Here is a 243,793-nt window from a genome sequence, read left to right on the forward strand (position 1 = left end):
AGCCCCTGGGCCTCAATTTTATTAAGAGGCTTACTGAAGGTCTCATAATTGATAAATGATGGCAATAGCACCCTGGGCTTTTTGGTTCTCAGAGTAGTGCTCCCTTTCTGTCCCTCAGTGCCTCTCGATGAATAATCTTGAAATACTTTGTTCACGCAGCTTCCAGGATGCCAAACTGTCTTGGCTTTCCTCCTACTTCACTGAGGGCTTTTTCTTGGTTACCCCTGCTGATTCCTTTTCAACTGCCCAAACGGTAAATGTTGGAAGGCTCCAGGTCTCTCTTCTTGCAGCACTTCTGTTTACCCTCCCTCCCTTCCCTGGTGATCTCATCCAATTTGTAGCTTTAAATATTACCTGTGTGCGGATGCATTTCCCCCTTCATTCTAGATTTACATATCCATCTGTTCCTACCTGGCATCTCTATTTGGATGTCCATGAGGCATCCTCAAACTTAATATACCCCCAAATTAACCCTTGCTCTTCCCTCCAAACCTGATCTTCACAGAATCTTCCCCAATTCAATAAATGGCAACTCCGTTCTTCTCTATTCTCATTATGCTTTTATTTTTCTCCTTTGCATTTATCCCGTATGACATTATCATGTTTTACATATTTATTTGTTTATTATATTAGTTAGACTATTGTCAAATGACTATAAGCAAGAAGAAACCTCAGAGTACCATGGCTTGAAGAATATAGAAGTGAACAGTCTACACCAGTGGAGTATCTGCTCCAGTCATTCAGAGATCTGGGATCCTCCCACTGTGTTGCTCTGCCACCTCCTACAGTACTTTTCTCACATGCATGATTGAAGCTGGGTTACTACCAGGTTCAGGTCGCTGCTGGCTGAAAAGGGGAAGAGAACGTGAAGGAGGCACAGCCAAAGTCTCAAAGCCCAATTTAGGAAGTAGCGCAAGTCACTGCCACTCACACTTCATCAGCGAGAACTTAGTCACATGACCACACCTAACTCTAAGGGAAACTGGGAAATATAACTTAGCATCCCATTTTCCAAGGGAGGGGTGGAAAATGGATTTTTGGTGGACAACCATCAACATTTCTTATCTGTATCCTTTCTCATTAGAATAGGAGCTCAATGAAGGTAGAGATTTTTGTTGGTTTTATTCATTTCTGTATTCTGAAAACCCAGAATAGCTCCTGGCACATGAAAAGAGCTCAATAAGTATTTGTTGAATAAGTGAAGGAATTGCGGCTGTGAAGGCTTTCTTCCTGGACTTTATAGGAGAAAACATATCTCCCCTAGGACAACCTGGCATTGAATTTTTTTACTTTATCACATGAGAGCTCAGTAGAATACTTCACTCAGGGAAATGGGATCTAAGATTTCTCTTACTGCGTCTCACTAGTGAAGCAGTTGCAAATTCTTCATCCGCTAGTATCATACAGAAGCAGCCCCACAAACGGTCCCCCTGTATATTGAAAGATGACCAGGGCTAAAGGAAGAGGAGTGTTCTCCTTGGTTCAGTAGGGAGTCCTAGAACTAAGTCCTACAGTGATTCGGGATGGCAGGAGTCAGAAGAAATTTTTGCATCAATTAAGGACTGTTGGTTGAAATCTTTATCTGTTTCATGTTTCCGAACTCAATAATTTTGTATTAACAATACAGCTCCCTGCTCCTAACCATGGGGGATGTTTGTGCTGCTAATTAACTAAAATTGAAAGGATCCCAAGAGCCTGAAGAGTGGCCAGAGAAAGTCTCTGATGGTCTGTGAACTCAAGCTCCTGTCCCTCATACCGCCTCCCTTCCCCGGGCTGACAGAACACTTCCTCACCTCACTCCCATTCACAGATAGAGCATATTCCCACAACACTTGCCCTTCAAATGTTCAAAATATAGCCTTTTAAAACTTACTGAGTAACCCAAAGCTCCTTGCAGTAACCTTATAGGGCCAGTCGTATTTTACCAAAAGTTTCCTAGTGCAAACAGATGCCTCTGATGTAAGGGTTGGCTCTTTCGGGCTCCAACAGTGGAAGAGAGGAAATAACCATGAAGCCCAGGAACAGAAAAAAGTTTCCTTCCTTCAGGAGAAAAAAAATCCCAACACCATTTTCAATTTAAACTGAGTAATGGAACAAAACATGGGACTGCAACATTTGTCTCTTTAACAGCCTTTATTTATCTATGTTTGTACTAACATTCTCAATGGGTGTTTTAGCTATCAGCTCAAACCCAAAAAATTAAGCTCTAGTGTTAAGCTGGCTAAAGTCATTTAAAACAAATAATAGTGAGGTGTTCGGGAGTGTGACTTTTGTTTTGCTCTTCACATCTCAAAATGCAAAGATTGAAACTCCAAACCCTCCATGTGATTTTTATAAATAGAGCCAAGTTTGAGGCATCATCCCCGCCTCCTTTTCAGAGAATATGTTGCTAAGTCACAATATGTTGATGAGCTCTGATGTGGAATCCATCTTACTAAGAAGACCAATGGCAAATTTGTTTTTGGAAATTACTGAGTTAACTTTATCTATGGTCCCGAAGCCTTCTTTTCGGGTCTTTTGGAAAATGGTAAATGCTCCAAAACTCTTTAAAGATACTGACAATTTAATTTGTATGCCTCCCTTGTTGAATATTCTGGGGCACTGCACAAAAATATTAGAGAGGAAAGCAGCAGTGAATGAATAGAAAGAGATTCAAGACAGGGTTTTCTAAAGAAAGGAGAAATTAAAAACGCACACAAGAGGGAGACGCAAGAGGGAAGAGATATGGGGATATATGTATATGTATAACTGATTCACTTTGTTATAAAGCAGAAACTAACACACCATTGTAAAGCAATTATACTCCAATAAAGATGTTAAAAAAAAAAACAAAACAACCCACACAAGTCAGCAGACCCATTATCTGTGGTTAATGTTTGCTTCTATCCACTTCCAAATGATTTGATTATCTTTTGGCCTGTTTTTATGTTATGCTTTAATAATTTGATTATTCTTTTTAATCCATTCTTTCAAATGTTAAAAAAGATACGCTTGCATGAGAATATTGTTTCATTTGTCTTTGTGTTTGAATTTCATGAAAGTCCTGAAAAACACTGCTCAATTTGGGGGAGCTGAAGGAAGAACCTGCCATGCAGACCCAGATCTACAAGAAAGAATACACTGGTTCCTTGTTTAGTTAGAAATTTGTTAGGACAATTTTGAAGGAAAAAAAACCTAACAGCTTCTATTGAACATATTGTATTTCTGGAAATACAATTAGCATTACCCTTTCTGAGTTTCCTTTTCATGCTTCAGTTTAGATTTTGGGTAGTAAAGGCTGTATGTTAGCCATGAAAGGAAAGTCTGTGTTCCCAGTTTCCAAAGAGCACCTAAAAGTTGAACGTTAAAAAATAAAGTATCAATCATGAAATGTCCAGAATGGGCAAATCTATAGAGACAGAAAGATTAGTGGTTGCCTAGACCACGGGATGGGGGGTGAAGGGAGATGGGGAGTGACCACTAATGGGTGTGTAGTTTCTTTTGGAGGGGAAGAAAATGTTCTAAAATGAGATTGTGGTGATGGTTGCACAATTCTGTGAATATACTAAAAAACATTGAACTGTACACTTTAAATGGGTGAATTGTATGGTATGGGAATTATATCTCAATGAAGCTGTTTTTTTTGTTTGGTTTTTTAAAAAAGCATGAGCCATGACAGGCTTAAAGCAATGCTTTGGGCAATGCTAAACACACAGACACACACAGACACACACATACATTTTTCCTGCCTCCCCCCCTTATCAACTCCATCCCTGGCTCATGAAAGCAGGACAGATCTAGGCATCCACTAGGCTGGCCTGAATGGAAAGAACAGACTTTCTTCAGCAAGAGAGATTGAAAATAAAAAAAGGAAATTTGGATTATTATTGTTTCCATTTGTGAGAAAATCCATTGTTTACCTCAGTCACCACACACATTTCTTAAATGCTGAATGCAAAAGTCTGTGAGTCCCCTCAGAAACATGGGTGATAGACAAAGTCTCACCCCATACACCTTTGTTCACACCGCTGCTTGGGCAAGTGACAGTGTGTCATTTATCTCCAGGGATGGACAATAAAGGATTTCAAAATGTTGGAAGTATGTTTTGAGTTTTATGAGAGAAGCTAGCATGTGAGTAGGGAGGACTTCTACAGACGGGTATGTGGAATTCCCTGGTGGTCCAGTGGTTGGGACTCTGTGCTTTCACTGCCGAGGGCACGGGTTCAATCCCTGGTCGGGGAACTAAGATCCCATAAGGCTCACAGGGTGGCCAAAAAAAAAAAAAAAAACAAAAAAAAAACTACCTGGGTATGAAATGAAGAAAGTTAAGAAGGAAGCAAAAGGAATCCTCAATATTTGATCTGCCTACAGCTGGTCAGAGTTGAAGGAAGGTACAATGGCCCTGTTCCCCCCTCATCCTCTTTGCCCCTTTTGGGATCCTAATTCCAGAAATGAGGAAGGTTAGCTGCTTTGGGGTACAGGAGGGTTTGTTTGTGTGTGGGGGGGTGGTGTTTATGATGGTGTGTGTGAATGCATGTTAATTCTGCACTTACCACTCTGTCACAGCCTGCCTCAGGGAGGGAATGAAAATCACAGACTGCTCAAAATGTTCAAGGTAGGATAATTTTTAAAAAAGAATTACTTGAATATTGACTGGACATTTGATAAGGAATTAGTGTTAAACATTTTTAAGAAGTGATAATGGTATCATGATTATATTTTTGAAAGAGTCCTTACCTTTCTGAGATATACACTGGAATATTTATGAGTAAATATTCATAAATAAAACAAATATTATATTATAAAATATAACAATATTATATTTTGGATTTGCTTCAAAAATTTAGGCAAAGAGGAAGTAGGTGGGTGTAAAGGATGAAATAAGACTGGCCAGGAACCATTAATTGTTGAAGTGAGTGCAACAAGTGAAGGGGTTCATTATAATGTTCTGTCTACTTTTATAAATGGTTGATGTTTTCTATGAAAAAAAAGATTAAAAATTTAGAAAAAATAGATTTTCACAGACATTCAGAACAAAAGTTCTAAAGATGCTAAAGATGCTAAAAAGGGGGCATTTAGTAGAAATGAAACACTTGCCAAAATAATATTCTAACATTACAATAAAAGAACAGTTGCCAAACATGAATGGTAATGCTACTTTATAATCAAGTTCAAGTGGATGACAGTATTCTAGCAGTGTCTACCTCTGTCACCCATTTAGAAGGGAGTTGACCCAAATAGGAAGTGGCCCCTCTCAGGCTGATTGGGAGTAGCAGGCTGACGCCAGGCAGTGCAGAGCGCACTGGCCTGGCGGCCTCTTGGACTGCACATGCTGCCAATCCAAGAGGAGTTTCCCAGCTGAGAGCAGGAAGAAGGGATTTAAGAAAAGAATGGAAAAACAACCTTTTTTTAGGCTGGAAATTATTCTGTTTTTATTTTTTTCTTTGACAGGAAGGACAAGAATTAAAGTTAAATTCTTGCCTACCTCAACAACATAAATGTCCTCCCTCATAAAATTTTTTATTCCTTCACTTCGCATTCATGCAATTTGACCTTTCTATAGTGTGACACACATTGGGATTTCAGCTCACTAGCATGAAACTGATGAGGGCCTTCTATTAACCGGAATTTTGCTACATTTTCTGTTCAAGAGAAGTTTTAGACTACTAACCAAAAAAAGGTATAGGAGGATTTGTTACTTTTCTCAAAGAAATTTTGTACATTTTTTACACCTAATTTGCATCCACAGTTATAGTGTTTTATTTATAACTATACTGTAGATCAGGGGTCTCTTTCTATAAATAGTTTGGGCTCTGAAGGCCCAATGGTCTCAGCTGCAGCCACTCAACTCTGCCATTATAGCAGCCTTGCACAATATGTGAACTAATGGGTATGGCTGGGTTCCAATAAAACTTGATTTACAAAAACAGGTGGCAGGCCAGATTTGACCTGCAGGCCATTATTCACTGACCCCTGATAAACTTTATCAATAATGGGCCTGTATTAGTTTCCTATCACCACTGTAACAAATTACCACAAACATAATGACTTAAAACAATGCAGATTTATTGTATTACAGTTCTGGAGGTCAGAAGTCTGAAATGGGTCTCTCTGGGCTAACATCGAGGTAGTAGGAGGGCTGTGTTGCTTCTGGAGGCTCTACAGGAGTGTCCTTTTCCTTGCCTTTTCCAGTTTCTTCAGGCTGCTGGCATTCCTTGGCTCATGGCCCCTTCCTCCTCTCTCTCTTCCACATTTAAGGATCCTTGTGATTACATTGAGCCCACCTGGATAATCTAAAATAATGTCATTTTAAGGTCTGCTGATTAAGCTACCTTAATTCCGTCTCAATCTTAAGTCTCTTTTGCCATGTAACATAATGTATTTACAGATTCTGGGAATTAAAACATGGACATCTTTGGGGGAGTCACTATTTTCTCTATCACAGGGCCAAATAGGAAATAACCCATCCACTAATCACACTCTGGTTAGGTTTTTGCTCATTCTTGGCAGTTGGCTTATGTCATTGGCAAGGATGAGGGTACATCAGCAGAGGAAGAGTTAAGACTTGCAGTTTTAATAACAGGACAGCTAGTTCACTGTGATACAGAGGACTGTGTGTGCATCAGTGTGTATCAGAGCACACTGGGGAAGCAGCATGGGACACAACTGAGAGCATGGGTTCTGGAGTACAGTGATTCACATCCCTGCTCCAGCACTTACGAGACCTTGAATCAATTACTTTCCTTTTTTGTGGCATCAATTTCCACATGGATCAAATGGGAATAATAACACTTACCTTGCAGGGTATTGTGCATATTAAATGAGATTAAATAGGAATCAACCAGCACAATGCTTAGCCTATAATTTAATGCTATTTCTGCAGAACAATGGGATTCTACTTTGAGTCGAACCCTGTCCCTTTGAACACAATAACCACTTGGGGAAAGCATGCTATGGCCTAATTTCCCTGCAAGGCCAATTTTGGTTCTACCCTGACTATAGCATTATAATTGGGTCCTAATTATGAAGTCCAAAGCAACATTCAGGACTTCCCTGGTGGTGCAGTGGTTAAGAATCCGCCTGCCAATATAGGGGACATGGGTTCAATCCCTGGTCTGGCAAGATCCCACATGCCGCAGAGCAACTAAGCCCGTGCACCACAACTACTGAGCCTGCGCTCTAGAGCCTGTGCTCCACGACAAAGAGAAGTCACCTCAATGAGAAGCCCACGCACCGCAATGAAGAATAGCCCCTGCTGTCTGCAACTAGAGAAAGCCCTCGCACAGAAACGAAGACCCAACACAGCCAAAAATAAATAAATAAATAAAAATAAATAAAATAAAGCAACATTCAGAGGGCCTTAAAATAGCACTATACATAAGCACCTAGTTAATTAAAACCTTCCCAGGGTGATAGTACCTCAAAATATTTACTCTCAAATTACTCTGGCAGATCATTCACTGGGGACACTGCTGAGGGCTTGCCAAGTACAGCGTTCATCATATGTTAAAAATAGATGTCAGAAGGCCATTCAATAAATGCAGCAGCTTTTATAGTCTTAAGAAATGACGTTAAATTGGTTTAGCCAGGGTATAGGGTAAAGCTTGTTCAAATATAACAGCAGAATTATTGTTCTCATTTTGAGAGTCAATCATGAGATGTTTTCAATAAACAAAGTTTCAGCTAATTTGGTACATAATACATGTCCTCTGCCAGTAAGGTATTTGTAAATATCTCATTGGCATGTCAGTTATTTGTGTTTTAGCATTTTGCAGAACCTGAAAAAAAAAAGGCAAAATTAGTTGCCCAAGGCTACCAAAAAAACCAAAAAACCAAAAAACAAACTAATGGCAAACCAGAGAAATGTTGGCTTGCAAACTGGCCCCAGACACAGAGGGCAAGGAGAGACCTAAGAGAGGCAGCCCGCTCCAGATTGGTAGGTGGCAAGTTTAATAATAAGGGAACTTAGCTACGAGGCTTGTGTTGGGCAGCCGCAAGACAAGTAGATCTCCACAGCTGCCCACCACAATCTTAAGTTTATAGAGGACTTAACTGGATTTAGTCACATACACAATCCAGATGTTCTCATCACCACATGGCTATCTCAAGGCTGTATCCTTGGGGCAACTTCTGGGAGTGGGGGAAGGCAAGTGGAACACACGTTCCAAGGGCAGGGGAGGAAGTGAGGAGCTTCCAGTTACCCAGATCCAGCTGGAGGGTCAACCACCGGTCACATGTTCTTGATTAGCTCCCCCAGTAAGAAAGGAATCCTAAATCCCATTTTGATGCCCTGACCACTAACATACTCACTTGTAGCATTAAGTGAAAATAAATCACTCCCTCATGGAGAACTTCCATAATCTCAGGAGAAATATTGACATTGCATCTGAGTCATTTTTCTGTGATCTGTCTGAATATCAAAATCTGAAGCCCTCCGAGCTGCTCCAGATGCACACCTATTTTGTTTTTATCCCGAACAGCAGCTGGAATGAAGAGATCATTCTCAAATGCAAACAATTTCAACATTCAGATGGTTTTCATGGCAGTTCATATAGAAAGGAATTTTTTTCTTTGAAGAAAATTATTCCAACTACTAATAGCTTTCTCCTTCCTCATCCCTAGGGCTTCCCATGTTTTTTGAATTCTCCACTTCAGAGTAAATCCTTAAAGTGGAGCTGACTCATGTACCCCATGATTAACTGTAACTTCTTTTCCTTTCTTCCTTCAGATCCTTTCCACAATGTGAATATTTCCTGTGGCAGCTAGCCAAAATTCCTCAGCCAGCCAAACTAAGCGAAAGGTGATGACCAATTTTTAGTAAGTGAATGGTCTTTGAAAGCAATTTCAGGGTCTCCAGTGAACTTGGATATAGGCTACTGTCTAATTATATTTTTAAAAATCTGCTTATAATAGCAATAAAATGAGGACAGGGCACAAATGGATAAAGTGGTTGTTGACTGCTTCACCTAGCTGTTTAAATCAGCATCAATGGTTTTGATGATTTGTTTATCAAAGTAGATTTATAAAATATAATCAAAAGTTATCTGATGTCCAAGGAATGTATGTAATTCAACCAGATTCCAAAATTTAAGCCCTTGGAAGAACTGGCCACAGGCATAAAAGGATGTCATTTCCATGCTGTGAACATTGAATTTGTTCCTTCTTCATATTTACCACTATCATTTCATAACCATATCTTAGTCTTGTTTCTCTTAGCTGACACATGAATTTAGAAGTATGCAACTCTCAAAAGAAAAACACATTTTTTAATGATAATACCCATTGGTAGTGAGAATACGAAATGAGCCCCAGACACTTCTGATGGAAACTAGAATAGCCTCTCTGCTTTTTGGCAATAGTGTATTAAAAGCCTTAAAACTATGCATCATCTTTGATCCAGGTATTCCATTTCTTGAAATTTATTCTAATGAAACCATCAGCAAGGCATGGGAAAATGTATACTTTTGTACAAAGAGGTTCATCACAGGTTGTTTATAATATCAAAAAACTAAAAACAGTCCATCCCAAAACAGTTAAATACATTATAACATGTTCATATCATGTGATACATCTACCCACTAAAAATTATATTTTAAAAGAATTTGGTAAAATGATTTAAGATATAGTATTGAGTTAAAAAATAAATTACACACAACATGTACAGGTCCCATAACTGCAGGGAATGGGGGAGTGGATCTTAGGCATTGGCAGAAGCCCAGTTACCAGAAACAGGACATAAAGTTGAGGCTAAACTAGCAGCCATGGTGACAGGCTGAGTCCAAGAGAGATAGGCTACATTTCCTTAAATCTCTCCTGAAGATGTCAGAATTGTTCTCATTATACTCCCGAATTCTTGTTCCATTCTTTTTTCCCCCCCCTCTAAATTTATTTATTTATTTATTTATTTAGGCTGCATTGGGTCTTTGTTGCTGTGCGCGGGCTTTCTCTGGTTGCAGTGAGCAGGGTCTATTCTTCGTTGCGGTGCGCAGGCTTCTCTTGTTGCGGAGCATGGGCTCTAGGTGCGTGGGCTTCAGTAGTTGCGACGCACGGGCTCAGTAGTTGTGGCTCACAGGCTCTAGAGCGCAGGCTCAGTAGTTGTGGTGCACGGGCTTAGTTGGTCCGTGGCATGTGGGATCTTCCCGGACCAGGGCTCGAACGCGTGTCTCCTGCATCGGCAGGCGGATTCTTAACCACTGCACCACCAGGGAAGCCCTTATTCCATTCTTATGTAGGCCAGTTTATCATCTCTTTAGTGCTTCCTTCCAACCTGTGGCTTCACTGCTTCCCTGCCACCTCCATAAGCTTATCAAAGGCCTTTCTCAAACAAAGACATTTCCTTCTTTTAGAGAACTTGGGTACCAGCTGGAAAACATATTTTTGCTTGCCCCACTGCACATAGATACCTTTTGTGTCAAAACCTAATAGAAAGCCCTTAGAATGGCTAAAATGAAAATGACTGACAATTCTAAGTTTTGATAAGGCTGTACAGCAATTAGAACTCTCATAAGCTGCTGGTGGGAGTATAGAATGATAAAACAGTTTGCAAAACTGACAGTTTCAATAAATTTTAACACACATCTATCTTTTGACTCAGCAATTCCACTGCTAGATATTTATTCAAGAGAAATAAAAAAAACATATGTTCCTGGAAAGATTTGTACAAGAATGATCATAGCAGCCTTAATCATAATGGCCAAAACTTGAAACAGCCATGTGTTTTTCAACAGGAGAATGGATAAACAAATTGAGGTACATCTATACGATAAAATACTACTCAGTATTCGTAACATGGGTGAATATTACATTATGCTGAGTGGAAAACAAATGGACACAAGAGTACATATTGAACAATTCTATTTCTATGAAATCCTAGACCTGGCAAAACTAATCTATGGTTATAGGCATAAGAAAGTGAGGTAAGATAAATTTTCTATATCTTTTGCTGGGTGGTGGCTACATGGGTGAATATAATAGAAAAAAACTCATCTAACTATGCACTTACAAACTATGTATTTTATTGTATGTAAATTATATCAATTTTTATAATCAGAAGAAGAACCACCCCAAAATATAACCTGCTAGGACACATTTGGACCTTAAAACGAGTCTTTAACCCCCATAGGGGAAAAGGTGGGAATTAATTTTTGGGTTTTGCTGTGTACCAGGCTCTGTGTGAGTCCCTTAACATAAAATAAACAGACTTCCCCCTGAAATACTAGGTAATTCCAGGAATCGAATGCAGTTCTGTGACATTTCCTATCAGGCCCTTTCAAGAGTAAGCATTTCAGGCATTTTAATGGCAGATGGAACTTTTAAGGAATTTTCATTTCTAGGTGGACTAATAGTTTTCCCAGTAGTTTATCTTGAAAATGATGGTAATACCCATCCAATTTACTACTACAGTAAAGAAAGTATTTCTACATAAATGCCTGATGAATTTTATTTGTCCCAACAAGATTATATTTGTCAGTTGAAGGGTGTAAATTGGGATTGAAATGCTAAATTTACATATGACAATGGTAAGTGTTCCACCAACTCGAAAGCACACCAAACAGAACAATAAATTTTCCTTTGAACCACAACAAATCTTTTAATAAAATTTTATTTCAAGAATATAACAATCCAGGAAAATTCCAGATGTTCATTTTAGAAAGCCAAAACGAAGAATAGAACAAGAATAATCCAGAAAACAGAAGCTGCTCTTTGGGAGACAAAAAAATGAAGTGTTCAGGCAAAGAAAAATGGATTTAGGTTTTCTTAAGAGATAAACAGAAGATGAAAGGCTGTTGGTGAATAGAATCTATTATCACTGTACTTGTTGACTACGCAGATATGACCCTTGGCTCTTTAATTTAGTGTGAAAAGACATTTGTGATTTCAAGGAATTTACTTTTTACTGTCATTACATATTTATATGATATCTTGTGGAAAGAAATTAAAAATTCTTTACTCTCAGCTGCCAGTACTTCTCTTTTGTCCATAAAAGGAAGTCTAAACTTTAAGCCTGCTATTTGAAGTTTTTTATAATCTGACCCAAAGCTATCTAACCTTTATCTCCTGCTGCTTTTCTACACTTGCACTTTGGTCTAGCCAACCCTGTTTACTTGATGACTCCAGAGTGACTTACTGATTCTCACCTCCAAATTTTGCTCATGCCATTATTCTTGGTAGGTAGGGTGGAAGCAGAAAGAGCATGAATTAAGTTATCATTCCATACTCAGTTACTAATTAGCCATGTGATCCACTCATTAGCCATGTCTGTAATCTTGAGCAGGTCTCTCAATCTTCCCTAACATCAATTTTCTTATCTCTAAAATAAGAGTACTATTATCTACCTCTATTTTGATATTTTAGTACTCTATTTTGAATATTAAATGAGATGGCTGATGTGACTGACACATCATACATAATAAATACTACTTCCCTATCAGGTTTCATCCTCACTTCTGCCTAGAATTCATCGTCATCTTGATGCTTTCCTAAATTCTATCCTTCCTTCAGAGTCCAACTCAAGTCCCACATCTGGAAAGCTTGTCAAACCACCCTTTACCACTCAATTGGCCCTTAATACCTTCCTGTCCCATATTGCTGAAAACTTCCCAAATTTGATGAAATACACGAATATAAATATCCAAGAAGTTCAAGAAATTCCAAGTAAAATGAACTTAAAGAGACCCACACCAAGGCTCATTAGAACCAAACTTTTGAAAGACAAAGGAAGAATTTTGAAAGACAAAGGAAGAGTTTTGAAAGCAGCAAGAGAGAAGTGACTTGTCGCAAGGGATCCTCAATAAGATTATAAGCAGGTATTGCATCAGAAACTTTGGAGGCTAGAAGGCAGTAGGCCAATATATTCAAAACGCTGAAAGAAAAAACTGTCAACCAAGAATCCTATATCTGGCAAAGCTTTCCTTCAAAAGTAGGGGAGAAATTAAGACATTTCCATGTAAACAAAAGCTGAGGGAGTTTGTTACTACTAGACTTGCCCTGCAAGGAATACTCAAGGGAGTCCAGCAGGGTGAAATGAAAGGACACTGTATAGTAACTCAAAGCTGTATGAAGAAATAAAGATCTCAATAAAGAAAAATACATGGGCAATTATAAAATCTAGTATTATTGTAACAGTGGTTTCTAACTCCACTTTTTTTTTAACATGATTTAAGAGACTAATAAGTTTAAGAAAAAACAACTATTGGTCTAAAAATTAGTATTATTGTACTTTGGTTTGTAACTCGAAATTTTGTTTTCTACATAATTTAAGAAAGTAATTCATTTAAAAGAATTATTAATTTATGTTTTGGGGCACACAATGTATAAAGATGTGATTTTGTGAAATCAACAACAAAAAGGGGTGGAAACAGCTGTAAAGGAGCAGAGTTTTTTAATGTTATTGAAGTTAAGCTGGTATAAATTCAAATTAGAGTGTTATAACTTTAGGATGTTACATGCTATTCCCGTAGTAAGTATGAAAAGTACCTATAGAATATACACAAAAGAAAATGAGAAAGGAATTTAAGCATTTCACTACCAAAAAAATCGACTAAACACAAAAGAAGACAGTAATGCAGGAAATGAGGGATGAAAAATCTATAAGGCATATAGAAAACAAATAGCAAAATGATAGAAGTAAGTCCCTCTTTATTAGTAATTACTTAAATGTAAATAGATTAAACTCTCCAATCAAAAGATAGAGATTGGCAGAATGGATAAAAACACATGATCCAACTATACACTGTTTACAAGAGACTCACTTTAAATCCAAAACCACAACTTGAAAGGATGGAAAAAAATATTTCATGGAGATAGTAACCAAAGGAGAGCAAGGGTGGCTATACCAATATCAGATAAAACAGACTTTAAATCAAAGTTTACAAGAGACAAAGGAAGGACATTATATATAATAAAAGTTTCAATACAGGAAGAAGATATAATAATTATAAACACTTACACACCTGATGACAGATCAACAAAATATATGAAGCAAAAACTGACAGAATTGAAGGGAGAAATAGTTCTACAGTAATAGTTGGGGACTTCAATACCCCACTCTCAATAATGGACAGAACAACCAGACAGATGGTGAATAAGGGAACAGAGGATGTAAAGAACACAATAAACCAACTAGATCTAAAAGACACATAGGGGGGCTTCCCTGTTGGCGCAGTGGTTAAGAATCTGCCTGCCAATGCAGGGGGCACAGGTTCGAGCCCTGGTCCGGGAAGATCCCACATGCCACGGAGCAACCAAGCCCGTGCACCACAACTACTGAGCCTGTGCTCTAGAGCCCATGCGCCACAACTACTGAAGCCCGTGCACCTAGAGCCCGTGCTCTGCAACAAGAGAAGCCACTGCAATGAGAAGCCCGTGCACCACAACAAAGAGTAGCCCCTGCTCGCCATGACTAGAGAAAGCCCCCGTGCAGCAACGAAGACCCAATGCAGCCAAAAATAAATTAAAAAAAAAAAAACATACGGAACGTTGTACCCAACAACAGCAGCATACACATTCTTTCCCAATGAACATGGCATATTTTCAAGGATAGACCATATGTTAGGTCACAAATTACGTTTCGGACTTCCCTGGTGGCGCAGTGGTTAAGAATCTGCCTGCCAACGCAGGGGACACGGGTTTGAGCCCTGGTCGGGGAAGATCCCACATGCCGCAGAGCAACTAAGCCCGTGCACCACAACCACTGAGCCTGTGCTCTAGAGCCTGCAAGCCACAACTACTGAGCCCACGTGCCCTAGAGCTCGTGCGCCGCAACAAGAGAAGCCACCAGAATGAGAGTTTGCCACGACTAGAGAACGCCTGCGCGCAGCAACGAAGACCCAATGCAGACAAAAAAAACAAAACAAAACAAAAAACAAAAAAAATTCCTAAAAAAAACAAAAAAACAAATTAGGTTTCAGTAGATTTTTAAAAATAGATATCGTATGAAGTATCTTCCCCAACTACAATGGGATGAAGTTAGAAATCAGTAACAGAAGTAAAACTTGAAAATTCACAAGTTTGTGGAAATTAAACAACACACTCTTAAACAACCAGTGGAAGACAGAAGAAATCACAAGGGAAATTAGAAAATACTTAAACACAAATGAAAACAAACACACAACATACCAAAATTAATAGAATGCAGCAAAAGCACTGCTAAGGGGAAATTTAATTATAAATGCTTACATTAAAAAATAAGATTTTGTGCTCACTTCAGCAGCACATATACTAAAAAAATAAGAAGATATCAAATCAACAATTAGCTTTACAATTTAAAGAACTAGAAAAAGGAAAAGAACAAACTAAATCCAAAGCCAGCAGAAGGAAAGACATAATGAAGATTAGAGGAGAGAAAAATGAAATAGAGAATAGAAAAACAATAGAGAAAATCAATGAAACCAAAAGTTGGTTCTTTGTAAAGACCAACAAAATTGACATAGATAGACGGACTAAGAAAAAAGATTCAAATTACTAAAATTGGAAAAGAAAGTGGGGACATTTACTACTGATTCTACAGAAATAAAAACGATTATAATTATTGTGAACAATCAAATGCCAATAAATTTGATAATGTAGAAGAACTGGATAAATTCCTAGAAACAAAAAACCTACCAAGACTGAATCACCAGGAAATAGAAAATCTGAATAGACATATAACTAGTAAGGAGATTGAATAAATAATAAAAAAATCTCCTGACAAAGAAAAGCCCTGGACCTGATTGCATCACTGGTGAATTCTACCAAACATTTAAAGAAGAACTAATAGCAATCCTTCTCAAACTTTTCCAAAAAATTGAAGAGGAGCACACACTTCCTAGCTCATTCTATGAGGCTGGCATTACCCTGATACTAAAGCCAGACAAAGATACTACAGGAAAAGAAAACTATAGGCCAGTATCCCTTATGAACACTGATGCAAAAATCCTCAACCAGATACTAGCAAACTGAATAGAGCAGCATATTAAATGGATTATACATCAAGACCAGGTGGGATTTATTCCTGGAATGCAAGAAATGGTTCAACATACAGAAACTGATTAATGTAATACACCACATTAATAGAATGAAGGAAGAAAACCACATGATTATTTCAATTGATGCAGAAAAAGCAATTGACAAATTTCAGCATTTTTCATGATAAAAATATTCAACAAACTAGGAATAGAAGGAAACTACATAACAAAAGCCATGTATGAAGAACCCACATCAAACACCATACTCAATGATGAAAGACTCAAAGCTTTTCCTCTAAGATTAGAAACAATACAAGGATGCCCGCTTTCACCACTTCTATTCAACATAGTACTGGAATTTCTAGCCAGAGCAGTTAGGCAAGAAAAAGAAATAAAAAGGCATCCAAATTGGAATGGAAGAAGTAAAATTATCTCTGTTATCAGATAATATGTAATATGTAGAAAACACTAAAGATTCCACACACACACACACACAAAAACCTGTTAGAGCTAATAAATGAATTAAGCAAGGTAGCAGGATACAAAGTCAACACACAAAAATCAGTTGCATTGCTATACGACAGTTAAGGACCTGTCAACTTACTGTCAGTCGAATCCACCAAGGTTTGCCGGGGGGGCGGTGGGGGAGGTGGTGAGAAGAAAAAAGAAGAGGAATAGGGCAAATTCATACCATATATTTCATGCAAAATCACATCTATTTTTAAATAGAAAATTAGCTCCTGTGTGGTTATTATTGAAGATTAAGGTTATGTAATCCAGAATCCTGGTATAACCCTGGACCACATGTGATATTTCCGGATCCCCATGAACTAGACCTAGCTCCACATGGGGATTTTTGTTTCCAGTCCCATTTCCCTCTCATATCCATGACAGACATGGATGGCATGACAGATATGGCCATTCACTGCCCTGCCAGATAATTTCTATAAAGGTTTCTAGTAGGGCTAACTAACAATTGTTTTTGGAAGTCTTAGTTGGAGATTGCTGTCACTGTGTCTACCTTGTTAGAAGAGTCAAGTACCCAGAAATGGGTCCTTTGATCCTGCAAGTAAAGGCCACAGACTCTAGCATGGTGTGTATCAGGTCAGCTCAGTTCCAGTTTCTGGACCTGACAAGATCATTATTCAAGAAAATGATTTTATATCTGACTTACAGTGATCCAGTGATTGGACCAAGATGGTAGGCTGAACCCACATGCCAGTCTCCCCCCTTCCATCCTCAAAGCTGTTGAAATGACAGAAAAGATACACGCACACAGTTTTAAAAATGATTAATGCATGTCAATGCTAGAGAATAGGACTCTCTAATCTGAAAGACTTCAAGCAAGTGAGACCAAATAGAAAGCAGAACGCAAGAATAAATTAGATATTTTAGAAATGAAAATTTTGGTTGTTAAAATTTTCTGCCCTGCATTTCCTGGTTACTCATAAGAAGTCTTGATAGGGGAAATAAAGGGTTCCAAGCCCTATGTTCCAAGCAACAGGTACCTCGCAGTTAAAAGCACAGAGAACAGCTTTTTATAGATGAAGATAAAGATCAAGTAGAATCATTACCAAAGTTTGGATTTGGAAACTGGCAGTTCTGAAAGAATGAGGCAGGTCTGACCCATTTGCTAGCCTAGCAGGAAACAAGATGTTACTTGTATAATGCTTGAGTGATTAGCAAATCACACCTTCCTAGCAATGAAAAAAACATCATGAGATTCCATACAGTCCAAACCAGACTTAAATTATGACAAATGCCAAAACTATATTGGAAGCCTTGAGAGAACCACCTGAATTTTTCATACAGTTAGCAGTCCCTAGGCTTTTCAAGTCTTAGCTGGAAATACTAGAAACAGAATTTTTTCTGGTGTTTTGAAGTTTGCCTACCAAAATCACAGAGTGATTCTGGTGCTTAAAAAAAAAAAAAAGTTTAAATGTGATCCTGTAAAACAAAGTAGCGTGTAATGAAATGATTTTAAATAATCTAGTAAATTCATTATCTGCCTGCAGTATTTGGCATGATTACAACAAAGCTGCCTTAAAATGCAGGATCTATAAGAGAAATATGGAATGGTCAGGATTCAGAATTATCTAATTTCTTAATGAAGAACAAAAGGGCATTTGGTTGAGAAACAACAGTGCCTTTGAATTACAAATTAACTCAATATTAGCTTATTGTGGTTTTAGTGTATTTAATATTTCATCACAGTAGGAAGTCTACCAGGCTTGAGACAGGAAATCCGAATTCTAATTTCAGATCTGTTGCTACATACCTCATGACTTTGGACAAATCAGTTAATCTCTTGGAGCCTCAGTTTCCTCATCTGTAATATGGACTGGGCTAAAATATTCTCAAAGGTTTCTTCTAGCCCTAAAATACTGTCGTTCTGTTTCTCCCCTCACCCCCAGCCCTTTTTGATCCCCATACCTCCCTCCTCTATTTCAGGCTCCCTAAGCTACTCCTGCTGCCTGTACTTTCCCCACTGCCCAGGGTTATTCTCTGTGACATCTGCCCATCCTAGACAACAGCACCTGCCCCTGGCTTCTTCCTCAGGGACACTAATCAAAAATTACTCTCATGTGTCCCAGAGCCATGCTACCTATGGATGTAAAGGACTGAAATAATTCTGAGGATTTGAGCTACCGTGGCCAGGTCAGGGTGGGTGAAAGATGGAGCTCTGCTGCCTATTCCACACTGCCGTAAGCCTCCTCTTTGAGAATTGAAGCTTGTGTGCTTGCTTCCAACGAGGGTCTATCTGTAAGGAGGGTCCTGGTGGTTTGAGAGACTAGGGAAGGCGGATGCTTGCCTTGCTTTGAATAAAATCAAAGGGAAAGACTTTCCCAACATGCATAAAAATCATTCTATCCAGCCACTTCAAATTTTAATTTACATTTATGGGAATGAGACAAAGTATATGCAAATGCGTGTATGTACATAATTATCCATTATATAGAGTATTATAATACATAATTTATACATCTATACTTACAAAAGCAACTAAACACACAAGTGGCTTCTTTTTTATTTTTGCCTATGGGGGGCGGGTCTCAGCCAAAACCCTTCTGTGTTTGTCTAATTCCCTCTCTTAGCTTTCTTCTCCCCACTGTGGGCTGGGAAGGGAATTTGCTGGGCAGTGAAGACACCGAGGCATTAAGAATAAAAATTACTTCATAATCCCATATACTGCCCCTCCTCCCAATTCTTATGAGTCAGTGGGCAGATTTATCCTATAACCCTGCTGCCACGACACCCACCCTGATGTGACCCTGACGCAAGGTTACAAAAGTGCCATGTGTGACTTTCACAAGCTCTCCTGAAACAAAAATCTTCTCCCTCCAAATACCGAATTACCCTGAGTATCTCTCTCCTGGCTGGATTGACATGGTGGTAGCTCTTGAAAACCTAAATGTCAGTGTGTATTTGTGCACATGTGTGTGTTTATCATACAGCCTGAGTGATTGCATCTTAAATGTATTTTTTTAAAGATTTTTTTTGATGTGGACCATTTTTAAAGTCTTTATTGAATTTGTTACAATATTGCTTCTGTTTTATGTTTTGGTTTTTTGGCCACGAGGCATGTGGGATCTTAGCTCCCTGACCAGGGATCGAACCTGCACCCCCTGCATTGAAAGGCAAAGTCTTAACCCCTGGACTGCCAGGGAAGTCCCTGCATCTTTTCTTTTAACACACTTAAGTGAGAGATGTCTCTGGCATATAGGCTAAAACTTGATTTTCCATTTTAACCAAAACCCTATCTCTCTCCTGTCAATATCTTGGCCCACGTGTTGTTCTTGCCAAGACAGAAATACTGAGTCGGAGAAAAACCAAAGTCAAGGAAATTCTGCGTCGTCTCCTTTGGAACTCCACCTCCCAACCCCCACCCCCGTGTCTAGACATTGCCGCAGGCTTCCCAGTTACCACCCTTTTTTCCCGCCACATTTCATTAATAATTGTACAAGTCAAACAATAGCCAATCTGGCAATTATGCACAAGTTCAAATGCTGGAACACGTTACCCTGCGTCGCCTGCCAAATCACACTAAAATTTGGATCAATGAAGGTGCTGAAAGATTTTTCAAAAGTTTGTCCTGCCTTTCTTCCTGCTTTTTGGGCAGATTTCTAAAAGGAACTGGAGTTAGTGGTTCTAAAAGCACATCAACAACAGCAGCATGAAACCTGTCTCCTTGTGTCTGTTTTTCATAGTGAAACCAGAGTCTGAAACCCAGAATCTGGGGGCAGGGAAGAAAAAAGGGGAGTGAGGCACAGAGTACACACACCCCGAGATAATTGCATCAGAGTGAAAGAATGAGCACCACACCCCAGGCAGTCAGCTTTCTGGGACCATTTAATCATGCTGTGTACACCTGTGCTATGAGGGCAGTGCAGCTGCAAAGACAAACGCTGTTGGGCTGAGAGGCCAATGTTCCTGTTCCCCCCTAGATTTATCTACTTCCAAATGTCCAAGATTAGCTGCAGAATTTTTGAGGAATGAAGTAAAGCAGAAGCAGGACTGAGTCTGCTGTGTGCTCTTCCAGAGTCAGTCTCGGGACCAAAGCTTGTCTTCCACGCTCCTCCATCCTGTGCTCGGGCTTCCAACTGCCCAGAGGACCTCAGCAACCCGTGGCCATGGTGTCCTTCAGATCCTTTGTGCATGGGGTGAGCTGCATAGACAAGGGTCTCCAGTGGCCTCCAGAACTCAGATTCAGCCCCTAAAAATAGCATCAGCTCTGCCCATACCTCCTCCTCCTGGGTTTCCTTGCTTCCAGTGCTCCCAGTAGATATTACTAAGAGGTGAGAACATGAACACTTGCAGGAAGCAGAACATCATTCATTTCTTCATGACTGATTTCCATGGAAATCCTGGAGAAGAAAGAGAAAGCAAGTCGACTGAAGGACTGCTTTAGGCTGAAGTCGGATTCTCATGAAAGTTCAGTCAGGGAGACCTTACCAGACAATCTCAAAGGCCAATTCAGACCTGAAATGCTTCAATTCCTTGTCTTCACACCTGATTGGGGTTTGGATCTGGATGGGGAGCAGGATGTAATATACCGAGATCATGCTGGGCTCCGTATGCAGGTGATGGAGCCTGGCTGCTGAACTTCTTGGGTTCAAAGGACATGGTTGGTTGCTCGTCTCTCCAGAGATTGGGTCTACCTCACAGCTAGAGGCAAAGACTCAGCATTTGAACAGGAATCCTGGGCTGGTTCTAAGATTGGCCTCGATGATCTCAAACCTACCAGAAGGACCCAGCTGTCTCTTCTCTCTAGGGCAGTTAAACAGAAGAGGGCCTGGGGCTGGCCTGGAGCCTCTGAAAGCAACTACCGGCAGTATCCCCTTCCCTCATGGGAGTCCACTTTGATCTTCACACTCACCTATTATATCTAATACACTCTGTCTCTTCTTTCTGTGTCTTTTTCTCTCTACAATAGGAAAAGCATGACATTAGTGGTTAAGGACACAAAGATGAAGAGAACATGAACTTTGTACCCAAAGACCTCAAAGTCCAGACAGTAACAACCACTCTAAAGTGTGACAAGTCTATAATGGGGATATGAACAAAGTGCTGTGGGAGCAGAGGAGGAAAGTTACTGACTTGATTTGGAAAAGACATCATAGCAAGTCCCTCTCTTCCTACAAGCTCCTACTTATCCTTTGAGATTAATTCACCTGTTACCTCCTCCGTCTCTTCTCCCCTCTATCACTTTCTGAGGCTCCCTCAGCCCTATGCAGAATGAATCCAACCATGGTCCCACAGCACACCTTTTTTTTTTGAAATAATGTCTATCAAGTTCTTAGAGTAGGAGGAAATTTCTGCAAGCTAGTTGAAGTGGGAGTCGGGCCCACCAGACGCCTGATACATGCTGGCTAAGGAGCCTCCTGAGAGAGAACCTAATCTTGGACACAAAGAACTTCAGCCAGTGGGAAACCTTGGTCCAAGAGCCAAAGGATGGGAAGCAATCCTCAGTACAAAATGATGTCTGTCATTCAGATTTCCTTACCTCCAGACTCCCAGTGGAAACTCACAGCTTCAGGAGCTGGAAGGCCATAAATGGAAGCCAGAAGAGTTGCTTCAGTAAGAAGCTTTAAAGGATTCAGATATCAGCTGCATGCCTTGGAAGCCTTCTAACAGACTGAAACACAAAGGGGAGACAGGCATTCTCCCCTTCATTGGACTACAGCTCTGGAACCACAGGAGCTCTGATAAGCCTGGCTGAGCAGCAGTGGCACCTGGCAAAGACTTCAATGCCTAGAGTAGAGAGACAAGCACCCCACGAGACAAGATAGCTCTGTGGGGTAGCATTTGCCAAATTGTGGGGCCTGATGCATTCGTGGGTCATGAAATTAATTTGGTGGGTCATGACCAGCAGTTTTTTGATAGGCTAGAATAGGATGAAAAGCAGCATAGTTCCTCACAAGTAGTAAGTTTTACCTAAGTAGGTATATACGTATATGCCAGTGTGTGTGCATGTGTGTGAGTATCTGCAGCTATGTCCTGGGTCATTATGTAAAATATATCTCTTCCTGTGGGCCATGGTTTAAATCACAAAGGGTTTGTCTGTGGAGCAGAGGTGGTATCTAGTAGAGTAGTTATCTTGTATTTAAGTTCATGAAGATTCCCAGATGTAATCAAGTAGGGCTTGCAAGGGTTCATTATGGTAGCCAGTAGCACATGTGGCTATTTAAATTAATTAAAAGTAAAAATTCTGTTCTTGAGTCATACCAGCCACATTTCAGGCACTCAATAGATACCTGTGGCTAGTGGCTACTGTATTGGACAGTGCATATGTAGAACATTTCCAACATCTCAGAAAGTTCTAGTGGACAGCACTGGCCTTGCTCTAAACCTAGTGGATCAGAATTCTCCGGGATGGGCATGGAAACCTATATATTTTTAAAGTTCTACAGTGATTGTGAACTGCAGTCAAGGTTGATACCATTCTTGACCCCAGGCAGCAGAAAATACAAATATGGAGCTTGAGAAAGAGGTTAAGCTGGAAATTTTAGATCTGGAAGCCATCAGCATGTCGATGGTAGTTGAAGCAAAAGGAGTAGATGAGCTCACTCCTGGAGATTGGAAAGTAAGGAAAGAGGACCAAGCACTAAACCCTGAGATGGAAAGAAGAAAAACTAATGAAGGAGCCTAAGAAGTGGAGGTCAGAGAACTAAGAACATCGGGAAGCATGTTTTTAAACGCAACCAACAGAATATCCTTGCTCACATCAGCTTAAACAATAAGGAACCTAATTATGTCATGTAACAGTAAGTTCAGAACTAGCATGGACTCCAAGCATAGTACATTAGGGCTCCAACTTCACTTCTCTGTAACTTGTCCAGAACAGTGTTGGCTTCCTCCTCAGGCAGGAGGGAAAATGGCTGCAGAAGTTCTCAACGAAAACATTCGTTGTTAAAGAGAAGAAAACCACCATGATTGGCTTAGACTAATCATATTTCAGTTTGAATGAATACTGAGGTGTCCCTGTGACCATGACAAAAGAAAAACAATAGAAAAGAGTATCAGAAAAGCCAGGGAAGAAAGTAGGGTGCCGAGTAGAGTCACAATGCTGCCTCGAGGTCAGAGTGCGTACCTCACGCATAGTGGAACTGAATGATTTTTAATAAAGCATATTGTTTGGTGGTTGATCATGATGAATTCACCTTATCCAAGTGGAACCAGCTCAAAATTCTAGCAGGTCACTCAAAAGAAAGAGATCAAGAAACAAAAGAGGATCATAGTAAAAGAGGACAAGGAAAAAAGAAGGTCAAGAGCAAGGAGAATCAAAAAATGCCTTGAGTTGCTGTTAACAACATAGAAGGCCTCCCCCACCATAGCCAAGAAAAAAAGTTAAAATAAATCAGCCAGGGAACACATATTCCAAAGATACAGAACTAAGAGCAACTATAACTTGGGACTTAACGGTAAATTTAAAGAACTTCAGTGTTTTGTTGTACTCAGTGTTGTCAAGGCAACCCCATAGCCTTGAGAACTTTGGCAAAGTGCACCTTGGCCAATGGAGAAACCATCTCTCAGAGGCCTCAGTTGGCCATTGCCTACTATGCAGATCCGTTCCTTGATGCTATTCTCAGAACAAATTTTCCAGCAGATGCTAAGTCAATGAAAACACACTGAGAATTGTAAGATAATTTATTTTCTATCTCTTTTCACCTGTACTCAGTTGAGAATACCAGCTCATAGCCGAGGCAATATATTACAGAGGCCAGGGGCTACTCCACCCGTATTTCATAAAGTACCTATGGTGCCAATTTTAGCATTGCTGCTGTAAATAACAAGACCCTAGAGTCATAGGAAGTGATCTCATCCTCTGACACACATCCAAAGCTTACAGAAGGCTAGTGTGTCCTTATGGATCATTGTGTTACTGATGTTGCTGAGCTCACCAAAGCTCATGTGGTCCAGCTTGATTTCCTCAGGGCTCCTCTGTACATGCTCCCCACCCTTCTCCATCTGGGAATTGCCTACACTGTTTCCCAGGGACCAAAACCTGAGAACCATGCACTAGGAAATTTGGTAAGATGAGGGGGAGCCACGTCATCTCCACTGACATAATCAGGTAGTTTCATTGTTGGGGAAATTTAACAGCAAAGCACACTGGAGGCATGAATTGAGAAAATTCTCCTTCTTAAAATCTGTCAACAGCTTTTCATGGTCTTTGAAATAAGTATCAAATTTCTGACATGGCTTCCGAAGCCCTCAGGGTCTGCCAGCCCCTCCAGCACATTCCATACTGCTCCCACTTCTCACTGTCCTCTGTCCTCTGGTTCCTTTTGCCAGAAGAGGCCCAGTTCCCTCTGTTTGAAATCTTCTCTACCTCACACCCAGTCTTGGTTTTTTGTTTTGTTTTTGTCCATGCCCCACGGCAGGCGGGATCCTAGTTCCTGGACCAGGGATCCAACCCCAGCCCCCTGCAGTGGAAGCGTGGAGTCTTAGCCACTGGACCGCCATGGAGGTCCCACACCCAGTCTTCATCTAGTTTATTCTTTTTTCTTAAAATTTTTATTTATTTATTTATTTTTGGCTGTGTTGGGTCTTCGTTTCTGTGCGAGGGCTTTCTCTAGTTGTGGCAAGTGGGGGCCACTCTTCATCGCGGTGCGCGGGCCTCTCACTATCGCGGCCTCTCTTGTTGCGGAGCACAGGCTCCAGACGCGCAGGCTCAGCAATTGTGGCTCACGGGCCTAGTTGCTCCGCGGCATGTGGGGTCTTCCCAGGCCAGGGCTCGAACCCGTGTCCCCTGCATTGGCAGGCAGATTCTCAACCACTGCACCACCAGGGAAGCCCCCTAGTTTATTCTTAATAATCCTCAAAAGCTTAACTCAAACATCACTTACTCAGAGTAGCCTCCCTCCCATCCCAGATTAGATTGGGGTTCTCCACTATACCCTTTCCTACTATCTGTATTTTTCTCCTAGGGCATTTACTCAATCGTGTGATTAGTTATCTTGTGTGTTAGCGCACTCAAAGTACTATGAGTGTGGTGACCATGCCTGTCTTGTTCACTATCCTCAGCTCTCAGCCCAGACCTGGTACATAGTACCTCAATAAATATCTTGCTAAGCGAATAACTGTGGGAGTGAATTGCCATTCCTTATATCGTTAGCACTAAGGCAGGATGATCTGTGATGTATATTGAAATAGAGCAAAAGTTTTTTCTTACGCTATTTTCTTTTTTTTTTTTTTTTAAAGAGCAGGTGATATACAAGCTGGCTTTTTATTTTTATTTATTTATTTTTTTAAACACTATTTTATTTATTTATGGCTGTGTTGGGTCTTCGTTTCTGTGCGAGGGCTTTCTCTAGTTGTGGCAAGTGGGGGCCACTCTTCATCGCGGTGCGCGGGGCCTCTCATTATCACGGCCTCTCTTGTTGCGGAGCACAGGCTCCAGACGCGCAGGCTCAGTAATTGTGGCTCACGGGCCTAGTTGCTCCGCGGCATGTGGGATCCTCCCAGACCAGGGCTCGAACCCGTGTCCCCTGCATTGGCAGGCAGATTCTCAACCACTGCGCCACCAGGGAAGCCCCTCTTACGCTATTTTCTATCCTATTTCTCCCCTTTGTTCAAACACTTTTTAATAACAGTTTTATTGAGATACAATTCTCATAGCATACAATTCATCCATTTAAAGCGTACAATTCAGTGGCTTTTGGTATATTCACAGTTGTGCAACCAACACCACAAACAATTTTAGAACATTTTCCTCATCCCAAAAGGAAACCCTGTAGCATTAGCAGTCACTCCCCATTTTCTCTCAGCCCTATGCAACCATTAATCTACTTTCTGTCTCTATAGAGTTGCCTGTTTTGGACATTTTATATAAATGGAATCCTACTACATGTGGCCTTTTGATGACTGGCTTCTTCAATTAGCATAATGTTTCAAGGTTGTAGCGCATATTGATACTTCATTTCATTTTTATCGTCAGATAATATTCCCTTCTATGAATTTACCACACTTTATTCATCACTTGATGGACATTTGGGTGGTTTCCACTCCTTTTTTTTTTTTTTTTCAATAAAGTTATTTACGTATTTATTTATTTTTGCCTGCGTTGGATCTCCGTTGCTGTTCATGGGCTTCTCATTGCGGTGGCTTCTCTTGTTGCAGAGCATGGGCTCTAGGCGCATGGGTTTCAGTAGTTGTGGCACATGGGCTCAGTAGTTGTGGCTCGCGGGCTCTAGAGGGCAGGCTCAGTAGTTGTGGCACATGCGCTTAGTTGCTCTGTGGCATGTGGGGTCTTCCATGACCAGGGCTCGAACCCATGTCCCCTGCATTGGCAGGCAGATTCTTAACCACTGCGCCACCAGGGAAGTCACGGTTGTTTCCACTCTTTAGTTATTATGAGTAATGCTCCTGTAAACATTGATATACAATTTTCTGTGTGGACATATGTTTTTATTTCTCTTGGTACATACGCAGGAGTAGAAATTCTGGGTCATATGGGAACACTATGTGTAACCTTTTGAGGAATTGTCAAACTGATTTCCAAAGCAGCAACACCATTTTACATTCCCACCAGAAGTATATGAAAGTTCCAATTGCACCATATCCTCAAAGAACTTGTTAAGATCTGACTTTTTGGTTATAGCCATCCTCATAGGTGTGAAGTGGTATCTTATTGAGGTTTTGATTTGCATTTACTTGAAAGCTAACGATAATGAGCATCTTTTCATGTGCTTATTGGCCATTTGTGTATATTCTTTGGAGAGATGTCTATTCAGATCCTTTACCCATTTTTAATTGGGTTATTTTTTATCATTGAGTTGTAAGAGTTCTTTATATATTCTAGATGCAAATCCCTTATCAGATATATGACTTGCAAAATTTTTTTCCCATTTTGTGGGTTGTCTTTTCACTGTCTTGATGCTGTTTTTTGAAAAACAAAAGTCCAATTTTGATGGGACCAAAATGATCTACCTTTTTGTTTGTTGCGTGTGTCCTCACATGGTGAAAGGGACAAACTGGCTGTCTGTAGCCTCTTTTATAAGCGCACTAATCCTATGCATGAGGGCTTTGCCTTCATGACCTAATTGTCTCCCAAAAGCCCCACTTCCTAATACCATCACCTTGGGCATTAGGTTTTCAACATATGAATTTGAAGGGACACACATATTCAGACCATAGCAGCTGTCATTCTATTTAGTCCCCTCTAATACGGATCAGTTCCTCAGCATTTGTCTCTTAAGATGTTGACATTTTAAAAGAATAGAGACCTTTTTATTTTCTTTAATAGAATGTTCCTTAGATTACAGTTATACCTTCCCATCCAGGTACTGTAAGTGTTGTGTCCTTCTCAGGGTATCACATCCATCTGATGTCCATCTGACCCTCATTTGTGATGTTACTTCTGATCTCATAGTTGAGGTTTTACCCAATTCTATTTAGTTACTAATATTCTAAAATTTTAACATGTATCTTTCCTCTATTCTAACTGTATATCTTCAAGATTTTTCCCTGTCAGTAATTTGATATTTCACCTTGTGTCAATTCTTGTTGTTTCTAATTAATTTATTCAACTTCTAATAATATTGTTCTGGTCCTCAATTTGTTTCCTTAACTTTGACATCTCCCTTTTTAGCCACGTCTGCTGTTTTAGCGTTTCATCTTGGTTTTTTGTCTTATTTTCATTTTCTCATTCTCAGTGTTGCCAGCTCTCTGGACCTTCTGTTTTCTTTGACATGTATGAGTGAATTTTTACCCTCTTCTAACTTACCTAAAATTCATTTATCTTCCTCATATAGCTCGAGTTTGAGGTCTAAATATGGTATTCTATATACTTTTCTCTATACTGATGATAAGGTCATGGGGTAGAGGTAGACGGTTCAGCTGGAGTTAGGTGCTCCCTTTGTTGGGGGACATGAATTCTCTTTAAATAATTTCTTCTGTGTTCTACACTAGGAGTTCAGACCTTATGCTTGGAGACATAACCAATTTTTAACATGTTGTATCCTTAGGCTTGGAATTATGCCCTCAATTTTTTTTTTTAACATCTTTATTGGAGTATAACTGCTTTACAATGTTGTGTTAGTTTCTGCTGTATAACAAAGTGAATCAGCTATATGTATACATGCATCCCCATATCCCCTCCCTCTTGTGTCTCCCTCCCAGCCTCCCTATCCCACCCCTCTAGGTGGTCACAAAGCACCAAGCTGATCTCCCTGTGCAATTATGCCCCCAATTTTGTATGAATCCATAGTAAAGGGCACACTCAAGATTTTCTTTTTTTTGTCTCTGATGAAACACAGGTCTTTTTGTTGATTTTTCCTAGGGTTTCTTACTTTCTTCATCAGTTCACTTCTGTCTAAACTGAGAGTTACTGATGAGAATTTGGGTTTTTGTCGATCACTGTATTCTCCCCCTGTACCACTTCAGGTGATTGTCAGTGGAGGTGGGAGTGAGGTTAAGAGCAGTGGTGTGGTGGTAAATGTTTGGCAACTGGCTCTCAGAAATAAAAATCCCTAATGTATAGTGTATGCCAATTTCCATAGTATAAATACTCCCACCATAGCCAATTTCAAGCTACCAATATGACATTACTGAATGTGGAATTGGAACACATAGCACTGTATAGCATAGCACATTATACAGTATTTCCACCATATATAAAAGATATGATAGATGCAAATACCCTCAAGAGCATAAGTAATAATAAAATGAAGTAAAATAATTAGGAAGTGATGTTTTTTGAGTATTTATGAGCTTTGTTTTAAATGTAATTTACTTAATTGTAAGTTTATATCATTATAGCATTTAAATTTTTTTTAATTGAAAAAAATTTTTAAAGCATTTATTTATTTATTTATTTATGACTGCGTTGGGTCTTCGTTGCTGCGCGCGGGCTTTCTCTAGTTGCGGCGAGTGGGGGCTACTCTTCGTTGTGGTGTGTGGGCTTCTTATTGAGGTGGCTTCTCTTGTTGTGGAGCACAGGCTCTAGGCACATGGGCTCAGTAGTTGTGGCTCGCGGGCTCTAGAGCACAGGCTCAGTAGTAATGGCACATGGGCTTAGTTGCTCCGCAGCATGTGGGATCATCCTGGACCAGGGCTCGAACCCATATTCCCTGCATTAACAGGCAGATTCTTAACCACTGTGCCACCAGGGAAGTCCCGTATTATTTAATTTCTAATATTTGCTCTGTTTAGTACCTGGCTTGAAAACAATCCCTGAAAATTGGACTATCAGTTCCCGTAAGCCACTGTGAACTTGCTCCCGTACATCACTGAGCCAGAATAAGAGCCCCAATTATCCATTTCTTCCTCTGACCACCATTTCTTTCTTTTTTTCTTTTCCTTTTTTTGGACAGCAGGTAATACCTCTTTTCTTCTATGATTGATTGCTGTTGGTAAATTTTTGCTATTTTGAAAAAATCCCTTTTTGTTCATATTAAGGGAAAGAGATTCTGTGATTGGTTTCATCCTGCCACCTTACTCTAGCTCTCTCTCACTAAAAGTTTCTTTGGGTCTTTTCAGGTTTCATGTATTATTTAGAAGCAAGAAGATAATAGCATCTTAGACAGTAGCCATAAGTCTTCCTCTAAGTACAGACACTACTAACTACAGTTGGAAAAACAGTAAGTAAGCACTCTTTTGAGGAAAGTTAACAAAGAAACAATTGTAGAACTACACAATTTCAAATAGACAATATTTGAGGATAATAATAGAAATAATTCACTTTGAAGAAAGACTGATGTTCCAACACATGGCAAATAGCCGGCCTCTTATACATTCCTTTGAAAGGAGACTTCAAAGGATCAGATTTCTTGAGAGGTGTTTCAGTGTGCCGAAGAACATAAGGGAGTTGCTCAGATATATAATGTATTTCATGTATGTGTGAGTGTGTGCGCATGTGGGTGTGTATACGCATATATAATTTTTTCAAAATTTCATTTTCAGGCATTAGGGGCATTTTAAAATGATTCCTTATTAAATGATTTCTTACTGAAACAAATCATAGAATTCTAGTCAATATTTCCAATAATGCAGTTCTTCTTAGCTCTGGCTGGACATTAAAATCACCTGGGGAGATTTTTAAAACCACAGATGCCAGGATCCTACTCCAAAAAGTTCTGATTCAGTTGGTCTAGGGTTGGGCCATGGCATTTAGTATTTTTGAAAAGCTCCCCAGGTGATTCTAATCGGCAGCCAGGGTTGAGAATCCCTGTCATGATGTAACATTTAGTGTCATATTAATACTCTAGAGAATCTACTAAAGTAAATATATTAACCCCCTAAGATGGATGGTAATGAATAGGAAAATTTGTAGAGTTCCTGAAGATGTTTAAAGAAAAACAAGATAATAATCACAATGTTGTCCAGGTCTTTTTTGCTTGGGCCTCCAAATGTTTTATAATTTAAAACAACTGTGCAATGATTTATGGAGCAAAAGTTTATTAAATGCAATAATACCTTGAAGCTGAAGACTAAAAAATATTATGTTTTCAGTTTTTCTTTTGGAAGGTCAGGATTGTCCATGATTGGGATATCAGCATGTCCAGTTATTCGTCAGGCTGAGAAAGATATAATGAGCCTTCTATAATAAAATCCCATTGATGTGTTTTAGTTAAGATGGGAGTCAAAATGTATCCTTTCTGAGGAAACTATTTCTCAGGAGCACAAATTAAAATCATAAATAAGATCTCTAAAAGATTTAAGCAAATAAACTTCCCCCAAGGGATTGACTACAAGGGAATTAATTAGGCTTATCAGATGCCATAATTATCTAATCACTGAAACAGGGTCCCTGAGGATGTCTTCTACTTTCTAGCTTACATTTAATTATCGCATGTATTTAAAATAATATAGATTTTGGACTATCCTGGTGGTGCAGTGGTTAAGAATCCACCTGCCAATGCAGGGGACATGGGTTTGAGCCCTGGTCCGGAAAGATCCCACATGCCGCGGAGCAACTAAGCCCGTGCACCACAACTACTGAGCCTGTGCTCTAGAGCCAATGAGCCACAGCTACTGAAGCCCATGTGCCACAACTACTGAAGCCTGCGTGCCTAGGGCTGGTGCTCTGCAGCAAGAGAAGGCACTGCAATGAGAAGCCTGCGCACCACAATGAAGAGTAGCCTCCGCTCAGCACAACTAGAGAAAGCCCGCGCGCGTAGCAACAGAGACCCAACGCAGCCAAAAATAAATAAATAAATAAATAAATTTATAAGAAAATAATAATATAGATCTTTTTCTCTATTAATCAGGACCTTTTCAGTTGCAAATAACAAATCCAATTTAAACTAAAGTTAAGGAGAAAAGGAATTTATTGGTCAAATAACTGAAAAGTCCAGAGGCTGACTTCAGGCAAGGCTTGATTTAGGGGCTCAAACGATGTCATCAGAAGCTGGTCTTGCTCTTTCCACCTCTCTCTGTTTTCCCTCTAAGTAGACTCCATTCTCAGGTGACTGTCTCCTCATGGTAGCAAGATAGCTGCCAGTAGCTCTAGGCTTTCATACAACTGTTCAGCAACCCCAGCAGAACACTCCTCCATCCCAAGAAATCCAACAAAGACCATGGAACTGAGTTATATTGGCTCAGATTGGCCAGACTTTGGTCATGTGCCTTTCCTTAAACCAATCCCCATATTCAGTTGGGTGCATTACTCTCACTGGCCAGGCTTGTGTCACATGTCCATCCCTGGTTGGTACTGGAGTGGGTCAGCTGTACCTGAATTACAGGGCTGCGGGTGGGGTACAGGGTGGTTACCCAAGGAGAGTCAGATTGTTATCAGAGGATTTGGGGATGGATGCTGAGCAAAGAAAAACAGGTTTGCCACAATTTAGAAAAACCATTTCAAATTAAATTTCCCTGCCTCTCTTTCCTCCAATTTCTCATTTACCTGTAGCCAGTGAGGTTTTATGGTATCTTAGAAATTATCTCATTTTTCAAAAGTCAAACATTATCCTATAGCATTTTTGTATAGTGAATAAACCATCTTCTGATAAGAGTTAGGCACTTAAGTAATAAATGCTGTAAGGGTTGTGCTATTAGTAAACTTCAATATATTATTAGTTTTTTGGGTTTTTTTTTTGCTTCAACCAGCACTATAAGTTATTTGGTATGAGAAATGCAAGTTTTTAAAGAATAAAGTAACATGGCTGAAGACACTGCTCTCTAAACACTCTTTAGCCACAGAGACAAAAAGCCCTATGTCCAAGTTTCCCTTGAACCCAAAGCAGATGTCTTGAGATTATTTTCAAACTAAGAGAACCCCTTCTGAATGAAGATATGAAAATATACTCCTTCAGAAACACCATCAGCTTCCACAGTTCTGAAGTGGACTGTTAGAAGTGAGTTAGTGACCAGTATTGAAAAAGTTCATGGTTTGTGTTTTGTTAATCCAGGTCGTCATGGCAACCAACTGGTTCTGCATAAAGCCTGAAGCCAGCGGACTTGTAATGGAATACATTCCTCCGAGTGAGTCAAAGCCTTGTTGAAAAGGAAGCAATCACACAGTTATGGAAATAAATTATAAACTCCTATGAACTGCTCAGGGTTGAAATAAGCAACTTTTTTTGGAATCACATTTCCGCCTCTTCCTACATATTTGTGATGATAAGTAACTTGGCAATGCTTCATTTCTGATGGGACTGCCCATCACATCTTTGAGAAGAGGCATAGTAATATGTGACCTGCCTACCTCACAAGGTTTCAGTGAGGATCAGTTGAGAAAGTGTGTGTGAAGGGCTGTGAAAACTTCAGTGGACTACACTAAATGACTAGTGCAGTGGATTAAGAGTCCTTAACATTCAAAAATGGAAGTTGCAGATATTATTTTAACCCACCCCTGAGCCATTAGAGATTACTTCCTATGACACACATACTAATATTTTGTTCAGTCTAAAAACCCAAATGATGAAACTTCCGCTGTTCCCCAGGCATCCTACTCCACCAGAGGGCCAGAAGTTTATGCCAATAGAATATAGTGTTTAACAGCTTGGACTTTGGAGTCAGACAGACGTGGATTCATATCCCAGCTCTGCTGCTTTGTAGTTATGTGAACCTGGGCATTTACTTCGTCTTTGCATCTCAGATTCTCATCTACGAAATGGGGGTAATGGTATCTACTTTATAGAGCCGTGAGGAAGATTCAGTACAATAATGTTAATAAAATCCTCTAGCAATCTCTGGCACAGAATAAGAGGTGAATAAATGTCAGATATTGTTATTAGCTTTACTCCCATTGGGGCATGACCATCTTTACTTTCTTGCTAATCCTTTGATTAGTTGCTACCATATTAAATTCATTTTCCTACTTGATCTAGTCTGTTGCTTTCAAATGCTACTTCAATACTTCCTGCTATTTTAATCCCCGCCTTTTGTTATCTCTTTGATTAGGACAAACCACTGACTGGTTTATTTTCAAAAAGTAAATTCCATAATAAAGATTGTTAGCATTTGTAGATACTTATTATCCACTATTATTATTAGCTCTGTTGGGCCCAATTCACCACCATCTTCTTATAGGACCTCATGGGCTCAAAAATGAGAACGTTCTTAAAGTATCCGTAGGATAGCCCGCTTCTGACGGGCTGTATAGTAGGGGTCAGCTATGACAGCCACACCCTTTCCCGTACCCTCACCTGGCAGGGAGCTGGGCTCGGGTGGTCCACAAAGCCATGTTGCACAACTTTGGCCATGAGTTTCATCCGCCATTTATCCATCACTTGAACAACCTTGTTACATTCCTGCAGCCTGAGCCTATCTGAGCTCTTCATCATTTTAGTGTTGTCAGCCTGAGCAGACCGATTTCTGCTTCTAGGAATGTTCCTTTGAAGAGCAGAAATTTCAGCATACTCTCAAGTGCTCTTCAAACTCCAGAATTGCTGAGGTCCTTGAGCTGATTCTTATAATAGACTCAGAAGAATGGTATTTGGAGCTGCAAATTTGCATTGGTCAGTTTTTCCAAGAAACGTGGTCCTTCTTTTGGATAATTAATTTGGAGAGGTTGGCATTTCCTTCCACCTGGCCACATTTGTTTTCTCATCTTCTTGGAGACTGACCTTAAAATAGTTTCTCCATCTCCATCCTTTCAGCATTTTTGTCTATGCTCTTCCAGCTTCTTCATTAATTTTAATACCAGGCTGATTTTTCTTTGCCATAAAAGGCTTTTAGCTTCTTTAATAGCTCTTTGACTCTTTCTGAACCTGCTTTCCCAGCACAGAGTAAGGTTTAACAAAAGGTTTTTTTTGTTTGTTTGTTTTTTTAAAACAAGCCCACCATGTCCCTTAGTGACAAACAGTGTAAGACACTCTTGGCCTCTTCTTTTACCAGCAAACCTCAGTAGTTGGGGGTGGTTAACAGTAGTCCATTTCCAGAACAGATTTTTTCCTCCTTACTCGAGGACACCTTGAGGACCTCATGTTCAAGCCAGAACTATTTTGGGTGGAAAGGAGATAGGACATCTGATACCTTTGTGTCTGGTAAAATCCTTCCCAACTAGCACTAGATTCTCATCTCTTCTTTGCAGTTGCTAATGGTTAAGATGCTAGGTCTACTACCCTCTCCTTGGTCTGCACTCTGAACCTCAGACCACTTTCTTTGGAGCCGGGCGTCTCTTTAGTTAGAACCACAATCTGAAGAGAAAATGCTTTTGATTAGAGAAGCAATTTTAAAAAAAGACTCCATGTGCTCCAAAATGATTTTATTCCATCCGACCAACTAGCCTGGTTTCTATTTTGAAAAATGTTGGTTGTAACATAAAAATGCAATAAACTTGCCATTCTCAAAACACCACAAACTCTAAGGCAATAATATATATATTTTAAAAATGTGATTATTTTACTATAAGCCAGGTTGCTTTTTTGTTTTGTTTTTTTAAATTAATTAATTACTTAATTTTTGGCTGTGTTGGGTCTTCCTTGCTGCGCTCAGGCTTTCTCTAGTTGCGGTGAGCGGGGGCTACTCTTCATTGCTGTGCGCGGGCTTCTCATTGCGGTGGCTTCTCTTGTTGCGTAGCACGGGCTCGAGGCACGCAGGCTTCAGTAGTTGTGGCACATGGGCTCAGTAGTTGTGGCTCGTGGGCTCTAGAGCGCAGGTTCAGTAGTTGTGATGCACAGGCTTAGTTGCTCTGCGGCATGTGGGATCTTCCCGGACCAGGGATTGAACCTGTGTCCCCTGCGTTGGCAGGCAGATTCTTAACCATTGCGCCACTAGGGAAGTCCCAAGGCAATAATATTTAATGAGTGATTTATATGATATTGGTAAACTAGGGGTACCTAACTTCATTGGAGTGTGGTTTTCATTTTATTTTATTATTATTTTTAAAAATATTTACTTATTTATTTACTTCGCTGCGCCATGTCTTAGTTGCGGCACGCGGGATCTTCAATCTTCGTTGTGGCATGCGGGATCTTCTAGTTGCGGCATGCGGGATCTTTAGTTGCAGCATGCAGGATCTAGTTCCCTGACCAGGGATTGAACCTGAGCCTCCCGTATTGGGAGCACAGAGTCTTAGCCGCTGGACCACCAGGGAAGTCCCTGGAGTGTGGTTTTTATTTATTTATTTAATAAATTTATTTATTTGTCTATTTATTATATTTTTGGCTGCGTTGGGTCTTCGTTGCTGCGCGTGGGCTTTTCTCTAGTTGTGGGGAGCGGGGGCTACTCTTTGTTGTGGTGCGCGGGCTTCTCATTGCAGTGGCTTCTCTTGTTGTGGAGCACGAGCTCTAGGTGCTCGGGCTTCAGTAGTTGTGGCACGTGGGCTTCAGTAGTTGTGGCTTGTGGGCTCTAGAGCACAGGTTCAGTAGTTGTGGCGCACAGGCTTAGTTGCTCCGTGGCACGTGGGATCTTCCCAGACCAGGGATCAAACCCATGTCCCCTGCATTGGCAGGCGGATTCTTAACCACTGCGCCACCAGGGAAGTCCCTGGAGTGTGGTTTTTAAATTGCAAAGTTATGAAGATCATTTAGCACTAATTTCCTTGCTAACAGAGCTGAAATTTTAATGCAGAGAAGGGTTTCTCAACCTTGGCACTATTGACATTTGGGGCTGGATCATTCCTTGTTGGGGAGGTTGTCCTGTGCACTATGGGGCGTTTAGCAGTATCCCTGGTCTCTCTCCACTAGCTGCCAGTAGATTCCTCACTCCAGTGGTAATAATCAATAATGTCTTTAGACATTGCCAAGTGTCCCCTGGGGGAGCACAGTCACCCCTGGTTGAGACCACTGATGTAGAGGACCTGGTAAAATAGTTTTTCCCTTGCTTGCTTTTCTGGACTATGAAAATCTTAGAGGCCAATGAAAGATGAGAACACATTAGGTCTTGGAATGTGCTATTTTGATTCTGTTATTATAAAATCCTTAAGTTTTCTCAATTGAGATTTTGAGAAAAACAATTAAATTTCCAAATATAGCTACAATATATAAACATAGGCCCCTGGCATGTCTCACCCCTCTGCTAATGGGTCAACAAGAACAAAATTTTTCATGAGGTTTTTCAAGAGTTTGCAGGACCCCTCTCTGGCCTAGTTCACTGAGGGCCAGGGTAAGACTACTCATAAGCAAAGTGACTAATGCACAGGCTTATTAGTTGAAATAGTCAGCGAGGGGAAAAGGAGAGTAATGTTTCCTGTGTACTGTTTTCTTTTTTAAGGCAGAATATGCAGTAGTCTAATGAGTGGCCGTATCCAAGTTGGTTTTACAAATTAGCAAGTTGGGTCTTTGCCGTCCAGTACTTGCTTCCAGACTCATCAGGATTTCCACAGACCCTAAAGTGAAAGGAAAATGGTGGCCTTCCAGGCATTCTCTCTGCTCTAATAACTGCTCCTCTCTTTGCTCCATTCCCTCTTTTTCTTCTACCCACTGCTTTTTCATGACTTGGGCTTCATTGCTATTCTGAAGGGGTGGTGGGTGGAGAAGGGCAGGCAGGGAAGCAAATGTGAATTAGAATCACCTGGAGAGCTCTTTACCCCACATAGACCCACAAAACATCTCACACACTCCCCACACCAACAGGGTCCCAGCTGGAAACAGGAGGCACACTCAGTTAGGAGTTGAGGAGAGTTTAAAGAAGGGACCATTTGCAGAGATATGGTCAGGGTTTAGGGAAATCCCAAAGGAGAGCCCAATACAGCAGGGCAAGTAACAGCAGGAAGCCGGTACCACTCCTCATGCAGGAAGGGCAATGAAGAGAGCAGTAAGCAGAGCCCAGAGATCGGCAGTGGGAGCAGCCATCTTGTGGGAGCTGTTTCTTCCACCACACAAATCAGCAAGCCAGGCTGACCTGGAGAGTAAACCCCCCAACCTCACTCTCCCCCACCCTCCAACTTCCCACCGCTACCTCCCTTTGGCTGAAGCCAACCAGAAAAGGGAGGGCGAGGGAGCCTGGTGATGTAGTCCACACGGGCATAGAGCAGGGTCGGGGTGGATGGAGGATGGATCTGGGGAGCAAACAGAAGATATCCAGCCTGCACTGCCATCACAAGGAACATCAGAAGCCCTTGGAGTGGGCAAAGTTGTCATTTGAAAGTTCTCCCCAGTAATTCCTCTATATCCCCTGGGGTTGAGATCAGCTGCCTTAAAGCGTGATGGACCTTTTCAAAGCTCTCTAATCTCCTCCAAAGGGTTCCATTGCTGGACCACGCAGAAGTAGACCCAACTTCTACCATTCCATTCCCTGCCTTTTCCATTGTTCTGATTTCTACACAAATCTGCAGGAAAATCATCTGCCAATCTGTTTTCTCCTCACTTTAGTGTTCGCAACCACTTAAACTCCATGTTGTAATCTTGTATAAAGCAAACATTTCATTTTGCACTGGAGGTCAAGAATAGTCCTAGGGTGCTTCCAGGACAGGATTTGGGGAGTGAGCCTTTCCGAGTGGGAAGCGAGCTGGGCAATGCTAAGAGTTGGGGCTGGGTAGACGACAAAGCCAGGACTAATGCTTTCACTGTCCATCTGCTTCTTAGAAAAGCGCAGGCATCATTAGCATGTGAGCAAACTTTGTGTAAGCTTCTGGGGGTTCTTTTGTTTTTGTTTTGTTTTGGCTTTTGTTTTTTTTTTTTTTGACAAGCACGCAAAGTCACACTGTCTTCTGGAAAAGCTGCCATTTCAAATTAGTAGCACTACAAAACTGTGAAACCCTAGAGAACAGGAGAATTCCATTTCATTTACCCATCTAAATTTGAAAAGTGTCTCCCAAAGCATCTTCATTATTTAGAAATATCAGTGACAATGTGGTTTCTTGCCAGCTACTAAGACATTTTTACAGGGCATGATTTATAAGCTAATTTAAATACATCAGTCTTTCCACATAGCAAAATAAGTAAATCTCACAGAGAAAATGGATATGGGGAACTAGTGTTTGTATCATCCAAACACAGTAGAGAAGAACACTGGGGAGGGGTGTATGAATCACCCTTTAGTTTACACTTACATTTACAAAGGTACTTATTTTCTGATAGTTATACCTACATAACTCATTAGTGTCCATTCATAAGTAAAGCATTTATTTGATATGCATATTTGAACTTTACAACTATTGTATTATGTGTAAAGCAAGAAGCCAAGTTTACCCAACTTCAACACCTTCAATTTTAAAAGAACTGGAACTAACAAATATAGACAGACCATGGAGATATTGCAGGTTAAGTTCCAGACCACCACAGTAAAGCAAAGATCACAATAAAGCGAGTCACATGAAATTTTTAGTTTCCCAGTGCATATAAAAGTTATGTATACACTACTGTAGTCTATTAAGTGTACAATAGCATTATGTCTAAAAAAATAATGTACATACCTTAATTAAAAACACTTAGACTAGATTCCTCCTGTTGTCCCTTCAAATGTCAGCAGATGATGACTCTTGGCCTCTGGGATCAAGTGCTATGACATTTGCAGTCATTTTAAGTTTGGGATTTTCGACATCAGCCCTAGAGACATTTTATTTCTTCTGCACCACTGCCACTGTAAGGAAACGGAAAACAGCAATGCCTGAGTTCAGAAGGTGGATTCCCTCAGGTGCAGACAGTAGAAGTTGGTGGGGGGATGGGGGCGGTGAGGGGGATCACACACTTCAGTCAATGGAGGATTTTCTCTAAACATGAGTAAATATCCAGTAATCACTATTATAAAGCTGATTATAATTTTCTTTCAGTGGAAAACAACCTAAACAGCAATCAACAAGTGATTGGTGAAATTATACATTTCTAGGCAACCATTAAATATTATTATGTTTGGACAATTTTATTGACATGGAAAGTTGACATAATGTATCGTGGAGTGAAAAAAAATGGGAGGTTACACCACAGCATGTTTGTATAGCAAAGAGTATATACATGAGTGTTGGTATTCACAAAGAAATGCCTAATTTTCTTTAAATGGAAACAATCTAAACAACAACTAAATGCAATGCCTGACCGTAGACTGCATCCTGTACTAGAGGTGAAAAATGCTATAAAAGACATTATTGGGTCAACTGGCAAAACTGAAACGCAAATGGTAAATTAAATAAAAATATTGTATCAACATTAAATTTCCTGATGTCGATAACTGTACTATGGTTATTTAAGAGAATATTCTTTTTCTTAGGAAACGTACACTGAACGTTTCTCCAAGTTTAAAATGATTTCCAAATAAAGAAAAAAATTTAAGGCATATTTAAGAAGTTCATAGAACCTCTGGGGGGTGGGGGAACTAGGAAAATTGCCCAAACCACCAGTGGTCTGCTGCAGCCCAGAGCAGGCTACTTCTCAGACAGACCCTGCAGCTCCCACAGATGGCAGTGGGGACTGGATGCCCAAAATTCAGCCACTGCTGCCTCCAAAGAAGGTGCCAGAAATTGGGTTCCTCATATCACCTGCTCCCACACATTACTGGCTTTCAGATCCAAGTCTTAGCCAGGTGCATCTGGTCGGGGGAAAGTCGCTGAACTTTGGGAAAGCAAATGTATGATTTCAATCTTTAAAGAGTCAGCATCCATGGAGGAAGTTTTCCAAACATAAGGTGGGTGTTCAAAAGATGCCAGGTGGCCACAGATTGCACAAATGTCACCAGGAGAAAAAAGTTATCCTCTAACGAGAATGACTTTCGTGGAGTCACCTAGCCCGTGTCTGAGAAGCCTTCCTTGTGCTCATCCAGTCACTTCCTTACAGAAGCAGCTGCCTAAGGCTGGCCCTGACACAGCAGCCATGACCTAGTCACTGTGCCCTCAAATCTATGCCAGAAATGCAAAGAGAGCTCAATGAGACATCACTACATATCCACCAAAATGGCTAAAGCATAAAAGGAAGGCTGACATACTAAGTGATGCTAAAGATATGGAAGGACTCTCTCACCTGTCTCACGTTGTTGGTGAGAATGTAAACAGGTAAAACCACCATGGAAAAGCAGAATCTATGTACACTCTATGACTGAGCAATTCCCCTCCTAGTATCTAACCAACAGAATTCTTACGTCCACCAGAAGACAAGCACAAAGTATTCATGGCATCGTTATTCATAATAGCCCCAAACTGGAAACAACACAAGTGTCCATCAATAGTAAAATGGGTAAGTATTGCAACATGTGCAAAATGGAATACTACACAGCCATCAGGAAAAGAATGGACTACTCTTACACACAATAATGTGGATGAATCTAGCCATGAATGTTGAGAAATAAATGGCAGACACAAAAAAGCACGATTCCATTTGCACGACGTTCAAGGACAGATAGACAAATATATGACAAAGTGTTAGCAGTTAATCTTAATGTGAGGGTGAGAGATACTGAGAAGGGGCATGAGGGAGCCTTTTAGGGTAACAGAAGTGTTCTTTATGTTGATCTGGGTGGAGATGTTATGGGTGTACACCCATAAAATTCAAGCTATGGACTAAGATCTGTGCACTTTTCTGTGTGGAAGTTACATCTCAAGTTTTTAAGAAAAAAAGACTACAAAAATAGAATCACAGATTTTTAGAGCTTTAAGAGACCTTTTCTATTAAAAAGAAAGAAAGAATCATCATCTGAGGAGTATGAAGTCTGCTAAAGCTCTGAAGTGACTTTGGTGTCATGCTATGATCTGTGCCAGGTTCAGCTGTCGACACCATTTTCCCGACTCTGCCTCACCCCTTTCCATCCCTTCAGGAAAGTAACTTTTTGCAATTAAGCCCTAGGAAACTAGCTGAAAATGGGTGTATGGAACAGTCCTGCATATTTGCACAGTGCTTTGCCATTCACAAAGAATAGGGAACCTCATTTGATCATTGCAACAACCTTGGCAGGCAGGCAGGGGTGAGCGTTCATCTTCATTACCACATGAAAGATCTGGAGCTTAGATAGGTTAAAAGGTTATTTAGACTCAATGCTTCTGACTCCTAATCTAATGCTTTTTAGTGGTGTTCATACGTGCTGATTACTATACAATAACTAAATATAGCAAGTCATCCTGGATTGGATCCTGCGAAGAAAAAAATGCTATAAGGGACATTATTGGAACAATTTTAGTGAAAATTTTTCCCTGTAATTTTTATTGGTGTATAGTTGATTTACAGTGTTGTGTTAGTTTCAGGTGTACAGCAAAGTGAATCAGTTATACATATACATATACATATATCCCCTCCTTTTAAGATTCTTTTCCCATATAGGTCATTACAGAGTATTGAATAGAGTTCCCTGTGCTATACAGTAGGTCCTTATTAGTTATCTATTTTATACATACTAGTGTGTATATGTCAATCCCAATCTCCCAATTTATCCCTCCCCCCCATCCCCTGGCAACCATAAGTTTGTTTTAATTTTAGTGAAATTTGAATACAGACTATATGTAGAGGATAATATTGTATCCACTACTTTTTTGATTTTGATAATTGTAGTTTTATAAGAAAGTTTATAAGAAATGCATGTGGAAGTACTCAGGGTGAAAAGTCATCAACTGGTCAACAGCGTGTCTACAACTTACCCTCAAATGGTTCTTTAAAACTCATATCTAGGGGGCTTCCCTGGTGGCGCTGTGGTTGAGAATCTGCCTGCCAATGCAGGGGACACGGGTTCAAGCCCTGGTCCGGGAAGATCCCACATGCCGCGGAGCAACTAGGCCTGTGAGCCACAACTACTGAGCCTGCGCGTCTGGAGCTTGTGCTCTGCAACAAGAGAGGCCGCGACAGTGAGAGGCCCGCGCACCGCGATGAAGAGTGGCCCCCACTCGCCGCAACTAGAGAAAGCCCTCGCACAGAACCAAAGACCCAACACAGCCAAAAATAAATAAATAAATAAAACTCATATCTATATATCTATATATCTATATCTATAGCTATAGCTATATCTATATCTATATCCAGAGAGAGCACAAGTGTGTCAAAATGTTAACAAAACGTGCATATGTTATAGGGAAGAACAAAATCTGACTACATGTTGGATCTGTTTCTTTTACTTTAACCTGTTTCCCATTGCTTTTGTTCACTAAAAGGATACTGTCTATACATAATGGCCTGCCTCGGGGAACCCTGCCCCTCTGCCTGAATGTTAAACCAAAGTGCCTTTGTTCAGGGAAGCATCCTGACCCTGTCCACCTGTGAATGGCTGCAAAAAGAAGAAATTAACACATCTCCACCCCGAGGTTGGCCATTCCAGGAGATATTGCAAGACTTATGGCCTTTTTACTTTACTTCCTCACCTCCTCCCACTCTCTGTTCTATAAAAGAAACTGGCATCCAGTCCCCGATAAGATGGTTCTTTTGAGACACTAGTCCGCCATCTTCTCGGTCTGCCGGCTTTCTGAATAAAGTCATATTCCTTGCCTCAGCACCTCGTCTCCCGATTTATTGGCCTGTCGTGCGGCGAGCAGAGCGAGCTTGGACTCGGTAACAAATGTAGGTGAATGGTGTATTAGGATCTGTTGTACTGTTCTTACAACTTTTCTGGAGAAATGAAAATTTTTTTCTAAATTAAAAAAATCTTTAAAAATACAAGAAAAAATATGTCTTTCAGGTAAAATCAAGTTGTGCCTTCTGTTGTGCACACCCCATTAAACCACAGTCATCTTGGGCAGTGCAGAAGAAAATGACAAAATTGCACCCCTAACAGATTTATTCATTGCTTCATTTCATCACCACACAAGCAAAATAATCTTTCTCTGATTAAGTTAGCATAGTCTATGGGACTTCCCTGGCAGTCCAGTGGTTAAGACTCCATGCTTCCAATGCAGGGGACACAGGTTCCATCCCTGGTCCAGGAACTAAGATCCCACATGCCATGCGGTGTGGCCAAAAAAAAAAAAAAAAAAAAATGCATAGTCTAGTGAACTTAATAGAAGCACTTGCTTTGCTGGGCACAGATGTAGTTTTCATAGAATACCTTAGAATATTCTATTGTAAATCCTTGAGGGAGGGGAAGAGTCTGCAGCCTCCTGATCCTTGCTGCATTTGTTGATGACTCAGAAAAATTGCAAGCCCGTGGTACACTCGGGGACACTGAATCCCAGGAACAGGGGCTCCATGACCCAAGTGTGTCTTGGCAGCTCCAGAACTGCTGAACTTGAAAGGGAGCTAGGACCCTGTCCAGTACAGGAAAATGGCTGATGACCATGAAGCAACTGTACAGCCTAGAGAAGACTCAATAATTGAGGTCAAATTTCCCTCCACCCCGGGTGTCCAAAACTGAATTTATGTAAATAATAAAATGATGTTTTTATATTTGAATGTTTGAACTGAGAGTCATTCTGATTACATTAAGTAACATGTATTAAAACGGAAGCTATGCTAAGCACGTTATAATGACTATCTCATTTTGTCCTCACAACACCTCTGTGATTTAGGTAAAATCATTCCTATTTTACAAATAGGGAAACTGAAGTTTAGAGGGGTTAATGACTACTTGCCTGCAGTTACACAGCGAGTAACCGGTGGAGCCGGCTGAACCCCAGCAGCCTGGCTCCAGGGCCTAGGCTCTTAGCCCCTCTATCACGCTTGGAGGTGGCTATTCATTACCCATAAAGCCAGTCCATTGCCGGTAGCAATTCCCACTTTTAACTCCCAGCTTACAGAACAGGGCCTGTGCTTTATTAAAGGAAGATGATACTCTGTGGTGTAACAGAAATGTAAGAAGACTATCCCAGCCCAAGAGAGCACAAGAAAATCATTAATTCCATCCCTTTCAATAGGCAGCCAAACTCTCCACACTGCAGATGACTAAAAGAAGAGCTAATGTGCCCAGGAGGGTGAGACTCTACTGCTAAATGTCCTGGCTGGTTATGCCCTCCTCTCCTACAAAGAGTGGGGCACTTCCAGACGACACTGGTGTTCTCCACTCCCCCCATGGATGTGTAACTTAGGTAAGCCTGTCAAAGTCACACACTGCGCCTCATCCAGGGCCTGAAAAGAGCTGGTCCCCCACTAAAGGCAATTTGCGAAACATAATTAATTGCAGATTCCTTCTGGAGCTGCTTAAGCTCCTTGATGTCTCAGATGTGTGGTCAGGATGGAGCTCTCCTTGGCAGCTGAGGATCCTTCCGCCTCCAGCTGGAGAGGAGGTCCAAAGACAGAAACCAAGGACATCACTCAGATTGAGTTTGGCCTTCCCAAGACTTGGTGGGGTGGACTCGGATGCATGAATGTGGCTTTGGGGAGCCTACCCTTCCAGGAGATCCAAACCACACAGATCACAGCAATCCACTGAAAGTAATGTCTTCCTGATGAACTGACGGAGCGTTAGTGACAGTGTCCATCTGACTCAATGGCACGCTGGGTGGGGAACTGAAGCGAAGGGCCTTTTCTCTCAGTAAAAGGGGCAACATGATAAGCAAAGGACATGTCCAGTAACCGAATGGGAAGGTTTCCCCAAGATAACATTTGCTTTCTGTTCAGAGAATCACATAAGCTTTGATTCTGCTACTGTACTGTTTCTAATTATATTTATTATCTCTTATTATCAAATCACAAAACTAGTATGGATAACCGCTATCTATAAATTTAATTCTCCCCCAAACCCTAAGACATGGCTGTCATATATCCCATTTTGCAGATAAGTAACCAAGTTACTGTAAGCCTGAAAAGATTTTAATTTTAATCAAGGTCAAATCAAACTTAGAAGCAGAGAACATCCAACAACATGGGTGAATGTCATAGATATTGAACTGAATGAAAGAAGCCAGATAAGAAAGAACACATACTATATGATTCCACTTATATGATGTTCAAGAACAGGCAATACTAATCTATGGTGACAGAAATCAGAGCAGTGGTTACTTCTGGGAGGGCGGTATTGACTGGAAAGGAGTATAACGGAGCCTTCAGGGATGCTGGAAACATTCTAGATCTTGATTTCAGTGGCAGGTGTATACAAATGTACAAATTCATCTAGCTGTGCTTTTATGATTTGCGCACTTTACTATATTTAAATTATCTCCCCAAAAGCGTTCACAATTAATTTATGACAAAGGAGTCAAGAGTATACAATGGAGAAAGTATAATCTCTTCAATAAACGGTGTTGGGAAACCTGGACAGCCACATGCAAAAGAATGAAACTGGACTCCTTTCTTACACCGTGCACAAAAATCAACTCAAAATGGATTACAAACTTGGATGTAATACCTGAAACCATAAAACTCCTAGAAGAAAACGTGGGGGGTAAGCTCCTTGACATTGGTCTTGGAAATGATTTTTTGCATCTGACACTAAAAGCAAAGGCAACAGGCTTCCCTGGTGGCGCAGTGATTAAGAATCTGCCTGCCAATGCAGGGGACACGGGTTCGAGCCCTGCTCTGGGAAGATCCCACATGCTGCGGAGCAACTAAGCCTGTGCACCACAACTACTGAGCCTGTGCTCTAGAGCCCGCGAGCCACAACTACCGAGCCCGAGTGCCACAACTACTGAAGCCTGCGTGCCTAGAGCCCGTGCTCTGCAACAAGAGAAGCCACCCAATGAGAAGCCCACGCAGCACAACGAAGAGTAGCCCCCGCTCTCCACAACTAGAGAAAGCCCGCCGGCAGCAACAAAGACCCAGCGCAGCCAAAAAAAAGTTTCTGCATAGGAAAGGAAGCCATCAACAAAATGTAAAGGCAACCTACGGAATGGGAGAAAATATTTGCAAATCATGTATCTGATAAAGGGTTAATAAGCAAAGCCCTGAACTGACAATCAGCCTTTATTTAGATAGCTGCAAGCAGATCGTTTTTATACCAGTTACCATAAAAATTCAGTTAATCCATACTTGTCCTGTTTGTTGACTTCATAACATTGCCCTTAAAAAGAAAAGAACAACAAAATCCAAAAAGTTTCCTGAAGCCTTGAAAAGTTTGCTTTAGTGGTTCCCAAGACTATTGACTTGTAGACTTGGAACTGTCAATGTTTATTATAGGAAGTTACATTTGTTAGAATATTTGTTCACTTAAAATTACAGCCTCTGATTGCTATGAATGATTTTATTCAACCTCCGTTTTTTGTTTTTTTTTTTTAAAGACTGAATATCTTTTTTTTTTAAAATTAATTAATTAATTTATTTTTGGCTGTGTTGGGTCTTCATTTCTGTGCGAGGGCTTCCTCTAGCTGCGGCAAGCGGGGGCCACTCTTCATCGCGGTGCGCGGGCCTCTCACTATCGCGGCCTCTCGTTGCGGAGCACAGGCTCCAGATGCGCAGGCTCAGTAGTTGTGGCTCACGGGCCCAGTTGCTCCGCGGCATGTGGGATCTTCCCAGACCAGGGCTCGAACCCGTGTCCCCTGCATTGGCAGGCAGATTCTCAACCACTGCGCCACCAGGGAAGCCCCAACCTCCTTTGATTACCTAGATTGCCATGACTGTGATCTAATGCTAAATAATCTAATCGCTCCAAAAAAGACTGTGTATTCCATGGAATTAAGAACATAGTTAAAGGCATTTCTCCTTGAAAGGACGTTTAGAAGGCAAATGAAGTGACCAAATATATTCTCCTAAAACACACAAAAAAATCTTGAAGCTGAGGGGTGAGATAATTACTCCTGCATTGCATGGCTACCAAATATGAGAAACAGGCTGGAGAGCTCAGGCCTTCTGGCTCCTGACCTCATCATCTTTCCATTGTCTTGTGGCTCCTTGGATTTTTAAAAAAAATTTTATTGAAATATAATTGATTTACAATGTTGTGTTAGTTTCAGATGTATAGCAAAGTGATTCATATATATATATACGTATATTCTTTTTTTTTTACATTCTCTTCCATTATAGGTTATTACAAGATATTGAGTTTAGTTCCCTGTGCTATACAGTAGGTCTTTGTTGGTTATCTATTTTATATATAGTAGCATGTATATTTTAATCCCAAACTCCTAATTTATCCCTCCCCCACTTCCCCTTCGATAACCATAAATTTGTTTTCGATGTCTGTGAGTGTATTTCTGTTTTGTAAATCAGTTCATTTGTATCATTTTTTTTAGATTCCACATATAAGTGATATCATATATTTGTCTTTCTCTGTATGGCTTACTTCACTTAGTATGATTATCTCTAGGTCCATCCATGTTGCTGCAAATGGCATTATTTCATTCTTTTTAATGGCTGAGTAATATTCCATTGTGTATATATATCACATCTTCTTTATCCATTCATCTGTCAATGGACATTTAGGTTGCTTTCATGTCCTGGCTATTGTAAATAGTGCTGCAGTGAACGTTGGGGTGTGTGTATCTTTTCAAATTATGGTTTTCTCCCGATATATGCCCAGGAGTGGGATTGCAGGATCATAGGTTTGCTCTATTTTTAGTTTTTAAAGGAACCTCCATACTGCTCTCCATAGTGGCTGTACCAATTTACATTCCCACCAACAGTGCAAGTGGGTTCCCTTTTCTCCACACCCTCTCCAGCATTTATTATTTGTAGACTTTTTGATGATGGCCATTCTGACCGGTGTGAGGTGATACCTCATTGTAGTTTTGAGTTGCATTTCTCTAATAATTAGCAAGGTTGAGCATCTTTTCATGTGCCTTTTGGCCATCTGTATGTCTTCTTTGGAGAAATGTCTATTTAGATATTTTGTCCATTTTTTTGCTTGGATTATTTGCTTTTTTGATATTGAGCTGTATGAGCTGTTTGTATATTTTGGAGATTAAGCCCTTGTCAGTCCCATCATTTGCAAATATTTCCTCCCATTCTGTAGGTTGTCATTTCGTTTTCTTTATGGTTTCCTTTGCTGTGCAAAAGCTTTTAAGTTTAATTAGGTCCCGTTTGTTTATTTTTGTTTTTATTTCCATTACTCTAGAAGATGGATGCCACAAAACATTGCAGTGATTTCTGTCAAAGAGTGTTCTATGTTTTCCTCTAAGAGTTTTATAGTATCTGATCTTACATTTAGGTCTTTAATCCATTTTGAGTTTGTTTTTGTGTGTGATGTTAGAGAGTGTTCTAATTTCATTCTTTTACACATAGATGTCCAGCTTTCCCAACACTTGCTGAAGAGACTATTTCTCTCCATTGTATATTCTTGCCTCCTTTGTCATAGATTAATTGACCATAGGTGTGTGGGTTTATTTCTGGGCTTTCTATCCTGTTCCTTTGGTCTATATGTCTGTTTTTGTGCCAGTACCATACTGTATTGATTACTGTAGCTAAATCTATTTTATATTTAAAATGCAAATGTGCATGGAAAAAAGGTCTGCTTCAGTGTAATAAAATTAGATATTAACAGAAAAGCATGTCCTTCCCCAAAAAAGTTTCTCATGTGGAAGTTTAAAAACACATTTTTCATTATTTCTTGGGTTATCCTTCTCCACCCCTGCTCTTACCCAAGACCCCTCCTCTGCAGCTACAGAGGACGGGTCTTTGAACACTCCATGCTTTGTCAGTCTTCAGTGTGCCTTTGCAAATGCTGGTCCCTCTTACTGGAATAGTCTTTTCTCTCCTCTCTATCTGATGAATTTCTATGGCTCCTTTCATATCTAGTACAATTATCATTTCCTCAGCAAGCCTTCTCCCAAGCACCTCAGGCAGAATTCAGTCCCTCAGCTGGGTTTCCTTGTACCTCTCTGGGTAATTATTTATTTATGCTTGTCTCTCCACTGAACCGTGAGCAGCTTGTCAAAGGCAAGGTCTGTGTCATGTTCACTATTCTGTCTCTAGTGTCCAGCATATTGTAAGTGATCAATAATGTTTGTTGTATGAATAAAATAATTTCTTGAGCTGCAATGTTAATTAAGAACACATAATCCTAAAAACAAAAACAAAAACAAAAAACACATAATCCTAAGTATGCCCACTGTGGAGGGGCAATTATGAACTCTACACATCTGGGGATGCCAGAGCCATCTGGAGAAGCACCATCAGATCCTCAGGGTCCAAAAACTCCTGGCCACTCTGTCCTGCTCTGTGATGGCAGGTCATGAAAGGAAGGCTTTCAATTTCTTAGAGTAGAGCTTCAATGGGCCACAACAATCTTTTATTTTTCTGCTATTGACCATCTCCCAAAGCCTATTTTGTATGAATTGAAATACCATGTTCCATCAAAAACTACTCTTCTTAGCGGGTAGACGATAGAAATAAGAGAGAAGGGCTAGGAGGAGAAAATCCCAACCTTTCTTACAGAACACTTTCCCTACACCTAACATCCTTGGAGATTAACAGGCTCTCATCTGAAGGTCCTTGCTAGGTTTGTTTGTTTTTTTAAAAAATAATTTTTATTGGAGTATAGTTGCTTTACAATGTTGTGTTAGTTTCTACTGTACAGCAAAGTGAATCAGTTATACATATACATATATCTCCTCTTTTTTGGATTTCCTTCCCATTTATGTCACCATAGTGCATTAAGTCAAGTTCCTTGTGCTATACAGTAGGTTCTCATTAGTTATATATTTTATACATAGTATCAGTAGTGTATATATGTCAATCCCAATCTCCCAATTCCTTCCCACCCCCGTTGCTAGGTTTTTAAAAGTAGGAGCTACTGACATTTCACAACTGCAATTTGTCTGAAGATGTACAGTCTCCCATGCCCACCTTCCTGGCCTTCAGAAAGCTCAAATGATTCCCATTCTCTGTAGCCCATAAAGCAGAGGGCAGGAAGGTGTTCTGATAGGAAACTCAATGCCAGACCCCTCTGGAGTCAGGAGCCACAATGAGGAAATCAACCCAGGTGGAGTTTTTTAAAGTTCACAGAGATGAGAAAGGGTTGAGAAAACATGACCTTTAAGAAAGGAAAAAAGAGAACCAGACAGGTGTCTTTGCATAACATCATTTCAAATGACTGTGGAAAAGCCTCTGAAATAAAGAAGTGTTGAGTTAAATGTCTGAGTCTTAAATATACTAAATTATTTTATCAGTCAAGATCCCGGCAGAAAACAACATGCAAACTGGGTAAGTCAAGACATGTTTAATAAAGGGTTTATTCATAAAGGACTGGGGGCCCTGGTGGTCCAGTTAAGACTCCATGCTTCCACTGCAGGGGGCATGGATTTGATCCCTGTTCGGGGAACTAAGATCCCACATGCCACGTGGTGCAGCCAGAAGAAAAAAAAAAGAAAAAAAAAAAGGATTGGGAAAGCATTACAGAATTCCACAGGAAGGAATTCCGCAGGGACTACTTACACTGACCCCACTCAGCCCCCATCTCTTGCTAGTGTCTCCCACTGGTTGGACCCAAGAGGAAGCCAGAGAGCAAGGAGGTCTATGGATGTAATGCATGCAGGTCAACCTCCTGGGCCGCAGGATGGGGAAGGATGGAGAAAGCAGAGAGTGGAAACTAGATAATCAGCACTGCAATGAACACACATCTACTGGGACTCTCCCTTCTTCATCTCCTTCTGCCCAAACTACCTGCTCATTTCCTATACATCTTACAACCCTTTATTTGTGTTTGCTGTCCAGTCTCTGGGTGTCAGTGCCTTTCATGTGCTTTGACCATTTGATGGTATCTCCCTAAGCTTGTCAATTGTGATAACCATAGGCCAGCGTGGCTTGGATGAGGAAATGACGTTGGAGTCGAGAGAAGAAGGTATCTGTGCAAAGATCTAAGGGAGACCGTTCTATGCAGAAGGAAACAGCAAGTGCAAAGTTCAAAAGTTCTGTCCCTCTGAGACAGGTGGGAGTTTGGAATGCCTGGGGGACAGAAAATGCATCCCAAGGTCCAGAGCTGAATGCTTAGTTACTTGTCAATTATTGGAATGATCAGACCCTTTATCCCGCACATAGGCACATGGAGTCTATCATTGGATGGACCTGTTTCATTTGTGAAGTGCCAAGCTTGACTGGGATCTTTCCTGAGCTCACCTCCTGCTCTAAAATGGTATGACTCTTCTTCACTCAGGCTAAAATTGTAACTATCACAAACTCCTTGGGGAATTTTCTTGCATTGTTGCCTCTATGTGCATACATGGAATCAGTTAATCACTAAACATTAGTGACATTCGTTTTTTTGAAAAATACTCGGTGGGCCTCTGCTGTGTGTTCACTACGGGCCCAGTGTGGCTGACACTGTCAGTGCACCAACAGTAATATCTTTGGCACTCACCATCCCCTTGCACACTGATGACTTCCTCCTGCAAGCACCTGTCACTCTCCTGCAGGGGCTTTCTCCTGCCATGGGAGCACACCCAGCCTGTGTGCAAGGAAGGCCAGAGTGGCACTGAGTTGTCCCAGGAGCAGCCCTGGGCCATGATGAATGAATGAGAGTGGGAGGGTCAATTCCCCAGCTTCTTCCCCCTCAGGTGGGACAACTCTGAGGTGTGCCCCATACATTCTTCTAGAGCTTCTCAGGGGTGTGAAGGCCCAGTTGTCCACAGAGGTAGCCTACTCTTGCATTGGCTTCTCTCCATTCCCTGTCTCACTTCCTCATGGCCTGACTGGTGCTTCTCCCAAATAAATGACTTGCACTTGAATCTTATCCTCAGATCAACTTCTGAGGGAGCCCCACCCAAGACAGCCAGTTACAGTGGACGATACCAAGGAGTGTAAATATTTCCCCAAGCATAAAGAGCTCACCATGTAGTTACTAGTTTTTTTTTTTAAACTAAGGAATTACTGTTTTTTAAAAAATAAATTTATTTATTTATTTACTTATGGCTGCATGAGGTCTTAGTTGCTGTGCGTGGGCTTTCTTTAGTTGCGTCGAGCGGGGGCTACTCTTGGTTGTGGTGCACGGGCTTCTCATTGAGGTGGCTTCTCTTGTTGCAGAGCACGGGCTCTAGGCACACGGGCTTCAATAGTTGTGGCACACGGGCTCAGTAGTTGTGGTGCATGGGCTTAGTTGGTCCACAGCATGCGGGATCTTCCTAGACCAGGGCTCAAACCCGTGTCCCCTGCATTGGCAGGCGGATTCTTAACCACTGCGCCACCAGAGAAGCCCTGTAGTTACTAGTTTTTAAATCAGACATTGGAATTCCCTGGCGGTCCAATGGTTAGGACTCCGCCTTTCACTGCTGGGACCCGGGTTCCATCCCTGGTCGGGGAACTAAGATCCCGCAAGTCACGTGGCATGGCCAAAAATAAAATAAAATAAAAGTAAACGTTAAAGCCTTGAACTACAACTTTTGATCTAGCAGTCCAACTTCTAAGAATACATCTGATGAAAATTATAGTTGGATAGAAACTTAGACACCAAAATGTTCATCTCTCATCAAAGCATTGAAAATAATAGATAAAATTAGAAGATGTAAAGGTCCTATGGTGGGGAAGTGAATAAATAAATAATGGTACATCCATACAACAAAATACTATGCAGTCATTAAAAACCACGTTGTAGAATAATACTTAATAACAAGGACATGGTTCATGAGGCACAATTTAAAAAGAGTTACAAAACAATATATCCAGTACATACAACTTTTATTAATAATAATATATGTGCACAGGAAACAAATCCTAGAAAGCTAAAACACCAAAGGATTAACAGTTGCTAGCAGTTTCTTGTCTCTGAGTTTATCTATATTTTCCAAAGTTTCTATAAATAACATGTGCTTTCTTACAAAGTCTAAGACAGCATTTTGCAGTCTCAGCACTGTTGACATTTTGCGCTGAATCATTGTTGTGGGTACTGTCCTGTGACAACCAAAAGTTATCTCCAGAAATTGCCAAGTGTCTCCTGGGAGCAAAAGCATTCCTGGTTGAGAACCACTGGTCTAAGAGAACCTCAGATCATAAAACAATGATAGTAGTTAATGACCACGAAGTGAAATAAGATTATTCAAAAGTTGTTTCAGATTTGCATGAGTTTTTTTTTTTTTTCTTTTTCATTTTGAAGAAACCAATGTCATGTCAACATTTAACCTAAAGTAATATTTCTTCCAGAAGATGGGGCCACTTCCTCAATTGTGTAAAACAGCAGCAAATAAGAGGTTCCAAGGCATCATCTGTTCAGTTTCTAAGAAGTTTAAACTTTAAAAAGTTGAAGTCTTGCCAGCCTCATGGGATGTTCGTTTCCCATCTGTCCTGACACTGGACGAAGAACGTGAGATAAACAGAGCCCCCTGAAATGTTCTATATCAAAGACTTCCTAAGTACCATTATGTTCCGTGATTAACTGTGATTCTACGTATGGCCACAGATGCAACAATACAAGAAAATTCCCCAAGGGGTTTATAATAGTTATGAGTTAGCCTGAGTAGAGAAGATTCCATCAAGACATGCTCATTGAGCACCTACTGTGTGCCAAGCACTGTTCTAAGGCTCTGAGGATACAGAGGGGAACATGATGCTCAAGATGCCGACCCTGGAGGGATCCCCCATTCTAGGGAGGGGGGCAGATGATAAACACGGGCACATCTATGCCAACAAGCTAATTCTGGGAAGAGAACTAGATCCTGTGGAAGAGAGTCGCTGGGTGGCAGGGAGGGAGGGCGTGACTTTATCTGAGCGGAGTGCAGAGGTGGTGGCATGTGTGCAGAGATCTGGGCCTAGACTGGTGAAAGCCCACCTCCAAAGCCCTGAGCTGGGAATGAGTTGGAGTATTTGAGGAACAGAAAGGGAAGCAGCTGGACCAGAGCGAACAGAAGGCGAGGGAAACGGGGGGAGTGGGAGGCCAGGTCAGGTGGCTCCTTTGGAGGTCTTCACGGGAAGTTTGGGTTGCACTTTAATTGAGAAGGTGCTGGAGGGTGGGAAGCGGGGGAGGGACAAGATCTGGTTTCTGCGTGGGGAAGATCCCCTTGGGCCCCAGCTGGGAATGAACCGGAGCAGGCCGAGAGGAGCCCTGGGAGCTCTGCTGCTGGGCCTCCGCAGGAGTCCAGGCGAGCCCAACCACGTTGGAGGGGTGGAGGTGAAGCGCTTGGATTTGGAAGGAGATTCGGGAGAAGAGTTGGCATCCTGTGTGGGCCTGGCAGCCCCGGTGCACCGAGCCAGCTATGGGCGAGCAGAGGCCCGAGTGTGGAGCTGGGGGCTTGGCAAAGCGCTTGGGCTGCTTGAAGCCGAAGCTCCAGGGAATGAAGCAGTGACTAATGACAGACAACAAGCATGCCAGGGCCTTGTAAACCCATTTTTATTTTTAAATAGGCTAACAGCCAGGAGGTAGGGCATTTTGTAACTTCCTTGGGACTCAGAGCCAAGTGGCGCCAGGAGCTGCTGACTTTGGAAGCAGCACAGAGCAGAGGCCAAAACACGGCCGGCTTCAGGGGAGATCCTCATATTCTTTCTTGAAGAATCCCTATTCGATGGCTGATGCCTGAAAGTCCACCATTTGCGATGTCTTTTGGGTTTAGGTTTTTAGTTCAGGACAAAATGCAAATTCCCTTCCAAAAGGCAAAGCAGAAGGCAGTGATGGAGACTGGGCCCTAAGGAGCAGTGTGACCATGAACTTCAGTGCTGTCAGAAGTCAGATGGGACAGAAGATTTGTTCTGGGTTAGAAACAGCCTTAGGGCTGTGGCATTGAAAGTCCTGGCGGTGACGGCTGGGTGAGCCGGTTTGGATGGGGTGAGGGGAACTCAGAGAGGAGGAAGCCGTCATTAAGGCCTGAAAGAGTGGGCAGGAGGGCAGTAAGGCAAATATGGCCACATTTCCTGAGGCCACTCTGGACTCCTGTGTCTGATCTGCAAATTGGAAGGCCCTTACCTCTTCCTCCCATGGCTGCTGATCCAGCCCAGACTTGGGGCAGAGCAGGAATTTCTCTCGGAAGGATGAATCCTGAGGGGACCCTAACAGGAAGCTTTCCCAAGCTCCTCTGGGTGAATAACGTCAACACTTAATTAAAAAACCAACTTCCAGAGCATTTACATGACTGAAATAGTTTCAACAGCTATTGAAAACTCAATCAAAACCATTTTGATAGGCTGTTAGCCTATTTAAAAATAAAAATAGTTTTCTCACTGAATTTTATCCTTCTAAGTAATCTTTGGTTTTTCTTCTTTTCATTCACTAACTTAAAAAAAACTCTCACCCTTGGAAGGCATTAAAATGAACATCATTGTCATTTCTGTCTCAATTACATTTTCTTCTACATTTCACCCTACCTGTCCAACTGCAGGGTACAGAAGCCCTGGGAATAGAGCTCAAAGAATCTAGATTTTTATTCTATTTATGTTTTCTTCCCTCCTTGTTCCCTGGCCTCTCACAGTTTTACTCAGTCTTTCATTTATTTAATAAATATTTATTGAATTTCTATTATGCATCAGCTACTGTAGGAGAGGCTGGAAAGGTAGAAAAGTTAGATATTTGGTCTCTGCCCTTGAGGACCTACTAACGGTGGGAAGAAGGTACAAACAAGTAATTAAAAAGCAGAGGGCTTCCCTGGTGGCGCAGTGGTTGGGAATCTGCCTGCCAATGCAGGGGACATGGGTTCGAGCCCTGGTCTGGGAAGATCCCACATGCCGCGGAGCAGCTGGGCCCGTGAGCCAAAACTACTGAGCCTGCGCGTCTGGAGCCTGTGCTCTGCAACAAGAGAGGCCGCGATAGTGAGGGGCCTGCGCACCGCGATGAAGAGTGGCCCCCACTTGCCGCAACTAGAGAAAGCCCTCACGCAGAGACGAAGACCCAACACAGCCATAAATAATTAAATAAATAAATAAATAAAAATTAAAAAAAAAAAAAAAAGCAGAAAACAAGCACTATAATTAAGATATGCCCAAAGCACTTGAAAAGATATGTACTAAATTTTTATTTACACTTTAATTTACTAAGTAAATAAATCCTATGTTTATTGTCACCTATGTCATAATCTTTTTTGCTTAAAAGACAAAAGAATTCCATTCACCCAAAAGCCAATGTTATCTATTTCTTGTGTTAGAGTGCCATCTAGTGGAAAATGTCTGGAATCACAACGCCCACTTTTTTTTCTATTTCTTATGTTAGGGTGCCATCTTGTGGAATTTTTATGTAATTGCAGAATGAATTTTTATTTTTATGTTACAGCGCCGCCCAGTAGTTTTATCATGTATTTGCAGAGGCCATACTTTTCTTATTACTCAGTTAAGAGTGTCACCAGGTAGAGTTTTCATGTAATTGCACACAGATATGTTCTTCTTATTATTCTGGTTAGAATGTCACTGGATGGAATTTTCCTGCAATTGCAGATACATTTTTCATATTTCTCAGGTTAGAGTGCCACTGAGTAGAATTATCGTGCAATTGCAGAACATGTTTTTCTTACTGCAGGTATCTTCCGCTTTCTGAAAGTTATTCTTACACCACTTTGCTTTTATGAGAGACCTACATTAGTACCTAATTTTCAGTAAGCAAAAGAAACCTGAAGAGGATTTTTGCTTTTACAAAAAAAAAAAAAAAAAGGCATTACTGACTGTACTAATGTTGGTCTTTTGTTAAAGTGGCATAACTCTAACTTTTAGAAAGCGGGGATTGTCTTTGCTTTTCCCCATTTCTGCTTACAAAATGTTTCATAGGAAATTTACCTTCAGATAGCGGGGGAAACCTGTAATAGGGAAAAAAGAAACACGTGTTCTGCACTTATATGATCATTCCACCAGGTGGCACCCCAGAACGCCATCTGGTGGAAATACCATGTAATTGCAAAACAGTTTTATTGCTGAAGTTAGGGTGCCACCCAGTAGAATTTTCCTGCAATTGCAGAACAGATATGTTTTCAATTTCTCATGTTAAAGTGTTACCTGGCAGGATTATCCAGCAGCTGCAGGAAAAAAAAAAAAAAGTTTTTATATTCTTGTGAAAGAGTGCCACCTAGTGGAATTTGTTCTTTGTTATAAAGTACAGCAGTGGTCCTCCAACTTGGCATCCGAATCACCTGGAGAACTTTTTAAAACAAAACTTTCATGTCCCCATGCTCAGAGTTTCTTATTCAGGAGGTTTGGGGTAGGGTATGGGGATTTGCATTTCTAACGAGTTTCCCAGTTTATGTTGATGCTATTTATCTGGGACTGCACTTTGAGAACCACTGAAATACCCACTCCTTAAATGTTAGTTTCACACATACCTGGGATTTATTTTTCCTGTATAATTTCTAGAATTGTTTCAGTTCTGAAGATCTGTAGGGATTGGAAACCTTTGCTCTCCTGAGTCTTTCCAAAGAACTCAGGATACCTGTTGACTAAATCTACCAGTTGCTTTTGATACCAGTTTTTGCAAACTTATCTAAGCCACTTTACAATGTGGGATGAATTCTGTTTGTTTTCTGTGTCCCCCAATCCTAATAGAATAGGCTCTCCCTACGTATCTGTTGGATGAATGAACGAATTTATAACAAGCTCCTTCCTGACGTGTTGATCCAAGGCAGAGCCAATGAGACAACAGAGTCTCCGTAAGAGGCGAACACAGGACCGCTAGTCCAAAGGTGTTAGCCCTCTGGCTTGTCAGACGCTTATCCTCCGTTCATGCAAGGGGTGGGTCCCTCATCATCATTTTAGCTAATCACATGTTTTGAACACCACTCATTTCACCAATTAAAAAGTATTCCTTACACTTCTTAGGTGAATTATTAAGCTCTGGTGCAGATGGAGATAGGATATTTGCAGGTCCTCTAAAACATGGAATCCTTATCAGGCTCCTTCGAATGTTAATGACCTAACCTGCAGCGTGGCTCCCTGATTAGGGTGCTTCACAGGTTAACTGACTGCCCCTCTGGTAGAGAAGACTAAAGTTAATTTACAGGCACATTTATAGCACTTCATTTATGCAGAATTCTGTGAAAGTAAATTGCAGACAGTATAAATCCAGGAAACCTGAGGTTTTCTTCATGCATTTATTCACTAGCTCTTTATTAAAAGTCTAACACATGGGATTTTAGGCTAAAAGTCAGGAATTCTGAGTTCTGGTCTCAGCTCTGCCACCAACTAGCTGTGTGATCTCAGACAAATTACTTAACCTCTCTGGGCTTTAGTTTGTTCATTTGCGAACAAGAAACCTGAACTAGCCATTACTAAAGCTACCTCCAGCTCTAAAATGTCATGATTCCATTCTTTCAGAAAATGCTAGGACGCATTTGCAATTGCAGTTACCCTCTAGCCTTTCTTGGCCTCAGTGAGGATTAAACCCTGATATCCCAAAGCATCCACTGTATGTAATGAATTAACTTCTCTCATACTCCTAGAATAGGAGTCATGTACTCTCTCTGGCAGAATGGAGAAGATAGTCACTCCCATCATTTTCTGTGTTCTGTGGTCCAGATGAGGAACCAGGGGTGAGAAAGACTTGCAAAGTCCTTTAAAGATCATCCAGCACAGAACACCCAATGGGGTGCCACAGATGAGCTATGCCAAGATACCAATCTGCTTGCCTTCAGTGGAGGCTGGAAGTCCCGCGGAGGCCCAGGTTGGTGTAAGAGCCACCTGGCCCATTGATTCCACCGAGCTGCATAAGTAGCACTTTTCTCCCTGTGGTGCAACATGAAAAGTGTGGTAATCACGTCTCTGTCGTAGAGTGCTCGGAAATGTGCAGTTTAGGCCACGGGAATCATGGTCCTGACCCTAAATGATGCCCGGCGGAGATATAAAACAGAGGTTGCCAAGCTGCTGAGGGGGAGCGCGGGCAAGTCAAGGGGAACTCTCCTCGCTCACTGGGGTGCCGTGTTCCCAATCTTTTCTCACTGTAGCAGACATTTGTTCTATTTCTGTACAAAACTTGGTGGCTCAACACAACAAACCTTTATTACTTCCCAGTTTCTGTGGCTTAGGAATCCAGAAGCAGCTGAGCCGGGGGTTTGGGGCTCAGGGTCTCTGGTGAGACTGTGGGCTGGGCTGCAGTCATCTGAGACGGGAGGAGCCGTTCCCAGCTCCCTGGCTTGGCTGCGGGCTCCACGTGGGCCTCCCCACAGGGCTGCTTGCCTGCGGCAGCTGGCTTCTCCCAGAGCCACTGTGACCCAACAGACGGGAAGAAGCCTAGTGCCTTTATGACCCAGTCTCAGCAGTGAGAGATCACGGCTTCTGCTGTGCGCTGACGGTCATACAGACCAACCCTGGTGCAGTGTGCGGGAGCAAGACTCGAGAGTGTGACTGCCAGGAGGCGGCGCCACTGGGCCAGCCTGGGGGCCGCGGCACCTGCCTCTGCAGACTCGGATGCTGCAGCCGCCAGGGGAGCCACGTGCACATCGCGGTTGAGAAGCACGCCCTGCCCACCAGGCGGATAGCATCCTCTTGAGGGAAGGGAAATCTTGTTGCCCGCTGCTTTCTCCAATTCCTCTCACTTGCCCCTCTTTCAATATTCTTCTCTCCAGAGTAGTCACCACTTTCTCCCCTTTCCAGCCAGACCTCCCAACCCAGGCGCCCCTGCCCCCCACTTCTCTCTCTCTTCCTATTTTTCTTATCTTCCCTCCACTTTCTTTTTCTTTCTCTTTCTCTTTTGTTTATTCATTTTCCAGAAAGCCCAGGAGGATTTAATTTTCAAAATGATTACCAGGAATGAGCCCAAGAGAAATGATGAAAACAAAAGTACTATGGCCCTTTGAGACTCGAGTTCTTCTCTCTGAAAAGACACTCTTCTTTTAGAGCCTCAAAGCTGCCAAGAGGAGCAAATAGCTTTTCCCAGTGAAATATTTTATTTAAGGCATGGAGGCTCATTTGGGGGAAATGCTGAGATGCGGGAAAACTTGCGTCCCCGCGGCGAGTAAGCACAGCTGATTCCATTCCCCGCCCGCCTCCAGGAAAGGATTCACAGGGACCCTTCTATGAGGTAGTCCCTCCTCCACTGCGCTCTGTTGCCTTTAGAAAAGTGCAAAATTCCTTTAAATCCAGGCACTTTGGAAACTTCGCACAGCTGAGACTGATAAATACTGCTCAGGCACAGGATTTAAAGCAGAGTTTGAGCTGCTCCCCTATCGAGCCGCATCAGTATCACCTGGGAGCTCTTGGGAGCGGCAAAGTCGGCCCGGCCCAGGAGTCCCGGATGTGAAACCTGGGGGGCGGGACCACCAAGTCCATTGCAAGGAGCCCGCGAGGGAGGTTGGCGCGCGCTAAATTGGAGAAGCACTGGTTTGAGAAAAGCATGGGTCGAAAGTACACATTGGGACCCTGCCATTAACGGAGGGAAAAAGCGGGGAGACACCAGCAGGTAAGACAGAAAAAATAATGGGATGTGTGACATGCTTAAATTTTCTAGGTATGAAAAGATACATGGGGCTGGCGTTCTTTCCCTTGCCTCTGACCGCCCCCCCTCCGCCCCCGCTTTCCGCTCCATCCCCCCTGCTCAGGCACCAGCACACTAACGGGAACCAGCCCTGGTTGAGTGTGGGGGGTTGGGGGGGGAAGGGGTTATTTTGTTACCACATTTTGGAGCCAACAAGCTTTTAAACCAGAGAGCCGCCGGCTGTGAAGCAATGCTCGAGTGCGCCACTAGGGGTCGCCAGCAAGTTGCCTATCACAGCCCAATGCCAGCTTTTTTTTTTTTTTTTTAGTAGATCTTTATTGGAGTATAATTGCTTCACAATACTGTGTTTCTGTTGTACACCAAAATGAATCAGCCATATGCATACATATGTCCCCATATCGCCTCCCTCTTGAGCCTCCCTCCCATCCTCCCTATCCCACCCCTCTAGGTCTTCGCAAAGCATCGAGCTGATCTCCCTGTGTTATGCTGCTGCTTCCCGCTGGCTATTTTACATTCCGTAGTGTATATATGTTGATGCTACGCTCACTTCGCCCCAGCTTCCCCCTACCACCCCGTGTCCTCAAGTCCATTCTCTGTGTTTACATCTTTATTCCTGCCCTGCAACTAGGTTCATCAGTACCCTTTTTTTTTTTTTTTTTAGATTCCATATATATGCGTTAGCATATGGTATTTGTTTTTCTCTTTCTGACTTACTTCACTCTATATGACAGACCCTAGGTCCATCCACCTCACTACAAATAACTCAATTTCGTTTCTTTTTATGGCTAATATTCCCTTGTATATATGTGCCACATCTTCTTTATCCATTCATCTGTTGATGGACACGTAGGTTGCTTCCATGTCCTGGCTATTGTAAATAGTGCTGCAGTGAACATTGTGGTACGTGACTCTTTTTGAATTATGGTTTTCTCAGGGTATATGCCCCGTAGTGGGATTGCTGGGTCGTCTGGTAGTTCTATTTTTAGTTTTTTAAGGAACCTCCATACTGTTCCCCATAGTGGCTGTATCAATTTACATTCCCACCAACAGTGCAAGAGTGTTCCCTTTTCTCCACACCCTCTCCAGCATTTATTGTTTGTAGATTTTTTGATGATGGCCATTCTGACCGGTGTGAGGTGATGCCTCCTTGTAGTTTTGATTTGCATTTCTCTAATAATTAGTGATGTTGAGCATCTTTTCATGTGCCTCTTGGCCATCTGTATATCTTCCTTGGTGAAATGTCTATTTAGGTCTTCCACGCATTTTTTAACTGGATTGTTTGTTTTTTTGATATTGCGCTAGCTCCATGAGCTGTTTGTATATTTTGGAGATTAATCCTTTGTCTGTTGTTTCATTTGCAAATATTTTCTCCCATTCTGAGGGTTGTCTTTTTGTCTTGTTTATGGTTTCCTTTGCTGTGCAAAAGCTTTTAAGTTTAATTAAGTCCCATTTATTTATTTTTGTCTTTATTTCCATTACTCTAGGAGGTGGGTCAAAAAAGATCTTGCTGTGGTTTATGTCAAAGAGTGTTTTTCCTATGTTTTCCTCTATGAGTTTTTTATAGTGTCTGGTCTTACATTTAAGTCTTTAATCCATTTGGAGTTTACCTTTGTGTATGGTGTTAGGTAATGTTCTAATTTCATTCTTTTACAAGGCCAGCTTTTTATAACAAATAGTTTTAAACACACTCTTTAAAATCCTGAAATGCAGTTCATAGATAATAGTACCTAACTACACACATAATTTTTAGATTTTTTAAAGACTATAATATAACGAAGAAATGAAAGCAAAGTAATGTGTTACAAACTAAGATGTATACTTGGACGACTACATTAGAGCCACAATGAAGTGGTTGGATGCTTGCACCTGAACGTAGAATCACTGACTGTGGCAGCTGCGGGTGTAGACTGAAGTGGGGTGTTAAATCACTCACTTGAATACCACTAGCAGCATTGCCACTGGCGATATGAGTTTTCTGCAGTTGTAAACAAGTCTTGAAAAACCTGGAAGAAAACAAATTATTGACACAGTCTTTCCTCAGTTTACTTACTAAATACCTATGTATTCCTGGAAGATTCATTCAAAAGCTATTTTTTATTTCTCTGTAGAATGGAGGTAGGATCTAGGTCCAGATATTATATACAGGTTTTAGATGCAGGATTTCACCTACATAAATGTCCAGAGGAACATTTGAAATTCATGTGAGAAATAGAAAATGTTTCCATCACACAGGACGTCGGGAATCTAAGTTCAAGGGTATTCCCCCCCATCATTGTGACAACAAACCCCCAGCCGCAGAAATGCCCATGGTAAGCCATAGGGAGCAGCTCGGCTCCCATTGAGAATCACTGGGAAGGGAGGAGCAAAGGCAAGACAGGAGAGACTAAGGAAGGCACATGTAGGCTCAGGACGGGCCATGGACCATAGCCGTGTGGCAGATGCAGCGACCTGGGGGCCTACTCGGGCGAGGGTGCACACGCGCACTGTTGGCAGTCAGTGTGCCAGGGAAACGGCATTCACTTTTTGTCCAAGTCTCACTTTTTAGCCCTCTACCACCACCCTTGGAGTCAACAAAATATTTAAACATCTGGAAATCCTTTTTAAAAATAGATATGATATAATGTTCTCTTTGGGCCCCAGGGGGATTCCTGAAAATGGATTTAACGCTTCCTAAGGGGCAAAGAGTATTATGAATCAGATCCCTGAAATGTTTGCATATTGTTGGACCCAGCAATTTCACCTCGAGAAATTTGTCCTAAAAATAATAATAATAATAATTTGGATGAGGTGATAGCTACAGATATACTCAAGCATAGTTTATGATTATAAAAATGGAAAACCATCTAATTGTGCAACAATGACGGATTGGTGGAATAAATTATAGCTACAGTGGAATATTAGGAGTTAAAAATCAGGTTGTTAAAAATATTTACTCACCCGTGGGAAGGGGTTACAAACTATTAGGTACCTTCTGACCTCATTCCTATAAATTTTTAAAATGTGTAAATGTGTAGCAAAAGTATATTGCTGGGGGGGGTGATATACTGACATTAACAGCACTTTGTGTGGCCTTGTATGGTTGTAGAATATTTTTATTTTTTTACTTTTGATTTATCTGTAGTTTCCAGAATTTCTACATGGAACACGTTTCTTTTGTAATAAGAAAAATGCTAGTTATAAAATGATGAGAAACTACTTTAAGAAAGAATCCTATTATAGCTATTTGGTAAAGTCCCTAATTGCCCCTCCCTTGTGTTTGGTAAATCCCGATTTTCGTTTCTTAAAGGTTGGCAAGTTTCTTAAGATTGGCAAGCTTTATCGACGGTTAAGCCAGTTGTGCAGACAGTTGGCAAGGCCTGGTGGATTTTTTTAAAATTAATTTTTATTATTGGAGTATAGTTGATTTACAATGTTGGGTTAGTTTCTGCTGTACAGCATAGTGAATCAGTTATACATATATCCACTCTTTTTTGGATTATTTTCCCATATAGGCCATTACAGAGTATTGAGTAGTTCTGTGCTATACAGTAGGTTCTTATTAGTTACCTATTTTATATATGGTAGTGTGTATATGTCGATCTCAGTCTCCCAATTTATCCCCCCCTTCCCCCCTTGGTAACCATAAGTTTGCTTTCTACATCTGTGACTCTATTTCTGTTTTGTAAATAGGTTCATTTGTACCATGGTTTTAGATTGGTTATAGGCGATATCATATGCTATTTGCCTTTCTCTGTCTGACTTACTTCACTCAGTATGACAATCTCTAGGTCCATCCATGTGGCTGCAAATGGCATTATTTCGTTCTTTTTTATGGCTGAGAAATATTCCATTGTATATATGTACCACATCTTCTTTATCCATTCTTCTGTCAATGGACATTTAGGTTGCTTCCATGTCCTGGCTATTGTAAATTGTACTGCAGTGAACATTGGGGTGCATGTATCTTTTCGAATTATGGTTTTCTCAGGGTATATGCCCTAGAGTGGGATTGCTGGATCATATGGTAGCTCTACTTTTCGTTTTTTAAGGAACCTCCATACTGTTCCCCATAGTGGCTGCACCAATTTACATTCCCACCAACAGTGTAGCAGGGTTCCCTTTTCTCCACACACTCTCCACCATTTATTGTTTGTAGATTTTTTAATGATGGCCATTCTGACTGGTGTGAGGTGATACCTCATTGTAGTTTTGATTTGCATTTCTCTAATAATAAGTGGTGTTGAGCATCTTTTCATGTGCCTCTTGGCCATCTGTATGTCTTCTTTGGAGAAATGTCTATTTAGATCTTCTACCCATTTTTTTTTTAAAGATTTTTTTGATGAGGACCATTTTTAAAGTCTTAATTCAATTTGTTAACAATATTGCTTCTGTTTTATGTTTTTGTTTTTTGGCTGCAAGGCATGTGGGATCTTAGCTCCCTGACCAGGGATCAGACCCCTCACCCCCTGCACTGGAAGGCAAAGTCTTAACCACTGACCTGCCAGGGAAGTCCCCCGCCCATTTTTTGATTGGGTTGTTTGGTTTTTTAAAAAATTTGAGCTGCATGAGCTGTTTGTATTTTGGAGATTAATCCCTTGTCAGTTGCTTCATTTGCAAATATTTTCTCCCATTCTGTGGGTTGTTTTTTCATTTTGTTTATGGTTTCCTTTGCTGCACAAAAGCTTTTAAGTTTAATTAGATCTCATTTGAGGCCTGGTGGATTTTCATGAGTGGAGAACCTGATCCAGAAAGAAGCTTTGAGCTGCAGGATGAGTTCAAAGGCCTCTGAACACCCCGATCCCACCTGCCATTGGACATCTGCCTTTGTTTAGCCGCGTTGTTCAATTAATGACCTTTGGCTAAGTACTACACTGACAGAGGTTCTTTCTGTTTATGTAGTAGCTCTTGTTGGTGGCCCTAAACAGTAGTTAACTATTGACTATAAAGATAGCAGTCGCCTCTTCAACCTGCTGAGTACCCAACTGATTCTTTCTCAAAGTGGACCTGGAAAATAGAAGTTTCTAGAAGTTGCTTTACTAATGAGGATAGTGAGGCACCAAGACGTTCAAAGATTTGCACACCAACCAAATTCTAGTAATAGTGCTTGTTATGGGTCAGGCACTGTTCTGAGGGCTTGACAAATATGAATCTGTATAAGCTTCATAACAGCCCAATGAGATGAATATTGTCATTCCATTCCTTTTAAAGGTGAGCATGTCCAGGCACTGAGAGATTAGGCAACTTGCCCCAGGTCACACAGCTAGTAAGTGGTTGAGTCAGGATTTGAGACCAGACAGATTCCAGAGTCCAGATGCTATGCTGCCTCTCCACAAGCCTATTATTAGGTTTCCAAAGGCTGCTTCTGTTTGGAAATCAGCCAAAGAAAATGACTGACAATAACTTAAGGCCACACTAATCAGCCACAGTCTGCGTGATGGGAGAACAAGGCCAGACTTAGAAGAATGTGCCATGTGATGCAGTCTGTGGTTTAGTGAAAGCCAACCCAGGGCGACGCAACCACAGATGGAAGAAAAGGTTTGCCCTACTCTTGTCAGGCCATGCAGAATAGGTCAAAGGCAGCACCATAGTTGAACTGCAGATCTGGTGGTCCCAGCATTTCATGCTTAAATTCTCTTCAACTTGAGCACACCCACATTTCAATAGGGAAGAGTTTAGAATCCTTTTTTTTTTTTTTTTTTTTTTTTACATTTCTACATTGGCTATTAGAAAGAGATGATCATACCCACCATTATTCACACATCTTACCATGTTTCAGGAAACCCATGCTTCCAAGAAAACATTATGGCGCCTCTTTCAATGAATTTCCCTTGGGGTCCTGTCATGGGTGGGTACATCTTATCTTCCATATGTACAAAATGCAAAGCTAAAGTTAAAATACTTCTTTGACTTCTCACTGTTCTTAGGACAAATGTCTAAATCCTCAGTGAGCCTAAAAGGACCAGGATGATCTACTGCCAATCTTGTTCCCATTTCTCAAAAGCACCTTTGACCTGGGACTGTGCCGGGCATGCCCTCTTCCTGCCTCAGCTCAGCTGGTTATTCAGTGCAGCTTGGTTAGCAGATCACATCTGAAAGGCTTTTCCTCAACCTTTCCTGATCACCCCCAGCCCTCCATAACACTCTTTATAATGGAAATGTGCACTGTGTATGTAATTTATGCATTCAATATCCGTCCCCTTCTCCCCCAGACCCTAACTCTATGACAGCCATCATGTCCCTGTCACCTACAACTCCAGTGTCTGGTTTACAGGTGTTCAATATGTATTGTGAAATGAATGAGTATTCATAAATGTTTGCAATTGCCTGACATAAGCAAGCCCTTCTGTAGCTTCTATGCCCTGTAGCAAATACCAAAAGGTGAAACGTGAATTTTCTTAAAACAACTAGAGATAATTGTTCAACATGTAATCCCTGATGTCTGGCATCTATACTGCTCTTTTTGTAATGAGAAATTTTCAAACAACTGCAAGAGTAGAGAGAAGAGTACAAGGAACCCCTGTTCAGGCACCACCAGGTTAAACAGTTATCAGCTCATGGTCCATCTTGTTTCCGCCAGTGTGGCCACCACTGTCACTGGATTATTTTAAAGCTACTCCCAAGCATCATATCATCTCAACTGTAAAAACTTGAGTATGTATCTGTGACTCTTTATAAAATTACTTTAATAACATTTGCATGCCTAAGCAATTCTTTAATATCATTACATCCAGTCAGTGTTGAAATTGTCCAAGTTGTCTGATAATGTTTTTTTCTAGTTGCTTTTTTTGGAATGCAGCCGGGATCCACAGGTTGCTTTTGGCTGATAAGTCTCTAAGTCTCATAACATGTGACGATTCCTGCATCCACTTATTTTTTCTTTTATCTTGCCATTTGCTTTTTAAAGACACTTAGGCCATCTCTTCCGTAATACTTCTTGCACTTTTTGATTTTACAGATTCCATCCTGTAAGCTGGCAGGAAGCCGGAAGGCTTGATGGGATTCCAGTGTGATAGGAGGCAAGAACATGCCTCAGGTGAGGAGGCACCTGAGCTTCTCTTGGGGCAGGAGCATGGGCTGCTGGTTGACCAGATGTTCTCAATTTGATCCTACTTTATAAAGTTCCCCAATGGCTAGATCCATCATCTCCTTGAGGGTTGCAAGATGGGGATATTAAAACTCTAGGATTCCTTCTTTATTAGTGAAAACTTTTCTATAAAGAACTTTCCGGGGGGGGGGTGGTGGTGGAAGGATAGGGGGAAGGGATAGTCAGGGAGTTTGGGATTGACATGCACACACTGCTGTATTTAAAATGGATAACCAATGGACCTACTATATAGCACAGGGGACTCTGCTCAATGTTAGGTGGCAGCCTGGATGGGAGGGGAGTTTGGGGGAGAATGGATACATGCATATGTATGGCCGAGTCCCTTTGCTGTGCATCTGGAACTATCACAACATTGTTAATCGGCTGTACTCCGATATAAAATAAAAAGTTAAAAAAAAAAAAACTTTCCCCTATCAGCTATTGGTTTACCTTGAAATTCAGTCTGTATAGGAGAGGGAGGATAAATCCTCAATTCTTTCCCTTTACCAGTTTTCAGAGTAATTACTATTGGGCGGCTCTTTGCTTCTAGGTCTTCCAGTGGAGAGAGTTAGGATGTATATTTTTTAAGGGGAAAATAGTCATGAGTTTATACTGTTATTTCCAATTCAAAATCAGTACCACTAAGCTTCTTTTACTTTCATTTTATATTTGTGTCTCTTTTGTTTCACGTTGAAAATCTTGGTTCCTAATGACATCAACATAATTATATATTCACTTTATCGGTGTGTGTGTGTGTGTGTGTGTGGTCTCCAATAACAATGACACCGATAACTGAAAACAATTTAAGCCTTTTTAGGGAAGTTCTTTTTTTCTGGCTTTATTACTGTGTTGTTCAGGTCATTCCCTGTGGGGTTAGGTCAACAACTTCGTATTTGGTTAAATTCATTTGTTGCATTTTGTCTCCATTTGTGTTGCATTTTGTCTCCATTTGTATCCATTTTGTGTTATGGTTATGGAAAACATTTCTGTGGCTCCGAAGTCAAAAGAGCCCCTAGCCATAATCCTTCCGACAGGGAATTCCCTGGTGGTCCAGTGGTTAGGACTCTGCGCTTTCACTGCTGAGGGCCTGGGTTCGATCCCTGTTCGGGGAACTAAGATTCCACAAGCCACGCAGCACGGCCCCCCCCCCCCCAAAAATAAATAAAAATAGTCCTTCCAACAGCATGGAGTCTAGCATATCAAAAACACTCAAATATTCATTGACTTTTATGACCTGTATATATGATTTTTCTAAGTCATCCACTGGGGGGATGGCTCCCACCAAGAAAGCCCAAGGCATGGTAAGGACCACGGTTTGCTCTAAAGTTCAGCTTGATTGAGAAGTTTTAGGGTGCTTTGTAAAGGAAAGGTCAAAAGGCATATTTCAAGATCCCTAATCTAAATCCTCCGGCTTCACCCAGAGAAGCTGGTCATAAACTGGCCAGGCCGGAGTACTGGAGAGAGGAGTCCCTCATCTCCAGTTCTACCCAAGCTCTGAAACCCTCCTCTCTTCTTTTCTTTCTTTCTTTTTTTTTTTTTTTTTTACATTATTATAGAGACTGTCAAAGTTTATTTTCCTTTAAGAAATGAAATGGATCTTTTTCTATTGAGGTATAATTGACATACTATATTAGTTTCAGGTGTACAACATAATGATTCAATATTTATATTGTGAAATTATCACAATAAGTCTAGTTAACATCCATGACTATACATAATTACACATTTTTTCTCGTGATAACAACTTTTTTAATTAATTTATTTATGGCTGTGTTGGGTCTTGGTTTCTGTGCAAGGGCTTTCTCTAGTTGCGGCAAGTGGGGGCCACTCTTCATCGGGGTGCGCGGGCCTCTCATTATCGCGGCCTCTCTTGTTGTGGAGCACAGGCTCCAGACACGCAGGCTCAGTAATTGTGGCTCACGGGCCTAGTTGCTCCGCGGCATGTGGGATCTTCCCAGACCAGGGCTCGAACCCGTGTCCCCTGCATTGGCAGGCAGATTCTCAACCACTGCGCTGCCAGGGAAGCCCAACAACTTTTTAAGACATCTGTTCTCTTAGCAACTTTCACATATGCTGTATATTACATCCCCATGACATTTATTTTATAATGAGGAAAAAATTAATCAATAGTCAACCTAAGAAAGAAACGGAAAATTTCATTTGAGCCAACCTGAGGATTATAACCTGGGAGACAGCCTCTCAGAGAGCTCAGAACTGTTCTGAAGAGGTAAGGGGGCAGGGAGGCCAGTATGTCTGTGATTTTAGAGAAGGGGTACATGCAATCAAACACACATCTTGGCAGAAGGTTACTGCTGTTCATGAGGGAAGAGATATCTTAGTTAATGGTTTTAGTGCTTTTCCAAGTATGGGAAGATGCAAGAAACTGGGTTCATAAAATTTTCTCCTGAAAATATCTAACTACCTGAGGGCCAGTTCTGCCAGTTTTCCCAGAGCACAAAATGCCTCATCCTGTTCTTCACCCTGAATTCCTTTTAGGGTATATTTTAGGTCAGTGACTGCAGCAGCTTACAACTTGATTCTTGTAGAACTGGATGGTGGGCAACATTCTTTATTTTACAAACCCCTCCCTTTCGGTCTTAATTTAGATCAAGGTTTGGGAGGCATTTCATGACCAATTTGGCCCATGACACTAGGAACGCTCATTCCCAGGTAAGGCCAGGATTTCATTGATAGGACTCTCCATGTGCTATTAGTGGATTAGGCCCTGTTGACAGTAGCCCAAAGCCTCTGGACCGCCTGTCTTACTGGTCTGCTATGGTCCAGGAAATGGTTCCCTCTCGTTGCTTCTTCCCATAGCTAGAGTTACGCTATCACCATCATTGATCTTAAGAGAACTATATATCAATATTTGGTGAATCATTTCAAGTCACCTAGTCATTGTTATTTTTATCACAGGCTCAGTCACACATCTGGTGATGCAAGAAACAATCATTTTGTAAAATAGGCAGGATATAAACAATATAGCTAGTGACATTAATAAGGTCATATGTAAGTATTTAAGCTAAGAACTTCCATTAGGTATGGCCCTGTATCTCCCCAGGTCATGTGACCTGGTCTGTTCTGTACCCGTCGCTATCTTTAAGGGAAATGATATATTGGCATTGTACATAAAATTCACCAAAGATGTATGCACATCCAAGGTGAGTGGTGGGTCATCATGATCCCTTACAGAATTGAGAAAGGAATGTTATCTCCAAAGGGGTTACATGGCTGACGCTAGAAAAAGAAAAATTGATCTTTATGGTTGAGCAGGTATTTCTGCCATTAGGGAGTTCAGGTTAATGCATAAATGCAGATGCACAATGCACACAAGAGGGGAGGCAGGAGGCCCAAACGGGCAGAGAAAAAACAATTTGTTTAAATTTTTCTTGTCTTGCCTTAAAATATGAATTTTATTTCATCAAATCCTAGCTCACAGTAGATAGGGAAGACTTACAACTGTCACATGATCTCTAAAAGACAAGTTAGCAGCAGAACCATTTATAGAAACCAGGTGTTCTGTCTTTTGGCCTCCACCAGGCATATTAATCTTCACCATCTTGTGTATTGAGCAAAGGCTCAAAGTTGCAGCACCGGCAGGGCTGGACGCTCAGTAGGATTGGCCTTGCACGATCGTGATCAGCTGATCGTGCTCAGCTGGGGTGCAAAATCCAAGAAGGTCCTTTTCCCGCGGGGCCTGGAAGTGTGGCCTCACTTTCCCACGCAGGCACCCTCAGGTCTCCGGCTCCTCACCTGCCGGCTGCTTGGTGACGGAAGGATCCCGCAGCCTCGCCCTCTGGCTCTGACACCCAATGGGCGGCCGCGGGCCTCTCAGGTGGGCGGGGCACGCCCTGGGAGCCGTTCTGGTTGGCCCGCGGCCCGGCCAGGCACATGACGTCTTCGTCGCGTTGTGCTGGCGTGAAGTGGTAGCGTCCGCTCCGGGAGTCTGAAGGAGACTTGGAGGCATCTGGGCCGCGCTGCTTGGGTCGTTGGGAGTCGCCGCTGCCGCCACTGCCCGCACTCCATGAGGAAAATGCTCGCCGCCGTCTCCCGCGTGTTGTCGGGCGTCGCCCAGAAGCCGGTGAGGTGGCGTGAGCGACCCGGGGTGGGGCGCGAGTGGGCCCGAGGCCGGAGGACGCCAGAGGGCAGGGCGCCAGAGGGCAGGGCGAGCGGGCTGAGTGGAGCCGCGGGCCTTTGTCCTGCCTCCACGTCGTGCGCTCCGCTCCTGGCCGCGAGGGGAGCGGTGGCTCGGCCCTCGGGCGCCGACTGAGGGAGGGGGAGCTTTACAAGGTCCGCGTGGAGGTCAGGCGCGGCTCTCGGTGCCGGCCTGATCGGTGCGCTCTGGAAGGGCCCGTTCGTTTACCTCCGACAGAAGAGGGGGCCTTGGGCTTCCTCGAGTCTCCAGTTGACCGCCTCTTCCCAGCCCACTCATTTTAAATCTTCCTCTTGACCGGGAATCCGGAGACAGAGTGGCTCGATTCAGACTTCAGTTTCACTAGTTACTAGCCCTGTGACCTTGAGTAAGAGGTTTTTGTTTTTTCTTAAAGATCCCCGTGCTCAGTTTCCTCATCTCTAAAATGGAGATGAGAGTACTTACCCCGTGGGGTTGTGTTTTTTTCTTAAATGAGGATGAGAGACAGTGAGGCTTAAACGAGTGACAAGTATGTAAACCTTTCCCAGTAGCGCCTGGTACATAGTAGGTGCTACCTGTGTTAAACATTGTTATTATCATTTAGGATCTCTGTTGCCTTATTGATTCTCTGGAAGATCTGTCCATTGATGTGAGTGTGGTGTTAAAGTCTGCTACTAGTACTGTATTCCGGTCAATTTCTCCCTTTATGTCTGTTAGTATTTGTTTTATGTATTTGGGTGCTCCTATATTAGGTGCATATATGTGGACAGGTGTAAAATCCTCTTCTTGTATTGATCCTTTTATCATTATATGGTGTCCTTTATCTTTCTTTATGCTATTTGTTTTAAAGTCTATTTTGTCTGATATGAGTGTTGCAACCCGCGCTTTCTTGTCATTTCCGTTTGCATTCCCTCACTTTCAATCTTTGTGTGTCCTTTGCCCTAAAGTGGGTCTCTTGTAGGCAGCATATTTTAGGCTCTTGGTTTTTTTTTAATCGAGTCTGCCACTCTGTGTCTTTTGATTGGAGCATTCAGTCCACTGACATTGAAGGTAATTATTGATAGTATGTATTTATTGCCATTTTAAACCTTGTTTTCCAGTTAATACTATGTTTCTTCTTTGTTTCTTTTTGTTTTTCTTTTTGTGGTTTGATGATTTTATTTTATGCTTGTGTTCTTTTTGGTTTTTGTGAATCTGCTGTATGTTCTTGATTTGTGGTTGTCCTGTTTTTCAAGTATGTTAATCCCTTCCTGTATCTGTTTGCTTTAGACTGGTAGTCATATAGGCTCAAATGCATTCTAAAAAAAGGAATCTACATTTTGTCACTCTCCTTCGCCACATCTTATGACTTTGATGTCCTTTTGACATCTTCACGTTCATCCTTCTGCTGTTCCTTGTGTTTATCATCACTGTCACAAATAGGTTTTTTTTGTTTTGATCTGTATAGTGGCTAATTTAAGTAATTTACTTTCCAATTGTGATTTCCTCCTTCCTATATCTTCTTTTCTATATAGAGAAGACCTTTGAGTATTTCTTTTAGGGTAGGTTTAGTATTGCTGAATTCTTTTAGTTTTTGCGTGTCTGAGAAATTCTTTATTTCTTCTCCTATTCTAAATGATCATCTTGCTGGGTAGCGTATTCTAGGTTGCAGATTTTTCCCTTTCAAGACTTGAGTATATTTTGCCACTCCCTTCTGGCCTGCAGCATTTCTGTAGAGAAATCAGCCGATAGCCTTATGGGGATTCCCTTGTAACTAACTTTGTTTTTCATTTGCTGCCTTTAAAATCCTCTCTTTAACTTTTGCCATTTTATTATAACATGTCTTGGTGTAGGTCTGTTTGGTTCATCTTGTTCGGACCCTCTGTGCTTCCTGTATCTGGATATGTTTCCTTCTTTAGGCTTGGGAAGTTTTCAGTCATACTTTCTTCAAATACATTTTCAGTCCCCTTTTCTCTTTCTTCTCTTTCTGGAATCCCTATTATGCGTAGATTGGCACACTTTATATTATCCCATAGGTCTCTTATATTGCTTTCATTTTTTTTTCACTTGCCTTTCTGTCTGCTGTTTTGATTGGGTAATTTCCACTATTCTATTTTCTAGGTCACTTATTCTTTCTTCTGCATTATTCATTCTGCTATTCATTGCCTTTAGCTCAGCTTTCGTCTCAGCAAATGAAGTTTCTAATTTTTCTTGGCTCCTCTTCATAGTTTCTAGTTTCTTTTTACAGTAATCTGCATTTCTGTCGATAGCCTTTCTTAAGTCCTTCAGTATTTTCATTATCTCCTTTTTGAACTCGGTATCTACTAGACTGAAAAGGTCTGTTTCATTGTTTGTTCCTTCAGGGGAATTCTCTTGGTCTTTTAACTGAGAGTGGTTCCTCTGCTTCTTCATTTTGCTTATATTTTTCTTACTCTCTGAATTTAGGAGAAACAATTACCTACTGTAGTCTTGGAGGGCTACTTATATGTAGGCGCCTCCCTGCGTAGTTTGTGTGGGTTTAATATTTTTTTGGCATGAGGGCTGTTTTTGGTTTGGATTCTTGCCGTCTCTTTCCTCTGCGTGTGCTGGTCGTTATCCCCTTGATAGGGGATGTGCAGGTGCGTGGCCCGCCTGTGCTCCCGGGGAGGGTGGGGGCAGTGGTTGGTGCCCAGTCACGGGACCGTTGGCAGCTGCAGTGGTCTGCGTCCGCCTCTGGAGTCCGAGATGGCAGTGGCGGCCCGAGTCCGCCCCCCGGACCTCGTGTAGGTGGTGCCCTGCTGCCTGAGAGTGCACGCACGGAGAAAGAAGCTCCCATGGCGGTCCCACCCCTCTCTTCGTGCACCCCCCAACAATGGCCCCTTGCCTTTCTGGCGGGCCCAAGCTTCTTCCCGTATTCCCTCAGGTATGGTGCACCACACTCCAGTCCCCTCAGGCTGTCTCCACGTAGCCAACTCCAGTCCTCTCCCTGGGTCTGACCTCCGCAGCCCAAACCTCAGCACCCAGCCCTTGCCCAGCCCAGTGGAGGAGCGTCTCAAGCTGGGGAGTGCAAGGTCGTGGTACCAACCGTCTGTGTAGGTCTCTCTCCGCTTTGCTTTCCACAAACCAGTTGCTGCACTCTCCTCCGAGGTTCCGAAGCTACACCTCTGTCCTGGGTGATATCTCCACCAGTGAGGGGACTTCTCAGGGTGTGGAAACCTTTTCTTTTTCACAGCTTCCTCCCAGGGGCGCAGGTCCCGTCCCTATTGCCTTCTCTCTTTTTTTTCTTTTTTCTTTTGTCCTACCCAGTTATGTGGAGATTTTCTTGCCCTCTTGCCCTCTTGTCTGAGGTCTTCTGCCAGAGCTCAGTAGATGTTCTGTGAGAACCGTTCCACATGTAGATGTATTTTTGAGGTAGTGATATTTGTGGGAGAAGGTGAGCTCCATGTCCTACTCCTCTGCCATCTTGATCCGAATCTCCCTCACACTTCTTTTTTTAAAATTTTTTAAAAACATTTTATTTATTTATTTATTTGGCTGTGTCAGGTCTTTAGTTGCAGCACACAGGATCTTTCGTTGCGGCTCATGGGCTCTTCATTGCGTGTGGGCTTCTCTCTAGTTGTGGCACATGGGCTCCAGAGCGTGCGGGCTCAGTAGTTGCGACATGCAGGCTCTCTGGTTGTGGCATGCAGGCTTGGTTGCCCCGCGGCACATGGGATCTTAGTTCCCCGACCAGGGCTCGAAGCCACGTCCCCTGCATTGGAAGGTAGATTCTTAACCACTGGACCATCAGGAAGTCCTCCCTCACACTTCTTTTTTTTTTTTAAGTTTTATTTTTATTTATTTATTTATTTATTTTATTTGTTTATTATTTTTGGCTGCGTTGGGTCTTCGTTGCTGCGCACAGGCTTTCTCTAGTTGCAGCGAGCGGGGGCTACTCTTCGTTGTGGTGCACGGGCTTCTCACTGCGGTGGCTTCTCTTGTTGCGGAGCATGGGCTCTAGGCGTGCGGGCTTCAGTAGCTGTGGCACACGGGCTCAGTAGTTGTGGCTTGTGGGCTCTAGAGCGCAGGCTCAGTAGTTGTGGTGCATGGGCTTTGTTGCTTGTGGCATGTGGGATCTTCTCGGACCAGGGCTCGAACCCGTGTCCCCTGCACTGGCAGGCAGATTCCTAACCACTGCGCCACCAGGGAAGCCCCGAAGCTCAGGTTCTTGATGTCTCATCGCAGAAAGAATTCAGTGAGAGACAAAGTGATAGGTAAGAAGTGGATTTATTTAGAGAGAAACACACTCCACAGAGTGTGGGCCATCTCAGAAGGTGAGAAAGGCCCCCCTCACACTTCTGATATGACTTTTGGCTTAACTTTCACTTAACGTGGCTCCTTTCACCCATTATATCAGTGAATCTTACTATTTTTGAGATTCATAGTAATGAAATGGGAGAAAGTATGTAAGTAGCTTTCTGACAGTCAAAATCTTTGACCTTATCCTCTTGCTTTTTATTATGTAGAAGTGTCATTCTTTGTTGTCGGCAATTTAGGATGGAGAAAGAGAATTTTTCGTTTTCTTGGTTACTGTTGCTTGACTGGTTTGGTCGTTAGTTTTCAGTCTCCAAAATGCAGTTTCTGTAGTTGTATCTGGAAATTTATTTTGCAAGACAAGATATATATTTCTGGCCCCACAAAACAACTTAACTGTCAAAAATAACATATCCATTTCATGATTGCCAGACATAACCTTTTGTTTGTCACCTCATACTTCTCAACTTCTTCCCAAATTTCTCAATTTTCTTCACTTATTCTTAGATGTATTGGACTCTCTCAATCTCTAACTTAACTGAAGCATTTGTCTCTAGCATTTCAACTTTTTTCTCCAGCAATGTCATGGTTTTTGTTGGCTTTATCTGATAATGGTGTATTGATGGGTGAAGAGATCACTAGATAATAGCTTTCTGCCTATTGGCTTGTACACTTAGTAGATCAACCTTACCCCTTCTCATCAAGATCAAGTCCATTGCTACAAGTTGGATGGTAAGGTAACACAGTGTATGAACATATCACATACTTTTTGTGGGATCTGAAGAATGTTCTTCAAGTCTGCATGAGAAGAAGTCATATTGGTTTACATATGTGTGATGTGGCAGAATGTGGCTAAAGTAGTACAGTACTCCTAACTGATTAAATGTTTGTGGTCTAACCTGGACCTTAGCCATCACATAGAGTACTGTTGCTGTGAGCAGAGTGAAAAGGAAACATTTCTGGCAGCTTTTTACCCCCCCGCCCCAAGCAGTGACAGCCAACTGAACATCAAGAAGGGAGCACTGGGGACTTCCCTGGCGGTTCAGTGGTTAAGACTCTGCACTTCCAATGCACGGGGCGTAGGTTTGATCCCTGGTCGGGGAACTAAGACCCCACATGCTGTGCAGCGTGGCCAAAAAAAAGAAAGAAGGGAGCACTAGGACTCTTCGGTGGCCGTGCGGGTTTGAGGAGGCAGCTCGTGGGGGTGAGGTGCTTAAGGTGAGGTAACACAGACCTTGGAGCCAGATTTGCTGGGTTTGTACCCCAGCCCCAACAGTTAAGTGCTCTATGGCTTTGGGCAACTCAGGTAGCATGAATCTCATCAGCACAGAGAGAAAGCTTCACTGAAAACTCATTGCAGGTTCCACCCCCTCAACTCAGATGGCAACAGTGCAGTCAGAGGCCTGCCCTTCTAAGCCTCAGCCCCATGTAGCAATAGGAATTGAGGTTAAAACACAGATGCCACTAATCTGCACACCAAATGGCATGAGTCAGTGACACCAGCTCCGAGATCTGTTTTGAGCCCAAGCAATGGTCCAAGTTGCACATAGGTCACCTTGGTTGATCTAACAACAGATCAACTTCAGAAAGAGGCATTTTTGTCAGAATTTCACCCACTGAAAACACAGCTGGCTAATCTGTTTTTTTCCCAGTAATAAATGAGAAGCATTTATTTTATTTTTTTTAATTTTTGAATTTTATTTTATTTTATTTTTTTATACAGCAGGTTCCTATTAGTCAGCAATTTTATACACATCAGTGTATACATGTCAATCCCAATCACCCAATTCATCACACCACCATCCCCACCCCCCCACGGCTTTCACCCCTTGGTGTCCATACGTTTGTTCTATACATCTGTGTCTCAACTTCTGCCCTGCAAACCAGTTCATCTGTACCATTTTTCTAGGTTCCACATATATGTGTTAATATGCGATATTTGTTTTCCTCTTTCTGACTTACTTCACTCTGTATGACAGTCTCTAGATCCATCCACGTCTCAACAAATGACCCAATTTCGTTCCTTTTTATGGCTGAGTAATATTCCATTGTATATATGTACCACATCTTCTTTATCCATTCGTCTGTCGATGGGCATTTAGGTTGCTTCCATGACCTGGCTATTGTAAATAGTGCTGCAATGAACATTGGGGTGCATGTGTCTTTTTGAATTATGGTTTTCTCTGGGTATATGCCCAGTAGTGGGATTGCTGGATCATGTGGTAATTCTATCTTTAGTTTTTTAAGGAACCTCCATACTGTTCTCCATAGTGGCTGTATCCATTTACATTCCCACCAACAGTGCAAGAGGGTTCCCTTTTCTCTACACCCTCTCCAGCATTTGTTGTTTGTAGATTTTCTGTTGATGCCCATTCTAACTGGTGTGAGGTGATACCTCATTGTAGTTTTGATTTGCATTTCTCTAATAATTAGTGATGTTGAGCAGCTTTTCATGTGCTTCTTGGCCATCTGTATGTCTTTGGAGAAATGTCTATTTAGGTCTTCTGCCCATTTTTGGATTGGGTTGTTTGTTTCTTTAATATTGAGCTGCATGAGCTATTTATATATTTTGGAGATTAATCCTTTGTCAGTTGATTCATTTGCAAATATTTTCTCCCATTCTGAGGGTTGTCTTTTCATCTTCTTTATGGTTTCCTTTGCTGTGCAAAAGCTTTTAAGTTTAATTAAGTCCCATTTATCTATCTTTGTCTTTATTTCCATTACTCTAGGAGGTGGATCAAAAAACATCTTGCTGTGATTTATGTCAAAGAGTGTTCTTCCTATGTTTTCCTCTAAGAGTTTTATAGTGTCCAGTCTTACATTTAGGTCTCTAATCCATTTTGAGTTTATTTTTGTGTATGGTGTTAGGGAGTGTTCTAATTTCATTCTTTTACATGTAGCTGTCCAGTTTTCCCAGCACCACTTATTGAAGAGACTGTCTTTTCTCCATTGTATATCCTTGCCTCCTTTGTTGTAGATTAGTTGACCATAGGTGCGTGGGTTTATCTCTGGGCTTTCTATCTTGTTCCCTTGATCTATGTTTCTGTTTTTGTGCCAGTACCATATTGTCTTGATTACTGTAGCTTTGTAGTATAGTCTGAAGTCAGGGAGTCTGATTCCTCCAGCTCCGTTTTTTTCCCTCAAAACTGCTTTGGCTATTCGGGGTCTTTTGTGTCTCCATACAAATTTTAAGATTTTTTGTTCCAGTTCTGTAAAAAATGCCATTGGTAATTTGATAGGGATTGCATTGAATCTGTAGGTTGCTTTGGGTAGTATAGTCATTTTCACAATATTGATTCTTCCAATCCAAGAACATGGTATATCTCTCCATCTGTTGGTATCATCTTTAATTTCTTTCATCAGTGTCTTATAGTTTTCTGCATACAGGTCTTTTGTCTCCCTAGGTAGGTTTATTCCTAGGTATTTTATTCTTTTTATTGCAGTGGTAAATGGGAGTGTTTCCTTAATTTCTCTTTCAGATTTTTCATCATTAGTGTATAGGAATGCAAGAGATTTCTGTGCATTAATTTTGTATTCTGCAACTTTACCAGATTCATTGATTAGCTCTAGTAGGTTTCTGGTGGCATCTTTAGGATTCTCTATGTATAGTATCATGTCATCTGCAAACAGTGACAGTTTTACTTCTTCTTTTCCAATTTGTATTCCTTTTATTTCTTTTTCTTCTCTGATTGCCGTGGCTGGGACTTCCAAAACTATGTTGAATAATGGTGGTGAGAGTGGACATCCTTGTCTTGTTCCTGATCTTAGAGGAAATGCTTTCAGTTTTTCACCATTGAGAATGATGTTTGCTGTGGGTTTGTCGTATATTGCCTTCATTATGTTGAGGTAGGTTCCCTCTATGCTCACTTTCTGGAGAGTTTTTTTTTTTTTATCATAAATGGGTGTTGAATTTTGTCAAAAGCTTTTTCTGCATCTATTGAGATGATCATATGGTTTTTATTCTTCAGTTTGTTAATATGGTGTATCACATTGATTGATTTGCGTACATTGAAGAATCCTTGCATCCCTGGGATAAATCCCACTTGATCATGGTGTATGATCCTTTTAATGTGTTGTTGGATTCTGTTTGCTAGTATTTTGTTAAGGATTTTTGCATCTATTTTCATCAGTGATATTAGTCTGTAATTTTCTTTTTTTTGTAGTATCTTTGTCTGGTTTTGGTATCAGGGTGATGGTGGCCTCATAGAATGAGTTTGGGAGTGTTCCTTCCTCTGCAGTTTTTTGGAAGAGTTTGAGAAGGATGGGTGTTAGCTCTTCTCTAAATGTTTGATAGAATTCACCTGTGAAGCCATCTGGTCCTGGACTTTTGTTTGTTGGAAGATTTTTAATCACAGTTTCAATTTCATTACTTGTGATTGGTCTGTTCATATTTTCTGTTTCTTCCTGGTTCAGTCTTGGAAGGTTATACCCTTCTAAGAATTTGTCCATTTCTTCCAGGTTGTCCATTTTATTGGCATAGAGTTGCTTGTAGTAGTCTCTTAGGATGCTTTGTATTTCTGTGGTGTCTGTTGTAACTTCTCCTTTTTCATTTCTAATTTTATTGATTTGAGTCCTCTCCTTCTTTTTCTTGATGAGTCTGGCTAATGGTTTATCAATGTTGTTTATCTTCTCAAAAGAACCAGCTTTTAGTTTTATTGATCTTTGCTATTGTTTTCCTTGTTTCTATTTCATTTATTTCTGCTCTGATCTTTATGATTTCTTTCTTTCTGCTAACTTTGGGTTTTGTTTGTTCTTCTTTCTCTAGTTCCTTTAGGTGTAAGGTTAGATTGTTTATTTGAAATTTTTCTTGTTTCTTGAGGTAGGCTCGTATAGCTATAAAGTTCCCTCTTAGCACTGCTTTTGCTGCATCCCATAGGTTTTGGATCGTCGTGTTTTCATTGTCATTCGTCTCTAGGTATTTTTGGATTTCCTGTTTGATTTCTTCAGTGATATCTTGGTTATTTAGTAACGTCTTGTTTAGCCTCCATGTGTTTTTTTTTTACGGTTTTTTTTCCCTGTAATTGATTTCTAATCTCATAGCGTGTGGTCAGAAAAGATGCTTGATATGATTTCAATTTTCTTAAATTTACTGAGGCTTGATTTGTGACCCAAGATGTGATATACCCTGGAGAATGTTCCGTGCGCACTTGAGAAGAAACTGTACTCTGCTGTTTTTGGATGGAATGTCCTATAAATATCAATTAAATCTATCTGGTCTATTGTGTCATTTAAAGCTTCTGTTTCCTTATTTATTTTCACTTTGGATGATCTGTCCATTGGTGTAAGTGAGGTGTTAAAGTCCCCCACTATTATTGTGTTACTGTCGATTTCCTCTTTTATAGCTATTAGCAGTTGCCTTATGTATTGAGGTGCTCCTATGTTGGGTGCATATATATTTATAATTGTTATATCTTCTTCTTGGATTGATCCCTTGATTATTATGTAGTGTCCTTCCTTGTCTCTTGTGACATTCTTTATTTTAAAGTCTATTTTATCTGATATGAGTATAGCTACTCCAGCTTTCTTTTGATTTCCATTTGCATGGAATATCTTTTTCCATCCCCTCACTTTCAGTCTGTATGTGTCCCTAGGTCTGAAGTGGGTCTCTTGTAGACAGCATATATATGGGTCTTGTTTTTGTATCCATTCAGCAAGCCTGTGTCTTTTGGTTGGAGCATTTAATACATTCATGTTTAAGGTAATTATCGATATGTATGTTCCTATGATCATTTTCTGTAATTGTTTTGGGTTTGTTTTTGTAGGTCCTTTTCTTCTCTTGTGTTTCCCACTTAGAGAAGTTCCTTTAGCATTTGTTGTAGAGCTGGTTTGGTGGTGCTGAATTCTCGTAGCTTTTGCTTGTCTGTAAAGCTTTTGATTTCTCCATCGAATCTGAATGAGATCCTTGCTGGCTAGAGTAATATTGGTTGTAGGTTCTTCCCTTTCATCACTTTAAGTATATCATGCCACTCCCTTCTGGCTTGTAGAGTTTCTGCTGAGAAATCAGCTGTTAACCTCATGGGAGTTCCCTTGTATGTTATTTGTCGTTTTTCCCTCGCTGCTTTCAATAATTTTTCTTTGTCTTTAATTTTTGCCACTTTGATTACTGTGTGTCTCGGCGTGTTTCTCCTTGTGTTTATCCTGTATGGGACTCTCTGCGCTTCCTGGACTTGGGTGGCTATTTCCTTTCCCATGTTAGGGAAGTTTTCGACTATGATCTCTTCAAGTATTTTCTCTGGTCCTTTCTCTCTCTCTTCTCCTTCTGGGACCCCTATAATGCGAATGTTGTTGCGTTTAATGTTGTCCCAGAGGTCTCTTAGGCTGTCTTCATTTCTTTTCATTCTTTTTTCTTTATTCTGTTCCGCAGCAGTGAATTCCACCATTCTGTCTTCCAGGTCACTTATCCGGTCTTCTGCCTCAGTTATTCTGCTATTGATTCCTTCTAGTGTAGTTTTCATTTCAGTTATTGTATGGTTCATCTCTGTTTGTTCTTTAATTCTTCTAGGTCTTTGTTAAACATTTATTGCATCTTCTTGATCTTTGCCTCCATTCTTTTTCCAAGGTCCCGCATCATCTTCACTATCATTATTTTGAATTCTTTTCCTGGAAGGTTGCCTATCTCCACTTCATTTAGTTGTTTTTCTGGGGTTTTATGTTGTTCCTTCATCTGGTACATAGCCCTCTGCCTTTTCATCTTGTCTATCTTTCTGTGAATGTGGTTTTTGTTCACAGGCTGCAGGATTGTAGTTCTTCTTGCTTCTGCTGTCTGCCCTCTCGAGAAGCATTTATTATTTCCAAAAAAAAAAAAAAAAAAGGAAGGGAGTTGTAGAGAATATCTTCCTTCTGGTGCTGTTCGAATCATAAAACATCCCTCAAATCTTTTGTTTTTTCAAGTCAGGGAATGCTACGTATCTTTTCTTTTGTCTTGTACATTTCTCACTAAGGTGTTTATCTCATGCTTTGTGTAGTTTAAAATATTTTTCTTATAGTACCGTTTCATAGGGAAGTGATTTGCCTGAAATAGGAGTTGAATCATAGTTTTATTTGAAGAACAATTCTGAAGGTAAAGCATTAGCTTGCTCAGCCTGTGTGGTTGTGACTAAGAATAGCATAAACATACCCCACAGATTATCTAGTCTCTTCAATTTGGCCATTAACTTCATTATGTTTTCACTGTAATTTCTTTGAAAACAAAGTGACTAAATAGACGGGTTTCTGCAGTTTGCCTTCAGATGGGGGTACAATCATGTTTCATTGGCCAAAGCATGGATTCATTTTGGAGGATAAGATCCCAACACAGTGAACAGAATGGAAGATAGCCCATGAATGTGTTAGGGCTTTTAGAGTTCTAGGACTGCATCCTGATAACTGATTAATAAGGATAACAACTCAAAAATAACCAACAATAAAAAGCACTGATATACTTGTATATTTTGATCTTTCAAGGCAAGCAGAGTGCTGGTGGCATCCCGTAATTTTGCAAATGATGCTACATTTGAAATTAAGGTAAGAGGTGTTTTGCTTCGTGTTAAATTTTTTTCCACAGGTACACTTTGATATATAGTTTTACCTTTGCAATAGAGCATTTTGATATTCATGCTTTTCACCATTTTATTCCAAATATTCTAGAATCGAAGATTCAGAGAAGTTTAGCAAAAATTAGAATTTACTCCTTTTATGTAGCAGCTTTTTGGTAGTTCGGAGCAGGAGAGCAAGCTAAAAAAATTAAAGACCTACTCTAGGACTTAAAATGTGATTTGGTAACATGTTTGAATCAGAAGATTCTTAGAATGCTTCTTTGAAAGTTTGTCTTCCAGCCTATAACTCAGTTGACTTCTAGGGGTTTTCAGTGAAAGTCATCTTAGAAAGATTTCCTTCCTCCAAAACCCCATCTCATTGCACAGTGAGTTTTATGAAGGAATCAAAAGCAATATGCAGCATTTCTGATGTGCTCGCCTGCTGGTTTTCAAGTTCAGTATTTGCTGGTTTTCGATTTAAATATTCCGAGTTAGATCTTAGAATGGGTTGGCAGTGTTCACATTGTAGTGACTGAGAGAGAATTGTCTGATTCCATTTCAGAAATGTGATCTTCACCGGCTGGAAGAGGGCCCTCCTGTCACTACAGTGCTCACCAGGGAGGATGGGCTCAAATACTACAGGATGATGCAGACTGTTCGTCGAATGGAGTTAAAAGCAGATCAGCTATATAAGCAGAAAATAATTCGTGGTTTCTGTCACTTGTGTGATGGTCAGGTGGGTGGTAGTTTTGTAATAAAACTGTGTTACTTAGGAATTGAAGTATGGTGTGTGTTTATTGGCTTTTACCCTGTTTTATCTGTCTGAAGGATTTGAGGCTGGTATTTTAGAATAAAAATGAGAATGCTGAGGCCTGCTAGGAAGCGATGCTAAAGAATTTACTCGTGTATCACATTGCTGACTTCCTGTGCCATTACAGCATTATGATCACCTGTACTGAGTATACTTTTGGGGGAAGGGTTTTTGTTTTGTTTTTTGTTTTGTAGGTTTAGGCCAAGGTTTACAAAATGAAATGCCTACCAGGGACCAGTTAGGTAGAATAAATGAGTGAAGGCTGCCAGCTGTATGAAGAATCGAGAATGGTGACAGGGACTGGTGGTGAAGTGGAGCAGACAGGCCCCACCCGCAGGGGTAGAGTCATAACCGGCTGGTAGTACAGCCACTTGGTGCCATGTGGAAATACGGGGCTGCTGCTTCCTGTTGCTGATGTCTTCGAGAGAAGACAGACGTCTCCGTTTTCATGTGAAATTCCCCAATATTTTAATGTTCACATTTGATTCAGGATTTTTTCAAATCACCATACAGGCTTAAAAGAAACAATGTATCTGTGGATTGCCAGTTTATGGCTCTGGCTTGGGCCTTGCCCTCTACGCTGTTTCTGGTGAAAAATAGAGGTATTTGTTGTTATTAATGAAGAGTTCTACTAGGCCAAATGTTTCATAACAGTCTAGGAAACCTTTTAACTAGAAATGTGTACTGTACTGACTCATTGCCACTTCTTTCTTGAATGCAGGAAGCTTGTTGTGTGGGCCTGGAGGCCGGCATAAACCCCACAGACCATCTGATCACAGCGTATCGGGCTCATGGCTTTACGTTTACTCGTGGGCTTTCTGTCCGAGCAATTCTCGCAGAGCTTACAGGTTTGCTACTAATTTAAAAAAAGGGGAAATTAAGTTTTCAGATCTCCTATTAATATGCTAACCGTTTATAGTTAACATTGAAACCTTTTTGAGGGTTAAAAAAAAAAAACTGAAACCAAAAAAGCCTCTCTCCCCCTTTTGGTGCTCTGGTATGCCTCTATTGTGCTTTTGAGTAAACTGACCATTTTTGAGGTTATCTGGCCTCTCAGGTAAAAGGTCAGCTCTATAAAATCAGAATAGTGTTTATCAGTCAAGCATGCCAATAGAAATCTAACAAAGAAAGTAAATTGAGTGTAAGTATTTCATTGGGTAGAAATTAAATTCTAGGAATCTTCTCAATAGTCCCTTTGTCCCCCTTGACTCTTATACCAGTGTAGGAGAAATCGAAAGATGTTTGTAACTGGCCAAAACAAAACAGAAGTCTAGGGTACCACACTAACATCTGAAGAAAACTCAGTGATTAGAGAGCTGAAAAAGTTGGAAAGGTCAAGGACATGGGACTGGTCTGACCTTCATTATAAAGGGGCCAGGAGACAAGGAGGACTTGTCTATGTATTTGCATAGAGGGACAGGTGCTTATGTAGTTGAATCGGTTTCTGAGTTTTAATGGTTGAGCCTCTACGTAAATACTCAGGGTGTGATTTTGTTTGTTTTATGTATTTGGTTTGTGATGTGTCATGTTTGTGTGATGCCACTTCTAGGACGAAGAGGAGGTTGTGCTAAAGGAAAAGGAGGATCGATGCATATGTACGCCAAGAACTTCTACGGGGGCAATGGCATTGTGGGAGCTCAGGTAGTTGAGGGCTAGGATTGTATGATTTTCTGGATTTGGCCCTGGCCCACATCTGTGCAATATTTTGTACCCCAGAGAACTTCCCTCTGAAGTACTTCAGTACTTGGGGGGCACAGTGTGCTTTAAATGACCTCTTGCTTCATACCCTATCATTTGATCATTTAATAAATAGATTTGGACAGTGACTTAAAATGTTTCCTTTTAGGTATTTGTTATGTTTTATAAGTAAGCAAGAGCCTCTAGCAGTAGAACTATACCTTTGCCTTTTAATTGATATTTAAGTACATTAATTGCTTTGTCACGTCCTCTTGGCCACACCTCTCTCCCTGCTGTAGACAGTGCTGGCACTGGTACCAGACCAGGAGAGGCAGGTGGTCAGGATCTTAAGGGCCTAGTTTGACTCTAAAGCCAGCTTCTGTGGTTATACCGTCCTCCTTGTTCTCATCAGTTAGTAAATAATCATCAACAAGTAACAGTATAAGATCATATCTAGATTGTTCGGTTTACTTTCTAATATATTAAGGTTCTAGCACCTGGGTTTTTTTGTTTGTTTTGGGTATTTTTTAAAATTCTTGGTTTCTTTTTCTTTTTTTGGCTTTTTAGTATTTATTAGCAGTTGAATCTCTGAATGCATAAATGTTATTGCTAAATGGTTGACATAGAATACGATAGTAGTTATTCGTGTTACTTTGCCAGTTTGTTTATAATATTGGGGGTAGGGTAAGCAGAGACAGGGTTGGGGTAGGGACAGTGTCATTTCTATCTCACATTCTGGGCAGGAGTTAACATTCAGAGCATTAACTTCTTCCCTCACGCATTTCTGTGGTTCCTTTCTTGGTTGTCCTTAATATTAGGTGCCCCTGGGAGCTGGGATTGCTCTGGCCTGTAAGTATAACGAAAAAGATGAAATCTGTTTGACTTTGTATGGTGATGGCGCTGCTAATCAGGTGAGTATGTGTCTCTTAACTTGGCAATAATGATTACAGTTTTATGTCCAAAGTGTTGAATATTCATGGTTCAGTTTGTGGCAAAGTAGTATATTGCTTACTAGTTGAAATGGCCATTTATATGGCAAGCTAAAATTTGGTTTTGTGGCCACATTAGAGATTCACATCCTGGCATTGTTTCACAAGTGCTTTATATAGGTGTACTCCTGAGAGTACGCTCACCTCTGCTCTGCCTCATTGCTCCACAGACTCTCTGGGGAAGGACTGATTTACATTTTAACCCTTGGCAAACCAGTTCTTAAACCAGTACTGTAATGTACAGACTCATTCTCCTGAATGCCAAGGCACTGTCAGACTCCTCTCGTAGTTTCTGAGCCCTGACCCCTGCTCTTCTGTCATGGTCTGAGTAATCACCAGTCTGTGGCTGACACCCTGCGAGGCCCTGCTCTGGATGCTGATTCTCAGACACTGGTTCACTCTGGTTATCCAGAGGGTCTCATAGAATTTATAATAAAGCACAAAACTAGGCAGCTGTAGTACATTCTTACACGTCGATCTTTTCCCATTGTATTCTCTACTGCTGCCTTGGCCCTACAGAAGCAAGTAGTAGTACTTGGTTTGTCACTTCCTTAGCGGCAAAAGAGATGATGCGTTTGCTGCGCCGTGCCCCCCCCCCCGCCCCCCCCCGCCCCCCCCCCCCCCAAGCGCACACACTCCTTTGCTTCAGAAGCTTAGTTGTGGGTGAGGCGTTTCATCCTATGAAAGCTTTCTCTGCTGGGTAGAGCAGCGGCTGTTGTGGATGATGAAGTCTAGAGAAAAACAGCAAAATGAAACCACTTGAACTTTTATACATACTTCCAGGGTCAGATATTCGAAGCTTACAATATGGCGGCTTTGTGGAAATTGCCTTGTATTTTCATCTGTGAGAATAACCGCTATGGGATGGGAACATCTGTGGAGAGAGCGGCAGCCAGCACTGATTACTACAAGAGAGGCGACTTCATTCCTGGGCTGAGGGTAAGGACACCTGTTGTAGAGCTGGAGCTACACCCTCATGGCCTGATGCCCCGGGCACTCTGTCAAGTGCCCTTGAAAATCTCAGACAGATCAAAGAGTTCCGTTTTCTTAGTGGATGAACAGGTCGTGTAAGATGAAAATGGTTTTAGGCAGTTGGATTTATGCTCTGCCCCTTTCCTTTTTATTTTTAAAATTTTATTGAAGTATAGTTAATTTACAAAGTATAGTTAATTTATAGTTAATTTAATCTTTCCCATTTATTAATAGGTAGATGGAATGGATATCCTGTGTGTCCGGGAGGCCACGAGGTTTGCAGCTGCCTATTGTAGATCTGGAAAGGTAAGATTTTTCTTGTAGGCCTCTAGGCTAGAGATTGCTAATGACATTTATCTGTCTTAAAGTTAAAAGAATGCCTCCTGTGTCGATTGTAGCAATTTAGGAGTAGCTGCTAATTGAGGTGTAAAAGATAGAAGCAGGGTCCAGTTAAGCGAATCGGGTCCCTTCATAAATAACATGGTCTTGATAGCTCACGTCTTGGGAAACAGTCCATGTTAGCCCCATTTGGGGTAAATCTTTCCTTCCAGTGCTCCCTCAGCATTCTGCCTCTGTCTTCATTGTGACAATCTGTTTTGCCTTTTGGTTTGGTTAATTATGTGCCTCTAACTCCCCCCACCCCCCCCCCCCCCCCCGCCCCATCAATCATAAGCCCCTTGAGTGAATAGACTGGGGACTCCTACAGTGCCCTGCACAGAACTTTGCTTATGTAAAATAGGCATCCGGTATAAGTTTGTCTTCTATAAATTAAATAATATGTTTAAATTATGTAGTCTTAGTCACGCTGTTTCAGTCCTAAGAATCTTGACCCTTACAGTTATAGCAGTGGAGGGAGAAGGGAACAGTGAGACTGGTCTAAAAAGAGGCTTACATGCCATCTGAGCTGGTTGGAGAGATGTTCTTCTCCCTAAATCAGTGTTCCACAGCCCAGAGAGCAGGCCCCTGAGGTTTACCTTTCAGTGACTTCCCCCACGCACGTGTTTGGGCAGTAATGCAAATAAGAAGATTTGGCTGGCAGTGATGAAAATGGAAGAGAGGGTGAAGAGGGGAGGGAGCTGTAGAACGGTTGAACAAGAAGAAAATGAGATGACTAAGATGGCAGGTTGGTGGCAGTGGGCTCAGTGGTCTGTATCGGGACTCTGAGACTCGGGGTCCACGCCCTGGGTGGCAGGTATCATCCCCCTCTCTCCCAGTTCCTGAAAGAATATGTGGCGTCCAACAGTATGTGGAAACAGGATCAGTAGTTTATAGTGTGTGTTGACTTTCTCAGCCTGACCAAAGCCTGATCTTGGAATTAGGGGAGGGTCTGGAAAAACCCCTTCATCACCATCCCCTTAGCCTAACCAGCCGTGCTTCCAAATGGCTACGGGATGATTAACAATCAATAGGTGACAGTTACTGAGAGATGATATATGTCAGGCAATGCGCTAAGCACTTCGGTATTACCTTTTTTAATCGGCGCAACTCTGAGCTGGGTTAATTACTGTTTTGTAGGTGAGGAAACTGAGGTATGTAGCTACTATACAGTACAGCCAGAACTGGAACCCAAGCACTTGGATTCCATCCCCTGCCCTCTTTTAACTACTACACCAAACTGCCCAAGGATCCTAGATCCACCCCATCCCCTCTGTTCGAAGTTGTCTTCTAAAAGGGGGCTGCTGTAGCATGAGCAAGCTACCTCGTGGTAGCCGGACTCTCCCAGTCGCAGGATCAGCACCTGCCAACTTTCTGTTACACACTAGCCAGATCTCTGTGAAGCAGGATTGGTTGCTGTCTGCTACAAAACACTGCATGAAATGGGTGTGACGTAGAAATTCACCTATCCAGCCTCTCTTCATGTGTGCTGGGAAGTGGAGAAGTACGAGAGGACTAGAGGTTTGCTTTTCATCTTACTTTGTTAAGGTTTATGTTTGTTAGTATTTTTCTCTAGCCTTGATCAGAATGCTTAAAGATGATTTCACCTGTGACCGGGGGAGTGGGCGGAAAGACTAGCATATTGACCCTGAAGATAAATGCCACCCCTGCTTCCTGATAGGCTTTTCTTCATTAAATCTATGGTGTTCTTTTTTTTTTTTTTTTCCCCGTGAGATAGTTTTTTGTTTTGTTTTTTTTTTTTTTTATATGGTGTTCTTAAAGAATTATATATCAAATGCAATTCTGGTGAAATAGAACCCATTGACATTACATAAAGAATTGTCTGCCTTTTTGATTCAAAATATGCTGCAGGGGGTGGCTTTTATTAATAAGTTCCTGTTAATAATAAGAAGGATGAAACATGCACTAAATAGGTAATAGAAATGAGAAGAGATAGTCAGTCAGTCAGTCAACTAAGAAGAAATTCTTAACAACTCAGATCTGATGAAGGTATTTGTATCCTGAAAGGATGTACGTTTGAGGCTGTGGCCATTGTTTTGTTTCACCTAACCTTCACTGGTTCTGTTTTAGGGGGCCCATACTGATGGAGCTGCAGACTTACCGTTACCATGGACACAGCATGAGTGATCCTGGAGTCAGGTATGGTTGTGGGAAAACTTGAGTGTGGTATCCGAAGTGGATGGGCTTTGAATGGTGCTACTTACATGAAAAAGCAAAGCATTTCAGTGTTTGCTCTTGAAGCCAGACACCAGTTGGCTTCATGCATTGATTTAGTAGTTAGTTAGTCTGAGCCTGAAAGCCGTGCCTTCCAATAAATTGGTTCCAATATAGAAAGCATTCTGAAAAATTCCTACAGTTATCTAGTGTGTACACGTTAGTTAGCATGAGCACCAATAAGAAAACAATTGCAGAGAGGAATTGTTGCATAAAACAGGACTGATGGTAGAGTAGTATACTTGGGGGCATTTACCTTTTGTAGGCATTACCCCAGATTCTCTCATGGCATATTCCTCTTCTGGCTGGTATGGAGCAAGACCAAGTAGCACATGGGATATTCCATATGTTGAAATAAATCAATCAATCAGTCAAAAAAAAAAAAAAAAAAAAAGGAGTTTTGTCACCTGGTAACTCTGGCATGTAATGCTGCAATCCCGGAGTGTGGCATAATTAATTAAGAGTAGATTTAGTCAAAGTAAGCCGTAATAAAGTCTTTGAGTATAGAATGAAGGTCTAAGGGAAAATGTTATGAAGAGCAACTTATATGGAAGAAAGCACTTGGTGTAATTCTGTTCTTAAAAAAATGGTAGAGCCCTTTCTTTGCTTTTAGTGTTATTTCAAATGCTGTAGGACAAGGGTCAATTCTGCAACCAAGAATCGGAAAACCTCTCCAAGTTTTTTGCCACCACACTGCTCTGTGGTCTTAAGGGAGAAAGGCAAGGCACATATTTTTTTCCTGCTTAGCCTTCTGCTGCCTCAAAGGTTATAGCTATCACCACAGAAAACCATCTCCCCTGCCTCCACACACTTAAAGAGGCTCCACCACTACCTTCATGCCCTACCTCTAGATCAAAGCAGCAAATAGAAACTTGGCCCCTGTTGTCAGAATGCCAGAGAAGCCAGGTGAATTGCCATTGTAGAGTTTCTATAAAGACAGAGCAGCTCTTTCTTTCTTACAGAGTATTAGGATGAGTTCTTGTATTTGAAAGTATATAATTCTGCCCTTCCTACGGTGACATAAGTACTGTGCTCCTTTGTCTCAGAAACATACTGCTGTGTTTCACAGACTGTCTTTGCTATACCGGCACTGTTCTTATCTACTTGTAACTCTGTTTCCCTCCCTATAGTTACCGTACACGAGAAGAAATTCAGGAAGTTAGAAGTAAGAGCGACCCCATCATGCTTCTCAAGGATAGGATGGTGAACAGCAATCTTGCCAGTGTTGAAGAACTAAAGGTACAGTGACTCTTGATGGTTTAAAAGTCTGCCTTTGAAGGTTGGCTCTCCTTTTTGAGCAGTTTTTCTCTACACAAGAAGCTGCCACTCCTAGGTAAACTAGGTAAGTAAATGGGAAAGTACATATTGTATTGGGTTGGCCCGTAAGATGGCATGGGAAAACCCGAACGAACTTTTTGGCCAACCCAGTATTTTTCACGGGACATTAAACTCCTCCACCATCAGTTCTTCTTTCCTGAAAATATACTTGATTTTTAATTCATAAATGTTCCCTCGCCAGGGTATATGTCTAAAATGTTGGTATCTGTACTCCAGAGTACTCCTTCGTGGATCGTTGTGTCATTTTTAAAATAACATTTTCAATAATAATAATTAATAGGTATACTTCCAGTACTAGTAGAAGCGTTAACAACTAGCAACAGGTTCCCAGTAGAACAAGTTGGTACCTAAGCTGCTGTCTGTCGTCTATTCAGAACATCTCTTGAACTATATAATCTGATTGATTTTTAGGAAATTGATGTTGAAGTGAGGAAAGAAATTGAGGATGCTGCCCAGTTTGCTACAGCTGATCCTGAGCCACCTTTGGAAGAACTCGGCTATCACATCTACTGCAGCGATCCGCCTTTTGAAGTCCGGGGGGCAAACCAGTGGATCAAGTTTAAGTCCGTCAGTTAATGCGAGATGGTTACACGTTCAGTGGGCTATTCGGCAGCAACTGTAAGGAATGCTTTGGGTTCTCAACTTTGTTAAGGAGGGAAAAAACCTATAGAAAGAAAGTGTAGATTTAGATAGATAGATAGATAGTGTAATTGCATGTGGTTTGTACAGTGTTGCATTAAAAGGTATAACGTCTTTTAATGTTAAATCTTAAGGATAGTATGGATCTTATAAAGGTTATTTTAGTTATGTAGGTCTAAAATAGGTAATAAGAGTTTGCTTAACCCTCCTTCAAATTACTTCTTTAAAATAATTCTATTTGGTTTAGTTGTATACTAGTTTAACAAATACTTTTTTAGTTACTAAAAGGAAAAACAATTCCTTATATGCCTGTCCAACTCTGCCACCTTTTTGTGGGGGCGGTCATTGTCCCTCCCAGTGCCCAACAGCTTACCTGGTGTACCCTAACGTGCACACACGCCCCCATTTGTGTGCATGTTGGTGCTGAAGCCTGTTCACACTGAACCATCATTTCTCCTTAATAAAACACAATATTTATTATAACCAGGCAGGGGTGGAAGGACAATTCGATTTTTAAATAAGACTACTTCATTTTAAAGGCCAAATAACTTAGTTTTCTCCATTTATGCATTCAGTATGAATATGAAGCTATTTTCTTAATAGTTTTCTATTTACATTCATATCAAACATTAAATACAAGGCATATTCTTATCAATTTTATCTTCTTTGAATTTTAAGTGCAATTCCAGTTAATAGTAACGTATGAAATGTATAATCTAAAACAGTGATTCCCAGCCTAGTAACGTATGGAATGTATAATCTAAAACAGTGATTCCCAGCCTAGTAACGTATGAAATGTATAATCTAAAACAGTGATTCCCAGCCTAGTAACGTATGAAATGTATAATCTAAAACAGTGATTCCCAGCCTTTTTGTTATTTTAAACACCTGTTGTTTCACCTTTCCAGCAAATATTTTTCCATTGAAGTAAATTAAACTAAAATTCATTTTTAAGGGTTCCCTAATACTCTGGGATGTCAAGACCAGGTTTTACAGTCACTCTTTTCACAATACATACAAGTTCTACTCAGCTTGAAAACATGTTGATAAATAAAAGGTTAAAATTTTTTCCATAATTCTTTAAAACTTCAAGTTCTTAAATTGTTCATTGAACATGTGGTGTTTCCCTTGTGTAAATGCAGCAGAATTCGTGTGTATGTCAACAGAAGCTTTAACAACAAAGATGTCAGCTCTTTGCTCCCTCTGTCCCCTGGCTTAGCTGATTGATTGATGATTGATTGATTAAGCCTCATCTTGGGTTGCCGGGGCCCCCTGAAGCCTGTCTTCTGTACTGGGAGACTGCAGTCCAGAGCCTGCAGAGGAGACCACCACTACGAAACAAACAGGAGTCTTCTTTAGAGTCGTTAAGAGAAGATAACTTCAAAGCAACACAGCAAAATACTTCTTTAGGAGCCCTTATGGCAAAAGCTATAGTATATACTTCCAGACTTGTCTAGGTTTGCTGTCTAGTCTTAAAAACGCAGTCCCTAACTTAAAAACTTAACTAAAATAGCAATATGGTCTCGTCACATATGGAGGTGACACTTGTGCCTTAGCAGGAGTGGGACATGGCCTGAGAGGTATGGTACAGGAGTGCTGGTGCATCTGTGCAGAGCAGGCTATTTAAGATGACCATGGGGATGAAAATGCAGGGTGCAAGTTAAAGAAGGAAGGGTTTGGGTGTAGCCCACTGGCATCTCACGTCTCTCTTCACTCCACTCCCAGCCAGGCCTGTCTCTTGACTTTTCTTACTGGGCCTTTAGCTTCTGCCCCCTCTCCGCTTTTCCCCAACTTTAACCTTGGAAAACTCCAGAGTCTGGAGTGAGGTTGGTAGTTTTTTTCCTGACTAAGCCATAGAAAAGGGAGTTAACGTTAATGAAGGGGGGAAAGTTACCAGCAATTTGTTTTCTACTGCTTTACTTAAAAGCCTAATTACACCAAAAAAGTCATTTTCTGTTCCACAAAGTGTTTGTTTTGAGGCTATTCTTACCGTAGTCTAAGGTACCTTAGGTCTTCCTTAGTGATATCATTAAGAATATCAGAAAGTGTATAACCTTCTTCAAGAATCTGAAACAAAGATCAAATACAGTAAGAGCTAAGCAGCTCTGTAGTGATGGCACAGGAATGGTTTGTTTGGTTATAAGTTTACCTTTTCAATTGTTTTCGTATCCGCTCCTTGCAGTTGCAACCAATCGACAAGCTCTTTATCTGTTCTCTGCCCGTAAGACCGAGGAGGGGACGCTGAGTTCTCTGTAATCTCTGTAATGATTAGAAATTTATGTTGTATACTGATGTGTAACAGCAAAACTCTTCAAGTAACAAGTTGGATGAAATAAACTATTCCAGAATGTGATGTGAAAAGGAAATGGATTAAACCTGGCTCAGCTGCTCTGCTACAACACTGTGCAACAGTCCACAGTCCTTGGAGTCACTTTACAGAGATTAAAAATATTCCGTACCTGTGATACCTTTAATATATCGAACTTCAAACTAATTATCTCCTATTTTAAATGTGTATTCCCATCTTTAAAATGCCTTTTCTAAGGAATCATATCCCTAACTGCACTGGAATTCAAATCAGGAAATAGGTTTTAATACTGAGATTTGGCCTCACAGCTTATCCATTCCACATTCCAAGAGGCAGCTGTAGCCCTTTTGGGCACCAAATGCATAAGGTTGGTTGACTGAGGTATAATTTATGCCGTAAACCACCCTTTTTAGGTATGCAGTGCTAAGAACTTTGACAAGCAGAGTCACGTAGCCACCACCACAATCAAGCTAGAGATATTTCTATCACGCCAGAACGTTCTCGTGGCCTTTTATCATCAATTCCACACCCCCCCCCCCCCCACCCAGTTCTGATTTATTTTCTGTCCCTGTAGTTTTGCCTTTAATAGAATACTGTATAAATGTTCTACATGTATGGAATCATAATATGTAGCCTTTTGAATCTGGCTTCTCTCACTTGCATAATGCATTTGCGATTCATCTGGTTGGTTTTGAATGTACTGGTAGTTCCTTTTTATTATTGACCAGTATTCCAGAATCTACTGGAGTACTTACTGGTCTGATCGAGAATAACCTCAACTGTTTCAAGGCTGACTAGAATACTAGCCAGATTTTGAATGGTCTCACACACACATAAGTCAGAGCAAGTGGAAAATCACTCACCATTAGATTTGAATTGTAACTGCAGGTGATACAATTCTTGAGTTTTCTGTTCTAGGGTTTGCCGTAGAAGATTCTGGTAGTCTCTCTCTTTTTGAACTAGATGTTCCAAAAGTCTGGTTTAAAAAAAAAAAAAACAAAAAAGCCATCCTCCAGAGAGAGCCTAATACCATTCAATTCAATTCAAACATTTGTTGAACAGAGGCTTAAAAAAAAAAAAAAAAAAATGGCACAATCCCAATGGTCAGTCTAGTTTCTTCAAAGTTGTGTGATCAAGTTCCAGCCTGTGCGTGGGCACCTTTCTTGTGCTTCCTCCCCTTGTAAACAAAGACCAACGCTCAGGGCATGGGTATATTTTGTCTCAGAATGTATCATGAACCAAAAGATGACCTGATGGTGATCAGTAGAACTCAGCCAACTTGTCTCCCTAAGTCAGGTCAAGTCGCTGAAACTAGTGGTCAGGCCCTTCCCTCCTCACCGGAGACTAAGCCAAGGAGAGAGAAGCCCTGCTGCTGTTGGAACAGCTAGGGGGAAGGAGGAACTGCAGGAAAGACGCTGCTTGGAAGGTGGGAGGGACAACACTTACCCAAGACCGCGCTAAACGCTTCACGGGGCTTGGTCTCACAGACACTACTCAGGACAGATGTGTTACCCTCGTCAGCATCACTCAGGGCAAAAGGTGCCTTCCTGCTGTGCCCAACAGCAGCTAAGGCATCTCTATCCTACAAGGGCAGGCATGTCTGTAGGAGCTGTGCGTCTGTCAGCCATTTGCAGTCAGGTGCTGGCTGCTGTCTCATTATTAATTCTACTGAGATGGAAGATAACAATATTGACCCTGGAAAGGAATAACCTTTGAACCCATATATAACATTTTATGAATTTGGTGATTATAGACCTTACCAGAAACACATTTTAAAGAAGTGCTAAGTACTACTATCAACTTTCACATGTGTCATTTTTTCAAAACTTAAAAAAGCTTTGCCACCACTACCAGTTAATTAAAACTCTGGGCCTTTCTAACAAGAAATGATTAGATCTGCCTAAAATTAAACTTCAGAGATCCCTAGGGGTGTATACAACTTTTCTTCCGAAATAGGTACGCCTGACACCGTTTGTCCCCGTTAAATTTTAGCATTCCCAATGACCACTGGGCAACAAGGCATCATTTGGAACCAGTACCAACTAGTTTGCTAAGCCCACTGACGACGTGGTTCCCCAGAGCAAATGGGAATCATTTTGTTCATTTAACAAATATTTTTTTTGAACACCTACTATGTGCCTGGAAATGAACAAAAGAGCCCAACTCTTGCGGGAACCTCACGGCAGTGCCAGGGTCCGCTGTCTGGGAAGGCGGTTCACTAATGCCTGCCTAGGGATCATGATAAAACACAAGGGAGAGATTCAAAGAGGAGAGGGCAGACTTCCTCGGGGTCAGGGTTATGGGATACCTGCCCATCGACGCAGGTGCTAACTGACCCCCAACTCGGCTACTTCGGCAGGGGCGGGCCGCAGATGTCCCCCCGAGTTGCTGGACCCACACACCATGTCAGGGAACCCATCTCTGTAGAGACAGAGAAAACTCCGAGATGCTGCTGCCTTTAGTACGGCTCGTGGCAAGGCACTCTCTGTCTCTGACTCCTAGCATTAAAAAAAAGGGAGGCATCCTTCTAGTCCCCCAGCTGAAGCTGAGACTGTCTCCTTGCGCAGTTCCTTGGGGCTAAAGATGCTTTTCTGAGACCTGGGTGAGGCACTCGACCACTGAGTTGCCGGGCTGGGCCGGGTCATTGTCCCACCCCTGCCCACCTGTTGGTCTCCTGCCTGAGCTTGCTCAGCTGGAGGCTCAGATGCTGCCGGTGGAGCTGCTGGGGCTGGGCCTCCCGGGCAACTGCTGGAACGGGCCCGCTCCACCCACACGCCGCCTGCGCCTCGCTGCCGCGTGGGTCTGCCGGGGGATAGTGCTCTTCCGCCTCATCCGTGTCCTTGTCCACCCCTTCGGTCTCTGAGGCGGCCTCAAAGTGGGCTTGGAGCTCTGTGGAATCACGGAAGAAAAGGACCACGGTTCAACAAGGCCAGGGCTTGGTGTAGCTTACGTCCCGGGCCAGCAAACGAGGCTGTTCAGAGGCCGGCCAGGCCAATGCGACGCTCCGTCAGGGGACTGCTGACTTTATAAAACGGAGGGGAGACTATTTCACTTAGCTCTGCAGTGAAAAGATGGTCCCCACCACTTCACAGATAAGGAAACAGACTACAAGGTGTTAAGTTAGTTAGCCAAGGGCAGTTTTAAAAAGGGACAAGCAGGCTTCCACCCGGGCCCGTGTTTTTACTACAGACACTTTCCTGCTTGGACTGGGGAATAATGAAGTCCTGGGGTTTAACAAGCCACTCCCAGAAGCTGAGCCTGGGCAGAGTGCATTCAGGGGAGCAGGCAGAGGATGACAGGGAGGGAGCAAAGTAATGAAGTGGCAGTGTTAACCGAAGCGCCGCATAACCTCCCTTCCTAGGAAGAAGGCACCGCAGAAGGAGAATCAACTTGGGTATTCAGCTGCTCTAACATTTCAAAAATAGAGCCTATAAAAGCCAAAGATTTCTGCAGCTACCACATGATGATTCTGAGAGAGGAGACTGAGCCGTTAAATCGTCAACCAACTAGGAGGCATTGCTGAGCACGCAAGATGATGCACTGTAGGATCCAGGCCGTCAGGCTCAGTGCTCCTTTGAGATCCTGAGTTTAGTCTACCTGCGGTGCGTGCTCCTCAGTTATGCCTGGGGGCATGTAAAAACACATCACCAGGAGATGTTCTTAGAATCACAGAATCTTGGCCCTAAAGGGGTCTGTGACATCATTTACTTAATTGCAGGGACGTATATAGCCAAGATGGGAAAGGGAGAGCAACAATTGGTGAGTACAGAGGACCTGTCTGACCTTTTCCATAGCCACCTGAAGTTGACCTTGACCGAAAAGAGGGCCCTTACCTGGGATGAGGATGGTGACTGCAGCCTGCACCGCTCGACGGATGATGTTGTCCATTGCAAACATCCAGTGGGGCCTAATTAAGTGGTTCCTCAAAATTTTATTTACCTACAAATCACAAAAATCCAGATTTCTGGTCCATTGTACTTTTAAGAAATAGTTCTTACTAATTCGAATTTGCTTCTACTCTGAGATAAAGGGTTAACCATGCTTGCCCTGAGTTTCTACCTGACTTATGTTTCTTCTGGACTAAGTCTTCCTTTAACCTGACCCCAAGTCACACGGGGGTCTAGGGGACAGGTACAGAGATCGGAGCTACCACATGGGCCTCTTCGTTGTTTATTCAACGAACATTTATGAAGCATCTATGAAACCTCAAGCTCTGTGTTGGGGACTTGAGACACAAAGCTAAGCCAGACATGATCTTGGGCCTGGAGCAACTCACACCTGTCGGGCAGACACATAAGCTTAAACCCCACACCTACCCAGCTGGCAGATGCCACTCGTTCCCAAATCCTACACTCCTGCTCTCCGTGGCCAAATGCAATCAGACCAGTCACTTGTACACACATATTCAGTGTTTAGAAAACTGCTGACACTCGGGATTCAGGCGTAAACAGGTGAGAAGAGATGGAGACTACGGGGGATGATGGCAATCGAACTCCATGGTCTTGGCTGTGAGCCACTTCAGTGGGCTTCCTACCTTCTGGCATGTTCTCTAGGGCCAAATGGAGCACTTACAGCATCCTGAAATCCAAAGAGTACCAGATGAATCTGACTGATGGACGAGCTGTCAAAGTCCAGGTCCACCTTTAGCTTTGATATCGTGGATGCCATCACCCTGTGCTCCGGGCAGTGGATGAAGTCTCTCAGGATCGCAATTATTCGCTTGATGTGGCCGACTGAGAGATGCAACTCTTCTGAACTCTGATCACCAACCCCCCACCCAAAAAAATCAGTCACTGAGTAATTCAGAGAGAGGGAGGGAAAATCCAAGAAGTACTGTGGGCAACGAGATTAACCAGACTGTCCATTATCCATTTGCTGATGGAACTGGGGACTTCCCAGGTGAGACATGGCCTCTGGTCCCGGAATTTCCTCCATATCCTTCCTGTTAGAGGGTTATGTGGCCCCCCTCTCCTCTCTGGCCCGCAAACAACAGAACTAAGCCCCTCAAGGAATGGTCTGCCATCCTGCTTAACCCCTTGTAAACCACCCTCCACCCCCAACAGGCCTTGTCAGAAGGCACAGTTATAGTGGGCAGTGGCCTCTTGCTAGAAGGACCTTTTCCCATCCAAAATGAGTTAAAACTCAAATATTTCCATCCGTAACCTTTCTTCCTAAAGCGGCTGTTCTCCCAGCTTCTGCGGGCAACTGGTGCAGCTGGGGGTTAACTGGGCTTTGTGCTGCCATTTGGCTTGCTTTCCACCAGGAGGCAGCACTGCCCCATCAGTGCCTGGTTTCACCGCACTGTTACGCAAATGCAAATTCAGGCTTCAGTGGAGTCTTTTTTTTTTTTTTGTATTCTCTTTTGTTTTGTTGGAAAAGGGAAGGACGTTGGGAAATACTTAGGGTGGTTACTGTAACTGTGCAAATGCTCTAGGGTAGCAGGAACACCAGGCCCATTTGGACCTCTTCTGGGACCTGGCCTTGGGCGGAGGGGGTGGGACTGCAGCTCCCGCACTCGGCCTGTACCTGGGCCACGCACTCCTGCAGGTTGGAAGCCACCTGGTTCCGCTGCTCCCAGAGGATCCTGTAGAGGATGGCACGGCGCTCGCTGTCCTTGCGCAGCAGGAAGAGGCCCGGGTCCCTGTCCTCCAGGGACGAGGCTGCGCTCTGGTCCTCTGAGGCCGAGCTCTCATCAGGAACACTGCGGACAAACGCAGGCGACAATCCCCCGCCTCCCAGGGACACCGTGGGGGAGGGGCTAAGAGGTGGCTCCTCCGCAGCCCCTCCCTCAAGAAGATGCACCAGTGTTGGGGGCGAGGGGAAAGACGGGGAAGGGAGGAAGGGCGAAGGAGGGGGGTAAGAGGGAGACAATAAGGGCTGACAGGGGCGGGAGGAGGAGGAAGCAGGAGGGAAGGGGAAGCAACGAGGGGGAGGAGAGGAAGAGGAGAAGGAGAGGGGAAGGGACAGAGAGTAGTGACCTCACTGCCCTCCTCACTCTCACCGTCAGTGGCCGCCCCGGCTGCCCTACTGATCGTGCAGAAAGGAAGCGAAAGCCCTTCACGGCCATCTGGATTACACCTGGGAGGGACTCTGTCCCCTGAGGGGTGGGTGGCCGTACCTGAGCAGGTGGCTGAGCCGGTGCGTGGGCGGCGGGGACTTCTCGAAGAACACGTAGGGCTGGGCATCGGAGTCCGGGGAGACCGAGCCATGCTCGCTGCTGCTGCCGCTCCCCATCAGCTCCCCCGCCAGGGGCAGGGTCAGCGTGGCGCCCCGGGGACCCTCTGTGCGGGGCAGCCAGGGATGGGGAGGGTGAGCCCCAGGCAGCCCCTTGGGCCACGTGACCCACCCAGGGGCCTAAGCCTGCGCTGCTCTAACTGGGGGTGCAAGCGATCACCCAGGGATCCTGGGGAGATGGAGGTTCTGCTTCAGCGGGTCCGGGATGGGCCCTAGACTCTGCATTTCTAACCAGCCCTTCGGACACGCTGAGACAGCGAGTCGCTCTCTGGGTGCAAGATGCTGAGCCACCATGTCCCAGCTCCCGACCCCATCCACACCGGGACCACTCATATCACTGCCCGGTAGGACCTACTGCCCCAGAAGGGGTTGCTTGCTTCGGTGGCCTGCAGGACAGACACCCTTTAATCAAGGTCGGGAGCAGCACAGGGTGACAGGCCAGGCTCTGCAAAACCCCAGCCAGGGTACCGCCCGCCTCCCTCCCTGGCGCGATCCCAAAGGAAGGCTTTAACGGGGCATTGGGAATGTGAGGGTACGTCGCTGTCACCTATGGGGCTCCCTGTGTCTCCGTGTCCCACACCTAATGCACCAGCCCCACCGCTCTTCACAAAGACGGGCACCATGTGGGAAGCTCAGCGCTCGGGAGAGCTGTCACCCCAGCCATCCCGGTAGGCCTCACCTGCCGACTTGAAAGCAATTCGGTTCTTCTTGCCCTCCTTGTTCACCTGCCTTAAGAAACCCTCTTGGAGCAGCCCAGGAGCGGTGACACGTTTGTGGGGGTCAGGCTCAAAACAGGATAAAACGAAGGCTCTGGCTTCAGCTGAAAGGGTTTCCGGAATCTCAGGGTGAATCTTAAACATCCCCACCTGCATTGAAGGGAGAGGTGACCGATGGAACAGTGTGGTCTCGGGCAAATCCAGGTGTACATACCTTCCACACAAAGCTCCTGTACCTGCCATCCTAGGAGGGGCTGATGATGGCTTCCAACAATGGCCTCAATGACTGGTATCCACGTCCTGGCCCCGGCTGGCCTCTGGGGACTTTGCTTTGCCCAGTAGATTGTGGGGGAAGTGATACTGGTGGGGGGTTCAGAGTCTAGGCCTTAAGAGGCCTTGGGGCTTCTGCTCTAGTCCTCTTGGAGCTCTGAGATCACTACGCAGGGAGGATGCCCAGGATGAAGGGCCACGTGTGAGAGGCCCTCCGAGAGCATCGCGCCCCAGCCAAGCCACCACACCAGTGAGCCCAGGCAAGAGCAGCGGAAGAGCCAAGCATCAGCCCACAGAATTGTGAGAAGTCAAAGGTGATTATTTTAAGCCTCTAAAGTTCTGGGGTCGTTTGTTACGCAGCAGAAGGTAACTGAGATGAGTCTTGGATGACAGGCTGCAGCAGGAGGCTCTGAGGGTGCTCAGAGGCACCTGTGGTCTGTTCCTCGATACACAGGGCCACCGAAAGACACCCGCACACGTCTCAGTCTCTACGCGTTCACAGCCCAAATCTCCAACCTCCAGCTGTAAACCACAGGCAGAGCAAAGCTGGAGGCTGGTAACTCAGGGCCCACGCCCTCATCCCCACGGGGTGCAACTGGCTGAGGGAGGCGGCGCTGCCCTTTCCTGTTCAGGCTCCTGCTGCAATTTCTGCTTCAGCTCCACTGCTGGCCAGCTCATCATCGTCCTGCTACAGGCTCTCCGTCCCTGCGCCCTGTAGGGGAGCAGGAGTTGGGGCTGAGTTGTCACGTCTCACTGTGACATGGGAATGCTTCCACGAGCCCCGCTCATCCATCCTGCGTAACTGTTCCCGTCGGGGATGGCTCTCCATTCATCTGAGGCGTTGTCATCTTTAAAGTTCAGTCTTCTCCTCATCGTGTCCAAGCCCACCCAATGAGCCAGGAGTGGAAGCCATTCTGTCCTCCAGATCCACCCCATTCCCAGCTCCTCGGCAACCATGGGGCTGGCGTGGCCTCCCCTGCCCCCTCAGTGAGACCGGGGCGCTGCCGAGAGCAAACTGCAAGCCTCCGACTTCACAGCCTGAAGTCCCTGGACCAGGGGCGCACCAACCGCTTCTGACACGCAGCTCCTCATGGGCAGGATGGAGAGTTTGGCATTGAGGGGAGGGGGAAATGGGGCATTACTATCCACTGGGCACACATGGCACTTAAACAGATGAATAATTTCCAGCGATCTGCTGTACAGTGCTGGACCTTGAGTCAACAATACTGTTATGAGGGTAGATCTCATGTTGTGTTCTTACCACAATAACACAACATTTTCAAAAAACGAGTTTTGGAGTTTGAGAACACTAAACACTGGATAGAATTCAACCCACAAGATCTGAAATGCAGGGCACATTCCAGCTGGCACCCCTCGCCTGAGGGGTGGGGACATAAGAGCACTAGGGGGGTCCAGAGACAAAAACTCAGGACAAGAACTCAGAGAGGAAGGGAGTAGCTTCTCCCCGGGCTCTCGAGAAGAAAAGAGCAAACATGGGCACTATGTTATTTATTTATTTTTAATAAATTTATTTTTGGCTGCGTTGGGTCTTCATTGCTGCGCGCGGGCTTTCTCTAGTTGCGGCGAGCGGGGGCTACTCTTCGTTGCGGTGCGCGGGCTTCTCACTGCGGTGGCTTCTCTTGTTGTGGAGCACGGGCTCTGGGCGCGCGGGCTTCAGTAGTTGTGGCACATGGGCTCTAGAGCGCATGCTCAGTAGTTGTGGCGCACGGGCTTGGTTGCTCCACGGCATGTGGGATCTTCCCGGACCAGGGCTCGAACCCGTGTCCCCTGCATTGGCAGGTGGACTCTCAACCACTGTGCCACCAGGGAAGCCCGCCAGCTGGTATTTATTCCGAGGCCTGTAACTGAAGCTGCAGGAAGATCTTTGCCAGCCCCAGGTGGGTCCATCCTAGACAGACATGGAAAGGCTGGAAGGTCACTGCTGCCTGCCAGCCGCGGTGTTCAGGGTCTTGTTGGGATTGCAGGCGCCAGGAGACACTCGTCAACTTGAGATCTTGGCTTTAGGGCTACCTGACAGCCGCTGGGAGGGTGGGAAACTCAGAGAACCTTCTGCAGGGGCTGGGCTGAGGAGTGCACCAAGGCATCACAGCACAGGGCGTTCAGAACCCGCTGAACAGGCTGCATCCAGCTCATGGGCAGAGCCCTGCACTCGGGCCTTTGAGTTCCTTCTGCCGAAGAGACTGAGCCAGAGGGCCTGGCAAGGATGCAGGCGGTGAGGCTGCGGGGCTGACGGGACTAGGAGGCCACCAGGCTTGGCAGAGAAGCAGGAAGAAAGGCCTCTGGAATCACGTTCCATCAGGCTGCTTCCATGTACTGCGACCTTGTCATCCGTAAGCAGTGGCCATTTAGCCTTCTGGGACCCTGCTCTCTTCTTTCTTATCTTTGGGGCAAACAAAAGTGCTCTGTGGAAGGTCAGTGCTGGTAACAACCTCTGAAGGCTACAGCTGCTCTTCAACTTCTCCAAGCGTCCACGGAGCCAGAAGCCACAGACCTGACCTTGGATACACTGGCTGTCCTCGCATCAGCTTCCCTTGGGCTCGCAAGCAAGCATGTCCCTTCCCAAGGGAGCATGTCCAGCGTAAAGCCCCACCCGTAGGGCCAGTCAGTACCATGTGGGCCTCAACACACGGGTCACCCTTCCGGTCAGCTCTGGGAAGGCTTTTAGAAGGACAAAGGAGACAGCATCTGATACCCAAAGTTCCTCCTCTCCAAATCTAGACAGAAACCTGTCCTCCAAAGACACTCACCCAACGCGGCCCTTGAGCCTCACCCAGTGTAAGAGCACGTACAGATTAACTGAGAAGCTTAACTCCCTCAGTTGGAAAGAAAGAAAGAGACACCCCCCCCCCCCCACCTTTCTCAGAGCATTCACCTTAGAAAACCTGTCATTCTAAGTTCTGTGTCTCTCTTCGAGATGCATGGAAATCTTTTAAAAAGCCAAATAAGCCTCTTGCCAGAAATATCTTTCTCAAGGACCTGGGAGCCATCTCTTTGAAATGCCACCACCGAGGAAGGTGGCGCTCCGATGTCCGGGTTTCTGTGGGAAAGCAGGAGCCTAACTTCAGTGGAGCCTTTTGCTCCAAAACTACCTCCTGTCCTAAAGGTTTGAGAAGTTGATCTTTCCTTTGGGTAAAGCCAATTAGCTAACACAAATGGTCACCCTAGTTGTCAGGGGAACCTCGGGTGAACTCCTGTGACCAGTGGTGCTGTCTAGTCCTTGCACCTGAGGACTAGCTAGCACTTCTCTTCAGAACATGGATATAAAGGGTTGCATCTGCTTGGCTATAGGAAAGGCTGAGTTCCGCTTTCCAGTCTCTTAGCGGATTGCCTGTGACGCACATCACATTCTGATTTTATGCTTATTCAAAAATAAAACAAAACAAAACAACCTGTTTGCTTTCTCTTCCACCTTTGTGGAGAGGTTTCTGGATTGGGAGATTTTTGATTTGAATTGTATCTCTCCAACACCAGCAACCTAAATCATCCAACATGTCTTACTTTGAACATTGCTGCCTGCGGTTCACCGAGCTCATGGAACGGAGGCCTGCTGGTGGCCATCTCAATGATGGTGCAGCCCAGGGACCAGATATCAGCCGGGGCACCGTACCCACGAGGTCCTCGATCAATAATCTCGGGCGCCATGTACTGCAGAGTGCCTACTGGGAAAAAATACAACAAAGATGGTGGGCACCATATTGTTTAAAAACTAAGTGGACCGTTAGTAAACGAGCGTGTGAACTTTAACTCTCGTATTAATGACATACGGGGGCTGGTCTCATGCGTAAATGATGTCATTGCATCTCTTCATTGACCAGAGACATGCAACATGCCTTTCTTTAACACTAGTCACGTTGACAGAGGATCACTCAGCCCCTCGAAGGATAAATGGGCCCAATCTAATTCAATCAACACATATTAGTGCATGGCAGATACAGGGGGACCAGAATGTAAGAAATGTGGTGCCTGACCTTTAGACGCTGCCTAGTGGAGGAGACGTGGTGACGAGGAGGGTGGCGACAAGGAGGGTGGTGACGAGGAGGGTGGCAGTGGTGATGCTGAGTGTGGTAAGTGCTCTAACAGGTAAACACAGAAGGCGCTGAGAACACGGATGGAAAAGTGCTTGATTCTGCCTGGTTTGAGTCAGGGGAAGCTCTAGCTGTGTCAATTTGGGTCTCTGAGAAATATACCAAGTCAGAATTAGACATACAAGAGATTTACTGGGAGAAGGGGTATGACGGACGGATAAAGGGGGAGGGAGCAGGCTGGGCAAAGGGAGCTGTCAGACTGCAGTGCGGGTCTGACACCCGCGAAAGGAGCGGGAAGGAAGCGTCTCTGATGGCAGAGCACCTCCGAGACAGCTTTGGGCAGGCCGCCGGGGAGGCCCTGACCCACAGCTGCCCACTGGAAGAGTGCCGCACTGGTTCTAGTACCCTCACCATGCTCGGTCATTGGCCAGGAGCAGGCAGGGCAAAGCATGACCTTGCCATGAACATGGTGGCCAATCCAAACGGGTGGTGGCTGGGCTGCCAGTGAAGTAGACTCCTGCCATGAGGCTCGAAGAGGTGGACAAAGGAACAGGAGAACTTTTAGGCAAGGTGAAGAGCTCGAGCCAAAGCCCGTGGGTGTGAAGTATAGAGTGGACCCAGGAGCGCTGTGTGTTCTGAAGGCTCTGGCTTTGGACTTCCTCCTGTGGATCACGAGCCACCAGGGGCTGCCACAGGGAAGGTGGTGATCGGGGCGGGGGAAGGGGTTGTTGGAGAGATGGGGCAGGGAGGTCAATCAAGGGCTCTAAGAGTAAAATCTTTGGTTTTCCTTGAAACTAATCCTGAGGAAAGAAGAAAGAGGAAAGGGGAATGTGGAAGCAACAGCAGCAGATGCTATGTGCTGGCAAAGAGGTTTATAATAAACAGCAAACTCAGAAATGATATTGGCCATGGTGTGAATAGAGAACACCGATGCGCAGAGAAATTCCAGTCTCTGCCTCAAGATCACACAACCAAAGTAGGTTTCCTGAGTCTTGATCAATGAAAACAAAGGGCTCATTGGTTAAAATAAGCTTGCAGATGCTACCTACTACTTCACCCTCCTCTTGAACATCCAATGTCTTATCAGCTTCTTTCCTATGAGCATTTTAAAGGCTCTAGGACAGCTCTGACCAATAGGATGTTCTGCAATAATGGAAATGTTCTATTCTGTGCAGTTCAGTATGGTAGCCACTAGCCACGTACGACTGTTGGGCTCTTGAAATGTGGCTGGTGACACTGAAGAAATGAATTTAAATTTAAAAAATTTTTAAATTTTATTTAATTCTTCCTTATTTAAAGTTAAATATACATTAGGTTGTATCAGTGAGTGCAAGAAATCAGCAGGGCAAAAATGATGGCTTTGGTCTCCCGAGCTGAAAGCCTGGTGGGGAAGTGTTCAGTTGGCTGCAGGGTTGGGCAAGATGGAGGCTCGTAGCACTTGTTGCAGTGTCAGGAAATCTCAGAGCCCCAGGAAGGGAACTTTCAGTGACACCACATCCCCTACAGGCTCCTACTACAGTGAACAACAGAGAGAGAGAACCTGGCAGGGAATGTGCCTTCTAACTAACCCATAATTCATTAACTTAGGAAAGACGTGACACTGTGCTGTTTATTAAGCTGTTCTCTCTCAGCTCTGCTACGCTGGGTCTGGGACTGTGCAAACCACATTTCTGCTTTGCCTGCTGCTCCCTGGTGGGTTGGGAGGGGGTGGGGGAAGAGAGCGTGCCTGCGCACAAGTGACAGGAAGGAGAGGTTAGTTAGCAAGCGTCACTTTGGACCCTCAGTTGGTTCCAGTAGCAGCGCTTGGCTCATTACCAGCTTTTTTGTCCCCCCATACTTCCAGAACCGGCCTCATCTTGCCCCCTCAGAGTTACGTGCTCCAGCCCAGTGGCACCCCCCCCCCCCCACTGAAAGGTTTGAATCCCACACTCCCCTTTGCTCCCTCAAGCCCTAGGGATGTAGGTTGCTTTCTGATAACTCAGTCCCAGGAAACAGTTCTTTCAACTAAATTCTCTCTGTAAAAATAACTGGGGTGATTCCAATTTTCCTGCCTGGATCCTGACTAATATAATTACTAAAAGTTAATTCTTAAAAGAGCACGAAAATAAACTTAGAAAGTTATGCAGCAGTAGAAAATAGCACCAAACCAAATTGCAATGGCTTATTGATCCTGACTGAATAACTGTCCTTAGTACAACTGTTTCACAATTGGAGGATTAGTCTGCTTAATGCTAAATTTGGAGATTTTCTTTATATGGAACCATAGTGAACATCACTCTTTCTAAAGGTAGGGACTTAGCAATGACACCCACATTAGTTATTTACTGCTACATAATAAATTACCCCAAAGGAAAAAGGAGCTGGAGGAATCGGGCTCCTGGACTTCAGACTATACTACAAAGCTACAGTAATCAAAACAGTATGGTACTGGCACAAAAACAGAAATATAGACCAGTGCAACAGGATAGAAAGTCCAGAGATAAACTCACACACCTATGGTCACCTAATCTATGACAAAGGAGGCAAGAATCCACAATGGAGAAAAGACAGTCTCTACAATAAGTGGTGCTGGGAAAACTGGACAGCTACATGTAAGAGAAGGAAATTAGAACACTCCCTAACACCGTCCACAAAAATAAACTCAAAACATATTAAAGACTTAAATGTAAGGTCAGACACAATAAAACTCTTAGAGGAAAACATAGGCAGAACACTCTTTGACATAAATCGCAGCAAGATCTTTTTTGACCCATATCCTAGAGTAATGAAAATAAAAACAAAAATAAACAAATGGGGTCTAACTAAACTTAAAAGCTTTTGCACAGCAAAGGAAACCATAAACAAAACAAAAAGACAACCCTCAGAATGGGAGAAAATATTTGCAAATGAAGCAACCAACAAGGGATTAATCTCCAAAGTATACACACAGCTCATGCAGCTCAATATCAAAAAAACAAACAACCCAATCAAAAAATGGGCAGAAGATCTAAATAGACATTTCTCCAAAGAAGACATACATATGGCCAACAAACACATGAAAAGATGCTCAACATCACTAATCGTTAGAGAAATGCAAATCAAAACTACAATGAGGTATCAGCTCACACCAGTCAGAATGGCCATCACCAAGAAGTCTACAAACAAGAAATGCTGGAGAGGGTGTGGAGAAAAGGGAACCCTTCTGCACTGTTGGTAGGAATGTACATTGGTACAGCCATTATGGAGAACAGTACGGAGGTTCCTTAAAAAACTAAAACTAGAACTACCATATGACCCAGCAATCCCACTCCAGGGCATATACCCAGAGAAAACCATAATTCGAAAAGATACATGCACCCCAATGTTCATTGCAGCACTATTTACAATAGCCAGGACATGGAAGCAACCTAAATGTCCATCAACAGAGGAATGGATAAAGAAGATTTGGTACATATATACAATGGAATATTACTCAGCCATAAAAAAGAACAAAATAATGCCATTTGCAGCAACATGGATGGACCTAGAGATTGTCATACTGAGTGAGGTTAAGTCAGACAGAGAAAGACAAATATCATATGATATTGCTTATATGTGGAATCTAAAATAAGGGTACAAATGAAACAAAACAGAAATAGAGTCACAGATGTAGAAAACAAACTTATGGTTACCAGGGGGTAAGGGGGAGAGGAATAAATTGGGAGACTGGGATTGACATATACACGCTACTATATGTAAAACAGATAACTAATAAGGACCTATTGTACAGCACAGGGAACTCTACTCAGTACTCTGTAATGACCTATATGGGAAAAGAATCTAAAAAAAGAGTGGATGTATGTATAACTGATTCACTTTGCTGTACAGCTGGAACTAACACAACATTGTAAGTAAACTATACTCCAATAAAAAAAAATAATTTATTGCATGCTAGGAAAAAAAATTAATAAATTATCCCAAACGTTAGCAGTTTAAAACAACAGTTATGATCTCACACAGTTTCTAATGATTGGAATGTAGGAACAGCTGGGCTGGGTAGATCTGGCCCAGGGTCTTTCATTAGACTGCAGCCGAGGTGTTGGCTGGGGCTGCAGTCATCTGAAGGCTAGACTGGGGCTGGAGGATTCACTTCCAAGCTCACATGGGGGTTGGGAAGAGCCTTTGTTTTCTCACCACATGGGATCCTCCATAGGGCTGCTTAAAATATGGCTTCCCCCAGAGTGTGTAATCCAAGAGAAAGCAAGAGGAATGCCACACTGCCTTTTCTGACCTAGCCTCCAGGTCACACACCACCACTCTGTCCTAATCTATTCACTACAAGCAAGTCACTAAGTCTGGGCAGTGTTCAAGGGGAAGGGAATACAAACAAGGCTGTGAATACCAGGAGGTGAGGATCACTGGGGGCCATCTTGGAGGCTTCTGGCCACAACATGTGACTTTCAATTAGCACTCAATGGCTTACAAAGCATCTCCATGTAGAACTGTCCATCTGACTCTCACAACTCCATAAGGACAGGCAGAAGAGGTATGATGTACTGTTGTTCCCATTTTACATATGGGGAAACCGAGGCTCAGAGAAGCTAGGGAATTTGTTCAAGCTAAAGCCCAGGTCGCCTGTCTTCAAGTTTGGAGCTACACACCATGACATCCCTGATCTAAGTAATGGATCCAGGAGAAGCACAACTGAAGAAAAAGCTGCCTGATTAAGAGCAGCTGATGCAAGAATTTCCAAAGCCATAATGTGACTTCTTTCCATATAACTTTCTTTCCATATTAGGCCCAGGGCGATAATAGAAAACTGGGTGCTCCATTCTATTTACTACTGTATTCATAGGGAAACCATCCAGTCACAGCAAGCAGCCAACAAAGAGAGATAGATCCACACAACTATTTCCAAGAGTCAAGGGACCATCCCGGGGCAGCGTGCACATTGTGGGTGTACATCAGCTGTACCAAAGACTGGCTTCTGTGGAGAAAACCAAGTGAAGATGCCATGGGGGTGGGGGAGCAAATGAATGGAGAAATCCTGGAAACGTTGCTCGCCTTAAATCTGGCTCTCTTAGGGGTTTCCTATGGTCCCTCAGGTATCTACACGGGTGCAGGGGTGCAGAGTTCAGGACAACGTGATCAGGAGACCCACAGGCGTCAACCCAGTCCCCTTGGGACATGAAATCCATTGGGGGCTCCTGGACAAGTGCCCAAGAAGGATTTTCAAATTATCAGCAAAGAAAAGACATGACACGGGACGATAATTTAGGAGTTTTGACTGAGGGGCCAAGATACGATCTGGATACCAAGACAAGGGGTGAGAGAGGGACCACAGACGCATGTTTCCACGGGGGTCTCAGAAAACTGGTTACACAAGCCGTGGGCCCCCAGCCCAGGGGCCTCCCACCCAGATCAAGGGTTAAAAGGGGTGAGAGAGCAGAGCCTGCGCTGGGAGGTCTACCCTCTCTCGTTACAGGTGTTGGGGATGAGCTGCCCCCAGAAGGGTGCGGGCCCATGTCGACTCAAGCAACTCAACATCCGCCCAGGATAAGTGCACTTGAAAGGAGGCCACACATGTTTGCACCTTCTACAGTCCCCTTGAGACAGTATTAGAGCCCAAAGTTTCAAAATTTAATATTAATAAAGTAGCGAAAAGAGAAATAAGGTACAGCTTTCCATGCCCCTGGGGTCACCCCAGTTGCCCTGCCCATGGGATGGGTCTGGAGGGAGGGGCCACCACTTCCTCCCAACCCAGAGCCTGTGAGGGCTCCTCACTGGGCCCACTCAGAGCCGCATATGTATGTGTCCCCTGCTAAGAAGCTGCACAGAGGACTGGTTCCCATGGGAGCAAAAGCAGCTGACAGCAGCAGAGTGGGGACCATATGGTCTGGGAATATCACCACACCCTCTTTGACAGCGGGTAGAAAAGGGACACCAGATGCAAAACCCGTTGTAGAAATATGGCTTTAGGCTCTTTTTTGTTTTTTTGGGTTTTTTTTGGCCATGCGGCTTGCGGGATCTTAGTTCTCCAATCAGGGATCAAACCCGGGCCCTTGGCAGTGAAAGTGCAGAGTCCTAACCACTGGACCACCAGGGAGTTCCCTGCTTTAGGGTCGGCCTGCCTGTCTGTCTATCCATCTATTTATTTATTTATTTTTGGCTGCATTGGGTCTTTGTTGCTGCGTGCGGGCTTTCTCTAGTTGCGGTGAGTGGGGGCTACTCTTCGTTGCGGTGCGCGGGCTTCTCATTGCGGTGGCCTCTCTTGTTGTGGAGCACGGGCTCCACGTGTGCGGGCTTCAGTAGTTGTGGCACATGGGCTCAGTAGTTGTGGCTCGCGGGCTCTAGAGCACAGGCTCAGTAGTTGTGGCGCATGGGCTTAGTTGCTCTGTGGCATGTGGGATCTTCCCAGACCAGGGCTGCAACCTGTGTCCCCTGCATTGGCAGGCGGATTCTTAACCACTACGCCATAGGGTCTTTTTTAAAGGGAATCCGGCCCAAAGACAGCCTTCCAGGCCTGGTTCCCTCAGTAGAAAAAGATGGAGGGGTAGTTATAATGTGCAGGGTAAAAGATCAGGGTGAGGAGGCAAGGGGTAGTCAGCCAAAGGAGAGGCCCCTGTCCAGGACACGGGAGTTATATTTAGAGGGATCCGGCAGCAAAGAGTTAATAGCAACCATCAGCCAGACCCAGAGCACAGGAAGCCAGCTTAGAACAGTGCTAGTCAAGTGACAACTTTCTGCCCCTTTCCTCTCCTGCCCACAGCTGGTGAGTAGGGAAAGAGGTGAGGGAGGGAGCAAAGACCGACACCCCGACCAGCGGGGACGGGGAGAGGAGTCTGCCCTTTAAATGAGGACGAGCGTGTGGATGAGTACAGGCAGAGCCCGGAGATACTGCAGGTTCGGTTCTAGACCACCACAATAAAGTGAATATGGCAATAAAATGAGTCACGAGTTTTCTGGTTTCCTAGTGCATGTAAAAGTTATCTTCACGCTATACTGTAGTCTATTAAGTGTGCAGTAGCATTATACCTAAAAAAACAACGTACAGACCTAAATTAAATAATACTTTATTTCTAGGGACTTCCCTGGTGGTGCAGTGGATAAGACTCTGCGTTCCCAATGCAGGGGGCCTGGGTTCGATCCCTAGTCAGGGAACTAGATCCCATGTGCATGCCGCAACTAAGAATTCGCATGCCACAACTAAGGAGTCTGTGCGCCACAACTAAGGAGCTGGCAAGCCACAACTGAGCTGATGAGCCGCAACTAAGGAGCCCGTGAACTGCAATGAGGGAGCCCGCCTGCCGCAACTAAGACCCGGTGCAACTAACTAAATAAATAAATAATACTTTATTGCTAAAAAGATGCTCACCATCATCTAACAACACAGGATTGCCACAAACCAATTTGTAAAAAAAAAAAAAAAAAAAAAAAAAAAAAAAAAAAAAAAAATGCAGTATCTGCGAAGCACAACAAAGCAAAGCGCAATTAAACAAGGCACGCCTGTATATCAGCCAGAACCTTTTCAATGACTGGATTCAGACTTCGTTTGCTTCTCAAAGTGCCATTAAGACTTTCTCTTTCTTTCTCCAAAGACGACATACAGATTGCCAACAAACACATGAAAAGATGCTCAACATCACTAATCGTTAGAGAAATGGAAGTCAAAACTACAATGAGGTATCACCTCACACCAGTCAGAATGGCCATCATCAAAAAGTCTACAAACAATAAATGCTGGAGAGGGTGTGGAGAAAAGGGAACCCTTTTCACTGTTGGTAGGAATGTAAATTGATACAGCCACTATGGAGAACAGTATGGAGATTCCTTAAAAAACTAAAAATAGAACTACCATATGACCCACCAATTCCACTACTAGGCATATACCCAGAGAAAATCATAATTCAAAAAGATACATGCACCCCAATGTTCATTGCAGCACTATTTACAATAGCCAGGACATGGAAGCAACCTAAATGTCCATCAACAGAGGAATGGATAAAGAAGATTTGGTACATACATACAATGGAATATTACTCAGCCATAAGAAGGAAGAAAACTGTGCCATTTGCAGAGACATGGATGGAGCTAGAGACTGTCATACAGAGTGAAGTAAGTCAGGAAGAGAAAAACAAATATCGTATATTAAAGCATATATGAGGAATCTGAAAAAATTGGTATAGACGATCTTATTTACAAAGCAGAAATAGAGACACAGACATAGAGAACAAACGTAATGATACCAAGGGGGAAAGGGGCGGGGTGGGATGAATTGGGAGATTGGGATTGACATATATACACTATTGATACTATGTATACAATAGATAACTAATGAGAATCTACTTTATAGCACAGGGAACTCTATTCAGTGCTCTGTGGTGACCTAAATGAGAAGGAAATCCAAAAAAGAGGGGATATATGTATATATATAGCTGATTCACTTTGCTGTACAGTAGAAACGAATGCAACATTGTAAAGCAACTATAATCCAATAAAAATTTAAAAAAAGAAATAGGGATTGATAAAATTAAAAAAAAAATTCTCTTTGTTATCTAAGTGTGGCTGGAAGAGTCACGGGAAAGGACCATTGCCCTGGGCAGGCGTGGGAGACAAAAATAAAAATAAAAATTACACCTTTTGAGTCCGACAGGCTCAGCATGTTAGCTATGCACATAAACTTGATTCTCTCAAAGGCTCCTGCGAGCTCTAATGACCAGGGACTTCTAAGTGCAAATTAGTATTTAGTTCACTAATGCAGACTTCAGTTGCACTTGCTATGAGCCAGGTACTGGTTAAAGCACTTCATCAATATTAACTCACTTAATCCACATAAAAACCCTCTGAAGTAGGTATTATGAGCATCTCTGTTTTATATACTTATGAAGAAACGGAGATACAGAGAGCTTAAGTAACGTGCCCAAGGTCACACAGCTAGCAAGTGGTTGAGCTCCTGTCCCGAGTTCCATTCCTGGGTATCCACCGGAGAGGGATGGAAACATCTCTCCACACAGAGGCTGGTATGTGGATGTTCACGGCAGTATCATTCACCACAGCCAAAAAGGGGAAACAATCCAAATGACCATTAACTGGTAGATGGATAAACAAAATGTGGTCTATCCATACAATGGAATACTATTCAGCCAGAAAAGGAATGAAGTACCGATACACACTACATATAGCATAGGTGAACCTTGAAAAGATTATGTGAAGTGTAGGAAGCTGGATACAAGGGACCACATATTGTATCATGCCGCTTATAAGAAATCTCCAGAGCAGGAATACCTATACAGAGAGCAGGTCGGTGGTTGACTGGGGCTGGGGAGGGCATGGGGGTTGACTGCAAGGTGGCACCTTTTGGGGGTGACAGAAATGTTCAAAAATTGGATTGCGGCGATAGCTGCACAACTTGGAAAATTTACCATAAATCATTGAAATGTGCACTTTAAATGGGTGCATGTTACGATATGTGAGTTAAACCTCAATAAAGCTTCTGCAAAACCAAAAGCAAAGGGGGCTGACCCTGGCCATAATGGCCCTTCCTCCTGTTCTAGCTGGTTTACACCTATGGTGAAAAGCCTTCAGAGGAACACAGGAGGGGAGGACTTCGGGCCAGGAAGTTGTCTGAAGCCTTTGTCTCTCCTTCCAGGCTCCAAAAGCCTCCGGGCATTTGCGTGGAAACGCCCCACCGTGCCCACCCGCACCCAATCGGACTGTGGCACCAGCAGCTGAGATTTCTTTACAGAACCGCTCTGTTTTGCAAAGAGTAATTATATGCAGGGGAATTTCCTACCCCAAATGACACCCCTTCTTTATTATCCCCCAAACACCCCTGCATTATTTTGCAATGCAAAATTCATGCCTCCTCAAGCCAATTACTTGGGAAAATGTGATACGCAATGATGAATTATACATGCGTTTTCTTTATGATTTTTTTTTCTCCTTGGGGATGGTAATTATGAGATAAATTGTTGGGGGTTTTATGTCTTGGAATAACTCTTTGCCATATCAGAGCCCCTCTTGCTACATATTGCTAAGCTAATTGGTGGCTTCCAAAGAGAAGGACAGAAGTCATTTTTAATTAGGCTAGTAAAAAAATATGCCAGTCATACATACATACATACATACTCACTGATACATACATGTTGAGATATATATATTTATATCAGAAACAATGAATGAAAATTCAATACACTCTTTGGGAGATTCCAGTGGGGTCCTTGGTGTAATAGTTCCCCATTTTGAGGTGCATGTATCTCCTCTGGTGTTACAACTGAGAAGTCATTTCTGATGCATAAAAGTTCTCTTTAGATAGAGAACGAGTCTCTATCGTGGGCGTCCAGTGGCTGACATGACAACAATTCTCTTGTTGAAGAAAAGTCTTTCAAAGCTGAGACAATTATTCACCAAAACTAAGGGCAGGTCTGTCCACTCTACAGTTTGGTGTTATAGGGATAGAAAACAATCATCTGTCTTTTATAACTTATATCGGAGCTATAATATTATAAGCGCTGTTTCATAATTCCATCAAGCAAGATCTTTGTGATGCTTTCATTACACCCTAGGGGGAGCACAAACCTTTACTTAAATCAAAATCAGTACTTCTGGGCTTCCCTGGTGGCACAGTGGTTGAGAATCTGCCTGCCAATGCAGGGGACACGGGTTCGAGCCCTGGTCTGGGAAGATCCCACATGCCGCGGAGCGACTAGGCCCGTGAGCCACAGCTACTGAGCCTGCGCGTCTGGAGCCTGTGCTCCGCAACAAGAGAGGCCGCGATAGTGAGAGGCCCGCGCACCGCGATGAAGAGTGGCCCCCGCTCGCCACAACTAGAGAAAGCCCTCGCACAGAAACGAAGACCCAACACAGCCATAAAAAAAAAAGAAAAAAAATCAGTACTTCTCTCCAAGGATCACAGTTTCTGTTTTGCTTTTAAATGGGAATTACAAAAAGCCATAGGTAGCTTTTGAGCATCATTCTACTCACTGGTCGTGTAAATGGAAAGCTAGCTGGCAATTTTATTCTACCCTTTGAATCCAGTCCCTCTCAACACATAAATGATTCCATCACTGACACATGGAAAAGAAAATTCAATTGCTCAAACCCACTTAGAATACCAAACCCATCTTAGAATACCCTAAAAGAATCAGCCTCTCTTGGAAACATAATCATATTAAAGCACGAGGTACCAGAATTCCCTAAAGTACAGGCTATTTTTATAAAAGACCGATAAAATGTTCTACTACGTTGTCTGAGGGATACTGTTATTCAGAATTACCCACGATTCTGAATAATGTGCTACTAACTTAGAAGAGATGCTGCCATTTTGCTGACTGGTTAGAAACCCTCGGAAAACCTCAAGCAGAGCACAACACCTACTCAACCTTGGAAGACAAGGAAGAAAGTAAGGCAATCTTGTTGCCACAAATAGCTAAGTGCATCATTATGACAGAGTTCAAACACTTTGAAGTTGGGGACGATACACCGTCCACTTCAACTACCAGTTGTCCACAGTGCACACAGGTGCTTGGTGAGTAACTTCCAAAGGACTGCAGTTGCAGCAAGCCTAACTCCAGGATGGCGACCCCACGCCAAGCTCTGTTCTGCTTACCAGCAAAAGTCTCTGTACATGGATTCACTCCTGCAAGACGTTTAGAGGTGCCGAAATCGGAGATTTTCACCACTCCGCTATAGGTATTCACCAGAACGTTATCACCCTTCAGAAAAGGAAGAACATCAAATGCTTAAAAGACAGATTTAAACAAACTAATGTAAAACAGACTTGGACCTTAAGAAATGGTCATGTGTCTCTAGGAAGACTAGACTCTGCTCAGTCCTCTCCCCTCCGTGAGCTGGTCCACCTGCAGACACTCCAGCAGCTCATGTGATCTGAGATGCAAAGTGAAATCTGATTGGCTCAGACAAGCAAGTACCTTTATGTCTCTGTGCACAATCTGGTTTTCGTGGAGATACTTGAGGCCTTCCAGGATTTGCTTGGTGTAGAACTTGATGGTGGGCTCCTTCATCGGCCCCCATTTTGATCGCAAAAGAGCCGAAAGGCTTCCTGGAAACGGACACAGTAAAAAAAAAAAAAACTCATCAGGGCGATGAAGAGTCGATTATAAGGGTTCAGGGAAACACAGTGAAGTGATGTTTCTAACCTAATGTAAGCACTCGCGCCCACATCACTGTATCTGGGCTAAGTGCAACATCTTTCCTCCCTCTCTGTTGCCTGTTTCCCAGATGCACAAGCAGCGCGGCCAGAGAAGGGACGGGACGTGAACCAGCATATCAGCCCGACCAGAGGTGCAGGGTGGAAAGGAATCCCTTGTGACCCCCGAAACACAGCCAGGCCACCTTCGGGCTTAGCTCTGTTCAGCTGCACAGAATCAGGAAGAGAGCGCAACAGTGCTCTCTGAACTCTGAAGGGCTGGCCGGACGCTGCACATCCTGCACGAGCGTCCAGCCATTGGGCTTGGGTCAAAGCCACGTTTTATACCTCACCCTGAAATCAGAGGTGGACAGGGGCAGAGTGAGGGGCCCTTAAGGGAGACAGGGGCCCGAATCGGAGGAGGTTGGGGCTCTCTGTCCTCTCTGTGAGAAGCTCCCAATGCCAGGTCCCAGGGGCAGGACTGCCTTAACACCCACCCCGCCCCGACCCCAATTATACTATTAAACATTGAACTTTGGGGCCAGAAGAAAACCTCCCTTCGCTGCCTTCTGACCATGTGTCTCAGAGATTATTGTCCAGGCGCTCAGCATCAGCTGTCACCCTTACACAGTGCTATGGGACCCTGCTATGCCTCAGTTTCCCCATCTGTAAAAGGGGAGGTGCACATCTATCTCCAACTCTGCGGTCATCCTCAGACCTCACGGCTGGAACACCAATCAGTATTTTCTGCTAGACTATGAGCAATCTGAGGGAAGAAGAAACTGTACGTTATCATAAATGTAACCCTCAAAATCTAGCCCATTGCCTGGCTCTTAAGATATATAGTTAGGTTTTTTTTTTTTTTTTTAATTTTATTTATTTATTTATGGCTGTCTTGGGTCTTCGTTTCTGTGCGAGGGCTTTCTCTAGTTGCGGCAAGCGGGGGCCACTCTTCATCGCGGTGCGCGGGTCTCTCACTATCGCGGCCTCTCTTGTTGCGGAGCACAGGCTCCAGACGCGCAGGCTCAGCAGTTGTGGCTCACGGGCTTAGTTGCTCCACGGCATGTGGGATCTTCCCAGACCAGGGCTCGAACCCGTGTCCCCTGCACTGGCAGGCAGATTCTCAACCACTGCACCACCAGGGAAGCCCTATAGTTAGGTTTTTAATGTAATGGCAGGCTCTTAGTAACTATGAGTTGAAAGAATGAATGAATACAGATTTCTAACTAAAGTTTTTATATTTGCATTCAGATTACTATTAATTTTATCATTATTTTCTTAAAATGAGCACTTACTGATTTCTTGCTCTCTGCCTGGCACCGTTTTGAGAGCTTCACAAACATTATCTCGCTCACCCCATCCAACAAGCCACTAAGATAGTGTCATTATGACTCCAATAATTACTATTCCAACTATGATAGTACTTATTAATAATCCAATTTTAAAATTCATTTATTCAGTCAGAAAACTGAGGTCACACAGCTTGCAGATGGAGGGACCAACTCAAACTAGATGGCTGGGGTCTTCCCTGGTGGCACAGTGGTTAAGACTCTGCGCTCCCAACACAGGGGGCCCGGGTTTGATCCCTGGTCGGGGAAGTAGATCCCACATGCATGCCTCAACTAGGAGTTCGCATGCCACAACTAAGGAGCCTGCCTGCCGCAACTTAGACCCAGCGCAACCAAATAAATAAATAAATATTAAAAACAAACAAACAAACAAACAAACAAAAAACCAAACTAGATGGCTGGCTCCAGATCTGAGGAACTCCTACCCTCCTACTCTACTGCCTGCCTTTGGGGATCTTGTGGATAAAGCGCTGGTGTTCGATTTCACTGTCAACATGTTATTTTGCAATGTCATTTAAAAAAACCTCTGTTTCCTCGTCTCCAAAGCATATTTCAACTCCTAGACTGTGAAGGCCTCAAGGCCAGAGACTATGCTTTATTCATCTCTATGTCTCTCGTGCTCGGCCCAGCAGCTGGCACTCAGTAGATCCTCAGTGAATACTTGATGATTGAATTACCAGACCAGGAATAGACTGTTTATGTGACACTGGAAAATCTGTATCCAACTCCTCTGGGAAACAAATGGTCTCCCACACCTAAAATGTCTGTCATTTTTTAACAGCAGGATGAATAACGACGTTCATATTATATTTTCATCAGTGATTTTCAGGGTATGAGACCAGAAGACCAGTGACTACTCACCCCCAGGCACCTGCTCCATAAATATCTTAATGTAGCCGTCCTCGGAAACAGAGCCCAGGTACTGAACAATATTGCGGTGCTTGAGGTTCTTGTGCAGGGCGATCTCCTCATGCAGAGGCTGAGAGTACCTGATGAGGAAAACAAAGCCAGTGTCACCTGCCAAATCCCTGGAGCTTGGAGTCCATATATCGCACCTCACCAGTACCTGCCCTGCTGCTGGCCATCCCTTCTTTGTGGGAATGTTCTCTCCCTTGGCTCCCATGAGACTATTCAGCTTCCCATCTGTAGAACAGGGGATAGTAATACAAAGCACGCAGGGCTGCCGGGGGCCAAAGTGTGTCAAGTTTCTCAGGCACCCAGTGGAGTGCCTGGTGTGTGGCAAGTACCCAGTGAACGGCTGCTGCTGTTACTATGGCTATTGATAGGGCTTGAACTCTCCAACCATCCTTTGTCTCTCTCAACAGCCTCTCTTCCTCTGCTCCCCCATGAAGGGAGCTGTTCCAGAAGGTTCTGTCCTCAGCTGCCTTCTAGTCTCATTCCGCAGACTCATTCCAGACTACAGCAACAGCCACCTAATGGACCTCCCAGCCTCAGCCTCCGGTCTCTTCAGTCTATTCTCCCCTGGCCACCATATTTCCCCTTCCTAAAACACACACCCCATCACATCACTTCCCATCCTAAAGTCCACATAAAGACCACATTGTTTAACATGGCACACAAGGACCTTCAAACTCAGGTCAGACTACATCTTAAAAAATGTTTGCCTCATCTCAAGAGCCCCCCCCACTGCCCTACATCCTACAGTCGAGTCACAACAGACAATTTGTTCTTCTCTCCGTACACTCTGTGCTTAACAGCTCTGCTTCCCCTCAGCATAGAATGCTCTGGCCTCCTTTTCTGCCAGACGAACTCCTACTCATCCCTCAAAGGCCGGCTCAAAGATGATTTATTTTCTCAAACTTGCCACAACTCATCCAAGAAGAGCAATTCATTCCACTCCTATGCTCTACAAACACTCTGTGAACCTCTGTATTACGGCACTTGTCACTTTGCTCTACCAAACTGGGCACACCCTAACATTAGGACAGTATCCTACTCCCCTTTCAGTCTCCAGTGCCAGCCCAGAATCTGGCACAGAGAAGGTGCCCAATATCCTAACTTCAGCCTGTAAATTTAGGGAATGGGACAAAACAGTCTCTAAGGTCCCTTCCAGCTCTAAAATCCCAGGAACAACCATCAGTAGTGAAGAGCTGAAATGACTAATACAACCAATTGAAGGAGGTGGTTCAAGCCAGCAACTTCCCCCCAACAAACAACTGCAACGCCTTATCCATCATGAGAATAAGAGACAGAATACTGGAAGAGGAACTCAAGAGACTGGATCCTAGTCTTGTTTCGTCATGTCCTCGGAGAAGTCATTTAACCTTCTTAGCCTTGGAAGAAGTTGGATGAGTTCATTTCAGACCCTGCTTTATAATTCAAATATCATAACACACAATCCCATTAAAAATGAATGGACGAACAAGCAAACGAATGAACGAATGAATGACAAAGGGTCTTACAGCTGCTAGAAATCACTTGTGATCCATCCCTAATAATTCACTGACACCTGGATGGAGGGATGTTTGCACACAGCCATCAGTGTCCAGCACTGAAGGCAACGCTGCAGATGTGGTCTGAGCACGCCGGTGGAGCATGGAGCTATTATTTCTTATACTGTGGCCATTACTGTATATGTAGCTTCTCTACAAAAACACTTGACAGTCAACACGTTCTTGTTTAGAATTAGGAGGGGTATGAATTTAAAAAGGAATAAACCTTTAGTTAGACTCTTAAAAAGTGTAGGAGAAATAAATTGGTAGTACTTGTGGTTTAAAAAACAATAGTCCAAAATCTATGGGTGAGGTTGAAGGGTAGGGTATTAATAAAATAGTCTGTATAGCAAAAAACTAAAATTTTTTTTTACCACATTTAATTTTCTGTAATGATACATCTGAATAAATAATAGCCATTTCAAATTGTTACAATGTGAATTAAAGCACTGAGTCATATTTTAAAATATTTGCAAACAAACATCTATGTAAAAATGTAAAACTTTATTTCCTCCTGACGGGTGGAAATAAAACTACAGTCTTCTTTTAAAATGTGACTCTGCAATCCACATGCCTCTAAGTGAAGTTGTTCCATTTTCTCCATTTATTTATAATATGTAGAGCACAAAAGCAGATCACCCTTATTAGAAGAGAATTACAAATTTTTTTGATGACACAATGCTTTCATTATGCACCATCAGTGGTGGGCACGGGAACTGGGGTATGGAGGTGGCAACTGCAGAAGGCGGAAGGCCCGCCCTGACTTGCCTGCTGTCTCTCTCTGGAATTTCTTTGATGGCTATTCGCACTTGATTGCTCAGATCTCTGCCGGCATACACGATCCCATATGTGCCCTTCCCCAGCACCACTCTCTCACCATTCGCATCGTGGTCATACTCATACTAAGGAAAAGCACCAAGATAAAAAAGCACACAACTTGTGGTGGAGAAACCCCATAAAAGCCCAAACGTTGTCCTGCAATTTTTAAAAAATTTATAAATAACATTATTTGAGTACCAGGCAGGTCACATTTCTTGGGTTATGTACTTTTCATTACATAATTGCTTCTAAGGGGTAGAGTTCTCAGTTACTCATATATTCATAACATGATTTTATGAAATAGAATGCAAGAAATTTAAAAATACGGCTCATATGTAACTTAGTGGGCTCACCTTTTGGAGAACTCCCCTCACTTTGATGCTGCAATTTAAAACTGCTTCTAAGCATGTCAAGTACCCCAAATAGGTGCCTTCTTACATGATCCCTTATCAACTTGCCAGGAAAGCAACCACTTTCCATAGCCCAGAAAAGAACTGAAGGTAAATAAAACTAAAATTGTCTTAATAGAAAGTACACATGCTGCCCCACTCCTGCTTTTAGAGGTACAGATCTAGCATTAAACACATACCGCAAAATTCCACCTGTAATTACTATTGCTCTTTTATTCCCCCAATCTTATCATCAAAAATTGTACAGCTGCATTCCACTTGGTTCTTCTCAATGATTAAAACAAATGTAACTCTAGACTGAGCAATATTTATTTAAAGCAGAGGCAGCAAGGGATTCTTTCTGTTATTTTCTATGCCCCCTATACCTGCTTACAGAAGTGCACAGAACGCGTGTGCATGTGGACGTGTCCCTTCCCATCCACTTCTAGGGATGCTCACGACAATTAAGGTTACTAGTGGGTCTCATCACTGTCTGATTTAACCAGACATCCGCCTGCTTCGTAACAGGCTTTTATCTCCCACCTTTCTCTGTTACCTTCAAAGTGCATCACTCAGTTCGTTTCTACAACAAACTTTGATTCTAAGCTAAGAATTCGAGTACCTGACTCAATTATTAAAATGAATCCCTTTGATATTTTCTGAAAGAAATCTCAAAGAATTAATTTCAGCCCACTTGAAAGTATAGTAAAATCTCACTAAATTACAAGGACCTGAGTTAGTGGCAAGTCATAATAATTGTGCAAGGTTTAAACACATGCGTAGTGGTGCAGTATCTGTGGACTACCACTGTACTGTCCAAAAGAGCTAATGATGACCCTTTCTGAATATTAAGAGTATTAATTTCTTAATATTACCATATTTAATATATTATATGCAAGTAGATATAACTAAAGTCATTTTAGGCATAAATGAAAAAGTCTGCTTCTATTTGCCCAACTATTTCTCTTGTAGTTTCACAAACATTATTCATTAGCATAGAAAAGCCTTTTCCATCGGTTGTACACAAAGGGAATTTTAGTCTAGTCCACGTCAGATTTTTCTTACACATTCTGCTTGATAGGATCCCAAAGTAATGAGGTGTTTCTATAGAGATGCATTAAATTTAATCTCTGACAGTCATAAATAGTGATGGCTAGCTCGTTCATTAATGAGTATTTTAAAATATACGCATAAAGAACTTTCACACAAAAAATGGGACATTTTCTTTACGCATCAAAGACACAGTAACTAACTTTTTCCATGTCCTAGGTCTTCTGTGACTCACCTCTAAGGTATCCCCGTCGGTCTCTCCCTCCAGCTCCACTGTACTGCCCACTCCGTTGGCTATCATCTCTTTGACCAAAGAGCAAAACCTAGAACACCAAATGTCACAAAGATGCCGCTAATTATGATCACTCCTATTCCTTTCCTCTAACTTGGCCTTACTACATTAAACTGTGATTAAATAAACCAAGCTTTTACAAGTTACGGAACAATCACTCCACTCCTTGATTTGACATGGTAGTGTACTGGTTATCTAATCTAGTTCAAATACCTATATGATACTTGAATGCCCTCTATACAATATCGCCACCAACTGGCTGGCTAATTGATGCGTGAACACCCCCAGTGACAGAGAACTCATTACCTCACAAGGCAGCTCATTCTTTGGTGAGAAATGCTTCACTTATATTGAACTAAGACTTCTTTGATGTGGGTCTCATCCATAGACTGCTTAGAATTAGTCCCTTTCTACATAGCTGCCCATTAGAAATGTACATAATTTTATTATATCCCTATAAGTCTTTCCTTCTTGTTCCCTCAACGTTTCCCCCAGGACTTGTTTATGAGTCACTTCACTAACTTGTAATTCTTCAAAGGTGTCCCTGTATTATTCTTCAAGTCTGGTCCCGGGACCAGTGTTCCAGGGGTGATTTAATTAGTGCTAAGGATAGTGGGACCATCACCTCCCAAGTTGCCAGCACTCTAGCTCTTAGTGAGAAATAAGGTCTTGTATAAGGGGAGAGGTGAGAAGGAAATGTGTAAGACGGCCTCATCGTTCTGTTGACATAGACTAAGCTTAATATCAACTTTAACCCATAAATCTTTCTCACAAATGCTGCTGGGCCACATCAGCCACTCCCTAGACTTGTGTAGCTGTTTATTCACATACAAATGACTTGACTCAGAAGATTTGTATTCAGTATTCTCTCTTAAGGTGGCAGGGAAGAGTACTGCATACTTTAAGATAATTTCCAAAAAACACTAGAATGTTCTTTTCTCCAACCCATCCCACCTCTGCTTCTTCTAATTTTTGAAAGCTGGGACACGCAACAGTCAGGCTTCTTAGGAGACATATGGTATGCATGCAACAGAATAACTAAAATTTAAAAGACAGTATCAATTGTTGTTCAGAATGTGGAGCAACTGGAACTCTCATATGTTGCTGGTGTAAGTGTAAATTGATAAAACTACTTTGGTATCAACCAAAGCTGAATATAAACCTATCCCATAACCCAGTAACTCCATTCCTAGGCACATACAGTGCAGAAATCAATGAATATGTTTACCAAAAGGCATGCACAAGAGTGTTCATAGCAGTTTTATTCATAATGGCCCCAAACTGGAAACAATCCAAATGTTTGATAAAACAGATAAATTGTCATCTATATTCACACAATGGAACACTCCACAGCAAAGAAAAGAATGAACTAATACAACATGGCTGAATCTCATAGATATTACTTTAAGAGATACAAGTGAGAAATAAAAGAGTACATACTTTATGAGTATATTTATTTGAAGTTTAACAACAGGCAAAACTAACCACTGGTGATAGAAATCAAAATAGTTACATTAGGAGCGGGTTTAATGACTGGGAAGGGGCACAAGGCACCTTCTGGGGTGCTGATATACTTAACACACTCGTCTGTATAATACACCTCAATTAAAAAATTATTTAAATGTATGGCAAGAAAAGGCACTGAGGACAGAATGAGAGACAGAAGGTAAACTTTGTAGTAAAGGGATGTTCTGCTTGATATTTGGCAGCATTTTCCAACTCTAAAATTGAAGATTGTGACCCAAGGGTGCCCTGGTCTGATATTTAGTCTGATTTCTAAATACGTTGTTATAATGATTGTCTGAGACACACTGAATTAAAATGTTCTCAAATTACATGATGCAAACTCTCTCAACAAACTACAAATAAAGGAATCTTCCTCAACCTGATAAAGGTTATCTATGAAAAACCTACCAGTAACATCATGCTTAATGGTGTAAGACTAGACGCTTTCCTCCTAAGATCAGGAACAAGACAAGGATGTCTGCTCTCGCCACTTCTACTCAACATTATACTGCAGTCTAGTCAGGACAATTAGGCAAGAAAAAGAAAGAAAGACATCCAGTTTGGAAAGGAAGAACTATAACTATCTCTATCTGCAGATGACGTGATCTTGTATACAGAACATCAATAAAAAACTATTAGAACTAAAAAATGAGTGCCGGTTTGCAGGATCAATATACAAAAATCAAGTGTATTTCTATACACCAGCAATGAACAATCTGAAAATGAAATTAACAACTCCACTTAGAATAGCACCAAAAAGAATAAAATACATATATATTTAACAAAAAAGTATAAGACTTGTACACTGAAACTCCAAAAATTGTTGAAAGACATTAAAGAAGACCTAAACAAATAGAAAGATATGCTATGTTCATGGGATGGAAGACTTAATATGGTTAGGATGGCAAAGCCCCTCAAATTGATCTGCATATACGAAGCAATCCCTGCCAAAACCCTAGTGGTCTTTTTTGAAGAAATTGACTAGCTGATCCTAAGATTCACATGGATATGGAAGCACCTGCAATAGTCAAAACAATTATGAAAAACAAGAACCAAGTTGGAAGACTCACATTTCCTGGTTTTACAGCTTAGTACAATACTACAGTTATCAAGAAAATGTGGTAATAGCATAAAGGATAGACATATAGATCAATGGAATAGAAGTGAAAGTCCAGAAATAAATGCTTACATTTACGGTCAACTGATTTTCTAAAAAAGTGCCAAGACCATTCAATGGGAGAAGAAATAGTCTTTTCAACAAATGGTGCTGAGACAACCACATATCCACATGCAGAAGAATGAAGTTGGACCCCCTACCTCAGACCATTTAAAAAAAAAAAACAAAACAAAACTCAAAATGGATCAGAGACCTAAATATAAGAGCTAAAACTATAAAACTCTTTGAAGAAAATAAACACCAGAGAAAACCTTGGGTTAGGCAAAGCCTTCTTAGATATGACATCAAAAGCACAAGTGACAAAAGGAAAAATAGATAAACTGGACTGCCACAAAATTTAAAACTTTTGTGCTGTAAATGATACCATCAACAGAGTAAAAAGCTAACCCACAGAATGGGAGGAAGCACTTGCAAATCACACAGCTGACAAGGGCCTTGTATCCAGAATATATAAAAACACTCTTAAAACTTATTAACAAAAATACCAATAACCCAATTAAAAATGGGCAAAGTTCGGAGAAACTTGGCAAACATCACTTTCGCCAGGTGAGCCAAGTTAATATCACCAGTAATGAGACAAAGATATTGTATGTCTCCCAATGTGATGTACTGAGGACAGGGCATCACTTCTGTGGTATTCCTACCCCACATGCATAACACTAATATAATCATGAGGGAACAGCAAACCAACCCAAATTGAAGGATTATACAAGATAAACTGCCTGTACTCTTTGAAAGCATTAAGTCAAGAAAGACAAAGACTGATGAAGAAATGTTCCAGATAAAAGGCGGGGCTATACAGACGTGACAGCTAAATGTTACTATGTAGTCCTGGTTTAGATCATGAACCAGAGAAAAAATATCTTTCGTTTCACTGTAAAGGACATTAGTGGGACAATAAGTAAAATTTGGCTAAGGTTTGTAAATTATAGAACCATATCAATCTTAGTTTCCTGATTAGATTACTGTACTGTGATTACATAAGTGAATGTTCTTGTATTTAGGGAAGCACGTACTGAAGTACTGAGAGGTAATGGAGCATTATGTCTACAACTTACTCTTCAACAGTTCAGAACAAAATAGTCATCTGCATATAGAGAGAATGTAAAACAAATGTGGTAAATGGTTAACAGTGGGGAGTTCTGGGTGAACTTTCTTGTAGGTCTGAATATTTTCCAAAATAAAAAGTTAAAAAAATGTTTTAATTGGGCAAAGGATTTGAGTAGGTAGTTCTCCAAAGAAGATATATAAATGGCCAGTAAGGTCATGAAAAGATCCTAGGTATCTTTAGTCATTAGGGAAATGCAAAACACAACCACAATGAGATTCCACCTAACACCCACTAGGATGGCTACAATCAAAAGGACAGACAGTAACAAGTATTGCGAGGACGTGGAGAAACTGGAACCTTCATACATTGCTGATGGGAATGTAAACTGGGAAAACAGTCTGGCCATTCCTCAAAGTTAAATAAAGAATTATCATAAGACCCAGTAATTTGGCTCCAAGAGAAATTAAAACATAAGTTGACACAAAAACTTGCATGTGAATGTTTATGGCAGCATTATTCACAATAGCCAGAAAGTGAAAACAAACCAAGTGTCTTTCAAATCATGAACAGACAAATCAAATATATCCATACAATGGAATATTATTCAGCCACAAAAAGGAATGAAAATCTGATACATGTTACAACATGGATGACACTTGAAAACATTATGATAAATGGAGGAAGCGAGTCACAAAAGACCATATATTGTATGATTCTATATATATGAAATGTCAAGAATAGGCAAATTCGTAAAGACGGAAAGTAGATTCAGTGGTTGCAGAGGACTGGGATTGCGGGGGTGGGGTTAGGTTGAGAGAAAATGGAGAGTGACTGTTAATGGATACTGCGTTTCTTTTGGGAGTGATGAAAATAATCTAAAATTACATTGTGGTGATGGCTGCAAAACTGTGAATATACTAAAAAAAAAAAAAGACCTAAATGTAAGGCCAGACACTATCAAACTCTTAGAGGAAAACATAGGCAGAACACTCTATGACATCAATCACAGCAAGATCCTTTGTGACCCAACTCCTAGAGAAATGGAAATAAAAACACGAATAAACAAATGGGACTTAATGAAACTAAAAGCTTTTGCACAGCAAAGGAAATCATAAACAAGACCAAAAGACAACCCTCAGAATGGGAGAAAATATTTGCAAATGAAGCAACTGACAAAGGATTAATCTCCAAGATTAACAAGCAGATCATGCAGCTCAATAACAAAAAAAACAAACAACCCAATCCAAAAATGGGCAGAAGACCTAAATAGACATTTCTCCAAAGAAGATACACAGATTGCCAACAGACACGTGAAAGAATGCTCAACATCATTAATCATTAGAGAAATGCAAATCAAAACTACAATGAGATATCATCTCACACCGGTCAGAATGGCCATCATCAAAAAATCTAGAAACAATAAATGCTGGAGAGGGTGTGGAGAAAAGGGAACCCTCTCGCACTGTTGGTGGGAATGTAAATTGATACAGCCACTATGGAGAACAGTATGGAGGTTCCTTAAAAAAACTAAAAATAGAACTACCATACGACCCAGCAATCCCACTACTGGGCATATACCCTGAGAAAACCATAATTCAAAAAGAGTCATGTACCAAAATGTTCATTGCAGCTCTATTTACAATAGCCAGGACATGGAAGCAACCTAAGTGTCCGTCATCAGATGAATGGATAAAGAAGATGTGGCACATTTATACAATGGAATATTACTCAGCCATAAAAAGAAATGAAATGGAGGTATTTGTAGTGAGGTGGATGGAGTTAGAGTCTGTCATACAGAGTGAAGTAAGTCAGAAAGAGAAAAACAAATACAGTATGCTAACACATATATATGGAATCTAAGGAAAAAAAAAAAAAAAGGTCATGAAGAACCTAGTGGCAAGACGGGAATAAAGACACAGACCTACTAGAGAATGGACTTGAGGATATGGGGAGGGGGAAGGGTAAGATGTGACAGGGTGAGAGAGTGGCATGGACATATATACACTACCAAATGTAAAATAGATAGCTAGTGGGAAGCAGCCGCACAGCACAGGGAGATCAGCTCGGTGCTTTGTGACCACCTAGAGGGGTGGGATGGGGAGGGTGGGAGGGAGGGAGACGCAAGAGGGAAGAGATATGGGAACATATGTATATGTATAACTGATTCACTTTGTTATAAAGCAGAAACGAACACACCATTGTAAAGCAATTATACTCCAATAAAGATGTTAAAAAAAGAAAGATTGAATTCTATACTTTAAAATGAGCAAATTGCATGGTATGTGAATTATATCTCAATAAAGCTGTAAAAATTATTTTTCATAAGTTAAAACTTTAGGAAAGGCAGTATAGCAAATAAATATTTTTCACAACAAAGACCCTTTAAAAGTGATTCACCATAATTAGATTGAAAATACCTGAATCAGATTAAAACTCACCTACTGCACTGGTCTTCAGTGGAAAAGTAGATTTGAAAGTCATCAGAATTATCATGGACGTAAAGAAAACAACACTGTTCATCAAACTTGGATATGCTGCAAAATTTCAAAACGTAAGAATGCTTATTATATATAAATTTTGATATCAATTTAATTTTTTGAGAAAGATCTAGAAACAGCTTTTCTTCAGTTTTACAAATTTGAAAGTTTCATTAATGTTTTAACAAATACCCCCCCGCCCACCAAAGTGACTTCTATTTCTCTATGAAATTTAAATAGGAGGGGCATTTATCTTGCTGATGTTTGAGTTTGTATTCATCAACAGACTTTAATATGTATCAAGAACTTACTATCTATTCAATGTTAAGCAAAGCATATGGGCAGCAGGAATGGGAATAAAATATGGTTTCTGTCTTCAAGAGTTTATAAGGTCATTAAAAAGGTATTTGTGAAATAATTTATTGTGATATCAAAGGAATTTCTAGACTTGAAAAATATTAGGACCCAGTATTTGTGGCCACACAAGGGAAGTGGAAATAAACATGGCATTTTAGCTCAAGAAAGGCCTTTAAATGTTATCTGGTCCATCCCCACCAAAGGCCTGGATCTGACTCTACAGCTCCTTGAACAGGCAATATTCAGTTTGCCTGGAATATCCAGTGACAGAAAATCATCATATTCCATCTCCTGATGGATTTCACTGCTAGAAAGTTCTTTACCTGCACTGTGCCAAAGCCTACGCAATGGCCCTCATTTTGCCAGGTGGCACTATGCAAAAGGCTAGATTCTATGATTAGCCCTTCAGACAAATGAAGCCACTTTATCTTGCCCTTTCTAAGTCGTCTCTTCCTGAGATTATAGCTTCTTTGACCATTCCTTACATGTTATGGATTACATGACAAATAACGAGTTGAAACAGCAACAGTACAGGGTGATTTAAAATGAATTAAAACTAGCTTATACATGAGTAACTTTTCAAAACCAATCTTTAAAGGAACCACCACAGTTAGTTGGATAGCCTTGGGAATGTTCAACACATGCTCTTCATGTCACATTGGTTCCAGGGTCTGATTCACCCCAGGCCCTTTGCACATCCCTGTTGATGGCTAAAATGGCAGCAAGAGGTATCTCTATGAGAAGGTACAAACAGAAGGTTCTTGACTACGTGTTATCATACAACTTAGTTTCTGAGTAGTACATGTTTGAAAATGTTTAACACCTTTTGAATTATCTTATATTTTCTGAGCAGTATTATTCAAATATGCTACTGTGTTCTTAAATGATTTCTCTCCCTTTAAAAGTGATGTAAACATTACTCCAATTTAAACACTGACGTGTCTAGGAAAGGATCATGCTGCATCTGGGGTAACAGGGATTCATTCATTGGCCTGTGGTCTGAGAATCAGAGAAAAGACATAGAGTTCTAGTCCAAGCCCTTAATATGATGGAAACTATGAAGATACTGAGTCCTAGAGAGGCTGAATGATTTGCTCAAGGTCAAACAGTAAAAGAGGGATTAGAACTCAGATCTACTCCAGAGTTCCTCCCACCCTTGGGTGTGCTGGCAGGGTCAGACTCAGAGTGCAGCCACACAATTCAGGCCCAAATGGTCAGTGCTCCTGAACCAAACAGCAAGTGGCAGGCCTCTCCTGGGAATACACCACCTTACTCACCTGCCAATAACAATGCCCTTGGCTCCATTACTCTGCCCAGGAGATCCCAGCCAAGTATCATTATCAAGTAACTCCCAGCTTCAGTTCTGGGGGTCCCTGAGCACATGAACATCATTGGCTCAAAGAAGAAACACTTTATCTTTCTACACACATAACTTCTTGTTTTAAAAAAGTTTGAGACAAGAGAGTTTCGTCTGTTGGATACAAAAACAGCTACTCTGCTATAACAAGCCAAGAAGCCCTTACTAGCAGCACATGATGAACAAGCTCGGGCAGGGCAACGAGAGAGAAAATAGTCTGTTTTGGATTCTGTTAAAAATGAGAACACCACATATTATAAATAAGTAGAAACAAAGTGATAAAAACAACATCATTATTTGTTTTAAAACAATAATTACATTTTCTCTTATGTTCTTACCTTATTCCTCTAATGGAAGAGGCTGTAAAATTCCATTCATGAATTTGTTTCTGCAGGAATCAAGGACAAAAGTCAGTAGTTTGATGTTTTCCATGCAAAGAATCATTTTTGGTTTCATTCTATGGTCAATCGCTTCTGCTATTTTTTACTTTCAATAGAATTTAGCAGTTAAAGCAAGATATTTCGCATAACTTGGAACACCAGAAACATTTTCTAATCTATTGTAAAAATTCATTTGTGTCTCTAATCCAGTTTAGAACAAATGATCTAAATTTGAAATAGAAACAATAGGCATACAGTACATACACAGTGAGCAGCCTTTCATCTTCTGTCAACGTATCAGGAAAACTCTAAGATGAGTTTGGGAACAGCCCACTGAAGTTGAATGACCCACAAAAATGTTTGGAGAGGCAAGAATGTGGCAGACACCAGTCAGTGTTCACCGATCTTTATTTCTTTTTCTCCCTGGGCACATAACTAGACTACATTTCCCAGCCTCCTGAGCAGCTAGGTGGGGTCATTTGATGGAGTTCTGACCAATGGGATGTGAACAAGAGTGATGTGCTCCACCTGTGGGCTTGGCTCATTAGAAACCTCCACAGCAATCCTCTCCTCTACATTCTCTTTCCCCATCCACTACCAGATGGAATGGGGACCCTGCCAACCTGGACATGACATGAGGCATAGATGAACTTTTATCATCATAGATAAACTGATATTTGGGGGATGTTTGTTTTAGCATCTAGCCTACCATGACTAATACAAAGACTAACTGGGATTTCAATCTGTACAAGACGCACTTAAAAAATACATATATAACTCTGTCCTCTCCCTCCACCACCATCCCTTGCCCTTAAACTATGAACAAAGCTAAGCCTCAGAAGGAGTGTCTGAATTCCCAGTTTTAGAAGGGCCACAGGCTACAATACCAATACATTACAACAACAGAGAATAATTTTAAATAAGCAAATACATTAGGTTAGCCTGAGGAATGCCATAAATGACCAGCTAAGCCTCCCAGAGAAGAGAAGTGTCAGAGCCAAACGACTGAGCATATGGCTCAGGAGAACAGCCACAAGCGATCGGGTGACAAGTTTCCTGCCATCCTGGAGCAATGGCAACAGGCACAGCTGGGAGGATGGTTCCCAATGGGAGAAGATCCATCCAGACATGTTGATGAAACACCTATTATGCACTAGGCAACGAACCAGCAGGGACATGACAGAGAATGACAAAACTCCCGCCCTCATGGGGCTTACAATCGAGTGAGGGGAGATAGATAATAAATCAAATAGTAAGTGAAGAGCATGGTGGAGGGTGAAAAGTACTATGAACACAAATAACACAGCAAAGGGCATTAAGGTGGGGCAGGAAGTCATGAGTTTTCAAGCAGAAAGCTAAAGGGGGTGAGGGAGTGAGCCATGCAGATTAACTGGGGGACCAGTTCCGGGCAGAGGAAACAGCAAGTGCAAAGGCCCTGAGGCAGCAGTGTGCTTTGCAGGTTTGGGGACCAGCAAGGAGGGGAGTGAGACGGGAGTGGAGTGAGTGAGGGGGGAGTGGGAGAGGAGGTTAGGGAGATCATGCAGGCCTCTGGAGGCCATCAACAGGACTTTAAGCCTCCCCTCTGTGTGAGAATCACTGAGAGCTGTGAAAGATGAAAGTGGATGAAAACATGAAAGCTATCACATCAGACCCATCTTTATAGAAAGACTCAGTGTATTTCAGAGGACGGATGTGTTCCAAGTCACTGAAAGAGGGTAGTGGTGGAGAACGGGAGTCTGCTTCGGATTCAGGTACAGAAATATGAACGAGGGCAGATTCGAGAGAGCCTGCAAGAGGCTGTATGTATATAGAAAGCTCAACCACACAAGTTTTCAAAGTATTCCCGGACGGTAGGTTTACTCTAGGGTAGCTTTAGGGAACTTCTCGATTCAGGAGGAAGATTTACTGGTTAAGAAGTAAACCACATGGAGGGACTTCCTTGGCGGTCCAGTGGTCAAGACTCTGCACTTCCACTGCAGGGGGCACGGGTTTGATCCCTGGTCAGGGAACTAAGATCCTACATGCTGCGTGGTGCGGCCAAAAAAATTAATAAAATTAAATTTAAAAAAATTAAAAAAAAACAGAAGTAAACCACACGGACCTCCCCTCCGCTTTCCCTTTACATCATAATCAATAGGCATTGGGTGGGGGGTTCCTGCTTCATAGGTCCTACAGATATAAAAATATAGAAGTCGTGCATGGGCTTGCAGAGCAGTTGGGGAGACACTTTGGAAAACGGATAAATAAGCGATAGGATGTACTTCGCACATGATACAGACAACTGGGTAGCCAACAGACGTTCAATGGAAGGATGGAAGGAGGGGAAGGGTGGTTAGAGACACCTTTGCAAAAGTTAGGACTTGGGTAATTGGAAGAATGAATTCCAGGGAGGGAGAAGGATGAGAACAAAAGAGCAGATGTGAACTCCTGCAGGGCCAGCTCAGGGGACTGTGAGATGACAGATGAAGGTCTGGCTGGGGCTGAGGGTCGGGGAGGGGGAGGAGAAGGAGGGAGGAGAAGGAGGGCAGGGTTATAATAGGGGCTTGACACTTAATAAAAGTGTTTGACTTTTATCTGGAAAGTCACAGGATCCAATAATGATTGGGGAATATCAAGAGGGCCACTACAAGTGTTTTTTTAATTAGTACTAAACTTTTAAGCTGAAATAGAGCATACATTCAGAAAAGGGTACAGTGATCATCTCAATAAATTTCCACAAAATGAAGAGCCACTGTAACCAGCATCTAAACCAAGAGACAGAACATCAGCAGCAGAAGATTCCCTCAGACCCCCTGTTCCCAGTCACTGCTGTCGACCCAAAGGCGACTGCTATTCTCACTTGTCCCACTGTGGAGAGCGTTGCCTGTTCTGGAATATTATACAAATGGAACCGTGAAGTCTGTGCTCTCTTGTATCTGCAAGGGGAGTCTTTCATGAGCTATCTGGTGGTGTCCTGGCGGGTCAGTCAGGAAAGCTATGACTGTTCTCCTCCTGTCCCGAGCCTCCTGTAAGGCAGCATTTTAATCTTTCCTGAGAGGGGATATTTCACCAAATCATGATGAGGAAACAGATTCAAGATTTTAGCTTTCCACAGTGCCAGAAGCCCCCAGTAACAGTGCACTGGAAGCAGAGCCGGGGTGGGCTCTGTAGAAATGGGCCGGGAAGTCAGAGGGAGGGGACTCCTTCAGGATCCCCGAGGTGCTGACTCAGCCTCTGCCCTCCTACCCCCAGGATGCGGACTTTCAGGGAGGGGGGATTTTTGTGTTAAAAGCATAGACTTTTTGTGTGAGATGTTCCAGTCGCTAACATAAGCATAAAAGGCACCTCCCAAAGAGCTTTCCAAAACCAGCAGCCCTACCCGTATGGATAGCAATGGTGGCCGCAGTGCACCTGTTGGTGACTTTGGGGCCCACGAGAAGCTGAGGGAGAAACACCGCATTTGCTCCTGCTCTATGCAGCCTGCCCGCATCGCTGTGCTGGGCGAGCTCGCACCAGCTTGGGAAGCCATTGTACACATCTCTTCCTAACCCTGTGCTCGGTGACCTGATGTTGGTTGCGTGAAACTGGCCATGATGGGAGTATTTACACCACAGAAATCAGTAAACACTACAAATCGGTCCTCTGCTCCCATATCCCCTGGAGAGCTGGTGGTTAAACACTGACCAGCGTACGTTTCTGAATCCCCGGCTGATGAAGCAGACCTTAATCTAATGTTACAGTGGTGCTGTCTGCAGGTGAACGTGTGCCTGTGTGATTGCTTCCCACCACCACAGCCCACCGGGAAGAACCGCAAGTCTGTGGAGAGAAGTTATCCTTTCACTCCAGGCTAATCTGCTTGCTTCCACAACCTGCAGAATTTCAAAAATGTAAATGAAGGCAAAAGCAAAGCCTTCCTCTCAAAGAAAAAAAGGCAATTTATATTTCTCTCAGACATTTGCTCTGACAACTACCAAGCACTGTGCAAAACATTTCCTCAGACAAGGAAAACTACCATTTGCTGCTTATATAGTTCTTTCTATTTCTTATTACAGACTATATACAAACAAAGTAAAACATTTACAACTAGTGAGATACTATATGTACCGATGGAAATTCCCATTAAAGACCTGCAACCATTATAGGTTTGTAGAATTCCATGAGAACAAAACCATTTTGCTCTAAAAGTATGAAGAGTCACTTTAATACGATTAGTTTCTTCCATAACTACTTGTCAAAATATGAGGTGTTCGCACCAGTCAGAATGGCCATCATCAAAAAATCTACAAACAATAAATGCTGGAGAGGGTGTGGAGAAAAGGGAACCCTCTTGCACTATTGGTGGGAATGTAAATTGATACAGCCACTATGGAGAACAGTATGGAGGTTGCTTAAAAAACTAAAAATAGAATTACCATATGACCCAGCAATCCCACTACTGGGCATATACCCAGAGAAAACCATAATTCAAAAAGACACATGTACCCCAATGTTCACTGCAGCACTATTTACAATAGCCAGGACATGGAAGCAACCTAAATGTCCATCAACAGAGGAACAGATAAAGAAGATTTGGTACCTATATACAATGGAATATTACTCAGCCGTAAAAAGAACAAAATAATGCCATTTGCAGCAATATGGATGGACCTAGAGATTGTCATACTGAGTGAAGTAAGTCAGACACAGAAAAACAAATATATGATATTGCTTACATGTGGAATCTAAAAAAAAAAAGGCTACAAATGAACTTATCTACAAAACAGAAATAGAGTTACAGATGTAAAAAATAAACTATGGTTACTGGGGGGTAAGGGGGGGGAGGGATAAATTGGGAGATTGGGATTGACACATACCCACTACTATATATAAAATAGATAACTAATAAGGACCTACTATATAGCACAGGGAACTCTACTCAATACTCTATAATGGCCTATACGGGAAAAGAATCTAAAAAAAGAGTGGATATATGTATAACAGATTCACTTTGCTGTACACCTGAAACTAACACAACATTGTAAATCAACTATACCCCAATAAAAATTTAAAAATGAGGTGTTTTGTTACCTCTATCAATGGAATAGTGAGGTTACAGATCAGAATTTTGAAAATTCTCTTGCATCACAGTGGCATCAATGACACAAACAATGTAAGCAAGGTTGGCCTCTAGTACAAGAATCCCAACACTGAGGACAGGGTGCTTCATGGCAGTGGTACCTGGAGGGTGGAACATAAGTAGGGCTTTGGGGGGTGGGGGCCTGCTAATGTTCCCTTCCCTGGGTTGCACTGGTTACTTAGGTGTGTTCACTTGATAAAAAATCCATCAAATTGTACATTTATGAGTTATACACTTTTGTGTGTGTGTTATACTTCAATAAAAGGTTAAAAAAAACCCAAAGAGGCAAATTTAATAGAAGATACATGCATTCTTCAAATGAGCTATATCTGTATGAACACCATGTATGTATCTTATTCTAGCTCCTTCTCTTTTGCTCAAATATTTAAAGCACACAGTGCAGGAAAAATACCCCAGCACATTACGGCGGCTCATCTTCACTAATGGCTACTGACTCTCTTATCAATGAGGAGAAGGTTGCTTCGCTGTTAAATATTAGACAAGGTTACTGGCTTACATTTGTGTTACAGACTTAATGTTTGTGTCTCCACAAATTCATATGTTGGAGCCCTAGCCCCCAGTGTGATGGTATTTGGAGATGGTGGCCTTTGAGAGGTGATTAGATCACCAGGGTGGAGCCCTCGTGATGGGATTAGTGCCCTATATAAGAAGAGACAGGAGAGAGTTCTGTATCCCTCTTTCCATTATGTGAGAACAGGGCAAGAAGACCACCATCTGCAAACCAGGAGGAGGGTTCTCACCAGAACCTGACCATGCTGGCACCCTGATCTCAGACTTTCCAGCCTCCAGAACTGTGAGAAACAAATTTCTGTTGTTTGAGCCAGGGGTCCCCAAACCCTGGGCTGTGGACCAGTACCGGTCTGTGGCCTGTTAGGAATCCGGTTGCACAGCAGGAGATGAGTGGAGGGTGGGCGGGCGGGCAGGCAAGCGAGCGAAGCTTCATCTGCCGCTCCCCATAGCTCACATTACCGCCTGAATCATCCCCCCCGCCCCCCAGGTCTGTGGAAAAACTGCCTTCCACAAAACCAGTCCCCGGTGCCAATAAGGTTGGGGACCACTGGTTTAAGACACCCAGTCTGTGGTATTCTGTTACAGCAGCTCAAGCAGACTAAGGTAACTTGAAATATCATTCATGACTATATATTTTTCATATGTACCTTTATTGAAGTATAAGTGATATAGAAAGAACTGCACCTATTTAATGTGCATAATTTGATGAGTTTGGACATATGCCAACACTTGTGATACCATCACCACAATCAAGGCAGTAGATATATCCAACACCTCCCAAAGTGTCCTTGTGTCCCTTGGGTTTTGTTTTTATTTGTGTGTGTGGTAAGAACACACCTGATATTTACCCTCTTAACAAATGTGAAGTGCACAATCCCATATTGTTAAGTATAGGCACTGTGCTGTACAGCAGCTCTCTATGACTTATTTATCTAGCGTAACTGAAACTTTATGCCCATTGAACAATGGAAAGTTGTTGTATCATGACTATTTCTGATAAAGTGTTTCCAATATGATTCTGAGCCTCTCCTTATTCTCTGATGTTGTATTTTATTTTTGAAGATATTGCTTATTTTTACCTGATTAAGACATAATTGCTCACAATCTTGTTTCCAGGGGGAAAAAATCCTTCTTTGCCAAGTTGATGGCAGAACTCTCCCCACACTCCATGAAAACACAGACATAGCAAATAGATCTGTCTAATGCACTTGTCAAAGGTGCTACCTCTTTTTATTACTACAGAATATTTTATTAAAGAAAAAATCTGATGAAGTACTTTAGACAAATACAGATGAAAATGTAGCTGTTACCACAAAACATGAGGCCTGGCCCAGCATTTGTGTAATATCTTTAATGGGCAATGAAAATGTTTCCTCTCCTATATTGCTGGTGTAAGTATAAGTTAGGATGGTACGAATTTGACAGTAGCTATCGAATTTTAAACATATGTAGTCTTGAAGCCAGCAGGTCCAATTCTGGGACTCTTTGCTCCTGAAACATCTACCTGTGCGCGGTAGGGTGTAACCGCCAGGATGTGCACTGGCGTATTTACCATCAGCTAGAATGCAAAACTGAAACCTAAATGTGCATTAGCAGGAAAGTGGTAAAATAAATTATGGCTCATCCATACCCGGAAATGCACCACCATGATATGGGAATATAGGGAATATCACATTTTAAAAATCGGGTGCTCAAAAAATAAAATAAAATAAAAATCGGGTGGATCAGTGTGTGCTATATGAAAAACTGCCCATGATGTATGGATCACTTAAAAAGAGTAAGTTGCAAAATAACAAATCTCACCATATGATCTCACATTAATGAAAATGCTTCTTCCCCCTATACATATGTATATTATATACATAATGGATATATGTATACACACATTATACATACATAACTGAGCTTAGAGAAAGGTATAGATGGACATCCATCAAATCATTGGTGACGGGAATACATACCAAGTTTGGGGGATTTGGAGGGACTTTCACTTTATTCCTTATCCACTTCCTTCATGGTTTAACTCATTTTTTTCCACAAGTTTATATTCATTCGTATATAAATACATATATATATACACACACACACATATATATACACATATGTATATACACACATAGCTATACATATAATACAAATATATATATTTGGAAAACCCTGCTTCCTTTCCTCCATCTGTGATTACACTCTCTCATATACTCCTGTAACTCAGAAGTTAGGCATGGGTGCCTGTTCTTTCAAGTACAATATAGTTGACTCTCCTACTTGAAAACTGAATTTTTCATTAAATAATACAGAATAAAGAGAGAGCTGTTTATGATTGTTTTCTTACCATTTCCGTGGGTGAGACGTGCCACAGAGAAACTGTCCTCTCCTCAGCTTCACTGTTTATAGAGACATACGAAGGCTGGTAGACTTTGGTTGGTTCTATCACCAGAACCTAAAAGAGCAGATTTCTGTAATGTGTGGGAACATGCCACATAGGTTATCTTGCCCAGTGAGGAAGTGGGAAGCTCTGGACTCCACAGATCCTCTACGTGTACTTACTATGCAGCAACCCTGCTCTAGGACCAGTGGATACGGCGGCCCACAATCCCTTCCCTATGGGAGGTCTATGCTCTGATGGGGCAGACAGTGTAACCAACAGACAAGGATATGCAATAACATAACATACAGACCTCTGAAGAAAATAAGGCAGAATAATGGTGAGGAAGGGGTGGGGGACACTTCTTGAGACAGAGGGGCCAAGAAAGGCTTGCCCGAGGAAGTCACAGAGAAGAAAGGAAGGCTACAGTTTTTGAGAGAAATTAGGAAGTAAACTTGAGAATCCACAGGTAGGTACCCAAGTCTGCAAAAAATGCAAGAGGACGAAGAGTGAGGTGACAGTCCATCAGTCATATTTTATTTTGCTGGGGGAGAGGGAGGGAGGGAGGGAAGGAAGGAAGGAGAGGAGGAGGGAGAGATGAAGAGGAACGGGGTAAAAAAGGGGGAGAGAGATAGAGAGAGAATGAATTTCCAAAGCAAATGTTTATTGCTAAACTGGGGTAGAGATTACATGAGTGTCTGTCCCATTATTTTTTTTGTACCTTTCAGTAGGTTTGAAATATTTCATAATTCAAAGAAGATTTAAAAACTTATTACCCAGGCACAAAATCATTATCATAATCATTTCAAACAACGTAATCTTTTATTCGATGTTTCATGAAATTCTGAACACTGAATGTTCACAAAATCTTATGACATAAACACGAAACACAATTATCTGAAGTTCAGTTTCTGGGATGCTTAGATGTCTTACTTATGACTCCTTATAAGATGATCATAAAACTGAAACAAAAACTCAATGAAAAGCTAAAAGCGGTTTTGCTTTTCAATAAAGTTTTAAAAAGTAATTAGTGGCACTGGAGGCAAACCAAAGCTCAACAGGAAACAGCTGTGAATTTGAAAATTTTACTATTAGTGTTGCATTGTTGTGGAACCAAGTTTCTCCTCCTCAGCACTATGGACATTTTGGGCTGGATAATTCTGTGTTGGGGGCAGGAGACTGTCCTGTGCATTGTGGGAGGTTTAGTGGCATCCTTGGCCTCCACCCCACTAGATGCCAGTAGCAACACCTTTCCCACAGTTATGACAACCAAAATGTCTCCAGACGTTTCCAAACGGCCTCTGGGGGACAAAAATCACTCCTAGTTGAGAACCACTATTTTAGAGGATATAGCCAGCTTTTTCTAGTGAGTTGATCTCTCGCTGGCTGATTCTACATAAGATTGATGGCTCTTTTAACATTTTCAGTTACTCTAAGGGTTTCTTCCTTTCAGAGTATTCAATAATTAGATAGTACCAACCCCAGTTTCTTTTTTTTTTTATCTTAAAAAAATGGATTTAGCATCTCTTACTGGAAATCTGAGTCCATTAGTAACTTCATTTGTTGCCTCAAAAATTATATCTAACCAGAAGTTCAGCCGTTCTTGCCTGGGTGAATGTTCAATAATGGGTTTCTTGAAGCGCTGAATTAATAACAAGTTCTGAACTAATGATCGCAGGTACCTGGAAAAATCATGAGCACCAATAAATTAGATTCCCAAAGAAACGGAATTCAGTTCTACTCCCTTTAAAAGAAGTTTCCCAAAAGCCTTATTTCTTAAATTCACAGTGTGTAGCAAGTACTTCTTAATAATTTGGCAACCACATACTTAATTAAAAGAAACCCAAACGGGGCAAAATAAGCTTGTCCAACAAACATACAACATTGCTTTTACCAACATTGGGCTAAACCTCAGTTTTGGTACATTGTGTGCAAAGCATAGAGACTGGCAAGCATTTGCTATCTTAATTAACAAGAGCAAGTGGTTTGAACTTCAAAGCAACTGCAAAATGACAAAATTTCAAACTCAGTATCTTCTTCTTTTCTAACTACCCTTTTTATTTTGAGATAATTATATATTTACATAGTTATAAGAAACAATACAGAGAGATCCCATGTGCCCTTGGTTTACCCCAATGGTAACATCATGTAAAATTCTAGAATAATATCACAATCAGGATACTGACATTGATACAGTCAAGATAGAAAATATTTCCATCCACAAGGATCCCTCATGTTTCCCTTCTATAGCCACGCCAACTTCCTTCCCATCCCCATCCCCTCTTTGACCTCTGGCAATCACTAATATTAAACTCGATGTACTTTCTTTTAAAAAAAATTAGATCTGACCTGGTAGATGTTGAATTTATAAGGTCTTCAATCTCACCACACCTTTACTATCTTTAGGCAAACTGAACTCTTTGAAACATAGTTGCCAGGCAGTGGTAGTCACATCCTCTCTGGTAGTGAATGGGGTTGGTGGGGAGGTGTTTCTGCTGATAGTATCAGAGTATTATTTTGCCCTTTGAGGATAAAGTCTGGAGCTATCCTGGGAAGGCAGATCAGCTAGGCTCTGACTGACTTGCTTGGGTACTGTGTAGTAAAGGATTAATTCAGCAGGACTGGGTTGCCCAAGTATACATTCCAAAGAAAGGTGTGGCCCTTGACTGGCTTCTGAGAGATCACTTCTAAGCCCTTGGGATATCCTGCCTGCTAAGAGTCTCTGTCTACCTGGGGCCTTGCACCAGGCCAGCTAGTTTACGCTAACAGTATGATTCATGGTGGGGACCTTGGGCCATGCTGTACCAGTGTGATCTCCAGAGAGGCTGGGGACTCAGTGACTAAGGTCAGCTACGTGGGTGCTTCATGGCTACATAATTGACCCCCAGTAAAAACCCTGGACACCAAGGCTTGGTGAGCTTCCCTGGTTGACAATAATTTGTACATGTTGTCACATATCATTGCTGGGAGAATTAAGCACTGTCCATGGCTCCACTGGGAGAGGACAACTGGAAGCTTATGCCTGGTCTCTCCTGAGCTCTGCCCTATGTGCCTTTTGCCTTTGCTGCTTTTAATCTATATACTCTTACTGCAATAAACCATAACCATGAGTAGAATAGCTTTTCTGAGTTCTGTGAGTTCTTCTAGCAAATCGTGAACCTCAGGGTGGTCTTGAACCCACAACAATAGGTACCAACACTGTAAGTCAGTCCAGGTTCTGATGTAACAGGAATGTATTCACGCCTCAGGTCTCCTCTCCAGAGTCAGCTCTGTCTGGCTCAGATGCAACAATGCACCTTAAAATTAGAATTCTGCAAACAGCAGCCACTCCAGGAGGGCTGGAAGCTCAGCCTGCCTCTGTGTTCTCTCAGCCTCAGAAAACTTTCAAGAGGTTAATAGGGTTTCAGGGTCAAACTTAAGTCCTCCAGATGGGAAAGAAATACAGTCAAACTAGATATGAACGTTGAGATTCCTACCCCTGAGAGTCCAGATTGGCCCACTGAGCTGAGAAATAGAAGGGGACAGACGAACATGGATCGTTAAAAGTAAAAAATTTTAAATTATGTAAGTAATCCAAATGCATTTTAGACAAATCAGAAAATAGAGTTAAAAAAGCAGATTACAAACTTCTTAACCTGCTACCTCCCTGAGACAGTCACTATCAATATGTTGGAGCAAATCCATGACTCATCATTTTCTCATTATACAAATATCTACTGAGAATCTATTATGAAACTGTAGCAATCAATAATATAACCACAACTCTAATGGAGCTTAATGTCTATTGGGAAGTCCGCTATTGCCCAACCCTCCCAGACCCTCCTCTGAGTCACATATGAAACAGAGGTTTTTAATTAAAATGAGTCCATATAAAACAGTAGTTCTCAAAGTGTGGTCCCCAGACTAGCGTCAGCTTGTAATTTCTAAATGCAAATTCTCAGGCCCCCACCCTACACCCTTTGAACCAGAAATCCGAAGGGTTAGGCCCAGCAATCTGTGTTTTAATCAACACAGGTGATTCTGATAATGTCAAAGTCTGAGCACTGATATAGAAAAATATACCCTGCATCTGGCTTTTCTTATTCAGTGATAAACCATGAACACATTTCCATGTCTCCAAGTATTCTTTCTTACACATTTTAATGGCTGTATAATGTGCTAACCTAGGGCCACTGCTGGGCCACCATTTTCTTGATCATATCTATAATAGGTGTTTTAGTTCCAGTTTTCATTTGTGATGAAAATCATTTTCTTGGTGTACTTTTAGTTTTACTATCTGCTTTCTCACAAATGCACAATATGTACTGATACCCAAGAACGTTCTGCTCTTGAGGACCTACGTGGCCTGAAAAGATTAACAGGGCTGAGAGTTTTGTCTTGGAGACATAGCATGTAGGGATACGTTGTGTGTGTGGGTGTCTGTCTGTCTGTCTTTCCCTCCCGTCACATAAAACCAAGCGAGGCCTCAAGAGTTGCTCCTTCTGCCCTAACTTTGCTTTAATGAAGAAGTCAGAAGGAAAAACATAGCAATTGCTATTATTTTTGGCATTCACACATTTTCCTCCTGGGGGAAACCTTTCAGAACAAGATCAGATATTGACATGGGTGATGAAAACACATAGACCTGACTCACCAGACTGGAGGTTTCAGTTTGAACAACCTCTCTGCTGCCTGGACAGCTTTCCCAACATCATTGGCCAACATGCTGACGTTGAAGAACTGACCCACATCCCAGTAATTGTTCATTTTCTCCAAGCTCCCTTTTCTTCCCAACAAACTGTTCAGCCGGACACCTTAAGAATTTGAATTTTAGATAAAGTTATGAAAAGTCTTCCTAGTTTCCACCATATTATGTAAGCCTTTAGAGGAGAAAATGGGCATTTTATTCGGGCTACTGCCTCAGGTGTGCTATCATACAGTAACTGTTCCTTTTGAAATATAATGTTGGTTATTTGGACATAATTTTTAATGCTGAACTTGTGTTACCAAAGCATATCAACAACTGCAGTCATAAACAGCTTTACCTATTTTCCTTAGCTCCATGGAAGTTTCAAATTGCTGTCCAGCAACTATCAGCAAAACTGCAAGGTTGATTCCTGAATAAAGAGATGGCTGGAGCTCAAACCCTTTGCAATACCTGTAATTACAGAACCACCAAATTCCTATTATATCATTTTATTATGGTAGAGGGAAAAAGGGCAAATACTAGCACAAACCAACCTTCTCATGAACATTTTTACTACTCTAATTTATTGTTTTACAGCTATCCTCCAGCCGCCCATGTTTACTAACAGCCACATGTAGCAGTCAGACAGCTTCTTAAAAATGTCATAATAGGGACTTCCCTGGTGGTCCAGTGGGTAAGACTCCACGCTCCCAATGCAGGGGGCCCGGGTTTGATCCCTGGTTGGGGAACTGGATCCCGCATGCTGCAACTAAGAAGCCCGCATGCTGCAACTAAGAAGCCCGCATCCCGCAACTAAAGATCCCGCGTGCCGCAACGAAGATCCAGCAGAGCCAAAATAAATAAATAAATACATACATAAATGTTTTTTAAAATGTCATAATAGCAACACAGTAACTAACACTAGAGAGTTTTAAAATCTTTCTTCAGAGGGTTTAGAGTTTTAAAATAAAAGCCATGATCACCGTATAAAGTAAGGAAACTATATTAAAGGGTACAAAAGAAATTTAAAACCTATTATAATTCTACTCCCAAAAGTAGAACACAATTTGATGTCCACATATCATTTTTAAAGTTATACTCCATTTGCACATTGAGCATTTTTTATTTCGTGAAAATCACAACAGGAATAGGCTCTTTCTCTGCAGGCAGTCTGTTTGCTTATATCATGAAATGGAATTATTTTTTCATGTATGAAGCAGTACTGCCAAAACCCTGGATCGCAAAGAGCAGTGGCATATCAAGTGAGAGAAGGGGGCTTCCCTGGTGGCGCAATGGTTAAGAATCCACCTGCCAATACAGAGGACACAGGTTCGAGCCCCGGTCTGGGAAGATCCCACATGCCACAGAGCAATTAAGCCCGTGCGCCACAACTACTGAGCCTGCGCTCTAGAGGCCGTAAGCCACAACTACTGAAGCCCGCACACCACAACTACTGAAGCCCGCATGCCTAGAACCCGTGCTCCGCAACAAGAGAAGCCACCACAATGAGAAGCCCGCACACCACAACGAAGAGTAGCCCCCGCTCGCCACAACTAGAGAAAGCCCGTGTGCAACGAAGACCCAACGCAGCCAAAAATAAAATAAATAAAATAAATAAATAAATTTATTAAAAACATAATAAAGTGAGAGAAGGGGCAGGGATCTATTACATTAGGATAAAGAACAAGATCCAAAACTGTGAATACCATTTTTATACCAAAAGGTTAACCATGCCTTTTTTAATTCTCTTATTTATTCTTTTTTCTATGCATAAAAATTTTCTTTCTCTTCCATGAGCGAGTATGAACATCATGATCAGGAAAAAAAGAATTTGATCAACGAAGTAATGATGTAAAAATTTCTTTTTGTAAACCAGGACTGATTTTATCAGTCGTGTGACAACAGGAGGATCAAACACCAACAAAACATTAAATTGTGGAAGGGAGAACTTATCAGTTAAATCTGACCATAAATCATAAAATCAGTTAAAATCTGATTTTATGAGCTTTGGGGCATGATACAAGTACCCTCAGAGGGACTAGAGGATATCAAGAAAGTCATTCCAACCCTAGTCAACAGAATTCCAATAAAATTGAAACCTCTCCCCCACTCCCCCGGGTATGTCTTGGGGATTTTAAATTCCATATCCTACTGTATTTGATTTTTCATTTTCTTTTACTATGAAAAGTTATCTGGGAAGAGGGCAGAGAGGGTGACTTCTCTGTGCTTCTTATTCACAAATGAAACAGGCCCGGCTTGGGGACAGACAAGTCTTGAACTCGGAGTCAGGACTGCAGTCCCAGGTTTGTGTCTGACCAGCCCCGCGACCTTGGACCAGCCCCTGCCTCTCTGAGCTGCGTGTTCCACATCCCTATCTGAGAGCAAGGTGACCCTCATGGTCTCACCGGAGCCATCATGCCCTGACCAGAAGACTACGCTTTATTTGCTCCTGTATCCACTGCCACGACCTTCTCAAGTGCATGCAGAAGGCTCCTCTGACTTCCTTGAAGGAGCCACTGGCAGTAATTTCCTGACCTGGAGGTTGAATTCTTGGCCATGATGGTGGGAACACAGCTTCCTATTTTGGCTGTACCAAACTTTAATTTCCCTTCCTTTCCCTTCCCTTCAACACCTTGAGTGATTTCTCTTGAGCATACAGTGCACTGGTGCTACTGGGGATTAACTAAGACTAAAACAAGGTCCCCGCCCTCTAAGAACCTATACCGTGATGGAAGTGATAGTATTTTCACTAATTGTGTGTAATTTTCATGAGTGTGGTAACCTAAAACCACACAAATCCAAGTCTAGAGGGACTCACAGAAAACAGAGAGGCTTGAGATGCGGCATGAAGATGGATAGAATTGTAACAGTAGTGATTTAGAAAGGGAACCCCCAGCATAGAAAATGGCAGAAGAAGAGATGGGAGTTTGGGGAGCTCCTAAGGAACTTCAATTTACTTGGACATATATCAGATAGTGGGAAACAGGGCTAGGGGCAGGATGGAGAAAGTCTGCAAAGCACCTAGAATGGTGATCTAAGAGTTTGAAGTTTTATTTAATAGGGAGTGGAGAGCCATTTTGGATCTTTGAGCTTTAGGAGGAGTAAACTGTCAATCTATGAAGGACAGACTTTAGAGACACCAAGCAGAGAGCCTACTTGGGATACTGTTCTGGCAAGAGAGCAAAAAAAAAGTGGCGTCAATTAGGGGTGGTGGTGATGGGAAAGGATGGGTAGGGAGTGAGGGAAGACTCACAGAAGGACTGGAATTGGGACCTGACTGTATGGGGAGATAAGTGAGTGAAAGTTATCAAACATTAACCAAAAGTGTATGCCTAGAAGGCTAAAGAATGGTTGTAAGAAAGCAAGACAATGGAAGCCATCCCTTGTGGAGAGGAGGAAACGACTTCAGCCTTAGACATGTTGAGTCTTAAATACCAGCACCATCTTGAGGTAGAACAGGTGGGCAAAGAGAGGGGTGATGTGGGGCCAAAGCTTAGGATAGAGGGTGGGCTGGAGATCAACTAAAGGTTCCAAGGTGTGGGAGTGACTGGGATCACCAGGGAAAAGTGCAGATGGAGAGAAGAGGGAAGAGGACAAAGTCCAACGTGTATGGAAGGAAAACAAAGAGGAGGCAGGAGAGGGGGAGAGGAAGCAGTTAGAATTAAATTGAGACTGCAGCAGCAATACCAAGAACTCTTGTGATGGAAATGGATGGTGTAGGCTGTTGGCTCTACCTTTAAAATATATCCAGGTTCTGACACCTCATCATTTTCATCACTACTACCCTGGTTCAAGTCCCCATCAGCTCTTCTCTGAATTTCTGCAGTATTCTCCTAACTGTTCCCTGCTTCTGCCCTCACCCATGTGATAGATTATTTAATAACCACAAAGCCCTCCCATCCCACTATGCACACGCCTTTGCCATGTCTCCCACCCACAGGTTGGAGTCTATTTCTCCACCCCTTTGAATCTGGGCTGACCATGTGATTTGCTCTGACCAAGAACATGTGGCAGAACTGACCTTACGTGAGTTCCTGAGCCTTAAGAGGCTTTCTGGCTTCCACATCCACTCTCTGAGAATGCTGCCCACCATGTAAGAGAGCTGGTCTACCAGGATTAGAACTACCCGTTAGAGAATGGAGGCTCACCACCAACAGCCAGCACCAGCTGTCAAGTGTGTATGAGGCCATTTTGGACCTTCCAGCCCTGCTGATTCTCCAGATGACTACAACTTTAGGAGTGAGCTCAGCACTTAAGGAGTGAAATGAGCAGAGGAACTGCCTGGGCAATCCATAGAATCATGAGAAGTCATAAATCACTGTTTTAAGCCACTAAGTTTTGGAGATGCTTGGGGGTTTTTTTGGGTTTGTTTTTTTGGCCAAGCCGCGTGGCTTGCAGAATCTTAGTTCCCCGACCAGGGATTGAACCCAGGGCTTCGGTAGTGAGAGTGCAGAGCCCTAACCACTGGACCACCAGGGAATTCCCTGGAGATGCTTGTTATGCAGCAAATGATAGCTGACACACCCCCTAAAATGTATTCATAACAGTGAGAGTACTCTGGTTAAAATGCATGTCAGATCTTGTCACTCCTCTGCTCAGAATATTCCAGCACTGTATCATCTCACTCAGAGTAAAAGGGTCTTCTCTCCCATTTCCTGCCACTCTCCCCCTTGCTCCTGCCTCATCATCCTTGAGCATGCTCAGCATGCTTCCTCCTCAGGGTCTTTGCCCTTGTTATCCCCTCCTTCTGGAACACAGTTATCTGCAAGGCTCATTCCCTCATCACCTTTACATCTTTATTCACCTTCACTGACCATCCTATATAAAACTGTAGACAACTCCCAGTCCTCCTTTCCCTCGTCCCTGATTAGCTTTTCCCCCTCACCATCAGCTGACATCCTATATATTTTACTGTATTTGTTTGTCTGACTTTCCTTACCAGCAATGCAAGGTCCATGAGGGCATGGATTCGTATCTGCTGTGTCTTTATCCCACCATCTAGAAAGTTACTGGCATGCAGTAAACCCTCAATAAACATTTGTTGAATAAATGAATGAGTAAGTAATGAACGGCTCATTGAGAAGATAATGCTACGACGATGGTGGAACAAGGTTCTGGAAGGAGTAGCTGGGAAGGAGTGTGCTGAGCCTCCTCGCCCCTATAAATGAGTGAACTTGTGGAAAGAATGTCACCAGTAGAAAAGCCTATTTCTAACGGTTTCCTCTTGGAAAAAGGAATCTGGAAATTCCCAGACCACATTTATGGCATTTTTTTCACTGCCAGCAAACAGGCAGACACACATATGTAGGGAAAAGACCTGGATCCTTAGCCTGTGCAATTCTATCCTTTGCAAAGATGCACGTGCTACTGACTAGGGCTGAGGGTTTACCACTCAATGGCATTGTCTCGGCTGGCATCATCTTTGCAGTCCGAATCCAAGAAGATGTCCTTGTATATCCTCCCGCAGAGGCAGAACATGTCGGGGGCCGGGTGGTCACAGCTCTGCAGAACCTGGAGCATGACCTGCAGAGCCTTCTCACGATCGCCTGTGCTGTTTCTTCTGAAAGATTCATGTGATAAGATGACAAATGTCTGAATCAAGACACGGGAGTATAGATGCATTCATTCTGTGAAAGGCTTGTGCTTTAGCAGGAAAAAAATCTAAATTATATTTCATTTTTCATATTCAAATGAAAGAACTGCTTAAGATCCACACCAGTAAGTCTCATTCAATCATACTCTGTCCTACCTGATCCTTCCTCTTTAAATTACACCTAGACTGTAGATGAAAGCATATGCAGATCAATGTATTTGGAAAGACAGAAAAAAAATAATATGGCAGCCTCCTGTCGTTGGATGGGAGAGTAAGGATTTCAGAAGCTAAGCCTGAATCATGAGGATGAGACAGTTTGACACAAGGTTCTTTTGGAAAAGTGGCAGGTCCCCAAATTCAGAAAGACAAGATGAATTTAGAAATGTACTCTGGCATTTCTTGACCTGAAATGCCTTGCCATCTTCAAACGGGGAAGGACTCTAGTAATTCCTGTTATACCCATCGGAATAAAAAATTATTTATATATTCATAAATCACAGTCTTCTTTATTATTCCATTATACGGTAAAATTTTCATTTTATGCACAGGAAATGGATTCCTTAGACAGTTGTTAAAATAATTTTTTGCCACAAAATAACTTGAGTTTGCGGCTGTGAAATATTAACAGTGTTCCGTTGAAGGTTTGGAAGCACAGGTCCATCAGAAGTGAGGACTGATTAAATCAACTATGGCTAATGATATTCACATTGTAAATATAAAATATTAAACATTATAAAAAGAAATGAAACAACGTCTATGTAATACTGCTGTGGAGAGATCTCCAGAATATCCTGTTAAGACAAGAAAGCAAGATGTTGAACACTGTGCACAGAATGCTACCTTTTTATTAAGAAAAGGGGGGGATGTGAATAAATATATGCATCTGCTTTCATTTTTTCAAAATGGAAGATAAAATAAAAGGTAACAAAAATGGCTACTGATAGGTGGAGGGAAAAAACACAATGAAGGGGGCAGGGACAGATAGAGGTTACACTTCTTGGAATTTGACTTTGAAACTATTGATACATAAGATTTTTACATAATTATAAAAGAAAATGAAATAATTTTGTAAATGTTGCCTAAAGACACTTTGCCAATGAACATACCGTCTGAATTTGCGGCTGGGGCAAAACAAAACAGATGAACCTGTGCATCCGGTTGATGGCTTTACCCACAAAAGAGAGAAACTAATTTATCACATGGCTTAAAAACACAGCAATTCGACTGTATTTTCCTAAGAGGATATAACCTAAGGAAAAAAATATAAATGCAAAGAAATCTTAAATAGTTTCCAGTAATCATACTGTTAGTGATAATACTAATACTGGTATTTTGAAAATGTTATATATTTACAGCATAGAATACAACAAACAATGATGTTAATTTAATATCATGAGGAACCAGATTTTTCAGCATAAGAGATACAAATACAAAATCACAGAACTAAAAATCCTATAGTCCTCAATTTGAATTGAAACATCAGTATGAATTCATGAGGTGGTTTCCCCAGCACCGTCTACCAAAAAGGCCCAAAGTAATGACCAACTGAGTAGCAGTGAGAACCTCCAAGCCCTGACTGGGGTCTGTAAACATTATCTCTCACTAAAGAAACCAGGACTCCTTGAAAGAATCGTTGATTCCAGATATGTCTAAGATGATCCTGGAACATCTTAACACACAAAGAAGCAAAGAAGCTACTAAACTCATATCAAAGACTCAGGAGCCAACCGGAATCAGTTTTTGGCCAAAGAGGGGACAACTTGAGCGTTAAGAAGAACAATAACTATAAAGTATTGAAACACATCAACTATCACTAAAATTATGAGTTCATAATGATCTTATAAAACCTCACTGGTCACTCTTGGAGGATGCTAACAAACGAATTCATTGTTCTTGAAAACTGATCAAGGCAAAATTAAGCATATAGCTTCCTTTTCCCATACAAACTGTACACCAGGGTAACCAAGTCATTGATGAGTGAACATTTCTCTTTATAAAGTATTTGTGCTAATAACTCAGGAATTAATTATAAAATTCAAATATCACCATTTTACAACCCCTAATGAAATAACGGATCTAGGCAATGATCGCAAGGGCCACTAACATCACAAAAAGAGAAAAAACAGATAAAGTACACAATCAACCATTAAGTATTCTTTTAAAAAAAATCAAACCAATCTAAATAGATATTTCTCCAAAAAAGACATATGGATGGCCAAAAAGCACATAAAAAGATGCTCAACATCGCTAATTATTAGAGAAATGCAAATCAAAACTACAATGAGGTATCACCTCACACCAGTCAGAATGGCCATCATCAAGAAGTCTACAAACAAGAAATGCTGGAGAGGGTGTGGAGAAAAGGGAACCCTCTTGCACTGTTGGTGGGAATGTAAATTGGTACAGCCACTATGGAGAACAGTATGGAGGTTCCTTAAAAAACTAAAAATAGAACTACCATATGACCCAGCAATCCCACTACTGGGCATATACCCGGAGAAAACCATAATTCAAAAAGACACATGCACCCCAATGTTCACTGCAGCACTATTTACAATAGCCAGGTCATGGAAGCAACCTAAATGCCCATCAACAGACGAACGGATAAAGAAGATGTGGTACATATATATGATGGAATATTACTCAGCCATAAAAAAGAAAGAAATAATGCCATTTGCAGCAACATGGATGGACCTAGAGATTATCATACTAAGTGAAATAAGTCAGACAGAGAAAGACAAATATATGATCGCTCATATATGGAATCTAATTTTAAAAAATGATACAAATGAACTTATTTACAAAACAGAAACAGACTTACAGATCTTGAAATCAACCTTATGGTTACCAAAGGGGAAACATGGGGCAGGGAGGGATAAATAAGCGTTTGGGATTAACAAACACACACTACTATATATAAGATAGATAACCAACAAGGACCTACTGTATAGCACAGGGAACTCTGCTCAATATTCTGTAATAACCTATATGGGAAAAGAATCTGAAAAAGAATGGATATATATATATATATATATGTATAGCTGAATCACTTTGCTGTACACCTGAAACACAATATTGTAAATCAACTATACTCCAATATAAAATAAAAATTAAATTAAAAAAATCAAACCAGAACCTGAAATAAGCATCCAGATTTAACTACCAACTTACGGGTATTGGTGGAGGGAGGGATTTACTAAATTACACCACAGGGATATGATCAGCAAAATCCAGAAATTTGGAAATTCTACAGGACAAATGGCTTCTTTAACAAATAAATAATAAGGAAAAGAAAAAATAAGAGAAGGAGAAAAGTTGATAAGACTTAAGAGTCATATCAACCAAACGCAATGTGTAGACTTTGCCTGGATCATGTCAAACCAACCCACTGTAAAAAAAAAAAAAAAAAAAGAAAAAAAGAAAAAAAAGACACAGACAGGTAGACACACACACACACAATCTGGAAAATTTGAAAACTGATATTAAGGAATTACTGTCAATTTTTAGTATGATAACATAATCATGATTATGTTTTACAAAAGTCATTAACCTTTAGGGACACACACCGAAATATCTAGAGTTGAAATGGCATGTCTTTGTTTCATAATTAACCCAGTGTTGCAGTAGAGGGAGTGGGTGCGAGTGAGCGGGAAACACAACTGGCTTGTGATGATAATTACTGAAGTGGATACGGGATAAACGGGGGTTTGTTATATTATTCCTTACTTTTGAATGTATTTGAAATTTATATAATAAAAAAAGGAAAAGGTACTCATCCTGACTCAACAATTCTACTTCTGGAATCTATAATATAGAAATAATTATACACACACACACACACACACACTCTCAAGAATTTTTGAACAAATGTTTATCATGGCATTGTTCATAACAGTGAAAAACTAGAGACGATCCAAATGTCCATTAACAGAAGAGTAGTAAAATATATTTTGTAACAACCAAACTACGGAATATCATGCAACCCTTGGAAAGAGGCAAATCCGTATGTAATTATGTAGAAGAACGTCCATAATAGTTCATGGGAAAAAAAATTGCTGAACTAAATGAATAGCATGATCCCACTCTTTGCAGTAAACTCTATTTACATATAAGTTTATGTGCAGAGACAAAAGTCTGGAAGGATACACATTAAATTGTTCAAAAAATCATTGTTGAGATTTGTACAAGGTGTTCTTGTGTTTATTTTACTAATAACTATTCTAATAAAGGAATAAAGAGATTATTCTTTTTAGTTTCTTGGCAATTTTACAACAGGCTCTTTTTTGCTTTCTTTCCTGAGGACCTGTGTCTGAAAAGACTACTACGTCATCCAAGAAGACAGATTAGTACCTAAAACACCTTTCTCAACTGGGGTCCTGCTAGAGAATTAAGCCCTAGAGAAAATTATTTGAGTGACTATTTTCTCCATTCTCCCAAGGATGGTACACAGCTAGCCCCATTAAGGATGAATAAGAGAGCTCATTCAATTGATACAATGAAGGCCTTAGGGCATTAGGGCTTAATTCTCTTGCAGAACCCAACCTGGGCTGAGAAGGGCTAATCCAGACACTTGGCATCCTTCTGGAAGCCTGCAATAATTAAGCCTCTATTTCAACTCAGACTTTTTCTATTTTCTACCTTGGTCTTGTTCTAATACGTTGGATCCTTCCTCTCTTTGGCCACAGAATCCAACTTTACCAGCCTACGAACAAGACCTGTTGATAAGCAGCTCACCCATGATATTCTTTAATTTTTAAAAGCCAACAGCTACCAACTCAACTCTAATTTACTAAAGCATTCAAATAATTTCTAGAGTCTGTGGCGAGAAAATGAAAAAGATTGAAACTTTAACGAGGTACAAAATTTCTATACCTGTTATGAGCCAACTTTTGAGGTGCGAAATATTCAGGATTCTGAAAAGATGTACTTAACTCTTTTAAATGCTTAATTATTGATCTGAGTTCAGGTTTGTTTGGTTGGTTTTCTTTAGACCAATTACATCAAGATTTCCCTTGAATTTTTTCATTAACTTGAAACGTACCCCTGTTACTCAAAACAAAAGGTCTTTTGAGGATAAACAAAACAAAAAAATCAAACATTTGCAAAGAGTGAAAAGCAAAGGGATTTTCAGCTTAAAAGCCACTCTGAGACAGGTTCTAAATATCTAATCCCTTTAGTGGTTAATAATCAGTTTTCAGATCTGCTTATAATTTTCAGATCCCAAAGTATCCAAGAACAAGCCTATAGATAAATACTCCTGTGTGTAATCACTCCAGCCACATCCATTTCTGATAACAAGGCCATTTCACAATTTAAGAGAGGAAGTTAACTAAGACAGTGGGGTCTCAACCTTGCCTGCGTATTAGAATGACCTGGGGAGCTTTGAAAACCTTGGTGTCCAGGCTGTACCTCAGACCAATTAAATTAATCTCTGGAGATGGGATTCAGGCATCAGTGTCTAATCCTGGACATTCTGATTCAGCAGGTCTGCATCATTGCTAAAACCACTGATCAATTCTCAGCCCTTCTCTTCTCTGACCTATCAACAGCATTCGACAGTTGAGCACTCCATCCTCCTTGGACCACCTTCTTTATTCGGCTTGCAGGATACCATAACTTTCCTGATTTTCCTTCTACTTCAGTCTAATTTTCTGGTTCCTAGTCACCTCTCTGATCTTTCAACATTGGAGTGTCCCTAGGCACAACGCTTGGACTTTTCCTCTTCATCAGAAACTACATCAGATCCCTTGGTGATATCATCCAGTATCATGATTTTCCAAACCATCTATATTCTGATGACACCCACATTTCTCTCTGCAGCCTAGAGTGCTCCCCTAAACTCCAGACTTACATATCCATTGCCTTCTTGGCATCTCGCTTGCATGTCTAATACCTCAAACTTAACATGTCCAAAATGAAACTCCTGACTGTCCCATCAAACCTATTCTTCTCACAGTCTTTTCCATCTTATTAATAATGGCCAATCCATTCTTCCTATTATTCATGCCAAAACTTTGGAGTCATGCTTCATTCCTCTAACACCCTTTGTTCAATCAACAAAACCTGTTGGCTTTTATTTTAAACCATATCCAAAACTGGCCTATTCCTCATGAAATCCACAAGGACCACCCTGGTCCAAGTAACCATCATTTTCTGTGTCCACCCTTGCCCTTCTGTAATCTATTTTCAACACAGCAGTCCAAGTGATCCTGCTAAACTCTAAGTCAGATCATGTCTCTCAAAACTCTCCATACAAATCATATATCTGATAAGAGGTTAACATCCCAAATATATAAAGAACCCATACAACTCAAGAGCAAAAAAAAAAGAACCTCAAAATCTGATTTAAAAATGCACAGAGGATCTAACAAACATTTTTTGAAAGAAGGCATGCAGATAGCTAACAGGTACATGAAAAGATGCTCAACATCATTAGTCATCAGGGAAATGCAAAAACAATGAGATATTACCTCACACCTGTTAGAATGGCTATCATCAAAAAGACAAGAGATAACAAGTGTTAATGAGGATGTGGAGAAAAGGGAACTCTTGTGTACTGCTGGTAGGAATATAAATTGGTACAGCCATTATGGAAAACAGTATGGAGGTTTCCCAAAAAATTAAAAATAGAACTACCCTATGATCCAACAATTCCACTTCTGGTCATTTATCCAAAGGAAACAAAAGTACTAACTCAAAAAGATATCCACACCCCCATGTTCATTGCACCATTATTTACAATAGCCAAGACATGGAAAAACCTAAGTGTCCATAGATAGATAAACTGGATAAAGAAAATGCAGTGAGTGTGTGTGTGTGTGTGTGTGTGTATACACACACACACACACACACACACGTTCACAATTAACTATTATACAGCTATAAAAAAGAAAGGAATCTTGTCATTTGCAACAACATGGATGGACCTTGAGGGCATCATGCTAAGTGAAGTAAGCCAGATAGAGAAAGGAAAATACTGTATAATCTCACTTATATGTGGAATCTAAAAACAAAAACAAAACTGAATTCATAGGTATAAAGAAAAGACTGGTGTGCCAGAGGGAGGGGGTGGGAGGTGGGCAAGATGGGTTAAGTAGGTCAAGAGTACAAACTTCCAGTTATAAAATAAATAAGTCTTGGGGATGTAATGTACAGCATGATGACTATAATTAATAATACTGTATTTGTATATTTGCAAATTGCTGAGAGAGATCTTAAAAGTTCTCATAAGAAAAATTTTTTCAACTATGTGAGGTGATGTATGTTAACTAGAATTACTGTGATCATTTCACAGTATATACATATATTGAATCATTATGCTGTACACCTGAAACTAATATAATATTATATGCCAATTACATCTCAAAAAAAAATCCCTCCAGTGGCTCCCATCTCAGAGCAAATGCCAATTCTCTTATAATGCCCTACAAGGTTCAAGGTTCTATAAGATCTGGTTTCCAGTTATTTCTCCAACCTCATCTCTTAACTTCCACCCTTCTCCCCCCACCATCAGCTACTCTGCTCCAGCTGCACAAGCCGCTCTGATGTTTCACGTGCTGATGCCTCTACCTGGAATGCTCTTCCCCCACGTGTTTACACAGTATGTTCCCTCATCTCTTTTTGATCTTTTCTCCAAGTTACTCTCTAGTAAGTGAGGTCTTCTCTGAGCATTCAACTTATAACCGCAATCTCCCTGTCCCACTAGCCTTCCTTATCACCCTAACCTGTTTTAATAATTTTACTTATTTTTAAATTATCTCTCCCCATTTGAGAATATAAGCTCCAAGATGGAAGGATTTTGTTGTCTGGTCTGTTTTCTGCTGTGCCCCAGTGCTTAGAACTGGATCTGCTCAAAAAAAAAAAAAAAGTCTATTAAATTAATGACAAACTGAGCAGGACTAAATGTACTGACATGGAAAGATCTCCAAGCACTGATTGCTAAGTGAACAAAGAAAATAACAGAACATATCCTGTATGGTCTTGTATTTGAAAAACCCTGCAGTATGACATAGTTTAATAGTATGTAAACACATACAAAATTGTCTGAAAGGACATACACCAAACTGACAAAAGAGGTTACTTCTGGAATATGAGTGGGATCAGAGATGAGAGTTACAAGGCACAACTACTTTAAATGTTTTTCTTTTTGATTTTTCACAAGAATATATAAACATATTCATATATTATTTACACAATAAAATGCACAGAGTAAAAACAGAATACTGGACTGGGAATCATATAAAGCTAGAGTCTGGTTATTTTCACACATGTACTACCCATCTGAACTTGGAGAAAGTTAATTGCCCTTTCTGTGCCCCAGTTCTTCACTTGGAAAGTATGTTTGACTTTGCTTACCTCACAAGGTTACTGTGAGCTACAGGTCTGCCAGAGCATTGATTTGTCACTAACCATCCTGTCTGCCTATCCATCTTTTCTATACTGTGTGTCTATGAGAGAAAGTTCATGGGGTGGGAGACAGAGTTCCAAAAAAACCTTTCTTCTAAGCCAGCCCTAAGAATTAACAAGTAAAAGGTCTCATTAGACCAGTGTCCTTTCTAGAACAAACTTTTTCTTAGGTTGCCCATCAAAAACCTTTTAAGAGACTTCCGCTTCCAATTAGGATGTAGAAGAAGGTGAAAGGCCTTCAACTCCTTTGGTAACAATAAAACTCCAGACAAAACAAAAATTATACTGAATGGAAGGAAGAACATCCTTGATTAAATGAATTCTAGAGAAAAATGAACCTTTCAGATGTGAGCGGAGAGCCGCGATAGCTTCCATATTTGGGTGCCGTGTCTAGGTACTGATGAATGGAAGAGAGAGCCTTTCATAGAGAAACGTCACAAGGACAAGGAGAAAATCAGCCAAGCTTTGAACAATATTATGGGCTGATGGGACAGAATGGGAAGGGCCCCCAAGCAAACACAGATCACTTAGTGTAATAATTAGTGTAATAATTCTCACACCTACCCCCTGAATTTTGCCAAGGAAGCCACAGTGAAGGAAAGGCTCAAAAGTAGAAGGATACCACAAAAATTGTCACAGCACTCAGATTTGGGGCCCTGCGAAAACTGAATCTAAAGATTTCAGAAATATCAGCAAAAACCTTCTCTGCTCAAATACTGACAGGATCAAAAAGGCAGCAGAGGGGCAAGAGGTTGGGGTTTGGGCTAATCACAAGTAAACTAAGTCTAACTAAAAGGAGGGCCCAGGAGGAGCTTCAAGATGGTGGAAGAGTAAGATGCAGAGATCACCTTCCTCCCCACAAATACATCAGAGATACATCTACATGTGGAACAACCCCTACAGAACACCTACTGAACGCTGGCAGAAGACCTCAGACCTCCCAAAAGGCAAGAAACTCCCCACTACCTGGGTAGGGCAAAAGAAAAAAGAAAAAACAGAGACAAAAGAATAGGGACGGGACCTGCGCCAGTGGGAGGGAGCTGTGAAGGAGGAAAAGTTTCCACACACTAGGAGCCCCTTCACGGGCGGAGACTGCGGGTGGCGGAGGGGGGAAGCTTCGGAGCCACGGAGGAGAGCGCAGCTACAGGGGTGCGGAGGGCAAAGTGGAGAGACTCCCGCACGGAGGATCGGTGCTGAGTAGCACTCACCAGCCTGAGAGGCTTGTCTGCTCAGCCGCCGGGGCGGGCGGGGGCGGGGAGCTGAGGCTCGGGCTGCGGTCGGATCGCAGGGAGAGGACTGGGGTTGGCGGCGTGAACACAGCCTGAAGGGGGCTAATGAGCCACGGCTAACCGGGAGGGAGTCCGGGAAAAAGTCTGCAGCTGCCGAAGAGGCAAGAGACTTTTTCTTGCCTCTTTGTTTCCTGGTGCGCGAGGAGAGGGGATTCAGAGCGCTGCTTAAAGGAGCTCCAGAGACGGGCGCGAGCCGCGGTTATCAGCGTGGACCCCAGAGACGGGCGTGAGACGCTGGGGCTGCTGCTGCCGCCACCAAGAAGCCTGTGTGCGAGCACAGCGCACTCTCCACACCGCCCCGCTCGGGAGCCGGTGCAGCCCGCCAGGGCCAGGGTCCCGTGATCCAGGGGCAACTTCCCCGGGAGAATGCACGGCGCGCCTCAGGCTAGTGCAACGTCACGCCGGCCTCTGCCGCCGCAGGCTCGCCCCGCAATCCGTACCCCTCCCTCCCCCCCGCCTGAGTGAGCCAGAGCCCCCGAAGCAGCTGCTCCTTTAACCCCGTCCTGTCTGAGCGAAGAACAGACGCCCTCAGGCGACCTACATGCAGAGGCGGGGCCAAATCCAAAGCTGAACCCCGGGAGCTGTGCGAACAAGGAAGAGAAAGGGAAATCTCTCCCAGCAGCCTCAGGAGCAGCGGATTAAAACTCCACAAACAACTTGATGCACCTGCATCTGTGGAATACCTGAATAGACAACGAATCATCCCAAATTGAGGAGGTGGACTTTGGGAGCAACGATATATATTTTTTTCCCCTTTTTCTCTTTTTGTGAGTGTGTATGCATATGCTTCTGTGTGTGATTTTGTCTGTACAGCTTTGCTTTTACCATTTGTCCTAGGGTTCTGTCTGTCTGGTTTTTTTACTTAAACATTTTTTCTTAATAATTATTTTTTATTTTAATAAACTTATTTTATTTTATTTTATCTTCTTCTTTCTTTCTTTCTTTTTTTTCTCCCTTTTATTCTGAGCCATGTGGAGGACAGGCTCTCGGTGCTCCAGCCAGGCATCAGGGCTGTGCCTCTGAGGTGGGAGACCCAAGTTCAGGACACTGGTCCACAAGAGACCTCCCAGCTCCACGTAATATTAAACGGCAAAAATCTCCCAGAGATCTCCATCTAAACACCAAGACCCACCTCCACTCAACGACCAGCAAGCTACAGTGCAGGACACCCTATGCCAAACAACTAGCAAGACAGGAAAACAACCCCACCCATTAGCAGAGACGCTGCCGAAAATCATAATAAGGTCACAGACACCCCAAAACACACCACCAGATGCAGACCTGCCCACCAGAAAGACAAGATCCAGCCTCATCCACCGGAACACAGGCACTAGTCCCCTCCACCAGGAAGCCTACACAACCCACTGAACCAACCTTAGCCACTGGGGACAGACACCAAAAACAACGGGAACTACGAACCTGCAGCCTGCGAAAAGGAGACCCCAAACGCAGTAAGTGAAGCAAAATGAGAAGACAGAGAAACACACAGCAGATGAAGGAGCAAGGTAAAAACCCACCAGACCTAACAAATGAAGAGGAAATAGGCAGTCTACCTGAAAAAGAATTCCGAATAATGAGAGTAAAGATGATCCAAAATCTTGGAAATAGAATGGAGAAAATACAAGACACGTTTAACAAGGACCTGGAAGAACTAAAGAGCAAACAAACAGCGATGAACAACACAGTAAATGAAATTAAAGATTCTCTAGAAGGGATCAATAGCAGAATAACTGAGGCAGAAGAACGGATAAGTGACCTGGAAGATAAAAGAGTGGAAATAACTACTGCAGAGCAGAAGAAAGAAAAAAGAATGAAAAGAATTGAGGACAGTCTCAGAGACCTCTGGGACAACATGAAACGCACCAACATTCAAATTATAGGGGTCCCAGAAGAAGAAGAGAAAAAGAAAGGGACTGAGAAAATATTTGAAGAGATGATACTTGAAAACTTCCCTAATATGGGAAAGGAAATAGTCAATCAAGTCCAGGAAGCACAGAGAGTCCCATACAGGATAAATCCAAGGAGAAACACGCCAAGACACATATTAATCAAACTATCAAAAATTAAATACAAAGAAAAAATATTAAAAGCAGCAAGGGAAAACCAACAAGTAACACACAAGGGAATTCCCATAAGGTTAACAGCTGATCTTTGAGCAGAAACTCTGCAAGCCAGAAGGGAGTGGCAGGACATATTTAAAGTGATGAAGGACAAAAACCTACAACCAAGATTACTCTACCCAGCAAGGATCTCATTCAGATTTGATGGAGAAATTAAAACCTTTACAGACAAGCAAAAGCTGACAGAGTTCAGCACCACCAAACTAGCTTTACAACAAATGCTAAAGGAACTTCTCTAGGCAAGAAACACAAGAGAAGGAAAACACCTACAATAACAAACCCAAAACATTTAAGAAAATGGGAATAGGAACATACATATCAATAATTACCTTAAATGTAAATGGATTAAATGCTCCCAGACACAAACTGGCTGAACGGATACAAAAACAAGACCCGTATATACGCTGTCTGCAAGAGACCCACTTCAGACCTAGGGACACATACAGACTGAAAGTGAGTGGATGGAAAAAGATATTCCATGCAAATGGAAATCAAAAGAAAGCTGGAGTAGCAATTCTCATATCAGACAAAATAGACTTTAAAATAAAGACTATTACAAGAGACAAAGAAGGACACTATATAATGATCAAGGGATCGATCCAAGAGGAAGGTATAACAATTGTAAACATTTATGCACCCAACATAGGAGCACCTCAATACATAAGGCAAATACTAACAGCTATAACAGGGGAAATCGACAGTAACACAATCATAGTAGGGGACTTTAACACCCCACTTTCACCAATGGACAGATCATTCAAAATGAAAATAAATAAGGAAACACAAGCTTTAAATGATACATTAAACAAGATGGACTTAATTGATATTTATAGGACATTCCACCCAAAAACAACAGAATACACATTTTTCTCAAGTGCTCATGGAACATTCTCCAGGATAGGTCATATCTTGGGTCACAAATCAAGCCTTGGTAAATGTAAGAAAATTGAAATCGTATCAAGTATCTTTTCCGACCACAACGCTATGAGAGTAGATATCAATTACAGGAAAAGATCTGTAAAAAATACAAACACATGGAGGTTAAACAATACACTACTTAATAACCAAGTGATCACTGAAGAAATCAAAGGGGAAATCAAAAAATACCTAGAAACAAATGACAATGGAGACACGACGACCCAAAACCTATGGGATGCAGCAAAAGCAGTTGTAAGAGGGAAGTTTATAGCAATACAATCCTACCTTAAGAAACAGGAAACATCTCAAATAAACAACCTAACCTTGTACCTAAAGCCATTACAGAAAGAAGAACAAAAGAACCCCAAAGTTAGCAGAAGGAAAGAAATCATAAAGATCAGATCAGAAATAAATGAAAAAGAAATGAAGGAAACGATAGCAAAGATCAATAAAACTAAAAGCTGGTTCTTTGAGAAGATAAACAAAATTGATAAACCATTAGCCAGACTCATCAAGAAAAAAAGGGAGAGGACTCAAATCAATAGAATTAGAAATGAAAAAGGAGAAGTAACAACTGACACTGCAGAAATACAAAGGATCATGAGAGATTACTACAAGCAAGTATATGCCAATAAATGGACAACCTGGAAGAGATGGACAAATTCTTAGAAATGCACAACCTTCCGAGACTGAACCGTGAAGAAATAGAAAATATGAAGAGACCAATCACAAGCACTGAAATTGAAACTGTGATTGAAAATCTTCCAACAAACAAAAGCCCAGGACCAGATGGCTTCACAGGCGAATTCTATCAAACATTTAGAGAAGAGCTAACACCTATCCTTCTCAAACTCTTTCAAAATATAGCAGAGGGAGGAACACTCCCCAACTCATTCTACCAGGCCACCATCACTCTGATACCAAAACCAGACAAAGATGTCACAAAGAAAGAAAACTACAGGCCAATATCACTGATGAACATAGATGCAAAAATCCTCAACAAAATACTAGCAAACAGAATCCAACAGCACACTAAAAGGATCATACACTATGATCAAGGGGGGTTTATCCCAGGGATCCAAGGATTCTTCAGTATATGCAAATCAATCAACGTGATACACCACATTAACAAATTGAAGGAGAAAAACTATATGATCATCTCAATAGATGCAGAGAAAGCTTTTGACAAAATTCAACACCCATTTATGATAAAAACCCTCCAGAAAGTAGGCATAGAGGGAACTTTCCTTAACATAATAAAGGCCATATATGACAAACCCACAGCCAACATCGTCCTCAATGGTGAAAAACTGAAACCATTTCCACTAAGATCAGGAACAAGACAAGGTTGCTCACTCTCAGCCCTACTATTCAACATAGTTTTGGAAGTTTTAGTCACAGCAATCAGAGAAGAAAAAGAAATAAAAGGAATCCAAATCGGAAAACAAGAAGTAAAGCTGTCACTGTTTGCAGATGACATGATACTATACATAGAGAATCCTAAAGATGCTACCAGAAAACTACTAGAGCTAATCAATGAATTTGGTAAAGTAGCAGGATACAAAATTAATGCACAGAAATCTCTGGCATTCCTATACACTAATGATGAAAAACCTGAAAGTGAAATTAAGAAAACACTCCCATTTACCACTGCAACAAAAAGAATAAAATATCTCGGAATAAACCTACCTAAGGAAACAAAAGACCTGTAATGCAGAAAATTATAAGACACTGATGAAAGAAATTAAAGATGATACAAATAGATGGAGAGATATACCATGTTCTTGGATTGGAAGAATCAACACTGTGAAAATGACTCTATTGCCCAATGCAATCTACAGATTCAATGCAATCCCTATCAAACTACCACTGGCATTTTTCACAGAACTAGAACAAAAAATTTCACAATTTGTATGGAAACACAAAAGACCCCCGAATAGCCAAAGCAATCTTGAGAAAGAAAAACGGAGCTGGAGGAATCAGGCTCCTGGACTTCAGACAATACTACAAAGGTACAGTAATCAAGACAGTATGGGACTGGCACAGAAACAGAAATATAGATCAATGGAACAGGATAGAAAGCCCAGAAATAAACCCACGCACCTATGGTCACCTTATCTTTGATAAAGGAGGCAAGAATATACAGTGGAGAAAAGACAGCCTCTTCGATAAGTGGTGCTGGGAAAACTGGACAGGTACATGTAAAAGAATGAAGTTAGAACACTCCCTAACACCATACACAAAAATAAACTCAAAATGGATTAAAGACCTAAATGTAAGGCCAGACACCATCAAACTCTTAGAGGAAAACATAGGCAGAACACTCTGTGACCTAAATCACAGCAAGATCCTTTTTGACCCACCTCCTAGAGAAATGGAAATAAAAACAAAAATATACAAATGGGACCTAATGAAACTTCAAAGCTTTTGCACAGCAAAGGAAACCATAAACAAGATGAAAAGACAACCCTCAGAATGGGAGAAAATATTTGCAAATGAAGCAACTGACAAAGGATTAATCTCCAAAATTTACAAGCAGCTCATGCAGCTCAATATCAAAAAAACAAACAACCCTGTCCAAAAATGGGCAGAAGACCTAAATAGACATTTCTCTAAAGAAGATATACAGATTGCCTACAGACACATGAAAGGATGCTCAACATCATTAATCATTAGAGAAATGCAAATCAAAACTACAATGAGATATCATCTCACATTTCCCAGCTTCCCCTGCAGGTAGGTTGGGCCATTAGACTGGATTTTGGTCAATGAAATGTGCTAAGGAGTAACAAACATCACTTCCTGACCAGACTCATACAAATCTCCCTGGTACAGTCAAAAAGTGGAAACAACCCAAATGTCCATCAACTGATGAATGAATAAATAAAATGTGGTCTATCAGAACAATGGAATATTAGTCAGCCAAAAAAAGGGAAGAAGTACTGACACATGCTACAACATGAATGAACCTTGAAAACATTTTGCTAAGTGAAAGAAGCCAGTCACAAAAGATCACATATTATATGATTCCATTTATATGAAGTGGCCAGAATAGGCAAATCCAGAGGCAGAAAATAGATGAGTGGTTTCCTAGGGCTAGGAAGTGAGGTGGGGGAATAGGGAGCAACTGCTAATGGATTGCCAAAATAGATTAGTGGTCTTTTAGGGCTGGGGAGAGAGGTTAGTGGAAAATGGGGGGGAGGGGTGGCTGGTAATAGGTTCACGGTTTTGGGGGCAGGGATGATGGAAATGCGCTAAAATTGATTATTGTGATGGTTATACAACTCTGAGAATATATTGAAAACCACTGACTTGTACACTTTAAATGGGTGAATTGTATGGTATGTGAATTATATCTCAATAAAGTTGTTACAAAACACACAAAACATCCCTGGCAATTCACCACAGTCTCTCTTGTCGTTTGTCTGAAAGGAGATCTCAGGAACCAAGAGAGGGAAGAACGTGAAGATGGAAAGAGACTAGATTATCAAGCAATCACCTAAAGAAGAGATTGCCCAACGAGGATACACCCACCTTGGAACGCTGCGTAAGTGGGAAAAAAAACTTTAATTTATGTTAATTCGCTGAAATTGTGATGCCATTTGTTATAGCAGTTACCCTACCCTGACTAATACCAAGTCAACAACACTAAGAAGGCACGGGTTTCCTCAGTGAGAAAGATCAACTCCCCACTGAGTGTGCATCGAAACTTGCTTAACAGACACCTGGGATCCCCCACTAGGAAGACTTCCATCACCACTGACCCTGACCTAGCGTATGCGGCCCTACAGTTTTCTGAATTCCCGCTTTGGGCCCTGCCTTACTTCAATGGTTATCTTTGAATGGTGGTATTACCAGTAATTGTTTTTATATTTATCTGTATACACTGAATATGTATGACTTAGTTGTCTTTGGTTTTACACATATAGAGAAAAAATACAGTAGATCTGCTTTCTACTACCAAACCCTTAACTGTAGCACCCAGGTACTCATTATATGGATCTCCTCCAACTATATACCACAGCTGTGATCATTTAGTCATTTATTCTTTCATCCACTCAATAAAACTTACTGAGCACCTACTATGTGGTACGGGGTAGACAATGGCCTAGTATACCATGGCCCCTGCTCCCCTCTGGCTTACAATCTAGGAGGAGGGAATGGTAAATACTAAACGTGTAAACACAGAAAAGTGCGTGCTACGAAGGAAAAGAGCAAGTGCTGTGAGAATGAATAATAGCATCATTTTTAGATTTGGTATTCTTTGCAATATCAACCTCTCTCAGAAAAGGACATTTAAACTAGACCTTGAAGTGCCATTTGGGACAACATGGATAGACCTAGAGGGTATTATGATAAGTAAAATAAGTCAGAGAAAGACAAATACTGTATGATTTCACTTATATGTGGAATCTAAGAAAACAAATCAACAAACATAACCAAATAGATATAGACTCACAGATACAGAGAACAAACAGGTGGTTTCCAGCGGGGAGGGGATGAGTGAAATAGGTGAGGGAGATTAAGAGGTACAAACTTCCAGTTCCAAAATAAACGAGTCATGGGGATGAAATGTACTGCATAGGGAATAGTCAACAATTATGTAATATCTTTGTACGGTGACAGATGGTAATTAGATTTATCATGGTGATCATTTTGTAACATATAGAAATATTGAATCACTATGTTGTGCACCCGAAACTAACAGTGTTGTAGGTCAGTTGTACTTCAATTTAAAAAACATGTAGACACTGGGTGGGAACACATCAAAATGCTAATGGAGGTTATCTCTGGGGGGTGGGGCTTATGGGTGATTGCTATTCTTTATGCTTTTATGTATTTCTAGTTGTCTGCAATGCACATGTATTGCCTGTAAAATTAGAAAGAAGACAATAAATGTAAAAAATAAATAAAAGATAAAGGTCCATAAGCAAACAAACCAGACTCTGAAGGATACACAGACTCAATTAGGTAACAATGAGCGTTCAGACCGAGGAAACAGCTTGTGCAAACACCCACAGGGGAGAACGGTCTGCTGCTCTTGAGAGCTGAAGGCAGGTGAGGATGGCTCTAGGGCAGTGAACTAGGAGGAGCAGGATGGGAGGCAAGGCAGGGCCAGGTTTCTCCGTCAAGGGACTTCTACCCAGAAGAACTGAGAAGTTAGTCACTAACTTTCACATTTTACTCCAAATGGCTTTCCAGATCCTAGCTCTTCCCAAGAAGCCTTCCCCAAATACCATCACTGAAGATGACATAACACTGGTGGCTGGGATTCTCTGCTGGGAAATAGAAGGGCAATTAACATTTATCCAGCATCTCCTATGTCCCAGGAACTGTGATAAGTTTTTTTTACTTATGATATTCTTATTTAATTCTTAAAACCATCTCATTAATTCCCATTAACCTCATTTCTTCCACAGTGGTTCAGTCCATGGTTTTGTGGGCTGTAAACAGCAGAATCGTTTTGAAATATTTCTCAAACCACTCCAAAGTTAAATGCTCTCTAGACAACCAACTCCTGGTCAGCTAAGAGCTATGGGCAACATATATACAATGGAATATTACTCAGCCAAAATAAAGAAAAGAAAACAGAAACAGACTCAGATTTCGAAAACAAAATGCAGGGGGAGGGATAAATTAGGAGTTTGTGATTAACATACACACACTACTATATATAAAATAGGTAACCAATAGGGACCTACTGTATAGGACAGGGAATTCTACTCAATATTCTGTGATAACCTATATAAGAATCTGAAAAAGAATGAATATATGTATATGTATAACTGAATCACTTTGCTGTACACCTGAAACTAATACGACATTGTAAATCAACTATACTCCAATAACATTTTGAAAAAAGAGCTATGGGCAACTTTTTGGCTAAATTATGAGTAGTTTTTCTTATTTACTTTAAATAGCCATAATTTCTACAGACTAAGCCAGTAAGTCACTTCACATTTGCTATGTTGACTCCTCTGCAATCTTCCCCCGCTGCAGGGGTTACGATGTGATGATCTAACATATGTATGCACTGTGAAATGATTACCACAATTAAGTTAGTTAACACATCCATCATCTCACATGGTTACTTTTTTGTGCGGTGAGAACACTTAAGATCTACTCTCTTAGCAAATTTCAAGAATACAATACAGTATTACCAACTGTATAGTCACCATGCTGTACATTACATTCCCAGAACTCATTCATCTTATAACTAAAGTTTGTACCCTTTGACCAACATCTCCCCATCTTTCCCTATCCACCAGCCCCTGGCAATCCCCATTCTACAATCTGGTTCTATAAGCTTGAAAATTTTAGATTCTGCATATAAATAAGATCATACAATATTTGTCTTCCTGTGTCTGGCTTATTTTACTTGGCATAATGTCCTCCAGGTACATCCATGTTTTTACAAATGGCAGGATTTCCTTCTTTTTTACAGTTGAATAATATTTCATTGCATACACACACACACACACACACACATTTTCTTTAGCCATCTGTTGACCGACACTTTGGTTGTCTCCATACCTTGGCTATTGTGAATAATGCTGCAATGAACAGGGGAGTGCAGATATCTCTTTGAGATACTGATTTCATTTCCTTTGGATATATACCCAGAAGTGGGGTTGCTGGACCATATGGTAGTTCTATTTTTAATTTTTTGAAAAACCTCCACACTGTTTTTCATAATGGCTGAACCAATTTACATTCCCACGAACAGTGTACAAGTGTTCCCCTTTCTCCACACTCTCACCAACACTTACCTCTGTGAGTTCTTTATATATTTTGGATATGAACTGCTTATCAGATATCTGATTTGCAAATATTTTCTCCCACTCAGTGGGTTGCCTTTTCATTTTGTTGATGCTTCTTTTGCTGTACAGAAGCATTTGAATCTGATGTAGTCCCAACTGTTTATTTTGCTTTTATTGTTTATGTTGCTTTTGTTGCCTGTGCTTCTGATATCACAGCCAAAAAAAATCAGCGTCAAGGACAATGTCAATGAGTTTTTCCCTATGTTTTCTTCTAGAAGTTTTATGGTTTAAGGTCTTAGATATAAGTCTATAATCTATTTCAAGTTAATTTTTGCATATGGTGTAAGATAGGGTCCAATTTTATTCTTTTGCATGTGAATATCCAGTTTTGCCAACACCACTTATTGAAAAGACTATCTTTTCTCCATTATGTATTCCTGGTGCCCTGTCAAAGATTAGTTGACTGTATGTGCGTGGACTTATCCCTGGGCTCTCTATTCTGTTCCACTGGTCTATGTGTCTGTATCATTTTGCCAGTATCATATCGTTTTGAATACTATAGCTTTGTAATACATATAGTTTGAAATCAGGAAGTATGATACAGCTTTGTTCTTCTTTCTCAAGATTGCTTTGGCTATTTGGGGGTCTTGTGCGGTTCTACACGAATTTTAGGATTGTTTTTTTTCTATTTCTGTGGAAAATGCACAGAATTTTGATAGAGATTCTGTAATCTTTTTATATCACACTAGGTAACCTCCCCATTTGAATTAAGAAGTGAAAGGAGGGGATAAATGAAGAAGGAACCGAACTTTTATTAACAGCCATCTAGCTGCCAGGGGCTGTGCAGGCCACCTGCATGTGGTGTATCTCATTTATTCCACACCATAGGGATCTCCAACCTGGTTTACAGATGAGCAAACTCAGGCTTAAGGAATTTAATTACCTTGTCAACATCGTATTGCTGGTAAGTGATTCAAACATCAAAATATATGCTCTTTTCACAACCAGAATGACTCTCTATAAAGCAGTGGTCTCATGCAAGGCTGATTTTGTCCCTAGGGGACACCTGGCAATGTCTGTAGACACTTCTGGTTGTCACAACTTGGGGATCGGGTTGCTACTGGCACCTAGTGCGGAAAGACTGGGAGGTTGCTAAACTTCCTACAATACATAAGATGGCCTCCCAAACAGAGAAGTACGCAGCTCTAGCTGGCACTAGTGCGAAGTTGCAAAACCTGTTATAAAGTAATCAACTCTGAATTTTACTAAACACCATTCTTTTTTCTACAAATATCTACACTCAAACAAACCCTGTCTCATTCAAAATCATCACCTCGGAGGACCATTACTTATCCCAGCGATGTTTTCATGCTAACAGCACTTTTATCAACATCGCTTTATGAAATTTCTTCCTCTAAACTATCTTCCTTGGTGGCAAATCTCTGTATTTTCCTAGTAGTTTTGATATTTGGAAATGGTCAAAAGTTTTCTCTTAAATTTGGTAAAAATACGGGTAACCAAGCTACACAGTAATAGTCACAGCCTCAGCCACAGCCAAACACCTGCTTCATGCCAGGATTACTCCCTGGAAAGCTTACTGCAAGGTAGATGTTAGTATCCCATTTTACATATGAGGAAGGTTATGGCTTCAGGAGATTTAGTGGCTTGACCATTGCCATAAGACTTAAGTATAGGAGCTGGAATTCAAACCCAAGTCTGTTTGCCTTCAAAGCCCACAGTAATGATATTGATTTCCTATATACCGTGTTAGCTGACTGTTAAAGCAATTCTGAAGGAAAAAAATCCCCCCCCCCAATGATACAATGATATTCTGAATAATGGCAGCATTGTCCAAGGGAGAGCACTGCAGCATGATTAATATGAAGAGAACAAGTTCACCTGTCTGTATAAGTTCAAGTATGTAATACATACACACGTGATTACATTTTGAAATCACGCGTTAACTTGAGTCACCCTTAACGAGCTCTCTCCTTCTTTAGCACAAAGCCCTTCCACTGACACACAAATAAGTCAGTCAATGAAGGAAGGACAAAAGAAAGGGAACTCAAGCAGTAATTTGACAGAAAAGGAAGATAACATAGGCTCAAAGAGGCCAGCGGGGAGGAAGGAGGACAGATGGAATTGGTAAGTTCTTTGGATAAATATGTTTCAAAAGGAAAATATGTAGTATTGGCCAGGCCACTGCCCAGAAGATAATAAGATGGTCCACTTCTCAGAAAAAAAAAAGCAACTGGTCTTTTGGTATAAAAAGTGTTTATTAGGAAAGCGGTTTCAATATTCAGCTACTGTCTAATGCTCTCAACATACATGAAAAAGTAGGACATGTAACAGTATGGCCCTACAATTCCAAGAGGCCCATGGCTTATTTTAGTTGCCCATCGGGCAAACAAAATATAAGCTAAAGCTTTCTGGGAAGAGTTTCATTGATTATGCCATGATATTATTAAATTAGTGTAGGTAGAGCACTGTGCTAAAATTGGGAGGTTCTGGTCCCAGAGCTCTTATTGACCAGCTATTTTATTTTGGGCCTTTGCCTTTCTTTCTTCCCCTTCTCTCAAATAAAGGATTTAGACTACATCAGGGGTCCCCAACCCCCAGGCTGGGGACCGATACCGATCCGTGGCCTGTTAGGAACCGGGCTGCACAGCAGGAGGGGAGCGGCGGGCGAGTGAGTGGAGCTTCATCTGCCGCTCCCCACCGCTCCCCATCGCTCCCATTACCGCCTGAACCATCCCCCCTCCCTGCCGCCTCCCCGGTCCATGGAAAAACTGTCTTCCACGAAACCGGTCCTTGGTGCCAAAAAGGGTGGGGACCGCTGGACTACATGATTCCTTGTAAATTCACAGATTTTGTGTTTCTCTTCAATCACCACAAATATGTATCCTTCTTTTGCAACATGGTTTTAGGTAGCTGAAGGCAAATGAACTATAAAAGTAGGGCTATGTAAACCAGACAGAGAAAGACAAGTATCACGCTATATTGCTTCTATGTGGAATCTAAAAAAATGATACAATTGAACTTATTTACAAAACACAAATAGACCCACAGACACAGAAAACAAATTTATGGTTACCACAGGGAAAAGGTTGGGAGGGATAAATTAGGAGTTTGGGATTAACAGATACACAGTACTATATATAAAATAGATAAACAACAAGGACCTACTGAATAGCACAGGGAACTATACTCAATATTTCATAATAACCCATAATGGAAAAGAATCTGAAAAAGAATATATATACGTATACAAATATACATATATACATGTATATGTGTATATATATATGTATGTGTGTGTGTGTGTGTGTGTGTGTGTGTGTATATATATATACATATAAAATCACTTTGCTGTACACCTGAAACTGACACAACATTGTAAACCAACTATACTTCAATTAAAAAAAAATAGAAAAAAAGTAGGGTGATATCATCATTTTCCTACTCTTTACAAACATGTAATAAAAAATGGCTATTTATATAAACATATGGTGAGATCACACAGTGAATATAAACAAAAGAAACCAAAAAAAGGAGGCTGGTGGTTACTGCAGAGACAACAAGCTCTCACCGTCCCTCCACCTGAGCAATGACCTGGCTGGGCAGCCCAGAGGCCAAGGATGAGCTGACTGCTGTAGGTTCTGTAACAAGCCTGCAGACCCTTTGGTGTGGGCTGGATTCAGTAACTTTCACCTAATATTCCCCCCACACACGTTTCTAGGGCCCACAGAGTATCTTCCTCTCTCCATCACTCCCCTTAACTCACTTACAGAGACACACATCATATTCCAATAAACGTGTCACACATTCAGTATCCCTTCCACTTGCTGAGTAATTCAATGAGTTCAATTTTGCCAGGGCTGGCAGTCTGGACCCAAAGATGCAGGGAGTAGAATATGAGTACACTCCTGCTTTGAGACAGGCAAGTTTTGTTGTTTTTAAACCCAGGACTTTGATTCTGTTATTCTTCCAGGCCATGCCTCTGCCTGCTGCCTGGATCCCTGGTCAGGATCTTCTGGCTGCATTAGCATATCTAGTAAAATCCTGTCTGTAAAAGTAACAGCAAATAAAAACTGTTCATAAACGTTCCATGCCATTGGGAGGCAAGCAATTTAACGGCTCAGTGGAAACTTGAAGTAGCTTTGAATGGGCTTCTAAGGCAGTGAAAGGGAAGCTATCAGGAAAAGATGCCGACTCAAGGCAGCTTTCCTAATACAGGGAGCCCTTGCCTAATACAGGGAGGGTCAAATCATTCATTACCGTCAACTTTTAGTAACACTGATGGCCATCATTTGTTCCACTTCCTAAGAGTTAGTGGTCAACTGTAATGCAGGAAAATTCATTATTTGTCCATCACTATATTCCCCTTTACAGAAACACGGTGTCTCCATAAACTTTCTCAAAACTGTACATAATGCGAAATCCTACTGTGACTCTGCTGACAGGTGGCCAAATTATACCTAAAGCAAAGATGTGAAATTCAGGATCAGATTGCATGTATAAATGAAGCAAATATTTCAGTTCTACAGAAAATCCCTCGCTGGTTGGAGAAAATGAGGTTCTTGGCACTGAGGAGGCTAGCCAGCTTCAGTATACATACTTGTGGTGATTGTTCGCCCGGCAGTGAAGAGAACCACTGTCTAATAGGGAGCCATCAGACTAGAAGGAAAAGACCCATCATCAGAAAGGTGGCTGTCTGGCAAGCAATCCCAGCCATTCTGCTTCCAAATGGGAAACATATATCCTCTAGGAATCACTTCATCCTGCCACACCCGGTTCTCTTAGATACTGATTTTCCATTTCAAAACATGTTTTATTCTTTCATTACTTTGAGTGGATGGTAATCAGATTATTTCATTCTGCTTGACAACCATTACCTCTGCTAGGTCCGGGAAAAGACTTGGTGGTGAGCGCTTTAAAAGGCCCTCTTAGTTTTAATTTAATGAGCCATTTTTTAGAATAGCACTTAAAGTGTGCCAGGCATTTTTCCAGAAACTTCACCAGTGATAAGTCATTAATCCTTGTTAAGTCAAGGATCGACCAAGTATAATTTAAGTATAAATAAAAGCAGAACCCACTACTCTGGGGGAAGAGAGTTACAAAACTTTTTTTTTTCAGGCTTAAGGAAGATGCCCTTCCCAATGTTCCCCGCCTTGGGATGCTGAGTTTAAAGACTGCTGGGGAGAGAGAAGGCACATTTTCATAGAGACCATGAAGCCCCTCCGCCAAAAGGAATCCAAATCCTGACTACCACTATTTGCCGGTATCTAGTACAGCAGGACACAAGCACGTGCTATGTACCCAACAGAAATGTGTCCGTATGTGTGCAAAAATCATGCACAAGAATGCTCACAGCAGGACTGTTCTTAGTATCTCCAAACTGGAAACAACCTAAAGGTCTATCAGCAGTAAAATGGATAAATCACTTGCGGCATATCCACACAACAAAATACTCCACAGCAAGGAGAAAGAATGAACTAGTCACACACCCAACAGCATGGACGAATCTCACAAACACAATGCTGCGTGAAGGAAGCCAGACACAAAGGAGTACGTACTGTGTGATTCCATTTATACAAAGTTGAAGGACAGGAAAAACTCATCTATGGAGACAGAGGTTACAATATATGAATAATGGCTGCCTATGGAGGGGTGGGGACTACCTGCAAAGGGGCACAAAGGTACTTTCTGGGGGGGGATTGGAAATGTTGTATATTTTGATAGGGGTGTTGTTTACATGTGTATGTCTATTAAAACTCATCAATTTGTATAAAGATCTACGCATTTCACTGCCTGTGCATTTTACATACTTCAATATAAAAGAGAGATGTAGCCTCATATGCACTACAAGAATCCTGAAGCCATGGGCTTCTGTGTTGCTGCTGTCAGGCAGGTGCTGCCAGTGGCAGGTCTACAATCTATAGCTTAACCCAGCTGCTGAAGCAAAGAAAAGCCTCTGAGAAATCAGACCCCAAAGTCCTCTAACTCGGGTTACCATCGACCCTCACTTTATTCATTTCCTGAGGAAGATGTTGGCCATGGAAGGTTGATAAGAAGGTGCCAGAACTCTTTGGTTCTCAAGCCATGTTTGAATATCTTCTCAGAGGTTTTTGCCATGTGATTCAAACATGACCAATTCCTGGCCCCAGCAGAGGACAGGCCCAGTGGGAAGTGTATTTGGGCGTGGTTCTCACCATGTTCACCTAATGCCACCCCTCTTCCTGTATCTTACTGGGGAGGAAGAGTGACTGTAGGACTAAGACATTTAGGCAGCTTGGATTTCGTGAAATTGGATGTGTCAAACTCCTAGTTATCCTCCAAATCCATAGTAGCCAAGTTTGAATGGGCACATGGCCACCCAACTAGCGACTACATTTCCCAGCTTCCCTTACAGCTAGATAGGGGTCATGTGACTATGTTCTCACCAATAGAATGTCAGTGGAAGTGGCATATGCAAATTCTACTTGCTTTAAAGGAAACTGCTTGCCCTGGGCTTCCACTCTTTACTCCTTTCATTAGGCTGGAACACAGAGTAGCAGTGACCTAGCTTCAACTAGAAGAGGACAACACTCCTGGGAATGAAAGAGCAACAAGATGGTCAGAAGCTAGGACCCTGAACAACTTCTGGAGCAGTACTATGCAACTAGTCTGGCCCACTCACCTCTAGACTGCTTTGTAAAAGAGAAATTTCAATCTGATTTAAATCACTGCATTTGGGGGCTCTTTACTACAGCATCTTAGCTGACACCCCTAGCAATAAGCTTTTGAGGCTCACGGTCTCCAGGCAGCAATTTCCAAGTCTCACATACTCTACCTAGCCCAGCAATTTGTATTCCAAAGTTCAGATTATACTAGTACATAAAACTAGTCTTTCCCCACCATACAACGTTAATCCTGTTGTTAAACCTGCCCCCACCCACCCAGCCTACAAGACACTCTCAGCTCCTTATTTGTGTATACAAGGTCCTTTCAAGACACGGTCCCACCCTCCACACTCTGCTCACTGCAGACATTTACTTCACCTACATCTCATGTTCTGGATGTTCCCAGAAGGCAAAATGCACATGAAGAACTATCTGCTCACACTTCTGGCCAAGTGGAATGGCCTTTTCACCACTCCCATCCCACACTCTATCCCACCCATGAGGCAATTTTTTACTAAATCTTAAAAACCCAGCCCCAGGGCTTCCCTGGTGGCACAGTGGTTAAGAGTCTGCCTGCCTATGCAGGGGACACAGGTTTGATCCCTGGCCCGGGAAGATCCCACATGCCGCAGAGCAACTAAGCCCGTGCGCCACAACTATTGAGCCTGCGCGCCTAGAGCCCGCGAGCCACAACTACTGAAGCCCGTGTGCCCAGAGCCCGTGCTCTGCAACAGGAGAAGCCACCGCAATGAGAAGCCCACGCACCGCAATGAAGAGTGGCCCCCATTCGCCGCAACTAGAGAAGGCCCGTGCACAGCAACGAAGACCCAGCACAGCCAAAAATTTAAAAAACCAAATAAATAAATTAATTAAAAAAAAACAAAACCCAGCCCCACCCAGGTGTCCGCTCCTCTGATGAGACGGGGCTGGGAGATGCTCTCTTCAGCTCCTTGCCTGGGTGGGCAAGTCAGGCTCTAGGGCCAGCAGAAATCCTCGTTTGAGGGTCCCACCGAGTTCCCTGCTCAGAGTGCTGCAGCTGAGCAGAGCGGCTGCTTGGGACTACTGCTCGGGCACTGCAGAAAGCCTTCTTGGAATCTGACATGTTATCACTTTGGGACTGTTGGCCAGCTGCTCCTGACTTGGCCACATGAAGGCTCAGACTGTCCCAGTCTCTGAACTGAAGAGAACACACACTATTAGCATATCTCTCACCACCATGAATGCAACGTATTTCAATGAAGAGTATCAGGAGGACATCTACAAATCCCAGACTGGCATGTGCAAGTTCTGAGGAATGCTGGAATAACCCAATGTATCTGGGTGACCTTTGGAGAAAGCTGAGACAGAGCTACAACAGGGCAGTGGCTGACACCCAACTCATAGCCCACGTTCTCCACCCGTGTGGCTGACAGGGTCTTGGTGTTCCAGCCGGCTGTCAGCCCTGAGCTTCTGAGGTGGGAGAGCCGAATTCAGGACACTGGTCCACCAGAGACCTCCCTGCCCCATGTAATATCAATCGGCAAGAGCTCTCCCAAAGATGTCCATCTCAACCCTAAGACTCAGCTCCACTCAATGACCAGGGAGCTACAGTGCTGGACACCCCATGCCAAACAACTAGCACGACAGGAACACAATCCCACTGATTAGCAGAGAGGCTGCCTAAAATCATAATAAGTTCACAGACACCCCAAAACACACCACCGGACGTGGTCCTGCCCACCAGAAAGACAAGATCCAGCCTCATCCACCAGAACACAGGCACTAGTCCCCTCCACCAGGAAGCCTACACAACCCACTGAACCAACCTTACCCACTGGGGGCAGACACCAAAAGCAACGGGAACTACGAACCTGCAGCCTGCGAAAGGAGACCCCAAACACAGTAAGTTAAGCAAAACGACAAGACTGAGAAATACACAGCAGATGAAGGAGCAAGGTAAAAACCCACCAGACCAAACAAATGAAAAGGAAATAGGTAGTCTATCTGAAAAAGAATTCAGAGTAATGACAGTAAAGATGATAAAAAATCTTGCAAATAGAATGGGAAAAAATCCAAGAAACGTTTAACAAGAACCTAGAAGAACTAAAGAGCACACAAACAATGATGAACAACACAATAAATGAAATCAAAAATTCTCTAGAAGGGATCAATAGCAGAATAACTGAGGCAGAAGAACAGATAAGTGACCTGGAAGATAAAAGAGTGGAAATAACTACTGCAGAGCAGAAGAAAGAAAAAAGAATGAAAAGAACTGAGGACAGTCTCAGAGACCTCTGGGACAACATTAAATGCACCAACATTCGAATTATAGGGGTCCCAGAAGAAGAAGAGAAAAAGAAAGGGACTGAGAAAATATTTGAAGAGATTATACTTGAAAACTTCCCTAATATGGGAAAGGAAATAGTCAATCAAGTCTAGGAAGCACAGAGAGTCCCATACAGGATAAATCCAAGAAGAAACACACCAAGACACATATTAATCAAACTATCAAAAATTAAATACACTTCCCTGGTGGTGCAGTGGTTAAGAATCTGCCTGCCAATGCAGGGGACACGGGTTCCAGCCCTGGTCCGGGAAGATCCCACATGGCGTGGAGCAACTAACCCCCGTGTGCCACAGCTACTAAGCCTGTGCTCTAGAGCCTGCGAGCCACAACTACTGAGCCCGTGTGCTGCAACTACTGAAGTCCGCGTGCCTAGAGCCCATGCTCCACAACAAGAGGAGCCACCACAATGAGAAGCCCGCGCACAGCAACGAAGAGTAGCCCCCGCTCGCCGCAACTAGAGAAAGCCTGCACGCAGGAATGAAGACCCAATGCAGCCAAAAATAAATTTAAAATAATAATAATAATAATAATAATACAAAGAAAAAATATTAAAAGCAGCAAGAGAAAAGCAACAAATAACATACAAGGGAATCCCCATAATGTTAACAGCTGATCGTTCAGCAGAAACTCTGCCTGTCAGAAGGGAGTGGCAGGACATATTTAAAGTGATGAAAGGGAAAAACCTACAACCAAGATTACTCTACCCAGCAAGGACCTCATTCAAATTTGATGGAGAAATTAAAACCTTTACAGACAAGCAAAAGCTGACAGAGTTCAGCACCACCAAACCAGCTTTACAACAAATGCTAAAGGAACTTCTCTAGGCAGGAAACACAAGAGAAGGAAAAGACCTACAATAACAAACCCAAAACAATTAAGAAAACGGTAATAGAAACATACATATCAATAATTACCTTAAATGTAAATGGATTAAATGTTCCAACCAAAAGACATAGACTGGCTGAACGTATATAAAAACGAGACCCGTATATACGTTGTCTACAAGACACCCACTTGACACCTAGGGACACATACAGACTGAAAGTGAGGGGATGGAAAAAGATATTCCATGCAAATGGAAATCAAAAGAAAGCTGGAGTAGCAATTCTTATATCCGACAAAATAGACTTTAAAATAAAGATTATTACAAAAGACAAAGAAGGACACTACATAATGATCAAGGGATCAATCCAAGAAGAAGATATAACAATTGTAAATATTTATGCACCCAACATAGGAGCACCTCAATACATAAGGCAAATACTAACAGCTATAAAAGTGGAAATCGACAGTAACACAGTAATAGTAGGGGACTTTGACACCCCACTTTCACCAATGGACAGATCATCCAAAATGAAAATAAATAAGGAAACACAAGCTTTAAATGACACATTAAACAAGATGGACTTAATTGATATTTATCGGACATTCCATCCAAATACAACAGAATACACATTCTTCTCAAGTGCTCATGGAACATTCTCCAGTATAGACCATATTTTGGGTCACAAATCAAGCCTTGGTAAATTTAAGAAAATTGAAATCGTATCAAGTATCTTCTGACCACAATGCTGTAAGACTAGATATCAATTACAGGAAAAAAACTGTAAAAAATACAAACACATGGAGGCTAAACAATATGCTACTAAATGAACAAGAGATCACTGAAGAAGTCAAAGAGGAAATCAACAAATACCTAGAAACAAATGACAATGAAAACACGACGACCCAAAACCTATGGGATGCAGCAAAAGCAGTTCTAAGGGGGAAGTTTATAGCAATACAATCCTACCTCAAGAAACAAGAAACATCTCAAATAAACAACTAACCTTACACCTAAAGAAACCAGAGAAAGAAGAACAAAAGAAACCCAAAGTTAGCAGAAGGAAAGAAATCATACAGATCAGATCCAAAATAAATGAAAAAGAAATGAAGGAAACCATAGCAAAGATCAATAAAATTAAAAGCTGGTTCTTTGAGAAGATAATCAAAATTGATAAACCATTAGCCAGACTCATCAAGAAAAAAAGGGTGAAGACTCAAATCAACAGAATTAGAAATGAAAAAGGAGAAGTAACAACTGACACTGCAGAAATACAAAGGATCATGAGAGATTACTACAAGCAACTACATGCCAATAAAATGGACAACCTGGAAGAAATGGACAAATTCTTAGAAAAGCACAAGCTTCCGACACTGAACCAGGAAGAAATAGAAAATATAAACAGGCCAATCAGAAGCACTGAAATTGAAACTGTGATTAAAAATCTTCCAACAAACAAAACCCCAGGACCCGATGGCTTCACAGGCGAATTCTATCAAACATTTAGAGAAGAGCTAACGCCTACCCTTCTCAAACTCTTCCAAAATATAGCAGTGGGAGGAACACTGCCACGGTCATTCTATGAGGCCACCATCACCCTCATACCAAAACCAGACAATGATGTCACAAAAAATGAAAACTACAGGCCAATATCACTGATGAACATAGATGCAAAAATCCTCAACAAAATACTAGCGAACAGAATCCAACAGCACATTAAAAGGATCATACACCATGATCAAGTGGGGTTTATCCCAGGAATGCAAGGATTCTTCAATATACGCAAATCCATCAATGTGATAAATCATGTTAACAAACTGGAGGAGAAAAACCATATGATCACCTCAATAGATGCAGAAAAAGCTTTTGACAAAATTCAACACCCATGTATGATAAAACCCTCCAGAAAGTAGGCATAGAGGGAACTTACCTCAACATAATAAAGACCATATATGACAAACCCACAGCCAACATCGTTCTCAATGGTGAAAAACTGAAACCATTTCCCCTGAGATCAAGAACAAGACAAGGTTACCAACTCTCACCACTATTATTCAACATAGTTTTGGAAGTTTTGGGCACAGCAATCAGAGAAGAAAAAGAAAGAAAAGGAATCCAAATCGGAAAACAAGAAGTAAAACTGTCACTGTTTGCAGATGACATGATACTATAGAGAATCCTAAAGATGCTACCAGAAAACTACTAGAGCTAATCAATGAATTTGGTAATGTAGCAGGATATAAGATTAATGCACAGAAATCTCTTGCATTCCTATACACTAATGATGAAAAATCTGAAAGAGAAATTAAGGAAACACTCCTATTTACCATTGCAAAAAATAAAATACCTAGGAATAAACCTACCTAAGGAGACAAAAGACCTGTATGCAGAAAACTATAAGACACTGATGAAAGAAATTAAAGATGATACAAACAGATGGAGAGTTATACCATGTTCTTGGATTGGAATTACCAACACTGTGAAAATGATTTTACTACCCAAAGCAATCTACAGATTCAATGCAATCCCTATCAAACCACCACTGGCATTTTTCACAGAACTAGAACAAAAAATTTCACAATTTGTATGGAAACACAAAAGATCCTGAATAGCCAAAGCAATCTTGAGAAAGAAAAATGGAGCTGGAGGAATCAGGCTCCTGGACTTCAGACTATACTACAAAGCTACAGTAATCAAGACAGTATGGTACCAGCACAAAAACAGAAATACAGATCAATGGAACAGGACAGAAAGCCCAGAGATAAACCCACGCACATATGGTCACCTTATCTTTGACAAAGGAGGCAAGAATATACAATGGAGAAAAGACAGCCTCTTCAATAAGTGGTGCTGGGAAAACTGGACAGCTACATGTAAAAGAATGAAATTAGAACACTCACTAACACCATCCACAAAAATAAACTCAAAACGGATTAAAGACCTAAATGTAAGACTGGACACTATAAAACTCTTAGAGGAAAACATAGGCAGAACACTCTATGACATAAATCACAGCAAGATCCTTTTTGACCCACCTCCTAGAGAAAGGGAAATAAAAACAAAAATAAACAAATGGGATCTAATGAAACTTAAAAGCTTTTTGCACAGCAAAGGAAACCATAAACAAGACAAAAAGACAACCCTCAGAATGGGAGAAAATATTTGCAAATGATGCAACGGACAAAGGATTAACCTCCAAAATATACAAGCAGCTCATGCAACTCAATATCAAAAAAAAAACCCACCCAATCCAAAAATGGGCAGAAGACCTAAATAGACATTTCTCCAGAGAAGACATACAGATTGCCGACAAACACATGAAAGGATGTTCAACATCACTAATCATTAGAGAAATGCAAATCAAAACTACAATGAGGTATCACCTCACATGGGTCAGAATGGCCATTATCAGAAAGTCTACAAACAATAAATGCTGGAGAGGGTGTGGAGAAAAGGGAACCCTCTTGCACTGTTGGTGGGAATGTAAGTTGATACAGCCACTATGGAGAACAGTAGGGAGGTTCCTTGAAAAACTAAAAATAGAACTATCATACGACCCAGCAATCCCACTACTGGGCATATACCCTGAGAAAACCATAATTCAAAAAGAGTCATGTACCACAATGTTCACTGCAGCTCTATTTACAATAGCCAGGACATGGAAGCAACCTAAGTGTCCATCGACAGATGAATGGATAAAGAAGATGTGGCACATATACATACTGGAATATTACTCAGCCATAAAAAGAAACGAAATTGAGTTATTTGTAGTGAGGTGGATTGACCTAGAGTCTGTCATACAGAGTGAAGTTAAGTCAGAAAGAGAAAAACAAACACGGTATGCTAACACATATATGTGGAATCTAAAAAAAATTGGTTCTGAAGAACCTAGGGGCAGGACACGAATAAAGACTTAGACGTGAAGACTGGACTTGAGGACACGGGGAGAGGGAGGGATGGGCTGGGACGAGGTGAGAGAGTGGCATTGCCATATATACACTACCAAATGTAGAATGGATGGCTGGTGGGAAGCAGCTGCATGGCACAGGGAGATCAGCTCGGTGCTTTGTGACCACCTAGAGGGATGGGATAGGGAGGGAGGGTGGGAGGGAGACGCAAGAGGGAGGGGATATGGTGATATGTGTATAACTATGGCTGATTCACTTTGTTATACAGCAGAAGCTAACGCACCACTGTAGAGCAATTATACTCCAATAAAGATGTTGGGGAAAAAAAAAAACAACCCAGCCCCAAAGACCCCAGAGAAGCTTCTTTAAAACCCCAAAGCAAAATGCCTTCCTCCCTCTACTATGCTTCAATATTCATTAAGATATTTATCATTCTGAGCTGTATGGATTTAGTTACATGTCTGACCTCAGAGCTCGAATATATGTTCCAAAGACAAAGTCCCTGAAGGTTAAGATCATGCCTTGTCCATTTTCTTTACTTTAGCTTTCAGCTCAGGATCTGGCTCATACTCAATGAGGGCTGAATGAAAGAAGGAAACAATTTAACAGCTGGCACGTTTCAAAACTCTATACGCACATTATCACTCTTACCTATTCAGTGCAAATGCATAGTGGAATTTAATGTTATGCTGGTCAGCCAAATCAGACGTCGGCAGCATTTCCAGTGTTTCTACCAGCTTCACCATTGCATCATAGTCCTGTTGGCAAGAGGTCCCAAGGTGAGAAAGACAGGAAACACCGCTCTTCACAGGTTTTTTTGAACGAACATGAGACTGCCTCAGCATTTAACTACAAGCCTTTCCCTACAGGCAGCATTTAGTGACGTTAAAGCCCTTAAAAGAATAGCAATGAGATTAAAAACAACAAGGTGGATGAGAGAGAAGACAGAGAAAGAATCACTGCTATCAGAGGTCACAAAAGGACCGAGGAAAGGAAGTTAGATTCAAAGACGATAAAAGAAAACAAATGAGCCCAGCAGCCAGGAAAAGCTACCACATTTTGAGTGTGGGAGAGTTAACACCAGCAGGGCTGTGGGTTAAAATGAACGGGACATAAACATGTAGGAAATCTTACAGTTATTTGCCACGTAAATGGGGGGAAACATCCCAATCCTTCCTATTTTGTCAGAAACAATCACATTCATCTAAACTAGAATTTCTCAACCTTGGCACTACTGACATTTGGGGGCTGGATCATTCTTTATGGTGGGGGCTGTGCTGTGTATCGTGGGATGTTAAGCGGCATCCGTGGCCTTGACCCACTAGATGCCAGGAGCACTTCCCCCTCCCTCCTCGAGTTGTGACAACCAAAAATATCTCCACATACTGCCACATGTCCCCCGCTTGAGAACCACAGCTCTAAACTGCATAATTACCCAGGGAGAAATTGCTACCGTGTTTGTCTCAGCTGTGTCCCCTCCGAGCAGTGCCATCTGCTACCCTTTCAGCCGGGCTTACAATCGTTTCGGGCCAACTCGCTGACAGCCAGCCACAGTTAGCAGATGAGGACTTCCCACTGAAATCTCATGTCTGTTTTGTGGCTTTACACCTCGATGCTGCTACCCAAGGAAAGGGAAGGCAGAGTATTGCCAAGAAGCTTCTGGCTCACCCTTGAGCCCGAGAGTCCCACCAACGGAAGGTTATAAAGAGGAGGGATGCGTGAAAGCAAGGGCAGAAGGAAGCCAGCAGCTCAACAGAAGAAAAACTTCAAAAAAGGTCATTCCCATTCTCTTGTTCCATGGGGCATAATTTAATCATCATAATTCCTAATAGCATCTGCTATTAAAATCAATTAGATGCATCTGTTTATCACCAGGGGCACGGTCCCTAAGTGGCTGACTCTGTTCTCGGTTCAGGTCGTAAATGGAAGTCTCTCTCATTCAGATTTAAAGACCCGTGGCCAACAACCTCCAATATGGCTTTGTAGAATTCTGCAGGTTATGTACGTTGCCCTGCGTTCCTCCAATGGAAAGGAAGGCAAGACATCCTTAGAAATGGCTCCACAGCATTAAACTTGGAGGGAGGAAACGACTGATTTCCTCCATGGTACCATATTCTACAAACCCTGTCTCAAGAACTCTCCAGAAGCCTCTGTCACTTGTCTTAGAATAAACCCCTGCATTCCCTGGGTCCTGGACTTGCCTCTGCTACTCCTGCTCTCCCTTTCACTAACAGGCAGTGGTAAACAAAGAAGGAAGTGACAAAGGCCTAAAGGAAGTAGCAGAGGAGTTAAGAGCAAAGAGGACAGAGCCGGTTGCCTCAGTTTGAATCTTGACTTTGCCAACTGCTGTGTGACCTTAGGCAAGTTACTTAACTTCTCTGTACCTCATGTTCCTCATTTGTAAAATGGGGATAATCCAAGCGTACACCCCATAGGCTTATGAAGAGGATTAAGTGAATTAGGACTTGCAAAGGGCTTGGAACAACGCCTAACACAAAGTGCACATAAACTGTTTAATTCTAATTCCTTTTATTAAGCAGTACTGTTTCTGAGATTTTGCTGGAGTGGCCTTCTGATATGACAAAACCTTCTTCAATATTTCCACCACAACAGATATGCGAGGTGACCTATGACCTAGCCACATCCCTATTTTGTCTGTAAAACAGCTACCTAACCATACACCCAGTGTGAGAGTACTTCATGTGAGAAATTCCTCATGTCGAGGAAGAACTGTGATAGCCTCAGACAAGCATATTTCATACCTGGATATCACGATAGGACAGCAGTAAATTAATGACGATGTCTGAGGTCAGAACCTCGGTATTGTCCATGCGGAGTTTGATGCGAGCCAGCTCCTTCGCCAGTTCATCACCCTGGTATTTCTCTCTGGCTCTCCGGATGTCATTTAACAAGGCTTCTTTGTAATAAGCACTGGAGAGGAAAACAAGAAAACCTCCAGTCGCATCCATGTGCATCCAGGACTGTGTTGCCCTTAGCAGCTCAAACAAACTTGGTTCTCGTTGACAGGACTTAGGCTAACACATGGGGGCCTCGCCCAGACCTCAGACTCCCTGCATCAGCAAACAGGAGACACGTCCTACTTGTGAGTGACATTCTGTAAAAACTCACCACTAAACAGTAACAAAGAAATATCAGTTCATTATGACCTTGAAAATATTTTCAAACTTGACCCCATATGTATCTGGCTGACCCACAAGACTTGCTACCCACCCCAGCCCATCCCCCTCTCTCTGGTATTTTCAAACACAAAGAAGACAAGAAAGTACCTTACTTGAATAGTAATTTCCCCCACGATGAAGAGATTTTCACAAAGCTGAACAAAACTCCAAAGCCATGAAACAGAGTAAAATGAGAACTTCTTTAAAATGTATCTATCAGGTGTCCCCAGCTAGTAATCACAAAGCTTTTCGCAGCTGGTCGAGAGCCAGAACCTGGATGTGTCCACGAGCAATCCAAGAAGCCGTGCCTGGACGCTTATGGGCAACCTCGGCCTTTTACCCCCTACTCCCCTTGTCATTTTTGACAGCCAGAGTGCTTTTCTAATGTAAGACGTAAAACTTCCTTCATGTGGGCGTCTAGATAATAATAGGGATGTATGACAACATTTCGAGCAGTTTAAATCCACACTGGAATGTCTCACCATAGCCCCTCAAAGAACCAATGCTAGTATCTGGTATTTGGTTTAAAATCTTTAAAAATGACCGAATTTGGTATACAGAGGCCAACTTATAATGACCATAGATTGACTTAAATATGTTGTCTACGCTCCAAGTAATTTTTTTTTTTTAATGAAGACTGGGCATTGCCAAGCTGTAATACTGCCAACCCATGAAGCAGTTGAAATGTTTTAACTGTAGACAGTAAAATTAGGCTGTTGGTTAAAAAGAATAAGTTCAGTAAGTAATATTCTTCAGAGAATGAAAAACAACACCTAAGAATAACAAATGTCACTTTTAATAGCTATAAAACTATGTCAAAAAAAGTGTTTACCGTACACAGCCTGGTCCAATGCTTATAATAAGATCTCAATGAACATTTCAGGAATTAAGTGATGGCCCTCAGAAAGTGCTCTGATAAAATTATCAGTGCATTGCTTTAATTTTTATTTCCTTATTTGTCTATTGCTTATTACCCCAATGATGAGCAAATTAGCAGATTCTACTAATGTTTAAAATTCTATGATTAATCAAATGAGTCATTAAGTTGGGTGACAACCATTGTCCATTTGCTGGACTATAAAGGCATCAAAGCTATTAAAGTGTTATTAGTTCGGCCTGACAAGTAAAAATTTATACTATAGTTTAGACTTGTTTTCAAGGGTAATTCTGAAAAATAGTTTTAATAAACTAAGAAACCTAATAAGAATGGTAACTTGTAAGTAAATGAACAAAACACCGAATTAAATATGGCTTGGAGACATCATATATGTAATAAACATGCAGCCATTTCTGCCTCTGGTAACCAGGGAAGATGTTGCTAATCAATGTGGACTTAGAAATAAATGGCTTCAGGGACTTCCCTGGTGGTGCAGTGGTTAATAATCCGCCTGCCAATGCAGGGGACATGGGTTTGAGCCCTGGTCTTGGAAGATCCCACGAGCCGCGGAGCAACTAAGCCCGCCCGCCACAACTACTGAGCCCGTGCACAACTACTGAGCCCTCACGCCACAACTACTGAAGCCCGCGTGCCTAGAGCCCATGCTCCACAAAAAGAGAAGCCACTGCAATGAGAAGCCCGCACACCGCAATGAAGAGTAGCCCCCGCTCGCCGCGACAAGACAAAGCCCATGCACAGCAACAAAGACCCAACGCAGCCAAAAATAAATAAACAAATAAATAAATTTAAAAAAAAGATTAAAAAAAGAAATAGCTTCAAACCCCTTTTCCGCACAGGGCTCCGGGTAGCCTTTATCAATCTATCAAAGTTGGCACTTGAGCTGAAAATTTATCTGCCATCCCTGTTACAGATGTTTTAAACCATAAGCACCATTTACCCTCTCACCAACCCTTGCCAGCTATCAGGTAGTTCAAGGAGTGGAATCAACTAACAGGTACTTCAAGTTCTCTGAAATTAAACCAAATCAAAAGAGTTGTTTTCCTCCTGAAACATACATGAAGTGAATGAGAAACAAACTTGAATCTACTTCTTGCAAAGACCTTGCTCATCTAGCAGACTCAAGCTAGCCTACTTCCTTGTCAGACCTGAAAAGATGATACTGAGAGAGTTCTCTCCCTGAGCTTCACTAAAATGGTCACTGTGCAATAAGACAATAGTTAGCAAGGGGGGACTGAAAGAGGCTTTCCAGGGATGTGCTGCAAAAGGTCCCCCATTTGCTTTCTCTGTTGGCATGTGGTCACATATGTCTGGGTTTCCAGTCTTCTTTTCCCACTACAATCTGTAGCAGAAACTCTGTGTCCAGAGAAGAGGTGACAGGATAGAAAAAGAGAACAGACTGTTAGCAAGTGTGCACCTCACACCAACCCTACAGTAGTAACGCTCCACAGTTCGGGGAGCCACAACGCGAGCCACAGGGACGTGTGGTCCCTTACATTTCATTTTAAGTCAGTTCTGCCAGTGCTTCGGACTTTCATTTGTTTTGGAAGGACAAATCCTTCTTGAGACGTAACTTTCAGGAGTAAATCCTTTAACTTGGCCACAGGCAAGAAAAAAAACTCCCCAAAACTGGATCCTTTGGTTAAGTAGAATAATTTTTCTGCCTTCAAGTTTTAGAACAGGGATGTGTTAAGGACTGGTTTCTTGAGCACCGAGGCTCAAAGAGGTGAGCTGAGTGTTCCAAGGCTACACTGTGAAGAAGCGCCTGAGCCGGGATTCAAACCCAAACCTGTCAACTCCTGAATCACTACTCCAGACCTTCTCTGACATAAATCTACCAAGAACACGTCACAGGACACGCTGAGGTCAGGACGGCTTCAGCTTGACTCAGTACATCCCGACTTTTACAGCACAAGGACTTATGGTTGGAATGACTTTGCTGACGCATTTTAACAACCTTAACAGCTGATTGGTAGTAGGGAGGAAATCACATTCAGAAATGACCTTGAAACACAGAATCTCAGAGTTGAAGGAGCATGAAAGAAAATCAGTGACTTAAGTTCCTTATTTTCTAGATGAGAAAACAGCTACAGAAAAGTTATTTGTCAAGGTCACACAGGAAGTCGGAGCCAAACACAAGCTCAACCCTGACCTCAACTCCAGTTTTATTTCTTTTGGTTACACCTCAACGGCCCAACTTAGTGAGACAGTAAGGAACACTGGATTCCAGGATGACTTCAAAATAATTGGTCGGGGTTCCCCACTCTCTGGGCACTAAGGTCTCTTGAAGTTACGTCACCTCCATGGACGTGAAAGGAAAATTTTGGCAAAGCTCCCAGTGTTGTTGACGGTTGATGGGAATTACCATGAGGTCACATGGATGTCCTTGAGGAGGCTAGTAAACCTGTCCACCAGGGGCACACACAGCGGACCCAGGACGGTGTCCCAGTTGGGCTGCATGTACTCCGAGGCACGTCTCTGGGCGTCACTCTCGCAGCAAAAATAATCAGCGCATGGTGTCATGATGTACGGGATGAAATAATAATTTCCACTAGATGCCTGGGAAGAAGAAACAAAAATGTTTCACGAAATAATTGATGCAGAAGCACAGCTGTGGACTTGGGCAGGTGGAACCTTGGTGGGACAGGAAAGGAGAAAATGACTGACGATGAACAACTTGCACAATATGACTATGAATCTATCATACGCAAAACAGGAAACCACTCAATTTCACAAGCTCTAACACATGGACATACGACAAAAATTTGGTTTCAAACACTGAACTGATCTATATATGTTTCTGAACTTCATCAGCAAAGATTTTAGGGTTTTAAGTCTCAGAAATTACATCATTTCATTACGTATCCTCCCAAATCAGAGGGAACTTCAGCCCAATGATAACCAAGGATTACGATGTAAAGGCTTATTTTCTTTCTTTCAGCATAGGTGGAAAAGCCTTGTTATTTGATAATTTAACCACAGGTGAACTATTTATAAACTTTGTTGAGTAAAAACTGTTTTGCAGGAAGCAGATATTAATAAATATGATTAGTCTCAGAGATGTTTTGAAAAAAAAGGATCTGTTTAAAAATTTTTATATTGTCAAACAATACTCAAGTAAAACAGTATCTTTTTTCTATGGAATAATCATGATTCATAGTCAAATTGTAATCCTTTGTAAAGCATAAACACTACCTTTAAATAGCATTAAGCCCATGCTCAGTTTTTAGCATATTTGGAGGACTAAAATATGTTTTTATATGACATTCTTCTATCATAGTCAATCTTTTGTCTATACTGTCATAAAAAGCAACTAGGTTAAAATTTCAGACTTTCTAATTCCTTTATCTTCACTAAGTTTTAAAGAATTTACACGATGCCAGAAATAATTCATCTGACTTCTTCCCTTTAATTTTTTAAACTAAGGGAGTTATCTAGGAATTTTGGCATAATGCAGACATAACCTTGGGAAGTACACTTTCACCAAGAAAGAGAAGTCAAAGAAACAACACAGTTTCATCTAAATTAAAAAGAAATTCATTCATCACAGAGACAACTGTCAGAATGCTACAATCTCAGATCAAACAGAAGTCTTGGGAAAACTTTCCACATTGGGGAACTAGCTTGAAACAAATATGTGACAGACATTTTAAAGTTTTCCTTTTGAATAAGATTTGCTTACACAAGGACAGGTGGCATTCTTATTTCTATCTAAATTCAAAATACAAATAATTGTCCTGCAATTCTCTCCCTCTTTTGTACCTTCTAGGGCATCTATAGCACTGTCAAGACATGTCTTTAGGCCCTAAAATAATTCGTTAAGCAAAAATGACTAGCGCTGCTCCACTCAACCATATTTGAGACGGTCAGCAAACTTTTTCTGTAAAAGGCCAGATGGTAAATATTGCTGGTTTTGTGGGCCATATAATTTCTACTGCAACTACTCGACTCTGCTGTTACAGCATGAAAGCAGCTGCAGACAACATGTAAACACGTGAGCATGGCTGTATCCCAATAAAACTTCATTTATGGGCACAAATTTGAATTTCATATTTTCACATGTCCTGAAGTATTCTTCATCTTCTGATTTTTTTCCAAGCATTTAAAACTGTAAAAACCAATGTGAGCTCACAGGTCATACCAAAACAGGTGGTGGGCCAACCCTTGTCTAACACTAAGCTTCCTGATGTTTCATGATTCCTGATAATAGGTTTTATGAGAGTACTTACCCTGCTGCAAAATAGCAGCTGGACACTGTCCCCGTGGACACTAGATATTGGGGTTAAACACCTCAAACTACAAATGTCAGTCTGTTACAAAGAGAAGGAGCAAAATTTTTGGTGTGTTGGTGATAACTGGGGAATAGGAGGAACAAAGACCCTTCCCCCTCTGGTAATAGCTTCAAATTCTCAAAGACAGGTTCAAATTGCCCAGCAAAGTAAGGTTTTGGTAGGTTAGAGACGAATTTCTCCATCATCTGTAACAAGAAAGCCATGTTGCTAAAGTTAATTAAATTAAATGCCATTTATACACTCAGAAGTTAAACTGCTTGTTCTTCTACCTGAAATTGGTCGAGTTTATGGTAAAAGATTTCCTAGTTCAGACTAAGAAGGAGAAAAGAGCTGTGTGAATCAGTGAAGTCCAGAAGGTAAAAAAAAAAAATTTTTTTTTTCTTCAAAATTTCTCTATTGAAAAAATAGAGTTTGCTATTTTCAAAAAGTCAGAGCTAGGCTGGAGGTGTGTGGAGCTCCTCAGATCCCCTCCCCAGAAAAACAAACATAACTGGTAACAAATATTTTTAAAAAACCATTTAAAGTCTCTATAAATTGTCTTAAGAACATACAGCAAATGGAGGAACCTTTACTCGAGAAAATCGATTAAATCTTGATAAGAAGACTGAGACTCTAGTATTTGAGCTATAACCTGCTCTTCCCCTACCCTCGAGCCCAGAGTGACAATTCTATTCCGGATGGGTACAGCCAAGAAGATGGGACCCCCTCCCACCCTCAGCTTCAAGTCTAGGGTTGCAGTTTCTCCCTGGGAGGGCTAGGCCACCAGCATCCTCATTCACCACAGCCCTGTCCTGTAGCAGCTCTATTCCAGGCAAGCATGGTCAAGAGGACCAGGGCTCCATTTCTCCACCACGTTCCCACTTGTATGGCAGAAGCTCTGTCTTAGGTGAAATAGGCCAAGAATACTGGGCCCTGATCATCTATGTCCCAGCTCACATAGGGCAAAGGTTCCATGCCAAGAGAGGCAAGCTGAGAAGATCAGGGACTGCTACCCTTGCCCAGAACCCCGCTCATAGCAGGGTATCACTCTGAGAGGGGCAGGCTGCTACCCCCACCCCTCCCCAGCTCTGGAGCAGTGGTGCAGAGGCTCTGCCTAGGGTAGAGGCATGCTGTAAGAACAGACAGCTTTGCAGCTCTCCCTAAGGGGACTGACTTTATGTGAAACATAGCATGGAGAAGTTCAAACCTACGGGCACTGTCAAAGACAATGGAGATTTTTATGGCAAGAAATTAAGAGGAGGCTGGTAGCTCCATGATAGCAATGGGTAAAAGGTAGACAAGCTAGAAGTTTAACAAAGAGAAACAGGGGAAGAGAGAGTTGTGAAAGGCTTCCTGCGGTCAGAGTGAACCTTAAAGACCAGCTTTAAAAACTACCCCTGCAAAGAAGCCCAATGTTAATGATATTAGACTGTGGAACATTTATGTCTCTGGTGATTGGCAGAAACAATAAAGCAATCAGCTAACAATTAGGGGAGACTAACAACTGGATGTAATATCAATAGAGGAAGATCAGTCAGAAACTTAACAGGGAAACTGGGAAAAGATATAGTCAAAGAGAGCCCAGCTATAACCACTGTCATCCCCAGGTGGGGATGGGAGGGTTAGGGTAGCTGTGTGCATGTTCAAGGCTGCACCTTCTGAGGTGTGACATCAGAGGCTGCACACTGGAGGAAATAGACTTCACTGAACTAGTCCAGCGGAGTCACTAAACAAATAAACCAGCAAACAGGAACAAGTTCCAGAGGCAGGAGGGAGAAAGTCAGTATCCAGAGTTGCTACATTATCTAAAATGTCTAGTTTTCAGCAACAAAAAATACAAAACATGCAAAGAAACAGGACAGTGTGATCTGTATACAGGAGAAACAGCAGGCACCAAGTAACTGCCTTTGAAAGGACCCAGGTATTGGACTTTGGAGACAAAGACTTGAAAACTGCTATTATAGATATGTCTGAAGAACTAAGGGAAACCATACTTAACAAATTAAAGGTATAACTACAATGCATCATCAAATACAGAATATCGATGAAGAATCAGGAATTACCAAAGAAGAAGCAAATGGAAATTCTGGACTTAAAAAGCATAAACACCAAAATTAAAAATTCACTGAAGGGGCCCAACAGGAAATTTAAGTGGAAGAAAGAATCAGTAAACTTGTAGACAGATCAATAGGGATTATGCAAACTGAAGAACAGAGAGAAAAAAGAATGAAGAAAAATGAACAGAGCCTCAAAGAAATGTGGGACACCATCAAGTGCACCAACAAACACAACTCATAATGGGAGTCCTGAAAGGAGAGGAAAGAAGCAGAAAAATACTGAAAGAAATCAATGCTGAAAACTTCACAAATTTGATTAAATGAATCTACATATCCAAGAAGTTAAATAAATTCCAAGTAGGATAAACTCAAAGAGATCCACACCCAGATACACTGTAGTCAAAATTGTGAAAGACAAAGTCTTGAAAACAGCAAGAGAAACAAGTGTCTTATTGTGTACAAGGGCAACCCAATAAAATAAACATCTGACTTTTCATCAGAAACAATGAATGCTAGAAGGCAGTAGGACGACATATTCAAAGAGATGAGAGAAAAAAAAGTGAACCAAAAATCTTATATCTAGCAAAACTATCTTTTAAAAATGAAGATGAGGGACTTCCCTGGCAGTCCAGTGGTTAAGACTCCGCACTCCCAATGCAAGGGGCACGGGTTTGATCCCTGGTTGGGGAAATAACATCCTGCACGCCGTGTGGTGCACCCTTAAAAAAAAAAATCAATCTAAAAATAAAGGTGAATCTAACGTCACTGAAAGTATACAAGGTCTCTAGAGAAAATTTCAACACCCTAATAAAGGATCTGAAAGAAAATCTGGGGGGAAATAAAGACATTTTCAGGTAAACAAAAACTGAGATAATTTGTTCCTAGCAGACCTGTCTTACAAAAAATATTAAAGGAAGTTCTTCAGGCTGAAAGCAAGTGACACCAGACAGTAATTTTAATTCACATGATAAAAATAAAGTATGCAATATAGTTAGTTATACAGGTAATTGTAAGAGACAATATAGTTGCTAATTTCTTCTTTCTTAACTGGTTTAAAAGACAACTGCATAAGATGATGTATATAATCATATGTTGGGGCCTGTAACATATAAGATATGTAATATATTTGACACTAGAAGTACAAAAGATGCAGGTGGAAACAAAGCTGTACTGGAACAAGGAAATAGCACCATTTGGTAACTTGAATCCACAGAAACAAATGAAAAGAATCAGAAATGGTAAACAAACAGGTTAATGTAACTCTATAAGTACTTATTTTCCTTTCTTCTCTCAGCTTTGTTAAAAGGTAATATTATACAGAGTAATAATTCTAATAAAAATACATACAAAGATTACAACTAGGGGCTTCCCTGGTGGCACAGTGGTTAAGAATCTGCCTGCCAATGCAGGGGACACGGGTTCGAGCCCTGGTCTGGGAAGATCCCACATGCCACGGAGCAACTAAGCCCGTGAGCCACAACTACTGAGCCTGCGCGTCTGGAGCCTGTGCTCCGCAACGGGAGAGGCTGCGACAGTGAGAGGCCCGCGCACCGCGATGAAGAGTGGCCCCCACTCGCCGCCACTGGAGAAAGCCCTTGCACAGAAACGAAGACCCAACACAGCCAAAAATAAATAAATAAATTAATTAATTAAAAAAAAAAGATTACAACTAAATAAACCTGAGCATCCATAAGAGGTAGGTAAGTTGAAGGTGCAGGAATCCAACCTATTTGGATAGAATTGTTACAGGTTTTAAAACTATTTCCAAAACAAATATTTCTACTGAAATCTTGACAGTCTTCCTTTAGCAAACCTATTCTACCCAAACAGCACAAAAGTTAACTTTGCCCCAGTCCTGCTCTAATCCTCAATAATGAGGTGTGAAAAAATAAGATTTTGACAAATATATGCTCTGTGCTGTCACAGGTTATGGCTCAAGTGGGCGGAGCAGCAGTGGTGGAGGCTGGTGAAAGCCTGCCCACAGCTGGAGCGGATCCGATCCTCTGAGCAAACATTTAGCCTCAGTTTGAGAAAATAAGGAGAAAGAAAGGGAACGCATGAACTCTGAAGACAACTGAACAAGTTTAATGAACAGGACTGAGGAGACAGCAGGCATCTGGAGCCTTGGGAAAGTAAAAATACTTCCTTTGAGAAAATCCTTCATAAAGTGTATATAGAAGTTTAAGAAATTTTACAGAAAGAAATTGGGGCTCATGACTACATTTTAAAAAGCAATTCATAAACTTCCAAATGAAAGCACAGGCTCTTGAGTGCAGTACTTTTGTTCTTACAAAGAATAGGCCCAAACATCTTCAAATGATGGAACACATTCAGTCTTTTGTTGGTGGGGGAGACCCAAAATTAAAAAGAAAAACACTGATTAGCATAACACATGTTCAATAGCAAACCAGGCTTGGATATTTGTAATTGTTACATTTATAAATGGAAACTTCTCAAGAATCCAGCTCATTAAAACAAATTTAACAAAGGCAGCTTAGTTTCCTACATAAAGGGGCATTAGAACCAGTATGCTAGGCACATAACTATGTAAACCCTTATTCGAAACACTCTTCAAGTATTTCCAAAAGGATGATTCTGATACAGTAAGTGAAGTCAGAGAACAGAGTAAAAGCCACTGGTCTCTGACACTATGAGGGTAGGGAGTGGAGGAATCTGTCCTCTGAAGTTTTTAGCTCTAAACTTAGCAACTGAGATTTCCCAAACTACTACCATCTACAAATATCACCACAATGAACAGTTCATCCCATAGCATCACTAGGTTAAATAACAGGTATCTTTAAAAAAGCTCTCATTACAAAAGTGTGGTTATAAAAATGCCATAATTTTTAACGCCTGCCTAATATACCAACTGGTGAATATATATAATGTACTTCATCATTCTCTTATTATTTAACTTTGTTTTGAAATTTCTTACTATACACTGAGATGAACACCTTTGCATATGGCATCTTTACACTGTGGTCTTTTCCTAAGAATAGCTTCCCAGGAGTGAGATTACTAGAGCAAGTTTCAGGTTCTTGATATGTGTGGCCAAGTTGCTGTCAAAAAGGATGGAGCAATTTATACTCCCACTGGTAGTGTACGAAGGCACTTCAATTTCATCACTGTCTCAGGAGAGCTGGGTAGTGGGTTTTTTTTTTTCACACTTGCTAAGTTAGGTAAAAAAGAAATAACTTATGATTATTGAAATAGGAAGTCAGTATCATCTCAGCTCAAGCATAGCAAGATAGTGGAGAATTTGTATAGCCAAAGATTGAATCCCAACTCTGCTCCATACTAGATGATGACCTTGGAAAATGTACTTATCCACTTAAACCTCAGTTTTCTCATGTTTAAAATGAAGACAATAATACTGTCAATTTCTTTAAGTGATAGAGGCTTAAAGACAGTCATGGCACATAGTGGACATCCAATAAAAGTATTAGCTATGTTAGATAGTTCTAGACCAGACCAGACCGGGAATTCTGAACCCGGAGCCCATTAATTCTTGGGGGTCTGTGAGCTTGAATGAGAAAACAAAATTCCACCTCTGTCATCATTTGCCTTTAATTGAAATGCAACAGAGCCTTCGATCAGGAATGTAGGTAACCCATTCTTGTTTTAGCAGGACATGGGACTTTGTCACTAATAGAAATCACAGAATTTTTCATGTCATATTACAGTTCCTGCAGAGGTCTCAAAATAACTTTTATACTTATCACTACTCCAAGATTATGACAGTTTTTAGACTTGCTGCTTCATTTTATTATTTGAGACATTAGTAAAGGAGGACATAGATTACAATATACAACTTTAAAAATATTTTTGATAACTACATTTCAGTATAAATATAGTCATACTGAAATATAGTTGGTCTCCTTTGTAATCCTTTGTATTTATTTAAGCACTTTAAGATACATTCTGAGAAGGGGTCCATAGGCTCCTCCAGACTGACAAAGGAGTCCCAGGCCCCCAAAATGTAAGAAACCCTGCTCTGGACTCCAAGCAGATGTTTCATATAGAACAGCCTACCTGCAGCCCTAAAACATCAGAGATTCTTCAGTGGGCTTCATATATGAACATTTCCATGATAATAGTGCGAGTCTCATCCATAAACAACTGTCTGGATTCTCCAGGACAGCCCAGGAGAGCAGAGCATGTTGGGGTCTCAACCTAATTGCCCGTCAGGTTCAACCGTGGCCACTAACCAAGAACACCTGGGACGCACCCCCCAGCAGGCTCCTCTGCAGGCGCCCTGTGCAGGAAGGCCAGCGGCCCAGGAAGGCCAGCACAGAAACACAAGTGAAGGGGCCTCATTACACCAGCACTTAGTTTTGTTTATGGCTAGCAGCAGCTCACATAGTTGGTTAAAAACAGCACAAGTTTTATAAATTAATTCTTTGGAGCAAATAAAATGTGTAAGAATTTATCCCAACCAACTCATGATGAGACTTTCAGCTTGACCTTCCACGGAACATTTTAAAAGTAATGATACAAACATTTAATCAGTCAACAAATGGCCTACTCAAAAGAAGGGGGAAAAATCTAAGGCAGATGGAAGGTGGTTTAATACTACCCATGAGAGAAGCTGATTTCTGAGCACTTATGGAAGAATGCATATCTTGATTGCTGGCAGATTCAAGCTTTGGAGCTTAAATCTTGTAATACAAATGGGCTGCAAATCCTTAGTGAAAACTAGAATTTAAACAGCATAGAAAATTGTTCCCAAGAAAATTTAGGGAGCAAATGCGCAAACCTAAGACAATTAAAAAATTATTTAACGTAACCATGTCTGACAAAGTCAATTTATTAAGGAAGGAAATCTAGGTCAGGTACCACTCTAAAAAAAAATGATTACAAGGTACAATTCTTTGTCTAGTCAGTTAAAGGAGAATTTTTAAAAATCAGCATGAATGCACATCAGGGAAATGCATTTTTTTAAAGATCAATGCAAATAGCATTCTACATTGCTATCTTTCTATATTGGCCTGGTCATAAGAGGAACAAATGCATATACAGAAGCTGAGTAACAATTTCAACTGGATAATCAGACTACTCTGCCACTGAAAGGTGAATGAAGATATCCCTGCTGGAAACATGCCATGTAGCGCCAACTGAGCTATTCCAAGAGTCCATCTGCTTTGTTCAAATAACAGAATGGCTATCATAAAGTCAGAGAATTATTTCAGAGCTGGCACAAATCACAGTAATCACCTTATTAATAATCATCTCATTTTATAAGGGAGGAAACCGATTCCCAGCAAGGTTAGCCAACTGGCCCACAGATGACCACAGAGCCAGGCAAATCTCATGTCCTCCCCCCCCCCCCCCCCTTCCTAGACTTCTTGTCACTAACCGTCAATCCAGCTTAATTCTGAAATATCCTTAAATAGACACGGACATGACATACAAAACAAAATGCCCAACACCAACAGATGAGTGAATGGTGAAGTTTATGGTATGTGAATTACATCTTAAAGAAAATAAATGGGTATCATGGGACACTAAAGACTTATTCAGTTGGTAGGCAGAATTAAATATTTATATCTCAGTTCTGACATTGGCCCTGTGAAATGTGACATTACTCCTGTGATATTCAAGAGGTACAGAGAAAAGTTTTATGGTTCACACCTCCAGAGTACTCCAATTTATTTACTTATTTACTCAGAGTACTCCAATTTAAAAGAGAACACAGGCCACAGGCATGAAGGGGAAAAAAAGACAAAAAAGACTTGAACAGAGAATTTAAGATGAGGTAGAAATAAAAAATAGCTATACAAATGAAATAAATATTCAAAGGGCAGAAATTTTTACATAAATCACATTCAATGTGTAAAATAAAATTCTCCCTCTCCATCTACTATGAGAGCTAGCTTTCTTGTTTGAAATTGAGTCTTAATTAATAAAAGTGGTAGAAATTCTGATTCTGAATTCAGAAAACCCAAAGGATATGGAAAGTAGAAAAGAAATTTAATTGCCTTTTTACCAAAGTGTCCCTAAGCAATCTACATCATCCTCGGTAACTTTGGATCCCAAGCCAAAGCAAACTGAAGAACTGAGGAAGGCAAGAGGGAAGGACCAGGAGAAATTCTGTTATTCTAAACTTGAGGCCTCAGTGTGCTTGTAAGCCAGGTAAAAGACTTCCAGTATTGTAGACAATACCCCCAATACTGCCAATGTCTGTTTCTCAAAGAATTTCCACTTTACTGGGATCATAGAGATAACTATTTTGATGGGAACAATGAGCTTCTTTTAAGTCTCATTGGCTTTCCAGAGGAAAAAAGTAATTACCTAGTCCAGAGGTCAAGAACCAGATTAGTTTTTTAATAAGGTGTTTTTTAGTAACATGATCCTAGCTTGGAAATTTAACTCTGCTTTTAAAAAAACATCTCTGATCTCTGGCTTTAGGACATGACAAATGAAAGTAAGGTCTAGTTTACTTTGAACAATTTCTTCTACAAGTATTGGGTGGAAAACCTCATCTTCTGCTAGTAATTTTCCTGGGGGACAAGGAAGGTTTATGTCCCCATGCTTCCTCTCTGGTGAGGCTACGCATAGCTTCCAAATAATTTCCCACCAATTCAAAGGAAAAAATTATTTCTCTGCATCTCAGCTTTTGAGGTACATGCTTAGTCTTGGGGTATATGTGATTTACATATTTCTCAAGTAAAATGATTATAAGGTGGTGGACACTCAGGCGTACACCCACATCCCCCCTTCAAGGAAGGACGTGCTGCCCCAGTTACCAGGAGCATTGTAGCTCTCACCCCTGCTGTCAGCCCCTTCTGGAACTGCCTCAGCTGCAGAGAGCACTTCACTCAATGTCACTCTCCTTCCAGTGAGGGATGGATACAGGAGAATAAAGGCCTGGCCATCCCATCCCAACTCAGAACTACTCCAAAAGGTCATTCCAGCTCAGAGCTCCCCAGGGGGAATCGGCCAAGGCTGCCACTGAGCCTCCATCCCAGTTGGATTTCTCTCTCTTCCCAGTCCTGCTTCCTGCCCTCCTCTCCCTCAGAGGTGATCCCAAGGGCACTGCTCAATAAATCTGTTCACTAAACTCAGTCTCAGAGTCTACTTCCTGGGGGGAATCAACCTGCAAAATATAACGTAACTTTGAAAGTATGGTTATATTTACAAAGGAAATTAAAACAAACAAAGAATACCTGTGGACTATGTACAATAATAACAAACTATCAGGAAGTTCCAAGGTTTAATAGATAAAGTAGTCTCTTGGGGTTGGCTACATTTTCACTCTTGTTTTCATACAGGCTATATTTTCACTCTTGTTTTTGATTGTTCATCATATAAATATGTCTTCTGAAGGGATAAAATGCTGAAAGGGTCTATCTTTGTTATCTCTAAAGCAGTAGAAGATAGCCTAAGAATGAAAATGTATGAAAATAATATATGAAAAGAAGTCATTTTTATGGATCTCTGATCAAAAACTGAATTACATTTTAACTCAAATACTGAATTATGAAGCAAAATATGATGTGTTAAAGATTTCTGTGAAAGGTATTTCTTTTTAAAGTCTAAAAAAAATACTTATTATTTATTTTGGTTGTGCTGGGTCTTAGTTGTGGAAGGTGGGCTCCTTAGTTGCAACACATGGACTCCTTAGTTGTGGCATGTGAACTCTTAGTTGCAGCATGCATGTGGGATCTAGTTCCCTGACCAGGGATCGAACCTGGGCCCCCTGAATGGGCAGCGTGGAATCTTAACCACTGCGCCACGAGGGAAGTCCCGAAAGGTATTTTTTAAAAACAAATCTTGAAAAGGAAATTAAGAAAACAATTTCATTTACAAGAATATCCAAAAGAATAAAATATGCAGGAATAAATTTAACAGAGAAGGTAAAAGACTTGTACACAGAAAGCTATAAAACATTGCTGAAAGAAATTAAAGGGGACCTAAATAAATGGAAAGACACCCTGTGTTTTTGGATTGGAAGACTTAATATTGTTAAGTCTTAAAGTGATAAACAGATACAACGCAATCCCTATCAAAATTCCAATGGCCTTTTTTGTAGAAATGGAAAAGTTGATTCTCAAATTCATATGGAACTGCAAGTGGCCCCAAATGGCCAAAACTGTGTTGAAAAAGAAGAACAAAGTTGGGGGAATCAGATTTCCTGATTTCAAAATGTACTATAAAGGTGCGGTAGTCAAAACAGCATGGTACTGGCATAAAGGTAAACATACAAGTCAATGGAATAGAATTTCAAGTCCAGAAACAAACCCTTACATTTATGATCAGTTGGTTCTGACAAAGGTGCCAAGAAAATTCAATGGGGAAGGAATAGTCTTTTTAAGAAATGGTGCTGGGACATCTGGATAGCCACATGCAAAAGAAAGAAGCTGGACCCCTACCTCACACCAGACACAAAAATTACCTCAAAATGGGTCAGAGAAATAAATGTAAGAGCCAAAACTATAAAACTTTAAAAGGAAACATAGGAGTAAATGCTTCGTGACCTTGGGTTAGGCTAAGAGTTCTTAGATACCAACACCAAAAGCATGAGCCATGAAAGAAGTAATTGATAAAGTCTCTGATAAGAGCCTTGCTTCCAGAATATACAAAGAACTCTACAGCTCCATAATAAGACTAAAAAATCCAACTAAAAATAAGCAAAAGACTTGAATAGACATTTCACCAAAAAAAGACTATGAATGGCTAATAAGCACATGAGAAGATGCTCAACATCATTACCCACTAGGGAAATACAAAACGACAATAGGATACCACTCCATACTCACTAAAATGGATATAATAAAAAGACAGACAATACCAAGTATTGATGAGGATGTGAAGCCAGACCTCTCATTGCTGATGGAAATGTAAAATGGTACAGCCACCTTGAACATTATTTTGATAGTTTCTTACAAAGTCAAACATATATTTACTATATGATCCAGCAACTCCATTCCTAGGTATCTACCCAAGAGGAATGAAGACATATTTCCAACACAAAGACTTGTACTTGAATGTTTATAGCAACATTATGAATAATAACCAAAAAGTGGAGACAATCCAAATGTCCATCAACTGGGGAATATATAAATACAACGTGGAATATGCATACACTAGAATACTTTTCAGCAATAAAAAAGAACTACTGATACTTGCTACATCATGGGTGAACCTCACAAACATCATGCTAAGTGAAAGAAACTAGATGCAAAAGACCACATTATTGTGTCCTTCCATTTCTATGAAAAGTCCTGAAAAGGTAAATCTATAACACATAAAGCAAATTAGTGGTTGCTTGGGGCTGGGATGGGAACAGGCATTGTCTGGAAACAAGTATATTTTGGGGTGATGGAAATGCTCTAAAACTGGGTTGTAGTAATGGCTGCACAACTCTTAAAAAAATCACTGAATTGTGTGTACACAGGTGCATTTTATGGTATGTCAATTATACCTAAATAAAGAGTTTAAAAAAAAACCACGAGACTATGAGCATCAGCTGAAAAAAAAGGTGAGCACAAAAGGTGATACTGTGTTTCCGAAGAACAGAAGAGCCCAGAAGGGCTGCAGGTCTGGTCCAGCCCGAAGCCTAGAGATTGGCTTCCCATCCTTTACATCCCTGCAAAGCAACTTCTCCTAGAAATGGAAGCAAATGTAGCCATCTGTGATAGCTGATTTTGTGTGTCAACTTGACTGGCCACAGGGTGCCAAGATTAAACATTATTTCTGGGTGTGTCTGTGAGGGTGTCTCTGAATGAGATTAGCATCTGGGTCAGCGGACTCAGTCAAGTAGACTGCCCTCCCCACTGTCGGTGGGCATCATCCAATCCACCGAGGCCTGACCAGGACAAAAGGCAGAGGAAGCAGGAATTTGCCCTCTTTTTCCTGCCTAACTGCTTGAGCTGGGACACCTCATCTTATCTTCTCTCATCTACACCATCGGCTCCCCTGGCTCTCAGGCCTTTGGACTTAAACCGAATTACACCACTGGCTTTCCTGGGTCTGCAGCCTGCGGATGGTAGACTGTTGGGCTTCTCAGCCTCCATAATTACGTGAGGTAATTCCTCATAATAAATATCTCTATCTCCCTCTTTCTGTATCTCCAATTGGTTCTGTTTCTCTAGAGCAGGGGTCCCCAACCCCTGGGCCGTGGACCGGTACCAGGCCATGGCCTGTTAGGAACCAGGCAGCACGGCAAGAGGTGAGCGGCAGGCAGGCAAGTGAAGCTTCGTCTGCCCCTCCCCATCGCTCCCCATCACTCGCATTACCGCCTGAACCATTCCCCCACTGCCCCCGCCGTCTGTGGAAAAATTGTCTTCCACGAAACCGGTCCCTGGTGCCGAAAAGGTTGGGGACCGCTGCTCTGTAGAACCCTGGCTAATACACTATCCCTCTACCAAATGAAGCCGAGTTCCATACATCATCAGGCACGATTCTAGAAACATAAAATACTCCCTGAAGACAGAGATCTCAAAGCATCTTGGTTTCCATATATTCATAAATCACTTCAAGCACCCAGCTGCATGTTCAGTGTGTGGCATTTAATCTGTACCTGACTCACAGGACTTTATAATTCACCAACTACAACTATGTTGTATCTCTCTTTTTTAAAGCTATCCAATTATCACAGACCCACAATTTCATCAGATTCTCTCTCAAAACCTCTGGTGTTACGCGATCCATACCCCTGCTTCCAAGCAGCATTACCTCCATCCATGTGGAGGGGACAAGTGAACAAACTCTTCTTAAAAGTCAGCTGATTTACTTTGACATTCTATTTCAACGTTTAATCACCATTACTTGTGAGACGTCCATTCTGCTGTCCCCAACCTTTTTTCAGTTTGCCCTACTTCCATGACATCTGGAGTAGAAGTAACCGCTTCCCTGCTTCCTGAAAAGGGATAACATTTGAAAATGACCATGAACAATACCTCCTGAGGTTTGCTTCCCTTCAACTTTTCCTCTTAGGTGCTATTTTCAACCCTTCCAGTCACCTCTGGTCCTTTATTTTGTTCTCCTGAATGATCTAAATTTTCACACCCCATCAAGCATGACAACCAGTCCTGGGCACAGAATTCTAAAGTAATGCCAAATACAGCAGAGATATTCATTGCCAAATCGTTTAGAATAAGTTTGTTCCTAAAAAACGAACAAAACAAACAAAAGCCTAGGGAGAATGATGCTGCGGTAGAATTACCGAGAATGTGAAGGAATTCCTGGGTGTTTAGACAAGGGAGAACATACCAGAAGGGAGGGTATGTAGTAGAATGGTAACAGAATGACACTAAGTCTCCCGGAGAACAGGAATTCTAGACTCCGACACAACTAACAGTCAGGATGTAAAAATAAAGAGTTTTCTTCCTTGCACCTTTCCTGAATGTAATTCTTGTTTTAAGGAATAACTGTTTCCTAGACATTCCTTGTATTAAACCCAAGTTACGTCTTTTCACTTGTACAACAAATATGGAACACGGACAATGAGTGCTGGAAGTTATCTATGAACGAAACGACAGAGTTCAACCTTTTCATTTTACTGACGAGGGCACTGAGGATTGGGGTGGCGGATGGAATGACTGCCCAAAGTTACTAAGAGACAGAGCTGGGAATACACCCTGTGCCTCCCAGCCTCAGGCCCTATCCCCTTTGACTGGATTCCTGTCTCCAAGAAGGAGGTAATTTAAGAAATCAAGATCTAGAAAGAACAGGAAAGAGCCATAAGTGGGCAGTATTAGCATGTAAATGGGACAAAACGAAGCGACAAATCTTCCCATTTCTTTTCCCAAGAAAACCACCTTGATGCCTTATTTTCAGGTCAGCTTATTAAACCCACACTCCAGTGGTAATGACATAAACTGTACTTGTTTTGTTTCTAGAATTTCATCCCCGGGCTTGGAGGAGGAGAGTCAAGGCTTCCACCTCCGGCAGGGAGCTCTGCCTGGGTCCTGGGGAAGCCTGGGCCCCGCGGCTGCAGGGTGGGGCCTTCTGTGGAGGGGGGACGTCACGCCAAGCTCCCGCTCCCCTGCGGAGGGCGCCTTCGGGAGACCTCTACCTCCTGGGCCCTTTTCTCCCTCTCCCTCTGGGAACTCCAACTGGACTAGGAAAAGAGGCAAGAGGCCCTGCCCTTCTAGAAGGGTCAGTGGCTGAGGGCCAAAGGAAAGGGAAGAAAGAACTGTCCTTAGTCTAGGTCACAATTTCTCGGAGGATGGGCAGTTTTTTTGGGGGGGGGGGCATTCAAAGGTACAGGATAACCGTGGCACTATTTCCAAGGACATGATCTTATTTGAATGTTTTTAGGGTGGGGGAGGGTTTCATGATACAAGTCAAACCAACACGGTGTTATCACTATGTCACTGCAGGAACTTTTAAGTCAAATCAGGAGACTCTAGCACATAAATGGAAAGAAGTGGAATTCCATCCCGCTTCTTTTCAGCTTGTGGCAGGGAACTTTGGGCTAGGCTCCCACCTTAACTCCAGTATAAGTTCATGTCTCTGTTGTGAGGGAAACTTTGGTGGGAAGTATGGAGGTACTGGCTCCAGCAGAAAGAATCCTGGTGGTCCATAGGAACACCGACCCAGCTCAGAAGACAGCCGGGTGGTTCCAGGCTCAAAGTCCTAGTGTGTAACGAAGAACAAGTACACCTGCCTGACCTTGCCCTCTGTCCTGCACCCTGGGCAGCTGAGTGGGGCTGATCCAGCTGGCAGCTTGAGGGGTAGGGGGTTCTAGGTGTCCCCCTTAGAAACACAACCAACAGGTACAATTAGACATCACTTGGCTATCTGTGGGATTTTCAGGCAAGCATTTTATATGTTTACATTCACAAAGTTAAAAATCTGAAAATACAATACTTACTGTGTTTTTTTGAGTTACTATATCCTGAAAAGAAAAGATAGGATCAATATAGCTTTTTTCCAAAACAGTTAATTTCCATAAGCACTAGTAAGCACTTTGTCCCCATGCCATCATCTGGCACCCATTTTAGAGCAAGAGTTAATCATCTGAAACCTCCCCCATAAAAAGCTTCAAAAAGAATGGGCCCCTAAGAAATGTAAAATTCATGTTCTAAGGAAAATTTATCATGATTGGTTAGCTTTGGAATTCCTGGGGGACATATATGGTTATAAGGATTTTCCCATAGCAATGGCAATGCTTCTGTCCAAAGATATTTTGAGATTCAAGTTCAGGGCTCTGAATGCCCTGCACCTCGCCTTCTCAGTGACAGCAATGAAGCGCATGGGCAGCCCATGGTAACCTCGGGCCTGGAACCATTTCTTGAGTCATCAGTGTGAAGGCTGCAGGCCACCCCCCGCCCAAGTCAGCCTTTCTACAGAAGGGGTGTTGCTGATAGGATTCCTGACACCTCACTATAGGTTATTATATTTATATATATTCACTATAGGAATTTTCAAACTCAAACTCAATGACAGCAATTTTAGTCGGTTAACTTAGCATAATGGTTATGCAGCCCTTGACTGTATCATTTATGCGCTGCAAGCCATTTGCTGAAAGAAGAAAACATAATTAAACAGCTGTCCCCGTAAAATGTGTTTTACGTGTTCTGAGATTTCTATTTTCTGACAAGTGCAGATCGCTTCTTCTGGCGTCAGATATAACTTAGTACCCATTTCTGTTTTAGGAAGTATTTTTCCGTATCATTAAAAATTAAAACTTATCTAGGTCATGGGACTTTCCAGAGGAGTTCACTAACGCACAAATGAGGAAAAAAATTTATTGAATTGGGAAAAAATACATTCTAGTTTCATGTTTCTCATCAAAATACAGCTGAATAATCTACCCTTTCACATTTTCTAATTCTAAATATTTCTAGGCATAACCACTTTAGTGAATATCAGTAAAAGAAAAAAAAATCTAAATATCTAAAGTAATTTAGATTGGTTTATAGCCCTTTGGGAAACTATTTTACAATGTAAAGTATAATAGCAAAACAGTTTCTTCTTCCACTGTCACATGAATGACTCTTAAAATACAGTACTGTGCTAGGACGAGAGAGGACACACCTATGTAAGGTGTATGTGATATATTAACACATACAGGTTACACATCTGAGATAGGTAGTATTTCTACCAGGAAATAATGCCAAATTGTTACAGAACCCAGAAACATCTGGTTAATATTAGACCTTAAGAAACACAAACAAAAATGTCCAATTTGCCATCACAAAACTGTGTCATTTATATACTAGTGATTTTTAATGCTAAGGTAGCTAAACATTTAGAAATGACGTCCATGAAAGCTAACTCTGAACCACTGGTTCTCACCTCTGGCTGCACATTTGGGAGGTTAAAAAAAATCCCCTAGAGACTGTGACATAATTGATCTTGGTGTGGCCTGGGTACTGGGATATTTACAAACCCCCCAAATGATTCTAAAGTGCAGTCAAGGTTGAGTAACACTGCTGTAAACAAACTAATCTTTTATTCCTGAAATGATTTAACATAGACCAGGATTTCCTGACTAATGTTAAGATATTAAGCAACATTAATATTAGCTAAATTTTGTAATAACTCACATCCGACCTTCACATTTTACAAACAGGAGTATTTTTAAAAGTACAGTTATCCAAAACAGCTTGTATCAAATTTGCAAAAATACATTTAAAAATTCTCAATAATTACTGAGCTGTGTATGAACACACAAGTTTTCAGTTTTGCTTGGCTTTAAACTGGGGAGAAAAAATGACAGATTAAATACTGATTACATCTGTGCTAAACGTTTCTACCCATTTTGGTAACTGTTAAACATCTTCCTATTATTATCCAAGTTGAGATTTTTTTTTTTTTAATGTGCAGGTTTGGATCAAATTGCCCAATAGAGGATTCAAAGTGCTGTGTTTGCTTCAACAGAAACTAACAGGAGTTTTTGCCTTCACTTCCCCAGTGAGCTTAGAAATATTCAAGTTGCCTGCAAACGCACAGCTCTAGCACATACGCTCACACAGAAGCCAGGAAGTCACCTGCGTGAGCTAGAACCTGGGGTGGGAAGGAAGGCACTGCACAAGCAAATGTTTATTGTTTTTCTCCAACCTCCTCTGCTACGTGTACATTTCAACTGAACACACAATACTGCTTTCCCAAAACAAAGTATTCAGGAGAAGGTGAACAATACTCTTTACCTTCAATGAAAGAGCAGTGTCAGCATCGGTGTCGTGGTACAGGATCACATTATTGGCCATGTCAAAGCTTTCACGGACTCCAAGATGGTAGAAGAGGGAAGGTTGTCTGGAGACATCGCTCATGTCCACCACGGCAACATCTGAGATGAACAAGGAGGGGACAAGGTCGGGGGAGAGAGAGGTGATCGACTTAATCTGCTTTCTGATGATTGCCAACGGGGAGCTGCTGCAATCTGTATTTCTACCATCAGCCTTTTAGGTAAAGCAGAAGTAAGGAATGATCTGATTAAAATTACCCCCATGAACTGTGGAAGAAAAGCAACAGGAATAAAAACTAAAAACCAAAAAACTCTTCCTTCTTCAAAGTGCTGAGAACATAGTCTCACTTAAAAATTGCTGGTGGATTTATTTTAAATGTTATTTTTATTAGGAAATTTATCATATCCAAAGAATATATTTAGCTTATATATAAAGTATTAAGTATAACGAAATGAAAAACCATGCACGCACCATGCAGCCCAAGACACAAAGCGTTATCTGTACTGTCAGAGCTCCATATGCCTCCCCCTAATCACAGCTCTCCCTCCTGCCCAGAGAACGCCTCCATCCTGATCTCTGCATTTATCAGTTCCCTGCATATATCTGTAGATGCATCTTATATATTATTATAATTATGAATTCCTAAACAGTATATTGTTTAGTTTTGTATGTCTTTGAACTTTATATAAATAGTATCATACTGTATATATTCTTTGACTTGCTGGTTTTTGGTGTGAAACAACCAACTTGTATGTCTAGCTCTAATTTCATGCATTTTCACTTCAGCACACATGATTTCTTCTTTTCCTATTTCAAACTGTTGTAATGAACATTCCCGCACCATGCTCCTGGTTCATATGTCACCATCAACTGGACGGCACAGATCACATGCCCCTGGAGTTGTGTCCTAGAGAGACTTTAACCAAAACAGAGGGGCAACACAGAGCATCAATAAAGAACAAACTTAATTTGCCTAGTAGCATTGGACACCATTTCAAATCTAGTCATTTTCAAGAGACTATCAGAGCTCCAAGTCTGACTGGACTTTCTCCACGATGTACAGCAGAAATTTGGGGAAATAGTGCCCAAACTTATGCTTGTGCTGCTGTAACTCACAGGAAGTCACTGAAAATCCCAATGAAACAGAACAGAGGCAAGGTGAACAGGGACGTGAAGAAACAAAAAGGCAGAGAGAGATGCTGCATCAGCACCAGGCACAACTGGGAGACCTGAGACCGAGCCTTGGTAAGTCCTGGGTGGGCCTTTTTATTCCCTAATTTATGGGTTGCCTGCTCTATGCCAGGCACTGTGCTTGGTGCCAGGGATAGAAGTATGAACAAGGCATAATCCCTTTCCTCAAAACCATGTTTAATACAACGGAGGCGACGGGAAGGGAGCAGTGGTTAGAATCAGGGTAAGGAAGGCTAAGATGAGAGGAACAGTGACAGAGGCACCCCTGGGGGGCACCGAACCCACACTCAGGTGGAGGGCAGTCAGGGAAGGCTGAAAGCATGTGAGCTGTCTGGAGCCTGAGGGTCCATATGAGGCAGGAAAACTGGGGAGAAGATGGGCGGATGGAAAGGGAGGGAAAAAGCATTGTAGGAAGAGAAGGCAGCAAGTACAAGCCAGAGGCCAGGGGGGTGTACATGTTGGGGCCACTGCAAATCATTTCACAGGACCAGAACACCTAAGAAGATGAACCTGGAAGGGTTAGTAGGTGCCAGACAGGTGAAGGGGTCTGAAGGCCATGTTAAGAGGGCTGGACACTAGCTTGAGACAATGGGAAACCTATGGTAGGGTGTGGGGGTTTTTTTTGTTTTTTTTTTACTTTTCATTATGGAAAACTACAAATATATATGTAAAAGTAAACAGAATAGTATAATGGAACCCCTGTAGCCCCCCACTTCCCTCAGCAATTATCAACTCAGCCGGCCTTGTTTCATCTCTACTGCCGCCCATACCACCCCTTCCATATTATTTTGAAACAAATCCCAGGTGTCATATAATTTCATCTCCAAATACTTCAGTATGTTTCATTAAAAGAACTCAAAGAAAAAAAAAACAACAAATAACCATAGCATGAATGTCTCATCATTATTTTTAAAAAAATAATCATGAAGGGCTTAAACAGGAGACTATCATATCCAAATTTACCCTTCAAAGGTTATTGCTCAAGAAAGGACAAATGTATGTGCTGAGGAAACACTTTTTACAACCCAGCCTGGTTAATTTATCTCAAATGGATAACTGTTCCCCAAAGACATCTGCTCAGAGTCAAAAACCACACTGCAGCTGAATAAATTAGACATTCTGCCCATATGAGTTTTCCCTGGACTCTATTACCTTCTCAGATTAAAAAGAATGTGTTTCCTACTAATGTTATTAGGAAGTGGCAACACAAATGCTAATTCCAAGGCCGTGGGGACTTCTATAATTAGTGAACAAAGGACAGGAAGCAAATGGAGGAAGACAAAGGAGAGTGGTGGGAAGGGGCAGAGCAGGGATGAAGGATGGCAGCCCCCAGTCATGCAGACCATTTTCACAGGAAACCTGCAACTTGGTGGAGTAGCTTGCAGCCAAGTAGATTAAATTTTAATCTGGTGACATGAGTTCCTGCTTTCCTCTGCCCTCTCAATGTTCTGTACTGAGACCTGTACACTGGCCTCACCACATCCACTAAGGAGCCCCTCTGTGGCTTCACCAAGGGTTGGGATGGAGATTTTTCTTGGTGCCTCATTAAAACAGGACAGATTGAAGCAAGATGGCTACTGAGTGACTCAGGGGGGAAATGCTGGACACATGATGGATTCCAGCCCTGAGCAGGACAGCACGGGACTTCATCACGCTACCTCAGAAAGGAAATCCTATTCAAAAGGCATGGTTGAGCAAAGCTTTTACACAGTGAACTGCTAAGGAAAAAAGGGCAGAAACAAAGACATGTTTGCTGGAAAATGGGCAAGATAGTTTCACGTCATCTTAATTAATCTTTGCAACAACACTCGGAGTACTCCCCAGTCCCGGAAGCGCGCAAGGGCCGCTGTGCCTCCACACCCATATCAGGGGGATAATGGCCAGCACACGCTGAGGAAAGAGGCAGCAAGCATCCAAACTAAAAACAGCCACTCAATTCCGGAAAAGAGGGTGGAATAGACGGACTTGAGCTCATCTTCTCTCACAAAAACACCACAACCACAACTAACTGCTGAACAACCATTGACAAAAAAGACTGGAAGCTACCAAAAAAGATTTTTTTACATTCAAAGACAAAAAAGAAGCCACAATGAGATGGTAGGAAGGGCACTTTCAGAACATAATCAAATCCCATACCCACCAGATGGACAACCCACAAACTGGAAAATAATTATATCGCAGAGGTCCTCCCATAAGAGTGAGAGTCCTGAGCCTCTGAGTGAGGTCTCAGAGACCTCTGGGACAACATTAAATACACCAACATTTGCAACATAGGTGTCCCAGAAGGACTAGAGAGAGAGAAAGGGCCTGAGAAAATATTTGAAGAGATTACAGCCAAAAACTTCCCTAACATGAGAAAGAAAACATTCAACTTAAGTCCAGGAAGCGCAGAGAGTCCCATACAAGATAAACCCAAGGAGGAACACACCAAGACACATATTAATCAAACGGACAAAAATTAAAGACAAAGAAAAAATATTAAAAGCAAGAAGGGAAAAGTGACAAGTAACATACAAGGGAATCCCCATAAGGGTATCAGCTGATTTTTCAGCAGAAACTCTGCAAGCCAGAAGGGAGTGGCACAATATATTTAAAGTGATGAAAGGGAAAAACCTACAACCAAGAATATTCTACCCAGCAAGGCTCTCATTCAGATTCAACGGAGAAATCAAAAGTTTTACAGACAAGCAAAAGCTAAGAGAATTCAGCACCACGAAACCAGCTTTACAACAAATCCTAAAGGAAATTCTCTAGGTGGAAAAGAAAAGACCAAAACGAGAATCAAGAAAATTACAAATGGGAAAGCTCACCAATAAAGGCAAACATAAAGTAAAGGTAGGAAATCATCCACACACAAATATGATATCAAAACCAGCAATCATGAGAAGAGGAGAGTACAAATGCAGGATATTGGAAATGCACTTGAAATTAAGAGACCAGCAACTTAAAACAATGTTGTATATATACAGACTGCTATATCAAAACCTCATGGGAGGGACTTCCCTGGTGGTCCAGTTGGTAAGACTCCGCACTCCCAATGCAGGGGGCCAGGCCTCGATCCCTGGTCAGGGAACTAGATCCCGCAGGCACGATGCAACGAAGAGTCCGCATGCCGCAACTAAAGACCCTGCATGCCACAACGAAGATCCCGCGTGCTGCAAATAAGACCTGGTGCAGCCTAAATAAATAAATAAATAATAAATAAATAAATATTAAAAAAATAAACCTCGTGGGAACCACAAACCAAAAATCTACAATAGATACACATACAAAAAAGAAAAAGCAATCTAAACACAACACTAAAGACAGACATCAAATCACAAGAGAACAAAAGACGAAGGGAAGAAAAAAAGACCTTGAAAAACAAATCCAAAACAATGAACAAAATGGCAATGAGAACGTTCCTATTGATAATTACCTTAACCGTAAATGGATTAAATGCTCCAACCAAAAGACATAGACTGGCTGAATGGATACAAAAACAAGACCCATATATATGCTGCCTACAAGAGATCCACTTCAGATCTAGGGACACATACAGACTGAAACTGAGGGGACAGAAAAAGGTATTCCATGCAAATGGAAATCAAAAGAAAGCTGGAGTAGCAATACTCATATCAGACAAAATAGACTTTAAAATAAAGAATGCTACAAGAGACAAAGAAGGACACTAAACAATGATCAAGGGATCAATCCAAGAAGATAACAATTGTAAATATATATGCACCCAACACAGGAGTACCTCAATATGTAAGGCAAATGCTAACAGCCATAAAGGAGAAATCAACAGTAACACAATAGTGGGGGACTTTAACACCTCACTTTCATCAATGGACAGATCATCCAGACAAAAAATCAGTAAGGAAACACAGGCCTTAAATGATACGTTAGACCAGGTGGATTTAATTGATATTTACAGAGCATTCTATCCAAAAGCAGCAGAATACACTTTCTTCTCAAGTACACATGGAATATTCTCCAGGATAGATCACATGCTGGGCCACAAATCAAGCCTCAGTAAATTTAAGGAAATAGAAATCATATCAAGCATCTTTTCCGAGCACAATGCTTTGAAATTAGAAATCAATTACAGGACAAAAAGTGTAAAAATACAACACATGGAGGCTAAACAATATGCCACTAAACAACCAATGGATCACTGAACAAATCAAAGAGGAATTCGAAAAACACCTAGAGACAAATGACAACGAGAACACAACAGTCCAAAACCTATGGGATGCAGCAAAAGCAGTTCTAAGAGAGAAGTTTACAGCAATACAAGCCTACCTTAGGAAACAAGAAAAATCTCAAATAAACGACCTAACCTTACACATAAAGCAACTAAAGAAAGAAGAACAAACAAAACCCAAAGTTAGTAGAAGGAAAGAAATCATAAAGATCAGAGCAAAAATAAATGAAATAGAGATGAGGAAAACAACAGAAAAGATCAATGAAACTAAAATCTGGTTCTTTGAGAAGATAAACAAAATTGACAAACCTTTAGCCAGACTCCTCAAGAAAAAAAGAGAACTCAAATCAATAAAATTAGAAATGAAAAAGGAGAGGTTACAACTGACACCACAGAAATACAAAGGATCATAAGAGACTACTACAAACAACTATATGCCAATAAAATGGATAACCTAGAAGAAACTGACAAATTCCTAGAAAGATACAACCTTCCAAGACTGAACCAGGAAGAAATAGAAAATATGAACAGACCAATCACAAGTACTGAAATTTAAACAGTGATCTAAAAGCTTCCAAAAGGGACTTCCCTGGTGGTCCAGTGGTAAAGAATCCTCCTTCCAATCCAGGGCATGGGGATTTGATTCCTGGTCGGGGAACTAAGATCCCACATGCCGCAGGGCAACTAAGCCTGGGCACCACAACTACTGAGCTCGCGCACCTCAACAAGACAGCCCACGTGCTGCAAACAACAAGAGCCCAAGCGCCCTGCAGCCCACATGCTGCAACTAGAGAGAGAAAACCTGCACTCCACAACTAGAGAAAAGCCCGCACGCCACAGTGAAGAGCACACGCCACAACGAAAGATCCCGTATGCCTCAACTAAGACCCGACACAGCCAAAAATAATAATAATAAAGAAAATTAAAAATAAATAAATAAAAGCTTCCAACAAACAAAAGTCCAAGACCAGATGGCGTCACAGGTGAATTCTATCAAACATTTAGAGAAGAGTTAACAGCTATCCCTCTGAAATGCTTCCAAAACATTGCAGAGAAAGAACTCTGCTCATTCTATGAGGCAACCATCACCTGGATACCAAAACCAGACAAAGATACCACAAGAAAAAAAAAATTACAGGCCAATATCACTGATGAACAGAGATGCAGAAATACTCAACAAAATACTACCAAACCGAATCCAACAATACATTAAAAGGATCATATACTATGACCAAGTGGGATTAATCCCAGGGATGCAAGGATTCCTCAATATCCTCAAATCAATCAGTGTGATACACCACATTAACAAACTGAAGAATATACGGCTTCAAGATGGCAGAAGAGTAAGACGTGGAGATCACCTTCCTCCCCACAAATACATCAGAAATACATCTACGTGTGGAACAACTCCTACAGAACACATACTGAACACTGGCAGAAGACCTCAGACCTCCCAAAAGGCAAGAAACTCCCCCATGTACCTGGGTAGGGTAAAAGAAAAAGGAAAAAACAGAGACTAAAGAATAGGGACGGGACCTGCACCAGTGGGAGGGAGCTGTGAAGGAGGAAAGGTTTCCACACACTAGGAAGGCCCTTCGTGGGCAGAGACTGCGGGTGGCGGAGGGGGGGAGCTGCAGAGCCACGGAGGAGAGCGCAGCCACAGGGGTGCGGAGGGCAAAGCGGAGAGATTCCCGCACAGAGGATCGGTGCCGACCAGCACTCACCAGCCCGAGAGGCTTGTCTGCTCACCCGCTGGGGCGGGCAAGGGCGGGGAGCTGAGGCTCGGGCTTTGGAGGTCGGATCCCAGGGAGAGGACTGGGGTTGGCGGCGTGAACACAGCCTGAAGGGGGCTAGTGCGCCACAGCTAGCCGGGAGGGAGTCCAGGAAAAAGTCTGCAGCTGCCGAAGAGGCAAGAGACTTTTTCTTGCCTCTTTGTTTCCTGGTGCGCGAGGAGAGGGGATTCAGAGCGCCGCTTAAAGGAGCTCCAGAGACGGGCACGAGCCGTGGCGATTAGCGCGGACCCCAGAGACGGGCATGAGATGCTAAGGCTGCTGCTGCCGCCACCAAGAAGCCTGTGTGCAAGCACAGGACACTATCCACACCTCCCCTCCCGGGAGCCGGTGCAGCCCGCCACTGCCAGGCTCCCGTGATCCAGGGACAACTTCCCCGGGAGAACGCACGGCGCACCTCAGGCTGGTGCAACGTCATGCTGGCCTCTGCCACCACAGGCTCACCCCTCATCCGTACCCCTCCCTCCCCCTGGCCTGAGCGAGCCAGAGCCCCCGAAGCAGCTGCTCCTTTAACCCCGTCCTGTCTGAGCGAAGAACAGATGGCCTCAGGCGACCTACACGCAGAGGCGGGTCCAAATCCAAAGCTGAACCCCAGGAGCTGTGCGAACAAAGGAGAGAAAGGGAAGTCTCTCCCAGCAGCCTCAGGAGCAGTGGATTAAATCTCCGCAATCAACTTGATGTACCCTGCATCTGTGGAATACCTGAATAGACAACAAATCATCCCAAATTGAGGAGGTGGACTTTGGGAGCAACGATATATATATATATATATATATATATATATATATATATATATATATATTTCCCTTTTTCTCTTTTTGTGAGTATGTATATGTATGCTTCTGTGTGTGATTTTGTCTCTATAGCTTTGCTTTTACAATTTGTCCTAGGGTTCTGTCTGTCCGGTTTTTTTTGTTTGTTTGTTTTTTAGTATAGTTTTTAGCACTTGTTATCATTGGTGGATTTGTTTTTTGGTTTGGTTGCTCTGTTCTTTCTTTCTTTTTTTTTATTACTTAAAAAATCTTTTTTTACTAATTATTTTTTATTTTAATAACTTTATTTTATTTTATTTTACTTTTTCTTCTTCCTTCTTTCTTTTTTTTCTCCCTTTTATTCTGAGCCGTGTGGAGGACAGGCTCTTGGTGCTCCAGCAAGGCGTCAAGGGCTGTGCCTCTGAGGTGGGAGAGCCAAGTTCAGGACACTGGTCCACAAGAGACCTCCCAGCTCCACGTAATATCAAATGGCAAAAACCTCCCAGAGATCTCCATCTCAACGCCAAGACCCAGCTCCACTCAACGACCAGGAACCCACAGTGCTGGACACCCTATGCCAAACAACTAGCAAGACAGGAACACAATCCCATCCATTAGCAGAGAGGCTGCCTAAAATCATAATAAGGCCACACACACCCCAAAACACACCACCAGACATGGATCTGCCCACCAGAAAGACAAGATCCAACCTCATCCACCAGAACACAGGCACCAGTCCCCTCCACCAGGAAGCCTACACAACCCACTGAACCAACCTTAGCCACTGGGGGCAGACACCAAAAACAACAGGAACTACGAACCTGCAGCCTGCAAAAAGGAGACCCCAAACACAGTGAGTTAAGCAAAATGAGAAGACAGAGAAACACACAGCAGATGAAGGAGCAAGGCAAAAACCCTCCAGACCCAACAAATGAAGAGGAAATAGGCAGTCTACCTGAAAAAGAATTCCAAATAATGAGAGTAAAGATGATCCAAAATCTTGGAAATAGAATGGAGAAAATACAAGAAACGTTTAACAAGGACCTAGAAGAACTAAAGAGCAAACAAACAATGATGAACAACACAATAAATGAATTTAAAGATTCTCTAGAAGGGATCAATAGCAGAATAACTGAGGCAGAAGAATAGATAAGTGACCTGGAAGATAAAAGAGTGGAAATAACTACTGCAGAGCAGAAGAAAGAAAAAAGAATGAAAAGAACTGAGGACAGTCTCAGAGACCTCTGGGACAACATTAAATGCACCAACATTCGAATTATAGGGGTCCCAGAAGAAGAAGAGAAAAAGAAAGGGACTGAGAAAATATTTGAAGAGATTGTACTTGAAAACCTCCCTAATACGGGAAAGGAATAGTTAATCAAGTCCAGGAAGCACAGAGAGTCCCATACAGGATAAATCCAAGGAGAAACACGCCAAGACACATATTAATCAAACTATCAAAAATTAAATACAAAGAAAAAATATTAAAAGCAGCAAGGGAAAAACAACAAATAACACACAAGGGAATCCCCACAAGGTTAACAGCTGATCTTTCAGCAGAAACTCTGCAAGCCAGAAAGGAGTGGCGGGACATATTTAAACTGATGAAGGAGAAAAACCTAAAACTAAGATTACTCTACCTAGCAAGGATCTCATTCAGATATGAAGGAGAAATTAAAACCTTTACAGACAAGCGAAAGTTTAGAGAATTCAGCACCACCAAACCAGCTTTACAACAAATGCTAAAGGAACTTCTCTAGGCAGGAAACACAAGAGAAGGAAAAGACCTACAATAACAAACCCAAAACAATTAAGAAAATGGTAATAGGAACATACATATCAATAATTACCTTAAATGTAAATGGATTAAATGCTCCCACCAAAAGACACAGACTGGCTGAATGGATACAAAAAGAAGACCCATATATATGCTGTCTACAAGAGACCCACTTCAGACCTAGGGACACATACAGACTGAAAGTGAGGGGATGGAAAAAGATATTCCATGCAAATGGAAATCAAAAGAAAGCTGGAGTAGCAATTCTCATAACAGACAAAATAGACTTTAAAACAAAGACTATTACAAGAGACAAAGAAGGACACTACATAATGATCAAGGGATCAATCCAAGAAGAAGATATAACAATTGTAAATATTGATGCACCCAACATAGGAGCACCTCAATACATAAGGCAAATGCTAACAGCCATAAAAGGGGAAATCGACAGTAACACAGTAATAGTAGGGGACTTTAACACCCCACTTTCCCCAATGGACAGATCACCCAAAATGGAAATAAATAAGGAAACACAAGCTTTAAATGATACATTAAACAAGATGGACTTAATTGAAATTTATAGGACATTCCATCCAAACACAACAGAATACACATTCTTCTCAAGTGCTCATGGAACATTCTCCAGGACAGTTCATATCTTGGGTCACAAATCAAGCCTTGGTAAATTTAAGAAAATTGAAATTGTATCAAGTATCTTTTCCGACCACAACGCTATGAGACTAGATATCAATTACAGGAAAAGATCTGTAAAAAATACACACACATGGAGGCTAAACTATACACTACTTAATAACCAAGTGATCACTGAAGGAATCAAAAGAGGAAATCAAAAAATACCTAGAAACAAATGACAATGAAAACACGACGACCCAAAACCTATGGGATGCAGCAAAAGCAGTTCTAAGAGGGAAGTTTATAGCAATACAATCCTACCTTAAGAAACCGGAAACATATCAAATAAACAACCTAACCTTGCACCTAAAGCAATTAGAGAAAGAAGAGCAAAAAAACCCAAAAGTTAGCAGAAGGAAAGAAATCATAAAGATCAGATCAGAAATAAATGAAAAAGAAATGAAGGAGACAATAGCAAAAATCAATGAAACTAAAAGCTGGTTCTTTGAGAAGATAAACAAAATTGATAAACCATTAGCCAGACTCAGCAAGAGAAAAAGGGAGAAGCCTCAAATCAATAGAATTAGAAATGAAAAAGGAGAAGTAACAACTGACACTGCAGAAATACAAAGGATCATGAGAGATTACTACAAGCAACTCTATGCCAATAAAATGGACAACCTGGAAGAAATGGACAGATTCTTAGAAATGCACAACCTGCCGAGACTGAACCAGGAAGAAATAGAAAATATGAACAGACCAATCACAAGCACTGAAATTGAAACTGTGATTAAAAATCTTCCAACACACAAAAGCCCAGGACCAGATGGCTTCACAGGCGAATTCTATCAAACATTTAGAGAAGAGCTGACACCTATCCTTCTCAAACTCTTCCAAAATATTGCAGAGGGAGGAACACTACCCAACTCATTCTACGAGCCCACCATCACCCTGATACCAAAACCAGACAAAGATGTCACAAAGAAAGAAAACTACAGGCCAATATCACTGATGAACATAGATGCAAAAATCCTCAACAAAATACTAGCAAACAGAATCCAACAGCACATTAAAAGGATCATACACCATGATCAAGTGGGGTTTATTCCAGGAATGCAAGGATTCTTCAATATACGCAAATCAATCAATGTGATATACCATATTAACAAATTGAAGGAGAAAAACCATATGATCATCTCAATAGATGCAGAGAAAGCTTTCGACAAAATTCAACACCCATTTATGATAAAAGCCCTGCAGAAAGTAGGCATAGAGGGAACTTTCCTCAACATAATAAAGACCATATATGACAAACCCACAGCCAGCATCATCCTCAATGGTGAAAAACTGAAACCATTTCCACTAAGATCAGGAACAAGACAAGGTTGCCCACTCTCACCACTATTATTCAACATAGTTTTGGAAGTGTTAGCCACAGCAATCAGAGAAGAAAAAGAAATAAAAGGAATCCAAATCGGAAAAGAAGAAGTAAAGCTGTCACTGTTTGCAGATGACATGATACTATACATAGAGAATCCTAAAGATGCTACCAGAAAACTACTAGAGCTAATCAATGAATTTGGTAAAGTAGCAGGATACAAAATTAATGCACAGGAATCTCTTGCATTCCTATACACTAATGATGAAAAATCTGAAAGTGAAATTAAGAAAACACTCCCGTTTACCATTGCAACAAAAAGAATAAAATATCTCGGAATAAACCTACCTAAGGAGACAAAAGACCTGTATGCAGAAAATTATAAGACACTGATGAAAGAAATTAAAGATGATACACACAGATGGAGAGATATACCATGTTCTTGGATTGGAAGAATCAACATTGTGAAAATGACTCTACTACCCAAAGCAATCTACAGATTCAATGCAATCCCTATCAAACTACCACTGGCATTTTTCACAGAACTAGAACAAAAAATTTCACAATTTGTATGGAGACACAAAAGACCCTGAATAGCCAAAGCAATCTTGAGAACGAAAAATGGAGCTGGAGGAATCAGGCTCCCTGACTTCAGACTATATTACAAAGCTACAGTAATCAAGACAGTTTGGTACTGGCACAAAAACAGAAATATAGATCAATGGAACAGGATAGAAAGCCCAGAGATAAACCCATGTACATATGGTCAACTAATGTATGACAAAGGAGGCAGGAACATACAATGGAGAAAAGGGAGTCTCTTCAATAAGTGGTGATGGGAAAACTGGACAGCTACATGTAAAAGAATGCAATTAGAACATTCTCTAACACCATACGCAAAAATAAACAAAATGGATCGAAGACCTAAATGTAAGCTGGACACAATAAAACTCTTAGAGGAAAACAGAGGCAGAACACTCTTTGACATAAATCTCAGCAATATGTTTTTTGATCCACCTCCTAGAGTACTGAAAATAGAAACAAAAATAAACAAATGGGACCGAATTAAACTTAAAGGCTTCTGTACAGCAAAGGAAACCATATTCAAAATGAAAAGACAACCCACAGAATGGGAGAAAATATCTGCAAACGAAGTGACCGACAAGGGATTAATGTCCACAATATACAAATAGCTCATGCAGCTCTATGTCAAAAAAAAACACAAAAAACAAAAAACCAATCAAAAAATGGGCAGAAGATCTAAATAGACATTTCTCCAAAGAAGATATACAGATGGCCACAAACCACATGAAAAGATGCTCAACATCACTAATTTTCAGAGAAATGCAAATCAAAACTACAATGAGATATATCACCTCACACTGGTCACAGCGGCCATCATCAAAAAGTCTACAAACAATAAATGCTGGAGAGGGTGTGGAGAAAAGGGAACCCTCCTACATTGTTGGTAGGAATGTAAACTGGTAAAACCACTATGGAGAAGAGTATGGAGATTCCTTAAAAACCTAAAAATAGAACTACCATATGATCCAGCAATCCCACTCCTGGGCATATATCCAGAGAAAACCATAATTTGAAAAGATACATGCACCCCATTGTTCACTGCAGCACTATTTACAATAGTCAAGACATGGAAGCAACCTAAATGTCCACTGACAGACGAATGGATAAAGAAGATGTGGTAGTGGACTCCCCTGGTGGCACAGTGGTTAAGAATCCATCTGCCAATGCAGGGGACACAGGTTCGAGCCTTGGTCCTGGAAGATCCCACATGCCGTGGAGCAACTAAGCCCGTGCACCACAACTACTGAGCCTGCACTCTAGAGCCTGTGTGCCACAACTACTGAAGCCCTCGCGCCTAGAGTTCGTGCTCCACAACAAGAGAAGCCACCACAATGAGAAGCCCGCACACCTCAACAAAGAGTGGCCCCTGCTTGTCACAACTAGAGAAAGCCCTTGCACAGCAACGAAGACCCAGTGCAGCCAAAAATTTAAAAAAAAAAGATGTGGTACATATATACAATGGAATATTACCGAGCCATGAAAAATAACGAAATAATGCCATTTGCAGCAACATGGATGGAGCTAGAGATCATCATACTAAGTGAAGAAAGCGAAAGGCAAATAGCATATGGTATCACTCATAAGGGGAATTTAATTTTTAAAAATGATACACATGAACTTTTTTATAAAACAGAAACAGACTCACAGATCTTGAAATCAAACTTACGGTTACAAAAGGGGAAACATGGGGGAAATGATAAATTAAGAGATTGGGATTAACATATACACACTACTATATCTATAAAATAGATAACCAACAAGGACCTACTGTATAGCACAGGAAACTCTACTCAATATTCTGTGATAACTGATGTGAGAAAAGAATCTAAAAAAGAATTGATATATGTATATGTATAACTGAATCACTTTGCTGTACACCTAAAATTAACACAACATTGTAAATCAACTATACTTCAATAAAATTTAAAAACAACAGGACAGATTGATATTGCCACTCAAAAAAAAATTCCAAGTAACTCATGTTCAATTGTAAAAACACCTCAAACCCAAAGTTGACATTTTTGCCTGACATTTGTCACTCGGGCCAATTGATTGAGCTTGCTTGCAGAATTTCTACCACAATATTTGACCAGCTTACTTTTAGAACTTTTAAGACACTAAGTTAGTAGATTATAAATGATAAATATGATAAAACGCCAGACTGGAATTTTTATTATATATGCAGAATTGAGCTTTTATCCCTAAAGGGACTATAAATTTCCTAAAAGCTTTAATCATCACAGCAGTCACTTGCTTTGCCGTTTACAAAACACTTCCATAGACATCTTGGTTGAATTTCAGAACCACCCTGTGAAGCAGGCAGCATTGGTAACTGGCTCTACTTTGCAGGTGGGGAAACGAAGCAGAGAGAGAGTAACAGATTCGCCCAAGGTCACATAGCTAGGGCATGGCAGAGTCCTGTGCTCCCCAGGGCCCAGATGAGGCTTACTACTTATTGGACTCACTTTCTGAAACTGAGCCACCAGGGGGAGGGAGGGGCAAAACAGTTTATTTATCAATCTTAGGCAAACAGATCACAGAAAAAAAGGAAGAGGTCAAATTCAGATTTTCATTGACAAATGCACCCTGTGCTCTAATTACCTTCTAGTTCCCCCTGACGCAGGCCAGTCTCAGGGGAAAAGCCTGCATAGAATAAACCATCCTCCTTGACCGTGGACCCCACATACACCCTCTACCTATCTTGGCTGAACAAACCTTAAGAAGTGATACGCCATCAGGGACTGCAAAAAGCCAAGGTTAAAATCTATTCTTAGCAGGAAAGTATCTGAATTTAAAAGCAAAGTGCCCTTCAAACAAACAATTTAAGAATCAATTATAATGATCTCACTACATGTTTATATAAAACAAGAAAGACAGATGATGTATAGGATTTTAGTTCATTAAAAACTTTTGAACATTATTTTATTGAAATGTCTTAAAAGGAGTAAGTAAAATTATAACTTTCTACTGTGGTTTAAAAGTATCTGATTTCCAAAGCAAAGCATTAGTCAGTGAAACGATATGATGGCAAATGATTTACCATATAGTAATCCTGAGATTGTACCGGCTCATGCCGGTCCTTAAATATATTCCAGGTTATCTGTAAGCCTATCTTGCGCCCAGCGGAAAATAAGAAATAATGAATATAAGTAAGGTTGGCTGTGCCTAAATGAAAACAACTAGATTTTAGAACAATTTTCCTGCTAAAGACATTGTTAAACAAAAAAAAAAATCTGATTGGATTTATGGCAACACTGGCCATCTAAAAGCTACCTAAAAACAACAGAGCCCAGATTTACTGGACAGGAGGTACCTCTACTAACTCCTACCAGAATTTAGATCTTACTTCATCCACTGCTGCTCAATTCCAACATACTTGAGGGCAGGTCAATGGAAAGAATGCTGTGAAGTGGAGGAGACAGCCTACGAATTCAGTGTCAGGAAGTCAGCAGATCCTTACCAAGTGCCACGTGGGATGGGTACTAGTTGCTTGGAGTATTAAGTTTCAACTGGGAGTGGGGTTGGGGAAGAGTGGGGACATCAGTAAACTGTATCCGGTCCCCCATATTTTGCTTTCTAGTATCTTTTCTGGTAAGAATGACCTAAAAATAAATCATTTTTATACTTTATAAGTATGATTGAGATATGTCCATTTACCAGTTTTTTTTCAAAAGAAAGATGCCATATATAAGCAAACTATGTTTACTCACAGAGGTGAATGGATTCACTGGGCTTAATTTCAGACCACTCACAGTGAAATATTTGTGATATAAAGTATAGCATGATTTAAGTCACGTATATGTTGCTCTTCCAACTAACAAGACAAAAAGAAATGTGCAGCATTATACTGCAAACTAGGGTGCATTCATCACTTCAAATGGTAACAATATCGTCGTCATCATCCGTGATGTCACACTTCACAGTTTCGCCTCCGGGTTCCCTGGGAGCCTTTGACTATACTACCTCATACTTTCATCTTCGGCAGCTTCCTTCAACTCTTTTATAAAGGGATCTGCTTTGACATGACTCTCTTGGGCAAACTTTTTGCAACATATTTCTTAAAGGCTTTTCTAACCAGCAGCTAATGACCTCCTCTTCTAAAAGCTCTGTGTCATACATCACCTTCAAGATGTGGGCAGCTTTAGAGAGGAGGAGAACTTGATATACTGCTACTGCACACTGCGAGCTGTGATGAGGGTACTGCTGAGCTTTTCTGTTTACAGTGGCAAAATTGTAGGAAATTTCTTAATTCGTTCTCTAATCGTCTCATTAAAATGACCACCAGTCAACACAAGAGGACCCTTGGCTTTTACACCTACTTCAACAATAATGCCCTCTTTCTTTTTAACAAAATCAACTGCTCCTTCAAGGTCATCACTAGGTGCCGGGCCTTTTGCTGAGTTTTCACCCATTCTGCGCTCTAAGCCTCCCAAGTGGCGTCCATCCCCACAGCCTGTGGAGGGCAACTGAGTTCATTTGGTGGTGGTGATGGTGGTGACTCGTTGCTAGATATGGGGCCATTTTTCTTTCTCTTTAACCCTTCTAATTTCCTTTTTTCCCCCCATGTACCCATTTCCTTTTTCTTAGGTGGTTCTTTGGAAAATGAATATGCAGACCTTATGATCTGCATCAAGCATGCCTCGCTAGCCACAGGCTTTACAAAAATTACTTAGCAAGGACAAGTATTTTGGATGCAAGGTTTTCATTCTCAGGACAGAGAACACGTTTTTTAATGAACCCACCCAACAAGTCTTGAAACTTTAGCCTTGTGAGATCCAACGACAATCCAATGGTCATTCTAAACATCAAAATGGTCTTTGCTCCCAGCTCACAGCCAACATATTCAGAGGGATACACTGGAGGCCAATCAAGCAACTTTATCATGTCAACCATCTCCTTTTGTTCCATTTATTCTATTTCTTTTGCCCCCCAACCTTAACAGTCACACAGAGTATCAGGTATGGACAGAACTGGTCTGATACAATGCAGCTGGCATTGAGGCTAGTTTTGCTTACTGGTAAGCTTGATAAGATGCAGAGATATTTTATTATATTCTGGTTACTACTGCTGCGTGAAAAAATCACCTCAAAATTTAATGGTACAAGTTTGAGTTCTGGTTCCAAGTAAGATGGAATAAATACATCCCACCCCGTCTCTCCATGAATGTAGCTATAAAAACTAGAGAGTGGATGAAATAGCTATTTTAGGAGTGTGAAAAGTAAGTGGTAGCAAGCAGCCTGGAGAAGACGACTAGATTTCAGAGAACCACCAGATCAACAGCAAGTTTCACATTTTCCCCCAGTCTCCCCCAGCCTGGCCTAAAGGCAGCCTGAAACCCAGAACTGGGTGTTAGGTGCGGACATAGAGAGCATCAGGAGAAACCCTCTAAAAAAAAGGCAGGAAAGGGGTCTCCTAATGCTCAGAGAGAGTGAGGGAAATTCTCTGCTGTCTTCCTCTTCCTTGTCCTCTTGTACCCCCAGGCCCCCGGCAATCCCGCAGTGGTGACAGCAGAGACAGTCAGTGGCAGAGCGGGCCCACAGGTGCCTGGAACTCCGAGAGGGGAATCTTTTGCTCTGATTGAAGGAGCTGTTGTCCCAAGGGTGGTGGCGGTGAATCTCCATTGCTTTTTTTTCTCCTTCTGAACGCCTGGCTTCAGACATGGGCCCACTTGTGGGAAGTGTGAGCTCGAATGGAATAACTGGCCACAGGACTGAAAAGGGAGCCCCAGTAAACCAGAAAGCACAAAGCTGAACAGCACTAAAAGGGCTTTGAAATCAGAACTGACACCACAACTGAAACGGACCTTGGCAGCTTGAAACAACTAGGCCGACTGCCTGCTAAAGCAAAAATATCAACAGACTCCATAGGATAGAAACAAGGGCCAGAATCTCATAACATAATATTCAAAATGCTCAGGATAGGCTCCTAAATTACTTGGCATTCAAAGACGCAGGAAAATTTCAACTCACATGAGAAAAGACAATCGACAGACTCCAACGACAAGATGACACAGACATGAGAATTATCTGACAATGACTTTAAAGCAGTTATTATAAAAATTATCCAAGAAGTGAGGGTAAACACTCCTGAAAAGAATGGAAAAAAATAGAAAGTCTTAACAACTAAAGAGCCAAATGAAAATTTTAGGAACGAAAATTTTAATAAGCAAAAGAAAAAACTCACTAGAGGGGCTCACAAGAAGAATGGAGATGACAGAGGGTCAGTGAACTTAAAGACGGTTCAATAGAAATGATCCAGTCTGAACAACAGAAAAAAGACAAAGGGTTTAGGCCCAAATGCAGAAAGATCTCCTAGGGACTTCCCTGGTGGCACAGTGGTTAGGAGTCTGCCTGCCAATGCAGGGGACACAGGTTTGAGCTCAGGTCCGGGAAGATCCCACATGCCGCGGAGCAACTAAGCCCGTGTGCCACAACTACTGAGCCTGTGCTCTAGAGCCCGTGCTCTGCAACTAGAGAAGCCACTGCAATGAGAGGCCCGTGCACTGCAACGAAGGGTAGCCCCCGCTCGCCACAACTAGAGAAAGCCCGCACGCAGCAGTGAAGACCCAATGCAGCCAAAAATTAATAAATAAATAAATACATTTATTTTTTAAAAAAAGAAAGATCTCCTAGAAATCAAGACCCTCTCCCAAAGACCCATAAACCAATAGGAAAAAAGGGGGGGAGGGTTATGGATAGATAGCACTAAGAAAAAAAGGGAAATATGCTCAACTTCGCTCAGAGTAAGAGAAATACAAACTAAAACTAATTTAGATATCATCCCTCAACCATCAGGTTAACAAGAGTCTAAAATACTGGCAACCTATTTTGTTAGTGAGGCTGTAAAGAAAGATAATGGTATAACCCACAGATAGGAATCTGACACTATTTACCAAAATTACAGGTGCATTTATTCTTTTTTTTTTAAAATTTATTTATTTATTTATTTATGGCTGTGTTGGGTCTTCGTTTCTGTGCGAGGGCTCTCTCCAGCTGCGGCGAGCGGGGGCCACTCTTCATCGCGGTGCGTGGGCTTCTCACTATCGCTGCCTCTCTTGTTGCGGAGCACAGGCTCCAGACGCGCAGGCTCAGCAATTGTGGCTCACGGGCCCAGCTGCTCCGCGGCATGTGGGATCCTCCCAGACCAGGGCTCGAACCCGTGTCCCCTGCACTGGCAGGCAGACTCTCAACCACTGCGCCACCAGGGAAGCCCTATTCTTTAATTCACAAATACCACTTTTGGCTACCTAATCACAAATACACCCATACATGTATTAAATGGCCCATGTATGAAGTTATTCATCGCAGCTTAGTAGCAAAAAACTATACATCCAAGTATCCCGTAAAAAAGGTATTGGTAGAATAAACAATGATACATCCACCCAATAAAGTACTATTCAGCTATAAAAAGAATAAGGAAGATTCCCATATTCTGATTTGGAAAGGTGTCCAGGCTAAAGTGTATTTAGTCTGGTACCTTTTGAGTAAGAAAGGGAGAATAAGAATGCCAGATAGTACATATTTTCGGCTCTGTGGGCCACACAGTCTCCACCCATTGTAGCCCCAAAGTGGCCACAGGAGAATGGATGCGTTCCAATAAAACTTTAGTTACAAAATAAAGGCAGCCAGCTTGCAGGTTGTAGCTTGCTGACAACGGACATAAAGAAACACTGCAAGGATAAATAAGAAACTAAAAAAACTTAGAGGAAACAGCACAGAAGGGATAAAAACAGATAAATTGGACTTCAAAATTAAAAACTCATGCGTCAAAGAACAGCATCAAGAAAGTTAAAAGATAAATCACCGAACAGGAGAGAATATTTGCAAATCGTATATCTGACAAGGGATTATGTCTCCAGATTATATAAAGGATTCTTACAGCTCAACAAGATGTCAAATAGCCCAAGTGAAAAAAAGGACGAAGGATTTGAAGAGACATTTCTGCAAAGATATACAAATGGTCAATAAACACATGAAAAGACATTCAACATCCTTAGTCATCAAGGAAATTCAAATCAAAACCAAAATGAGATAACACTTCAAACCTACTAGGATGGCTATAATTTAAAAAAAAAAAAAGACAAAATAACAAGTGTTGGTGAGGATGTGGTGAAATTGGAATGCTCACACATTGCTGATGGGAATGTAAAATGGTGCAGCTGCTTTGGAAAATTTTTCTGGAAAGGAGTTCCTCAAAAGGTTAAATATAAGGTGGATGCAACCCAAGTGTCCATCAATGGATGAATGGATAAACAAAATGTGGTCTATCCGTACAGCAGAATATTATTCAGCCTTAAAAAGGAAGGAAATTCTGACACGTTACAACATGGATGAACTTTGAGGACATTATGCTAAATGAAAAAAGCCAGCCATACACACACCCAGAACACTGTACGATTCCACTTACAAAACGTACCTAGAGTAGTCAAACTCAGAGACAGAAAGTAGAATGGTGGTTACTGGTAGCTGGGGGAAGGGCAGAGTGGGGAATCGTGGTTTAATGGGTACAGAGTTCTCGTTTTGTAAGACGAAAAAGTTCTGGAGATTGGCTACATAACAATATGAATGTACCACACTACTGAACGGCACACTTAGAAACAGTTAAGATGGTAAATTTTATGATGTGTTTCTTTATCACAATAAAAAACTTTTAAAAGAACATTAGAGTTACCATATGACCCAGAACTCCCACTGCTAGGTGTATACCCAAGAGAAATGCAAACACAAGTCCACACAAAAACTTGTAGCATTATTCACAACAGCCCAAACTGGAAATAACCCCATCAACGGAAGGATGGAAAAATACAATGTGGTGTATCCATACATCAAAATACTATTCAGCAATAAAAAAGTAATGAAGGGGCTTCCCTGGTGGCGCAGTGGTTGAGAATCTGCCTGCCAATGCAGGGGACACGGGTTCGAGCCCTGGTCCGGGAAGATCCCACGTGCCGCGGAGCAACTGGGCCCGTGAGCCACAACTACTGAGCCTGCGCGTCTGGAGCCCGTGCTCCGCAACAAGAGAGGCCGCGATAGTGAGAGGCCCGCGCACTGCGATGAAGAGTGGCCCCCGCTTGCCGCAGCTAGAGAGAGCCCTCGCACAGAAACGAAGACCCAACACAGCCAAAAATAAATATAAAAATAAATAAATAAATAAAAGATTACTATTAAAAAAAAAAAGTGATGAAGTACTGATATATACCACAACATGGATGAATCTTGAAAACACATTAAGTGAAAGAAGACAGTCACAATGAACCAGCATTACATGATTCCATTTATATGAACAAACAAATCTCTAGAGACAGATAGTTGTTACTCCTGGCCAGGCTGGCAAACAGAAGAGATCATACTCTGAGGTGCTGTCGGCATTCACTTGTCTTTTTTGATCCAGGTGCTGGGTTACATGGTGTGTACAGTTTGTGAAAAGTCACAGAGCAGTACACAAGACTGTACCCTTTCCTGTATATATGCTATACCTCAATAAAAAGAAAAAATCAAGAGCTCATCACAAAGCAGGGTTTTGTGCCTTCTCCTCACCTCCTTTCTGCAGCACGGGACCAGGAATGGAGTTAGCATGGATCTCCAACCTCAAAACTTAGGGAAAAAAATTTTTTTTTACCAACTGCAGAACTATAACACGACCCTACAACATGATGATCGTCCAAAGGATCTGAGCCCCCAGTCTTTACTATTTCACAGAGCACATTTCCTTCCATACTGAGGTTCTGGAGTGTTTACTGCTGGGAGCAAGAGGAAGGCAAAGACATGGGGGACTGACATTTACTGCGTACTTACTAAGTTCAGGGCACTTGCCTGAATCTCTACCTAGAGGTTTTTAAAATGGGGGTCAGAGATGTTAAGTAAGTTATCCAGGGTCACACAGCCTATAAATGACAGGGCAGAAATTAAAACCTGATCCGTAGAGCCAGTGTCCTTTCCCCTCTGCCACTCGTATTGCTGGGTGCAGTGGGACACAATGATGGAACACATGTTGGTAAAGTTTCATCACGGATCTGTTTTGTCAGTCTTTACTCCAGAAGGCAGAAAGGCAATTTGCCTAAAGGACAACCTGCATTTCATATACGTTCCTGGATGGTGAGATGCAAGAGAGGCAGCCATGGTCCTGCCAGCTAGACTCCAAGTCCCTGGAGTACTCATCCTGGGGCAAGACCCATCTCCCAGATGTTTGAAGCAAGGTGTCAGGCTTGGTTTATCCAAAGTCAAACTGAATTTGAGATGAATCACAGCCCTCAATGTAAAAGCTAAAACTATAAATCTTTCAGAAGAACACGTAGAAGAGGAGCTGCAAAACCACAACCTGGACGTAGGCACAGATTTCTCAGACAGGACACAGAAGGCAAACTTAACAGGAAAAGAGCCTAAATTAGATTTAATCAAAGTTAAAATTTTCTGCTCACCAAATGTCACAAGTAGATGAATAAGCAAGCCACAGTCTGGGATCAAATGTTCGCAAAGTATACTTCCGACAAAGCACTTGAATCCGGAATACATAAAGAACTCTTCTAATTCAATAATAAGCTGACAACCCAACTAAACGGGTAAATGGCTTGAACAGACATCTCACAGAGGAAGATGCCTGCATGGCTGAACAGCACATGAAAAGGTGCTCGACATCACTGATCATCAGGGAAAGGTGACTTAAAACCATAATGAGAAACCACCACACCCCCCAACTAGCAGGGCCAAAATAGAAAAGCTCAGCAATACAAAGTGTGGTGAGGGCAAGAAGCCACGGGAACTCTTGCGCATCAGTGCTAGGAATATAAGATGGTACCACTTTGAAAAAAATTTGGAAATTTCTTAAATAGTTTAACATACACCTACCCTTTGATCCAGCCATTCCACTCCTAGGTATTTACTCGAGAGGAATAAAAAACATTTGCCATCAAAAAGACCTACATACAAATGTTCACAGTAGCTTTATTTATAATAGCCCCAAACTGGGAACAACCCAAATGTCCTTCAACAGGAGAATGGCTAAACCACCTGTGATATATTCATGTGATGGAATAGTACTTGGCATTAAAAAGGAACAAGCTACTGATAACAGCAACAGTACGGATGAATCTCAAAAAAGTCACGCTGAGTGAAGGAAGCCAGACACTGAAGAGTACACACTGTCTGAGTCCATTTACACAAAACTCTAGAAAAGGCAAATCTAATCTAAAGTGACAGCCTAAGAGTCATCGCCCCGGGGCCAGGAATGGGAGTGGAAAGGGGAATGAGTGGGAGGGGACATGAGGGAACTTTCTGGGCAGATGGAAACTATATTGTGATAGGATTTGCTTACCTAGGTTTAGTCGTTTCTCAAAGTTGTACAACTAAGATTTGTTGCACTTCAATGTATATACATTTTTACACTAACAATGTTGAAAAGTATAATCAAGTACGGGGTGGGGAGTGGGTAGAGGTCAAGAAGAAATAAAGATGGCAGAATGTTAATAATTGTTGAAGCTGCGTAATGCACATGCTTGAAATTTTCCATAATAAAAAAATTGAAGAGAAGAAAAAGAATCATCTACATTGAATGCTCCCACTCTCCCCCTGCCCCTCCGTGTCCAGTTCTGCCTGGCCCCTGGGCTGCCCTCCCGCAGCCCCAACTCCTGAGTGAACTCTGCTTCCTGCCAAGGTCTGCCGCTTGACTCCTTTCTGCTCTACAACTCCCCACCACCAACCAAGCCCCTATAACCGCCAGGCATTTTTGCCAAGCCCTGTCACACCCAATAGCTCAAAACCTGTTCAAGGGACTGGGAAACAGGAAGTTTTCCAGCTTGCTTTTCAAGAGTTCAGTCCTCTCCCGCCTACACTGTCTGACCGGGATTTAAATGGCACCTATCTCAAAGCCTGATACTTAGGCTTTAAAAGATAGTTTATGGCTTGTATTCCCAAAATACGTCTGTAAGTTGATGGCTGGGAACTGAACATACATTTTCCCGCATAACAAATAATATACAGCCAGTAATGCAGCGGGCCAGTCCACAAATATCTATCTACCCACTCTATGCACTCAAGGCTCCAACAGCAATGCCTCAATTCAATGCTACAGGTGCAATGCTTCTCTCATCAGCCAGCTCACGTGACTAAGAGTTGAGGAAAGTTCCAGGCTCAATGCTGAGTCAGTAGCAGTAAAAGTGGTTCAAAAGGAAGGAGGCTCAGGGAAGGGCCCCTCTGGGCAAGCCAGCAGCCACGTGCAGCAGAGGACAGCTGAGGTCCGGCCAGGGGCTCGTGTGCACGGGCCCCTGGGTGTACAGTCATTGTTGCCTGGGCCTGAGCCGGCCGGCAGGGAGACAGGAAGAGTGGGAGAAGGCTTCTGACTTACAGCCCCATCTTTAATCTCCTACCGCACTTGCTTGAAATAAAATCACATTTGTATCACAGAAAATAAACATTATAGAACATGTGGACAAACAACAAGAACCAGTCTGCCCAGCACACAATCCAAACCACTGTTTCCATTCCAGTGTGTCTGGTGTGAGTTCTTCTAGTCTCTTCTATTAGATATGTACCACCCAGAAATGTGTCGTTAGGATGTATCTTATTGTTTAATAAAATCACAATCGCCCTATGCCTGGCCACCATTTTCAACTTGGTTTCTAGAGGAAACCACATTCTGATTTCCTTTTGAGGGTCCCCAACAAATTTTGCTTCATCTCGACAGGAGAAACCAAGTGTCATCTGTGTCCACTGAGAGTTATTCTAAAAAGGAGCTGGATACATATTCCTAGGAAACACTCAAAGGGTAGCAAAGAAAACTGCATCTGGTTCCCTGCCATCGAAGAGTTCACTGGCAGAAGATCAATCATTAAATCAATAATTACTTAATCACAATTGTGTTACTTGCTAGGAAAGAAAACCACAGTGTGCGTACAACTGACGAGGGGGTGGGAGAAGTTCGTGAAGGCTTCCTTGAAGACCTGAGATGTGAAGGCTGAAGGAGCTTTGGGCAGAGGAGGACTGCCAGGTGGCAGAGGGTGCCAGCATACGGTGGCTTCTAAGCAGATGACATGGACTGGAGTGCACCGAGATTGGCCCAACCTTGAAAGACCAGTTACCAAGCTGCTGACAGTGAGCTGGAGGAGAGAAGCCAATGCTTGGACCAAGATGGTGGCAGGCATTTCTAGCAGAATGCACAGCAAGCTGTATTAGTCAGGACGAGCTAGGCTGTGCTGCCACATCAGACAAATCCCCCAAATTTCAGGGGCTTAACTGCCATCTTGAACACACAACCTTCAAGTTTGCCATGACAGAAGCAAACTTCCCTGGTAGAGAGAAGGAAAGCAGGTTTGAGAACCATCTGGAAGCAACAGGCTGGATTTGGCAATGAGGGAGAGGGTGGAGTCAAGAATGACTCCTGGGTTTCTGACTTGAGCTGCTAAATTGATGATTTCACTCACCAAAGTTTACTTACATAAGGGAAGGCAATGTCTAACTATTGCCCTTACACTCTGCTGGAAATATTGATAGATTTGGCCAGTCTCCCGACCATGTGTATAGATGGCACACAAAACGTGCATTCTACAACCACCACAGCCATGTGTCCACAGGACTGTCTTCCTTGGAACTTCATGCATTTTCCAGAATGGTGAGGAAAGAGTATGCACCAAATTATTAGAAGTCTTAAGGCATCTTTAAGTCTCTCTCTCCCTCTCTCTCTTTTTTAAAAAAATATTTATTTATTTATTGGGCTGCGCCGGGTCTTAGTTGCGGCATGCGGAACCTTTTTATAGTTGTAGCCTGCAGGATCTAGTTCCCTGACCAGGGATTGAACCTGGTCCCCCTGCATTGGGAGTGTGGAGTCTTAGGGTCTTCCCTGGTGGTCCAGTGGCTAAGTCTCTTTCTTAAGCAGGAACCAATGCACCTGTGGATTAAGCCCATTAAAGTCAGCTGAGAGATACATTCAGGCATTTCTAGCAGAATGCACAGCAAGCTATATTAGTCAGAATGAGCTAGGTTATGCTGCCACATCAGACAAATCCCCCAAATTTCAGGGGCTTAACTGCCATCTTGAACACACAACCTTCAAGTTTGCCATGACAGAGGCAAAGAGAGATGGAGGCGGCATATCATCTAACTCTCAGTCGCTTTCAAAGTGACACTTGTTGATGCTGCTCACATTTCATTGGCCAGCACTCGTCCAAAGAACCCCAGCTAACTGCAAAGGAGATTAGGCAAGGTGGCAGACTCTACGGAAGCCTGGTGGGCACGCTCTATGCCACACAACGCATCAAGCGAACGAAGAATCCATGAATAACATCTTAGAAGGTGAAGCGAGACACAACCCACATGAAGGGCAGAGAATGGAACTAGAGCTGGCCTTATTTTAAACCATTATATATCCTTTTTTGTTGCAAAAATCCCAATATTACTGTTGGATAAAAACTGACAGAATCACTCCAGTATCATTTAATACAAAAGGAAAAAATTACCTAGCCTCCAAACCCAGTGAAACCAGGGAAGAAGCTAGAATGTCTCCTCCCATGGCTGGTATGAACCTGATGGCCCAAGCATTTCCATTCCATTTTCTTGGCCCACAGCAGCATAGTGAGGGGCCCCACGATTGGCATATATTATTACCAATGACAGTCCATTACATGAGATGATACATGACCTGACTTTCTCTTGGAAAGAGACAACTTGCTAGCAGTTGGGCTATATTTTCATAACCCAAGTTGCACTCTCTTACCACTATAAAAACCACCCCCAAGCCTTAGGAGCCTGACTCAATAAAAGCTTCTCTCTTGCTTATGCAAAATCCAAAGTGGATGATCCTGGTCCAACAGCTATCCTCAAAAGAGTGGTTCAGGGATCCAGGTACCTTCCATCATGTGCCACTGCCATCTTCTACAGCCAGCCTCCAAGGGCCCCACGGAGACCACAGAAAGGGATTAGAGAGTATTAGAAAATCTACAGATATGCCAACGCCTTGGCCCAAAGTGATAGACATCACTAATACTCACATTTCATTGGCCAGAACTAGTTATATGGCCCACACAGACTCAAAGGGTGCTGGAAAACGTAGTCCCTGCTTCCCAGCAACAACTAGGAGCATCGGTCTCCTGACCACCTAGCCACCTCTGCCACACTTCGTATCCTCCAAATGACTCTTGCCAGAAAAGGGGAATCTTCAGGACAGAGCAAAGTCAAATAACTAACCTGGAGACTGATGTCTTGGTCTTTTAATCAATGTTCAGGAAATGCAAGGATTTCCTGTTGCAGGTGGCAATACCTCCCAACGTTTAAAATCACTGTGAACATAGATGAAGAAAAAAATCAGAAGCAGGGGCCCCGAGTCAGGAAAGTAGCAGGTACGTGCGGTTCAGAGAGGAGGGAGGGCAGGCAGAGCGAGGCACATCAGGTATGGGAAGCTCACCTGAGCCCCAGGGCCTGATCAAAGGGGCTGTTCTTGTCATTGGAGCAGTTAATAGCTAACTCAATAACCACAATAAGTGTATTCAACTACAGCATCCTGGGAGAATAGTTTCTGTGGTCAAAATGTTTGGGAAAGCATGAGACAGAGTTACCCAGGTTTCCTTCCTGTAGGATGTCCGAGTTTTCCATACATTCACAAGCACTGAGAACCTCCAGGAGGGAGACACAGCATGCACCTGAGGAAGCAGAAGAGGCTGCTCTGTGCAAACACACCCAACACACACAGTGCACCAGCTAAAGTCGTGACTATGAATTCTGTTCAAGTAGAGAAATGGGCACCTCAACAAAAGGCGCCAAGGCATATCCAGAAGAGGCGGTTTCCTCTAAAAAAACAAAAAAAAGAGACATGTTTTGGTCTCCAAATCCTAGAAGTAACCGAGTGATTGACCCTCACTTGCTGAATTTGATAGCTTTACTGAATTCGAGACTCTCATCTGTGAGGATGGATGCTGGATGTTAAAAAAAACAAAACAAAAAAAACACAAAACCCAAAAGAAACAAACAAAAAACCAGGTCCTTCTATGGGCCAAAGGCACACCACCTCTGCTAAAAGTAAAAAGAACGTCCCTCAAAAAATTAAACACAGAATTACCGTTTGACCCAGTAATTCCACGTCCGGGTATACACCCAAAAATGTGAAAGCAGAGACTTGAACAGAAATTTATCCACCCATGGTCATTACAGCATTATTCACCATAGCCTAAGACATCACGCTAAGTGAAAGAAGCCAGTCACAGAAAGACAAATACTGTATGATTCCACTTATATGAGGCATCTAGAGTAGTCAAATTCATAGAGACAGACGGTAGGACAGTGGGTACCAGGGGCTGGGGGAGTGAGGAGTGGCAAGTTATTAAGGGGTACAGAGATTCTGCTTGGGATGATGAAAAAGTTCTGGAAATGGATAGTGGTGATGACTGCACAGCAGTGCCACTGTACTTAATGCCTCTGAAATCCACACTTAAAAATGGTTTCAACAGCAAATTTTATGTTACGTACATTTTACCATAATTAAAAAAAAAAAAGCCAATGAGCTGCTCCTCAGCCCTCATGGCTTACGGCGGTTTTCTTTCACAGCAGTGCCCGCGTGCCCCCTTGCATGGGTTGGTGGCTCTCCTGCAGCCCATCAAATCACCCAGGCACTGGTGACACATAACCTCCTATTCAGACCCACAAAGGACCACATAAAACTGCACAAGGAGATGGAAAACACCATCCAACCCAGCCTTGACTTATTATGACAACAGGAGATAGGAAGTGCTTAAATTTCACATTGACGATCCCCTCCCCCCTGCCCCGAAACACACCTGGGACAGTTCAATAGTTCTTGGAGAGCAAGGTTGTAGAACTTTTACAAAAAAGCCAAAGTGACAGATTTATATCTTTTCGGCGGAGACACCAAAAAGCTGTGAATGGCAGAGATCAGGGGTGGGGGCGCGGTGTCTGTTTAAATCCATGAACCGACTTCTTGGAGTTTCGTATCTTGTTTGTCAATCCTATGAAAAGAACTTATTAGTTATGATGATGTACTGAAAAATGATTTATTCAAGACCAGGCCAAGGTCAGCCAAAGGAGGTACATACTGCAGCTGAAAATCCTAAGCAATCAGGACCCAGAACAAGAAAAGGCCATGTGCTCTTTGTGTAGCTCTGGAATTGAAAGCCCAAGATTTCTGCCTGAATGAACCTTCACACCCAACCAGAAGGAAGGGGTCCTGGTAGTAGATGAAGGCTTGTTTTACACACACACACACACACACACACACACACACACACACAGAAGCAAAGCCACTGCACGCCAATTATCAGAGTCGGCACCAGCAGGCAGGAGGCTACAGCTGTGCCTAATGGCCAAATGTACATTTAACCATTCAGAGAAGAGTCTGTTCAAACTCCATTTTCAGCAGAGTATGAACAGAAGTCGAGAAAACCGAGTGGTTCCAGGTGAAATGGGCTCCTGAACAACTTTTCTAAAAAAGATGTTGCGCTGAAGAGTCTACTCTGAGTGGTCAGAAACATCGGGGGAGTGTTTTCAAAGGCCCAGCAGCCACTTGTTTGAACAAGCCCGCTACCCCACCCCCCTTCCAGCTGGGGAGGATTTGCTCTGCAGAAAACAGATCCGGGCAAAGAATGGATGGTAATAAAGCTAGCTTACCATCTCACCAGCACGGTGTGGCCGGCGCCATTTACCGTCTCACGAGCTTTTGGGGTTAGGGCAGGCATGTTACTCCTGTTTGACCAGTGGAGAGACCAAGGCACAGGGTGTCCCAGGTGAACTACTGTCTCACAATGCTTGTGAATATCACCCAAGTGCCAGAGGCTTGTCACATAGCTTCCAAAGGTTCGGTAAGGAAAACAGCCAAGCAACAATCCGTTGCACACCTGGAGGAACTCGTGCCAACCAAAAGTAATGATTTAAGGCTGGGTTCTTCTGGCACACTTATTACAGTGAGCTGAGGGTCCCGTTCCAGCAACGGAGGAGATCCTGAAGCCGGGAATGTTTGTGCATTACAGGATAACGTATATCTGTCAAACTGGTAGTAGAGCACAGCCCCACTGTCAATCTGTGTTAAGTGCGCAAAAGAACACCGGGGCATTTTTAAGAGACGCCCCCTCCCCCATCCCCCTCCCCCACTGTAATAGACCATTACCCACTCTTGACTGCAAAATGGAATCATGTGGGAAGCATTCGACAATCCTGAGGCCTCAGATTGTGATGTCATTGGTCTGGGATACAGTCTGGGCATTAGGAGTTTGAAAAGCTCCCCCAGGTGATTCTAACGTGTAGCCAGGGTTGGGACCCACAGGAGTGAGAAAGTAACAGTTGAATTAACTAGCGGGGGTCGGGGAACTCAGCCTCGACTGGGTTATAGGCTGTTTCTTGGATCATCTGATGTTTAAGAAAACTGAAGGGGCCTCTGTTTTCTTATCTGTAAAAGGGTACAAGGCTACCTACTCTCCCCTCCCCAAAAGGTGGGGCGGTCCTGTCGAAAGAGTCAGCTGGTGCTAGGATGGGGAGGAGGAGCTGGTGCTTCGGCGGCGTGGGCGAAGATAAGGAAAACTGGGAGGAGTGGGACGGGGGCGAAAGGGGGCACCCGCCTCACCTGCGTCGTAGAAGGCGTCGAGCACGGCTGTCTCCCCAAAGTCGAGCTTCCCGAAGGGCACGGAGGTGAGGTGGGCGCCCTCGGCCTCGCAGGCCCGCAGCAAGCACCGCCGCGCCCCCTCCTCGGGGCCGCCGGCCGCGCCGCCCTGGGGGCTCTCGCCGCGCACGTACACTGCCCGCAGAGCCCGCCGCGGCCTGCCCCCGCCCTCGCCTCCAGCCCCCTCGCCCTCGGCCGCCCCCTCGGGCTCCAGCGGCCACGCCGGCCCCGCCGCGCCCTCGTCCCCCGGCGGCAGCGGGCACTGTGCGGACTCGGCCGCCGCCCCGAGCGCCCCAGCCGGGGGAGCCCCGCCGCCGCTCTCCATGTGGCGGCCCTGCGCGCCCTTCCTTGTCCCACCTCCGCGCGAGCGGCCGGCGGCTGTGGCACCTGCTCCTGCGACGCGCGAAGGGAGCTGGGGGACCCAGCGCCCGCCGGTGGCCCCGCGACGGGCAGGCGGCGGCGCCCCTCAGCTGCACGCAGAAGCTCCAGCCCCGCAGCCCCCGAGCGCCCTTTGAAGGCTCGGGAGGGAGGGGCGGGGGCTGGGGACGTCAGGGCGAGCGGAGGGCGGGGGGAGGTCTGGGAAGGGCGGCGGGGCAGGAGCCCGCAGGGCGCCCCCTGCCGCCTCCCACGGACAGCGCCCTAAGAAGGGCGGATTCACGAATTTCAGGGTTTTGCTGCTGTTGCCGTCCCTCCAGCCTTAGGAGTCCCATTTTTTTCCTCAAAACAATTTGAGGCTTTTCAAGCAGAGTAAAAGCTCTTTCAAAGCGCCGGTTGGTTGTAAGTCTTCAATTCCAAACTAAATACAGATGTAGTGTTAACGCAGAATCGAGATGAGAAGATGCTTATTTAAAATACCTCTGAGTTTGTACTCCTTGTCCCCAGTTGCCAAGAGCATGGCCCTCCTGAGCTCATGCCCTGGAGACCCGCTTGTCCTGACTTTCACTGTGACCTTGACAAAAGCACCGTGATGCACCAGCATCAAATTTTGTTGGCCTGGAAAATAGACTCCAAGTAGCCTGCCTGCCGGATCTAAGAAATGCTGTGAACCCAAAGGGCTCTTTACTCTGGATCTTACCCACCTCACGATTTTAGGCCCAAGTATTAAAAAGTAGTATTACCACTGCAGGTAGTACTTGTATTTACTTAAAAGATAGGATGCACTGGACGTTGTCACAAGGTTTTGGGGTTTTGGTGGTCTTCATTTTTAATAATAGTTTTATTGAGATATAATTCACAAACCATCCAATTAACCCATTTAAATAGTTTTTAATTTACCCACGGAGTTGAGCAGCCATCATCATACTCAGTTTTAGAACATTTTCATCACCCCCAGAAAACCCCAGTACTCATCAACAATCTCTCTCCACCTCCCCCAACACCCCTCAGCCCCAGGCAACCACCAATCTACTTTCTGTCTCTATAGATTTGGCTGTTCTGGACATTTCCTATAAATGGAATCATACAAAGTGTGGATAGAGGTTTTCATTTGTTCTGGGTATATACCTAGGAATGGGATTTCTGGGTCATATGGCAACTTTATGTTTAAGCTTTGGAGAAGCTACCACTGCTTTCCAATGTGGCTCCACTGTTTTATATTTCCACCAGCAGTGTACAAGCATGCCAACTTCTCCACACTCTCACCAACACTTGTTATTGTCTTTTTGATTATAGCCATCCTAGTGGGAGTGAAGTGATAGCTCACTGGGATTTTGATTTGCGTTTCTCTTAAAGACTAATGATGTTGAGCATTTTGTCGTGTGCTTATCCTCTATTTGCATAATTTCTTTGGAGAAAAGTCCATTCAGACCCTTTACCCTTTTAAAAACAGGGTATTTGTCTTTTTATTATTGAATTGCGAAAGCTCTTTATATATTATAGATACAAGGCCCTTATCAGATATGTGATTTGCAAATACTTTCTCCTCTTCTGTGGGCTGTCTTTTTACTTTCTTGATGGTGTCCTTTGCAGCATATCACAAGCCATTTTGACACAAGCAGGATAGGACTTACCTTATAAAACAACACTTTGCCTTCTCTTCATGTTTCAGCAATAATATAGTCCATCCCTCTACCTCACCCCCAAAAGAAAGCAGAAATCGCCAGCATAAATCTTTGGAGAAATCCTAATTCCTGTCCTGGTAGAAATTAGCAATTTCACAAGTGATATCAATGTGCAACCTCTTTTGTAGTCAATGAATGGAAAATGGGCTCTGAGGAAATCTGTAAAAACACACAGGCCAGAATTAGGAAGAGGAAAGCTAGAGAAAACTTCCAATACCTCTAAGATTTTGTAAAAGTACGATGCTATAAAAGGACACATTTTCTTTGTAACCTTGTAATGCATAATAATAGTAATTTTCCTAATGTGCCTGTTCATCTGAGATTATTTCAATGACTGGCACAGCCTTCAGAAGGGCAGAGATGCCCAGTTCACAATTGCTTGCCAATGTCTTGCTGTTGCCCGCACTTCAATCTTCCTGTTTCTTCCAGCTCTCACTGGGCCCTGCTGACTAAGTGAGACTCATAGGAGTTGTGAATTCTGGCTTGAATAATATCTTTCTTTAAACACAACCCCTGCTGAGTAAAGAACCTGGCGAGCAGGCGCCTTCCTTGCAGTTGGCATGCACAGCCCACCTTCTCATTGTTTCTAGTAATTCGCACACCTGAAACATGCCCCAGTCCCTTCTCCCAATGTCCTTCCTACCTCCCCTGCCCCAGCCCCACTGATGAGAAAATTGCAGAATGCTGGATTAGTCTTTTCCGTTTAGTTGAACAATTGTCTGTTCTTACC

General features: G+C 42.0%; 2 protein-coding genes across 2 annotated transcripts; one reads left to right on the forward strand and one right to left on the reverse strand.

The window, feature by feature from the left end:
* The first annotated feature begins 71,758 nt into the window (after positions 1-71,758).
* PDHA1 (pyruvate dehydrogenase E1 subunit alpha 1) lies at positions 71,759-95,131 on the forward strand. The gene is made up of 11 exons (XM_068534157.1): positions 71,759-71,926; positions 83,672-83,731; positions 84,305-84,478; positions 85,275-85,401; positions 86,103-86,194; positions 87,049-87,141; positions 88,003-88,158; positions 88,426-88,496; positions 90,658-90,726; positions 91,932-92,040; positions 92,551-95,131. The coding sequence occupies exons 1-11, from the start codon at positions 71,870-71,872 to the stop codon at positions 92,713-92,715; spliced, it is 1,173 nt and encodes a 390-aa protein (XP_068390258.1). The 5' UTR covers positions 71,759-71,869; the 3' UTR covers positions 92,716-95,131.
* On the reverse strand, positions 94,028-241,328 carry MAP3K15 (mitogen-activated protein kinase kinase kinase 15). The gene is made up of 30 exons (XM_068532581.1): positions 240,968-241,328; positions 210,082-210,221; positions 207,801-207,824; positions 191,018-191,211; positions 187,341-187,509; positions 185,230-185,336; positions 151,162-151,332; positions 146,131-146,243; positions 145,740-145,899; positions 142,638-142,788; positions 141,074-141,181; positions 133,074-133,123; positions 130,983-131,078; positions 124,754-124,841; positions 123,029-123,162; positions 120,669-120,796; positions 118,241-118,371; positions 117,919-118,024; positions 105,826-105,983; positions 102,000-102,186; positions 101,205-101,367; positions 100,613-100,787; positions 99,659-99,844; positions 98,920-99,025; positions 97,866-97,975; positions 97,750-97,805; positions 95,950-96,062; positions 94,928-95,037; positions 94,769-94,845; positions 94,028-94,109 (listed from the first exon to the last, which is right to left on the reverse strand). Exons 1-30 carry the CDS (start codon positions 241,326-241,328, stop codon positions 94,028-94,030), a joined length of 3,954 nt encoding a protein of 1,317 aa, XP_068388682.1.
* Between the last annotated feature and the right edge of the window lie 2,465 nt (positions 241,329-243,793).

This window comes from Eschrichtius robustus, chromosome X (assembly GCF_028021215.1).
Source record: "Eschrichtius robustus isolate mEscRob2 chromosome X, mEscRob2.pri, whole genome shotgun sequence".
Lineage (NCBI taxonomy): Eukaryota > Metazoa > Chordata > Mammalia > Artiodactyla > Eschrichtiidae > Eschrichtius > Eschrichtius robustus.

Coding starts and splice junctions, on each gene's coding strand:
- MAP3K15 (XM_068532581.1), bottom strand. CDS start 241,328: ATGGAGAGCGGCGGCGGGGCTCCCCCGGCTGGGGCGCTCGGGGCGGCG. Junction 207,825..210,081: donor ACACTGCTCTTTCATTGAAG/GTAAAGAGTATT, acceptor TTTTCTTTTCAG/GATATAGTAACTCAAAAAAA. Junction 118,025..118,240: donor TTGTGCACAGAGACATAAAG/GTACTTGCTTGT, acceptor CCTTTTCTGAAG/GGTGATAACGTTCTGGTGAA.
- PDHA1 (XM_068534157.1), top strand. CDS start 71,870: ATGAGGAAAATGCTCGCCGCCGTCTCCCGCGTGTTGTCGGGCGTCGCC. Junction 71,927..83,671: donor CGGGCGTCGCCCAGAAGCCG/GTGAGGTGGCGT, acceptor TGATCTTTCAAG/GCAAGCAGAGTGCTGGTGGC. Junction 88,159..88,425: donor ACTTCATTCCTGGGCTGAGG/GTAAGGACACCT, acceptor ATTTATTAATAG/GTAGATGGAATGGATATCCT.